This window comes from Tursiops truncatus, chromosome 7 (assembly GCF_011762595.2).
Source record: "Tursiops truncatus isolate mTurTru1 chromosome 7, mTurTru1.mat.Y, whole genome shotgun sequence".
NCBI classification, from domain to species: domain Eukaryota; kingdom Metazoa; phylum Chordata; class Mammalia; order Artiodactyla; family Delphinidae; genus Tursiops; species Tursiops truncatus.
This window is the reverse complement of record NC_047040.1, coordinates 2,796,783-3,056,849: the sequence shown is the minus strand read 5'-3', so window position 1 is coordinate 3,056,849 and position 260,067 is coordinate 2,796,783. Positions and strand designations below refer to the sequence as shown.

The 260,067-nt window shown below is 51.7% G+C and overlaps 6 protein-coding genes, 2 long non-coding RNA genes and 1 pseudogene across 22 annotated transcripts; 8 read left to right on the top strand and 1 right to left on the bottom strand.

Moving 5' to 3' along the window:
• Positions 1–1,066: 1,066 nt before the first annotated feature.
• Positions 1,067–26,371, top strand: RBM44 (RNA binding motif protein 44). Its single transcript, XM_004318402.3, has 15 exons — positions 1,067–1,139; positions 4,296–5,881; positions 6,164–6,222; positions 7,665–7,841; positions 8,480–8,663; positions 8,759–8,781; positions 8,913–8,997; positions 11,572–11,686; positions 12,264–12,392; positions 13,082–13,161; positions 13,265–13,338; positions 15,272–15,563; positions 20,218–20,363; positions 20,499–20,643; positions 26,265–26,371. Exons 1-14 carry the CDS (start codon positions 1,070–1,072, stop codon positions 20,620–20,622), a joined length of 3,144 nt encoding a protein of 1,047 aa, XP_004318450.2. The 5' UTR covers positions 1,067–1,069; the 3' UTR covers positions 20,623–20,643; positions 26,265–26,371.
• Positions 26,372–34,243: 7,872 nt separating this feature from the next.
• On the top strand, positions 34,244–82,028 carry RAMP1 (receptor activity modifying protein 1). Of its 2 annotated transcripts, XM_073807041.1 has the most exons (4): positions 34,244–34,402; positions 50,666–50,804; positions 50,878–50,967; positions 81,416–82,028. In XM_073807041.1, the coding sequence occupies exons 1-4, from the start codon at positions 34,351–34,353 to the stop codon at positions 81,669–81,671; spliced, it is 537 nt and encodes a 178-aa protein (XP_073663142.1). In that variant the 5' UTR covers positions 34,244–34,350; the 3' UTR covers positions 81,672–82,028. The 2 variants fall into 2 exon arrangements, with proteins under 2 accessions (XP_073663142.1, XP_019778988.1); XM_019923429.3 differs by lacking the exon at positions 50,878–50,967.
• A 1,184-nt stretch (positions 82,029–83,212) lies between these two features.
• LOC141279048 (uncharacterized) lies at positions 83,213–88,699 on the top strand. 2 transcript variants are annotated; one of them, XR_012332796.1, is made up of 4 exons: positions 83,213–83,798; positions 84,663–84,702; positions 88,176–88,293; positions 88,408–88,699. It is a non-coding gene; the product is annotated as an uncharacterized lncRNA (long non-coding RNA). The 2 variants fall into 2 exon arrangements; XR_012332795.1 differs by having other exon boundaries at positions 88,176–88,699.
• A 26,826-nt stretch (positions 88,700–115,525) lies between these two features.
• Positions 115,526–117,434, bottom strand: LOC117312918 (uncharacterized). The gene is made up of 2 exons (XR_004527328.2): positions 117,247–117,434; positions 115,526–117,121 (listed from the first exon to the last, which is right to left on the bottom strand). It is a non-coding gene; the product is annotated as an uncharacterized lncRNA (long non-coding RNA).
• UBE2F (ubiquitin conjugating enzyme E2 F (putative)) lies at positions 116,182–168,047 on the top strand. Of its 4 annotated transcripts, none has more exons than XM_004328349.4 (10): positions 116,183–116,339; positions 121,936–122,069; positions 131,678–131,707; positions 135,750–135,815; positions 149,310–149,377; positions 156,425–156,495; positions 160,194–160,251; positions 161,783–161,815; positions 164,052–164,114; positions 167,380–168,047. In XM_004328349.4, the coding sequence occupies exons 2-10, from the start codon at positions 121,952–121,954 to the stop codon at positions 167,428–167,430; spliced, it is 558 nt and encodes a 185-aa protein (XP_004328397.1). In that variant the 5' UTR covers positions 116,183–116,339; positions 121,936–121,951; the 3' UTR covers positions 167,431–168,047. The 4 variants fall into 4 exon arrangements, with proteins under 4 accessions (XP_019779049.1, XP_004328397.1, XP_019779047.1 ...); XM_019923488.3 differs by lacking the exon at positions 116,183–116,339 and adding an exon at positions 116,938–117,093; XM_019923489.3 differs by lacking the exons at positions 116,183–116,339; positions 121,936–122,069 and adding an exon at positions 130,480–131,211.
• On the top strand, positions 119,812–120,775 carry LOC109548019 (uncharacterized; annotated as a pseudogene).
• Positions 168,048–180,019: 11,972 nt separating the features above from the next.
• On the top strand, positions 180,020–209,374 carry SCLY (selenocysteine lyase). 10 transcript variants are annotated; one of them, XM_033859455.2, is made up of 13 exons: positions 180,089–180,169; positions 182,491–182,625; positions 182,946–183,061; positions 188,969–189,069; positions 193,481–193,661; positions 196,861–196,988; positions 197,169–197,333; positions 198,348–198,454; positions 202,299–202,335; positions 205,042–205,125; positions 205,758–205,857; positions 207,343–207,418; positions 208,294–209,374. In XM_033859455.2, exons 2-13 carry the CDS (start codon positions 182,564–182,566, stop codon positions 208,445–208,447), a joined length of 1,311 nt encoding a protein of 436 aa, XP_033715346.1. In that variant the 5' UTR covers positions 180,089–180,169; positions 182,491–182,563; the 3' UTR covers positions 208,448–209,374. The 10 variants fall into 10 exon arrangements, with proteins under 10 accessions (XP_033715343.1, XP_073663136.1, XP_073663138.1 ...); XM_073807034.1 differs by having other exon boundaries at positions 180,124–180,246; positions 182,949–183,061; XM_033859454.2 differs by having other exon boundaries at positions 180,124–180,246.
• A 139-nt stretch (positions 209,375–209,513) lies between these two features.
• On the top strand, positions 209,514–238,892 carry ESPNL (espin like). Its single transcript, XM_073807038.1, has 9 exons — positions 209,514–210,659; positions 211,890–212,080; positions 213,724–213,910; positions 216,761–216,943; positions 225,254–225,385; positions 231,538–231,655; positions 232,699–232,814; positions 233,688–233,882; positions 235,968–238,892. Exons 1-9 carry the CDS (start codon positions 210,366–210,368, stop codon positions 237,558–237,560), a joined length of 3,009 nt encoding a protein of 1,002 aa, XP_073663139.1. The 5' UTR covers positions 209,514–210,365; the 3' UTR covers positions 237,561–238,892.
• Positions 238,893–243,200: 4,308 nt separating this feature from the next.
• On the top strand, positions 243,201–255,265 carry KLHL30 (kelch like family member 30). The gene is made up of 8 exons (XM_033860363.2): positions 243,201–243,292; positions 245,106–245,919; positions 247,228–247,363; positions 249,230–249,316; positions 249,853–250,008; positions 251,167–251,355; positions 251,892–252,037; positions 253,409–255,265. Exons 2-8 carry the CDS (start codon positions 245,146–245,148, stop codon positions 253,658–253,660), a joined length of 1,740 nt encoding a protein of 579 aa, XP_033716254.1. The 5' UTR covers positions 243,201–243,292; positions 245,106–245,145; the 3' UTR covers positions 253,661–255,265.
• The last annotated feature ends 4,802 nt before the right edge of the window (positions 255,266–260,067 follow it).

The following is a 260,067-nucleotide window of genomic DNA, read 5'->3' as shown; positions in this document are numbered from 1 at the left end:
CCTCTGATAAAATCCCTTATGCCCATTTACAGTTAACCCTTCCTGTGCTCGCTTCAGCAGCACATATGCTAAAATTGAAATGATACCATTACCCCCTCTTCCCATCCCCTGTCCCACAAAGCCACTAATCTACTTTGTCTCTATAAATTTGCTTTTTCTGTACATTTCACTTAAATGGAATCATACAAGATGTGATCTCTTGTCTGCCGTCTTTCATTCAGCGTAATGTTTTTGAGATTAATCCACCAGTTTACATATATCAGTAGTTTGTTCCTTTCTGTTGCTGAAAGATATTTCATTGTAGGGACTTATCATGTCATTAGTTTTTAATAAGTCTACAATTTGTTTTGGAAACATTTTTGTACTGGGTTTGACATAACTAGGGTCACATTGTAGCCTTTATTTAGTACTCTGTTTTTTGGATTAAGACTTTTTGGGTAGCCTAACACGGTTTTTAAATGTTCCTTGGAAATTTTAGAAGAATATGTCTTGTCTGTTTAAATAATAGTCTTTTATGTAGCTGTCCACGCCTTTAAAAAAGTTACTCACGGCTTCCCTGGTGGCACAGTGGTTAAGAATCTGCGTGCCGCTGCAAGGGACACGGGTTTGAGCCCTGGTCCGGGAAGATCCCACATGCCGCGGAGCAACTAAGCCCGTGCGCCACAACTGCTGAGCCTGTGCTCTGGAGCCCGCAAGCCACAACTACTGAGTGCGTGTGCCACAACTACTGAAGCCCGCGCACCTGGAGCCCATGCTCTGCAACAAGAGAAGCCACCGCAATGAGAAGCCCGTGCACCACAACGGAGAGTAGCCCCCGCTCGCCCCAACTAGAGAAAGCCTGCGCACTGCAGTGAAGACCCAACACAGCCAAAGATAAATAAATAAAATTAATTTTAAAAAAAGTTATTCAAATGTCTTACAAGTTTTGTTTATTAGGCCTTTGATATTAGAATCTTTGACTATAATTACTACTTTGTCAGATTCTTGTTCTAATAGTTTTTAAAATATAATACTGAGTATAATAACAGTTCAATATTTATACTTCTTCTAGGATATACGTTCTTGAGTGATGCAGGCCACTGAAGTGGTTGAGACAGCTTCTGGTAAAGGCTACCACAGTAATGGAAACATCCAGAAAGGTGAGAAGCTAGTCCAGTTGGCTTTATTCTGGGTGGAAAGAGGTATTAAATGTAATTAGACTTGATAGTTCCCTCTCCAGTGTTGCTACATCTTAAGCCTTCCTACCAGTAAGGTAAGATTCAGCATGTTTTTATCTTGACAGATGACTCAGGTGATTTTTGGTAAATATGGGCAGCCTACATAGGATCTCTCAGGTAAATGGAAGATTTAGGAGAGAGAAGGTGAGCCAGAAGAGAGGGTTTCTGTCCAGGCAGGCTTTCAGGAACTACTGACAGGTACAGTTGCCTTCAGGGTAATAAGTAGAAAGTGGGCAGGTTGACCTCTGCTACTGAAGTTGTGTATGTTTTTTCTTCACATGGATCTAAAATTTCTCTTTCTGTCATAATGGTAGAAGAGAGAATAATCAACAAGGGCATAAAAAGCAAGCTGACTAACCTTTATATGCTTATGAATACATGTAGTTGTAACTATTAAGAGGACTTTAGAATGTGATAAAAATGCTATTTCAAGTCAGACGGGAAACTGGATTTTTCAGCAAATGGTATTAGGACAACTGACCATCCTTTTTGGAAAAAAATTAAGTTAAGAGTCCTACCTCATGCTAGAGAGAAGCATTAATTCTACATAGTGTGAAAGGGCTAAATGTTACACACATACACCCACACAAAGAATTGGAAAGTTATAGAAGAATACTTTTATAATCATGTGGTAGGGAAGGCCAGGGAGACAAACCCAGAAGTCAGAGAAGAAAAGACTGATTCATTTAACTAAATAATCTTAAAGCCCGTGGCATGACAAAATATTATAAAAAGTTAAAAGATAGCCAATAGGGCTTCCCTGGTGGCGCAGTGGTTGAGAGTCCGCCTGCCGATGCAGGGGACGCAGGTTCGTGCCCCGGTCCTGGAGGATCCCACATGCCGCGGAGCGGCTGGGCCCATGAGCCATGGCCACTGAGCCTGCACGTCCGGAGCCTGTGCTCCGCAACGGGAGAGGCCACAATAGTGAGAGGCCCACATACCGCAAAAAAAAAAAAAAAAAATGATAGCCAGTAAACTGGGGGAAAGTCACTTATATTATAAATGTGAAAAACAAACACCTAGTATCCAGAATATATCATGAACTCCTATACAAATCTCTAAGAAAAACACAGTCAGCACATGAATTTATAATTGTATCTGACCCTACTGTCCTTAGCTCCAACCCCATATTTATAACAGCTTATTAGACATTCACATCTGGGTGTTTTATCTCTAACCTTAAACTCCACTTGCCTGGAACTGAATTCATTATCTTCTCCCTCCACCTCCCTCCCCAGCCCCTTGCTTTTTCTCTTTATCTTCTAAATCTCCTCTTCCGTGAAGTCCCTATCTCTTTAGCGCCAGATATTCCCACTCATCTGTAATACCAAGCTGTAACCCTTAGCATTATCCTAGAAAGATATTTAAGCAGGTGGTAGCTAATTGATGAGTCATGAAGTCAGCTTAGCTGATTGTGATCAGCTTTTTTTTTAATAAAATGAAATAGACTAGAAAATAGCAGAATACTTTGGACATAATTGGAGTAATTACTGTTTTATAAAATTTTTGTTTCACTTATACAGACACATATATGCTAGATCTTGATATAAAACGTGTTTCTGATTGTGTTCTTAAAGAAAAAAAATATGTATTTGAAAGCCACTAATCTCTCTCTCCCTTATCTACCATTTCTAATTGATCACCAAGTCTTGTTAGTTGTGGAACTTTTATACTAGTCTCTTCTTTTCCAGTCCCATTTCTGTACTCTTGGTCTGTCTCCCTTCAGTCTCCCCCTTCAAGCCTTCATTCTTTTTTTTTTTTTTTTTAATTTTTTAAATTAATTTATTTATTTTTGGCTGTGTTAGGTCTTCGTTTCTGTGCGAGGGCTTTCTCTAGTTGCAGCGAGCGGGGGCCACTCTTCATCGCGGTGCGCGGGCCTCTCACTATCGCGGCCTCTCTCGTTACGGAGCACAGGCTCCAGACGCGCAGGCTCAGTAGTTGTGGCTCACAGGCCTAGTTGCTCCAAAGGCACGTGGGATCTTCCCAGACCAGGGCTCGAACCTGTGTCCCCTGCATTGGCAGGCAGATTCTCAACCACTGCGCCACCAGGGAAGCCCTCAAGCCTTCATTCTTACTGTTGCCAGAGGTGTCTAAACTCAGTTGCATTCACATGACTACCCTTTTAAGAAGCTTTCAGTGGTCCTCCGTGTTAGGATAAGAACCAGACTCCTTAACACCTCATAAAAGGCCTCTTTCTGTTCACAGCTCCTTTCACTCCCTTAGAGCTATTTCACTCCAGGCAAGCTGGCTTATAATTTCCTGAAAATGCCATGTTTTTTCACCCAGCTAACTTTGTAGTGCTGTTTAATTTGCCTAAAATAACTATTTTGTTTCAAAACACTTTTTAAATGTACAGTTTTCTCTGACATCTACTTCTCCTTTCTTAAGCATTTACCTGCTAATCAGCAGCCTGGTACAGCACCCATGTCTCCTTCGTTTTATTTCTGCAGTGCCTAAGGTTGATATTAGGACACTAGGAGGCACCCAAAGATTACAAAGGGAGTGACTGCCTTCTAAATAGTAAATGCTTTGCCACTGACAGAGTTCAAGAAGAATCTTAGCTCCTATCTTAGTCAGCTGGGGCTACTATAGCACAATACCATGGAGGTGGCTTAAAGAACAGATATTTGTTTTTTTCCACAGTTCTGGAAGCTGCAAGTCCAAACGGGGCTGCCAGCATGGTCAGGTCTTGTAAGGGCTCTCTTCCTGGCTTGTAGATGGCCGCCTTCTTGCAGTGTCCTCACATGGTAGAGAGAAACAGAGAGCAAGCTCTGTGGTATCTCTTCTCTCATAAGTGCACTGATCCCATTTTGAGGGTGCCACCCTCATGACCTCATCTAGCCTTAATTACCTCCCAGAGGCCCTGTCTCCACATGGGGAGTTAGGGCTTCAACACATATGAATTTTGAGGGGGACACAGTTCAGTCCATAGCAGCAACTATTTAGGGATATTTGTTATGGATAATGTAAAAAGTATATTCTTACATTGGAAAGAGCTTAGGCGAGATTACATCTGAGGTCTTGTGTTTAAATTCTGTAATGTTTCTGCTAACATTTTATCCTTTTTTTTTTAATCAGATGAGCCTTCTAATCGTCAAAAAGAAAATTTGTTATCTCCTGATGGTTGTAAAGAAGCCAAATTGACTTTTCTCGATTATGACTGGGATTCCTTGGCATTAGAAAAAAGAGCTAATGACAAAGAGATCAGCAATATTGACAAAATAGAGTTATTGGAGCCATCTTTTACTGTGAGTCCAAATACTAAGATGGAGAGTACTCACTCTCAGTCAAGTGAGTTTGAAGGTAGTATTGACAGTGCTTTCCTGAATGAAATCTACTCTATACATCATTCAGAGTCAAAACTGAAGAATGAAAGTCTTATTCATTTAAATTCAGAATTCGATTATGAAATGCAGAAAAGAAAGGAGGTGTCTTTTGATATTTTGAATCATCGAGGTAATAAGACTGTTGGCTTGGAAAGAATCTACAGGATTTCAGATGATGATTCTGAAGATGCGCAGAAGCGCGATCTAGATGATGACTCGCAGCAGGAGTATCACAGCGCAGAAGAACAGGAGTATATAGAGAACCATTTATCTTTTGACCAAGCGAAAACATTAAACATATCTAATCTGGAAGTTTGGGGACTAAGAAGTTCAGGTTATGGAGTTAATTGTGCTAGCAATCTAGAAGATAATCATGTTAAATTAGAAAGTAATTCTAGCACCTCTTTAGATTCAGCTGATGTTTATGGACAAGAAGGTTCACCTCATGTCTCCAAATTTCAGAATTCTGTTATGTTAAGAGAATATCATGAACCAAAACATGGAAAGTGTATGGAACAAGATACTAGTTTAATGTACCACACAGTATTTGATGCAATTGTACTAAAGGGTAGTCCTCTTGAACACCAGGAATCTCAATCTAAGAGTGGTTTCTTGAACCCTCAAAAAGCATTAAAAACTAAAATTTATACTGGCAAAGTGAAGGCTCAAGTAACTAAAAGTAAAGATTTTTGTGGAAATTCAGTTGTTGAGAAAAAAATGTTACAGCACCTTGAAAATCCAAGCACATTACCACAAGACAAAGTTTTAGAGACATTACTCCAGCCCTATAAAGATCGTCAAAGTTCCTGGACCTCTATTTTTGATGATTCAGTAATTTCTGCATGTTATAAAAGCCTAGAGAACACCCCTAACCCAGCCTTAGATTTTTCTGTTACTCTACCAAGGTCTGCAATCAGAGATAACCAGGCAATAGAAGAAGGTAGCGCCCTAAGAGCTGCTAATGGCAATACCACAAATAAAGCTTGCTTTCACCATATGGAAGGACCATGTCCCGAATCAGTTACAGATGTAGCAAGTTGTACAGTCACAGTTAATCAAACAGTGGATGTTAGCACTGATTTTAGGGCTTGTTTCACAACAAGCAGGGCGACGAGCACAAGATCTTCTGTAGTATCTACATCAAGCAACACAGAGATAACAATGATAAATAAAAAACGGCCTGATGAGTGGCAAAGTGAGAAACGAAGTGTGGCGTGTAACACAGATTGGGCATACAGTCAAGATAATGAAGATCCACAGATGGCTATGACCAAAGGATCTTTGGGGAAATCTGTCTCCGTTGACAGTTTAAAACCTAAGGGAAATTTCCTGAATAAGGTAAAACCAATATGATTAATAATAAAAATTTATTTGACTTTATAAAGAGGCACTGTAGGCTAATGTGAATATTTTGGTTCACTGAATTATATCAGGGGTTTCTGAGGCTTTTGTGAGAAAATGCTGGATGAAGGAAAAAGGTGAACAGATTGCTCCCAGCTCTTCTCTGTTGGCAGCTGTTGCCACGAAGTCAGTCAGAAGTTGGATTTTACAGCTTACCAGATAAAACATGTATTATTGTTTGTTGTATATGTCTAATTTGATCTTAAATCATGTTTTCAGGATTCCCTGGAATTAAGGAAAACATTTGATTTCACAGACTTAAAGAAACATTCTGAAAGGTAAGTCAGACATATGATCAAAATAGTAATTTGCTTTTTGTGTAGGTACTTAACCATATAGTATAATAGCCAGGAGTGACTTGAAGAGATCGTCTGCTTCGGCTGTTTGTCTTGAAAGAAATAAATACTAGAACAATGTAGAATGTTAAAGCTTTCCACTTACTGAGATTTCAGTCTGAATAATTCCTTCAGAAAAACTCATGGCATCTTTTCTTTATTTATCCAACCCAAACCCACACTGATTTATTACTTTCGTTTTCTTTCATTTGATCCCCTGTAGTCCAAAACAAAATAGCACATTTGGAAAACATCATATATTTGAAGAAGTAAACAGATACTTTTACTGGGATATTTTAATTCGTTGTATAATTTACTTTGCATCCATGGAGAACCAGGTGGTGGGGGAGAGGAAAGGGAGAAGTCTCTGAGAAGTCAAATTGGTTTTCATGCTCTGAGATCATTTGCTTTTTCCTTCATTCATCCTTTATTCTTCTAATGAGTTTGATCTGGTATCCAGTCCTATAAAATTAAATAGAGGAGCTGGTTTCCAGAGGCAGATGTATCGAGAATAGTTAGAAGTGGCCGGTATTAGCAAGGGAAGAACTATTAACATTCAAAGAGGTAGTGATTTTGGAGCTTTTTGTTATAACAGCAAAATGTTTGCTTATAATAACATAAGCATTATTATTATTAAGAAAGATGTAAATTATATTTTCTGTTTAAAAGATAACATTTAAAAACAGTTTCTCTCCAGAATGTTTATAACTTTTAAAAATGCTGGCCAGTGCTTGATTTAGGTTGAAAAATCTGTTGATTCTGGATAAATTAGTACTTTACTTTAGAATTCTTTTCTTGGTAAAATGAAGTATGAATTTGAGACTTATTTACTCTCTTGAATTCTAAAAAGAGTATATTTATTTTTTTAATAAATTTATTTATTTATTTATTTTTGGCTGCGTTGGGTCTTCGTTGCTGCCCACGGGCTTTCTCTAGTTGCGGTGAGCAGGGGCTACTCTTCATTGTGGTGCACGGGCTTCTCATTGTGGTCAGAACACGGGTTCTAGGCACGCGGGCTTCAGTAGTTGCAGCACGCGGGCTCAGTAGTTGTGGCTCGTGGGCTCTAGAGCACAGGCTCAGTAGCTGTGGTGCACGGGCTTAGTTGCTCCATGGCGTGCGGGATCTTCCCGGACCAGGGCTCGAACCCATGTGCCCTGCATTGGCAGGCGGATTTTTAACCACTGTTCCACCAGGGAAGTCCTAAAAAGAAGATATTTAGCATTGACTCTTGACATCCTTGTTTTCTGCAGCCTTTCCATCTTTAGTAGAAATTGATTTAAACTTGACAGAGAAATGTAAGAAATCTTAAATCTGTTTCTGGAGGTATGTCATCAACACAGAAAAATATTTGGAATCTTACCTAATCCAATTTTTTTATTTCAAAGGGAACCTCAACTTTCTAAAGAGATGGAGAAGAATTTGCCATCAAAGTGCTGTCAGCAAATAATGCAGAGAGCCATCAAAGCAGAGTTGCACCTTTTAAATGTTCACTATCAAATGTGTCATCACCATTGCAGTGATATTTACAAACTTGTAATGGAAAATAGAGAAGGACTAAATAGGTGATTGTTAGGGTTTGTTTGTTTATTAATCTGCTTTTTTATTGAGGTACAGTTGATTTACAGTATTATATGTTTCAGGTGTGCATCATAGTGATTCACAATTTTTAAAGGTTATTCTCTATTTATAGTTGTAGGTGATTGTTAATTTTAAATCTGTATCTTCCTAGAAATTTATCACTAACTTTAAGTTTATTCTAGAAAATTTCTTTAGTTTTCATTTTTAAAGGGCAGAAGAGGGGTGGATTATAACTGGGTTTGTTAACTGGCCTAGGGGTAATAGACTTTAAAAAGTAGTACATTGTAATTTCCTGGAGAGGCAACAGTGCACGTTGGAATGATGAATCCAGTAAAAAGACAGATTCAGGTTTTCTTTATAAAGTCCAAGTTCGGATGAAGTCAGTTGGAGGGTTTTTCGTGACATTCGACCACATTCTGTCTGGCTTATATGTATACCAAGGATTGCTTATCTTGCCCCTGGAAAAACACGTCTTCTGTGATTCATTTTCTTTTACTAAACATTTAAAAGAAAACATTTTAGGGATCTAGTAGAGTTAGAATTAAGTGTATAATTTGACATTAGTTTTAAATGGGTGGCTTGGCCTAAGTAATTTAGTTTTGTGAATGTAACTTTTGAACAGGAATTTATCAAGTAATTCTACTAAGAAAGAATTAGGATCAGCTCTACTGACAGTTTTAGAAGACTTGAAAGTTAGATATGTGAATTTGAAAGAAAAGATAAACAAGGGTATACCACTGGAAGAGCTGCCTCCACTGTCGGTAGAATCAAAATTATTATCTACCTTCTCTGCTTTTGCTTCCAGGGTATGTATTTATGTTTTAGGAATAAAACTTTTACTTCATTTAGACAGAAAACATTTTACGCTAAAAGCTTTTTCTTCCCTTCTCTTTCTTTCCAGCTAATGAAAGAAGAATCACATATGTAAGTTATGTTTTCATCTAATTTAGAATTCATTAGATCTTAAACATTGCTAATTCAGTTAACTTTGTTTTCTATTTTGGTCCTTATTCAGAACATTGATAAATGCTTTAATGAAATGTTTATCTGTTTAGCTTTTCAGGAGCAGATTCTGAACTAGATAATCAAAGTACACGTGATGTTGATGGTTCTTCAAGCCTGAAAAAGACACTCTCTCAAGTGAGATTTTTTTAGAGTAGTTCGTCAAGTGTAAATCTTTAATCTTATGGCTTGCACAAAGTAAACTATAATTTTTAGAAGCTCTCGCATCCTTCTTTTCACTCAGCTGGCTTATTTTGTGTACTACCATTTGAGGGATATAACTGATTAGAAGGAGCGTAATGTCCTGATCAAACGGATGTCAGTAGTATATGTTGGGTAAGATGACCCCATAATTTATCATCAAATCAGGAGACTTCTGAGGATGAAAAAAGGTAGTGATGTTAACAGTTCAATATGACGATTGGTATAAACCTTGAGTGTCTCTGGCAAATCATAATTTTTGGCCCCCATCGTGTTAATGCAATGTAGTAAAAACTAACATGGTTATGCCTTCATCGCATGAGATAGTATAAAATAATATCCTGGGGGCACAGTGGTTAAGAATCCGCCTGCCAATGCAGGGGACACGGGTTCTAGCCCTGGTCCAGGAAGATCCCACATGCCGGGGAGCAGCTAAGCCCATGCGCCACAAGTATCAAGCCCACGCTCTAGAGCCCACGAGCCACAACTACTGAAGCTCGCACGCCTAGAGCCTGTGCTCTGCAACAAGAGAAGCCACGGCAATGAGGAGCCTACACACTGCAACAAAGAGTAGCCCCCGCTCACCACAACTAGAGAAAGCCCACGCACAGCAACGAAGACCCAATGCAGCCAAAAATAAATAAATAATTAAAATAATAATATCCCATTTATTTTTTTCCCCCATTTATGTTAGACAGGGCAAAGTTTTCATTCCTCCTTTGCTGAAATGATGAAAATAATTTTTAAGTGCCTTTCGTAGATTTTCTTAATCTCTCTTGTTCCCCCAAGGAAGTGTTTGTCAGATAACAATCTGTGTAAGAGCACTCTGCAAACAGTGAAGTGATAGAGAAACATGAGTTATATTCCATTATCAATGGAGTAGGAAAAATGAAGGTTGTTTCTTTTTTTTTAATTTTTATCTATGGCTGCGTTGGGTTTTCATTGCTGTGCGCAGGGTTTCTCTGGTTGTGGCGAGCGGGGCTACTCCTCGTTGCGGTGCGTGGGCTTCTCATTGTGGTGGCTTCTCTTGTTGCGGAGCACGGGCTCTAGGCACGGGCTTCAGTAGTTGTGGCTCATGGGCTCTAGAACGCAGGCTCGGTAGTTGTGGTGCACAGGCTTAGTTGCTTCGCGGCATGTGGGATCTTCCCGGACCAGGCTTGAACCCATGTGCCCTGCATTGGTAGGCGGATTCTTTTTTTTTTTTTTTTTTTTTGCGGTACACGGGCCTCTCACTGTTGTGGCCTCTCCCACTGCGGAGCACAGGCTCCGGACGCGCAGGCTCAGCGGCCATGGATCACGAGCCCAGCCGCTCCGTGGCATGTGGGATCTTCCTGGACCGGGGCACGAACCCGTGTCCCCTGCATCGGCAGGCGGACTCTTAACCACTGGGCCACCACCAGGGAGGTCCCCTCAAGTTTGTTTCTACTTTCTGACTTTAGTCTTAACCCTGAGGTTATATTATTATTTGGGTAGTCTTAAAGAATAAGATGCATCCCAAAGCCAAAAGTGAGATAAATACTTGATTGATTTATATTCCTTTCTATTAAGATAAATGATTAAAAATAAATTATTTTAGCAAATTATTTATTCCATTGTTCTGCTCTTTAAAAAAACAAAATCTCAGTTATCCACAAAGAATTAACAGGTCTAAAACCAGATTTTTTTTATCTTCAAATTTCTTACATAGTTTGCTTAAACAACTTGTCCATTTAATGATATATAATGTTCTGGAGAGGTTTTGTTTTTTCACTATTTTATTTTTTTCATCATTGTAAAGGTAGCAATGATGTAACCTGCTTATTTGGGCAGAATAATAAATCTTTTTAAAAGTAAAAGATGCAGATATAACATTTTTATAATCTTAATTTTGGCTCTAAAACAATATCTACTTTGTTAGGATTACATTTTAATACCCACCTTACTAAATTAAGTTATGCATGAAAGCCAGCATTGTATAGTGTAGTGTTTCTAAATTTCAGCTACTTATGTACCATCTTCACAATTTTTCATAGCCAGGTGTTACCTGTAATGTTATTTGATTTGTACTTTTTAACTTATTCTCCTCTTTTAAAAAATTTATCTGTGAAGAGTAACTTATTATGTATGAGAAAGAAATATCACTCCCCATAAATGAAAGGTACATATAAGCACACATTAAATATATAACTGTTGATGTTAATGTGAAAAATACTTACATGTGCAGCTCCAAAAATCATCTCAGGTACTTCTAGTGTGTGGATGCCACACTTTGCTAAATAATGGTGGTGGTAGCGCATACAGTCACTATACATAGACTAGTTTCAAATCATAATTCTCATTGTGTGACAGACATAAAGCAACAGGTTACTTCGATTCAGTTTGCTCACCCATAAACTGGGTCGATAATGACTTTGTCTCATAGTCTTTGTTGTTGTGAGGGTAAATAATGCCAGTGAAGCATACTTGTCACATAGAGTGCAATAACTGTTACTCCTTATTTATTATTGTTGTTTTTATTATTTTAATTCTCAGATGTCTCTATTACCTGACAGTAGTCATCCTAAACAAGATACATCACCCAAAGAGGATGGTTTAAAAAATGGTGACGTAGATATAGACCTTAGTCAACTAAAACTTGATGATAAAGGTCAGTATAAAAATGTTTGTCTTGTGTCATTGCCAGAAAGCAGATAATAAGATTTAAAATACCCCTCGTGCCCATCTATTAAGTTAAAGTAAATATTTTTAATTGCATGGCATCATTCAGATTATGAATGTTAAGTATGTTCTTGTTACATCTACTTGATATCTTTAAGGTTACTTAATATATCTGATAATGCCAAATAATAACACAGACTTTTGTTCTTCTGGTTTTTGTTTTCCATTTTGAAAATTCTTTTTTCTGTCCAGTTTGTATCCCTGTAAATTGTATGGGTTTTTTGTTTTGTTTTTTAGTTTTGTCCTCAGTGAGAAGAGAAAGATCCTTATTTAGTGAAATAAAGACTTGCGGCACGGCTTAACCCGTTTTTAAAGATGTTCATTGTTATTCTGTCTGTAAAGATAAATCTCTTCAATAAAGGATAATTAAAAATCAGAAAAGTAAGGCTTTTAATAAGCTAGGAATCAGTGTTAATTAAAGTAAAACTGGGAAGCAGATCACTCAGATAACTTCTCACGGTTAAACATTGTACATAGTTCCTTGCTAAGTGTGTTCAATTTCTCAGACTCCACAAATTACCGAGAAATAAGTGAAGACTGGTTTGATGCTAAAGAGAACGTGACTGGAGCTGACTTCTCAGGAATACAAGAAAATCAAATAGTACAAGACAAAGAGGATCCGAAGTTTACACTAGGTTGGTTCTTAACAATTTACCAAGAAATCCTAACCTAGCTCATTTATAAAATAGTGCTTATCTTCTTCTGTATTATTTTGGGGGATTGCACTGTTTTAATATTTTATTCCTGTTTGTAAAATAATATTTTATTCCATATTTTTAAATATGAAAAATGAGAAAATCGGCCATTTGGATGTCATTTTTTTTTTAAGAGTAAATCAGTTTAAAATGTTCATTTCTCTTTCAGAAAACTGTCTGCTAAAAGCTTAAATCCAAGATTTAGTTCGTAGATAGAGGCCCACCATTCTCTCTCCCTACTCTAGTCCAACATCAGTATTCCTTCAGGCGTTCTTTTCCTCTAAACCCTCATCAGGCACTTCGCAGGTATGGGGTACATAGTGAACAGAAAAAGCTTCTCAGTTTCCATCAGACAGCCAGGACTACCTATTTATTGATCCATCTTTGAGTCACAAGAGACTAAGTATCAATCAGTCCAACCTCTTTGTTTTTAACATATGATTAAAGCCCAGAAATCTTGACACTGTACTCCAAGCTCTTAATCTTCAGCCTAGTGCTGATACTTGCTAATAACTTTATAATAACCTTTTTGATAATAAAAAATGAAATACTTAAGAATTTTCACATTTTCTCTTAAAAATATTGATAAAATAATGATTATCTTCTGTTGTATGTTTATCTTCAAGCAGAAATGAAGAATGTTGAACCCTTACGAAGAGATAAAGGTTACTTGATACATGTTGGTGGGCTCTGCCCTTCAGTGTCTGAGGTATGCCAGGATTTATTTTTTGAGCTTCACTTTCAAATCTATTAATTGTTCATATTTTGATTGTTTTTCTACCTTTCACAAACTTTTATTTATCTTCTTTTAGGCTGATTTAAGGTCTCATTTCCAGAAATATGAAATTTCTGACATTTCAATTTATGATTCTTCTCCTAATTACAGGTATGTTTCCCAGATTCAGTGAATGTGCATTTACTGGGTATGCCCTAGGTTCTAACAGAGGTCTGTTCTGTACTGAACATGAACCACAGTGGTGATTAAGCCAGGCGCCATTCCCGCGGGGGTTTCCCAGCCTAGTAGAGGGATACACGTTGACAAATAGCTACAGTCATCAATTGGTGCTGTTCTCAATCAGATCTTTCTTTCATTATACTTTTTAACTTGTTACTAATGAGATATAGGAGAGTTATTGATTTTTCTGCAGTTACCTTGTTTCATACCATTTCATGGGGGCAGTCGAGTGCATTAGTTAAGAGAATGGGCTCTACAGCAAGTGTCTTGGGTTCATGTCTCAGCTTCGTCAGTAACGTGATGAATACATTTGGGCAAGTTACTTAACCTTTCTGTATCTGAGGCTCTTCATCTATAAAGTGAGGATAATAATAGTACCTACATAGCATTACTGTGGAACTATTATGAGATACATAAGTAAACCAGTAGAAATAAAGGCTGCCATATAGTAGGTACTCAGAAAATTATATTTAATTTTATTATTTTTTATTTTAATTACTTTTTAGTTGATCCTTTTTTATTTTTTTGGTAGATGGTTATATCATCTACATATAGTCATTTCCAGTATGTGTGTTGTTAACCTCCTGTTTTGTGACATCAGAACATTCAAAAGTATCAAATAAGAATGGTGATAGCTTAATGGAAATACCTTTACTATTTTATCACAAAAAATGATAGCTCTTTATTTCAGATATGAAAATCTTTATAAATTAAAAAAGGATCCTATTTGTAGTTGGGTTGAAATTTATTAAAAATAAGTGTTTAATTTTGTCTTAAATGGATTCACTTAAGATCATATGCTTTTCTTGGACCTATTAATTAATATGTTGTTAATATATTTTGTTATATTAAAGTAGTGTTGTACTCCTAGGAGTATTACTTGATGTGAAAGATTCTTTTAGTGTCTTGTTGAATCCTTTGGAAAAAAAGAAACTTTATGGTTCTTTATTACTTTGAAGTATTATACATTCTGTGTGGAAATTTAGGAAGTACAGTTAAATACAAAAGTGTAAGGAGGTTATAAAAATTGATCCATAGTCCCATCTTCTGGAGGCAACTGCTCATCAGACTTGGCCTATATCCTTCCATTGACACTGTCTGGAGCTGGCACTTCCAGAAGGATGGCTCTTGCCCAGCTCTCTCAATTTTATGGCTAAAATTCTGGTTAGATTTTCCAACTCTGTTTGGACTGCATATTTTTTCACTACAAGGCCATAAGGACATTCTCTTCTGTGTTCTGCTAAATGTTTTTAAATTTTGCCTTTCACCTTTATGCCTTCTCTGTATCCGGAGGTTATGTTTGTGTATAGGGATTAATTTTAATTTTTTGGTATGGATAACCAGTTGTCCCGAGAACACTAATCTGTGCAACTGTGTCATATATCAGCTTTGCAAATGTTACACTTTTTTTTTTTTTTGGGTACGCGGGCCTCTCACTGTTGTGGCCTCTCCAGTTGCAGAGCACAGGCTCCGGACGCACAGGCCCAGCGGCCATGGCTCACGGGCCCAGCCACTCCGCGGCACGTGGGATCTTCCCAGACCGGGCCACGAACCCGCGTCCCCTGCATTGGCAGGCGGACTCCCAACCATTGCGCCACCAGGGAAGCCCTACATTACATTTTAATATAAAATTAACAGGTGATAATTCAGAAGAAATACTAACTACCTTTTATTTCCCATCTTTAATTTTTTGTATTTAGTTATCTTAATATTCTTCCTGATCCCAAGGTAAGTATAGTAACTTATTTTTAAGAGCAGTTATTCTTATAAAAGGTATATGCTAGCCAGTAGTTACACAATGAAGTTTGAGGCCATTTAAAGTCATTAACAAAGAACCTTTTGGTTTTCTGCTTTTATATTTTAGATATGCATCTCTTGCTTTAAAAAAAAACAATGATGCGAAGCTGGCTGTGAAGGAAATGAATGGTACAGAAATAAATGGGAAATCAGTAAATGTGCGGCTTGTCAAAACTCCTGGAGAATATACATCACCACTTTCGTCCAAAAATGGAAATAAAGTTAGTTTCAGTAATTTGGAGAAAAACATCAGCAAAGAAGTCAACTCAGCCTCCTCTGTTTCTAGATTGCCTAGAACTAGGCCGAGGCAGCAGCTGGGATCTGAGCAAGACAGTGAGTTTTTCGCTTTTGACCAAAAGGTTAGTTTTCTTGATCAAGCCCTTAAATGGTCTTCATATATACACTATACTGTGATAAGTAGCTTTGAAGGACAGGTAACTCCAGGACAGCAGCCTTGAAGTGGGAATAAGGACATTAGTCTGAATTGTGCCTAACATTGGATCCGCCCTAGCCTGCTCTTGTACAACCCCAGTTGTCCCTGGAGGAAGCACAGATCTTTACAGGCCTAGCCGCAGAGACAGCGTTTCTCTGTAACTAGGCTCTCTGCCAATGCTTTTCAGTCTTTGTATCTCTTTATTCTTGGATAGTGTTACTCTGTAAGTAGCTACTTAACACTTTCATCATTCTTTTTTTCACAGCTAACCTCATCTCATAATTATTTAAACCATAAAATATAGTCATTTTATTATGCATGCTCTCATCTTTACCACATTGAGGTTTTAAACGCCACATGGAAGGTGATAAAGTTGACTTATTCACTCTTGTCTCTCCACTGCGCAGCAAAATGCCTGGCATCCTATAGGCATTCCATAGATTTTTTAAAATTTACATATAGTAAAGTTCGCTCTTTTTGCTGTCTGTGAGTTTAGACATATGCCACAGGCATGTAACCATCATCACAATCAAGGTATAGAACAGTTCCATCTTCCCAAAACATTCTCTTGTGCTCTGCTCTGTTTTCTGTTCTTATAATTTTACCTTTTCCAGAATCTCCTGTGAGTAGAATATTATATAGCCTTATTAGTCTGGCTTCTTTCACTTAGCTTTATGCATTTTCTTACTGAGTTCTGTGAGTTTTTTAATATTCTGAATATAAGTCATTTATCAGATACGTATGTACTTTGCAAATACGTTTTCCCAGCCTGTACTTTGTCTTTTCATTCTTTTAATAGTGTCATTCTCAGAGCAGGAGTTTTAATTTTTAACCAATTGCAGTTTGTCGCTGTTTTTTTTTTTAACTTGTGGGGGGTTTTTTGTTTGTTTTTTTGTGGGTTTTTTGGCTGTGTTGGGTCTTCGTTGCTGCACACGGGCTTTCTCTAGTTGTGGCGAGTGGGGGCTACTTTTTGTTGCAGTGCGTGGGCTTCTCGTTGCGGTGGCTTCTCGTCGTGGAGCACGGGCTCTAGGTGCGCGGGCTGCAGTAGTTGCAGCATGCTGGCTCAGTAGTTGCGGCATGAGGACCCTAGAGCGCATGGGCTTCAGTAGCTGCAGCACATGGGCTTGGTAATTGCAGTGCACAGGCTTCAGTAGTTGTGGCTCACAGGCTCAGTAGTCGTGGCTCGCGGGCTCTAGAGCACATGTTCAGTAGTTGTGGCACACGGGCTTAGTTGTTCTGCAGCATGTGGGATCTTCCTGGACCAGGGATCAAACCCATGTCCCCGGCATTGTCAGGCGGATTCTTAACCACCACACCACCAGGGAAGTCCCTTAACTTGTGTTTTTAATGTTGTATCTAAGAAATCTTTGCATAACCCATTGTCACAAAGCTTTTGAGTTAATTTTATAATGTGTGGGATATGAATTGAGGTGGTTTTGGTTTTTTGGTTGTGTTTTTGTGTTGTGTATGGAATTGTTCCAGCATCATTGTTGAAAAGCCTATCCTGTCTCCACTGAATTATCTTTGTGCCTTTGTCAAAAAAATTGACCATATTTGTGTGGATCTATTTCTAGACTCTCTGTTCTCTTCTATCTCTTAAACTTTCCACCAGTACTACACTATCTTGATCATAATGGCTTTATAGTAAGTCTTGAAATAGTAAGTCCAACTTCATTCTTTTTCAAAATTTATTTTGGCTCTTCTAGTCTCTTTGCCTTTCTGTATAAATGTCATAATTCTGCTTGTCACTATCTATTAGAAAAGTCCTTGGATTTTTACTGGAATTAGTTTGACTCTACAGATCAGAGAAAATTCCTTTTTAATAAATGGATGAAAGAATAAATATTTGTTGAATAACTGAATTTTGGTTTTTTCCATAACAATAAGATAAAGGGATCTCTTTTCCCTATGTCCTTTACCCTATCCTTTCCTAATTCCTGGAGTTATCCCATTATTTTTCTGTACCATTAGTGCCATTTCTGTACTCACAGACCTTTCTCCACTCACAGTTATGCACAACTCTTCTTAATCCGAACCACATTTTCACTTGACTTTTCATTCTTTTGAAGTTACCGTCCTTATTTGTTCTGTGTTTTCCCTGCCAAACTTCCCAACCAGGTAGTTTATACCCAATGTCTGGGTTTCTTTGATTGTTTCTCTTCTTCATCCTAATAATCTGACCCCAGTCTCTAAAATTTTACTTACAGTGCTCTTTTTATAGTCACTAATGACATTTTTATTGGTCTTTCGCCCTATCTACCTTCTTTTTGACCACTTAGCCTATTTGGTGCCGGTCATTCCTTTCTTTCAACTCTTTTCCTTTCATCTCTTTTCCTTTCATCTCAGTGACACTTCGTGTTTAGGATGGGTTTTTTGGTGCATAACCTCAGTCCACAATAGGAAGGAAGGAAACAGGCAGTCAGGCTACGGGCGCTTGAGCTGGAAATTTGGGAGCTATGGCTCCTCCCTGCCTCTCTCAGGTAGTGCCCCTGGTTTCTTGCCTCTGCATGCCTGTAAGCTCCATCCTCCTGTTTCTCTCTGCACACTGGCTTTCTCTGTCAGCTCGTGACTTCTCTCTTCCTCCATTAGGCTTTATTTTGCTTAACTCTAACTCTACAGTACTTTTCAGTTCAAGCTCCTGTCATCATTTGACTAACTCGTTTGCTCTGTTCCAATTCCACATTCTTTAGACAGGGAGTCTGATCCAGCGCATGATTTTGGTGTTCATGAGTTCAGGTAACACCACTCTTGGTCTTGTTAGCTGAGGAAGCAGGTCATGGAGTTGGTAGAGGGAAGGTTATGTGTCATAAATAAATAGGGCACCGTGGGCTAGGGTAGGAGTATGTTGTCTTAGAGTGTGTGGACAGGGCAGCTCTTACTGCTGTCTTTGTTAAACTATACTCTTACTTTTCTAGCAGTTTATTGTCACCTTTCTTCTCAGATTCTCAACATTTTTTCATTATGTTCATTCATTTAGAAAATATTTATCGTCTATAATAAGAGGTAGTGATGATTAAGAACAACAGATTCATAACCTGGCTTTGCTACCTACTCATGGGCTGGGCGAGTTACTGCCCTCTGTGTCTGAGCTTCCTTATTTTAAAATGGGGATAGGCACTTCCCTGGTGGCACAGTGGTTAAGAACCTGCCTGCCAATGCAGGGGACACAGGTTCGAGCCTTGATCCAGGAGGATCCCTCATGCCATGGAGCAACGAAGCCCGTGCACCACAACTACTGAGCCCGAGTGCCACAACTACTGAAGCCTGCGCTCCTAGAGCCCGTGCTCTGCAACAAGGGAAGCCACCACAATGAGAAGCCTATGCTCCGCAACGAAGAGTAGCCCCCGCTCGCCGCAACTAGAGAAAGCCCACATGCAGCAACGAAGACCCAATGCAGCCATAAATAAATAAAATAAATAGTCATTTAAAAAGAATAAAACATAAAATGGGGGTAAGTGTTCCTGCCTCACAAATGTTGTGAGCTTTAAATGAGTTTAATTCAGAAAATGCTTTGGAACAGTGCCTGTCATGGAGAATGTACTCCGTAAATAGTAGCTACTGTTATTTACTAGCAGTTTGGCTCTTTCTTGGGAAACCCATCCTCTCTGTGGTTCCAACTACTATTTAAACTTATTGTATCCCAAAATTATTTATTCAATAAACAGTATACCAACTGTGTACACTATTGTAGGCACTGGGAAAGAGGCAGTGAACAAAACAGACAAAAATCTGTGCTGTTACAGAGCTTAAATCTAATGAAGGAGATAAGGCAATAAGCAAATAAGTAAAATATGTACTATTCTGATGTGACAGATCTAATATTTTGTATATCTTACCCTGACGTTTCATCTAGGTTTGAACGTATCCGCTCCTCCTTTGTTGAACTTGTATGGGATGTACAGTGGTTTCATATAATTTATATCCTACTTGCATGGCTAATAGTAATTAATTGATCATTTTAATTTTGTCTCTTCAGTTGAATTATAAGATACATAAGTGATGGAGGTTCTTTTTTATAGCACTAGTTTCCCCACCCCCCCCCCCACTCCAGCATGTTCTGGGCATATAGTTTGTGTACATTGAACATTTAGTAAATAAGATATAGAATATACGATATAAATATGTACATATAATTACTATGTAGACCAGCCTTTCTCTGTCAGGTTGGGTAAGAGAATTCAGCCTTCATGTCCTAAGCCTAAGATATCCATTGTATATAGCAAATGACTCTCTCTCCTACGCACCTAGAATGGAATAGTTATGTCCTATCTTAGGGAAAATTGAGAAAATAGTTAACATCATTTTTTGTGTTCTGTGGATCAGATGAGAATCCTGTTTGAGAAAAGCTAATTTCGACATAGCCCATATATTATACTTCATCATGTATTTGGCATTTTTTAAATAAATGGCCCTGAATACATCTCAAGTAAAATTACTTGGTAGAAAAACTAATCCCAAATCAACGTAAATATCTTAGGAATTTTGATTTTACTATTTGTAATTTTTAAATTTAGAATAAGCTGGATTATTTCTATGTAATCGTTACTGACTTAAATAAAACTTTAAAAATGTTTATTTAGGGTGTCAAGAAGAATTGTAAACAGACTGGATCCACTAAATTACTACCTGATGCACCTATTCAATTTGTACCTCCAAATACATCGAACCTGCGTAGCTTTACCAAGATCGTGGAGAGACTGGCTGAACTACATCCGAAAGTTGGCAGGTAGTGACTACAATTGCACTTTAAGTGGTTTTATAAGTTGTGAGTAAACTACCGCTCCTTTCAGTACCGTAGCCATATCTAGAATGTGCTGCTTTGGAGAGGGCAGATGCTCATGCGTGTCTTCCTTTGGCACAGAGATCACATTATAAACGCTCTTCAGGAGGTTAGAATGCATCATAAAGGCTCTCTCAGTGGCCTGTCTGTTAATGCTATTGTGAGAATGACTTCCTCTGTTTTGGAAAACTCTGCTTCCCGTTAGGTAGAAAAGAAGCAATAAGAGGTAAGTCAGTCATACCTTTCATATTTAAATAGTAAACATTTTAAGCTATGGATTCCATTTTCTTTTCAAATAAAAATATTATATTGAAAATAATAAAGTAACATAGAAGCTAAAAACAAGCATACTGTATTTGTAAACTATTAATGCAAAACTATTTGGGGTAATGTTAAATTACCCCAAAATTGTTTGGCTTAAGCAACATTTATCATCTCAGAGTTCACAGGTCAGGATTCAGGTATGGCATAGCTGGGTGGTTTTAGTTTAGCAATTCTCGTGATGTTGCAGTCAAGATGTTGGCCTGGGCTGTGGTCATCAGGAGGCTTGATTGGGACTGGAAGACCTGTTTGTAAGACGGCTCATTCCCATGGCTGTTGGCGGGAGGCCTCTGTTTCTCACCACATGGGCCTTGCCGTAGGGCTGCTTGAGTGTCTTTACAACATGACACCTGGCTTCTTCAGAGTAAGAGCCATCAGAGAGAGAGAGAGAGAGCAAGATGGAAGCTGCAGTATTTTCTGTGACCTAACTTCAGGAGTCACACTCTGTCGTTTCTACCACATTCCATCAGATGCAAGTCACTACGTGCAGCCCACGCTTTTGAAGAAAGGTGTATCAAAGAATTTGTGTATGTATTTTTAAATTACCACACACAAACATAGAATCCCTGTTTATAAAATAGTGGTTGGGGATTTGTTTCTAGTTATAGCTGTCCAGGTGAGTAAAGCCAACTTTCCATGGAGAACCGTTAGAAAAGCTGAATAAATATATAGACATCTGCTTGAAGGTACTGGAGAACTGTCAAGATACGATAAATTATCTGGCCAGTATAAGAGAAGATTAGTCTCAGGGAAATATGCCCATTGTTTGGGACCACTTTCCCCCAATACTGTTTGCATGTGGGGCAGCTAGGAGTTTAAAGGGACCCTTCTGATAGCACTGAAGCCAGGGGGGTGGGGCCTCAGCAGTAGAGTTGGGACACCAGTGGGTTACTCTACTCCAGGAGTAACTTTGAACCAGGAGTAGATAGTTCCTCTGAGGGACTGTAACTCAGCTTCAGAACCTAAGTCAGATTGAGATGATCTGGGGTTACTAGTTCTGCCATGCACCTAGAAGAAATGAAGGTAAGAATCCTCTGGAAGAAGGTAGTATCATTTTAGGCCTCAAATTGTTTCTACCAAAATTTTTGCATATACTAATAATTTTGTAAATAAGAGTATACAATCAAAAATAACTAATCATAAATGAAATGAGACCACATGAATGAAAACTAGCATGAACACCAGGTAATAGAAATTACCCACAGGGACTCCAGCTAATTGAGTTATCAAACTTTTATTTTTAATAAATTTAATTATTTTATTTACTTAGTTTTGGCCATGTTGGGTCTTCGTTGCTGCGCGTGGGCTTTCTTTTGTCGCGGTGCGCAGGCTTCTCATTGCGGTGGCTTCTCATTGTGGCGCACGGGCTCTAGGCGCACGGGCTTCAGTAGCTGTAGCACACGGGCTTAGTTGCTCCATAGCACGTGGGATCCCGGACCAGGGCTCGAACTCGTGTCCCCTGCATTGGCAGGCGGATTCTTAAACTGTGCCACCAGGGAATCCCCCAGACACACTTTTAAAAACCATACTTGTATGTGATAGATTGTTTGCAAAAACAGCCACAATTATTCCTTTCCCTATAACCATGCCCCTTTGCAGTGTGACTTGGAAGCTCCTCTGATCAAGAAGTGGAGTCTGTTTTCCCACCCCCTGAATCTGGGCTGACCTTTACACTTGCTTTGACAAGTTATGCCATTCCCAAGCCTGGTCCTCAAGAGCCCTTGATCATTCTGCTCTCTCGGAAATTTGCTGCAGCCACATAGAGACACCCAGGGTGCCTGCTAGAGGATAAGAGGCTACAGTCACCCCTCAGCATCCGTGGGGGATTGGTTTCAGGACCTCCCCCCACACCCACCCACCGCGGGTACCAAAATTCGAGGTTGCCCAAATATCTTATGTAGTATGGCTTAGTATTTGCATATAACCCACACACATCCTCCCGTATACTTCAGATCATCTCTAGGTTATTTGTAATACCTAATACAATTGTAAATACTATGTGAATAGTTGTAAATACAATATAAATGCTGTAAACAGTTGCCAGAACACAGCAAATTCAAGTTTTGCCTTTTGGAATTTTTTTTTTTCAAATATTTTCAATCCAAGGTTGGTTGAATCTGCAGATGCAGAACTCACAGATATGGAGGACCAACTGTACATGGAGGATAGCTAAGACATTCCAGCCTACAGCCAGCTGCCCTTAAATATGGGACAGAATCTAGCATAGATCAGCAGATAACATACCCAACCTGGCAGCTGCCCACAGATGCATGAGTGAGCCCAACCAAGATAAGACAAATCACCAAAATGAGTCCAGCCCATTGCTAACTGGCAGAACTAGAGGCTAAATAGTAGGTGGTCATTGTTTCAAGCTACTAAGTTTTGAAGGTGATTTGTTACACAGCAAAAGCTAATTAATTCAGATGTATTATGCTCAAGGAGGCAAAAGACAGGCTTGAGAATTCTAGTATAGAACTGGAAATATTTTTAAAATAGAAATTCCATTAATAAAAAATAGAATTACTTAAATGAATAACTCAGTTAATAGGTTCTACAGCATATTAGACACATTAGAGAATTAGAAAGGTCAGAAAAATTATGGAATGACACACAGAGGTAAAAGGATGGAAAACACAAAAGAGAATGCAAGAAACATAAAGACGTACCAAGAAAGCCTAATTATTTGTGCGACTGGAGTTTTAACCAAAAAAAGAAGAGGGAGAAAATTGGTCAGATACAATATTTGAAAAAAAATTTTTAATGATGAAAAAAATTAAGCCAGAAATGTAGTAAAGCCCTTTCAAATCCCAAGCAGGGAAAGTAAGACTTCAGTGCATCAGAAAAACTGCCTGAATATGGTCCTTGTGACCACCATGCAAAGCTGCTGAAAGTCAATCAAAACCATGTATTGAGCCCCAAAGCTTTATGAATAAGGGATACACAAGAGAAATAAAAGGCAATACATGCGCACACACACACACAAAAAAACTTCTTGAAAACTCAAAGCAAAAAGAAAATCTATAAAGCAGCTAGAGGGAAAAAAAATTACGTTAAGAGTGCAACAATTAAACTGACATCTGATTCTCAACAGAAGCCACCAAATAATTCTACCAACTAGGATTCTATACTCAGGAAAAGAGCCTTCAAGAATAAATGAAATAAATACATTTTTACCCAATTAAAAACTAAGATAATTTGTTACTTAGAAGACCCATTGTATTAAAGAAAATACTGAACAGTGTTTTCTAGGAAGAAGCAAAGTGATTTTAGATGAAAGGTCAGAGATGCAGATGTACTGAAGATCAAAATGTTTATATCAACTAATACTGTATAAAACAAGAATAATGGTATTTTATAGGGTCTAATATAATTAACATGTATGACAATAGTAGCATATAAATTGACCACCCCCTAGGCTTAGTGATTCATTAGGAGAACTCACATGACTCAGTATATAGTTGTACTCATGGCTATGACTTATGGCAATGAAAGGATACAGAGCAAAACCAGCAAAGGGAAGAGGCACATAGGGTGATGTCTGGAGGAAACCAGGCACCAGCTTCGAAGAGTCCTCCCCCGAGTAGAGTCACATAAGACCTGCTTGTTTCCTCAAGTAATGAGTTATGACAACTCATAAGAAATGTTGTCTACCCTCATTAGAGATTCAGTTTCTAATATTTTTGTTGGAGGCTGGGCACATAGGTACCCAACATCTAGCATGTACCAAAGGTTCCAGACTCTCAGAAGGAAAGCAGCTGTTCAGCACAAACTACATTGTTTCTACAGTTTTGGCACAGTGAGCCACTCTTGTCACTACTAGGATTGGTGGGAACTAAGTTCCTAGACACCAGGGCCAGCCTTGCAAGCAGGGCTTTCTACGGATGACTGTCATCTCAGGCCTGCTATGTTAATTCTTTTCTACACATACCAGTTGATATCAGACTATGATAAATATAGTTGTAATCTCTGGGGTAGAGTTGGACCCTTATCTTACACCAGGGTTCCCCAACCCCCGGGGACCAGTATCGGTCCATGGCCTGTTAGGAGCCAGGCCGCACAGCAGGAGGTGAGCCTCTTGCTAGCTTAGTAGAACTTCGTCTGCTGCTCCCCATTGCTTGCATTACTCCCTAAACCATCACTCACATTACCGCCTAAACCATCCCACTCCCTCCCCCACCCCACCCCCGTGGGAAAACTGTCTTCCATGAAACCAATCCCTGGTGCCAGAAAGATTGGGGACTCCTGCCTTACACTGTATACAAAAACTAACTCAAAATGGATCAAATTACCTAAACGTAAGACCTAAAACTGTAAAACTCTTAGAAGAAAACACAGGAAAAACTTCACAACATTGGATTTGGCATTGATTTCTTGGATATGACACCAAAAACAGACAACAAAAGAAAAGATAGATAAATTAAACTTCATCAAAATTTAAAACTTTTGTGCATTAAAGGACATTATCAGCAGTGAAAAGGCAACCCACAGAAAAAGAGGAAATATTTGTAAACCATATTATCTGATAAGGATATTAAGAATATAGCTATATATCTATCACGTATCTGTATCTACCTATCTATATATCTTATCTGTACAGATATATAAAGAATACCTACAACTCAACAACGAAAGCCCAATTTAAAAATGGACAAAGGATTTGAATAGACATTTCTCCAAAGAAGATATGCAAATGGCCAATAAGCACATGAAAATAGGCGCATTATCACTAGTCACTAAGGAAATGCAATCAGAACCACAATGGGGGGGACTTCCCTGGTGGCGCAGTGGTTGAAAATCCGCCTGCCAATGCAGGGGACATGGGTTCGAGCCCAGGTCCGGGAAGATCCCACATGCTGTGGAGGAACTAGGCCTGTACGCCACAACTACTCAGTCTGCGCTCTAGAGCCTGCGAGCCACAACTACTGAGCCCACATGCCACAACTACTGAAGCCTGCGTGCCTCGCAACAAGAGAAGCCACTGCAATGAGAAACCCGCGCACCGCAACGAAGAGTAGCCCCTGCTCGCCGCAACTAGAGAAAGCCCACACGTGACAACGAAGACCCAACACAGCCAAAAATAAATTTATTAAAAAAAAAAACAAAAAAACCCCAATGGGATACCCACTTCATACCCATTAGGATGGCTGGTATCCCCGCAAAAAAACAGAAAATAATAAATGTTGGTGAGGATGTGGAGAAATTGGGAACTTTGTGCATTGCTGATGGGAATGTAAAATAGTGCAGCCACTGTGGAAAATGGTATGACACTTCCTCAAAATATTAAACTACAATTATCACATGATCCAACAGTTCCACTTCTGAGTATTTACTGAGTTTAGTGTTACGCTTAGTCAAGGGGTAGAACTTAATGGTAAATAAGTATATATGATGTTTGTTTATATATAAATCGGTTTAATTACAATGGTTGGTTTAGTAGTAGAATGTACTGATAACTATATACTTTTCTGGAATTTTAGATTTAGCACATTTTATTGTTGATTTCTTCCTTCTTTTCTTCACCTATAGAATTTCTTTGGAAAGCATGAGTTCCCTCCTGCAGAGAATGTTCTACCGCACTTAGGGAAAAATTGTGGTAACAGCAAAATTATGCAATTAAATAGGCTTGGTAAATGGGTTTAGCTGTTTATAATATTCTACTTTATATAGCCCTCTCTTAAAATCTAGCAACTGTTGTTTCTACAATATAAAGATCTCTCTATATATAATTAAAAGATAATTTTTAATGTTTATAAACTTTGTATTTCAAACTTGTTACTTAGAGACTTAAAGCAGTATGTTTTGGATCAGAAACAGAAATGGTGTCATTTTTAAAACTCTGTGTTAAATCAGTTTTTTAAATATTGACCAAGAAAAGGTTTATTATTATTTCATACATGAAAAATATAATTTACCTGAAGTTCTTAGTTCCACTTTTCAGTTGTCTTAAGACTCTTATATGGGACCATAGGATAGCAAATACACTGAGTCTACAGGTGTACATTTTGGAATATGTATATTTTTAAGTTTCCAAAATGATTAAATTACTGTTGTGATACATTTAATGCATTTTTATGACTTTAGTATTAAACATTTAGATGTATTTTCCCTGCTTTCACTAGGAAGAGTGAACTTTGGTAAAGTACTTAAATTTAAATGGTCACCATGTTATGTTCATTTTGTAATAAGTTCTGTTATATTAGGTTAGAGTGTAAATTGGAACACTTTTCAAGACCTAATTTTATGCTTTATCTGTTAACAAATTTCTTTAATTGCTTACTTTTAAAAGTAACATACTGTTTAAAGTTGCAGTTTTACTAGTAGTAAGATGAACAAATGTGCATTTTCTTCTTCAGATGTTTACAATGTTTAGAGCATTCAATATTTAGTTGGTATTGCTTGATTAAAAGTTACCCATTTAACATTTATATTTGGTGTACTTATATTTAATAAAGGTAGAATCTATAGGAAAATTTAATACTTTCTGCAGGTTTGGTGGCATTTTCTAAGTGTAAATTACCTACCAGTGTTTATATGGAATACGAATGGACAGGAAGGCTATAGATCAAACTATTGCATTTCAAATTTTTCCTCTTTCATGGACTTTTTAGGCTTATTTCGTATATTAATTTGTCTCCGGTTATTACCAGACCCAGTCCAAACGTCTACCAGAAATTGGGTTCCAGGATGTTAAAAAAAAATTGAGGGGGGACTTCCCTGGTGGCACAGTGGTTAAGAATCCACCTGCCAATGCAGGGAACATGGGTTCAAGCCCTGGTCCTGGAAGATCCCACATGCCGTGGAGCAACTAAGTCCATGCACCACAACTACTGAGCACACGCGCCTAGAGCCTGTGCTCCGCAACAAGAGAAGCCACTGCAATGAGAAGCCCGGGCACCACAACGAAGAGTAGCCCCCGCTCACCACAACTAGGGAAAGCCCGTGTGCAGCAACAAAGACTCAGGGCAGCCAAAAATTAATTAATTAATTAAAAAAAGTTTTTTTAAAGGACTCGATTAAATGAAACTTGAAAATCATCAAGTTAGTAGATGATTCTCTAGTTTTGGCCATACATGAAGTTAGTAGAATCCTAGACTTATGGAGGTTGCTTCCTATCTGTTCAATCATACGCTTACTTATATTAAAAGGCTACATTCAGAGTAACCTTTTTTAATAAAGTTGAAACATGGATTAGACATTATTTTTAACATACTAGCAGCCATGAGAAGTATACCTCTAGTCGTTTGTTTCTAAAAGGATTTTAATTCAATGGAATTCTCTTTTAGAATACATGGAGACCAAATTACTGAATTCAATTTAGTAATTGAAAATATAGAAAGGATCATTTGAAATTATAACTTTGAGGTTTTTTGAAATAAAGGTGTCCTCTTCAAAACCTAAAGGTATGTAAAGATCAGGCAACTTTTAGATCAAAGGGCTTTTAGCCATGACCATGTAAATGGATCACTGTTATTAAGCTTCCCAAGTAAAATGTAGAAACTGGAGAAATTCATGAATCTTTGGAACTGCAAGTGAAAAAGCAATATTTATCTTATTCTCTAAGATCTCTAATTTGACATTGGTTAATTATATTAAATCGTTAGAGAATTTAAAAGACTGGTCAAATTATCCAGGTTTCCAAATATCTTCAACCAGCAAAGTTTCAGATAATTTTAGCAGACTTAATTATTGCTCAGAAGCATTTTTCTATCATACTGTATTACTAGGACACCAAAGAGCACTTTAGCTGTACCAAATAGGATATACAGGTAATTGTGTTTGCAGATAACCAGAGACCTGGAATGTTGTAGAATACCCTGAGACTATCACCAAAAAAGTGGGACTAAAAATTCCCAGTTGGCTCTGCCTAATGCCAATGTTAATTCTAGTCCAAAGAGATAAATATGTGTAACTGAGAAGCTCAATATTACAGGTAGTTTCTTTTTTAAAAAATAGTTCTTCAGCCAGAGTTCTGCATATATTGACTTAACTTTTTTTCATTATTGATCATTGTTACTTATTGCAAAGTATCTATCTGGCATATAGTAAAATGTTTAATAAGTGTTAGCTCCTGTGGTCAGCAAAGCAGTGGCCCTCCAAGCTGACCAGTCTTCATGCCCACACCTGTGAATGCGTCACATGGCAAAAGGGAGTTAAGGGTACAGAAGCAAGTAAGGTTGCTAATCAACTGACCTTGAGATGGGAAGATGATCCTGGATTATCTGGGTGGGCAGAAGAGAGAACCGGAGAAATGGCATTTCGAGAAGGGCTTCACCCACTGTTACTGGCTTTGAAGATGGAGGAAGGTGGCTAGGAGCCACGGATTGCAAGTGGACTCTAGCAGCTGGAAAAGGCAAGGGAACATTGTCCCCTAGAGCTACCAGCAGCAGTGCAGCCCTGCCGACATGTTGATTTTAGCCTGGTGAAACCTGTCTCTGACTTCTGACTTACAGAAGTATGAGATAATAAATCTGTATTGTTTAAGCCGCCAAGCTAGTGGTGATCTGTTACATCAGCAATAGAAAACTAATAAAGCTATAATTGTTACCTCTAGAGAACTGCTAGGAACAGTATAAGACTGCTTATAGGTTCAGTGTATCTTTGCCTGAATTCTGATTCTTGGGGATAAGGTAGGTGTGAGCTATGAGTATTAAATAAACCACCACCTCTTCGTATTTATATAGAACTTTTATCTTAATAACATCGTGATACTTAGGGTTGATAGCGATAGTCCCCTGACAGATCAGAGAATGTCATTGTTATGTATATTATGGACATCGTTATAAACAACTTCGGTGTTCCTGCGAGGAAGCTGAGAGTCAGACTTGCGCATCATTTCTAACAGTTTACTGTTTAAGAAGGCAGGTTCTGAAGCCAGATTTTCTTGATTCAGATTCCTGCCCCAAGTTTATCTGCTGTGTTTAGCCTTGGACAAGTTATATAATTTCCCTGTGCCTCAGTTGTCTGGTGTGTAAAATGGAGATACAAGAATTATCTGCCCTCCTAGGCATGGAGTAAAGTAAAGCGTTTGCCACAGAACTTGTTACAATATAAGAGCGTGTCAAGGGTTGCTGCTTCCGGTAGCGCGGTCATCAAGCAGTGTGCAGCGATGCATCTTTCTGTGTTGTAACTTTACCCTGACTTTGTTGTAGTATCTTGCTGTTTTGCTTTCATTCTCCTTTCTTGATTATCTTTTTTTTCTCTTCTATGAACGTCTATAACCTGCCTGAAAATTTCTTAGAATGAAGCAGGCCGTAAGTTGCTGTGTTAGGGGGTACTTGATTACAAATGATAGAAACACAAATCAAACTAGCCAAAGCACAAAAAAAGTAAACTTAACTCACATAAGTGACACTTCCAGAAATTAATTCAGATATAACTGGATCAAGAACCTTTTCTTCTTTTTCTCTTTCTTTTTTTTCCTCTCTTCCTACCTCTCCCTCCCTGATTCCCTCCTCCGCCAAACACACACACACACACACACACACACACACACACACACACACACACACACACTGCTAAGTAGGGATGGTTACAGTGTTCACTGAACTTCTGGGAAATAGGCACACAAGCAGTGTTCAAATTAAGTGTTTGTTATACGCTCTTAACTTTTTACTTAGCAACAATTTTAGATTTACAGAAAAGTTGCAAAAATAGTACAGAGAGTTCATGTATGCCCTTGGTTGGGCTTCCCGTAATGTTAACAGTTTACATAACCACAGTAAAATGATCAAAACTGGGAAATTAACATTGGTGCAGTACTACTCACCACAGATCTTATTAAGATTTCACCAGTTTTAACCCCTAATGTTCTTTTTCTGCTTCAGGACCCACTCCAGTGTCCCACATTGTATTTAGTTACTGTGTTTTCTCCATCCCCTCCAGTCTGGGACAGTTCCTAAGTTATTTTCCTGTCTTCCATGACCTTGACACTTCTGATGAGTATTTGATCAGCTATTTTTATAAAATGCCTGTCAGTTTTGATTTATCAGCTGTTTTCTCCTGATGAGATTGAGGTTATGCATTTTTTGATAAAGAAGACCACAGAAGAGGTCTTCAGTACTTCATATCTGGGGTACGTGATCCATCTCCTGCAGGTGATACTATCCTTCATCACTTGGTTATGGCGGCCTCTGTTGGGCTCCTCCACTGTATTTTATTTGTATTACTATTTCTCCTTCGTAATTGAGAGAGATCTTTGATGGTATGTAAGTATGTTTCTCCTAAAACTTTTGCTCACTGGTTTAGCATCCATCAGCCAATCTTGCCTGAAACAGTTATTCTTGTGGTGTTTGTCTAATGATGATTTTGTATGTCTTTCTTTCCTTCTACATTTATTACTTAGAATTGTTCCATAAGGAAAACCTGTCCTTTCTCCCCCATGTATTTATTCAGTTATTTATTTCAATATGGACTCAGTGATGTTCATTTTGTTCTGTGAGTTATAACACTATCATTGCTTATTTTGTCGCTCAGATGATTCCAGCTGTAGGCATTAGGAGCTTCTTTGGGTTGGGTTCTTTGTCTTTGAAAATCACCATCCTTTTCCAAGTACTTGCTTATTTTCTGGCACCACAGAATATTTTAGGCTCATCTTACATGTTCCCTGCCCCAGCCCTGGAATCAGCCACTTCTCCAACAAGCTGTGTTTCCTTTTCTTTGAGAATGATGTTTAGAAACCAAGATCTGGTCAGTAGATGTGCTCACTGCTGTTGGAGTTGGTCGTAGGCCCTCTCAGCAGAGAGAACTAGGAAATGTATGCATTTCTGTCAATCTGTGCACCCAGACACAGCTGTACTTGTTTATTCACACCTAGCATACACACCAAATCATGACAGCATTGCTAAACCAGACCCTGGGAGAAGCATTTACTACCTGGAGTACAGCATTTGTGTAAAGTTCTTTTTGTCTTTATCCTTAGAGTGTGCAGTCAGAATATCATTCTCTAAACTTACTTAGGTTCTGTCTTTTATTCCTGATCCCCTTCAGTGTGGTTGTGTTATGTATTTGTAATAGAGCTGTTTTCCATCTCTTAGGGATCCCTCTCCTGTGGTCCAGTGTGACGATCTGTTTGGTCCAGTTTTTTAGTTGAAGTGGGGAGGGTAAATCCAGCCCCTCTTATTTCATCATGGCTGGAAACAGAAGCCTTCTTTTAATTTTGAATTTTTAGTAAAGTTGACCAGGTCTTTTTGAACTATCTAGATTGTGTCCTTAACCCTACTGTGCATACAGTAAAGCACTTGGCCATTTTCTCAACTCTTCCATTGTTTAACCTAACATCCATATAGATGGAGGTGCCCAGGGAGAGGAATGATTTTCCATGCTACCAGCTAGAAATACAGATACATCAGACAAAATCTAGCCAGGGCAAAACTGTCAACCCTTAGATATGTGTCACAGCTACAGGAACAAGTGTTGAAGAGTTTGTCCCACTTTCCTACCTCTGCAGAAGGGAAAACCCATCGTAATTACTGGGGCATCTCTTACCCAGACCCAAGGTGCAGAAAAGAAAACCATTAGGGGAGAAAGTGCCATGGTGTGCATACCTCTTGGCTTTGGCATTCCCAACAGAACTGTGAACTGCCTAAGCACATGAACTTGAGAAATAACACTTTGTCTTGCTAGGCACATGTGTCTGTTAGGGTGGTGAGTGTGAGAAAATGGAGGAGAAAAGGCAGAGGGCTTCCTCTGCTCAGCCCATGCCTCCTGTTGCAGTTGAGCCTCAAAGAACATGTTGCAAAGAATGGTTCCTGCTGACCCCAGTGGGGTCCCAGGTTAATGAAGGTACCTGGGGTAATGAAGAAGGAGCTGACCAGAAGATGATGCAAGGAGGCCCGCAGGCCAAGGGTGGAAAGGGTGACTCAAAAGGGTGAGCGGAGGGCGAGTCTGAGAGCAGCAGAGACGCCCGCTCTCCTCCCTAACCAGCGACTGGCTGTCCCCAGTATAGGGTTCACAGGCTTGGGCCGGGCCCCACTCATCTCCCGTAACAGTGCCTTTCCCACTTGGCCTGGTCCCCAGTCACTGGCTCTTTACTCTGGCCTGCAGCCCCTCACACACTCCTCCACCCAGCCCTCAAGGCTTCTTACACTGCAGCTGAGCCAGGCGCACCAGGCCCCATACGTGTGGTTCCTGTGTCACAGCATTCATGTTACTTAGATCTGGACGTTCCTCACTAGATCCACCATCTGAAGTGCAGGACCTGCCTTGTTTATGCAGCACAGTCTTGCACACAGTTGGGGCTCAGAAGTTTCTTAAATGAATAGAGAGGCCAGGCCACCCGCTGGGGTGTATCTTCCTAAGGTCTGGGAAGAGGGGCTACTCAACTCAAGAGCGCACGTGGCCTCCGCCACCATCTGACACAGACCCCTATCAGGACACTTGGGACCCCCAGGTTGTAGGCATGCTGGCCCTGAGTGCCCTCCCAACCACCTGGCTGTCAGCTGCTGCCTGTTCTCTGAGCCGACAGCAGGTGGCCCTGTTCCCTTTCATTCAGCAGAGGGAAGCGTTGAGTCAGCCCACATGGACTGACCGCAGAATCCTGCGCGAGGCACTCTGCTACGTGTATGAGGCTTCAGCCACAAAGATGTGAGTTGCTCTCGGGCTAGTGATTCTTCCTCCTCCCTAGGGCAGTGGCTGATTCCTTAGCGTGAGCATAAGTTTACTCAATTGCTCAGAGTTCTTGGAAGAGTTTGTTACAAGAAGGAACCACTGCAAGGTGAATTCCAGCCACCAGAAGAGCTTAGAGAGCCCAGGTCAGCTCAGCTATGCTGGGCTGATGCCTCCCAGTTCAGGTGTGAGCAAGCAAGCTGGGGAAATCTGCGCTCCCTCAGGCTTCCCGGGGCTCTCATGTGCCCTTTCTCTTTCTACACAAGTTCAGAGTCAGAATGAGGCCTTCCCAGCCTCCTCTGCCTCTCACCACCCATTCTCGGCAGCAAGTCCACCAGGGCCACCTTTCTGTCCCCCCAAACAGCCCTCTTCCCTCCAGCCCCAGGACCTTCGTGCACCTCCTCCCCTGCGCCCGCACCCTGTTCCTCATCTTGTCTTTCCAGTTCCTCATTGGACCTATGGGTCCGATTTTGGTTACTCTGAGTCTCCTCAGGCCCCGGGACTGGTTTTGTCCTCTCAGGATCCCCAGTGCCTGCACCTTGGCCTTTTGCAGAGCACACCCCCGAGGTAGGAGTGGGCGGTTGTAACCCAGGGAGAGGAGGAGGGATGGTGCCCGGGTTGACATGGAGATGCCCTGTCTAGAAGAGCCGCCCTAGTTAAACAAGCGTCTGTTTGTCAAACACTTCAGGAGCGTTCCCCGGAGCCCGAGTGTGCGCTCGCCCGGGAAGGGTCCCGGCCCCGCGCTCGCTCCGCGCGCCCAGGGCTACTCGCCGAGGGCCGGGCCGCCTCGCAGGTTCAGCCTCTGCCCCGGCGCCCCGCTGGCAGGTGCTGGCCAGCCCGGCTCCCCCGCTGTCGGCCTTCCCTTTGGGTCCCGGCGCCCCCCCGCCATCCCCGGCGGGCCGCACTGCCGCCGCCTCCCGCCCGCTCCGCTCCCGCCCCCGCCCTCGGCGCGCCGCCCGGCGGGCTCACTCCTCGGCGGGGCGCGCGACGGGCGGACTCGGCTGCGGACATGGCCCGGGGCCTGCGCGGCCTCCCGCGGCGCGGCCTCTGGCTGCTCCTGGGTGAGTAGGGCGGGGGTCCCGGCCACCCCGGGTCCGGCTCGGGACGGGGCCGCGGGCGGCGCCTCCCTCGGGGGAAGGGGCGGCTTCGGAGGCGTCGCGGGCTCTGGAGGGGCGGGCGCTTCCCCCCACCCACCCCGGCCCCACGGGAGCTCTCGGCTCAGAAGGAAACAGCGGCCGCGCGGCCCCCCTTCCCGCACCTCTGCTCCCGGCTCTGCCCTGCGGGTGCGGCCGTTTCAGGGTTTCGGAATCAGACCACGGGCCATTTACCTAGAAACTTAGTTAAAACTGAGAATCTGACTGTCACAGGCAGCAGTTGCTGATTTGCCAGTAAAGCCTCCTTTGCAGATGTTCTCTGTCCTCTTCGGGGACATCGCCACAGCTTGTTGTTGTTTGTCGTTGACTTGTCACTTCTGGCTAATAGAAGTTCAAAGAGGGACCCTTGGTGAGGGGGCGGGACGCGCTCGGCTTTCTGTTTTGAGGGACTAGATGGAAACCCAGTGGTGACAGGAACCTGCACCAGCCTTAGCAAAATTTCACGAGAAATTGTCATCTTCACTTCCCTGTCCAAAATGTTCTCACAAAATGCTAAGAAACCTTCCTAAACTGCTTTAACTGCTGGACTCATTTCGTGTATTTAGTTAGTTACCTTTTAATAAAAACTAAATAGATCTTTTAAAGTGAAAGAATCCAGTGGCCCTGGGAAACCTGTGTCCTGGCTGCCGAACAGATGATGCTGGTCTGAAGCACCTGCTGCGAGGTGCCTCTCGGTGAAGGGGTGACACCACACTGCCTTGTAGCTGCTGGAGAAGCAGCTTGGGGCCGTGGGGCTTGTCTGGGACAAGAGGGGCTGCAATTCCAATCTCCCTATTCGCACACCTCGCCAAGGAGTGTTGGATCTGCCTAAAACCCTTAGTATCTGCTTCAGTAGAGTGTAATCTGAAAGCTGATCTTGCCACCTAAGTGTTTTGGCTGAAGCTATGTGAAAAGCCCAGTCTTATAATAATATTATTCTCTTCTTTTGCATTAGGATCTATGGGCTTGATGTGGAACTCACTGTTTTAGTTTCCTAAGAAATGAACATTTCTGTTTTAGCAAGTTAGAGAGCTGGGTTGGCTCATTTCTTAAACATAAATAAGTAAATGTTCTTTACAGCTGTCCAGAAACTGCACCCTCTAAAGCTTGTATAAATAAAACACTATTTCACGGTCACATATAAAGACCTTCCTTGCTTACCAAGAAAATAATACATGTTCTGGTGGAAGTTTAAAATCCTAGAATCTTAACATTATTCTGAGAGGTCTGGCTAATGTTACATCTTGGAAAAAGAAACACAGGCTTTATGAGGTTATCCGTTAATTAGTGTCATTGGAGCCCAGCGGTAATTAGAAGAATTACAGGAGCACACAGTTTTCTTCCCAAGTGGTGACGTGAGCTAGATCTCCATGGTGATGAAGATTTTGCTACCCAGAAAAGCAAGGTGGCATTTCTTGTTTTTCATCAATCTGAAAAGAAGGGCGTTTCCAGAGGACCCAGAGTTAGTCTATGATGACTTCATTGTAAGCTCCTGTTTTTATGAGTCCACCTTTACTCAGGAGGGCTGGCTGACACTGTCCTCTATGAACTCATCTGTCATCTGTCCTGGGAAACACGCACCTTCCCTGGCATGCTGGGGGCGGTTGGGGGTTTTCTTGCAAGGCTGCTATATTTATTGAAATATGTGACTCTGTATAAATGCAAGTATAACTGTTGGGAACCGACCGGGGTGTCACAGGAAATGCAGTCAATGTGACAACTGCAGATTACCGTGCTGTTTGACGTCTGGAGGCGGTTCTAATCCTGGAGTCCAAATCGGAAGGATTCTTTTTGCTAATCGACGTGGTGTGTTTGTTTATTACCCTCTCTATTCTATTTAGGTGCAGGGAGAAGTTTCTGGGTTTTGTCTTCCTTCCATAGGTGCATGCCAGTCGGTGTGCGTAGTGTCAGTCCCAGGCCAGGGCTGTTGAGAGATGTTTATGCCCTCATTGGAAGTGGTGATAGCAACACGTCAAGGAAATGTTGTAGGTGGAATCCTTACTTAAGGCAAAAAGCTAGTTCGGAAAGTCTGTTCCTCCTGATTTTTTTCTCCCGGGATGAAGCAGTTTCACAGCTTCTACTCAGACGTGCTGTCTGGCAGAGTGTGCGATGTGGGCGCCCCATGCGGTGTGAATTCCAGTGAAGATGCTGAGCTGCCGACCGTGCAGCCCCGCGGGTTTGCCCACCAGCATCCCACTCCTTCGGGCACAGAGCCCGTCTTTCCCAAGGTCCACCTGGCACGGAGGGCTCCCCACTCAGAGGGCCCCGGCCCCAGCCCGCCCCCCCAGGCTCATCTCAGGGAGGAGCACGGGACCCAGACTGAGCGATCCGTCTTCTCCTGGAGCCTTCTGACTCTCTCCTCTTGGCTGGATGTGAGTGCCGGGTGCCAGATCGCATCCCAGGAACCTCGGGGGACTGGGCGTAGGGCACCTGTCCAAGCTGACAGACGCAGGCAGGACCTCTCCTCATTGAGCCTAGATTGAGCCCCGAGAGGTGAACTTTTCAATCCTGTAACCCCATCACATCTGAGCCAGCCGTGTCCCTTGCAGAACAGTGCCTGATATGTGGCAGAGGCTCACGGGGTTCTGAGAAGGGCACACGCCTGAGGGCTGTGGGATCCCTGCCCAAGAGCCTCTTGCTCTGCTGGGGACTCCGGGAAGACCCGAGGAGGAGACGCTGCAGCCTTAGGAGGGGTGAAGGGGAGATGGGGCGGCTGCTCTGGCCTTAGCGCCTACCCTGGCCCTGTGCCCGCCCGCCCCTGGCTCTTCACTTTCTTCCTGGCAGATGGAGAAAAACACGATGCTGCTGGGGGTCTGTCCTGTCCCCAGGCCCAGCCACCAGCCCTCCACACACACACACACACACACACACACACACACACACAACACACACGGAGCCCCTACAGGGATGTCCTTGGCACCAGCCCTCCCTGCTCCAGGATGGATGACCTTGGGTCTGGGTAACATTTCTAGAGAATGCGTTTGTTCTTAGCGAGGAGGGTTATGTCAACACAGCGGCAGGAGGAGGCTCCCAACCTAAACAGGAACTTATTCTTTGTAACATAATGACGGTATTGTTGTCGGTGGAGAAAGAAGTTTTTTCCCTAAGATTGTTCTATTTTAGTGTTTTCTAAGACATCACTTGAGTCATCATTCAAAACACAGACGCTAAGCAGCTTCATTCAAGCAGGATCAACTGCCAAGTCCCGGCGGGGGGAGCAGGGGACCCCGTGGGCCCGAGCGGCGCATCACAGCCAAGCCGTTCTTATTTATTCCTCGTTAGGCCTCACAGTGTCTCCTTTATTTCCCTCCACGATGGCGCCCTCCCTCCCGCGTGCAGTTCCCACGGTCGATTCTGTGGGACCGGAGACCTGGCCCGCATCCCTCTGCCCTCCACGGCCCAGCCGGGCAGTGCCCACCCTGCTCCCTGGGGCTCTGCACCCCGACACCCGACAGGCTGACCAGGAAGGGTTCTCCTGAGCCAGACCTCACCTGAGAGGCCCAAGGGCAGCAGTTTACCCAGCAAATGACTGAATGATAACGCTTGCCTTACTGTCACAGACTCAGGCCAGTTGTCAGCTGGAATGAAAGCAGTTCATGTATCACATAGCAAATCCATGTTACGGGGGAAGAGGCCTGAAAGGCGTAGTCAGGTAACAGAAACTTGGTGACACTGACACCCCAGGTTGGTGCTCTCTGCATATGCCTGTATTGCCTCCAGAAGATTCCAGGGTCCATTTGCGAGAGGAAGGATGGCTGCGGGCTGGGTGGAGGGACAGATAAGGGAGCATCGGGGAAGCACTAATTTCTCCTGGTAACTTCTACCTGGTACAGAACACAAGTGGGCCCCAGGGTGTCAGGCCTGGAAGGGGCTTCTAGTAGGTAGAAGCCAGGGGTGCCGCTACACAGCCTACTGCTGGGGGCTGCCCGCTGCAGCCCCACACGAAGAAGCGTCCAGCACAAAACGCCCACGGTGCCAAGGCTGAGAAGCCGCGCGCCCGTTGAGCCACGTACGCGAAGGTGCCATCTGTGCAGAAAGAAGTAAAAGCCGCGAGCGGCGGGGCCCCAGATCTCAAGCCCCCGGGAGTCGGGAAGAGCGCTCCAGAGCACAAGAACAGTTATGCAAAGGCCTTGGAACTTTCCAGAAGCCTTTGTGATGGAAGCATGAGGGGAAGAGGGCTTTGAGCCAAGCTACAGGAGGACCCAATCCTCCAGGCCAAGGGGAGCAGTTCAGATTTCCTTGCGAGGGCAATGGGCAGACCTGGAGGATATTAAATGCGGTGACGAGATGGAACAAATGGTTTAAAGAGCCCTGGGCTGCTGTGCCGGAGCCCAGCGGGAGCTGGGCGGGGGCTGGAGGTGGGAGACAGGGCGCGGGAAGGTGGGGCTGAGCTGGAAGGAGTGGAGAGGCTCCAGAGGGTTCCACAGGTAGACAGAGGGCTCGGCTGTGGGAAGGGAGGGAGCAGCGAGGAATGCAGAAGAGCTGGGTACCTAGCAGGCAGCGGCCAGAGAGCTGGCGCATCACAGCTGAGGCTTCCAGGAAGTCATAAGGCCCCTGCTTAAATTCAGTGTCAGTGAAGCGACAAATTGTTTTGACACTGACAGTATAAGAGTGTCTCAAGCAATATTTGGGACATACTTATACTAAAAAGAACTCGTTTACCTGCCATTCCAGTTTAACTGGGCGTCCTGTAGTTTTATTTGCTAAAGCTGGCGGCCCTATCCACAGCAGCCACATTGGGTGACACGTCCCCTTGGACACTCAGGGATGGTGGCAAGTAGGCAGGTGTCTGCAGGGCACAGAAGAAGTGTGGCTGGGAGAGACGTCTGGGGCGGCATCCGTGTCAAGATGGTGTGAGAGCCTCGGATAGAAGGGATGGCCCCGGGGGTGTGGATGCAGGTGGGGCGCAGGCTCCCGATGGAGGCCGGGGAGGGGAGGCCGAGGCCGAGGAGAGGCTGAGACAGAGACTGGGGAAGGCAGTTGGCAGGGGCGAGTGTGGAAGAGGTGACAGCTAGTGCAGCCTGGAGAAGGTCAGGTCCTCTGAGAAGGTGCAGAGAGGGCTCACCCAGAGTGCTGCCTACTGAGGGTGTCCTCCCGTGCTGGGGTTTTAGACATGCAGAACTCTGATTCATCTGGAATGCCTGCTGATTTTCTAGCTAAGTGGCTGTTGGGATTTGAATGGTGATTGCCCTGATTTGTTGACTGATCTGGGAGGATTTTAACAAGACCACCTGTTCAGTCTGTCCTCCACCCCACCCACAGGATTCCTTTTCTCCTGCAGATTACTTCTTCAATTTCTAGAAATCTTGTGGTTTCTGGCTGCTCTATGACTGGGATATCTCCCCCAATTTATCTTCTATCTGGTCTTTGCTGGAACATAAGCTCCTTTTTTGTGCGTTTGTTTTACACTTGGCGGTCTTTGTGCACGTGGTTTCTAACGGTGCCAGCTTCTTGTTTTGTTTTCGTTCTTCTCCCCCTTGGCTTTTTCAGATAGATCATTAGATCATCTGTAAGGAAGGGTGTCACCTCCTCCCCACGTTGACACTCTTGGTTCCCCGCTCCAGCTGGGCTGGAGGGTGACTCTCTGCTGAGTAGGGGGTGTGGCCGCAGCTGCCTTCCTTCATTCCTGGCTGAGGGCAACAGTGCCTCAAACCTTCAGTCTTTCTCCTTTGGGCAAGATGCTTTTTTAATTTTATTTTATGTTTGCTAGAGACAGGGAGGGGAAGGGATAGAGAATGAGTCTTCTTTCCATGTGTGAAATACTCTTTTGTGACGTTAAGGAAGAATCATTTCTTCCTTGGCAGTGTGCAGAGCTCTGAGTTCCCTCCTTGAGGGGCGGGCTGCTGGCACTGGTGAAATGGGGCCCCAGGTGGAGAAGGGGTTCACCAGTGTGAACCTTCCTGCATTTCTGGGATGAATGGAGTGTTCCTTGGGTCCCTGTGCTGGCTTTCAGCAGACTTGGGAGTCTGCTGCCCACTGCTTATTCTGAGTTATGCTTTGCTATTCCTAAGTGAGAGTGCTCTGCACTTTCTTTGGTGGGTTTTATTAGCAGCACCGGGGTTTCTTCCCAAAAGAGGTTTGTGAACGTTCACTCTTTCTGTCTGCGTCAGGGCAGTTGAGATGATGTGAAAGATCAGCTCCTCCAGGACCTGAAGGACCTTCATTTTCACTTGCAAAACCATCGAGTGGGGCCCTGTTTGGCAGGAAAGATAACCGAGAACGTTTTCAGTGTCTTTCGTGGGTCTTGGTCCTCTTGGGTTTCCTATTTCTTATAGTGATGATGTTTCACATTTTCCTGTGAACTTGTCCATTTTATCCAATATATCATTAATATAGGCATCTTATTTTTCTATTTCCCACTGTATCTGTGGACATATGTTTGCCATGTCTGGTCTGAATTGGCATTTTCCTGTCATCTCTCGATCAGAAGAGACAGTGATTTATCTCTGTTATTAGACCCCTCCCCTCCCCCCAGAAGAACCAGTTCATTTCCCTTGAATGCCAAATCCATTTGTTTTTGTTCTGTCTTTCTCAGGAATGAAACTTGTTCTTTGGCATCATGGCTGCAGCCCCTGAATTTCTTTCTGTCTTGTGCCCGTTGCTAACATTTTCTTGATTTTCTTTCTTTGTGGGTTTTATATCTTCTTAAAATATGACTTATTTGGAAGCAAGTTTTGAACAATCCCAGTGACTCAGCCTTTTGGTTTCTCCCCCGACACTCCGTGGTCAGGAAGCAGTCGTAGACCACCGCCACGGCTTAGTGCGAGTGAAGGCATCGTTCTGGGCCTTGCAGAATTTCCCTTTTGTAAAAGGCCCCTAAACCCACAAAAAGAGTGTGGAGTTTTGTTTGTTTGTTTGTTTTTTGGCCGTGCTGAGCAGCTTGCCGGATCCTAGTTCCTCAACCAGGGATCAAACCCCGGGCCCTCAGCAGTGCAAGCACCGAGTCCTAACTACTGGACGGCCAGGGAATTTCCGAGTGTGGAGTTTTTATGTGTTGATTCTAGTCATCATCTTAAACCATATTACTTACGTATCCTTACTTATTGTAGTCCCCCAGCTGTGTCAGGGCTGTGAGAACTGTGTTTCAACCCCACGCTGCTTCTCTGATTCACTTTTCTGTCGCTGAGTTCCTGCACGTTCTGTGCCACTGGGACAGTGGGGAATTCACACACCTAATCTCTGCCAGTCACATCCACGTGAGGAGTTCTTATAGCATAACCTTCTGTGTCCTCTTTATTGTTGTTTTTTTTGTTTTGTTTTTTTTTTTGTGGTACGCGGGCCTCTCACTGTTGTGGCCTCTCCCGTTGCGGAGCACAGGCTCCGGACGCGCAGGCTCAGCGGCCATGGCTCATGGGCCCAGCTGCTCTGCGGCACGTGGGATCTTCCCGGACCGGGGCACGAACCCGCGTCCCCCGCATCGGCAGGCGTACTCTCAACCACTGCGTCACCAAGGAAGCCCCTCTTTATTGTTTTTTAATTTTATTTGTTTTTACTTTTAATTGTGGTAGAATACATATAAAATTTACCATCTTAACCATTTTAAGATGGTTACAGTTCTGTGGCATTGAGGCTATTCACATTGTCCTGCAATCATTGTCACCACCCACCTCCAGAACTTTTGCATCTTCCCAAAATGTTACTCTACCCACGAAGCACTAACTCCCCATCCCCTTCCCCCAGCCCCTGGCAACCACCTTTCTACTTTCTGTCTCTTTGATTCTGACTACTGTAGGTACCTCACATGAATTGGAATCATATAGTATTTGTCTTTTTGTGAGTGGCTTATTCACTTAGCATTATGTCTTCATTCATGCTATGGCATGTGTCACAATTTCCTTCTTTTTTGAGGCTGAATAACGTTCCCTCCTATGTATATACCACATTTTGTTTATCCATTCATCTATCGATGACACCTGGATTGCGTCCACCTTCTGGCGATTGTGAATAACGCTGCTATGAACACAGGTGTGCAAGTTATCTCTTAGAGACCCTGTTTTCAATATTCTTGAGTGAATACCCAGAAGTGGAATTGCTGGATCGTATGGTAGTTCTATGTTTACTATTTTGAGGAACTGCTCTACTGTTTTCCACAGTAGCTGCACCATTTTCCATTCCCACCAGCAGTGCCCAAGGGTTCCGATGTCACCACATCCTCAGCAGCACTTGTTCTTTCCTGGTTTTTTGACGGTAGCTGTCCTGATGGGTGTGGGATGCCCTTTCTTTCTTTCCAGGTGGAATTTGACTTTGTCAGGGATGGTACTGTGCTTTATTATTTTTTGGTCTTACATTTGTCTGACTCTATTGCCCACGTTTTGGGTGTTATTCTGCATCACTTAGGCGTTTGATCTCATTTAGCATCCTGTTTTCTCGTGGATTCAGGGCACACATCGACAGGTCCTCCCACATCCAGCACAGAGCAGGCACTTCAAGGAGGGGAGGGAGGAGAGGAAGCAGCATCGCTGGGCCAGAGCAAGGGGACGGTGGGTCTGCAGGCTGACGGCAAGGATGAAAATCAGGTGACAGGAGAATCTTCTAGGTGAGGGCTTCATTGGAGCAAGTTGCTGCTTGAGGGGGAAGTGGAAGGGCCCCTGGGCCGGGAGGAGGGGACTCTTCCTGCGCTCTCTCAGCCCTTGACTAGCTGCTCAGAGGGTGGCAAGGGCGGGAATTCCTCTTGCCAGGCATGGAGAGCATCCTGGGACAGGGGGCGAGCTGGACCAGCTGACCTCCTGCAGAGAGAGGGCCTTAGATGGAACAGAGACGGGAGAGGAAGAGCTCAGGGGAAGCCGAGGGGCTTTCGCTCTAGAGGAAGTTCAATGTGACGGAGCCTGGCAGTGGGGAGATGCCCAGGGGCCACGTGGGGAATGCTGGAGGGACCACGGCACCCACTCAGGGGCTGGCACAGGGACCCTCCGGCCCGCCAACGACGGAGCGTGGTAACCGATGGAGCCAGTTCAGGAGACCCCGACTCGCGGGCGGCAGGAATGGGCACTCAGATGGGCTGGGGAGCTCCTCCCTTGGGCCCCAGGCTCTCCATCCTCTGGAGAGGTCGTCTCCAGGCTCTCTTGGCCCAGCCACTGTCGGTAAGTTCGCTGGGATGTGCTTCTCCAGTCGCTGTGCAGTGATTCATCTGCGTGTCAGAAAAGCATGCAAAGATAGACTCCCTTAACAAGTGAGACGTTGAAATTAGTTTCTAAAACCATGAAAATCCTTTTGCTTTCCTCTGAGGGCACCACGTGTTCCTTAAGGACACCAGTGATTTTAGTGGGAGCAATGGGCTTGAGTCGGCTGTACCTGCTCAGGTAGAAAATGCTGGTCCCCTGGGATTAGGTGGACCCGGTGCCGGGAGGAGGCAGCTCGGCCGCTGGCTCTTGGCTTGACCTCATGTCCTTCGGGGCGCCTGCACGCGGCCAGGCATCCATCTCATGGGACTCCCACCTCTCCAGTGAGACCCCTCCAGGCCGCTCATGGGGAGGTGGCCCTGGGGAAGCCCACCTGCAGAAGTGACTTGGTTCGAGGCCCTCAAAGCCTCAGCAGACATGGATCATCTATAGCCTTTGGGGCTGCTTTCAGGGTCCCTGGCGTCGAGGTGGCCGCCCTCAGCATCTCTCCCACGTGGTCTGAGATGAGCATGCCAGGGGTTGCACCCCAGCTCCACCACTCCTGGGCTGTGTGGCTCTGAGCAGGTTACCTAGCCTCTCAGGGCCCCTCTGTCCCCATGTGTAAAATGAGAGACTAATACCTGCCCTGTTTGTTACTTGCAAGGATTTAATAAGCTGATGCCCGTAGAGGGCTTAGGACAGGAGCTGGCCACGTGAACTGCAGCTGTCACCACCTTCGATGGGGCCTTCCCAGCATGTGGCAGTGGGAGGGGAAGTAGCAGGCCTTTTGCAGTTGATGTGTAACCCATCTAGAGCCTGATCTGCATTCTCCATTTATACCAACTCGCTTCCAAAGAGAAGACAGACAGTGGCTCTTGACAGACACACAGGCACCTTGAGGCACCGAAATATGACCTGGTATCACATTACGCCGTCCCCAAAACCCTCCAGAAGGGGATGAAATCAACAGAGTATTTAAGCAGGGAGGAGAGAGAAGCATCTCACAAGTTGCTGGCTGAGGACAGGTTGAGGCCCAAACCACTCTGCACTTTCTAGAAGCCAGAACAGACCGTGAAAGTTAAGAGAGCTGTCCCTGGCCAGGAGTGCGGTGTGCCCCAGCACATCTGCTCCTTCAGTGAGTGTGCCGTCAGCCAGAAGCCTGCTGAGGGCCGGCGCTGGGTGTGCAGGAGACGCAGTCTCCGAGGCCCCTCGGTGGCTAACCAAGGGTTAGAAGACGGCGCGATGCACGGTCAGAGAGGGCTCTGTGCTGAGCAGGGCAGAGGAGGTGATGGTTCACTGGGCCTTGAGGGTTGAGTAGGAGTTTTTACTGGACACACAGAGTTCCTGTTTTTTCATTTTGTCGTTTGGGTTTTTGTTTTCTTTTTCCAGAGTAGACTGAGAAAGGCTGAAGGTAACATGTTCAAACCAAGTTCTGTTTACATCATCCTCTGGGGCATTCAGTGACAGGCCAGGCATGTAGCTGCCTGGGCATTTTGCTCCCAAGTGGCTGTACCCAGGAGAGTCCTGGAAGTGGGTTTTTTCACCCTGCTGGCCCTAGCTGGGTGAGCAAAAAGTGATTCAGCAAGAACATGCCTAGCAAGGATTTTTCCGATAGCTATTAGGAAAAGGTCTGGACAGAATACAGAGAGAATATTTTAGAAATTATACTTTTAACCTGTGGAAAACGTAGAAGAGCATAAAGCAGAAAATAAAGGTCATCTGTGATTACACCACTCAGAGACAACCCACTCGACATGCCCTTCAGATTTACTGTTTTTATTGAGGTGTAACTGACGGAGAATAAACTGGATGTTTAAAGTGTAGCATTTGGAAGGTTCTGGCATAGGTACACACCCACGTGGACCCAAGACCGTGAGCATGTATATCCGTCACCTCCAGAAGTGTCCCGTGCCTTTGGCCCCTCCCCCTCCTGCCCCCTCCCATCACCCCTCTGGGCCCTGGGGTCAGGCTCGCACTTCCTGTGAGTCGCTAAGGGCCACTCAGTTTGCAAATCCACAGGGAGGGCCACTCGTCTTGAGGTGGGGTTGGTTCTGTGAACACGTCTTCTGGAAGCCAGGCCTGTTTGCCCACCTGGTGTGGGACGTTCCCATTTCACAGAGAAAGAAACTGTGGCCGAGAGGTGGCGAGGCCTCCTCTGGGCCTGGCCTGGGGGTGGGGGTGGGCAGTGTGCTGGGGGCCCTGGAGGCTCACGGGCTCTGAATTCAGCCCCCAGCCGGTCACTCTGACGAGCAGGCCCCCCAGCAGGTGCCCTTCCCTCGGCTCACCTCCCACCAGTCACCCCAGCCCTGGGAGGACCGTGTGAGTCTGCGGCTCCATCTCTGCAAACTTGGGGTGGGATGAGTGGCAGCAGGATGGGCCCGTCCTGCAGACGTGCGGCCACAGGCCAAGGGCACAGGCATGGAACAACACCTATCAGGTCCTCACTTCTGAGCCCTCATCTCTCGTTAGAAAACCCAAATGCCCCAGAGCCCCGAGGTCCCCCGTGGGGAGGCTGCCGCCCCATCTTTCTGGCCCCAGGCACGTGGCCGTAGGGATCTCACTGCCATTTCTCCTCGCGTCAGGGACATTTTCCAGCTGTTTCTCGAGGCGCCGCCAGGCTCGCTGGACTGAACGATGCAGACACCAGGGAAAGTCCTGCCTCGACTCGCTGCTGTCCGCCCGGCAGCCTTGCACTCGGCCTTTTAAAGACATGAGTTATGAATGATTAAATTTGCAATGACACAGGATTGGAACCCATCTGGCCCCAAACCGCTGGTTTTAAAACTTTGGGCAATTTTATTCCATGTTAAAACCATAACGTTTCCTCTCTTCCCAATGAAAGAAACCACATCAGGCTCTTTTTGTTTGTAAATCTAAGTGTCATTCTCCTCTACTTAAAAATGAAACTGGTTTCCAGATTCACACAAACAGCTTGCCCAGCCTCATCCCAGTTGTAGGAACGACGGCAAAGAGAACAGCGGCTCTGGGCTCCCCCAGGGCAGGAGAGAAAGGGCAGCGGGGTAGGGGTGTCCAGGGAGCAGAGGTCCCGCCCTCGGGAGACAGACAGTGGCTCACAGAGAGGTGGGAGCTGCCGCCCAGGGACCAGCCCAGAGCCAGGCCGGGTCAAGGCCACAGGGCAGGCCCTGCAGCCAGCCCAGGGCAGGGCGGCGCACAGACAGTGCGGGCTAGAGTGTGACCACTGAGGCCGAAGGGCAGGGTGGCCACCCAGGCCCTGAGCCGGCCGGGCGGCGGCAGGTGGCTGCTGGATGTGTGCAGCCCAGAGGAGGGGGTAGCAGGAAGAGGCCGACCCGAGCGTCAGGGAGGGACCCCCTCACAGGGGGGACTGTGGCCTGAGGACACGTCCCTCGGAACCCATTCCAACCAGGCCCTCGGCCTCTGGCCCCCACCCACCCCCCGCACTAACTCTGGGGCTTGTGGGCCCCTGCTTCCCTGACATTCCAGGGACTCGGGAGCCACCCAGCACCCTTAGATCAGATCCCTCCAGCGCTCACATCAGCCCATGGCTTTCTGTCGCGAGCACCCAGTGCCCTGAGGTGCGCGTTCATCTTCATTCGCTGTAAACCAGCCCTTCCAGAGCAGAAGGGGAGCCCGCCGCACTTCCTGAACCTCCTTGGGACAGTCCGAGGCACCATGCTTCACTCCCACGTAGAATGTCCACTGGTAAACTGGGCGTCACCATCTGGTTCACCTGACAAATATTAACACGCAGAGCCGCTGGGTGCCAGGGAGGACATCCGCGTGAGTCAGAAAGAGTGGGCGAGGAGAGGACAGCAAAGCGGTTCTGAGAAAAGAAAGAACCGTCCGCCCGCCCTAAACAAGGCACTAGATGTAGAGGTGGGGCGGGGGGTGCTGGGACCTTAGGGAGGAGGACGGGCGACATTTGAGCCTGAGCTTTGCCAGGAAGGGCGGTCCAGGTGGGGAGTGCAGAGCGGATGCCACGAGCAGTGAGGAGCGGGGGACACACGGAGGGGCGACCGACCTTCAGAATGAGGCTGCAGCTCCTCCCTGAGTCTGTGTCTAAGACTTCCTGAGCTCCCTGCGACCCCCGGCGCAGGTGGGCTTTCTCGGGGTGTGCTGAGAGGGCAGGGGTGGGGAGCTGCCCCCGTCCCCACGGCTGGCCCTCGGGCGCACGTGCGCGCCGTGTGGACCCTGAGGGGGCCACACCCGGGCTGTTGGGAAGCAGCGTGAACTCGGGCTTTCAGAGGCTCCCGCGTCTCCCTCCCCGGCCCCCTGAGCGCCCCGGGGGCCTCACTCCTTCACACCCAGCCGGGCGCCCCTTCCCAGGGTGTCGAGAGCGGGTCAGCCCTGTGCCCGCCCCCCGTCCTCTCCTGGGGGCTCCTCCGAAGGGCTTTCCCTCTTGCCAGCCTTTCATCTTCTCCGTTCCCCCCCAATACTCCCGGATTCTCGAGCTAAAACCCCCGGGGGTCCTCCCCATCTGAGCGGCTTCCAGGCCCCCGGCCTGCCTGTCCAGGCCTGGGGGACAGTGGGACCCTCCAGGCGGCGGGTGCGGAAGCAGGCACCTCAGCGTGCAGGCAGGTGCAGCCCAAGGCTGCTTCCAGCTCCTGCCGCTGGTCTCATCTCCACTTCCATGTGCCGTGGGTTCCCTGCGTTTGCGGTTTTATTTGTAATTAATCACAGAGTTGTACTTTTACTGCTATGAAATGTCACTTTGTTAGCTTGGCCCCCCTGCCGAGATGTGTCCAGCATCTTGGCCCCCCTGCCGAGATGTGTCCAGTCTGTCACTTAAATTAGGTAAATGGGCTCGTTAGCCTCCCACCCCGTCACATGTCGGGGGACGTGGAATCCAGGGGCGCGGGGTCGTCACGGGGATCCTGGGGAAGCGTGTGGAGCCCCCGCCATCGCGTCCCCCGGGAGAGCAGAGAGGCCTCGTCGCGGCTCCCTCTGACCACAGCCCTCCCCGACCCCAAGTCTCCGACGCTGCCGGACACGGCGTGCTTGTCACTGGCCACCAGTCCCCGCCGTGCTGAGAACCAGCCGTGCCGGGAGGGGATGGCTCTCGTGCACTTCGGCCCGGCTTCCAGGCGCACAGGCTCTGGCAGGAGGTCAGTGCCCTGCACAGGCTCCGGGGCCCCCCACCAGCTCCCTCGCCTCAGACTCTCGGCGGGGCAGGGACGGAGCATGCTCTTCCTGCCTGTGAGGGGCCCCTGTGCCCGGCCTGCCCTTCACTTCTGTTTAAGGCAGCCCGTCGCTGTTACCTGTAACGAGCACCACTGTCCACCTGCCCCTCTCCCAAGTCCACAGGCTTCCTCTGAGAACCCGTCCTCCCCTCTGCCCCGGCCGGGCCTTCAGCTTCCCGTTCGTCTCTCCGTTCTGCCCACCGTGGGCCGGTCAGAGCCCCGTCTGTGGTGTGTGAACTCCTTCATCTACCCTCCTGTCCACCTGCCCAGCCGCTCAGCCATCCACCCACCCAGCCATTTACCCATCCCCCCACCCGCCTACCTACCCACCCCCCCCGCCTCCTCCCCCCACGCAGTAACTCTTGAGCCCCCAGAGTCGCACACTAGAATGGCTCTTCCCAGCCCCCTGCCGTCACCACCTCTCTGGCCACGCCCCACCTTCCTCACTTACCCCCTCCCCGAGATCTGCAGCAGAGGACAGGTCAGGCCTGCTGCCCCACTTCCTGCTTCCGGCCCGAGCCTCGCGGTCTGGGAGTCGGCTGGGTGCAGGCCCCGACGGGGGCAGGGCTAGTTCAGTCTAGTCTACACCGCTTCCAGTGCTCGGACCTTGGGCCTGCTTCTGAGCCCCGAATCCCCAGTTCCCATCTGTAAGGCGATGATCACCATAGGACCCCACCTCAGGGTAGTCGTAAAGAGCTTTGAGCAGCGCCCGAATATTGTAGGGACTGGAGAACCAGCTCCTCTGCATTTTACTCTGGGAAGACAGAGGTGGAGGGGGAGGAGTCCGAGGGGCCAGGGGCTCCCACCTGAGCGCACACCCCTACCAGGCCCGAGCGCCTCAAGTGACAGCTTGCCGTCCACCCATGTCCCTGAGTCCAAGAATTCCCAGCACAGCCCCTCCCCCCAGGGATTTGGAAGGGCCTGCCAGCAGGGCGGGTGGGTGCCTGCAGGCAGAGGACGCAGCATGGCCTGGGGGCGGGTGGGTGCCCTGCAGGCAGAGCCCAAGCAGGGAATGCAAGGACCCCGACCCCACCCCAAAGAGCAGCAAGAAGGTGGACAGTGGACGTTCAGCCTGAAGAGGGGAGGGGGAGGAGGCCTGGCGGGGGGAGGACCCAGTGGAGAAGCTTCCTCACCTGCCTGGCGTCCCCGGGAGCCAGGCTTGGGCTTGGGGGAAATGAGTGAAGTTTGCTTCGTGCAGGGCACTGCTTGGCCATTTGTAATTTCTGACTGTACCTTCATCAAGGCGGGAGGGTAGAAACATTTCACGTGACAGTGTGTCTGCTTGGTGGTTTCTAACTGGTGAACATCCAGACACAGAGGATATGAGCTCAGTGCTGGGTGCTGCAGTGCAGCCCGCAGGTGCCGCAGGAAGAGGGGCGGGCGGCGGGCTCCAGGACCCTGTGCCGCTGGCCCTCCCTGGGCCGGGCTGATTCCTCCTCACTCCCCAGCAGGGGCCTGGTGGCCTCGCGGGTGATGAACCAGGGTCCGGTCCCAGCAAGCTGTTCTCGCAGCCGCAGTTTCCATGTCAGTGAAGGGCAGGCCTTGGGAACCATGTCGGGAGTGGTGTGAGGATGAAACAGTATGTGAGAGTCAGACTCTGTGCCCCGGACAAGAGGAAGTGCGGTCCCCATTCTGTCGCTGTCGCCCAGGGAGACCTCATCATCAGACCCGCTATTAGCAGGCAGGGCCTTTCCTGGGTCCAGAAACAACTGACGAAGAAATGATCCAGTTGGAGCCTAGATGCCCCCTCCAGGGATCACGGGGACCCCAGGGCATCCTGGTGGCCTCAGAGTCGGACGGGGCTCCCCGGCGGGCCCTGGGCTGGGAGCCCCGATGGATGTGGGCTGTGGACATAAGAGTCCCTGACCCACAGTGGGGGCAGGCGGGCCCGGCGAGGCCGGAGGGTGACAGTCGTCTGGGGGCTGTCGTTGCAGTGAGCCACCTCTTCATGGCCACCGCCTGCCAGGACGCCACCTTCAGCACCCTCCTCCACGAGCTCTGCCTCGCCCAGTTCCAGGTGGACATGGAGGCCGTCGGGAGGCCGCTGTGGTGCGACTGGGGCAAGACCATCGGGTGAGTCCGCGTCTCCGGCGTGGGGGCGTGTCGGGGGCGGGGCCGCGGGGCCGGTGAGAGGGTTTCCTTCAAGGCCGCGGTTGCGGTTCTTCACCAAATTCCAGGGTGTGGATGCGCCACGGGCTGGGTCCAGCGTGAGGGCGAAGGAGGGCGCCCCTGCCAGGTGAGCGTGGACGGTGGGGTGGAAGAGGCCTGAGCGCGGCGACCTGGGGTCACGGTGGGTGGCGGGCGCCAGCGTGGCAGGCGGCGGGCGGAGGGTTCCGTTTGGTCCTTGTCCGGTCTGGGAGGCCGGGAGCCGGGAGCTAAGGTCTAGCGGCCGGGCCGAGTCCCTGTGACAGGAGCCCCCCGAGTGCAGGGCTGTACCCGCAGCTTCCCTCCATCCCCGTGGTCCGGCCAGGGCTGTCCTTCCTGCCTGCTCGGGGCTCGGAGCTTCCTGGAACCATGGGCGGCCCAGCTCGAGCTGAGCCCCTTCCCCTTCCTGACTCAGTCCTTCTGCCAAGACGTCCTTCTTCCTGCCCCACAGGGCTCATCCCTGGCCCCTCGGCCGCTCAGCGGGGTCGGCGTCTCTCCCTGCCCAGGCCCCGTCCCCTCCGTCTTCTGGAGCAAAGATCATAACTTGGTGTGTCTGCAGGCGCTATCCCAGGTTGTGTTTCTGCTTCAGCGTTCAGGGCCCGGGAGCATCAGAGGGCTCCAGTGGGCGAGGAAAGGCAAAGAGAAATACCCTCCAGATGCCAAGATCACAGGTGGGCGGCCGACCCTGCCAGGCGAGCAGGGTCTGCAGAGTGTCTGTGGGTTTCCAGCCTGGGCTCCGATGTCCTCTGTACAAAGACCTGCACCTCGGTTTACAGCACAGCGCAGGACACACAGGAGCTGGGCACGGGGGTGCTGGCTTCCTGCCCCTGCAATTAACATGGAACCCGCACGGCCCTCCAGGGTCTGAGCAGAGGCCGAGCGGGCGCCGGGCCAGGTGGGGTTTCCTCACCCTCCTCCTTCTCCGCTGCCTCTTCCCAGACTTCAGGGTCTCCTTTTCTGAGCTGAGAAATCAGTCATGAGTTAGAAATCAAAGGGGGGCGGGGTTAGAAATCAAAGCGGGGCCGGGGTGGTGGGGGGCAGGATGTTCAAAATCAGCAGAGCCTGTTCTTGAGGCTAATTGGCTTTCTGCCTCCGCTGAGTGATTCGTGTTTAAATTAAAGAGTGCACATTATTATGACGCAGAGAAAACACCACGAGGGTCCCTGGGGAACAACATGCCCCCGCCCCCGACCCCAGCTCTGGGCAAGTGATTCCTGTAGACAGATTCCAAACAGGTGGCCTCGCAGAAGAGGTAACGCAATTGGCAAGTGACGTTCTGAACGAAGCAGTGGTGACATGTTACTGGAAACGAAGCCACCGCAGACGGTTTCCGACTCCGCTTAGAGTGCAGACAGGAGTCATTATCACCCGGGCCCCAGAGTTTGCCATCATCCGAGCTGAGCTGTGTGGTGATACAGCTGAAAATAGAAGCCGGGGGTGGAGGTGAGGTTGCTAGGAAATGTCTTTATTTAAAAAGAAAATCAAGATAATTGTGGGAGGAAGAAGCAGAAGTCCTCATCCTGAGAGCATCTCGGCAAATCGGCTGGGGCCAGCCAGCCCCGGGGTCTGTGGTCAGCAGAATAACAGCCCCTAGAGGTGACCACATCCTAATCCTGGGACCTGGGAATATGGTACAGTACACGGTGACGGGGACGTAAGTTGCAGATGGAACTAAGGCTGCTGCCCAGGTGCCCCTGAGACGGGGGGTATGTGGATTATCTGGGTGGGGCCAACACCATCACAGGGGTCCTTACATTGTCCCAGCTTTGGCAGCTACAGCACCTTCAAATTGGCTTTTGTGTTCTCTTGACACCCCCCGCACCCCGCATCCTTTGGGGGCCGTTCCTTACTTTCTGGCACCATGAGATTCTCCAGGCTCGTTTTGTGCATTTTCTGCCCCAGCCCTGGAATCAGCCATTTTTCCAAGGAGCCCCGGTTCCTTTGATTAAAGAATGAGGCTCAAAAGCCAAGATAAACATACACATATATTCCTACCAGGGATTTAGATGTGACCAGTGAGACCACCCAAGCACAAGAAGAAAAATAACACAGGAGAGCCCCCCTTTAACCTTGGGGTAGGGAAAAGCTATATATAACGCTACTTATTCCAAGGAACTGGCTTACGATCATGGGTGTGTCAAGTTCAAATCTGCGGCGCAGGCTGAGGCTGGAGGCGCTTGGGCGGAGCCAAGGCTGCAGCCTTGAGGCAGAGTTTCTTAACTTGCTCTTAAGGCCTTTCAGCTGGAGGCTGAAGCCCACCCCCCACCCCCCCACCCCCAGGATCAGGGAGGATCTCTCTACTTAAAGCCAGCTAGTTGTAGAGGTGAACCACATCTCAGAACTGCCCCAGCAACACCTGGGTTGGTGTTTGGTTGAGTAACTGGGAACTAAAGCTTGGGCAGGTTGAGGCAGAGAACTGCCCATCACGCTGTCCTCAAGGTAGCTTCCGAGAAGTGTCATTTCCCCCCACCGCATTTCTCCATCCTTTTCACCCCCTTCCCACCCACTCCCTGTGAGTACCAGTCTCATTAGCTTCCGGTTTTTCCTCCCTGTATTCCTTTGTACAAATGGGCAGGTGGACATATTTTTTTCCTTATATCCTCTTCTTTCTTACATGAAGTATTGGGTTGGCCAAAAAGTGCCTTCAGTTTTTAAGTAAAAATAAAAGCCACATTTTTCATTTTCACCAAGAACTGTATTGAACAACGTATTCACCCTTTTGTTCCACTACCTTCTGCCATTTTTCAGGCAACTTCATAATTCCGTCTTCCCAAAACTTTTTATCTTTTTGGACAAAGAACTGTTCCAGGTGCCTTTTACAGTCTTCCAGGGAATTGACATTTTTTCCATTAAGAGAATTTTGTAAAGACTGAAATAAATGGAAATCTGAAGGTGCGACGTGTGGTGAATATGCTGGATGAAGTAGAACTTCCCAGCCAAGCTGTAACAGCTTTTGCCTGGTCATCAAAGAAACATGCGGTCTTGTGTTATCCTGCTGGAAGATTATGCGTTTTCTGTTGACTAATTCCAGATGCTTTTCGTGAGTACTGTGTCCAGTTGGTCTAATTGGGAGCAGTACTTGTTGGAATTAATCGTTTGGTTTTCCAGAAGGAGCTCATAATAGCGGACTCCCTTCCAATTCCACCATATATACAACATCACCTTCTTTGGATGAAGACCGGCCTTTGGTGTGGTTGGTGGTGGTTTATTTCGCTTGCCCCACGATCTCTTCCGTTCCACGTTATTGTATGGTGTCCACGTTTCATCGCCCATCACAATTTGTTTTAAAAACAACGTTTTCGTTACATTTAAGCAGAGAATCGCATGCGGAAATACGGTCAAGAAGGTCTTTTTCGCTTAACTTATGTGGAACCCAAACATCAAAGCGATGAACATAACCAAGCTGGTGCAGGTGATTTTCAGCGCTTGATTTGTATATTTCGAGTGTGTCGGCTGTCTCCAGCGTGGTATAACGCTGATTGTTCTCAACGAATGTTTCAATTTGCTCGCTATCAACTTCAGTTGGTCTACCCGACCGTGAAGCATTGTCCGGTGAGAAATCTCCGGAACGAAACTTCGCAGACCACTTTTGACACGTTCGATCAGTCACAGCACCTTCTCCATACACTGCACAAATCTTTTTGTGCATTTCAGTCGCATTTTTACCTTTTTTGCCGAAAATGTTGCTGTTTTCTTCCATCTTCAATATTAAAATGGCTACACAAAAATTCACCAATTTGACGTCTTTTTTTAAATGCACGCTGATATGACAGCTGTCACATACAATCTAACACAGTTGTTTCCAATGACGTTAAAGACAACTAAGTGCTACTAGAGTCATCTTACAGAAGAAAAACCGAAAGAACCTTTTGGCCAACCTGATATACTATACTGTGCTACAGCTATTCCTATCCTATACTATTCCATAGATTGTCTTCTGCTATGCTGTACTGTACTATACTCTAGATAGTCTTTTACTATAGATATTCTTATACTACACTATGCTATCAATACTCTTATGCTGTACTATACCATAATATAGATATTCTTATACTATACTATAGATATCTTTATACCATACTGTACGGTAAGATACTATAGATATTCTCATACTATACTATAAGTATACTACACTATACTATAGCTATTCTTATACTACACTATAGATATTCTTTTTGCACTTGGGGTTTTCTTTTTTCACTGAGAAGTATATCCTGGACATCAGTCCTTATCAGTGCACAGAGAATGTTCCCATTCATTTTTACAGCTGGATAATATACTCCACCATGCACAGTGTTTCCATCGCTTTCCTGTGAAGAGGCATTTAGGTTTTCCCAGTAGTCTCCAATTTCAGATAGCGTTGAAGTGAATGACCTTGTGCAGATGCATTTTCATGTTGTTGGAGCTGTATCTTCAGGTCAACGGTAAGGGCACACGTGGTTTTATTAAGTACTGCCCATGGCTCTCCTGAGGGTGCAGCGGTTTGCACCCCGCCAGCAGTGGAGGGCCCGTTTCCCCAAGCCTCGCCAGCAGACTGTCATCAGACGTTGAACGTTCCCCGTTGGATGAATGAGAACTGGTGTCTGAGTGGAGTGTTAATTTGCAGTCTCCAGTTACAAGTGAATCTGAACATCTTTCCTACGTTTAACGGCCATCCTCAAATCAAGTTGTTTGTTCATGTCTTTTCCCATTTTCTGTCAAGACCATTTCTGGTCCTTTTTCGAGAGTTCTTTGTAAGTCAGAACAGAGAGTAGCCCTTTGTGTGTGATACATGTTAGATATTTTCTCCTAGTTTGTTAGTTGTCTTTCGACTTGTTTTCAGCATTTTTGGGGCCACGTAATTTTTTTTTAAGTAGTCACATGAGAGTTGATCTTTTATCGCCTCTGGATCTGAGTCATAGTTGGAAAGCCTTTCCCTATACCAAGATTCAAGAGGAATCCAGCCATGTTTTCTTCTCGAGCTCGTGTCTGGCTTCAGCGGCGACATCTAAACCCCTGGTCTACCTGCCGTTAATTGTGGTTTGCGGTGTGAACTATGAAGCAGATTTTGTCTTCTTCCAGATGAGCTGCCCGTTGTCCTGTTTATTCATGAACCCATCTTTGCCCCCAGTGATTGGAGACGCCACTTCGCCCTTTACTAAGTTTCCCTGTGCATTTTGCTCATACTTTTATAAAAGGTCCCTTTTCAAGCCTTCCCCATGTTGCATCGACAGCATTAATTTCTCCTCCAGAACCATCAGTGGGTGCTCACTGCCTACTGAACGCTTACTTAGTTGTCAGTTCCCTCCGTCCAAGAAAAGAGTTTATTATTATAGCTCGCGTTTACTGAGCACCTACTGTGAGCTGGGCATCCTGCTAAGCCCTGAACATTCACTATCTCAGTTAAGTAGGCAGCGACTCAGGAAGAGGCAGAACTGTGGTAATTCCCACTGTATCTGCCCAGGGTCACAGCTAGTAAGGAAGGTCTCTTTGAGTCAAAGTCCCAGCTCTTGACACTCCCCAAGGGCACTAGGTGGCCGCTTCCTGAACCTCAGGGGGCAGTGTGGGGATGCTCTCTGTATAAGCGTGGCTCCCCGGGAGGTGGATGCTGGCCTCCAGTGGCCATCTCTGCCCCCGCCAACATCCAGTGGGCCTGGTGAAGTTCATTTGCATTGGATAATGATGCCGAAAGCTTGGCCTCTGTGCACAGGTGCCAAATAGAATCTCGGAGACAGAGTTTTGGGTGAAGTAGAATAGCTTTATTGCTTTGCCAGGCAGAGGGAGACACAGCGGGCTTGTGCCCTGAAAAACTGCATGTCGCAGCCGGGGAGGATCTGGTGAGGGGTTTTATAGCCAAGGATCAGGGGTGCAGTAGCTGATAAGGATCAGGGTGCTTGCGAGGCTGCCCTCCTTTCTGGCCTCAGGTGCTCTCCTCCTAATGAGCTGCTCTGGTTCCTTTAATCTGGCCTCAGGTGGTCCCTTGATGAGGTTATCAAACTGTGATGTTCTCTGGAATGAAGAATGCCAACATCTTCCATTTGTTGGGGGTTATAGTTCTGTAAAGATCTCAAATACATTGTTATATGTGTCCCTTGAGGAGGGACCAGGACCCTGGCCCAAGGCTGCTCTACTGCTTCCTGGCCGCTCCTCCCTTGTCTCTGCATCCCCTCCCTGCCCTGATTAGCAACTGTTTGAATCTGCGCCTTAGAACTCAGGGAAGGTTATGGAGGCTGGAGTCTTGTCCCTACAAACAAGAACAGGGGACATGGAAAGGCGTCCGTGCCCTGGAGCCCCACAGGGTCCTGCTCGGCTTCAATACCAAGCCTGGTGCTCGAGCCAAGGGCAGACTTTCCAGGGTCTCCTGGAACAGTGGAGGTCTGGGGGGTCTTGGGGGTGGACAAACTTGTCCAAAGGATTGGGTGGAAGGAGAACGGAAGAGGGACCCAGAGAGAAGGCTAGGCGTCGTGAGGATGTAAGCAGGAGGGCCATCACCACAACCAGAGCGCAGTGACCAGCGGGAGAGCAGGGACCCAAGGTGGGGACCAGCAGGCAGAGAGCCGGACAGCGGCGGTGGCTCAGGGGGTTCTCCTGGAGCCGGAGGGCCACAAGCCAGGTGGGCGTCTGGCAAAGGGCACGGGTGTTGGGAAGGACGCCTGTCCAAGCCAAGTGCAGCGAAGGCCTGTGGGTGAGGCAAAGGCCACAGCCCAGCAAGCAGTACTGGGCCGTTGTTGGGGTCTGGGGTTCAGGGCCAGGCTGCAGCTGAGGGTGGGAAGCCCCTAGAGCAAGCGCAGCTAGGGCCAGAGCCACCTGGTGCCTGCCCCCTGACGTCAGTGCGGCTCTGCTCTGTCAGAGGGAACCTTCTGGGCTCTCCCGAAATCAGAAAAGACTCCAGTTCAAAACAGCTGCAAGTCAGAGGAGATCACCTTCGCACTAAGTGACACAGACGAACGCGAGCCAGACAGTCTTGCATAGAACGCACACTCCAGAACACTTGGGGATAAAGCCCGCCATGGGTACGTCGGGGCCTCTGCCCCTGCTGGCCGGCTCTCACGGTGCTGTGCATCTGTGCATCGCTGCTCACGGATAGGAATTTCTCGAGGGAGAGCAGAGGGCTGATGACTTGTTCTAACAAGAGGACAGTGGACATTCTTGAGTGACCTGCCCTGGCATGTGGGCCTGCTTCGTTTTTGCGTTTCAAGGTTTGCAACAGTTAGAGCTCACCCTGCGACCAGAGCTGCGCAGCGAGATTCTGTGTTTGAGCCAATGCAGGCCCCTCTCTCCAGCAGCCCTGGACCGGGACCCCTGGCTCCTCCGTCGTGAGAATGGCTCGGGGGTTACTCCTGAGTCCTTCCGTGTGAGGATGCTTTGGGGGGCCTCAGATTCCGCAGGTGTCTGACCCATTCCCACTCTGGGTCCCTGTAGGGCCAGTGAGCCCAGCAGGGCAGGCTCCCCACTGTGCGCCAGGCCAAGTCCACCGTGTCCCAGAGGTCAGCTCGTTAAAGTACAGCCCTGGTTCACTAACGGAAATTTAACATAATTTAACATATTAACTGGGAACGTAATCTAATTGGGGAAGCTATAGAGGACTTGGGGAAATGTGTCATCAGAAACTCTCATTTCCAGAGACCTTCCTGTTGGTGTTGTTTGGGGAGGGAGAGGAATCTGGAACGTGCAGAACTCAACCAGGAAAGGGCTGGTTTTAAAGTGACTGCATATCGATTTTCTCCCCCAGACAAGAAATGCCGGGTGGATTTAGGAGACCAGGGGGCAGCCCTGCTCCCCCACTTCCTGCCCAGCTTCAGGCTCTAAGGTGTCACCTGGGCTGGGGAAGTATCCAAGGAGATCAGAGGTGGCCCAGGGGCACGGGGCACCGCCTTCCGAGGCTGGTCATCAGAGAGCCCAACTTCACCTTCATCCCAGTCTCTCTGCCCCAAAGCCTCCATGTCTGTAAACCCTGACCGTGTCCGCCTCGGCGCACGTCAGCTTCGGGGTCCAAGGGACCCGGGTCCCCGTGGCCTGCTCCCGGGAACCCCTCCCTGCCACGCTGGCCCCATGCTGGGCCATGAGAGTCCTCCAGCCTGGCGCGAGCCGCGGCCCAGCGATGAGTCTGGGTCTCTGGCCTGCGAGTGGAGGAACAGCCCAGTGAGTTAAGTGAAGGACCCAGAGCAGTGCAGAAGGCTTGCAGACCTGCTCCTGCAGCCATGGGTTGCAGGCCTAGCCCCCCAGTTCCAGGCGCCTGTTGGTTTAGGCCTGGTGCGCTGACCCACCGCGGGGTCTTTCCTGGGCCTGCCGTGATCCCCGGCCTGCTGTTGGAACAAAGGGCCTTCTTTGTGTGTCCCGTGAAAAGGGTCAAGTCAGGAAGTTCTTCCGGCTCAGCAGCAGCGTTGGAACAGCTGCTTTGGTTTTGGTCCCAATGGGAACTGAGAGCGGGCATCTTCCTTAACCACAGAGGTCTCTCTGGGGCAGCGGCCGTCACCCTCCTGGGGTTCCTGCTGTGCTCGGCCCATCCGCCCGGGGCTCAGGGAGGCCCACGCCCAGGGTGCTGGGCAAGCCTCTCACCGGAGCCCTGCAGGATGCCTGGCGTGGAGGTCAGCCCACCTGCGCGCCCCTCACAGCCGGGAGCTTTCGGATCTGGGCCCCGGGCCCTCGGGGGTTGTCTGTCAAGGATCTGCCCTGATACTCACCCGTGCTCGGGCCACACGCTTGTCGGGACGACCTGGCACAGACGCCCCTCCCACACCCTCTGCCCACCTGCATGCCGGGGACCCTCCAGGTGTCCCGCAGCACAGCCGCCCCCTCAAGCCCAGGAGTGCGGACAGCTGGCGGCCGATCTTGGACCTCTGGGGGCCTTCGGGGAGGGACCGTGCCAGGAACACCCCCCAGCTCACCCTGAGAAGCCAAGCCGGCTCTGCTCAGGCCTCGGTCCCGTCCCCTGGCCCGGCCTCAGCTGGGGCTCCTGCCCTCGGGGAAGAGGTGGAGACACGGCTTTCCAGAAGCGGGGGGCGAGGTCATGCAGGCGGCTGAGGACGGGGCCGCGGGCCTCCCCAGCTCTCCCCGGCCCTTTGCTGCTTCATTTCACCTCCCGCTGGCTCTTCGGGTGTGTGGAGACGCCGCTACCTGCTGCTGCCTGTGGGCCGTGGGGCGGGAGACCCCGGACTCCCCGCAGCCACCCCGGGTGCGTCAGGCCCCAGCTGTGACAAGGAGGCAGCACGTGCTCAGGCTTGCTGGGCGGGCAGAAGAAAGGGGCGCCCTTTGCCCCGCGCTCTCCAAGGCGGCTTCCTGAAGCCTGCACCCAGATGGCATCGCGACAGAGCCTTCGGGAATGCCAGCTCACGGGGGAGGAGTGCGCTGTGCGCCCTGAGACCCTGCGGCGCCAACACGGGCCTGTCTGTTGCTGGCGGGCCGGAGGCTCTCAGGAGGCCTGCCAGGCCCCTCCGCCCTGGCCAGGGAGCTCAGCCGCAGCTGGCCTGGGGGACGGATCCAGGGCTGGGACGATGGGACCGATGTCAGGGGCGAGGCATGCTGGAGAAGGCAGGCAGGCGCCGTCTGGGGCTTCGAGCACCCCGAGCTGGGCTCCTGGAGATGGGGGTGAGCGGCAGGAGGGTCTCAGGAAGCTCCCAGACGATGCGCCTGCGGGCCCACAACCGAGGAGCCCGAAGCTGGGGAGGAGGGCCCGGCCCTCACCGTCCACGCCTGGGGCTGCCCCGTCGACCTCAGCTTCCCTTCTTCTCCACTGCTCCCCTGGGGGGGACGAATGCATGTCCCCAGATGCGAGGCCAACTGACCGCTGGGCCCTGGCACCCGGCCTGCTGTGACGTCTTTTTCCATCAAACCATTAACCGCCCTGTTTCACAATCTCCACAGCTTGGGTATCAAATCAGGCCAGTGTCAGAACATATAAGGTCATAAGGAGATGACACTCAGCAGATCCCGGCCTGAGCGGAGGGACAGGCAGATGGAACCCATCCGGTGACGGGGCCTCCCTGCTCTGCGCGTTCATCCCCACCTCCCACAGGATACACTGCGGCACCCCCTTCCCCCCAGCCCGGGAAACCCAGGACCGTCCAGGCAGATGGGACTGCTCTGTCAGGGGAGCTGCGCACACACGGAAGGGGGCAGGGCGGGCTCGTGATGGGAGACGAGGATGGGGTGTGCTCTGGTGGGCAGGGGAGGCTGGGTGGGGGGATCCTAGCAGACGTCGCTTCGTAATGCTGTCTTTACCCCAGCGCTCCCCCTGCCTACCAGGGCCCCCGCCCCAAGCCCGGTGACAGGGTCTCCCGCTCGTCAGTCACCCAGGTGGCGGTCCCCTGTCCCGAGCACACTCAGAGTCTTCTGTGGGAGGGGTCCGGGAGCCGAGGTGCAGCACAGCAGCCACGCCCCAGGCATCTTTGGAGGTCACCTTCCTACCCAAGCGTCGTACAGGACTTAAGCCCTGGACACGTGTGCGCAGGGGGCCCTGCAGGACACGCTCGGGACAGGCCTTAGGTCTGAGATCCCTCTTCTTCAGCGCCTTGTCTTAGAAATGGAGACCACGCTTTGTTCAAAACACGCTCCTTTGGGGTAGCAGGGAGGTGAGTTGACCCTCACTGCCAGGGCAGGGGAGGCAGCCTAGGTCGATGGCAGGAAGGCCAAATTAACATGTCCTGATATTTCCAGTCCTACTTGTGTTGAGCCATTTCCAGGGTTTTGATATTATAAATGATGCTGCTATAAGAACTTTTGTACGCCGAGGCTTACTTCCTTTTTGACTAATTTCTTTAAGAATTCTTGCATGTGGGCTTGCTACAACACATGCCATGAACATTCTGTGGTTCTTGATAGGTTTGGCCCAGTCGCCCTTTTAAAGAATTTCACTAACTTACATTACCAGCAACATACGGGAAAATATGTATTTCCATATAGGTTCCTGAGTATTGAGCTTGTAGAGACTATTTTTGCAGGTTTAAATGAGATTTCCTTTTGGTTTCAATTTGCCCATCTTTGGCCCCTAGGAGGATTGAGCTGTTCTCCCTCAGTTGTTTGCAGTTTGCTTTTTCTCAAACACAGATTATCTGACCTTAACCTTTGCTATTTATACTTGAGTCATTGGGGGTATTTTTTTTTTCTTTTGTTTTTGGCAGTACGCGGGCCTCCCACTGCTGTGGCCTCTCCCGTTGCGGAGCCCAGGCTCCGGACGCGCAGGCTCAGCGGCCATGACTCACGGGCCCAGCCGCTCCGCGGCATGTGGGATCTTCCCGGACCAGGGCACGAACCCATGTCCCCTGCATCGGCAGGCGGACTCTCAACCACTGCGCCACCAGGGAAGCCCCCGCTGGGGGTATTTTTAATTTGCTTTTACAAACTCTTGACTATGGTAGAGATTAGCTCTCTGTCATTTTGTTCTAAATAGCTTCATGTTCCATTTGTGTTTATTCTGGTGACGTTTATTTTCTATGTTTCAGTTAGTTATTCAGTTAAGCGTGTGCCCCCGCTCTCTCCCCAGAGCTCTGTGATTTAGCGGGGTCCTATCTGTTCCACAAATTCAGCCGAGTCACGTGGCCACACATCTTATGTTCTGTATTGTGAAATAATGTTTATCTTCTTAACACAGTGGGTAGTTACATTAAGCCATGAATTAAAATTTATATCCTTCCTATCTCGATTATCCTAACATAATTTGTTAAACAGTGTTTCCTACCTCAGGCGTTCAGTTCTTCCTAGTTTAACACATTTAATACCTTCTTGTACACATTAGAGTCTATTTCAGTTGATTTTAACCTATGTTTTGGGGGCATATTCCACCACTTAAATTATCATGGCTTTATGACGTTTTCTACAATTTAGGAGAGGTCCTCCGAGACGAGTGCGTTCATTTTTGTTATACTTCGCATTGTGTTGTGCTCTCTTTGATATATTTTCCACCTATGTTGCTGAAACAACTGGAGAACCATTTTGCCAAATTCCATAAAAAGTCCTATTGAGCTCTTAATTGAGCCGGCCAGTATCAATCAGTCAACTCAGGAAGCGTCACCTGTTTGCAAGAGTCCTTCCCATGGGGATCCCCGCAGGCCCCCCCCCCCCAAGCGTCCTGAGGATTGGCAGCTGGCCTAGTTGGATTGACCACTTGTTACCTTTGGGTGCTGTCTTTTAGCAATCAGTAGAAAAAACAAGCGTGGGGAAAGAAGAAGTGTGGAGCTCCGATAGGACCACCTGGGCCCGAATCCTGCTGATTCTTTCACTGCTTACACTCTCTGTGGGCCTCTGTTTTCTCCCCAGTGAAAACAGTATAACAGCTTTTTCTTTTTCTTTATTTTTTTGGCTGCACAGTGCGGCACGCGGGATCTCAGTTCCCCGACCAGGGATGGAACCGGCGCGTCCCTGCAATGGAAGCGCCAAGTCCTAACCGCTGGACCTCCGGGGAAGTCCCATAACGGCATTTTCTTGATTGACAGTTCCTGATTTCCCTCTGTTCGAGTTTCCTTAATCGGGTTTTAGGATCAGACTCCTATTGGCCTAATGGAATATATGTGTTCAGCTGACGATTGGGGTCAAGGGTAGGAAATAACTGATGTTCCCTCGGAAGTTGGAATGAACTCATCATCGAAGCCATCAGCTCTGGGTGGTTTGGGGAATTCCTTTCTCCAGTTTCTTCCTCCACTATTGATGAATTTTGGCTGTTTCTTATTTCCTATTTGTGTTTCAGCTATATTTATTTGGGCCGTATCCTCCAGATTTCTCACTAAAACACAAGGATGCGTAGTATCCCTTTAAATGTTTACTATCCTCTATATCCAAGTTTTGTTTTATCTTCGTGTTTCTCTCCCCCTTTTTTCCTTTGGGTGGATGCCACCTCAATCATCAAAGGGAACTCAGGAGGCCCACTTCCTCATTCATTGTGCCCATTTATAGTCTTTACAGAATAGGCTAGGCTTTACGTAACAATGGCTCTTTTAAATTTTTGGCATTAACTCAGCATTCACTCTCACCTCTTTTAAAAAATATGTACTTCTTTCCTAAGATATCATTTAGATGCTTAGTTCATCATTTTTTCTCACTTTTTTAAACATAATAAAGGCATTTAAACCTGATGATTCTTCCTAAGGACCTCCTTCCTCACTTTCTGTAGATTTTATGTCCGTTTTTCCATCCTTTTTTCTTAATAGACAGGTATTTTCTTCTTCAGACAGCTTTTTCTTTTCTCTTTATAAAAATTTTTTATTGGATTATAGCTGATTTACAATGTTGTGTTAGTTTCAGGTGTACAGCAAAGTGAATCAGTTATACATATACATGTATCCTGTACTCTTTTTTAGATTCTTTTCCCATACAGGTCATTACAGAGTACCGAGTAGAGTTCCCTGTGCTGTACAGTAGGTCCTTATTAATTATCCATTTTATATATCGTAGTGTGTAAATGTCAATCCCAATCTCCCAATTTATCCCTCCCCCCTCTTTCCCTCCTGGTAACCATAAGTTTGTTTTCTACATCTGTGACTCTATTTCTGTTTTGTAAATAAGTTCATTTGTGTCATTTTTTAGATTCCACATATAAGCAGTATCATATGATATTTGTCTGTCTGACTTACTTCACTCAGTGTGACAATCTCTAGGTCCATCCATGTTGCTGCAAATGGCATCATTTCATTCTTTTTAATGTCTGAGTAATATTCCATTGTATATATATACCACATCTTCTTTATCCACTCTTCTGTCGATGGACGTTTAGGTTGCTTCCATGTCTTGGCTATTGTATAAAGTGCTGCAGTGAACACTGGGGCGCATGTATCTTTTCAAATTATAGTTTTTCCAGATATAAGCCCAGGAGTGGGATTGCTGGATTACATGGTAAGTCTATGTTTAGTTTTTTAAGGAACCTCCGTGCTGTTCTCCATAATGGCTGTATCAATTTACATTCCCTCCAACAGTGCAGGAGGGTTCCCTTTTCTCCACACCCTCTCCAGCATTTATTGTTTGTAGATTTTTTGATGATGGCCATTCTGACCTGTGTGATGTGATACCTCATTGCAGTTTTGATTTGCATTTCTCTAATAATTAGTGATGTTGAGCATCTTTTCATGTGCTTTCTGGCCATCTGTGTGTCTTCTTAGGAGAAATGTCTGTTTAGATCTTCTGCCCATTTTTTGATTGGGTTGTTTGGGTTTTTTTGATATTGAGCTGAATGAGCTCTTTGTATAGAGATTAAACCCTTGTTGGTTCCTTCGTTTGGAAATATTTTCTCCCATTGTGAGGGTTGTCTTTTCGTTTTGTTTACAGCTTTTTCTTTAGGCAAGTGTATTTTCTTTCTTTTATTTTTTGAATTTTATTTTATTTATTTTTTATACAGCACGTTCTTATTAGTCATCTATTTTATACATATTAGTGTATACATGTCAATCCCAATCTCCCAATTCATCCCACCACCACCCCACCACCACTTTCCCCCCTTGGTGTCCATACATTTGTTCTCTGCACCTGTGTCTCTATTTCTAGGCAAGTGTGTTTTAATTCTCATATGTTTTATTTCTATTTGGTTCTTAATCTCTTCTTGATGTAGTGAGAGAACATAGCTCAAATCATTTCTGCTCTTGTATTTTTATTGAGATTTTCTTTGAGATCTGGTATATGATGACCTTTCTCTGAACATACCATGAATACTCAAAAATGAAGCATGTTCTGTTCATTCTGTTTAACTCCCACCAAAACAATCATGAATTCTGCGTTGTTGTGTTATCCAGCCCTTTGTGTGTTTCTGAATTTTTTATGTGCTTGACGATGATTCGGTTCTTCCATTCTAATCATATTGTTATTGTTTCTATTTTTCTAGCGGGTCTTATGTCTATATTTTGCTCTGTTTTTATAACATTGAGATTCCATGTTATCATGGGGCCGTTACCAACCATGAAACATCATTATATGTCTCCTCATCATACTTAATACTTTTCGCTTTAATGATCTTTGGGTTCATATTGACATCAAAACCCTAGTGTTTCAGCTGCTTGGAGTTTACCGGTAGCTCTTCTCGGGCGTCCGTCTGATTCCGTCTTTATCGTCTCGCTTGCAGGCAGCTTATTGCTGGCTTTTATTTGTTCCATCTATAGACTGACAAGCCTTGAAGCAAAGAAGGTTACATCATATTTGTCCTTTCTGTTCTATTTTCAGGCACTCCACTTTTGGTTGCTGATTTCTTTCCTCTTCTCCCTATCGTTGAAACATGATGTGTTTTCTTTTACCTTTTAAAGGAGGTGGAAATATTGGCAAAGCTATTTTTTCACTCAACCGGCCATGAAATGTGAAACACAGATGTGCTTATTCCTGTACTGATTTGCTTACGTTATCAAACGACATACTTTGGCTTCTACTTGATGAAAGAGCAGGAGTCTCTGGGGTTTTGGCTTCCTCCATATCTGTCTGTCAATCTGTCCATCTATCTATCCAGCTATCTACTTATCTATCTACCCCTCTATCCATCTATCCCTCTATCTACTTATCTGTATCCATCTACCTACATACCTACCTATTCTGTCTATCTATCTATGTATCTATCCATTTATCTACTTATCTATCTACCCCTCTATCCCTCTATCTACTTATCTGTATCCATCTACCTACCTACCTATCCTATCTATCTACCTCTGTCTACCTACCTACCTGTCTATCTATCCATCCTGCAGTCCATCTATCTGTCTATCTACCTATCTCTTCCTCTCTGCCTCTCCTCATTGATGTCAGCTAATGTTCTAAACCCTACTTCTTTCTCTCTGCCTCTATTTCGTTTTTTTTTGTACTCTTTGTTGTTCTGAATTTTATCAGTAATAACTGTTGATCTGACAGGGCTCTTGGTTACTTTTCTGTGCAAATAGACTGTTGACTCAAACATGTCATTATTTTTAACATCATCATTCCCTTTCACATGCCTCTTTTCAATTCACGCAACTATTTGAAGTAGACCCTAGAAATAAGCCATGTAATTAGTACTTTCTCAGACCTCAGAAATTTCCAAGGAGCTTTTCGCTGGCTTTGTACTCGAGTGGCAGCTTGACAGGATAATAAACCTACGATGAACAGCCTTGCTTTCTGAAGTTCACGTAGCTGTTGTCCCATCGTCTCTGGGTTTTCATTACGTTATCAGAGGAGGCAGAAGAGATTTTGGTTTGTCTTTTAAATATGAACTCCTTTTTTCGGGCGTGGTTGCTCATGGGTTGCTAGAATTATGGGACCAGGAAGAGATGGCAGAGGCGTAGGGCAGGCACACAGGACGTGTGCCTGGAGCCCTCGTGACTGAGTCAGGGCTGCCTGGGGGCAGCTCTCAAGACACATGTCCTCATACCCTGGCAGCCAGGACCACTGGGGCCATGAGTCGATGGGCAGCACCAATGCCTGACACCCCCTCTCCACTTGGTCCCAGAGCAGGTGGGGGAGTTTTGAGACCTCCTCCCAGAAGCCAGCGTGGTCTGCAGGGTCCCTGTGACACTTACTTCCATGTGTCTTCATCCTCCCGGTGCGCTGGGGCTGCCTCTGGTCCAAGCTCGTGTCCCAGGGTGATTTGGGGTCACGAAGAAGCCCCTGAGGATGACTGGGAGCTTTGCCCTCGCTGGGGGTGACAGTGGCTTGCCCTCCTGCATGGGCACGTGTTCCTGGGGAGGTGGGACAGAGTGTCGCCAGGCCGGGGGGCCAGAGGTGGCCTGCTCCTACCCTACTTGGTTATGTTTCTTCTCCACTGGGCAGCAGCAGGGGCCGCAGGGAGCAGACTCCCTTTCCTGGAGCCACAGCCCTGTGGGTTTAGGCTTCGGGACCTGGACACACCTCCTCCCAGCACCCTGGCTGCTGGGGAGCCCCTCACGCTCCCTGGGGGTGAACCCCAGCAGTAGGAAGCGATGGCCCCCAGCTGCACCCCCCCACTGGGTGTCAAGGCCGCCCTGCAGGAACCTGGTGAGAGGTCACCCTGCCAGCCGGCATGGCCTTCTGCCCAGGGTGAGGATAGGGCAAGAAGCTGTCGGGGTACAGAGAAGCCACGGCCACTGTCCCCTGTCCTGGTGGCGCAGTGGCCTGGCCTGGGATAGTGCCACCCTGCCCGGAGGTCATCTTCATGGGACCCTGGGGGATGCAGGCTGCCGTGCCGTGCCAGCGTGACCGCTGATGCTACCCTGCATGCTTTCCTGGAAGCAGCCCAGGGTGGGGCATTTCTTTGTGTTCCCCTCCCGCCAGGCTGGCGTCTGCACGCCTGACCAGACAGGCGGGCCGTTTCACGTTTCCTGACAGCGTGTCCCATGCCAGGCCCACGCGGAGTTCCACGTGAATGTCCCACCTGCTGGCAGGTCTCAGTGGCCCCATCGAGTTAGGAGAGGCCACGCTCCCTTCCTTCCCCCACCTGCAGTGCCCACTCGGGGCTGGACTGGGAGACAAACGGTGCCTGCCCTCAGGGGGCTTTCCTTCAGAGACAGAGGCTCCTCCACAGCTGTGAGGTCAGGGATGGCCAGGTACCCGTGTGCGGGGTGTGGTGGGCACCTCAGTGGGGGCTTCTTAGCCTCATGACTGCCTCCTGCTGGGGCGGGGAGGGGGGACTCACACCCCCTTGCTGTGAGCCCGGGACCACTGTTTCCATTTTAAAGGGGGAAGCACCGAGGCTCAGTACTGAGTCCACCACTGGTCGATGTTCCGTGGTGTAGAATGTTCCACGGCCCTTCCCCGACACTCAGTGTTGCCCTGAGCTCTGAACAAGGGGGGGGTGGGGCAGGAGGGGCACAGAGGGAAGGGGGCCACCTTGACAGAGGCAGCAAGCTAGTGGGATATGTGGGTGGGTCCTTCAAGCCTTTGGGAAGCTCCCTCAGGAGAATCCAGTGCATCAGGGAGACAAAGGGCCTCTTGGGCAGGGCGGGCAGAGAGCAGTGCTCCACAGGGCCCTGGGGGCAGGGCTGAGGGGGGACTGGAGGAGGAAGCCCTACCCTCCAGCCGCCAGCGTTGTTTCACAAGGATAATGTCCCCGGGGTGTTAGTATCCAAATGTAGCGCCCGGCTGTCCTGCCTAATGCTGGCGCCCGGACACGTGTGTTCACCCCTGTCCCAGGGAGGGCGGGAGCCCTGAGGCCCTGGCAGGCCCGGGTGCGGCCGGCCGGTGGCTTCACCTTGCTAGACCCGGGTGTCCGCCCAGGGGTCCCAGGAGGTCCCAGGGTTGCAGCGGGTCAGAGCGGGTCACGTGTGGCCGGGCCCACGGTGGGCATAGCCCCCAGCGTTCTCAGAGCCCAGGGCGGGATCACTGCGGGCCCAGTCTCGCCCCACCTGCCAGGCCTCAGAGGACACCCACTGAATTTCAAAACTGTGGCTTTGTCTCCATGAGCCTGGAGCCTGGTTCCCGCGGCGGCCTGTTCTCCGAGGAGGCATCGTGCCCCGCCACCCGTGGAGAGCCTGGTGCCCAGGCGAGCTGCATGCGGAGCCGGGGATGGATTTAGAGACCTCTCGCTTCCTGCCGGCCTGAGCAGAGGTGCCCAGATTCCTTCCTGCCCGGAGCAGGGCCCACAGAACAGGCGCAGGGGAGGAGGCCGAGAGGCCAGGGTGCCCCTCCCCAGGAGGGGCTTCAGCGGGGAGCAGGGGACAGCGGCCTACGTGGCGGAGCCACGCAGAGCCGACGCGGGCCCCGGGGCCACCACCTCGCTGCCACCTGGGGCCCGTCGCTCGGGCCCCTCCCCAGCTCCCCGGTCTGTAAGTGGGGGAGCAGCTGTGAGGGGTCTCCATGTAAATAGCCGTAGTGTGTCCTGTCCTCTGGACGGCAGAGGGCCAGGCCTTCCGCTGTCACGGGGGTGCGGCGTGTTGCCATCGGGGGTCACGGCCGGCTGCGGGGGGTCTGTGGGCTGCATAGCCCAGTCTGAGCGGGTCCGCATTCTGCATGCCCACAGCCCCCTCTGCCCATCCATCACCCGGGGCATGAGAACTGGGCCTGGCCTGTCCCAGGGCCCAGCGTGCACGTGCTCCCAGCAGGAGCCCAGAACCCCCTGTGGATGTCCGACCAGCCCCACAACTGCAGTAGGGCGTCTGGAGACGCGGAAGGGTGAGCACCACCCGCCCCGTCCAGGTACCTGCCTCGCTCGGACTCTGCAGCCTTGGGTCCCTAGAACCTGATCTCCCAGCCCGGTGCCCAGCAGCCCCTTCGCCCCCTCTAGGCCTTCCTGCTCCTGCCCCGTGGGTGTGTCTCGCAGGCTGGGCCCGGCTGAGGAAGCCTGGGGGCCAGCAAGGAGCTGATGCTCTGTCTGCAGACCCTGGAGAGGGAACAGGTGCCGTGGCCTGACCAGGGCCAAGCTCAGGACACCAGGGCTGGGTCACGAGCTGCCCCGTGCGGTGGCAGAGCTCTGGGTTATCCACCAAACTCTGTTGAAATCTTCCAGAAACATCGGAAAGCACTGGCGTCCTCAGTTGATAGCAGTTGCCTTGGTTGGGCGCTTCTCCCTACGGGGGTCGGGGAGTGGGGACCACTCCCACGTGCATTGGTTCCCTGGCCTCCATCTCAGCCCTGGGCTGTCTGCCCGGATGGAGAGTCCACAGCTCAGAGACCCTGAGTCTCTTGCCCAGGGACATACAGCAGCTTCACGGGGCAGCTAGCCGAGGTAGAAGCTGAAATCTGGCTTGCGCTCCTCTACCCAAGCCACGTGCACTGCCTGGAGGAGGGGGCACCCTTCCCACTCCACACAGGGCCCCACACGGCCCCTCCCGCAGCCCAGCCCCCACGTGACTGCCCTCACTGCTTCCAGGTGGCCTGGCCTGCCGGTCTGGATGCCGAGCTGCAGAATCTGCTCAGGGCATTCGCCCGCTCCTTCCCCGGAGTCCGAGGGCCCGGTTGTGGGGCTGCCATGGGAACACTGACAGCTCTGAACGTAGGGGCTGCAGCCTGTGCTTCTGAGAGGTGTGTGTACTGGGGGCCTTGGACTCCCCACGGCAGACCCCATATCCAGGCAAGAACCCCAGATGCCCCCAGGGCTCCTCTGCCCACACTGGGGCCCCAGGGCAGCCCAGGCTGGAAGGGGCGGTGACCCCCAACACCCCCTCCCTCCCAGCCCAGGCTCGGGGAACGAGGGCTCCGAGCGGCTCCTGGAGTTGCAGACACAGCATCCGTTGACCATCGTGCACTGAGCCTTACGGTGCGCCTGTCCCGGGGCCCGGAGTACAGCAGGGAGCTGAGCTCTGCCCTCCCTGAGGTCTCAGTCCGGGGAGGACGGACAGTAAGTGGGCAGCTGCAGCACGAGCAGAGGGATGGGCGAGATACGGGGAGGGGAGCCGCGGGGCGCAGAGGTGGCGTTCAGGAGGTGTATCCCCAACGTACTGGGTTGGAGGTTGGAGAACGGGATGTCCGCAGGCGGGGTTGGGAGGACCGGGGCAGCAGCGAGAGGACTTTCCCGCCTCCCTGCTGTAGAAGCAGGGCTGGGAGAACCACACCCCTCCGGAAGAGGAGGCGTGAAATCCCTTCCGGCCTGAGGGTCAGGGAGCAGGTCATTCCTAAGTGAGCGCTGAGAAGCAGCCAGAAAGAAGACCGTGAGAGAGGAGACGGGCTCGCACTCCTCCGTGTCCGCAGGGTGGGGGTCCTGGGGGAGCAGGTGGAGAAGGACGCGGTTCTAGGGGAATCGAGGACTGGGTTCCCGAAGCCCCTCAGGGCCTGTCTGTACTGTGTGTGTGGGGGGAACCTCCCTGTGCAGCATCTCCCAAACTCCACTGACACATTTTCCTTGGTGGAACGTCTCAGGGGTGGGACAGCCAGGCTGGCTCCAGGCCAGGAGAAGAGAGACTGAGAGAGCGAAAGACAGAAGGGGTGAAGCCAAAGGCCCGGGGTGGGAGGGGACATGGCGAGGATGGGGCCAAAGAGAGCTTGTTCAACAGTGGGGTCCCACCGTCTTCCCCGACCACCTTGCTTCCACCATTGTTCCGCTGACGGTATCTCCAGATGGGCTGGGAGTGTTTCCGGAGGGATTGTTGTCTCCTACCCAGCGGAGAAAAAACCAGCCCATTTCCATTTGTCTTCCTCTTCTTGCCTTGGAAAACCCCTCCAAGGTTCTTTATTCTCCGGTTTATTCGTATCGTTCATTTTCCGAGAGGATGGCGTCCGTCCACCTCACTCAGCAAATGCCCGCAGTCGGGGTGGTACAGGTTAGCCAGGGAGCTGGTCACGAAGATGGGAGATGGGATTTACCTCCGCCGTCCAGCAGGCTTTGTATGAAGCCTGTAGCGTTGTTCTGTTCATTTACTGATCCGAGAGTCTTAGTGGACACCTCCTAGCGCGGGCTCACCAGTGCTGTCATTCCTGGCAATTCCCAGTGCTCCCAGGGAGAACGGGGTGGCCCAGATGCCAGGAGTCCCTGTGCTACAACATAGTCAGAACCTTGGAAACATTCCTCTGCAAGTGTGAGTTTGCACGCTGTGCTCACACTGATTTCAAAACGTTCCTGGCGAGGTGTCCTGTAGGTCAGCCCTGGGCCGGCGGAAATGCGTGACGACTCCTGTCACTTGGTCTCATTGGACTCTCCCAGCTTGATGGGACCTCTCTGATCTGCCTGGTTTAGGAAGGTCTTCGTTGTACAGACCGACCCCCACTGCAAGTCCCGGAGGTGCGGGTGGGCTCCAGGTGCACCGCCGGCTTGGGTCCTGCCGGCCCAGCACGCGTTCCCAGACGACACCAGGGTCGGAAGTGAAATGTTTTGAATCAAACCATTAACAGGACTTCCTTATATGCTCCCTGCAGCGTCAAGAAAAACAAAAGATGCCCTGTCCTGCACTGCCTCCGGGCAGCTCCCGTGCGCCCACCGTGGGTTGTGGGAAAAGTACCCCACGTGGGCTTGGTTACCCACCCTGAAGGCCGCTCGGCCCTCCTGTCTGTGGTCAGAGGCCCTTTGCAGAGATGAGCTGGCGGGCAGGCTCGCTCCAAGCCTAGCATAGGCCAGGCCCCTCTGTGGCTTTCTGTCACCAGAGGAAGTAGCCCGATGCGCGGGCAGCCCCTCCCCGCTTTGGAAGGGCTCTGCGGTGACTGACTTTTTATGAAGCCTTGGGTGGGAGCCCTGACGCCAAAGGTGGAAACCACAAGGGAGAAGACAGACCTGGCCACCTGAAAATTAAATAAATGGATTCCTGACAGTGATGAAAATGCCTCAGTAGCAAATGTGGTGTTTGCTACTGGCTTGAGAGAGATTTTTTTTATCACATTAAGAAGAACTTCTTGGTGCTTTATAAGGTTGGGGTTTTTTAAAATCAGAAAGGAATGTTCAGTTTTATCAAATGCCTTCTCAACGTGTATTGAAATGATTATATGTTATTTTCCTTTGACAGATCGAAGTGTGATTTTATCATAATAGCATTAAAGCATTCCTGAAGTAAACCTACTTTATTCTGTTGTATATGGCTAGCTTAAAATTGCCAGCCGCTTAAACAGGACTTCTATGTCTATTTATAAGTGAAAGTGAACATCTGTTGCTTGTTTGTGAGTGCTCTGAGGCACGTGGGCAGGTCATCTTAAGAGGTTTGGGATCAGGGTTTTGTTAACTTTTTCAAAGAACTGGGAAGCTTGACATCTTTTTCTGTGATCTTAAGAATTTTTTTTTAACATCTTTATTGGAGTATAATTGCTTTACAATGGTGTGTTAGTTTCTGCTTTATAACAAAGTGAATCAGCTATACATATACATACATTCCCATAGCTCCTCCCTGTTGCGTCTTCCACCCTCCCTATCCCACCCCTCTAGGTGGACACAAAGCACCGAGCTGATCTCCCAGCGCTATGCGGCTGCTTCCCACTAGCTGTCTATTTTACGTTTGGTAGTGTATATATGTCCATGCCACTCTCTCACTTTGTCCCAGCTTACCCTTCCCCCTCCCTGTGTCCTCAAGTCCGTTCTCTACATCTGGGTCTTTATTCCTGTCCTGCCCCTAGGTGTGATCTTAAGAATTTGAAAGAACTACCCGGGCCTAGCACCTTCTGTGAAAGTAATTCTTTAACAACTTTTTCTGTTTTTTCTTCTCAGATTTTCTACTTTTTAAATCAGGATTTCATAATTTATTGTTTCCCCAAAAAGCATCCCAATTCCTCAAGGATTTTCCGATTTTTAACACACATGTTTTGTACGTTAATCTCATACTTGTTCTAATCTTTCATCTGAGGTTTTGTACAGTGGTGTTTTCTCTGCTTTTTTTCTGGATTAGACTATCCAGAAATGTGATTTCATTGTAGCTATTTTTCTAAAGAATCAACTGTTGAATTTACTTTTTCAGTTTTATGTTTTTTAAAATATCAATAAATATTAGTTTTTAATAATTATTAATGCATTTAAATTATGTGCCCTTTGCAGAGATTTACTTTGTGCTTCTTTGTTTAAACGTCTCGATTTGGATTCTTCATTTATTTTCATTTATTTTTGGTTGGTAATAAGACAATTTACAGCTGCAGATTTTTCTCAGAATTCAGTTTTGCCTATATTTCACTGATTTTCACGTGCAGCATTGCCATTGGTTTTTCTTAACAGCCTATCATTGAATTTTTAAATCTTTGTTTGACCCTAAAATTATATGAGTGATCTTCTGTTTCTAGGGATTCCATTTTTTTTAAATTTATCCTTTTCTTACTAATTTCTAGTTTCTAATATTATAGTCAAAGAATACTGACTTAAAATCTCCACTTTGAGAATTTGTCAAGTTTTTCTTTGAGCCTAAGTAGGATCCAGGGACTTTTGAAAAGATTGTTGATTCTCTGTAGGATAGAAACTTCCTCATATAGTCACTGAGTCAGGCTTATTAACTTTATTTTTCACTTTTATGCTAGTTTCTATTCACCTAACCTGAAGATTTTGTTGAGTCCGTCGCGATTACTCGCAGCGGTAGGCTGTCTTTGTCCTATGAAGCTACGATAACACTCTTCTCAGTGTGAAACGCCCCCTCTTCCCGTTTACTGTCTTTTGCACTGGAATGTGCTGTGTTTGCTAAGACCACCACTCCTGCTGTCCTACTCACATCTCCAGGCCGATCTGTCTCATTCTGTCCCTTCTGCCTTTGTTTCTCTTGCCTTTGAGATGACTGCTGTGAACAGGATGAGTGGGACTTTTTTTCCCTACACTCTCTCTGCCCTCATGGTGTTTGCAGTCAAGTTGTTGAGACCAACAGTGAGTGAATAATCAAGAGTGAAAGCACAGGTACAAAGTAAGACACAACTATGATGGAAAACCCCACTTTGCCGGGGATCCAAGTGAGGTTGAAGCATAAGAAAGCACCTGTTTGAGGAGGTGACGTTTGAGGGATACACAGATGTCGACCTTTAAAGATGGGGTTAAGAGCCTTACAAGTAGAAAGTGCAGCTTGTGCAAAGGTCCTGAGGCAGAAGTATCAGCCAGGGTGGCCAGTGAAAGGGAGAGGGTACAGTTGAGAGTGGAGAGGTGGGGGCCACATGAGGGCTTTTGAATCCAGCACAGGTGCAGCAGGGAGCGTTGAAGGCCTGAAGCAAGGGTGAGTCTGTGTGGACAGTGGGCTGGGGGAGGCGGAAGGCAGAGGCCAGGGCTGTGGCCCCAAGAGCCAATGGTGAATGGAGCCCAGGGCTTCAGAGAGGAGGAAAGCAGGGGAGGGTGCTGATGGCTGCCCTGACTAAGCGGGTTGGGGGAGGAGAAGGGGAGCAGAGATGCCCAGGCCCCAGCCCATGCTCAGTGCAGAGAAGTGGAAGCTGGTATTAGAAATGTGGTTGTAATAACCCGCCAAGGCTAGTCACTCTGCCCTACTCCTGGGCACAGTGACAGGGCTGGAGGAGGGGAGGGGACGCCCGGAAATGGGGGGATCCATGGCAACTCAGAGGGGGCAAGGCTTCCCAGGCATGAGAGATGGGGCTGGGGTGGGGGGCATCCCGGGAGTCAGGTGTGGACGCCCGTTGTGCACTGGACCAAGGCTTCAGATGGGGGTGGGGATGTCACGGGTGTCGGATGTTGCAGTCTGGGCGCCGGCGGAGGAGGGAAGGAGCGAGGGCTGCAGAGCGCCAAGGCCCCTCACCTGGCGGGAAGAGCGGAGGCAGATGCGCCGGGCTGCTGATGTGGGAGAAGCCTCGAGAGCCAGGGGCGAGGGAGGGAGCGAGCGGGGTGCTGACGGCGAGAGGCGAGGTGAGGCGGAGGAGGGAGGGTCCCTAGGAGAGGGATCAGGGGAGGAGGGACCAAGGAGCGGAGGTCCCCGGGAAGGGGGCGCCATCTGGTAGCCTCGCCCTTCCTATAAGGAGGCCGGGAGGCCGGGCCGCTCCTGGGAGCCGAGTGTCCTTGGGCGCCTGGGGCGGGGAGCCGGCGGGGATGGGTGCGAAAGGGGGTCCTGCCCTCGAAGCCCACCCCTGCGTCCCCCCCCCACCTACCCTCAGGGCCCTCCCTGCCCCCAGGTCCGGACGCCCCTCGGGACCGGGCGTCTAATCCCCGCAGCATCCGTGCGGGGACGGCAGGGAGGTCCGTTCCACCCCGGAGGCAACCCAGACCCTGGAGGAGGCGAGTGATGGAGCGAAGCCGCCGGCCCGCCCAGGCCCTGGGGACCTTCGGGGAGTGAGCGGACATCGGGAGCTCTGCAGCCTTGAAGGTGTGCGAGGGCCCAATGGCGGCTGAGCCACCGAGCTAACGCATTATGTCGCTCGGAGGGGCCCAGCCCCCAGCACTGCCGCCTGGAGCAGGGCTGCCAGCCAGGTGTCCCCTAGGCGGGGGTTCCCAGAGCTCCTTCCACTGAAGTGGCGAGGGGAGAACCCCTTGTGCTGGAAGCAGAGGGTGGGAGAGAGGGTGTCACCGTGGTGGGGACGCTGCCCTGCCTGGGACGGGGTTTACCCCACGCAGCTCGGGAGTTAGAACAGCACACGAGTCCCCTGCGCCGAAGGCCCCCCGCTGCCCCAGACACGAGGAAATGTGCGCCCCACGGCTGCAGATTCAGGGACCTCGATGTCCAGTTTTCTGCAGGCCTTTTCCTCAGTGAGCTGTCTAAAAATATAATTATAAAAATAATGTATGCTCACTGCGGAAAACTTGGAAAATGCCCCCGAAAGCGGAGCTAGGAGAATAAAAGTCCTTCATATCACTACCCTCTAGTGGTGACAACTCCTCCTAACATTCTGAGGTCTTCCCCTCCTACATGGACCATTTTATGCTGAAAGCACATTGTTGGTATAATTTGGTCTCAACTGCTTTTTCTTTTGTTCAACATTGTAACATAAATATTTTCCTCCTCCTAAATATCATTTTAATAGCTACATAGCTGAGGCTCTTATAAGCAATTTTTTCCTCACTGTCCTGTTGTTTGCTCTTTTTCATAATTATAAATCTGTAATGTTCATTTTCTTACATTATTTTTGTCTACATTTCATGTGATTGACTTAGGATAATTCCCAGAAATAGAGTTACTGGCTCAAAGGCTGTCTGTGATTTTTGAAGTTCTCGATACATAATTGCCGAACTGCTTTTTGGAAAAATTTTACCCGTTTATCTTCTACCAGCGATGATGCGAGCACCTGCCTCATTTCACTATACCTTCACCAGCACTGAGTATTCTCATTTTTTAAATTACCTTGTTCTTTTATTATTATTATTATTGTTATTATATTTATTTATTTATTTTGGCTATGCCAGGTCTAGTGGCGACGTGCGCACTCTTAGTTGTGGCAGGCATGCGGGGTCCATTTTCCAGACCAGGGATGGAACCTGGGCCCCCTGCACTGGGAGTGCAGAGTCTTACCCGACAGACCACCAGGGAAGTCCTGAGTATATTCTTCATTTGAAAATGGATTCTATTTGGATGTTTGCTTCTTTTTTTCCTTAAAAGTGAGGTTAGACATTTTTTTCACCTGCTTATTAGTCAGGCTTCCCAGGCCGGCTTCCAATGGGCCCTGTTCACCTTCACCTGCCCCGGCTGCCAGGGTGCCGAGGGTGCCACCTCCCCTCCTCCCAGCAGGTATTTAAAGCTGCTGGGAGCCACCAGGTTGTGAATTGTCCTGAGTTGATGGAAGCAAATACTGGTCCAGAGAGAGTGAACCAAAATAGTGGTTCCTCCTCAGATATTCTGAGGGCTTGGACACACACATTGCCTGGTCAACGTTTACTCGAGTTTATGGAACAAGAAATGGACCCTTAAGGGGCCACACACCAGTTGTCAGGAAGCTGTCCACTTACGGGGCACCTGTTATACATCAGGCCCTTGACCTTGTTTAACTTGATCTGCCCAGTAACCCTGTCAGATGGGTACCTGTCTCTTCATTGAATAAAGAGAACAAGGTTTGGATGGGTGAGATGCGGCCCTTGGGATCACTCAGCATAAGAGGTGGAGCTGGATTTGAACCCAGTTCTGTGGGGCACCAGGGCCCAGAGTCACATACTCCACGTCGGGGCCAGACAGGGCTAGTTGGTGTCCCCAGAGCAGACGACTCCCCTGTGGGCATCAGTGGGCACCTTCCTGTCAAACAACCATGAAGCATGGTACCAGAAGCCTTGACTTGGGACCCAGATATATTGGAAACTACTCCCACCACAGTGTTCAGGAACATTCCAAGCAAAGTTCACTTAGGGGCCCACAATAGAAAGTCCTGGCCAAGAAAAAGGATAATCATTCCATTACATGAGAACTGAAAATAGAGGGTGAAAGCAAGCATACTTTTTCATGATTATTTTGGCCCCTTCAGTCAGTACAATGTTCTTTTGAACAGAAGAATGTCTGTCCTCTGGAGGAAATTCTTTTATCACATCCCTGCTGACAGGGCTCACAATATTTGTTGAAAGTTTCAGCTGTTACTTCGGTATAAATAAACAGGATGAAGTGGGCAGCCGACTGCCCATTAGGGATATTTTTAGACGGGGATGGCTTTGCAGACTGGAAGGGTATTTCAAGGAGAGAGTGCCTCGTCCCAGAATAGCCCACCACGGGCTCAGCCTCAGCGTGGCCTCAGCGTGGGGTCCCCGGTGTCACAGGTCCCTGGGTCGGGGTCCTTCCCATCCTGGCTGGCCAGCCTGGAGGTGGCAACACCTCCTTCTAGGGACATCCCAGCTTCACTCCTCAGGCAGAGCGTAGGGAACAACATTTAGGACTGACTGTGTGTCACTGCGTCTGCAGAACACCTAAAACTACACGTTGATTCAGTGGGTCTGAGGTGGGGAAAAAGACGACCATTCAAGCTAGTGTTTGTAACATGCAGCCCTGTGGTTGATGGACGACCAGCTCAAAAGTCTGGACTTTGGTTTTTAGTAATACCTGACACACTTGCACTTACCTTGTGCCAGGCCCTTGACGTGTGCCAATTCATTTTTTTCACAATGAGACCCAGTCTGTCCTGACTTCCCGTGGCTTTTTCCACTTCTGTTTTCTACTTGGAACACGAGTCCTCGTTCACTTAGAAAAACCACGCACCCCTGTGGGCACGGGGTCTGAGGAAGTAGGAAGGGCTTCAGGCCCGTTCAGCTGAAGCCACTGCTCATCAAGATCAGCTGCTCATCCCCCAGGGCCCAAGCCTGTTGCTGCTTCTGTGAGAAGGGTTTGGGAAATGCGTGGTGTTTGTACCTGGCCCCAAACAGCAGCCCATCCCCTGCCTGCCCCTAACCTTTCTCACGAGCACCCCCTGGAGCCTCATGGGAAAGAGCAGATGGTCCTGGAACCCCGCTCACCGCATCTGGGGCCCCAGAAATTCCAGAATGACTCTCCAGCCCACGCTAAACCCTGGGCAGCTCAGCTATTATGTAGCTGGTACAGCAGCTGCGTCTTTCTCCTCCTTGAAACTCAGGTTACTTTGCTGCCTTGCAGTCTCAGCTCTCTGATGGACTCAAGAAAATGTATGATTTTGTAGTTTCTTCAGCTTTTTTTGCTGTTCATATGGGATCAACACTCTGTGTTGCTTTCTCCATCCTGAGCAGAAGTGACACTTTCTGGAAACTACTGAATACATTTTAATTTCCCCCAACACTGAATCTTCATTTCTTAAAAAACAGGGGCTTCGTTGGTGGTGCGGTGGTTAAGAATCCGCCTGTCAATGCCGGGGACACGGATTCGAGCCCTGGTCCGGAAAGATCCCACATTGCTGTGGAGCACTAAGCCCGTGCACCACAAATACTGAGACCACGTGCCACAACTACTAAGCCTGTGTGCCACAACTACTGAGCCTGCACACCTAGAGCCCGCAAGCCACAACTGCTGAGCCCACATGCCACAACTACTGAAGCCCGTGCACTTAGAGCCCGTGCTCTGCAACAAGAGAAGCCACCGCAATGAGATGCCCGCGCACCACAACAAAGAGTAGCCCCCTCTCGCTGCAACTAGAGAAAGCCCGCACGCAGCAACAAAGACCCAATGCAGCCAAAAATAAATGTTTTTAAAAAATAAATAAATTAAATTAAATTAAAAAAACAATTTACTCAAAAAATTAAACACAGACTTAAGATATGATCCAGCAATTCCACTTCTGGATATACAGCCAAAAGAATTGAAAGCCGAGACTCGAGTAGATAATTGCACCCCCATGTTCATAGCAGCAGCATTTGTCACAATAGCTAAAACACGGAAGCAACCTGAATGTCCGTCAATGAATGGATAAACAAAATAAAGTATGTACGAGCAATGGAATATTATTCAGCCTTAAAGAGGAAGGAAATTCTGACCCAGGCTACAACATGGATGAACCTGGAGGACATTATGTTCAGTGAAATAAGCCAGTCACAAAAGGACAAATATTGTAGAGCCCACTTTTATGAGGTGCCTGGAGTAGTCAGGTTTCATAGAGACAGAAGACAGATGGGAATTGCCAGGGACTGGAGGGAGAAATGGGGGTGAGTGTTCAGTGGGGACAGAGTTTCTATTTGGCAATAAAATAGTTCTGGAGATGGATGGTGGTGACGGTTGCACGACGATGGAATAGTACTTAATGCCACTGGACTGTACAGGTAAAAATGGTTGAAATGGTAAATTGTATGTTCTTTATATTTTACCACAATTTTTTTATAAAAAATTGACTGGTTCTTGCCATGTGCCAGGTACTCTTCTAGGTACTGGGATTACAGAGGTGAACAAAATAGACAAAATCCCTGACCTCGTGGTGTTTACACTCAATAAGCAAAATAAACCTGTAACCCGCTACAGTGCAGGGTGACAGTGCTGTGGGAAACTCCTCAGCAAGTGTGGGAAGATGGGGGGGGTGCGAGGTCAGGGTAGGCCTGGGAGGCCTCACAGTGAGTCCTGTGGACACCTGGGGGGCTTTCAGGCTGGGGGGCGTCTGCTCGGGGTGATGCAGACAGCAAGGGGCTCAAGAGGCTGCACATCTGCCCACGCCTGAGGGCTCGCTGTCCCAGGCTGCCTTCTGAAGACGCCTGGCTGGTCCATCTTCTCGTTTGCCCTTGGTGTTGCATCCCAGCTCCTGGAATCCCTTAGCCCCAGCTTGCCTTCTGGGGTGTGAGCACGTGCAGGACATCTAGGGAGCCCGCACAGGACCCGCGCAGGACCTGTGTCTCTCAAGCCAGGGCCACCGCCTCAGGGCTTGGACTTTGGGGGAGCTCGCCCCAGTGGGGAGTGAGGTGGGGAGCCCCTGGCTGGAGTCCCACCTTGATCCCCTGCCCACCAGGGACTGACGACCTGCTTCTCCATCTGCAGGAGCTACGAAGAGCTCTCGGACTGCACCAGGCACGTGGCGCAGAAGCTGGACTGCTTCTGGCCCAACGCGGCGGTGGACAGGTTCTTCCTCTCCGTCCACCGGCACTACTTCAGAGACTGCCCCGTCTCAGGCAGGGCCTTGCAGGACCCGTCCAGCAGTGTCCTCTGCCCCTTCATCGTGGTGCCCATCCTGGTGACCCTGCTCGTGGCGGCACTGGTGGTCTGGAGGAGCAGGAGCCTGGAGGGCATCGTGTAGGCTGGGGGCTCCCGTGCCCAGCAGGGGAGGGGGAGGGCTGTCGCTCATGGAGGCTGCCGGGCAGGCCAGAGTGTGGGCGTGGGGGCCGAGCCTGGCCAAGGCTTCTGGGACTCCAGTGGCAGAGCAGACCCCCGGTCCCCTCTTCTTCTACCCGAGAAGAGCTCACAGCAGGATTCTGGCGTGGTCACGGCACAGGCATTGACCTAGAAGCCACCCTAGGAAGGGCAGCCCAGGTGCTGGGAGGGAGCAGAGCATAGCTGTCAGTGTTTCCGGGGAGGGTTCTGAGCTGTCTCCCAAGGTGTTTATGAACCACCCCTGGCTCGATCATGGATAAGTAGTTTGTGATTAAAGGATGTCCTTGAATTTGGGAAGCGTCATTCTTTCTGGATGTGGACCCTCAAGAGTAGAAGGATGGGAGAAACTCTAGCCCCTTTGGATTTTGTCTTTCTCTGACAAGAGGCGCCCTCACAGGTACCTACATGGGGGACGATGATGGTGAGGTCCCAGGGGGGCTGAGCGCTGTGTGTGTGCTGAAGCTGCTCCCCGGGATTCTGAGGCCCCGGCCCCCTCCCCGCCACTCTGTCTAGAACTACTGGCTTAATGGGCTGCGACTGGCAGGAGGAGGCCAGGTCTGCTCAGTTTTTACTGAGGCCCCTCCCCAAAGATGCCTCGCCAGCCCCCGGTCCAGGCAACCACCTCCATTCTGTCCCCCAGGGTTTCAGCGGCTATTTCCTCTGCACCCATCCAGGCTGCTGCTGCACCACATTCACCGCTTCCCAAGCTCCAGCTTCCAGAAGGTTCTGGATCTCCAAAGGGAGCTCCCTGCACCGTCCCTCCCAGATGGCTCCTGAGCTCAGAACCCCCCTCTGAGGTCCCTACAGCCCCCAATTGGCTGCAGCGCCACCGGCCCAGGACCTGCCCCTTCTCAGGCCCACTGCCCTCCGCGTCGGCCTCCCCTCCTCCCAGCTGGACAGCCACCCAGACACGGGGCCAAGGCCACGGCCCCCGAGCTCTTCAACATTAGCTGAACCCGCGCTGGGGCTGAAGGGGCCGGACCCCCGCAACGGCGCCCCAGTGGCGACGGGCCAGGGGCTGGGCCTCGCCGGCCCGAGAGCCCCGACCGTCCCCCTGGGCAGCCCCCTGCAGCGACGACGGGCCATCCCTCGGGGCGTCCCGCGTCCGTACTCCGGAGCCCAGGGCGGACTGGCCCGGCTCCTCGGCCTCCCCACGGCGCGGACCCGGCGCCAGAGCAGCTGCCCCCGAGGACGCAGACGCCTCAGGGGGCGTAGATCCTCCTCCCGGAAAGGGGCCGGCAGAGGGGCGGCCGGGAGCAGGCGGGGCCGGCAGCTGGGTGCCGCGGTCGGGGCGGGACCGGCGGCGGGACCGGGGGCGGGGCGGGTCCCGACGAGCCTTGTCCAGTGACAGCAGGGCGGCGGTGCGCACGCGGAAGGACAGCACCGCCGGGCTCGGGGGAATCACCCCGTGACTTGTGACACGTGCGTTTGCCGGAGGCGGCGCTTCAGAAGCGCGGCCCCTGCTTCCCTCCTGCAAGTCCGGCCGCTCGCGGTTATTCGCGGGGACTCCTCCCCTTCGGCACCGCGGGGCGCGCCCGACCCCTGACCACTGACCCCCGAACCCCGCAGGCCCTCGCCCGCAGGCCGCACGGCCCAAGGCCCAGCGCTGAGCAAGGGGTCCTTCCAGAGTCAGTTTTCCGACTGTGGCGTCTTCAGGGACCGGGCCGTCCCTCCCCACGTGCTTTGCTGGCCGGAGGTGCGTGGGGTGGGGTCGGGGTCGTCCTTGGTGGAAAGGCGTCTCCTGCCTCAGGTCTTCCTAAGTGGCCACTCTCTTCTGCACCACCGACGGCAGGTTAATGAGATTTTCCAGTTTTGACCAAGGAAAGTAACCTTCTGCGGGACAGCAGGCCACTTGTTTCTCACATTTCAATATGTAGCCCCGTATGACCGTTTTCACTTGAAAGAAAACGGACTGAGGGGAGCTGGTCCCTACGAGGCAGAGGACGGTTTTATCGGAAGAATGTGTTTTCCGAGCGCTCTCGTCTGAAAGGTCTGCTCTGAAAGCTGTCCCCTAATTTCATGAAGTCAGAATGTCGCGTGTTCCGGAAAAACAGTTGGGTACCTGTTTTCAAACCTTTGGAAGTGTATTTCCTGCCATCATAGCCTATGAAGACTAATGGTGTTAAACCCGACAGAAAAGGCCAAGCTCAGCCACGCGACAGCCTTCCTACTGTCCCCCCCCATGGCTCTGTGCCCGCACCTCCTCGTCCATAAAGTGGGGAGGGTAATGGGGTCTCCCTCGAAGGGGGATGCGTTAATTAAGTAAAATGTCGTAGCCCCCGGTTTCCGCCCGCATGGGATTCTGGTGAGGCGGTTGTTGGCACGGCACCTATGAGCTGGGGAAGGTTCTAGATGCCAGGAGGATCTCAGGAGGGTCGGGGAAGCCATGGGGGTCCCTGCGCCAAAGCCCGCGGCCCGGAGCCCCGGCTAGCAGGCCTGCCTTGACCCGCCCGCTCCCCGCTCTCGCGAAGGGCCTCGTGGAGTGTGGCCTGCAGATAAAGGCCCGATGGGTAGCTGGGCTGGCAGGGGGCCGTGGGGCAGCCCCACTCCCGGTGATGGAGGGCCTGTCACGCTCCTCCTCAGAAACCACCCGCGCAGAGCGCAGGCACACGCTGCGCGCTCAATGGTAGCTGTTAGTATTAAAACGTTTTACAGCCCGTGTCACTAACGCTGAACGATATCATTATTTTAAAATTATCCAAGCTAACGGAAGAGAACAGTGATTGATCATTTTTAAGTATTTTTCAGGTTTATTAAATATGTTTTAAAGTACACAAAAATTGGGTCTTGTCTTTAGAGACAAAATTTTTTTTTATTGAAGTATAGTTCATTTACAATGTTGTGTTTCTGGTGTATAGCAAAGTGATTCAGTTATAAATATGTATATATATTCTTTTCACATTGTTTTCCATTATAGGTTATTACAAGATATTGAATATAGTTCTCGGTGCTATACGGTAAGACCTTGTTTACCTATTTTATATATAGTAGTTTGTATCTGCTAATCCCAGACTCCTAATTTATACCCCCCCTTCCCCTTTGGTAACCATAAGTTTGTTTTCCATGTCAGTGAGTCTGTTTCCGTCTTGCAAATAAGTTCATTTGTATAATTTTTTTTAGATTCCACATGTAAGTGCTGTCGTATGATATTTGTCTTTGTCTATATGGCTTATTTCACTTAGTATGCTAATATCTAGGTCCCTCCATGTTGCTGCAAATGGCATTATTTCATTCTTTCTTGTGGCTGAGTAATATTCCCTTGTATATATGCACCACATCTTCTTTATCCATTCATCTGTCAGTGGACATTGAGGTTGCTTCCATGTCCTGGCTATTGTTAATAGAGCTGCAATGAACATTTTGGTACATGACTCTTTTTGAATTATGGTTTTCTCAGGGTATATGCCCAGTAGTGGGATTGCTGGGTCGTATGATAGTTCTATTTGTAGTTTTTAAGGAACCTCCATGCTGTTCTCCGTAGTGGCTGTATCAATTTACATTCCCACCAACAGTGCAGGAGGGTTCCCTTTTCTCCACACCCTCTCCAGCATTTGTTGTCTGTAGATTTTTTGATGATGGCCATTCTGACAGGTGTGAGGTGATACCTCAAGGTAGTTTTGATTTGCATTTCTCTAATGATTAGCGACGTTGAGCCTCTTTTCATGTGCCCGTTGGCCACCTGTGTGAGACAGAATCTTTTTTGCTAGATAGAGTTTCGCTAGATGTTGCGTTGTTGCATGCACACATGGCGTGCGGTCTCTACCCTCTCAGCACGGTTTCAGGCGTTCAGTGGCGTCTTGTTCACTGTCGGCACGATGCCGTGCACCAGGTCTCCAGAACTGATTGATGTTGCTTCCCTGAAATTCTGTGCCCCTTGATTAGCAGCTCCCATTTCCGTCTCCCCCCAGCCCGTGGCAACCACCCTCCCACTCTTTGATTCTATGAACTTGACTATTTTCGGTACCTCTTGTAAATAGAGTTCTGCAGTATTTGTCTTTCTTTGACCGGCTTATCTCATTTAGCATAATGTCTTCAAGGTTCATCCATGTTGTCACATATGACAAGATTTCCTCCTTTTTAAGGCTGAGTAATATTCCGCTGTATGGATAGACCACACTTTGTTTATCCCTTCATCTCTTGATGGACATATAGGTTGTTTGCACAGCTTGGCTATTGTGGGTAATTTTTAAACATTTAGGTTGGACTTTGGAATGTGTGTTTGTAAGTACATTTGAGTATATGTGCACCTGATCTGGAACTTTCCTTCAAGTGAAATAGTTCTGCTGTAGAGGTTTAGGAGGACCCAGAGAGCATTCAGGTTTCCCTCTTCCTCGTCAGGTCACCAGTCTTGGCTGGCATGGAGGCCAGGTTCTGCTCGCCAGGGGCTTTCCGTCCAGTCCGGGTTTGTGGTCAGGCATCTGCACATCACGGGGCTGAGGGCAAAGAACCCAACACCAGTGAATAAGGTGCTTAATGAGAATTAATAAGCCAAAGCAGAATTTTTGTATTATTAGTTTGAGATTTTATTATAAATAAACATATAAACAAACACAAATGACTTTCTTCTTACACTCAGCCCTTCTGCACCCTCAGATAGAGGGTCAGTTGCAAGGGGCTTGAGCCTCTGCAGATTTGGGTATGTATGGGGGTCCTGGACCCCATCCCCTGAGGATACCAAAGGACCATTGTAGTTTCCTAGGCCTGCCTTTAACAAATTATCGCAAGCCAGGTGGCTTAAAAACGACAGAATGTGTTTTCCCTCACAGTTTTCTGGAGGCTAGACGTCCCGAGATCGAGGTCCTGTCAGGGCCACGCTCTCCCTCAGGGCTCCAGGGCAGGGTCCCTCCCGCCTCTTCCAGCCTCTGCTCATGTCGGCATTCCTCGGTGTTCCCCGGCTCCGAGCTGCGTCCCACCAGTCCTTGCCACCTTCTGTCTGTGTGTCTTCGTGTCGTCCCTTCTTATAAGGTCACCAGTCACATTGGGTCGGGCCCACCCTAATCCAGCATGACCTCTTTTTAACTTAACTAATTACATCTGCAAAGACCCTGTTTCCAAGGAAGGTCACATGCTGAGGTTCCACGTGAGCATGAATTTGGGGGGGGACACTGTTCAATCCAGCACACTCAAGAGCTGGTGCCACCTCGGCCCCCCTTTGTCTGGGCCGTGAGAGGGGACAACATCTAATAACCTGCTGCAGAGGCTGTTTCCAAAGCCCAGCCAATCAGGTGATAGAACGAGACCGGGTGTCCCAGCAACTCCTGAGAAAATGCCTTGTCCCCAGGGCTAGGGTACAGGCCATTGTTCCCACAGACAGACCACTCTAACAGCTGCTTCAGGTTTGCCTTTGAGAGCCAGGGACCACTCCGTGCGTGTGTGTGTGTGTGCACGTGCATGCGTGTGTGTATGTCTGGGTGTGTGTCTTTGCATGTGTGTGTGTGTGTGCACGTGCGTATGTCTGGGTGTGTGTCTGCATGTGGGTGGGTGTGTCCATGCATGTGCGTATGTCTGAGTGTGTGTCTTTGCGTGTGTGTGTGTGTCCGTGCAGTGCATATGTCTGGGTGTGTGTCTTTGCGTGTGTGTGTGTCCGTGAATGTGCGTATGTCTGGGTGTGTGCACACATGGGTGAGGTAAGCAGAGGCCTCTGGCAGCTCTGTCCTGGCCCCCAGCCCTAGTCCTCTGGGCAGAAGCCACCCTCAACCACTTCCGTCCCACACCCCGGGCTGTGAGGGCCCCTCCCACGTTATCTCCTGGAGGGTCACTGAGTAGATGGTTGACTTTTCCAGGAAACGAGTTTCTAAGATGCCTTGAGAAGTGTTCCTGGAATTGCCGTGTGAGTCGCCCATCCTCTGAAGAGGTGTGGGCAGGGGGCAAGAGCCTCATGAGGCGTCCAACCTTGGCAGCAGAATGAGCACCTGCCAGGGCCACGTGGGATGATGCCAGACTCCCCAGGGCCACCTCAGGCAGGAGCTGTGGGGCTCCTCAGGGCCCCCCTGCTCAGGGGTCCGCCGTGGGGTGGGGTCAGGGAAGAAAGCGGGAGCTGTGGGCCCTCCCCACCGAGGGGCACTGCTCAGGCCCAGGGTGAGCTGGGGAGGCAAGGGGTGATGTGCACAAGTGACATCACCACGCCGGGCACTGCTCTCCCTCTGCCCACCTGTGTTCTGCACTCTTCTCATGAGTCTTTCCCTGGGGCTGCCTGTAAAGTCAAAGAGGGACAGTGGTGGATTACACACCATCACAAACGATCACCCTCCTGTTTTCCCACCAGGAGCGCCCAGCCGAGCAGGTGGGCCCCTGGAGGGCTGCATGGAAGCAGCTAACCTTCTTTGGCTTCCCTGACAGGCCAACAGAGATTTCCGCTAAGCTGGCCAGGGAAGCTGAGGACAGTTTTAATTTGAAAAATAAGATGAACTGGCTTTCTTTGTGTCCCAAGCTAGGTAAATGGCCCCTTCTCCAGAGCTTTGTCATGGAAATCCCCAGAAAATAATTGGTTGGAAGTCAAAGAACCCAAAAAAACAAAGGGAAAGGATTTGGGAAGTGGACTTGGCCAGGTATGTATTGTTCCCAAATTGCTCACATTAATGAGCTCCCAGGGATACAGTTGCTCTGGAGACAGGGCTTCCTGCAAGCCAAGAAGCAGCTCTGAACTGAGATCATCTTCACAGAAAGGACATCCCTGGTGGAGATGGCAGCTCGGGAGGGTGCAACAGCCTGGGGCCAAGAGAACTAAGATCCAGCAGAATGCAGAGTGAGCCTCAGGCTGGACAGGTGGATTCCCTCCGGAGAAAAACCCTGAGTCTCCTGGAGATGAAATTCCCTCTTGTGCATCAAATATGAAAATCAGCACAGTCTTCGTGGAGGACAGATTAGATATATGTACCCAAAGTCTTGAAATGTTTGTTCCCAGTAATTTCCTTCCTAGGAATGTATTCCAAGGTCATAATTAGAGACGTGCTAAAGGACTTGTGTGGAATGACCTGCCCCCAGGGTTATTTATATGAGAGTGAGTGGAACCGTCTTGAGTGCCCGCACTAGATGGCTGTTCAAGTAGATTAAATCCAGATGATGGTGAAAAACTTTAAAAATTAAGTACATGGGAAATTTTTCTCACAGTATAGAGTTAATTGGAAAGGGCAGATTACAGAACAAGGAAACGAGATGATCTCCATTTGGGGTACATGTATGATTGTGCGTGTGAGAGAGTGTGCGTCCCCAGGCCGTATCTAACCAGGAAAAGGCGGTATAACACGACTCACAGAAATGGTAACGACGCGCTACAGTTTGGATCTAGCTGCCGTGTTGTAGATGCTGGGATGGAAGGCCATTTAGAGCCGTGGTCAGGGGTCCCAGGGCTAGACTCGAGCTCGCTGGGATCTGGCTGGACCCCTGTCCACCTGTGTGGCTTTGAGCGGCTTCTTCATCCCTCTGGTGAGTTTATGTGCTTGGAAAAGGTGGCCTGTCATCCGTCATCAGCCCCATCCCACGGACTGTGTTTAAACACCGAAGAGCAGGCTCCTGGCCAGAGGATCGTATGTCTGTGGGGTAGGGGTGGAGGTGCGGTGTGGAGAACAAGCAGTAGGCTGGGGCCTTTGAGAGAGTGAGAGGAAAGAGGTTTTAAGACAACTTTTCTCTCTTTTATGAGCGTAACTGCCCTTTGGTTCCTTGTAAAACAAATTTAGGAGGGATCTGCAGTATTTCTCAAGGCTATTTTTGGAGTTGAACTTGGATCTGACTTTGGTTTCTTCTCCATGGGAACAGGGTGAGATGGGCCGTGAGGTTGCCCATCTTTACTCGGTTTCATAAATGTGCTACAGGGAGAGAGGACACCAGACTGATGGCAGCTTCAAGAATAGTTTGCGTATGGCCCTCAAAAGCATCCCTCCTGGCTAACGCCCCCCAGCCACAATCCCTGGGCTGTGGATGGCTACCGAGGAGCTCCTTCCTTCCAACGGGCTGTCTTCCCAACAGACACACTCGCAGGAGGCCGGGCAGGTCGCTCCCTGACTGTTTTCTGAGTGGGGGCGGAGACAGGCAGGGGTGCCTGCAGGTCAGTGCAGCCCATCATCGTGATGGCAGCTCCATCCCAGCGCCTGCCCAGGCTGCCCAAGGTCACACCAGGAGCCTACTCAGCCTCTCACCCTAGCACCTTCTCCTTACAAGAAACAGTCCACATTAAGAAGGAAAAAACGGGTAGCACAGAGGCGACGGCACCGAACTGCCTGCGATCGAATCGAATCCCAGCTCTGCACAGTGAAAACAGGCCTGTTTCCTCACCTGTGAAGGGGTGGCCATAGGTGCTTTGGGGCGTCACTGTAGAAGGCCCCTGGCGCTGTGCCCAGCACAGCATAAACCCTCTTTCGCTTGGCTGTGGTGATGCACTTTCACGAAGGATCTGGGGCCTGGTGGCTGCGGAATGCACTTGCCTGGGCATCCATTTCTGTCTCTCTGTGTGGTCCCAGCCCCACTGCGCAGAGGGCGGGAGGTGTGTAAAGGGACAAGAATCATGATAATTCAAGTGGCGACATTTGGGGATTCTCTCCCACTCCGGGGGTCCATCCCATTGGGTGCAGGCAGAGGTGTTAGTCAGCTCGGGCGGCTGCAGCGAAGTACCACAGGTGGGGCCGCTTAAACAACAGAAATTTATTTTCTCATGGTTCTGGAGGCTGGAAATCCAAGATCAAGGCGTCATCGGGGTGGGTTTCTTGTGAGGCCTCCCTCCTTGGCTCGTAGACGGCCATCTTGCCCCGTATCTTCACATGGTCATCCTCTGCATCTCTGTGTCCTAATCTCCTCTTCTTATGAGGACACCAGTCATATGGGATATGGGATTAGGGCCTACCCCAGTGACCTCTTTTCACCTTATTACCTCTTTAAAGACCTCATCTCCGGGGACTTCCCTGGTGGCACAGTGGTTAAGAATCCGCCTGCCAATGCAGGGGTCACAGGTTCGAGCCCTGGTCTGGGGAGATCCCACATGCCGTGGAGAAACTAAGCCCACGCGCCACAACTACTGAGCCTGCACTCTAGAGCCCACGAGCCACAACTCCTGAGACTGTGTGCCGCAACTGCTGAAGCCCACGCGCCTAGAGCCCGTGCTCCGCAACAAGAGAAGCCACCGCAATGAGAAGCCCATGCACCGCAATGAAGAGTAGCTCCCGCTCGCCACAACTAGAGAAAGCCCGCACGCAGCAACAAAGACCCAATGCAGCCAAAAATAAATAAATTCATCTAAAAAAAAAAGAAAAAGCTCCTATCTCCGGGACTTCCCTGGTGGCACAGTAGTTAAGACTCTGTGCTCCCAATGCAGGGGGCCCGGGTTCGATCCCTGGTCAGGGAACTAGATCCCACATGCCACAACTAAGGAGCCCACCTCCCGCAACTGAGACCCAGCACAACGAAATAAATAATAAATAAATAAAGACCCTATCTCCAAATATAGTCACATTCTGAAAAACTGGGAGTTAGGACTTCAACACATGAGCTGGGGGTGAGGGGGACACAACTCAGCCCTAACAAGGGCCCACCTTCCCCAGCCGTGGAACTGCCACTCAGGAGACGGTCAGCTTTTCCATTTGGCCTGCAGCAGCCAATTTAAGCTGCAACGGAACTAAAGGGCTGTAATTCACCCTGAAAATTAGCAGAAAACAGCATTGTAGCAAGGTGATTGCTATAGAAATATCACAAGATCAAATAAAAAACCTGCTTTAAGATGCATTACACATTCTTTCTGGGAGGGAGCAAGGCTGCAGGGGCAGGGGAAGATCTCGGTGGTGATTCCTAAGAGGTTCCCAGAGACGGTGCATTCGAGGGCATTGGCAGTCTGGCAACATAGACTTTTCATCTTGTCTCATTTTTTGAAAAATGGACAGTTCTCCTCTTGCCTGGTGCCGGTGTTTCTGCACAATAATTTTTCTTCCTTTTCTTTTTTGGGCCCAGAAATGGAACAAAGAAATGAAGGGCTAAGGAGAGAGGAAGAAAAGTACAGATGTTTTTCTTGAGTTAACCAGGTCAACCATCAGGAGAGCAGGGAAAAGAGGAAGACTGTTAGAGAATGTTAAAGAGATGCCTGCAGAATCAGCCTGCTGTGAGCTGTGGGGAAGGAGGGCGGGTGAGGGCAGCCTGGGCCTGCTTCCCGAGGGGGAGGGTGAGAGATGCCAGCCAGCCACCTACAGCAGGCCAGGCCGGGGAGAAGCACCGCGGTGAATGAAGGATGCTCTCGACTTATCTCTGCTCTCCTAGCCTCCATCAGACTGGGAAGTTAGGCCCATTTTGCAGATAAGGAGACTGAGGCACAGAAAGGTGACAACACACGCCCAGCTATCCCTGACCGTGGGTGCTGGAGCCAAGATTTGAAGCCGGAGCCCTCTGGCCCCCAGACCCCCGGTTCTCTCACCTGTGCCACCTCCCTTGGTTCAGGAGAACGGAGAACAGTCAGGAACTGAGGGTTCCAAGAGGGCGACAGGGAGAGGTGGGTCACAACTGGGTGTTTGCAACTCCAGGTGGCACGAGTACAAGTGGGCCCCCCTCTGCAGGACTCGTGCCCCTTCCTCCCCAAGCCCTCCTGGCCCTCCTCTGTCCCCACACAGCAGCCTCACGACTGATCCTTCGGGAAACCGTAGGACGGAGACCCACTTGGGGAGGCCCCATCCATCCCCTGCAGCCCCACGAGGTGCTCTGGTTCTCCGTGGCCCACCAGGTTGGAGGAAGCCTCCGCGTCTTGCCTGGGGGAAGAAACTGGGAGGCCTCTTGGTCCTTCCACCGCACCTCTCCCCAGAGCTTATGGAAAGGAGAGTGGTGTTAATAAGGCTTCCTGCCTCTCAGCCTCCTGTGCCCCGAGGAAGGATGACAGCTTGACCCCCAACCAGAACAAGCTGTACTTAAACTTTGGGGACATAAGGTGGCGTGTCTGAGGGAGGAATGTTTGTGTAGCCCAGGAGTAGGGCTCAGTCCCCTGTCCCAGGAGGAAGGGGCCAAGCAGGGCGCCACAGACACGCCCCCGGGCCTTCCGCTGCCTTGTTCAGCCTGCACCTCCTAATAGGCCCCAGCCCCCAGCCCAAACCCCAGGTTGCCGACGGGAACATTCCTTTCCATCACCGTTCTTTCTTTTCAATCCCCAATTTTCAATTAAAAAATTTTTTTTCCAAAACTGGTACCAATATAACAGTGATTTTCTGTTGATGGGTTTGGATGAGGGACTTTCTTAGTTCATAGTTTCCTTCCTTGTGATTTTAAAAAGATAACTGCTTTCTAGCTTTCAAGTCCTGGCGCTGTAGAAGGTCATGCACAGCTGGAAATGATTTTACGGATCAGGAAACAGGCTGGACAGGCACCCGCTCAGACGCGGCCTGTGCCCGCGGCCTTTTCTGCCCGTTTATCGGCCTGGGGGACACCTGGCTGCCACTTGCTGGGTCCTGACTTGGCCCCGTGGAGGGCGGGGGACTCTGGAAAGAAAACTGGGGTGCAGTTCAGACAGTGCCTGGCTGGCGTTGCCTGGCTTAGCGGACAAGGTAATAAACCCTGCACCAGGTGTTCGGCCCTCCGCTAGGGGCGCTCGCGAGTCGGAGGCCGCGGCTGGAGTGGGGCGGGGCGTGGGGGGGGCGGACCCAAGGCAGGAGGCGACCTGTCAGCTGAGCAGCAGCGCCTGCTACCTGCCCAGCCCAGGACCCGTCTTTGCTTCTCTCTCTTACTCCGGTCCCTTATCTTTTTCACTAAGGGCTTAGTCACATGTACAGCGCAGAACAGCTAAAGAACTTCCCAGTGTTTAAAGCAGTGCCCCGCACACGGTTGGCACTCAAAAAGTACTTATTGAATTAACTCACTGTAATTATCGATAATAACAGTGAATTGCAACCTCATCAGCCAATCCTATATTGTCAGGCGTTTAACGTATTAGCAGTTTCCCTCGATTTCTTATTGTCTTGCCAATGATAAGTAACTTTTATTATATCAATAGAAATAACCTGTACATTGTAGAAACAAAATAAAATAAGCAAATAAAAAGCCTTCATTCTTACCATTCAGGTAATTCTAACATACGTTTTGGCATACAGTCTTCCAAACTTTAATTTGTACTTAGGTAGTACATGGATGATAGATAAACCAAAAAAAAGAAAAAAGAAAAAACATGGGCCCATACAGTTTTGTAAATGACGTTTTAAAATTTTAAAACGTCATTTAACAAAATGACTACACAGTCTTTATAAATTTCTAAAGGCGGGGTTTGTCTGTTTTGCTTATTGCTGTGTAAAAATAATGCTCAGATGTGCATGTCCTTATTCTATTCCTTAAAACAAGTGTTTAGAATTTGGGAAGCAGGGGGATTCAAGCTCTCTGTGAATATTGCGAGATCCATTTTGAACGTTTGCATCACCCACTCACCAGCACCTGAGTCTCAACTCACATATACTGCTTTTTGTGTTGTGCGTATCTGGTTACCTCGAGGCCAGCCTCTTCTTGGATACTGCCCGCGGGAGTCTTCTGGAGCAAATTACCTCCCAGGTCCTTTACCCATTTCCAGATGATTTCACTCCACGATAGCACTCTGCTTGCACAATTTGACTATATACACATTTTCAGGAACGTATTTAATGCGCAAAATGCCTCTGTTTTCTTTAGCGTTCTTGCGTATATATTCATAGGTGGGGCTGTAGTTTTTCTCTGGGGAATCCTTTTGTCATGATTTTGTGTTTTGTGATCAGATTTGTGTTACCATGTTATTCTGTGCCCTGGAATGGTTTACAGAGCATGAGGAATGCAGAGAAAATAAATGGAAATATATGAGTAAATGTATGAAAAGGTATGTGACAAACGTATGATTAAATATATGAAAAGATGCCCTTCCTCAAGGGGATCAGGGAATGCATTATTCAAACAATAATGATACTATGGGCTTCCCTGGTGGCGCAGTGGTTGAGAGTCCGCCTGCCGATGCAGGGGACGCGGGTTCGTGCCCTGGTCCGGGAAGATGCCACATGCCACGGAGCGGCTGGGCCCGTGAGCCATGGCCGCTGAGCCTGCGCGTCCGGAGCCTGTGCTCCGCAACGGGAGAGGCCACAACAGTGAGAGGGCCGCGTACTGCAAAAAATAAAAATAAAAAAAAAATAAAAATGATGCAGAGGGACTCCCCTGGTAGTGCATTTGTTAAGAATCCACCTGCCAATGCAGGGGACACGGGTTCGAGCCCTGGTACAGGAAGATCCCACATGCTGTGGAGCAACTAAGCTCGTGAGCCACAACTACTGAGCCTACGCTCTAGAGCTCGCGAGCCACAGCTACTGAGCCCGCGTGCCACAACTACTGAAGCCTGCACGCCTAGAGCCTGTGCTGCACAGCAAGAGAAGCCACCACGATGAGAAGCCCGTGCACCTCAATGAAGAGCAGCCCCCGCTCATCGCAACTAGAGAAAGCCCGCATTCAAAAAGAAAGACCCAACACGGCCAAAAATTAAAAAATAAATTAATTAATTAATGTGATGCAAAAATGACAATGGAGGTGGGTCAAGAGAATGACTTAAATATTAAAGGCCTTAGAGAGGCGCGGAGAAAGCTGATGGAGCAGTTTTGCAAACCTGCCCCTTTCTTGGGCAAGTCAAGCATGCTGGGCAGGACGTCACATCACGCTGGCCAACCTCATGGCTGCTGAGACCCCAGTCAATACTCGATGGAGTCTTTGTTCTGAGAGTCTGCAGGTGGCACCAGCCCCAGGAAAACGATGGCTCCTGGTTCCTGGAGCTGCACTTGGAGCTCCGCCCATGATGGCCTGGCAGCCTGGATCACTTGAATCCACCCGGGCTCTGCTTAGGAGGGATGACGAGGGACACCAGGGCCCCAAACCCACACGGCTACAGGCTGTAAATATACAGCTGCAACTTGAAGAACACAGACCTCACGGCGGATGCTATCAAGGCCTTCTCTGGCTCTCCTGGGGTGGTTACAGGTGCACCCCACACCTGGAGCAGGGAAGGGGCTGGACGTACGTGTGTGTGTGTGTGTGTGTGTGTGTGTGTGTGTGTGTGTGTGTGTTTGGTGGTGGGATGGGGGGAGATGGGCGGGAAGGATAGGGCAGCCCATTGTTTGCAAGTAGCAAGCAGATCTCTCTAGGATGGAGAGAATTAGCTCTGGCGCCACCGCTTTCTATGCTTTGAGAAAACCACTACCATCAGCCTTTAGTTACAAACCCTCAACGCTGCTCCCAAAATTCTTCCCGGGGGGAGCCTGGCCGCAGGAGCCGCACAGGTTCTGGAGTGGGGTGGACTTGGGGTTGGCTGAGCCGGAGCTGTGGCTGAGGTCTTTGTCTCCCCTTCCTCAGGCGAGAGTAGATGACTTTGTGTGTGAATTGAGATCACCTTGACCTTGAACTGTGGCTTGTTCTGGAGGATCTTGAGTGTTTTGCCAGGGAGGGGCGACACAGTAAACACACATCCACCCATACAACGGACAACCATGTAGCCACTAAAAAGAACAGGGCAGATGCGTGAATACTGATAAGTGAAAAGAGTGTAACAATATGATCCCATTTGTGCACTGAAGATGTCTAGAAGGTCCGAACAGTGGTTGCCTTTGGGGGACAGTTACTGGGGACTGGGTTAGGAAGGGAACTCGTGTACCCTCTTAAACTGTTAGAATATTATATGTTCATGTATTACATAATATTTCATGTGTAACATTATAACTTTTAAAATCTAACCAAACCAAACGGGGTCCAAAAGTTACAAATGATACCAGCAACCCTTTTCACACCAGTTAATGGTACAAGAATGCTCCAAGCAAGCATCCTTTCAACAAGCCAGGTTCCAGCCCTGCCTCCCCCTCCTCCAGGTTCCTGGGCCCAGTTCTGAGTCCCAGGGTGGCCCATAGGGACTTTAGCTACCGTAATTCCATCGGCACTCCCATGTCACCCCAAATGAACACATAATTTAACACAAAATAGCATGTTCACCACCTAAAGACAAATTTCTTCCTATGTCTTTCACCTATTTTCCAATTCCAGTTGAACTGTATCCCCGAGACCCTCTGCGTCAGCTACCTATTGCTGTGTAGCAAAGCACCACAGACTCACAGTGCGAACAACAGATAGGCCAGGCATGGCCTCACTGGGTCCTCTGAGACTGCAGCATCTCACAAGCCTATAGTACAGGTGTTGGCCGGGCTGCATTCTCATCTGGAGGCCTAACTGGGGAAGGACCTGCTTCCAAGCGCGTTCAGGTTGTTGGCAGAATTCATCTTCTTTTGGCTGAGTGACTGAGGGTGCTGCATTTTGCTGGCTGTCGACTGGAGGTCCCCCGCCCCCGTCAGGTCCTTGCTAGGTTCCTTGCTAAGTGAACTTCCAGAACGTGTCTCCTTACTTTATCAAGCCAGCAAGGAGACTCTCTAGTGCATGCTAGTAAGACAGTCTTACACAGCTACATCGTAACATAGTCATGGGGGCGACACACCATCACCTTCCCCATATTCTACGGGTTATAAGCAAGCCACCGGTTCCACCCCCCTCAAGGGGCGGGGATTATGCATTACGAGGCATGAACTTGGGGCCACCCTAGGGTCTGTCTGCCACACTCCCCACGAGGAGATTTTGGAGCTGCCTCTGGGAGGGCCCTTGGGGAAGAGTTCTGGGGTGCCACACGGCAAGGGTCAGGGGAGCCTTGCAGTGTTTGTTCCCTGGCAGGCTCTCAGGTTCACAGCGGCTTGCCGAGAAAGGCATTTAGCATAGTAAGATCAAAAGGCTGCATCCTAGCCCAAACTTTTGCCAGGTAAGATCATGCATGATATTAATGGTGGCCCTGAGTTGTGCAGTGCACACCTGCACAGCTTTCCCTGGCAGCCCGGAATCACACCTGAGGACGAGAGGCTTTTTCAGAGCCTTACCTCCCTGAGGAGTAATATCTGGTCCGACTCCAGTTCCACCCATGGACCATATGTCTGTGCAGCTGAGTTTACTTTACACTACACCCTCTTTCCTAGCTAGTCCTTGACTTTTCTATTCCTCAAACACATCCAGAAAGCTTGAAATATTTTCTCGGGAATTTTTGACTGTTTTTACCCAAGGCATCCAAAACTCACAGCTTCTGAGTGTTTATTTTCTCCCACTGCTGGGTGGGTCTCTAGAAATGGAGCATCAAAGTGAGTTGGAGTCTCCAATGAAAATCCTGATCCTTCCAGAGCAATGACTGTTACAGCTGTCACACGGGTAGGGACAGCCCACTGCCACAATACGTTTCAGTTGCAATGTCACAATTACATGCTATGACATTGATATTATGATATAAAACCTCAGGTTGTTATATTATTCCCAGACGTTTGGCACAGCCCAAGACTGCTTTTCAATTAACAGTAAACATACAAGGTGCAGAGTTTCAGGACAGCAGTCCTTTTTCTTGTGTCGTCCTTAATTCTTATAATTCACGACAATGCCCCCCATTTATTGAGCACTTACCATGTTGTACATATTTTTCCCAATGGTCTTCTAAGACAGGCACAATTATAAATACCAATTTACAGATGGAAAGATGAAAATCTGTGGCTTGAAGAGGCTTAGACCCTTGTCAAGGGAAGGCTGAGCTGGGACGGCAAGGTCTGTCTGGCACAGAGCCTGGTTCCACCTGCGGGACACCGATACCTATGCGTTATGAGCGCAAACCCCTCACCTGGACCTGTGTGGGCAGCGCCCCTGGGTTGCCCCCATCCTGCGGTGACTGGTTAACGCTGACATGCATCTCTGCAACCTGCGTGAGCGTCGGCCGCCGGAACTACACACAGCCCGCCACCAATGGGTGGAAAACCAGGCGGGACACCTTTAGTTTTCATGGATTAATAGCGCCTGCTCCGCACTCCCTGGTGCAATGATTTCTGCCAGCTTTAATTTTTTTTTTTAACGTATGTGACGCCAAATGATAACAGGCTCAGTAAAAAAGCGACCCCCCCCCAAAAAAAAGCGACCCAAACCTGGCCCTCAGTTTCCCAAGCAAAATTTCCATTTTGACTTTGCCCACCTGGAGTCCTGTTCTTCCATAGCTTTTTTTTTTTTGGGCTAGCCATACGGCATCTTAGTTCTCCAACCAGGGATCAAACCTGTGCGCCTGCACTGGAAGCGCAGAGTCTTAACCACTGGACCGCCAAGGAAGTCCCCTTCCGTGGCTTTTGTGTGTTCACCTTTGACCCGGGACAGGGGAGCTGCTGGCCAAGGGCACTGCCCCCACTGTGTCCCTCCCCCGCAGGTTTCCTCCCCTCAGGCTTGGTCACTGTGCCCCCTCCCGGGTCTGCAGGCCCACCCAACCCTAGGCCTCCACCCACTCTTGCCTCTACTTCTGAGGAAGAACGTGGGGGACTCCCCTAGAGAACTTGGGAGTGGCAAAGATCAAGAACCTCCCTGTTTTCAGGGCACCTGGCAGAGGCCGGGCAGGGGGGCTATTGGGAAGCCCGGCCCCTGCCGCTGGGGTTCATTTCAGGAAGGTGAAGGGCCAGGAGACTCAATTCCTTGGGCCCCAGCCTTAGAGAAGAAATGAATTTTGTGCTCAAAAATGTCTGTCTCAGCACATGTCTAGTCCTACAAACCCGTGACCCCAAGAAGGGCCCTTTGTGCCTCCCAGGGCTACAGAGGAGGGACCAGCCCTCTCCTGGGTCTCTTGAATTCCGCAGCCCTGCTCCTCCCCACTTTCCCCCCTCACTCTCAGCAGATAGCCTGGCTTCCTACGTGACTGACGCACAGCAGGGGCCGTCCCCCGCACCCTGCCTTCCCTGTCACTGTGGCCTTCTGCTTAAAGCCCCACCCTCTCCTGTCAAGGACATCCCATAAGCCATGATCCTCTACCTCTCTCTGGCACCCTCAGTGTTTCCCTCTTTAATGGGATGATTCCTACTGATAGCCTACAAATAAACTACAAAACCTCCCCCCCTTAATGAACCCTCCTTGGACACGCCCACATCTCCCTCGGTTACCCCATTTCTCCACTATCCCTTATAGACAGAGGGGTCAGCTCAGTAGTGGGAATAATTAGCCTAATCTGAGCACTGCTCTGGTCCAGTCTAACAAGTCTTAAAAGCAAGACCCAGGAGAATCAAACGGTTTCCAAGCAACTTAACTGCATCCCAGAACAAAGCTCAAGGATATTTCTAGGAGTCGTCAAATCCACCACTTGACAACGTGAAATTCACAGTATCGGGCATCCAAGCAAATATTACCAGGTATGCAAAGAAACAGGAAAATATGACCCATGATGCGGACAAAACCAATCAATTGCAACTGATGGAGAGTTGACGCAGGTGTTAGAATTAGTAGATGGGAATCTGTAGACAGTTATCCTAATTGATGCCAGTAATCAATTTATCGCCTCTCAGCTCCAAATTCACCCTTCAGTGCCTGCCCTGCAGTGATGGAGTAATTCCTTTAAGCCTTTCCCCTCACAGTGAGCAGTGTTAAGCTCCCCAGCAGAGGGCGCTGTAGGGACACATCAAGAAGAAAGGTTCACCGGCCTGCAGCTGCTGTATGACGGGTCCGTGGGCTGGTGTTCTGTCCCCAGCATATACTGAGGACACATGGACCCTTAAGAGCCTTGCAGCCTGATCTGGAGACAACTTTCCTATGGTCCCCCGATACACCACGAGGTCCAGGTCTCCTGCCACACCAGTGCCCCGATCCCTTCTGCTCACCCACACACCTGGCCCATGACTATGTCTTACCTGCATCCCCTTGCACCCAGAGGATTAACACTAGCCCCCACTCCCTCTGTATGCCTTCCTGGGCATTGGTAGCTGATGGCCTGTTCTCAGCCGGAGCTCTGGAGGATAGCTTCCCGCTAGCCCCGTGACTGCAGACCAATTCTGACCAGGATAAACCAGCAAACCTCTCTGGTATCCAGTGGGCTGTGCCTACAGCTTCTCCAACCAGGTCCAAACCCCAGTAGCAATGCCCATGCCAAGCACCCAGACATTGGTTTCTTTTTTTTTTTTTTGGCTGCGTTGGGCCTTCTCTAGTTGCGGCGAGTGGGGGCTACTCTTCCTCGCAGTGCGCGGGCTTATTGTGATGGCTTCTCTCGTCACGGGGGACAGGCTCTAGGCGCACGGGCTTCAGTAGTTGTGGCGCATGGGCTCTAGAGCGCAGGCTCAGTAGTTGTGGCTCACGGGCTCTAGGGCACAGGCTCAGTAGTTGTGGCGCACGGGCTCAGTAGTTGTGGCTCGCGGGCTCTAGGGCGCGGGCTCAGTAGTTGTGGTGCATGGGCTTCGTTGCTCCGCGGCGTGTGGGATCTTCCCGGACCAGGTCTCGAACCCGTGTCCCCTGCATCGGCAGGCGGACTCTCAACCACTGCGCCACCAGGGAAGCCCCATCTCTTTTTTTAAAAAAAAAAAAAAGCTTATCTATTCATAGCCGGCTGTAGTAAGAGGGTCAGCCACCATCACTTGTGTTTGACAGAGACTCAGAGACAGGCAGAGGAGCGGGAGAGCTTTCCAGTGGGAGACAGGGAAGGCTCCAGGGTGCCTGATGGGGCCATGGGCCTGGGGTGGCCCGTGTGATTAGTATTTTTGGCTTTCTCTGGTTGGTCCTAAGCTGGACGTGAGGACAAAAACTAGGGAAGCTGTCAGTTATTAATCCAGTCCTGGCCATTTGGGGCTGATTGTTACAGAAGTACTTGTTTAGCTTCCTGGATTGTTACTAGAAACAACAATCCCATTCCCCGCAAGTCTGACTTACAGCGAGCCGGCTTCCTGCTCTGTGTACCGTCGAGAAGGGGTTAGTGACCTGGGCCGCTGCTGCAGGCTGTGAGCCAGAGTTCTATTTTTATACAGGGGCTGGCCATTGTCTGCTTATATTTCAGTCTCTCTTGTTTTCCGGCTACTGCTGGGCTGGGGAGCCGGGGATGGGACCAGCGTAAGTGGACACCCACACGTTCTAACTGTTCTTGCTGAGATTCACCTGCTCCTTTTTTTTTTTTTTTTTTTAGATGTTGGGGGTAGGAGTTTATTAATTTATTTATGTATTTTTGCTGTGTTGGGTCTTCGTTTCTGTGTGAGGCCTTTCTCTAGTTGTGGCAAGCGGGGGCCACTCTTCATCGCGGTGCGCGGGCCTCTCACTATCGCGGCTTCTCTTGTTGCGGAGCACAAGCTCCAGACGTACAGGCTCAGTAGTTGTGGCTCACGGGCTTAGTTGCTCCGCGGCATGTGGGATCCTCCCGGACCAGGGCTCGAACCCGAGTCCCCTGCATCGGCAGGCAGACTCTCAACCACTGCGCCACCAGGGAAGCCCTACCTGCTCCTTTTGATGAGTGCTTCCTGACTTGTTGCTGGTCTTTGGTTAATTTCCAGATTCCAAAAATTGGACTCTGACTCTTTGGGCCAATTTTTTATTGCTCTTTAGAAGCGGCAGAATTTCAGGGTTCCTTACTCCATTTTTACTCATGTCACTTGCCATATTCATTTTTAAAAGGCACAGAGAGGGCTTCCCCGGTGGCTCAGTGGTTAAGAATCCGCCTGCCACGCAGGGGACACGGGTTCGAGAAGATCCCACATGCCGTGGAGGAACTGAGCTCGCATGCCACAACTACTGAAGCCCGCACGCCTAGAACCCATGCTCTGCAACAAGAGAAGCCACAGCAACGAGAAGCCCACGCACCACAACATAGAGTAGCCCCTTCTCGCCGCAACTAGAGAAAGCCCGCATGCAGCAATGAAGACTCAACGCAGTCAAAAATAAAATAAATAAAATAAACTTAAAAGGCACAGAGAATGGTCATTTTATAAGTGGAGTGTTCTTTGGAGGTTGTGTTCACATTAGCTGACTTTTGCTTTCCAACCTGATCTTGTCACGGTGGGTAACGAGGCCCCCTCTCTGATTCCTATCTAGGCTGCCCAGGTCCTGTTAAGCATGCAAACTGCCCGCCCTCAACCTTTAGTCAAAAGTACGTGCCTACCTTGTCTTTTTATCAACCCAGCATCAAGGTTTTTATCAACTAGGATAAAAACCTAGCACAAGGTCTGGTGCATGCTATCTAATTAATAAGTTGGGTGGCTAGATAAGCCCCCTCTTGGCTGACATATTATTTCTTGGGACTCGGCACCCACCAGCCCTGTGGCTGGCCACGGGAGCAGATAGACATTGCTGGGCTTCCCACCGGGCAGAGGGAGCCTGATGAGGAGGGAGCGGGTGGTGGAGAGAGGCAGGACCGAGCCAGCCCCCTAGAAGCTTCCATTCCTGAAGGCCTCCTAGTATCCTGAGGCTTGCTGGCTGATCTGCCCCCAGTTTAGAGATGCCAAGTTTGGAAGCAAGTTAGAGTGGGTTTCTGGGTGTTGCTACCAAAGAATCTTGACTAAAGCAAGGTGGATTAACGGAAGGTAGAACCGAAGACCGGACAGTGCGGGCAGCACGCGGATCGTCTGCGTGGCCCAGAGGGGAGCCGTGTCGGTGTTTGCGTGCATTGTGGGCCTCCATGGACATATGCCCTGACCCCTGAGCCCCCAGAAACTCCCCCTCCCCTCTCCCCCTGCTAATGTTACAGAGTAACTGAGCAGCACAGACCATGTCTGCAAGGCAGCTGTGCATTAGGGTGGGGCGGGGCTGGGGGTAGCACTTGGGGGTGGGTGGCCCCACTTCCCCGGGGTCTGGGGTCTGGGGGAGCAGTGGGAATGCTCATGAGCATGTTTACCACGAGTGAGGTGCTCTGCGCGTGCGTATAGGAAAGACCTTCAGGACTGCTGTTAGCTGGGAAGAGGGGCAAAGCGAGCTGCCGCGCTCAGGTAGAGTGTGACCCGGCTGTGTAAGAGATGCTTCTAGAGGTAGCTATGGAGACGAGGCTGTGTGTGCTCTTCTTGCTGCAACAAACGACCCCGATGAAAGTAAATATTATTTAGAATGAGAAAGTAAATTGCAAATACCACAAACATGAAAAAACAGAAAAAGATATAACTCACATATTGTATTTACTTATAATTTTATTTTATATACTATAAAAAATTTTATATTATATATTAAGTAAAATAAATATATTAAATAAATAAATTTTATATTATATGTTACATATATATAAATATTATATGATCATATTTTTGGGGTTTCATAATATTTTTAGTATTTATTAGTTATTTTCTCACTGTAAATGAATATTCACTTTCATCTCTAACATTGAATTCTTTAAGTATACTTTGTATACCAACTTTATATAACTGAGTATAATCTTTCTTAAAGGGCTCCAAACTGTACATTGAGCCATAGACCCCCAAAACCTGATCTGCCCTGGAGTACTGTTTTTTGGGCCACGTGGCTTGCAGGATCTTAGTTCCCTGACCAGGGCACCAGGGGTGCCCTGGCAGTGAAAGCACCAAGTGCTAACCACTGGACTGCCAGGGAATTCCCTAGCCCTGGAGTATTTTTATAAAGAAAAATTTAATTGTTTTCTTAAGTCAAAATCAGGATGTGATTCAATTAAAATCCAATACAAATTCAGAAAGAATTAGAAAAACTGATTTTAAAATTCATATGGAAGAGTAAAGATTTTAGAACTGCTAAGGCATTTCTGGTGGGGTGCGGGGGAAGGATGATGAATTTGTGAAGGGAATTCGTGCTACCTGAGATTAAAATCTACCACTATAAAACTAATAATGAGAAGAGGGTAGTATTGGTAGGAAGATAAATAGCTCAGTGGAACAGAATAGTGAGTCCAGAAACAGGCCCAAACACATTTGGGAACTTGACATATGATTGACATGACATTACGCTTCAGTGGGGAAAGAGCTGACAGCTCAGTGGGGAAAGAGCTGACAGCTCGGTGACATACCGTTGGAACAACTGGTTTTCTGTACAGAAAAAAATGCAATTGGATTCCTATTTACCCATAGCCCAACATAAACGCCAGTTGAATTAAAAGGTTATACACTCAAATATTAACAACTGTAAAACTATTAGAAAAATATATAGGAGAATGTATTTTATAACCTCTGGGAAGAGGAGTTCTTAGTGAAAAAGCACAACTCATAAAAGAAAAGACTGGGGACTCCCTGGCAGTCCAGTGGTTAAGACTCTGAGCTTCCAATGCAGGGAGCCCGGGTTTGATCCCTGGTCTGGGAACCAAGATCCCACGTGCCCTGAGGTGCAGCCAAAATTTTTTTTTAAAAAATAAAAGATTGATGAATTTGACATCAACATTGAAAACTTCCATATGACAAAAGAAACCATAAACAAAGCACATACAGGCCACTGACCAGGAGAAGATTTTGTGTATTCAACGCAGGATTTGTTCCAGAATGTATAAAGAACTTCTACAAATCAGTAAGAAAAAGACAACTTAACAGAAAAAGTGGGCAAAGGATATGAAGAGGCCATTCCCTGAATGGCCAATAGACACGAGAAAAGATGCAGAAACTCACCATTCAGGGAAATGCAAATTAAAACCACGGTGAGAGACCATTTCATACCCATCACATGGCAAAAATCACCAAGTCTGTCACTGCCAGGAAGTTATGGGGAAATGCAAGCTCTTATATACTGCTTGTTGGCATGTTAAGTTATGACCACCTGGAAGACCAATTTGGCAATTTTAGCAAGGTTAAAAATGTGTGTCCTCCGCCAGTGGCAATTTCACTTCTGGAGGCAGGCCTTGGAGAAGCCCTTTCCCTGTGCCCCAGGTTGCTGTACCGGTGTTCACTGCAGCGCTGTTGTAATACCAGGTAAGTGGAAGCAACCTAAACGTCCAGGAAACGGGAGGAACAATTGTGAAATATTCTTACGAAGTAATAACACAAGCATAGATTAAAATGAATACAATGGATCTCTATATATGGATACGAATAGACTTCAAAAACATACTATTAAGCTTAAAAACCAAGTTGTGGAATAAGTACGTGTGTGTGAATAAACGTATAAACACCTCAGAGTAGAATTGCTTGGTTGTACGGTGAGCATTTGCTCACCACCTATTTTCCAAAGCCGATGTGCCAGTTCTCACTCCCATCTGTGGGGCATGAGAGTTGCAGCTGCCCCACGTCCTTGGTATTGCTTGGTATTCCCAGCCTTTTCGTTTTAGGCATTCTCATGGTGTGAAGGGATGTTACACTGAGGTTTCTATTTGCCTTTCCTGATGACTAGTGAGGAGGCATGTGTCACGTGCTCCTTGCCATTTGAGTAATCTTGTCTGCATGGCGCCTGTCCAAGTCTCTGGCTGGTTTTTCTTTGGGAATTTCTCCCTGTTCTTGTTTATCTGCAGAATCTTTATAGGTTCTGGACTTGAAGCCTTTGTGGAGTACACATATTGCAAATATATTCTTTCCCTCTATGGCTTGTTGTTTTGTTTTTTTTTTTACTATCCTAATGGTATCATTTGATGAAGAGAAAGTCTCAATTTTAATGTAGTCCGAGGTATTCTTTTTGTTCTTTACGGTTAGTGCTTTTTGGGTTCTGTTTAAGGAATCTTTGCCTTCTCCGAGTATTCTATGAGTTCTTCTAAAGCATTATTACCGGTCACATTTAGATCTACAATCCACCTGTAACGGAAACCCTTTGCGATCTCTCCTGTGAGGTGGTGAGCAATTGTGGCGGGAGGGCTGGGATCGGGGTCCTAAAGTCCATCCTGGGAGGGGTAGCCGCCCTCCCCCGTGCAGGGAAGCTCTTCCCAAAGGTGTATAAAGCGTCTCCCCTCACGGATTTTCCTCTGCTCTGCTTTTCCACGGCTCTTCTAGATGCCCCCTGGAGGCTGGTCCTGCCCCGCAGGCAGCTCCTGTAGCTTCCTCCGAGGCCAGGACAGCTGGCGCGGGAACGCAGTTCGCAGCCCTGGGCTGGGCTGTAGGGCCTGCAGGCCCCGCCCTGCCCGCGACCGTCTCAGGCCCACCCTTGGAGCCACGCTCGGCGGCCCACCGCCCGAGTGCGGTTCCCACCCAGCCCCAGGCGGCCCGGGCTAAGGGATCTGGCAAAGCTGCGGCGCTGGGCCACCTCCTGCGTGGACCCGGGGAGAGGCCACTGCGCTCACCATCCGGAGGGCGCCCGAGAAGGGGGCCCCCGGGGGGTGGTGTCAGCGGCCGGGCGGTGCCCCCAGCCGCGACCCGAGCGACCGCACCCTCCGGACCCCCGCGCCCCCTGTAACCCCGCGTCCCGTGTCCCCTAGTCCAGGATAACCGCATGCTCCAGGTCCGCGCGCCCATGGTCCGGGGGAGCATGGCATCTGCGGGGTGGTCACCCGGCCTTCCGGGTCGCACTGAGCCGGAGGCTCCCGAGGGGCTGGACCCCAGCAGCCCGGCCGAGTCTAAGGCCTGAGCTGAGAAGGCATCCAGAGCGGCCGCGACTGCCCCGCTGGTGTAGACGCGGTGGCCCAGGATGCCCGAGGTACCTCCGTGTTCCCCACGGGCTACCCTGGGAGGCAGGCAGGCACCTCGCCCACTATCGCCCTGGTGGAAGGACACCCCTCGTGGCCTGGCCCTGGCGGCGCCTCCACGTGGCCTCAGAGAGGCAACCGGGTTCGGGTGGAGCTGGGGGTGGGCAGCTTCCCCCCCCCCCACCCCCCCACCCCCCCCACCCCCCCACCCCCCCCCACCCCCCCACCCCCCCCACCTCCCCCCCCACCCCCCAGCAGAGGTGGAGAAGCTGTGGGCCTAGCCCTGCCCAGCGGCCTGCCTCCCCTCCCCTCCCCCCCCCCTCCCCTCCCCTCCCCCCTCCCCTCCCCTCCCCCCCTCCCCTCCCCTCCCCTCCCCCCTCCCCTCCCCTCCCCCCCTCCCCTCCCCTCCCCTCCCCCCTCCCCTCCCCTCCCCCCCTCCCCTCCCCCTCCCCCTCCCCTCCCCCTCCCGCTCCCCTCCCCTCCCCCTCCCCTCCATCTCCCCTCCCCCTCCCCTCCATCTCCCCTCCCCTCCCCCTCCCCGCCCCCTCCTCCAAGAGATGCCAAGTGACAGGAGATGGGGAGAGGCTATCTCGCTCGGGACTGCCTGGTCTCAGACCCTTACCTTCCCAGACCACTTACAGAGGTCTCTGAGATGCTCTCTGAGCCCCAGGGCTGTTCTGCCCCCAGCTCCCCACGTCATGCGGGCCCAGGGGCCTCCAATTGGGCAGTGCCCCCACCATCCACGGCCGGGCTGCCTATGTGGCTTTGGAACCTGGAAGGTGAGCAGCTCCCACCCCTCTCAGCACTTGATGGGCAATGTTTTGAACAAGGTCGTAGACTCTCCCTCCCTCCCCACCACATACAAATCCCAACAGCACAGGGTTCTAAGAAGTGAAAAGCCAGGTTTCCACCTCCACCCCATCCCATAGCCCAGAGCAACTGTCAGCAGCCGGTGTATAAGTGTTACAAGTGGAATTGTGTCCCCTCCAAATTTATGTTGGAGCCCTAACCCCTGGACCCTCACAATGTTACCTTATTTAGAGATTGGGCCTTTACAGATTTAATTAAAATAAAATGAGGTCATTGGGGCGGGGCCCAATCCAATATGACTGGTGTCCTTGTAAGAAGGGGACATTTGTGCACAGGCACGCACAGAGGGAAGAAGATGTGAGGACAAAGGGAGAAGACACAAGCCAAGGAGAGAGCCCTGAACAGATCCCCTCTCGCGACATCGCCGGCACCTGAGTCTCGGGCTTCCAGGCTCCAGAGCTGAGAGACAATGAATTTCTGTTGTTTAAGCCACTCCACTCATAGTACTTTGTTTCATCAGCTCTAGCAAACTAATACAATATGCTTCTAAATATTTTCTAATAGTTTGTAAACTTATCTCTAAACAGACTATTTTTACACAACGTCATTATACTATTCATGCAATTATGCCACTAATTTTTCCATTTTATGATAGACAGTGGACACATTTCCATGCCAGGAGGTGCCCGTCTGCTGCTTCTGTGAGTAGCTACCTAACCTCACCCCCTGAGGCGCCTGATTTCCTCAAGGACCTGTGGGTAGAGTCTTAGGTGGCTTCCAGGCTGACGCTGCTGAGAACAGTACAGCAGTGATGGGGTGATAGTAACCTGTTCTCTACCTGACATCCCATGCGGGCTCTGACCAGGCTCAGGTCCCACTCTTCCCTGCTAGCTGGTTCTCAGTGGTTCCTTCATGTGATGTGGGCTTCTCCATGCAGACGATGTCTTCAAACTCCTCCCTGATCCAGACACGTACATTCTGAGAGATGTAAAGTTTGTAATTTTCTTACCCAGGTCATGCCTCTTTGCCATCAAGCTTATTTAAATATGTTACGTCTTTCTTTCCCCTCCCCTGCATTGTGAAAAGGGTTTCTTGATAACTTCTAACCGGCTGATGTTGGTACATAAAATTTACCTATTGATTTTTTTTTAATTCGAGTCACTTTGTTCAGTTTTAGTTTTTTACTCTTCAGTTGCCTCTTGGATATTCTAGGGAGCCAATCACATTGTCTCATTATGTAACGGTCACCTTGCCTAGTCCTTTCTATTAACTATCTTCTGTTTCTGGCACGTGCCTTACAGCGGTAGCCAGATTAGGTAATAATGATGGTGAGGGTGGATATCTGAGTCTTTCTTCATCCTATTGACTGTGGCCTCTCCACCATCTCTCTTCATTGTAACCTGCCCCAGTGCTCCCTGGGTCTTTCTCCTGGCCTCTCAGATGGAGGTAGTGTCCCCTTTTTCCTGCAGCATGTGTTTGGGGACTGCCGTGAGGCAGACTGTATTTTCTTGTAGAAAACGTACGTTTAGAATTTCGTTGGACTTGAATGTACTGTACATATAGCATGTGGAGGGGCATTTCTACTGCCACGTGGAGAGTCACCATTTATTTCAAAACAATTTTATCTGTCTTCTTGAAATTTAGAAAGGCTTTGGAAGCCTGGTTTGGATTGCCTGTTTTTTAAACAGTGTGTTCAAGGAAGCCGTATGCTGCCCCATATTTATTTCTCTGGTGAGTCGCAGCATTAAAATCACTTATTTGACGCAAGACCTGTGCTCCAAGGTAAGGGTCAGTCATGTTAAAGGAGACCTTTGTATTGTTATGAAGACAAAATAAAAGTTTGAAGAAAAATGAGGAAAATTCACTCAAAATGCTACCATTCTGACACAAAAATTATATTCATTTTTGTTAATTTACTTCTAGTCTCTGCCCATATATTTGTTTTCCAGAATTGCGGTCATTGAATTTATACAATTTGAATGTTGATTGTTTCATTTAATTTAATAAGTATGTTCATGCTTCTACATAATCTGCATAACAATCAAGTTTACTCACTGTGTAATATTCTTGTAAGTAAATGAATGGTACTTTAGTTAACCTTCCCCTAATACTGAGCTTGAGGTTGCTTCCAAGTTCTGTAACAATGGACATTCTTGTGCCAGGGCTTTGTCTGCTTTTGGATTACTCCGTTAGGCCAATCCCTACAATAGAATTACTGGGTCAAAAGATCTGAAGGCTTTTAGGACTTTTATTGCCCTCTTAAAGGTTTGTGCTGGGTCACCTGATACCAGCAGAGCAAGCAGTAGCCCAGGTCCACTCTGAACGGCGGCTCCTCCTCTTCACAAACGGGAGCCACAGCATGGCCATCACCAGAGTTCCAGAGCCAGACGTCAGTCATGAGGGTTTAGAAAGGAGTTACTGGGATGTTGGTTCTTCACCCCAGTCTCCCGTGAGATGGAGCTGTGGCTGCAGGGGGAGGGACTCTCCCTGGAGGTGGGACTGCCTTGATGTGCCAGGTGACTGTCTTGGGTGACCCCAGTGTGGTCCCAGGGGTTGCAGCCCAAGATGCAGCCCAATGGATGTCATCTTGGGCTGTTACAGTTGCTCAGAACACAGGATGGTTGCTCCCGAGCCTGTTCCTACCTTCTTCCCTCGGATGTTTACATAAACTCTCATGGATATACATTTTCAACCACAGGGTTCTTTTTTTTTTTTTAAAGGGAAAACAGGTTTTGTGGCATTCTTCCCATATCACTCACCGAAACAGACAATGCCAGATACTTAGAACAACAAAAACTATAGGTATTATACAAAATATAAAACCCAGGCAGCAGCACCTCACTGCAGGAGTGGTCTGAGCATCCTGAATCCCTATGAATGTGTCATGATGAGCCCTGGGCTGATGGTACCTGCCCAGTCCTCCAGGGAGTCTCCTTAATACCCAGATCCCAGGCTGCCCTTGAAGCCACCAACCACCATTCTTGGCACGATTCCTGGAGATACTGTGCATGAGCTTCCCATGGGTACCATAACCAACAGTGGTTTAAAACACGTGTTTATTCTCTAGCGGTCCTGAAACTCAGAAATGCAAAATCAGGGTGTCTACAGGTCCCTGTTCCTTCCAGAGGATTCAGGGGAGACATGTTCTTGCCTTTTTCAGCTTCTAGAGGCCACTTGTACTCCTTGGCTCAGGCCTCTTCCTCCAATCACCCCCACCTCTGCTTCCACTGTCACATCCTCTACTAGTGACTGATGTCCTGACTCTCTCCTGTAAGGACCTTGTGATTATGATGGGCCCACCTGGATAATCCCCATTTTAGTCCATTTAGGCTACTATAACAAAATACCACAAACTGGGTGGTTATACACAACAGAAATTTACTTCTCATGGTTCTGGAGGCTGGAAGTCCAAGATCAAGGTGTCGGCAGATTTGGTAACAGGGGAGGTTCCACTTTCTGATTCATAGATGGCCACCTTCTCTCTGTGTCCCCACATGGCAGGAGGGACAAGGGAACTCTCTGACTTTTTTTTTTATAAAGTCACTAATCCCATTCATGAGGGCTCCACCCTCATGACCTAATCACCTCGCAAAGTCCTCACCTCCTAATATCATCACCTTGGGGGCTAGGATTTCAACATATGAATTTGGGGGGGACATAAACATTCCATGTGTAGCACTCCCCATCTCAAAATCCTTAACTTAATCATAACTGCAAAGTCCATTTTACCATGTAAAGTAACATCTTCACAGGTTCTAGTAATTAGTTCAAGGACACCTTCAGGGGGCTATTAATTCAGCTTAGCATGTATGGTCACACACACACACACACACACACACACACACACACACCCCTACTATTCATGTCCCCTACCAGAACTAAACTATAAAAACTTTTCATCAGCAGCATAAAAATACCTGAAAACATGAACAGACTTCAGTCAGTGACTAATACAAAAGAATATGCAACGCAAAACAGGAGAGAGTGTGACAAAGGCAGATGATTTTAATATATTTTCCTGAGAAAGTAAAAGCAAAATCCTCAGAGAAAGGCAGCTTCTCTCTTGTGTAATGTTCCCAGGGCTTTTCCACGTAGGGGCCTGATGTGACGGGGTGACCTGAAGGGGAAGAATCACAGAAGCGCAGTCTGCAGGAAGGGGCAGCAGGGACCACGGGGAGCTGATTGTACGATGTCTCCATTCCAGTTACAACGCACAGCCCTTGTTAAAATGTGCCCAGTGTGGCTTTAGGGTGAGTGAGAAAATCTCAGTCCTGTAATATTTAAAACACTACTTTGATTCAGTCCCTTTTCAGGAAAGCTGTCACAGCCCATTTATTATTTTTTAAAGGAATGAAAGGAAACATGATGCTTTCCCTGGAGGCCAGTTAAGGAGCAGTCAAAAGTTAATTATACTAGATGTGTGGTTAGAGTCATACTACTTCGAATCCAATTGTCTGCTGCCTGGATGATAGCTGCTTCCACCATCATCATCGTCATCACCATCATTCAAGCCCCGATCTGGCCCAACTATAAGGGGCTTGCCCCTCCCTCATGTTACAAACGATCCCAGAACTGGTTGAACAAGGATGCTCATGCGTCTTGGTTGACAAGCTCTCCCGGTACCCCACAACCACTGCCAGCCACTGTTTGTCTGGTGTCGTCTTTGCTTCATCCTCTCCTCTCCAAATTAGACCCAGGGCACTGCCTTTCACCATAAAAGGCCCAATAAAGCTTTTCCTAACAATAACGTACCATCTCTACTTTTAGCAACAGAAAGCACCAGGAGAACCTTGGGTTTTGTACATTCGTCTTCAGCCTCCCCAGCTGGACCCTAAGGCATAGCTATCCTCCCTCCCTCCTTCCCCCAACAGTCTCTAAACTCAAGTGGGACTGCGGAGTCGCTGATCTGCTGTGTGCAGAGCAAACCTTGAGTCCCAGTTGTATCCCTCATTCTATCATGATTTACCAGTACTAGTTCTCCAAGGAGCTCGTGGTTTTGGAGGGCAGGGTCTGTGCTGTATACATTCTGTCCCCTCCCAGCACTCAGCACTTGGTAGATGCTCATGGTACAGTTCTTGACTTACTGACATATATTTCAGAAGAACCTGTAGGGACACGGGCCTGTGTGTCTCCAGGCTGCTCTTCAGTGCCCTGGGCCTTACTCCTTAGGAGAATAGGGCCTGGTTGGAGGGTAGGATGCGCGCCGTGGAATAACCTGGAACAACACAGAACAGGTTGGAGCAGGTACCAGCTGAGGGTTGAGCTGGACCCTTCCATCCACGTCTACTCCACACCTAGTGTTGCCAGTGCAGTTTCCCAATCCACGCAAGGGGCTGCGTTTGGAACATCGCTGAGGTCTTGCCCTGGCAAAGGCTTCGAGTCCATAGGACGGTGTGGGGCAGAGCAGTCTTCCACTGAAACATGGAGCCAGGAACATCTACCCCGATCGGGTGCCACTGGTGTGGGAGAGCTCTGCTCTGTCCACAGCGTGTGCAGGAGGGAAGAGTGGAGGGAATGACTAAGGAAGGCTTGCCCCTTAGGGCTTCCCTAGGCTTTTCCTGCCTAGGAAGCCCTGCCCTAACCCAGCAGGCACCCAGGCCCTCGCACCAGACGATGTTAACCAGCTGGCAGGCTGCCCCAGGCTGAAGAGTGCCCAGAACCCTGGCTTGGTGGTAGCGTGTCACCCAGGTCAGTCCCAGACCAGGCTGGGACAGCTTCTGGGACAGCCTGTGAAGCTATGTCCAGAGACAGGAATGGCTGAAAAGCTAGGGGCCATCTCCCCTTCCCTGTTCCAGCCAGAAGCCCTGGGCTGCGCTTCTCAGGGTAGGGGTGAAGGAGGTGGGAAGGACACCTAATGAGTTGTGTCCACCGGCTCGTCCCCTGGCACCAGTACTATCCTGGGAGGCTTATTGCCGTGTCCAAGCTCATGCTCTCACTGCACGACAGGCCAATAAATCAAGAGACAAGTTGTTGGGGAAAGGAATAGTGACTTTATTCAGAAAGCCAGCAAACTGAGAAGGTGATGGACCAGTGTCCCAAAGAATCATCTCACCCAAGCTAGAATTCAGGCTTCTTTTATACTCAAAGGGGAGGGGGTAAGGTCCTGGTTCTGGTCAGCCTCCCAAAGGGATGTGCTAATTTCTTCCTTTCTGCAGCCATTCACAGGTGGGCCCGGTCAGGATGTTTCCTGTGAGCTAAACATAGGCATTGTAGCTTAATGCTCATTACCTGGGAGGCAGGGTTCCCAGCGATGGACCATTATGTATAATTTAAGCTTCTAGGCAACATCCCTTTCGTGATTAACTTGTAATAAAATACAAAGGTTCTTCCCTATTAGAGGCTCACAATTGGTCCTCTACCCCTTCCTCTTATATGTTCGGGTACGCACACACACACACACACACACACACACACACACACACACACAAACACACACAGGATGGGCACATGATCTGAGCCCAGCCATCCTCTCCCGGAAAATGTGAAATTGGGAGGGAAGGGACAGCCCCCTCTGTGGCCTGGATTGTAAAGATATATGAGGCCAGGCCCCAGCTCCACTGAGGCATCTGGGAGGACAAGGCCACCCCCAGAGGCCAGGACTCAGACGGAGCCACCGCGAGCTGGAGGCCGGGCTCCCAGTTGTCTCCTTATATCCTATGAGCATATCTTGTCTTCTAAATGTTTTGTGCTTAAGCTAGTGAAAGTTCAGTTCTGAAGGAGCCGCAGATGAACACAAATTGCTTCTCCAGGAAGCAGGAGGGCCAGCTTTGCCCCTCTCCTGCCACCTATTGGACATGGCGCATTGGTTGAGGGCAAATCCCAGCTCTGCCTTATCAGGCAGACTACTTAACGCCTGTGCCTCGGTGTCCTCATCTGTAAAATGGAGATAATAAAACACCTGTTTCATGAGGTTGTTGTGAGGATTACATGAGTCAATAACTTAGTAAACCCTAAATAAGGCTCAGGTGAAGGCATGAGGCAGCCTCATGAAATGAAGCTTCATTTATCCACAGTGGTGAGATTTGGGCCACCGCGGGCCCATGTGCGCTCAGGCTGTCCTACAGACAGTGTTCCTTAGCAAGACAAATACTCAAGCCAATGCCCTGTACCTTAATTTGCTGCCTTGCTTCAGGCCTTATCTTCTCTCGCCAGGACTGCTGCTACAAACTCATGCAATACTTATCCGGCAGATGTGTTTTGACCACCTGTCGCCAGGATCGGGGAGGAGTGTTATGGGAAACACAGAAGAGGACCTGAGGAGCTGAGCTCTGGGAAACAGGCATTGACGGCGTCTTGAGCACCAGGAATGCGGAAGCACTGGGCTTCAGCAAAGTCACAGAGGGGCACCTGCCTCTCCCAGACCTTGGGCGCTCTCTGAGCAAGTGGTGTCTAAGCTTAGGAAAATTTAGGAGTTAGCCAGGTGAAGAAGGAGGAAACTGTTCCCAGACAGAAGGAATACCGTGAATTTTGTCCGTGACTGGTCTTCCTCACTCGGGTCAAGGAAACTTGATATTGTCACTCCACCGTTTAAAACCTATCAGTGGGGCTTCTGGAAATAAAATTCTAACTCCTTGGCTCTTTTGTCCCTGTCCACGAGGTGAACCTCCTCTCTCAGATGGCTCACTCCTCCAGGAGCCCTACCTGACCCTGCCAGAGCGCCTATTACCAACCACACCAGGACGCGAATGGACGTGAGAATAATTTGTATTCAACGAGCTAGAAATTAGAACAATTTGAAACAGATTTTTTAAAGTAAGTACTTTGCAAAAGTGTTAGAGCTAAAACAAGGCATGAAAACCGTAAGACAACAGGAAAGCGCCCACCCATTCCACTGCAGTCTCCCGGAGCACCCGGGGGGGTTGGTGGCTGCACGGCTCACCGCCCGGCCCCGCTCACTCCCGACACTGCGGGCTGTGGGGCGGCCGCTCCTCTGCATCCTGAGCACTGTGATGGGCACACAGCGGGCGCCCCATCCACCGAGGCAGTCAGTACCGGCCTAGCAGCCCCTGCAGGCCACGCTGCGCGGGGATCCTCTCAGCCGCAGGCCCAGACTTAGCACACGGCCAAACGAATGGAGGCAGGAACACCGCGCAGAGAACCCGGCCCTTCGGCGCGCAGGCTCGGAAACTGACTGGGCGACCTCGCCCCCGGTCGCCGCTGACCAATCAGCGCGGGCCGCTAGATCCGTGCCCGCCCCAGGCCGTGCCGTCAGCCAATGAGAGAGGCCCGAGAGGCCGGCCGCCGAGCCCAGCCCCGGCCGGCGCACTCTGCTGTTCGCCTGTCAGGCTCCAAATAAAGTTCTTCGGGGCTTTGAATTTTTTTTTTAAAGCGCCCTCTGCAGTCTCGGCCGCCGCGGGCGAGAGCGGCCGAGTCCCCGCCCCGCCACTTCCGGTCTCGCCGCCCGGAGCCGGTGCGGCTGTGAGGGGCTGCGTTTCGCCGCCGCCGGCCGGCCGGGCATGGTGTTGGGCGCCGGGCCCGCCTCGCCTGTCTCGGGGTGCCCAGGTGAGGAGCGCGCGGCCGTGCGGTGGGCGAGGGGCTGTCACGGGCTGGAGGGTGGCTCGGCTCCCGCGGCGCCGCTGCACCCGGCGGGCGGGCCGGAGGGCGGGCGGCGCCGGGGCCGCCACAGGCCGTGCGGGTCCTCACGGCCGGGCGTCGGGGGCTGGAGGGCGGGCGGACGCTGCGGGGCGTGGGCCGGGGGGCGCGGGGCTGGGTCCGGGGCGCTGGCCGCGGCCGGGCTCCAGGGGCAGTGCGCCCCGAGCCCGGACCTGTGCCGGGCGCACACACGGCCTCGCTCGCGCCCGCCGTCGCGGGGGAGCTGCTAGCCGCATTGTCCAGGAGGAAACGCAGCGCCGAGTGGGCCCAAGGTCACCGGCCCGACGTGGCCGGAGGCAACGGGGCTCGGTCTTAGGCAGCCGGACTCCTGATCATCTGTGAATCGGGCTAGGCCAGGGGGACGCTGAGGGTGAGGGGGAGCCCGGCTGCCGCCTCGCCAACTTGCCTGCGGCTTCCCCACAACCGGGGGAGACCACGGCTGGTTTGGAGGGTCTTCCCGGGCCAGAGGAGCTGGGAGGACATCTTGGACCGATCCGTACGGCCAAGTTTGGTGTGTAATCTTGGGTGTGGCCCCACCCTCCCTGGGTCTCAGTTCCCTCATCCGTCCCACGAGGGGATCGGGTCCGCCCTTCTGCCTTCCCTCCAGCGCCGGAGTGGGGTCAGGATGGACTGGAGTGGCCGGAGAAGGCTTCTTGGAGGAGAGGTAGGAATCTGGGTGGTCATCTGTTATCCTAAAGAAGCAGCAGGTTTAGGTGGTGAAGGGAGGGAGGGCATTCCAGACCTGGATGTCAGGGTGAGCAGAAGCTTCCAGAAACGAGCGGGGTGTTGTTGAGGAACAGGGAGGAGGCCCACCTACCTTGTGTAGAGGATTCATGGCTGAGTAAGGGGATGAAGGTAGGGGAAGGGCACGGGTGGGGGAGATGTTCAGAGACAGAAATCATCACCAGGCTAGGTGGTGCAGGGCTGGACATACCTGCTGCTCAGGTAGTAGGCAGGGCAGTGCAGGAGGAGGCAGGTTTACTGCTCAGGTAAAAGGGTTGGGCTCCAAAGGTCATCAGTCAGCCAGCCATGGAGCCAGGTGGGAGGTTCCTTGGGGCCTGGCGTTCTAAAGGAGAAGGGTGGGGTGTGGGCTTTTTTGTGTCCTGATCTGGGCCTCTTTGGCTGGAGAAGTTGGTTGTCCCCTAGTGACCTGCAGTTCCACCTTTTACACTTAGATTGGGACTTGTCTAGGGCAGGAAGAATCGTAAATGAGGTCCTCACCCCGTGAGCTGACTGGCCCCTGCACGGGTGACAGGGCCTGATTTTGCCACTATAAGCAGGAACACTGAGTCAGTACTGCTCGATGATGAGCCTAGTAAATACGGTACATCAGAATCTTCTCTGAACAGTCTGCAAGCAAGTCCCACCCAGAGGAAGAACTTAAATGGGCCAATTACAACTTGTGGAATTTAGAGACTGAGGGTGCTGTTACCGAAAATGCTGCCCTAGTCAAAGTGTAATTTGCAGTAAAGGGGAAGTTTAGTTTTAAATCAGGTCTTCAAGGGGTGAAGCATACTGAAGAAAGACGAGAGAATTCTGCAGCAAACTGCAGGTGTTCAGCTAACCTGACAGCTTGAATGATTATTTTCGTTCAGATCTCTTTGTACAGAGTTAAATTAGCAGCTATGTAGCAACCCCCGATTAGGCCTTTGCTTTATCCCTAAAGTGGTGTGTGAAAATGATACAGATGATGGAGAAATAGATGGTCATTATATACTTAGATTTCATAGAATGTTAGGAAACTAAGTTTTGTCTTCTACAGGAAACAGACGCCAGTGTTTTCTTTGATATCTTGCATAGTCAGTCCTGTGTATTTTATTAAGGGCCACAAACGTGTTGACGATTGAAAACCAGGAATCTGACTAAATGGAATTGAGTATGGGGCATACTCTGCCCACAGAGAAGAATTCGGTGTGGGGTAGGAGTATAAGAGAATTAAGCAGAGTCCTCAGACTGCAGCCACACAGAAGAGTGTCTTGGTGTGAGCCTTCCTTTGTATGAGTGGGTCTTGCCAGGACCCTCTGAGCAGCTCCTTCAGTGCGGGTCTGCAGGGAGCTGGGTGCGGACCAATCATGTGCCCTAGGACTCCCCTTTCTGTTGGGCTCTTTATTATGGCTTTCCTAGGGTGCTGCCTACAGAACTCTCTTTACACACGCTGTGCTTTTATGCTTGACGTGTTTTTATTACCAAGGTCAGCTAGAGGATAGAAACCAAGGGGACTTCGTGATAGACGCATATCTTGGCCCACCATCAGGCGACCCTGTCGATGTGGTGAGAGTGATGTGTTCAGGTGTGGGTGCCTGGCAGTGGGCTTGCTGGGGAGGCAGACCCTGCTTTGGGATCCAGATCTGCTCGAGGGATTCCTGGCAGGATCGTTCGGGGGCCGCTGAGCAGGGGGGTGCTGGCTCTAGCTGGTGCTGCTGTGTCTGGTAGCTTGTGGGCTGGAGCCTCCACAGGAGTTCCCGACTCCTTGCCCCGCTCCCCCCGCCCCGCCCTCCCTTGTGAGGGGGCTTGGTAAACGGAACCGGTAGTCCCTGCCCTGGGTGAAGCTGGGAAGGTGTGTGTCCATCGGTGATGGTCCTCTCCGTGGGTCCAGCTGAGGTAGAGTGGGAGTAAAGAAACTAGCAATGGTTTGGTTTCACATTTTTTTTCAATTTTATTGAGGTATAACTGAAGTACACTAAGCTGTACATACTTAAACTATGCAATTTGATCAGTCTTGACGTACGGATATACCCCTGAAACCATCACCACATTCGAGATAAAAACATCCCATCATCTACACGAGGGAAACTAGTGTTTCGTGGTGACCTCTTCTAGCAGCTGAGTGGCCTCAGACAACCCAGTTCCTGGGCCCTGGTTGTCCCAGAGTCCACATCCATAAAATAGAGTGGGAGTCAGGGGAGAAGTCCTTCGCAGGTTTGAAATTCTAGGAGCTTGTGAGTGCTTGTGTGTAATAGAACTATCTCTTGAAGCATTTAGACCAGTGACTCCTCTTAAAAATTGTTTATTTATTTGTTTGTTTATTTATTTAGGCTGCATTGGGTCTTCATTGCCGCGCGTGGGATTTCTCTAGTTGCGGCAAGGGGGGGCTCCTCTTCGCTGTGGTGCGTGGGCTTTTCATTGCCGTGGCTTCTCATTGCAGAGCACGGGCTCTAGGCACGCGGGCTTCAGTAGTTGTGGCACGCGGGCTCAGTAGTTGTGGCACATGGGCTCAGTAGTTGTGGCTCATGGGCTCTAGAGTGCAGGTTTGGTATTTGTAGCGCGTGGGCTTAGTTGCTCTGTGGCATGTGGGATCTTCCCGGACCAGGGCTTGAGCCCGTGTCCCCTGCATTGGCAGGCGGATTCTTAACCACTGTGCCTCCAGGGAAGTCCCTAGACCAGTGACTCTTAAAGGGATTAGATGTGTGTGTGTTTGTGCATAGGTCCTGTACAGTTCAGAAGGTCATATTCAATATGTTGTTTTCATGGTACAAACAATAGAAAATTAAATCTTACAGTCTTTGTGGGGTGGGGGAATACACAGAAGATGGTGTGAAAAGCTATGTGAGGGACCTGGGTTAAAATGGTTAAAAATACTGATGGGGGGAGAGTTATTCTTATAGTTTGGCTTTCAGGATCTTGGCTTCAGCCCCTGGCTGGCAGTGCAGAGGCTGCACGATGCCTGGAGTTTCCTGTAAAAGACGTGAACCAGCGGGAGTTCGTCAGAGCTCTGGCAGCCTTCCTCAGAAAGTCCGGAAGCTGAAAGTCCCTGAATGGGTGGACACTGTCAAGCTGGCCAAGCATAAAGGGCTCACTCCCTACGATGAGAACTGGTTCTACACACGAGCTGCTTCCACAGCACGGCACCTGTACCTCCGGGCGGCGCTGGGGTTGGTGCCATGACCAAGATCTATGGGGGGGCGTCAGAGACATGGCGTCATGCCCAGCCACTTAAGCAGAGGCTCCAAGAGCGTGGCCCGTCGGGTCCTCCAAGCCCTGGAGGGGCTGAAAATGGTGGAAAAGGACCAAGATGGGGGCCACAAACTAACACCTCAGGGACAGAGAGATCTGGACAGAATCGCTGGACAGGTGACAGCTGCCAAGAAGCAGCATCAGAACAAATGATGCTCATTCGTAAAAACAAACAAACAAACAAACAAGATCTTGGCTTCAAACTAAAAGTTCTGTGCTTAGGTCATGTTTTTCATCTGGAAGTTTTTAGATCATTTTCTTTTGAAAATGATCAGAGTGGTACTGAAAGGAAATTACATTAAAGCAACAAAGGAAATTATGAAAATATTGAGCTGGTGACCAATTTTTGTCCTCAATCAAAAGAAGTTCCAGGGCTTCCCTGGTGGCGCAGTGGTTAAGAATCTGCCTGCCAATGCAGGGGACACGGGTTCGAGCCCTGGTCCGGGAAGATCCCACATGGCACGGAGCAGCTAAGCCCGTGCGCCACAACTACTGACCCTGCACTCTAGAGCCCGTGATCCACAACTCCTGAACTCCTGCGCCTAGAGCCCGTGCCCTGCAACAAGAGAAGCCACCACAGTGAGAAGCCTACGCACCACAATGAAGAGTAGCCCCCGCTCGCTGCAGCTAGAGAAAGCCCATGCGCAGGAACGAAGACCCAACACAGCCAAAAATAAAAAATAAAATTTAAAAATTAAAAAAAAAAAAAAGTTCCAGAATTCCTCTCCAACTGGTAAAGCAAGCAAGAAGAGTTAGGAGGCCTGTCAGATGAATGGCGGTTTATGTTAGAAACAGAAGGCAGATTCTAGAGGACAGTTCTATCTGTAAACATCGTTGACATCTTTAGTCCTTTCTCTGAAGCAGTCAGGTGCATCACCTATTTTTGGTCTTTATTATCCTTCCCAGTGAGCTGTCAGTGAGGGAACCTGAAACATAGGTGGGTTGGAAGTAGCCAAGTGAAAATAATCTAGTCTGGAACATTAATTATAACTTAATTATGTTGCTATTGCCTAACAATATAAATACAGTACAATGTAAATAAATGTGAAGATGCTTATTAAGGTTCTAGCCACACCTTTATTAAAGGAAGGAGGAAAGAAAGCATTGCGGTGCTCCCTCCTCACCAGAGGTGGACACTCCCTTCAGTCTGTGCTGGGCCAGGCCCTGGGGCCACACCCTCAGGTGCATGGTCCACACAGCGGGGATGGGCAGACTTACCAGTGGACAGCGGTGGGCCTACGTGAGGCCCGTCAGCGGAGGTTGCCCTAGACCATGAGCGCCCAGGAGCATTGCCACTGCTACATCCCGGGGCCTGGCGCCCAGTGAGTGTTAAATGCTTGGCTCACCCTTGTTGAATTTTCATTCATACTTTAAAACATCAGATTTAGAGAGGCATAGAGATTATCCACATTCATTATGAAGGAATGCAGTGTTATTGTATCTTACATGCTAAATTTTTCTGTAACTAAATTATGGGAAAAATATTAAAAAGCACCTTACATCATTGTCTTCACTGTCCAGTCACTGTCTTAACCTGCTTTTGGCCTTTCAGGATAAAGGTAGCAGTGATGCTGACACTGGCAAGCAAACTGAAGCGGGATGACGGTCTCAAAGGGTCCCGGGCGTCAGCCACAGCCTCCGACTCCACTCGGCGGGTTTCTGTGAGAGACAGGCTGCTTGTCAAAGGTAATGACCATCCGTGTGAGCTGTTTTTCTATCCCATAACAAAATGAAGTCTGCCTGGAGGCTCTTCTGGGATACGAAGCAGCCTGTTGTTGAATAGAAGTACCTGTTTGAAAATATTTTGAAATATAATTGCTGTCACATACAACAGAAGAACTTTGTACTCTGCACACACTATGGGAATGCTGATGGCAAGAAAACGGTATTAAAACTGGCGTGTCTTATGCCCTTGGGATATTCTCTGCAGGGGCTGCCAGAATGCTAGGAGAAGGAGTAAGGTACTCCTTCAGCAGACTGACGACTCTGGTCTCAGTGCTGTCATTATCCGGCTGGTGTGTGTGTGGGGGTGGGGAGTCGGGGAGGTTCTTCCTTTCTGGACTCCTCAGCAGCAGAGTGTCTGACCTGTAGAGGGAGGGACTGGAGATCGGTAATCTCTTAGGATCCTTCTCTCTTTTATTTATTCACAGCCTGAGGACAGCCTTGTGCAAAATTGGTTCTTGTCCCAGAATTAATAATAGAGTGTCCTAGCAGTAGTCTTTGGAGAAGGGTTACGTGATGTATGTGTGTGACTATGCGAGTGTTTGTGTGGAACTTTTGCATGTATCCGTTGAACAGATTTACAACTATTGAGTGCAAAGGCAGTTTCCTAGGGTCATGAGGACCACGAAAGATCAAACAGTTTCTGCCTTGAAGGAGCACTCTACTTTATGACACATGTTTACATTTTTAAGTGTAAGGAGCTAGGAAGCACAGAGGGTTAAATGATTTGTTAGAACTGTCTGTTTTCATGTTGTGTTAGGTGGACATGGTGGGGGTGGCTGCCATCTGCATGTCCGGGAACAGATCTGCTGGTGGGAGACCTGGCGTTTATGAATGCCCCGTGTTGGGCCTTCTCAGAAGCAAAGCACAGCTGCGTTTGGGAAGGGGTGGGCACAGGAGATGCCGGGTTCCGGGACGCGTCACTGGTGTACTCTCCCCTGTTCTCCCTCTGCCCCTGGATCGTGACTGAGCTCTGGCTTTCCCAGCCTGATGGGTGATAGGTTAAAGATGGAGTCAGAATCGTTTTTGACATTTTGGCAAAATACCTTCTGTGTCAGGGAGAGCGTTAGACGGTATTTAGTTTGTTACAACGCAGGAAGGTTTACCCTGCGGGGTTTGGGGCTGTGGCCTGGGCTGCAGCCCCTCACTTGGGTGGCCTGATAGGACTTGAGTCTCTTTCCTGGGTGCTGGCTCAAGGGTTCCATCTGCAGAGGAAGCCAGGAGCCAAGCAAGCCAGGGAAGGGGTTTGACGCGTGGGTCAAAGTCCTTCGAGGGGAGGGTGTTCTAATGCCAGGGAGTTGCGGTGAGAAGGGGGTTGCAGCTGAGGAGGAGCGGGGGGGAAGCTGGCAAATGGACGGCGCCATCTTCTTTCCCGCCTCCTGTCACGGCGGACAGCAGCACTTGTCTGCTGAGCGCCTGCGGCCAGGCCCTCTGTTGGGTGCTTTATAGGGGCAGCTCTTTGACTTTTGCTAAGCCTTGCCAGGTGGGTGGTTCATTTTACAGCTCAAGAACTGAGACTCAGAGGTTCAAAAGCTTGCCCAGGTCACAGCTTTATTGCAGCAAGACAGCCAGACCCACATTTTGGGGTAGGGCAGGCACTTGGGGAACAGACCCAGCAAGCAGAACCCGAAGGAGCAGAACAGAAGTGTGAGTCCCCAGAAGAGAGAACTCAGGGAGGCACAGAGGCTCCACCACACGCCCTCCCGCTCAGGGATTCCCTGAGAGCTCTCAAATGACTCGAGGCCCTGACGCAGCCCAGGGGAGCCCCCTGAGGCCCATGGAGCTGGACTCTGCCCCAGCTCCTAGGACAGGAGATGTCTTTGGCTGGGTTTACAGGACCCAGCTGAGGTCCTTTGATTTTGTGAGGCTTATCGAGGAGAGGTGCAAAACCTCCTCGAGAGGCCACCTGTTTCCATTCTCCCAGAGACACTGGGGGTTATTAGGTTTCCGGGCCCAGAGCACTTGCAGTTGGCGGTGGTTGTACCAAGCTTCAGTGTAACACGCCCCTCATGTGGCCTGCTCTCCATCTGCCTCGGGGTGGCCAGCCCAGTGTGGGCCGGCTGACTGAGTGGTGAGTAGTTTGGGCTCGTGGTGGAGGGTAGGTGGAGAGGAAGGGTGGGCCTGACCTGAGAGAGGAGGCTGTAATAAAGAACGCTCTCATGGCTGATGACTGTTCGGGCTGCACCTAGAGCACTCCTTCAGAATGCGGCAGCACCTCCATTCTGGGGGTTTCTGATGGTCAGGTGGAGCCCGGCGGAGTCCATGGCTGTCGTGGGCCTGGTGAGGCACTTGGAGGGGTGGTTACTGTGAGAGTCCCTCCTAGCTGAAACTCCCCTTGGGGACTTTGAGAAAAGTCAGTTGTCCGGGTTCAGTGAGATGGCTGCAGTCAGGACTGTCATCTGGGGCTGTGGCTGTGGCTCACGTGAGGATGTTGCTCCTGAGGATCCCTGAGTAGCAGAACAGTGTATTCATGCGCCTTTGGGACTCGGTGCCACGGGCTGGGTTCCCGGGAGTGGGGAATTTGGCGTGCGGTGTAGTTATTAAAGGGTATCCTTGGGACTGATGCCTGTGGAGGGTGGTGGAGGAAGCAGGAGCGGGCAGAGGGAGAGGGAGAGCTCTGACGGAGGCCCCATGACAGCCTCTGCTCCAGAGCAGGCGTGGCCCTTCACAGCTGTCCCCAGTCAGGGGAGATGGTCAGGCCTTCCTGCTCTGCTCGACCAGTCGTCAGATGGGTCTGGCCTGAGGTGGGACTCTGGGCAGCCCACACAGTCCCTGGAAGGGTTGAGAGCTGAAGGCCATCTGCTGAGAGCCCTCGCTGAGAGGGCATCTGGGCCATGCGTCCATCGCCCAGAGGAAAGACCACAGACACTTAGAGGCAAAAATATGTTTTTAGCTGGTCCGCTGCCATGCTTGACCATGCACGGTGGAGATCTGGCTTGGCGCGGATGGCTGTAAGGTTAACGTGGGAGATCGGAGGTTGACAGGGACACTTGTCCCTAGTGGTGAGGGCCAGTGGTAGCTACAAAACTGAAGCTTCTGTTCTTTTTCTTGGGCTAGTGGGCCCAGTTCTGAAGGTGACAGGTGGAGTCAGCTGTCCCTGGAATACTGTGGCCTGCCTCGGAGCCGCTGGCCAGTGTGAGGCTCTACCACACTGGCACCTTGGCCATACCAGCTTTTCATTTGCACCCCTGGGGTCATTCTCAAGGATATCCTCCAGGCTGCAACTGGAGAGATGCTTGCAGCAGCAGTCCCTGGAGGGTATAGAACAATCAGGTGTTTCTGGGCGAGGACTGAGGGCTGCTGTCTGCCCTGAATCCTGGGAGTTGGGGACACTGGGGAGAGAGCGTTTCAGATCTGCGCATTTCCTTTTGGCCCCAGCTCAGGTCTGGGCCTCTCTGGGAGCCATCACCGGTGCTTTCAGCCACAGGGCAGAGGGCACTGCGTTTCCGGTGGACCCTTGTGGTTCCTCCAAGTCCGTCAATTTCTGAGTCTGATGATGCTCCCCACCTTCCAAAAAAGCCTCTGGGCAGAATGACCTACTTTTTTTTCTGTCTGAAGCTTGGCACTTTTCATATAATGGGAACGTGATTGTGTGTCTCCCTGTCCTTTGACTTGTTCACGTGACAAAGATTTTAGTGCCTGGTGTGTGCCAGCCTCCTGTTAGTGGCCCCTGAAGACCTCAAGGGGCTCCAGGCAGGCTGGCAGGAAGCTTTTGCTAAATGTGGAGATTTGGAATTGAGCTGACTGAGTTCAGGGCCAGGGCTGGAGTTGGGAATGAATCTATAGCCATTGTCCCATCAGCCCCTGTGCTCCATGTGGCTCCTGGTGTTCTCTTGTTTTAGCAGCTGTGGCGGCTCTCCATACTCTGAGCCTACTCTGCAGAGCAGAGAGGCCTGGCTGCCCTCCTGCATGGGCTTCCCAGCATCCAAGGTGCAGGTGTCTCCACGAGGTGCCACACGGGGCCGCCTTTGGCTGAGCGCTTCTGTGTCCACATGAGCGGTCTGGTCACGTGGTATAGGAACGGCTCCGGTTCAGGGCGCTTCCTGGAAGAGTGGGCAAAAGAGAACCATTTATTGTTCTCCAGAGCTGCTCTCTCCATGCCAGGCCCTGCCCAGGACTCTGGAGGTGGGCTCAGGGTTGGCTTGTCATGTTGGCAGGGTATTCAGAGCATTTAGCAGCATTTGAAGCTGTGGCTGTGTGTTCCAATATGTGTTCTAAAGACGAGGGCAGTGGCCCAAAGAGGAGGAGTCCTGCTAACGTGGAGTAAGGCAGCTGGCCCAAGCCTAACCTTTAAATGCTTGGCTGCAGGGTTAAACACCACTGAAACTGCCCAGGGAATTTGGTGGCCCTCAGGTGTGCCGGATAGCCCAGGAATGGGGGTGGGCAGGGAGGATCTGTAGAAGACACGTGAGGGCTCAAGTCAGCTTTGTCTGCTCATGTTGAAAGTGGGTGATATGAGGCTTTGGGGATCCATTCCCAGAGACTGCTACGGGGGCTGTGCTGGTTTTTGGGGTTACATCCTAGCTTCCCCAGAGTGTGGAGGGAGGGGGCCGTGAGTACTCTGGGCCTGCACTCTGCAGTGTGCTGCTAGAAGGCCCTTGGACTGAGTGGAAGGGCTGATGTGGGGCTTGGTGGGGCTCTTGGGCAGTAGCCATGCCATCTCTGGGAATAGGATGGTGCTGCTGGGGCAAGTGTCTCCCCCATAAGGGCACTGTGCATGGATGCTGGTGATGCAGAAGAGGTGCTCAAGGCATAAAGACAGACGGGAGGCTAAGAGATAAAGTTGTAGTTCAAGAAATCGAAGAGGTAGTGGTTCAGGTGGAAAGAGGTAATCAAGTCTCATGGGACATAGCTGCCAGCTCTTCCTGGGTCAAAGGGCTCAGCTGCCCTGCCTCGTGTTACCTGATGGGGCTCGGAGCTGGCTCTTGCTAAGAACCATCTGCATCTATGATTGGCCTTTGTCTTAGTCAGCTCAGGCTACCATAATAAAAGAGCATAGACTGGGGGGCTTAACCAATACACATTTATTTCTCATGGGTCTGGAGGTTGGAAAGTCCAAGATCAAGGCATCGGCAGATTCAGTTCCTGATGAGGGCCCTCTTCCTGGCTTGTAAGCACCTGGTGTCTTTTCCCATAAGGGCATGAATCTCATCATGAGGGCCCCACCCTCCTGACCTCATTTGACCCTAATTACCTCCCAAAGGCCCCACCTCATACCATTACATGGTGGGTAGGGGTTTAGGGCTTCAGCATAAGAACTTGGGCGGGGGACACGGTTCAGTCCTCAGCACCTTTGGAATGCCTCAGTCCCCAGCTGTCTGAGGAGAAAGGCTCCTCGTGTCTCAGGATTTTCACACTGAGAGTACTGCCACCCTGCTGGCAAGTGTGCTTGTTTGTCGAGCATTTCCTGAGCACTCCAAGTGTGCCAAGCTCAGGCCCAGGCACTGGGGTCCCAGGGCTGGGTCAGGATCTACAGTCCCCACCACCAAAAAGGCACAGGTTCAAGTGGCAGGTGGTGCAGAAACAGCTAGAGCACTGTGTTGTGGGCAGCCTACCGCAGAAGGGGCTGAGTGCGTGCTGTGTGGGGGCCATTGTGGTAATGGGGCGGATTTTGTAGTCTGACATTTCAGGGCAGTCAGTCGTGCTTCAAGTGGGCTCTGTGGTTTGATGTGTAGTTAGACAGGAAAAGCGTCTAATTTCTCAGGAGGAAGTTGTGCAGCCACTTACTTGTGCCAGGTGCCAGGTGCCTCCCCAGAGGTGGGCCTGTAAGCCGGAGAGGTGTTAGCATCTTTGCAACAGGCGCGACTTCAGCAGTTTAAAAATATCTGAACTTCTTGTTACCTTCCAGGTGGGGTGGTGTCCTTTGGGCAGTGAGGTTATCCAGGGGAGGACTGCTGCTTTGCCAAGAGACCTCTTGAGCGTGTAAAGCAAATCCCTGGCTTCTTTGGCCATAGTCTGCTTGTAGGTGGGTTCTGAGGTTATTACTATCGATGTCAGTGAATTATTATTTGCCATCATCAAACTACTTGTCATCTGTGACAACTCCCTGAGAGGAACACTGCGTTGTAGTTCGTTTATCTTCCATACTGGGCTGGACTAAAATGCCAGGCATCTTTAATGAAATCCTTCTGCCTCCAAGGTCATATTCCTTGCCCACTCTGGTTCTTGGACCAGAAGTCTGCAGAGGCCCTGACTGTGGTGGGGGTCATCACTGGACTAGGTCTGAGGGCTCTCGTCTTTGGAGTTGAATTCTAGACCACAATGTGAAATTATTGAATCCGTCTGTGTAAATTAGCTGTGTGTAAATAGTTTAGCTTGGCAAAGTAGCCTACAGCAGTTCCTATACCTGGAGGAATAAAACATTCAGAGGCCTAGGCCCCAGCTAGGACTTTTGGTGTAATTGGTCTGGATAGGGTGGGGTGGCAGGGTTTGCTTAGCAGGTGCTAGGTTGTGGGGATGGGTACACAGCTCCAAATTTTACTAAAAATCATTGAATTATACACTTAAAGTTGGTCTATTTTATAGTATGTAAATTGTACCTCACCAAGGCTGTTTATTAAACAAACAAACAAAAAAAACAAAAAAATTCCCCAGATGATTGTGTGCAGCCAGGGCGGAGAACCCCTGTCCTACAGTGAGGCGTTCTCTGGCCCAGAGCCTCTCATCCCCACACTAGGTCCCTGTAATGCAGCATCCGGTTCTGTTGCTCAGTCATCACGACACCCTGGTCAGTGCATCCCTGCCCTCCTGTGTCCGGGCCTCACCTTTTCCCTGTTCCTTGGCAGTAGACTGTCTTCTCAAATTTTTCACTTCTGTCATGTTGCCCCATTTCACATCCTCTGGGCGTGTTTTCTATTTCTCTGGGTTTTTGTAAAACTGAATGACAAGAGTTCTCATGACAGGAGTCAGGATAGGCCCTCCAGAGAAAACCAGGTTCCAGTGGCCAGCATCAATCTCTCAAAAGAAGGGTCCTCAAGAAGAGTTTCTTGTGAATACTTATCAACAAAAAGTTAAGTAATAGTGTAATAAATATGTAAATAGTATTCACCTTAAAACCATCTAGATTTAATTATATGGATAGCATATATTTAAAAGTGATTAATATGCATGACTCATTTGATAAGAGGTGTGCTTTTTTGATAAAATGAGTGCCCTGTGTGGGCTGTTGGAGCAGAGCCTGGCTCGGACCCCATCCTGGTCGGAGGGCCGGGGTGGGTGGCCTCAGAGTGTTTCTTTACCCCATGCCCTGCTAGAGTGAAAGGCGAAACTAAAGATCACCATGGTCGTTATAAGTATGATGCTAGTGAACCTTCCATAGGATCTTCATCATTTTGTTTTAAGTGCATATATTCTAGTATACCATAGCACAAGACTGCCAGGACTGCAGTCCTTACTTCCTCCCTCCTCTGCCTCACCTCACTTGTCTGGATACCCATCCCGAGTGCCTGGAACCCAGACCTAATACATTTAGTGGGCCACCCGTCTCTACCGAGATTCTCAGCTAGCTGAGGTCAGAGCCTGTGCCTTTCCTAAACCTTTAGCCTCAAAATAGCCATCTGCCAGTCTCCCCACTAACGCACTCAGCTTTACAAACATTGTGGCCTCTCCCTTCCCACCCATTCTCCCCCTCTCCACCCCCTGCTCTGCACTTGAAGGAGTCATTTGCTTCTTAGTGTTTTGTAGACTGGTTTCATCTTTCCACTTACCTTCCTGTTGTTGTTGTTGTTGTTTTTTACATCTTTTTTGGAATATAGTTGCTTTACAATGGTGTGTTAGTTTCTGCCTTATAACAAAGTGAATCAGTTGTACATATACACATGTTCCCATATCTCTTCCCTCTTGCGTCTCCCTCCCTCCCACCCTCCCTATCCCACCCCTCCAGGCGGTCACAAAGCACTGAGCTGATCTCCCTGTGCTATGCGGTTGCTTCCCACCAGCTATCTACCTTACTGCCAACAAACACATGAAAGAATGCTCAACATCGTTAATCATTAGAGAAATGCAAATCAAAACTACAATGAGGTATCGTCTCACACCGGTCAGAGATCCACATCCCAGGCTTGCCTCAGGCCTCATTCCCCTCGGACCAGTCTGTCCTCTCTACTGAATCATTCCTACTGTTCCTCCTGTCTCTCATCGGTGACTTTCCCTGCTCCTGTCCTCTGCTTTCTGCCAAAGTTCTTTCTTCTCACCAGTCTCTCCCCTTCGTTGGTCTCATGACGTCAGGTGGCATCACTCTGCAGGGGCTCCCCAGCCCTGGCCCTGGTCGTGCACCCAGACTTCAACTCTCCCACCCGCCCCCCTCAGCTTCCTCAGCCCTCAAGCCTCGGTGCCATCTCTGATTGCCGCACACACTCAAACACACACACACACACACACACACACACACACACACACGACAGTTGGCAGAGCCTTCTGTCCCCTTTGCTGTTAGGCACGCTGGCTCTCCCCACCTCTGCTGAGTCCTTGCCGCCTCTCAGAGCACCCACCTCCCAGGTCACCTGGCCTCCGCTTAGGTGTCCTCTTGAGGCAAAGCTTAGGAACTTTTGTTCAGAAACCTTCCCTGGCTCCTGTTGCTGCAGAATAAAGTGGAGAATTCTGCGCCCTCCACCATCCTGGCCCTGGTTTCCCACCTTGTTTCCCATTGCTCTGGCTGCACTGCATACCGTCTGGTTTCTGTGCTTGTCTGAGTTCTGTGCTTTTGCACATTGCTAACTTATCTCCTTGAAATACCTTTTCCCCACCTCTGTGGGACTGAATTCTACTGGTTCTTTAACGCCCAGATTGAAAACCTCCTCCTTCCTTCAGTCTCCGCAGCTGGAGAGTCGCCAGAGCACGTTATGTTGTGTCAGAGGCGCAGACGACTTGCCTGCCCGGTTTCTTCTGGGTGCTCCCCCAGACCTCAGCTCGGGAATAGCAGGTTTGGTGGGAGCTCTGCAGCTTTGTCCTGGCAGAGGGGTGCTGGGCTTGAATGCTGAATGAGTGACGGACAGAAGAGGCCCCAGAGGAGAGCACTAGGGCGAAGGAATGCAGCTCCAAGGAGGAGGCTTCCTTGGGTATCAGCTTGCCCACAGGTGGCAGGGGCAGCACAGGAGCCCAGCCGGAGGTAGAGAGTTTTCTCTCCCTGGAAAAGTTCTAGCGCAAACTGGGCAAGCCCTCACGGGAAGACAAATCCGGAAAAACTGGAAGAGGCGGAGATATAAATATAAATCAGATTTTGAGGGCAGTAGTTCCACTACTTGGGGGAACAAGATTTTCAAAAACGCTTTAGTGACTGTTTACCTATAGATAATTTCTATGTTAATTTTGAGTAGTTCTCATTCTCGCGGAAGTAAAATTTCAAGGGCCCTCGACTGCACTTGCTGGCATCCTGCAAGTCACTTTGTATCTTTGAAAGCAACTTCCTGGCTTAAAGTCTAACCTTTAGACCAAGTGTAGATTTCTGTTAATTCAGTTTTGTTTGTTTGTTTGTTTGTTTTCTTCATTGTTCTGGAGGGAATTGCCAGTTTAGAGCTGGTGATTTTATGTGGAGCAATTGACTAATATTAACAATAATCTCTTTGTTTCTACAGAGGTTGCAGAACTTGAAGCTAATTTACCTTGTAAGTATAGCATCCCCACACATTAACTGCTGTGAAATAATTGCATGGAGAAGCTTGTTTTATGCTTTGATAACTTTGCGTAGCAAAAAGCCCGTTTTCTATGTATGTTAGGAATAGACAGGAGGATTTTCGAGGCTCTGATAAAGAGGAGAATGCAGCATGGCAGTACTTCCTCTCCTTACTGTTTGTTGCAGAGGTGCGTTTGGTTAGGGTTTGTTCCTCTTACACAGCATTCTGTCCCACGTCCTCTTTTAGTGAAAAGGCATATAAATCAATGGTGGACAGTCCTATTTTTGTTAGTGACAGTACCATGTTTTTGGCCCGAAAAGTGCTTATTTGTAATTTATCATTGTGCCCAAGGTAGGACAGCTGTGCTGCCTTGATGTCTCCAGGTCGCCTCACCTTGCTAGGTCCTTGTGCCCCAGCACACAGGGACTGACTGCGGGCCTCATTCGTCAGCGGGCTTGCTTACCAGCCAGTTAACTCCTGTGATAACGTGTCAGTGTTTCTCTTTTCCCCTATCATTGATGCCTTCCCAAGCCATTATATTTTGTAAGACCATCAAAGTGTGAAAGCTTCGACCATTTTAGTATTTTTTGAAATTAGAACTTTTTATCATTATACTTGGTTAAGGCTGAATATATTTATCAATATGAGTGAACTATTTTATACGTGGGTCTCCTAGTCTGGGCGAATGCTCGAGAGAGTTTGATACGGAGGCCATCTGATACAGGGTGAGAGAGGGCCCATCCCAACCTCCACCTAAAGTTGGAAAGATAATTGTGGGGTGCAACCCTTAAGTGGTTGTGTAATCAGTGTGTAAGGGTAAGTACATATTGTTCCTTGAAAAATTATTTTTAATATATAGTATTTATATATGAGTATAGTGGGTTGTGCTATAAAATATATTTTAGTGTAAGTCAAAAATGTCTGGATTTTTGACTTCAAAGTTGCTTGACTTCAAAGTTTTCTTCTAGTCAGAACTAGAAGGAAATATCTTGGATTTCTATTAAAAGGTTATCTTTCCACCTACTGAAGTATTTACAACTGATTTGCTTTAAAATGTTCCAGGAAAACAAATGACTGTATGTGTGGGTAGGACAGACGAAGCAAGATTAGTAAAATACCGAAGCTGGGTGATGGGTTCATTATACTGTTCTCTCTTTTTTTCTCTATTCTTTTCAGATTATATAATAATCTAATAAGGTCCAATTAAAAAAGAAAATGAAGTAATCCTTCTATTTTCCACGCCCATCATATCTTCCCACTGGCCCTCCATCTTGAACATATATACACATGCAGACATTTAATCAAAGACCATAAAAAACTTCCAACTTACACCCAGTTTATTTTGTCCTTGTATGTTAATCTTACAGAGATTGTTGGTTTGTAACTAATATAGTTTAGCTTTATCTAAATGTTTGGTTTAAAAACAATAAAACTATAATTGGCTTTCAAACCAGGACTTTAACTAAAAACCTTAGGTTTGGAAAAGGCATGCCCCATCTTCCTTGCCTTTATAGCTAAGATGTCAGATTTTAAAAACTACATGCTATATGCTTCCTTTCTCTTCTTCTCCCTGCCTATTCTCTCAAAGTGGGGGGACATATAAATCAGTTTATACAAGTAAGCCAGGCTTTCCAAAAGTATGCAACTCACTAAAGAGGAAACAAGAAACCACCAAAGAATAGATCTTTACTATCTGATTAATAATCTTTCTAAAATATTAAGGCAAACAAAATAACTTGCCATATAGCAGTGCTGCTTAGTAATGATTCAGAACTAGTTCAGGAGCTCTGTTCATGTAAGTTTGTAGAGGTTTCTGTTTGCAAAAAGTAGAAGACATCTCTTTCAGATGGACGGAGATACCGTGAGAGCCTTAGCCTGTGCTTGCAGAGAGGAAAAGCTTAGTTCTGGAGTTTTAGTAAAGCTGCTGCACTGAACTAAACAGGCTGACTTTTAACCTTTTGTTGTCATGTTAGAACCTAAGACTTCTTCTTAGCTTTAAAATGTTTGGTTCTTTTTAGAAGTTTTATTGTTATTTTTAATCCATCTCGATAATTTCTTTATTCTTGGTGGGCCAGTCTATATTAGAAGGATTGATTTCTACATCTGTACTTTTATTAAAACAAAGGAGAATACTAGACATTAAAAACAAATGGATGCTGCCAACTTTAATCAATGAAACATTTCCTAAGCCCTTGTCATATGTTTTTGTTACATATATTTCACTAGAAAAATGGTGTTTCTCTTTCCAAGTTAAGATTAGGAAAAACGAATGCCATTTAAATTATTCCACACAGTTCAAATGTGTGGTTTGGGTGAAAGCCTTGAACTCTTTGGCCCCTGGTTTCTTTATTTTGAAAACAAGGAAAATGACAATGTGATCTCTGAGACCCTTTCCTGTTCTTCTAGATGGAGTTACCTTTCACTCTGCAACTATTTTCTGAGGGATCAGTCAAAAAAAGAAACCCCACTAACAGTTTTGCATTGTTTTTATGTGTCATCTCTGGCATGTTCATGAAGTAATGAAATGAGGCATGAACTAGTTTTTCTATTTTATTTTTTTGCAATACGCGGGCCTCTCACTGTTGTGGCCTCTCCCATTGCGGAGCACAGGCTCAGCAGCCATGGCTCACGGTCCCAGCCGCTCCGTGGCATGTGGGATCTTCCCGGACCAGGGCACGAACCCGTGTCCCCTGCATCGGCAGGCAGACTCTCAGCTACTGCGCCACCAGGGAAGCCCATGAACTAGTTTTTAATTTGGTAACTAAACTTCCTTCTCTTGATAACCTGTGTGGTCTTGGGCTGGTCACTGAACTTCTCTGGACCTTCATGTCATCTCTCACAATTGATGATGTTAGATTAGATGGTCTCTAAGGCTGTTTCCAAGGCTAAATTTGAATTGTCCTATTTTTGATGAAAATTCATACCATGTAAAACTAGGCAAATATTTTCATCAGGACTTGTAAGAAATAGCAGACGACCCAAGGAATCTAGCATAATATTTTCCAGGTTTATAAAATACAGACAATTTCTACGTATATTCCCTCCACATTCCTTCAGTATTTATCCCTTGGGTGTTTACCCCTCTTCTGCATCGTTTGTCTGAAGGAGGCAGATGTAGGATGTCTTCCCTGTCTGCACCTTTGCAGTAGCTCTTCTCCAGTGGAACTACTTGGGTCTCCTGATCCAGACCGTTCTGGTTCAGTGCACATGCGATTAGAGTGTTGCCGTCCAAGTCAGCAGAGCATCCTGTCACCAGCAAACCAATCTGAATTATCGGTCGGGTTGTGAAGACATTAAAAAAAAAAAAAAAAAGAGGGCTTCCCTGGTGGCGCAGTGATGCAGGGGACACGGGTTTGTGCCCCGGTCCGGGAAGATCCCACATGCCGCAGAGCGGCTGGGCCCGTGAGCCATGGCCGCTGAGCCTGCATGTCTGGAGCCTGGTGGTCCACAACGGGAGAGGCCACAACAGTGAGAGGCCCGCGTACCGCAAAAAAAAAAAAAAAGAAAAGAAAAGAAAGAAAAAAGAAAAGCCGTGGTCTGGGTGTGAGCTACCTTAGCTGGTACAGTTACTTTTAACTTCTCTTTGCTGTGGTGGGTACAGATGACTGTGGTGCTGGGTGAACAGACCAGAAGTTCGGCCTGGGCTCTTTTTCTGGTTTTTCTATGTTTAGTTAGCCTTTACCCACATACATTAATCTCCTTGAGGTACGGTTTCTTCTTTTGAAAGTAAAGTAGCATCATTCTTGAAATTAATGGAAAAATCTCTATTTTAGGGATCATTTAAAGGGTTAAAGATAACATCCCAATTTGGAACTAACTAATAAAAAACTGTAAGGAGGAAAACACATAGCAAATATCACTGGTTTGCAACTTCAGCACATTGGCATAATTATTATTAAACAAATAGGGGAAATATACCGGTTTAGTCTATAGACTCAGCACCGTTAAACTTTCCCATGTGTTTCAAAGTTTGCCTCAACATAAAGACTGCTGCTAACTGTCAGACCTTCCTGACGGCCTGTTTCTTTTGCAGGTACGTGTAAAGTGTATTTTCCTGATCCAAACAAGCTTCATTGCTTTCAGCTAACTGTCACCCCAGGTAATATTCTTACATGTGTAAGTATTTTCAAACAGCAAATTCCAAAGACTTTTGAAATCTATAATATTTGGTTTGATTTGTCCTCCAACTTTTTGAAAGTTATGACGGTAATGACCATTCCATATGAAGACAGGATACATGCTGTAGTCCAATAAAGCATGGGGAAGTGCTCTGAGGCATGTGGCGTGTACCCAGGAACTAGGTGCAGACATTAACGCCCCCAGCGAATGACGCCGAAGGCTCCTGGTGTAGGGTGGAGAGTATGAGCTCTGAGGACATAACTGGATTCAGATCCTGCTCTGCCATTTAGCAACAGTGTGGCCATGGTTAAATTGCTTAATAACCTCTCAGCTGCAGCCTACCAGCTACAGAGTGGGGATCATATAGAACCTATCTCATGGGACCGTTTGGAGGATTAAATAGATAATGGGTGTGAAGCACTTCAGCCTGGCCTGTTACAGGCACCAGGAAGGAAGCAGATTACCAGCTGTCCTTGTTAGCACTGATCAAGTGTCCAAGCTCCAAGTGCTCCGAGCTGGTAGGTATTTCTCCTTGGTCACGCTGCGCAGCTAGAGGGAGGGCTTGGGTTTTTTCTGGTTACAGTGCAGCTCTGGGAGTTGCACGTTTCAACAGTGCAGCCCTCTGGCTTTATGTTGACAGTGGGTGTCATGGCCAGTGGAGCTGCTGTGGGCTGGCTGGTGAAGGAAGAAAGCAGGACAGAGGGAATTAACAAGAGGGGAAGCAGTGTTGTGGAGGAAGTGGAGGGTGTTATTTTATTTGGGGGAGGGAAAGGGAGTGAGAAACTGAGAATAATGAGTCACTAGCTAATTTAATTAAAAAGTGAAAGAATGCAGAATTTCAGTAGGTGGTAATGAACCCACAAATAACCCCTGGCATTGTCTCCCTGCAGGTAGGATGGTTTTTTCCTATGGAAGATGTTGTATTAGAACAGGAGAAATCCCATTTTCAAAATGTGCTTGAAAACTTAAAAAAATTCATTTAGTTTGTGTGGTGGTTCTACAGACGACTCTGGGGCGTATCCATAAATTCAGTCTGGTACCATTTCCATTTCTAAGATGAGTGAGCACTAGGGTAGAGATACTAACATCAGAACATCGTTGTCAGAAACAGGCGTTCCACAAGCCTGACCTGGAGAGAGGACTGAAGCTCAGGGCTTGTAACTGTGAAGTGATGGAGGTTCTAACCATTCTTTGACCACCTTCATAAACACATTGCAAGCTCTGCCCTTTTTAGTGAGGGATACTGAGCACACTGTTTCCAGGTGACCAGAGGTCACCATTATGAATGTCAGTTACTCTTACTGTTAAGCATTGCAGGGTGTTTTCAGAAATTGTGGCAATTAAGATCGGTTCTCTGTTTACTAAGTAGTCTCACACTTGAGGGTTTGTAGTAAAGATATTTTCTTCTCTCTGCCTTTTTGGGGCATTTGTGAGAGCTTTGTGATTCTCAGCTATTCAGAACGTGTTTGCTTTTGCCGGGCTTGTTACTGGCTTACATGAGTGAGTTTGTGTGGAGTCCAACCAGCCTCTGGATAGGTCTTTTGTTTGTTTTTTAACTGAATTTTTTTTACTAAATTACATGGATGTTTTTCTTATTGAGATTATGTCTATGACGCCATCTTTGATATTATTCTTGAAACTGCAGCACGATTGTTTGTTACAGTTTTTGTGTTCGCTCTTCCATCAAGTAAAGAAGGAATTTGTGTTTTGATGCCTGTAACTGCTTAGTACTTGAGCATTTATATTTGTGGAAGTGCGCACATGGAGTTTTGCGTGGCGTGCTCTTCAGGTGCTGTGTGTGTGCCCATGTTGTGTGGTGTCAGTGACTCAGAAAGCTGCTGTGGTTCTTGTCCTTTGTTATTAAGTGAAGCGTGGCAGAGATCCGCCAACGCTAAAAACTTGCCCAACATCCTGGTTTTTTAAAAAACTTTTTGGAGTCATGCTCTTCTTAGTTATTAAAGAAAAATAGGTCTGAGTAGTAAAGTTTTAACAGTATATGGAGCAGATGGTATTGAAACTGGCTCATTTGCAGCCAGTAATACTGGGGCTGAGTCTGAAAACTCAATAATATAGAAGATCTAGATATTTAGGTGGTCAGGGTGGAAGAATTGCATCTGCACTTGAAGCTCAAAGCTCTTCTTTATCTGGCTCCTGGCAAGATAGTTCCTGTTCGTACTTGGTAACATTTTTATAGTTTTGTTTGTTTTTGGAATGTCCCTCATGCTTGGGAATAAATGTATTCTTCAGAGAAAAGATGGAAATGTAATTTGGTGATAGAGGAAAAGAAAAGAAATGAACTTAGAAGAAAAAAATCCCCACATCAACTCACAAAACAAGAAACAATACTAGAAAGTAAAATGAAACAAAACAAAGCAAAAATCTAAAGACTGGCTGAAATACCACCAGAGTCTTCTGTGAAGTTAGAGGGATGATTTGAAAAACCAGGCCAGGTCAGAGTTGCCCAGTTGACTTGTGGAGGTCCCCTCAGCCTGCCCCCACTGTGACATGGTGGCTTGTAGGCAGAGGGGACCATGGACCCATTTTTTTTTTAATTTTAGTTTTTACTTTTTAAATAAATTTTGCTGAGGTATAAAATTACAAACAATAAAATGTACTAACTTGAACTGTAGAGTGTAATAAGTTTTGCAGAATGGATACACATCCCTGTGTAACCACAATCCCAGTAAACATCTTTCCAGCATTCCCAAAGTTCCCTTCTTCCCCTTTGCAGTCAATTCCTCACCCCCTGCTACCCACCCAAAATTGCTTTCTGATTTCTCTTATCATAAATTAGTTGTGTCAGTTCTTGAATTTCATATAAATGGAATCATATTATATATTCTTATTCTCTGGCTTCTTTCATGTAACATGTTTTTAAATTCATATGTATTGTTGTGGGCAACAGTATTGGTTGTATGAATATGACCTAATTATTTACCTATTGATGGGCACTTGAATTCTTTCCAGCTTTTGGCTGTGATGAGTAAGACTGCTCTTAGCATTCTCATACCATCCAAAGTTGTTTGGAATATTTTCTTATTAGTCTACTGATGTCTGTGGGATCTGCACTCATGTCCCTGTTTTCATTCCTGATGTTGATTTATTTGGATCTTCTATTTTTTTCCTTGATCATGTTAGCTTGAGGTTTATCCAGTTGATCTCTTACAAAGAGCAAGCTTTTGTTTTTCTCAGTTGTTTATCCATTTTATTGGTTTCTGCTGTTTTCTTTATTATTTCCTTCCTTATACCTTGGGTTTAATTTGCTTTTCTTTTTCTGCTTTCCTAAGGTGGAAACTTAGATTGATTTAAAAAAAAAATTTTTAAGCAATGTTGATTGAGCTATAAGTTACATTATTTTAGTCAGCGTAATGCTTCTGAGTTTCATCTATGTGGTATTTTGTATCTTTATTGGTGGGCTGTATTCTATTGTATGGGTTTTATTTGTAACAGGTTATAACAGGCTATTGATGAACCTTTGTGTTATTTCCACTTCTGGGCTGTTGTGAATAAAGCTCCTGTAAACCTTTGTGGGCAGGTCTTCGTTTGCCAACGTTTTTTATTTCTCCTGGCAGTGCAATTACTAGGTTATGTGATAAGAGTAAGTTTAACTGCATAAAACACTGCCATGCTCTTTTCCAAAATGAAAGTACTGTTTTGCATTCCTGCTAGCAATGAATGAGAATTCCAGTTACCCTACATTCTTGCCAATAACTAGTATTATCAGTCTTTTCAATTTTAGCTATTCTGTTAGGTATGTGTCTCATTGTGACTTTAATTTGCATTTCCCTAGTGACTAAAGATGTTGGGCATCATTTCCCAAGCTTGTTTACTCTCTATCTCCTTTGTTCAAGTGTCTATTCAAATAATTTTACCCATTTAAAAATTGTATTGCTTGTCTCATTACTGAGTTGTAAGTTTTATATACCTGGTGTAAGTTCTTTATTAGATATGTGGGAGGTTGTTTCTTTGTTTTTTTGTTTTTTAATTTTATTTATTTTTGTCTGCGTTGGATCTTCGTAGCTGTGCGTGGGCTTTCTCTAGTTGCGGTGAGCACGGGCTACTCTTCAGTGTGGTGCGCGGGCTTCTCATTGTGGTGACTTGTTGCGGAGCACAGGCTCTAGGCGTGCAGGCTCAGTAGTTGTGGCACACGGGCTTAGTTGCTCCGTGGCATGTGGGATCTTGCCCAACCAGGGATCGAACCTGTTTCCCCTGCATTGACAGGCGGATTCTTAACCACTGTGCCACCAGGGAAGTGGGTTTTTTAATGGTTAATAACATCCTTTTTATTATTGTTACATATATTAAAAATTCTGATTGGGGAATTCTATAGCTACATTGTAAATCTTGTATATTTATGTGTATATTCACGTAAGTATGTTTTTAAATGTGTTGGTTATTAGATTTGTCATGTTTTCTTAATTTTAACATTTAATTTATAAAAACTCCCTAACTGATGAGCATGATAATAAAAGTGCGCCTTACACTGAGTCATGAAATTTAAATTGTTTTATCTGTTATCCCCATTATGTTTGGTTCTTAGTTATTCTAAGCTTTGTTTCAGAGCTTTGGAGTTATAGAAGGAAAAATTTCTTAGTATGAAATAAAGTAAGATTCCCAGTTTCTGAGCAAAGAAATACGGTTAGTAAGCCTGAAACACAGGTTTGGTTCCACACATGAACATTTGGAACAACACTTAAATAATCATGGACGTGTTAAAAGATGCGGAAATGGGTCAGAGCACTGAAGCAGGCCTTTGGCTTGACCACCACCCCAGTCTCACAGTAGTGTGTGTGTAGCTTACTGTTAATGTGTCGCGGTTTCGACACAGAATGTGTGCTCTCAGCCCTGGTGCTTTCTAGGGTGATTTTAGCTTTATAGGGATACCCATCATGAGGGACAGACTTTTCCCTGATGGAGTCTTTTCTTTCAAATCATCCTGGAAATGCAGGTGGCAGTTCTCCCCCCTTCATATATAATAGATACGTGGTGATTGCTCTTGAGACAGTCGGTTATCTGCCTTCACATCAGCTAACTTTTGTTAAGGAAACATTCACTGCTCTTTTCCTTGCTGCTTGCAAGAACTGTGTTGATGCAATATGTCTCTGCTTACTGCTGAGTAGGTGACATGTTGTCCGATATATACTGTTTTCTGATTGTCCGATGTATACTGATTTCTGCCCTCTGCCTCGCACGTAAAACTGAGGCAAATTCTCTCTTGGGATGCTCAGGTTTCTAGGAGTGGGTGTGCAATTAAATGTCTGACGTACTGTTTTAGAAGCCATTCGTTACCATGGTTAAATATATATTCTTATGGTTACCAGTAAAAATGTGTATAATTATATAAAATATTTTAAAATGACGTGCTGTTTAAATGTTGAGCTTTTTGGCATTGTAAAATCGCCAGCGCCCCTTCATTTTCCTGGACCACCTGATGGTGCCTTTTATGTAGCAGGATTTACCTGTATCTTTTTTAAAAATCATGTTTAGTAAGGTATAATTTACAGACAGTAGAGCCACTGTTCTTAGGTGTACTGTTCTCTACATTTTGACAGACACATACAGTTGTGTAGACACCAACACAATCAAGATACACATAAAATGTTTCCATCAGCTCAAAAGTTGGGCCCCTTTGTAGTCAGTTTCCTCTCCCCACCCCCAGCCCCTGGCAATCATTGATCTGATTTCTGCCCTGTTGCTTTACCTTTTCCGGAATGTCATGTAAATGGCCCCAGCCAGTGTGTAGCATTTTGTCCATGGCTTCTTGCACTGAGCACAGTGCTTGTGAGAGTCATCCATGTTGGTGCATGTGTTACGATTTCCACTGGCCACCAGTGACTTTGAAGGTGGAGGAAGGAGTACAGGTGGCTGCTTAAAGCTGGAAAGTGAAGGAAGTGGATTTTTCCTAGAGCCACCAGAAAGAAATGCAGCCCTGCCAGCTCTTATGTTAGCCCAGTGAGATTCATTTTGGACAAATGACCTACAAAAGATAGTAATTTTTTATTGTTTAAGCTGCTACGTTTGTGGTAATTTATTACAGCAACCAATACAAAACTAATACAGTGCTTTTTGTGTCCTAAGAAATGCAAAGATTTCCTTTTTTTTTTTTTAAGGAGTTTTATAGCTTTAGGTTTTAAAGTTAGGTCTGTGAGCCATTTTGAGTTAATTTTTGCATATGGTGCAAGATAAGGCTCTAGTTTCTTTCCTTCCCCTCCCCTACTTACTCTTCCTGGGATGAATGGGGAAGTGTTCCCTTCTGTTTCCTGGAAGAGTTTTATGTAGAATTACTATTCTTTATTAAATGATAGAATTCGCCAGTAAAGCCACCTAGGTCTAGTATTTTATTGTTTTGTTTTTGTGGTAAGAGTTTAAGTACTGTATGAATAAAATTTCTTAGATAGGGGTTAACTTGGGCTTCTTATTTTTGAGTGAGCTTTGGTGATTTGTATGTTTCAAAGAATTTGTTCATACCATTGACATTTTCACATTTATTGGTATAAGGTTGCTCTTAACATCTTCTGACCCTTTTAAGTTCTGTAGAGTCTGTGTTGATAATCCCCTTTAATTCCTGCCATTGAAAATGTCCGTTTTCTGTATTCTTGATCAGGTTAGCTAGAGGTTATCAATTTTATTGGTCTCTGCAAGGAACCAGTTTTCGGTTTCATTGATTTTCCTCGAATATATTTTTTGGTTTCTCGTATTTGCTCGTCTTCAGTTTAATTTGCTCGTCTTTCTTTAGTTCTGAAGGAGGAAGCTTAGGCTTATGTTGCTCTGCTTCCACTTCCCATCCGAGCCTTTATCACGTAGTCTCATTTACTGTACATTTGTTATAACCCACAATACGTTACTACTTTTGTTTTAGATAATTATATTTTCTTCATATATTTATCAACATATTTACCACTTAACAGCGTTCATTCCTTTTTGTAGATCTGAGGTCCCATCTGTTATTTTTCTTCTGCCTGAAGAACGTCCTTGGATTTTTTTTTTGTAGTGCAGATTTGCTGAATGATGAATTCTGCCAGCTTTGCTGAATGTTGAATTCTTAAGTTGACAATTTCAGCATTTTAAGGATATCATTCTACTGCCTTCTGACATTTTTTTTTCTTATAAGAAGTTAGTGGTGGGCTTCCCTGGTGGCACAGTGGTTGAGAGTCCGCCTGCCGATGCAGGGGACACGGGTTCGTGCCCCGGTCCGGGAAGATCCCACATGCCGCGGAGCGGCTGGGCCCGTGAGCCATGGCCACTGAGCCTGCGCGTCTGGAGCCTGTGTTCCGCAACGGGAGAAGCCACAGCACTGAGAGGCCCATGTACCGCAAAAAAAAAAAAAAAAAAAAAAAGAAGTTAGTGGTGATTCTTTGTTTCATTTTATGTGATATGCATTTTATTCTCTGGGTGTTTTTAATGTTCTCTCTTTGTCACAGTTTTTAGCAGTTTTATTATGATGTGCTTTGATGTGGTTTTCTTTCTGTTTATCTCACTTGGGGTTTATTGACCTTTTTGGATCTGTGAGTTACAGTTTTCATCAAATTTAGAAATAACTGACCGGGGCTTCCCTGGTGGCGCAGTGGTTGAGAGTCCACCTGCTGATGCAGGGGACACGGGTTCGTGCCCCGGTTCGAGAAGATCCCACATGCTGTGGAGTGGCTGAGCCCGTGAGCCGTGGCCGCTGAGCCTGCGCGTCCGGAGCCTGTGCTCCACAACGGGAGAGGCCACAACAGTGAGAGGCCCGCGTACGGCAAAAAAAAAAAGAAAAGAAAAAAGCATATATAGAAATAACTGACCAACGTTTCTTTCAATATTTTATCTATAACCCCTTTATGGGACTCCAGTTAGATATACGAATGTTAATATCTCTTACCTAGGGACTTCTCTGGTGGTCCAGTGGTAAAGAATCCACCTTCCAATGCAGGGAAGCGGGTTCGATCCCTGGTCCGGGAACTAAGATCCCACATACTGCGGGGCATCTAAGCCCCCATGCCACAACTGCTGAGCTCAAGCACTTCAACTAGAGAGCCTGTGTGCCACAAACTACAGAGCCCACGTGCTCTGGAGCCCGTGTGCCACAGCTGGAGAAGAGAAAACCTGCACGCCGGAACTAGAGAGAAGCCCGAGCGCCACAACGAAGAGCCCACACGCAACTAACACCCGACACAGCCAAAAAAAAAATAAAATAAATAAATAAATAAAATAAATATTTAAAAAGTATGCATATCCCCAAGTAAAACTTTAAAAAAGATATCTCTTTTTTTTTTTTTTTTTTTTTTTTGCGGTACGCGTGCCTCTCACTGTTGTGGCCTCTCCCGTTGCAGAGCACAGGCTCCAGACGCGCACGCTCAGTGGCCATGGCTCACGTGCCCAGCTGCTCCACGGCATGTGGGATCTTCCCGGACCGGGGCACGAACCCGTGTCCCCTGCATCGGCAGGCGGACTCTCAACCACTGCGCCACCAGGGAAGCCCCCCCAAAATATATATCGCTTACCTGTATATTCCCTATACATATAAACTAGACTTCCATTGGGGTCAGAAGGTTTTGTTCACTTTTCTCTCTGTGCCTCACTGTGGATCGTTTCTATTTCTGCTGAGTTTTGTTTGTTTTGTTTTTGGCCACACTGCACGGCTTGTGGAATCTTAGTTTCCTGACCAGGGATTGAACCTGTGCCCTTGGCAGTGAGAGTGCCGAGTGCTAACCACGGGACGCCAGGCAAATCCCTGCAGCGCTTGATTGACTCTGAGGCTCATCCAGTGAAGTGTTCGTTTCAGATATTATGTTTTTTAGCTCTTGATATTCTGTTTACTACATCTAAAATGTCTTCTCCATTTCTTTCCTCATGTTCGCAGTTTCCTCTGAATCTCAGCACCCCTCTCTCACAGCTGACTCGGGGTCTGTCTGCAGCTCCGCCCGGCCTGGCTCCTCCTCTGCTCCCAGCGGCCTTCCTCTCTCTGCTCCCCTCGCGCCCCCCCACCCCCACTCTGTCTCCTTTCCCTTGACCCGCTCATCCCCAGGTCCCTGTGACACCGCCTGATGTGAAGCGGCCTGCCAGCTGTGGAGCAGCTGGTACTCAGTCCATGTGCCTCAGTGGCTCCTTTAAAGCAGCCGCAGTGTGGCGGACTGGGTACGTGAGCAGAGCTTCCGGCGGCTGCGCGTGGTCCACGCTCCACGTGTCAGCGTGCTTGTTGCTGTGCTGCTGGCGGTGCTTGTCTTCAGGTCTTCCGTAACGCCCGCCCCACAGGCTCTCCCTCTTCAGTGAGCCCGCTGCACGGGCGCTCAGTGTCGCTCAGCTTGGCGCCGCGGTTTTCTTTTGCTATATTTTCACCTGAGTGTGGGCAAGCCAGGCCTGTGAGCCAAAGCCCATCCCGGGCCAGTTGTGCAGCCCTCGAGCCGAGAATGGTTTCTACATTTTCAAAGGGCTATTTAAAAAGATAAAAAATAAAACAAAACAGTACATGACAGAGACCTGTAGCCCAAAGCCCCAGGTACGTAGCGCCTGGCCCTTTTCAGAGAGTTTGCCGACCCCTGATCTACAAGGTTATCTTGGCAGGAATTGTGTTTTTCCTGCCCTTAAGTTTAAAATTTGCATAGAGTGTAATTTCCAGTGTGCTGTAAATATTGACATTTAAAGGGGAAAGTATTATTTTACTCTTTAAAATGTTTCCAGTAGAATCTAAATACCATGGCTACACCCACCATCATGCATTAAAAAAAAACATAAGTATATGAACAGGCTCCACTTTAATGGTTGGAAAATGTTCGTGGCTGCCTTTTCTCCTTGCACTCATATATTTTTATTTCACTCGTCTCACAGAATTTTATCCTAATACAAACATTCCTCTGCCTATAAGAATTTTTTCACCCTGTCATACTGTTTTGTAACTATATATTTATATTTATTTAAGAAGTTCCTATCACTGTGAGACTCCTGGGTGTTGAGCATCTTCTTTTGAACGATTGTTACAGTTGTTGTTTGTACCAGCTCCTGGCTCCTGGTTTTCTTCTGTTGCTGCCACTGCCCCTCCTGTCCCGTCTCCTGACCCAAGTCGGGGATGCCTCAAGGCTTTGTACTGTCCTTGGACCTCCATAGTCAGGCCCTTGGGGACCTCGCCAGCTCATGAAATCTGGATGCTCTTATACACAGCTCCCAAACCTCGCATGCAGCCCTGACCTCTCCCCTACACTCCAGAAAGATCTGTCCAGAAAGATCTGCCAGCTGCGGTCAGTGTCTCCGCTTGGTTGTTGACATGAAATCTCAAATTAATCTCAAATCTGATGTTGGACTTGGCGCACCTGTGCCCTCTGCAGTCTTTTTATCTTCGAGGTGACGGCTCTGCCCTTCTCCATTGCAGGGTCAAACAGCGCAGCGCTTCGACTCCTTTCTTCCCCACCCCACCCCTAATCTGCCAGCAAATCCTGGTGTTGCTACCATCAGAGTATCTCTACTCCAGCTGCTCCTACCCTGCTCCTAACCAGCATGATGTTTCTGTGGTCCTGCCCCTCCTCTGCTCAGGCCCCTCTTGTGGCTCCCTGCCTTGCTGAATAAGAGCCAGTGCACTTAGCAGTGGCCTGCGAGGCCAGGCCTGCTACCTCCGCAGCCGCAGCTTCCCCTTCCCTTGCCTCACCTTCTGGCCTCTGCATGTGCCCTGAATGCATCAGGCGCTCTCATGGGTCTCTCACCACTCTTCCATACCTGGAGTGTTCTTCTCCCGGATACCCTCCGTTTTCCAGCCTTCACTCTCAGACCTCCCTATTTAAAATTGCAGCTCCTCCCACCTCCTGGCCCCTCAGCCCTTTTTCACTTTCTGTTATATGATTAACTTACTTACTTTGTTTCTTCCCACTAGAATGTAAGCTTCATGAGGGCAGGAAGGTCTCTTGCTGGTGGTGCCTAGAACAGTGCCTGACACATAGTAACACTCACCAAATGTTTGTTGGATAAATAGTGATGGTTACTAAACACAATAGCGTTTCATCGGAGATGTATCTGAGAGCGAGAGGCTGCTCTTAGCATTTTTCTGATTTAGTTGATGTGCTTGTGAACGATGTTACTTAATGCCAGAAAGAAGGGGTCAATATCAGTTTTATTCCTTCCTTTTGTCTTTGTAGGTATAGACACTGAGAACTGCTTGTTCATATAAATAAGTAGGCAGGCACGGAAGGTGTTTGTTGTCACTACGTCTTTGTGTCCCTGGACTTCAAAGTTAGGGGCCAAAAATCATACAAGGTATTTTACTGTGGTCTTTCAGCTGATTACTAGATTAGGTTCCTTCTTCTATTTTGTTGAAAGCAAAGAGTTGGGAACCACCTGGCTGGAAATGGCTTTACAAACCCAGTCATTAGGATCCCTTTGTGTTGCATTTTCCGAGGTGCGCACCAAAACCACTTTCCTAAGACCTGCCAACCGACCGCTAATCATACCCATCATTCTTCACTTGACGGCCTCTCATGTTACCTGAAATATTCAGAAAGCATTGAGAAAACTGTGATATTAATGTCATCTCACCCCTACCAATATATATTAAACACTTAGGGTTTACAAAGACTCGTGGCTGCAGATTTAGCTCATTCAGCGTATCAGAAATTTCTGCCGTGTGCATCAGTAGGCAGGACCAGTTCTAACTGCCAAGACTCTCTCTCTGGCGAAGCCTCTAAATTAAGATGTGTCTCCAACAGCTGCCTGACTTCCGAGTTTAACCCCTAGTGGAGAGGTGAGGTGCGGGGCTGGCACCGCGCGGGGGAAGGCACGGGCCTCTTGCTTCTTGGCACCCTCTTCGCTTGCTTCTCATGGGGGTGAGGCATTCTTTTCCAGTAGTCCCGTGATTGACATTACTAAATGAAATCTAATCATCCCTGCCATCAGGCTCCACGTGTGTCTAACTTCAAGACATTCCAACTTGAACTGGGACATCTTATCTTTAACGCCATGCTTTGCCCTTTACAGAAATGGGTGTAAGATAGGGAAAGGCACAACCCTGCATAGTGCCTCGATTCAAGGAGCTTTACTGTGACCAGTGCATCACACCTTGGTGCAGTGCATCACAGGGAGAGGCTAGATGAGCAGGAGGCCTTCTGTTACAAGTGGGAGAAAGACAGTGAAAGGGGAGGTGGGAAGGGGCAGCTGGCATGACTCCTTGGCCTCACAAGTACTGTTGGGCAGATTGATTTCATGATAGGGCACTCGTGGACACTGGCCATCTAGAAGTGGATTCTGTTAAAGCTGTCAGTGCCCACATACCCCGTGGACAGTGTGTCCTCCCCGCAGTACCCGTACCCTGGCTGGAAGACACTAGCGTATGGTTCCTGGCAGGAAGGAGGGAGTAGGCTCCAGGGCACAGAGGGCTCCCTGTGTAACACAGCGAGATAAGGCGAGTTCTAACTGCGGGACAGACATAAATGTTGACACAATCTCAACGCCCTTAAAGAAGAAAAATGGTTTTTTAGTGGCTGGTTTGAGACCAACAACTTCCTATTAAATGTTCATTTTATATAAAAAGCTGAGGGAAGTGATAAAATGTAATATTGCTGATTTGTTCACGATGATAATATTTTAGAGGAAGTTGAACATTCGTTTTAAAGACGGTGGTAATTTTATCAAATTGTGAAGTTCAGAGTAATTTAACTCCTGTGGGGGGCATTCGTGCTGGAGCGCCCTCTGTTGGCAGCCACACCAGCAGCGCTTGCAACTCAGCCGAGCCCACCGCCGGCGGACTCCAGGAGAGGCAGAGAGGTGGGCGGCGCAGCGAGGGAGTTGGGACTGAGCTGTGGGGTCTGCAGACCTGGGGCGGCGGGGGGGACACGGCGGTGCCGCTCTGACCCTGGACATTCTTCTGCGTACCCTCCAGCCCCTTTCCAGAGGGCCTGCTCTGTTCTGAAGGCTGTACCAAGCGCTCGGCCAGCCAGCCCACGAGTGGTGACCGGGCACAGTCGCTGAGACGGTGATTTTGTCTGGCTGGTTCACTGCCGTGTCCCCGGCCAGGGTCTGGAGCAGGGCCTGGCAGAGGGTCCATGCTCAGTCAGTGTTTGCCGAGTGACTGGAAGCCACATGCCGGGCACCGGGGAAAAGCAGTCAGCACAAGCCTGCCTCCCCCGTGGAGCTGATTCTCGTGGGGAGACCAGCGGCACACAGGTGACCGAGCGCTGAAGCAAGGTGGTCACGTGTCATTGAGGGGAGGCACTGGGTGCCGCGGGCCGGGACCGAGGGGCTGAGCGCAGGGAGGGGGCCAGTCTCCCAGGGGAGGCCTCCCTTTTCCCCGAGGGCGCGTGGCCAGTGAGGAGAGCGCTGCAGGCGCCAGTCAGTGTGGGCTGACTTGTAACCGTCAGGTCAGGGGTGAGGCTGGTGGAGTAACAAAGGAGCCCTGCAGTCCTCTTTTTCAACTCTTAATTCTCTGTATTTGCCATATGCTAACATAGTGTTTGCCTTTTGTTTCCTTTTTTTTTTTAATTTAAAGGATTTTTTTGTTTTGTTTTGTGTTTTTTGATAGATGAGGGTTACTACCAGGGTGGAAAATTTCAGTTTGAAACTGAAGTTCCTGATGCATACAACATGGTGGTGAGTAGCCCGCGCTTGAGCCGCTGTTCCCCCTTCTTGTGGCGGGTGGCCGTCACCGGGCCCGGCAGTCCCCCCGCGTTGTGTCCGAGTGCAGCCCACCCAGTCCTGGGACTGAGCACGAGATGGCTGACACTTGTGTGGTTAATGCCCCTCATCAGCATTCTTGAGAGTGTTAGCGGAGAGGCTCCCTTTCTCAGCAAGTGCTTGCGAGTCCCGTGTGCCGGTGTGTGCTGGGGCGCAGCTCTGCCAGGGCTGGAATTACCCCCCCGAGGCTGGCGCCTCCGCAGGGGCTGCCTGGGTAGTTCACGCAAGCCTTGTTAGATTCTGGCACTGGAGAAAAGAGCATTTTAGTTTAAACTGTAGTTCTGTTTATGGTATAACAGCACAATTCCAGAAGTGTATAAAATGTGCGTTTTAGAATTTTGGAAAAGAACAATGACCTGTAGTTTCAAATTATGAGTGATTTACACCCCTAGCTACGTGTTGATCCCTTCAGGACCCTCCCAGTAATAACCGTGCCAAGTGCTGTCACATCTGTCTTTGCTTTTAAGGAACATGCCGACCCATTAGGAAGGTGAGAGAAAGTGTAGGAAGTTATCATAAAATGATAAAAGTGGTAAGTAGCAGACAGTGATATTGGTTAATAATAGGAGAATGCTTTAGAGGAATTCAGAGAAGGAAGAGAGAGGGTCCCTTTTGGAAAGTGGTCGGGGCCAGTTAAGCTTCTGAGGAGAACTAGAATTGGAGTCGTCCTGTCTCGGGTTGGCTCATGCACAACTGGGGCGGGTGTTCTAGGTGACGAGGACGTCTCTGCAACTGTGTCAGTGGGTATGGAAATGAGAACTGGCAACCTGTGTACAGGTCAAGTTGACCAGGTCTACTTGAATGAAGAATCAGGCTTGGGGAATAGTGGAGAGGTGAGAAAACTCAGATTTGGGGTTTTGGGGGCATTTTCACTGTGGCTGTGAGAAATCATTGAAGGTTCGGAACAGCACCGCACACCCCTGAGTCGGGCGCCGGAGTGGGCGTGGTACGCGGGCCCTCTCCATCCCTGAGCTGCCGAGGTTGGCACGTGGCCAGCTCTGCCGATGTGATATACATCTTTCCCCCCGTGATGTTCCTCAGCCTTCTCTGGCCTGTCGACTAGGAAAGAAAAATCTGATGGTAAAGTTCAGTCTCCTGTTAACCTGAGGCTGTGGGAATTGGGCACAGCGTGTGTCCCGTTGCTTTCCCTGCAGTAACTGCTCCCTCCTTTTCTGACAGGGGGAATCACCTGCTCCCCGCGACCTCGGCCCATCTCCACCGCCCAAGTCTAGTTCAGTGGCTCTAACACTTGTTTGTTTAAAGCCAAACTTTTATCTATGGAAATTGATCTTTACTGGGCTACTGTATTAAAAGTTCTTTTGGAAATGTAATTTATGAGGATGGAAGAGTTAGCAGTCCAAGAAAAACAAAAAACAAATTTAATTTTTAAGTGAAGACAGGAAAATATGCATTTCAGGTCTTTGTCAATCCAGCCAACCAGCCACCCGCTGAGACTTCCCCTATTTCCCTGATCACCAACAGGGGAACCTGGCCTGACAGAGCACTGCACTCCCTCAGGTGAGAGCAGTTTGAGAACTTGGTTTAAGTGCGCACATATTAAGGATTTGGGGCTGTTTTAATGGTTTCTGGAAACAGCCCGACGTGCGGTACTTAAAACTCTAGACTCTCTAACCTTCTGGACATATGCCATATCCGTGGGTTACTCACCTAGAGAATGTTAAAATTAAAGGGCGGTGAGTTTGTGACAGTCTTCAGAAAAGCAGTGAATTTGGCGGGGCTGAGAACCGTGGTTCGGGTGCACTGGCATCATTTAGTGGCAGAGTGTCTTTTTCCAAGTGAGGAGAAAGCAAAACCTCAGAAACGTCAAGGAAGGAACAGAGTTTGTCGAGGGCTTCTGTGTGTCAGGTGCCTCCACTCAGTTTTACCTTATGTCACTCTCCAGTAGTTCTCTCGGTGACATTAATGTTCATATCTTTCCCATCAGGAAGTTAGGGCTCAGAAAGGTAAAGTTAAGAACTTGTTGGCTTTGCCGGTCTAGGTGGCTCAACTGCCAAAGCTGATTCTTGTCCAGAGCTGCCCGGCTTCCTAATGTGTGTCCTTCCCACCGCACCTGGTGGCCGCTTGGTAGTGAGAAAATGTTTGTCATACTCCCCATTTAAGAAGCAGAGGAGTAGGAAATGAAATAAACAGAGGATAGAAAGCCACTGAGCCTCCAAGACACTTTTCCTGTATTAACTGGTGGCATATAAAGACCTTACATTTCTAGGTTTTAGTTTCTGTCTCCTTTGGAAAATTTCTAAATGATGGGCTAGTCCTGTTTCATCGGGAAGGAGACCCATGTTCTCCAGCCAGGAAGCCCTGGGAGGCCAGGCCCTCGGGGCTGTGTCCAGACGCCACCCTGCTGCCGTGAGGGCCTCTCTGCCTCTCATCCAGGCAGAGGTGGTGCAGCTGCCTTACCAGCAGGCCAGTGAGGGTCACAAGCTCACGCAGGGTGCACAGGGCTGCCCTGCCTCCAGGGTGCGTGAGGTAAAGTTCTTCAGTGATACAGAGGTAGCTCTGTTCACCTTTTCTGCGGTTAAGCTTTATCTACAGAATTCTTCTTAGCGTCTTTCTTCACTAGACCATCTGCTCCCTGAAGGAGGAGTCTGGAGGTGTCTTAATCTCACTGTATTTCCAGTGCTGGGCGGGGGCTGCCACACCAGACATCCAGTGCTTGGCATGCTCTCTGCCCCCCAACAAGTTTATGGTGTTGCAGATTAAACCAGCATATGAAAGGTTACAGGCAAATGGGTAGAGATTATGAGGGCAGACTTGAAGGAATTCATGTTTCATCTGGATGAGGAGATACAGCCAGTTTTTAGCAAGTCAGCCTGAAAGGGCTTTGCGGAGCTTTCTCAGGATTCATTTGCTCTAATGCCGTAATTTACATGATTTCTGTACTTCATGAGGAATTTGTTTTTAACCCCTAACACTTATAGTTCCTATAATTAAGGTCAGTTATTAAGGTTGTGAATGAAAACCTTTTAAGCAGTAAAGTAGATCATTATTTTAGCATAAACTTTTTTAGAACAGAAAGAATACACCTGTTTGGTGCCCCCTCACCCCCACACCCCTCCGCCCCAGCAGCTGAAAGGCAGATTTCCTCGGGATCTTTGTCCTTTTTTCCCTGAACTTTATCTCGCAGTCTCCAGCTGCCTCGTAATCTCTCTCAGTCCTAGAAATAGGCTGCAATGATTGACTGGCGTTTAATGAGCTCCTAAAATGCGCTGGGTTCTGTGTCAGACACTGTAGGCTGGAGATGAGAGTCGAGCGGCCTTTGAAGAAGCTCAGTCTCTGGACACAGAAACAGTGACGAACCAATGTGATGGGGATGCCCGGAGGAGGCCTGAGTGCAGATGGCAGCTTGGCTGTGATGTCCCAGGCCTCACGACGCTCCCATGGCATTTTGCTGTGAGTGGTCAGAGGAAACCGTGTGCTGAAGCAGGAGAAAGGAATGCGGCTTTTCTCTCCCCCTGGAAGTGAGGTTATGTGATGCAACCAAATCGAGTAATGTGACCGTGACCAGCCCTGAGAGGGGTCAGGAAGGGCTGCCCTGCCACGTTTCCAGAAGGAGGAGAACCGGAGGTACCACAAGTAACACTTGAATACCCAGTCACCCCTCTTCTTTTTATGTAATTTATTATACTCTGTGGAAAATTGAGAAAATACCACTATGCAAAAGTAGAATGTTAGTCACCTGTTATCTCTCCATCCAGAGATGATCACCGTTAACTTTTTGATGTATGGTATGCACAATGTATAATCACACAGACGAGTGGGGTCACGCTGCACGTAGCTTGGTAACATCGTAGATAGGACAGTATGTCATCATAGCGTGAGAACGTATGTTGTCACGTCACTTAATATATGACGACATCATCATTAGTAAGAACACTTAATTGTATGATGTATCATGGTTTTAAACTAATCCTTTATAGTCGATCACTGGCTGACCAATATTTTGATTATGTGAACCAGACTTTATGTAAGGGGCAAAATAGTAAATATTTTAGGCCTTGTGGACCATATATGGTCTCTGTCGTATATTCTTTTTTTAAAACAACCTTTTAAAACTGTAAAGGCCATGCTTAGATTATAGACCACGTGAAAACAGGCCTGGCCTTATTTGGTCCATAGGCTGTAGTTTACTGACCCCTGGAATAAGCAGTGCTGTGATACATGTCCTAGACAGCAGCTTGTGCATGCCTGCCGCTGTCTTTGGATAAATTCTTAGAAGTGGAATTACAGGTACTGAGTAACTGATGCTAATTTTAAGGCTTTTTATCAGTACTATCCAGTTACCCTCCAGAGAGTTTTTCCAGTTGACATCCCCACCATCAGTGTTTGAAAATTCCCTTTTTCCTAAACCCTTACCAACGTGGGATATTTTCATTATTTTTTTTCTTTTTGCTATTTTGGGAGGAAATAAGTGGTATCTAAATGTCATTTGAATTTTCATTTCTTAAATAAGTAGGATGCTAAATTTTTTTCCTACTTATTAGCTCTTTATGTCTTTTATGAGCTGTTGTTATGTGCTTAGCCCTTTTTTTCCTTTGAGGTATTTTTTTTTTTATTATAAGAGTTCTTATATAGAAATTATATGAAACTTTTTCTTAGTTTACTTAGCTGTGCTGTAAACATTTTCCTGTTTTTCATTTTTTTTGTTGTTCTATAAAAGTTTGTGGTTTTTTTTTTCACCACTGCAGTCAAATCTACTTTTCCTTCTTGAATTTTTCATGTTGTGAAATGCTTAAAACAGGCCTTCAGACCCCAAGATAACTCATCCACGTTTTCTTCTAGTCCTCTTAGAGTTCTGTGTCGTTTATGTGGAATAAAGCTCTAAGTGAATATCTAACTGTGCTTTTCCGAATGGTTAGCCAGTTGTCCACTGAAGAATCCCTGCTTTCCCATTGATTTGCACTGCAGTCTTTGTCATATACTAAACCCTTAGCTGTGTGATGGGATGGCTGGTCATGCCACCACTGAGGTAGGAGGTGGAGCTGGTATTTCTTGGTCTTGCTTTGGGGGCGGTAAGGGTCTACAAGAATGGTTCAGTTTAGAAAGTGTGTGTCAGAATCCAGGACCACAGTTCTGGTGCAGAGGTTTGCTCTCTTTGTGGGGTACCGCTGTTACGAGGGCCATTGGCCGGGGGGGCGGCTGCACCAACATCTAACTGTGGACGGTGTGAAGGGACAAGGAGGAGAGGGGCAAGTGCAGTCGGACCCTTGGAGCCGCGTGGACACTCGGCGGGGTGACTGTGTGTTGGGGCCTCAGAGGAGGGAGGGGGTGAGCCTTCAGTCCCTTCAGATCCTGAGTTGGTGATGCGCTCTACCTAGTAGGTTACCTGCGTTCAGTGTTCATTAGAGAGATTTACCAATATGTACAGCGCCAGTGACGCTGACCTTCCCTCTTCAGCCTGAAGGCCCTGCTGAAAGTGCAGGCTGTGCTAGCATTCCTTCTGTCGAATGCATTCCTGTTTACTTGCAGGAAAGCAAATGAGCGTATTCAGTTGATCTCAGCTCACTGTGAACCTAAATTCTGTAATCCTCAGACGCCTACATCTGCATGGTTGGATTAATCATTTTGGGGAGTCTAGGTGACATGACATATTTGACATTCTGATGTCATGGTGTTTTGAAATCAGGAAGAAAACTTACGAGGGTACTGAAAAATATGTTTGTTTTATACAAATAAGGAGCTGAAACTATTAGAGTACTAGAAATAGTACAGGAGGAGATCTGGATGGTGAAAGATTTTCTAGATTGGTATCAAAGATAAAAATTTGATGACGAAGGCTTCGTATCTGTGAGATGAGCTGTCTGGTGAGATTCTGTGAGACGACTGTCAAGCTCCTCAAAGCAAGGCCACCTCGCGGTGGAACTGGGCCTGGGGAGGAGGCGCACCCGCTGCAGTGGGTGGGCTCGCGGCCTCTCTGGAGGCGAGGGCACTTGGCGCTGAGTGCGCAGCCTGCTCTCTGGCAGCCCCTCCCCTTCCTGGCCTTCATCCTGGGGACATATCTCATGGATGCGAATGAAGACAGCGTTGATCCAGCAGGTTTGTAGTGGAAGTGGGAAGCAACCTAAGCGTCCAGTGATAGGGAACTGGCTTGTTAAATACTAGTGTTTGTACCGTGGAATGCACAAAAGCCCAAAGTCATCTGAAATGGTGACAAAAGTAAACGTGGAAAAGAAACGTATAGCACATTTCCCTACTTCCGTAAAGAAAAATGAATGTGCATCACACGCACCTGTGTGTCGCCTAGAACAGAGGCTCCAACATGTGCATCAGGTGTTACTAGAGATTATTTCTGGGGAGAGTTTTATATTCTCTATATCTGTAGATGTGCAGATAGCTTTCCTTTTTGTTGTTTTCTTAGGTGAGTATGGATTGCTTTTAAAACAGAGTAATAGTAAAAGAACAGTTTTATGCAAACTTGCTTCACCCTGAGTACTGCTGATGTGCCTCATTCCCATGCTTGTGTTCGTTGTCTCCTCCTTTAAGTGTAAAGTGGGCTAGGACTTGCACCGAGAAGAAAGTAAATGACAACAGCGCCTTCAGAGACACGCACAGAGGGGGCCAGCGCCGCCGTGAGGGGCAGCATTTCAGCCGTAGCTCAGCTACGTAGCGTCAAGGAGGCCGCGGGCTCCCGTAGGCAGTGGGGCCTGGAGGCTGCAGAGCTCCTCCCGGAGGGCGCCGTGGCTCCTCCTGCACAGCCTAGGTCCAGGCAGGGTCAGAGGACGCAGAAGCCCAGCCGCCGGCAGCCCCGGGGCCTGCAGAGGGGTCCCGTTAGGGGCGCGGGCAGGCTTTACCCGTGCGAGCGGCGCGGTGCATGCAGTGTGCACACACTGCTGCGGGGGTGGCGGAGCCGGTGCCTGCTGAGCCACGTGAGTGGTGAGACAAGGCCCTGGGCGGGGTACGTGGAAGGCTCTGGAGAGCCTGTGATCTCTTCCTTCTGTGTTGCAGCCTCCTAAAGTGAGATGCCTGACCAGGATCTGGCACCCCAACATCACAGAGACAGGCGAGATATGTCTCAGGTGAGTTTATCTGCGTTCCCGTCTTCCGTGTTGTGAGCGCCGTGCGTGAGTGATGGGCTTTCTACACGGTATCTCCCCCGAGAGGAGATCTTGAGGCTGGGCCGATGTTAGGGAGGCTTCTGGCTGCACTCTGCGGTCCACCCAGGTGCCCCCGTCGAGGGCCCTTACCCTTTTCCCTCCGTCTGGCTGATTTTAGATAAGAGGGGAGAATATGAGTAATGGAATCCAGGGTGGGGGGATGTGGACGGGAGGCTTCAGAAGACCCAAGCACTTGTATTTAAATGTCCTCTTTCCCAAATCGTCTGGATGCGCATAGGAGCACTTTCGTAGCAGGATAAGCCTTCCCAGTCGTGCCTGGGTCCCCACCCTTCCAATGGCAGATGGTCAGGGGTCAGTGACTTCCTGCCGCCTAAGCTTGCTGGTCACTAACGTAGAGAACTGGAGGAGTTGCGTAGAGTGTTGGTTGTTGTCGTTTTTAAGTAAATTTAGCTTGTGGGCTTTATTTTTCTGCGTCTTGCGCTTTCTCTGGTAGGGCAGTGAGGTTAACTTGTAGAGGCTCTGGTGCTGGACCCCCGGGCCAAGCCCCAGCCCCACCACTGCCAGCTTCGGGACTGCGGGAACCTGGAAAGCAGGCAGACAGGGTTTCTCCGGTGTGTCCTTTGCTTTCTTACTGTGAGCTAGTCCCTCCTCAGGCCCTGCCTCTGTGTCCTGTCCTTTTACCCTCTTCTCCCCACACGTGCACTGTGACCGCTCCTCCCTGCGAGGACAACCACTAGGATTCATCTCCCCATTTTAGTTTGTATGTGGAGCCCCCTGTTCTTTCATATCAGCTTCATTTTTTAATAGCAAGTTAACGGGAATTCCCTGGTGGTCCAGTGGTTAGGTCTCCACGCTCTCACTGCCAAGGACCCAGGTTCAGTCCCTGGTTGGGGAACCACGATCCCGCCAAAAAAAAAAAAAAAAGTTAAAAATACACTTTATAAGTCAGTCATCCTCCCTTTTAAGTATCTGTCCTTTAAATATTGAAACTTTAAAAATCTATGATCTTCAGGTCCAGATTGTAAGTGGTTTCTGGTCCGGCCTTGTCTCCCCAGGCTTTTCACCTGTGCTCACTCTCCTGGGGGCTCCCCACACTCCACTTCCTGTCACGTCCCCTTCTCCGGTCAGAATTAGGTCCAGAGAGGGCATTTCTCTACTCACTTTTGCAGTCTTCTGAGAAATCAGATTATTAGCAAAGTATAATAGGAATTTAACAGATGGTTAAATGTAAATTTGGCTAAATTTGTAGTTAAATTTGGTTAAATTTGTAGCCTGCTACAAAAGACAGAAACTTTAAAGGAAAATCATTGATAGGTTTAGCCACATTAAAATTAAAAATACAAAAGCACAAAATTGAAAGAGAAAAGATCAGCAAGATTACATCCTTTGTATGTAAACAGTCCTTTCAATCAATATGAAAACGATGGGACATATCCACCGGAAAATGAGCATTGCCTACAAGTAGGTGATTCATAGGAGAAACACAGCGGGTGGTGAGCGTCTGCTTGATGCTCAGTCTCCTTGGTGATCAGAGGACACGTGGAAGCAAGGGGACGCCGCTCACCACTTCTCAGACTGGCAGATACAAAAGCAAAGGGTGTGTGAGAACAGGCTCCCTCGTTCCACTGGAGAGTGCGTGTACCTGTACACCTTTCATTGGTCCTTCAGCCATAAGGCCTACATTTAACTTGTATATACCCTCGGACCTGTCAGCTGCACCTCTGGGAATTTAACTGAGGGAAGTAGTGTGCCAGGTTTATGTACAAAGACTACCTCTTTGTGAAAAACTAGACAGTGTCCAGCGATGGTTTTGGACATGGCATCTCCTGAATAAAGGAAATGATGTGCCTGGCGCTCCATGGGGTCTGGTCTAGTCACAGGGGTGCTTTTTGCTTCTCTTAGTGAGACTTGCCCTGCTCCCACCAAGGGCCCACACCCTGCTCTTGGCTCAGGGCCAGCAGTGCTATGTCTGTGGGATTGGAGGGACCAGGGCCATGAACCCGGCGGTTGCACTTCAGATTTTTGTTCTCCTAGAACCTGAGTTTCCAGTGTAGTCCCTGGGGCATCCTCTGTCCCCTTGCCTGTACCCTCTCTGATGGCCACGTGGCTGTCACCTGAGCTCCCTCGGGACTGCCATCTGCTCAGGCTGGGCCTGAACCTCCGTGGTGTCACCCTGCTCAGATCTGCGGCCCCCAGACATGGGCACACCTGGCCTCCAGGGGCAGTCCTGCTCTGTCTGTGCTTGTTGACGGGGAAGCTCAGAGGGCGCTGACTGGTCGCCCAGTCTGCCCGCCTGCCTTCCATCAGCTAATGTTGGCTGAGCCCAGACACAGTGGGGAGCAGTTTGCGATCTCTGCTTTATGGGGTCTGCCAGCTGGTGGGGAGACAGGCACTAAACAAGTAAACAAGGGTATAGCTAAAATTGCAATAAGGTCTATAAATGAAAAGGATAAGCTAGATCAGAAATAATTCTTCGCCCGTCTTAGTAAAGAAGTCTCTCGTTGGATCATATAAAGCACCAGGATTGGGCGGTTGGTTCCAAAAAGTTATTCAAAAGTTGTAGAGATTTTATCTCAACAACTCACTGATGCCTCTGCAGGGTGGAAGGACGTGCCCCGGGCAGATGGGATTAGGGTGCATGATGGGAGTTTTCTTTTTGGTGCTCGAAGTAAGCTGTAGGTTAGTTTTATTTACTCTAACTGATCTTCATGGGCAATTAAGATTATGGCATTGATTCAAATTCTGCATATTTGTGTTTTCTCCTGATCGTCATTGATTTTTGTGAATTTGAACGTGTTCTGATTCAAAAATTTTCTTAACAGTAACAAGTATGACCTGGAAAGCCTGACACTGACGTGTTAGCTTAGGAGCTGTTAGGTTCAGGTGAAAGCAGCAGTGTGATGTAATTCAACAATGCCAGGCTCCTTTTTTCACCAGAAGGAAACTAGGCAGTAAGTGGTAACTTTTCAAAGTGTGGGATGCTTATTTATATGCGAGTACATGCTGTGCGTTTGCAGTTGGTAGGACAGTCATGAAAATGACTCTTAGGTCAGCTCACATCACGTACCCCTGGAGCCCACGTGACCTTCCCTGAGCGTGGTCCTCCCACCCGGGGTGAGCACCTTCCAGAATGTTGTGTTCCTCTGCTTTTATTTTTTACACAGCTATTAAAATCACGTGCTGGGTGCTCACGTGGGTGAGTCTGCAGCTCCAGCTGGGGGCGCGTGCCCTGGGGCGGGTGCTGCCCTGCGCCTTGGTTTCTCCTCTGTAGCACGGGACCCCTCCCTCTTTGGTCTTGGGGCACTGGGTGAGTGTTGGGTCCTGCTGACACACAAGCAGGAAGCTCCGCTGTCATTGTTGTCACCATCCTTTTCTGAATGTTAAATTGACAGATGCGCTCTGTATGTTCTGATTTAAGCATGCTTTTCCCCTGCTGAGTGTACAATACATAAAAATAACACTCGCGATTAGACTGGAGGACCCATACAGGCGTGAGGCAGAGAAGGCCTTCTGTGGCGACACAGGAAACTGTGGAGCCACAGAGGAGAGACGGACTGCATGAGACGTGCACCTCCGTTCCGACAGAAATCACGCTGAGCAGCTCGCGGGACTGGAGCCTGCTCCCTGCTGACCGCTGTGCCTTTCTGTGTCTGTTTCAGTTTACTGAGAGAACATTCGATTGACGGCACCGGCTGGGCCCCCACGAGGACACTGAAGGTAGCGTGTCCTTTGCCCACAACTCCCCGGATGCCCCTCCATCGGCAGCCAGCCTCCTGTAAGGACAGCAGTGTCCACGCTGTCCCATCTGCATGGGTGGACGGGCCCACACTGCCCACCCGCCACCGCCTGCCTGGGGCTGCTGGCCAGGCGCTGGCCCTGCTCAGCTCCTCTGCCCCCACTTCTCTTCGGTTGGGGGCGGGGATTAGGGTGTCGGGTCATCTCCTCTCCCCTCTGCCCTTTACCGTTTACGGTTTGTGCTTCGGTGGTTTACTGTTTCTACCCTCGTCTTGCTATTCGCCCCAGTCTTTGATAGTTGTCTCCCCCTTTAAGCAGTGGAGACTCGCCAGGCGTGGGTAGAGACGGAGGAAGGAAAGGCTGGATGTTCTGTGTCTGCTCTGAGTTACACTGGACAGAGGAGGGGTGGCAGGGTGCAGCCAGGTGTGCTGCACGGGGGCCCCTCTGCTGGGGCAGGGGGTGGAAAGGGGAGCCACAGGGACTAAATAAGTGGCCCCAGTTGCTTCTCCAACATGGCTTGAGTGGGTTTCGGGGGTGCGTGTCGTGGGTACCCACGTGAGGCCGCCGGCTGTGCTTCGCCTCAGGGCTTTTCCATGGTGCTGTCCGTAGGCACCTGCAGTTTCTCCCCATGCCTGACCTTTTATCAGAAGGAGTCAGGACTTTTGGGCAGTGTTCACCTAGTAGTAAGCAGCTACCTGACTTTTGCCATCTTCTTTGCCTGAGTAGTGAACTGGTCCCCCACGGTCGTAGCCTCTGCCTGTCTGCTGAGGGATCAATCCTGCCCAGAAGAGCGATCGCCTGGGACTGGGTTTAGGGGCAGCCGTGTTCCCAGCCTGCACTTCAGCACAAAGGCGTGGTCTTCTGAGCCAGTCACCGTCTTCCCTGGTGACCGTCCTGCTGCTCTGACACTGATGGTCCCACCTTTCAACTTGAAAGGGCCGTGGGCCTCCAGTCAGCCTGTTTGTGAAGCTCTGAGAGCCGTGTGGCATATCACACGTGCCGTCTCCCTGCCTCTCTCTCTCGTAACGTTTTTCCACACATGTCCACTTTGGCTCAGTCAGGCATGGATTACAAACGCTGTCCCACCTAAAACCACTCGTAGGTCTCAGTCTGTGCCAAGTGCACAAAAAGCGAGCAATGGCTGGTAACAGCTGCTGCGCTGGATGCTGTCCCCCAGGTTGCAAGGGGGAGCCTGAGATTAACTTTCTAGGCCCTACGTTTTTTTGTTTTTTTTTTTTTGCGGTACGCGGGCCTCTCACTGTTGTGGCCTCTCCCGTTGCGGAGCACAGGATCCGCAGCATGTGGGATCTTCCCAGACCGGGGCACAAACCCGCGTCCCCTGCATCAGCAGGCGACTCTCAACCACTGCGCCACCAGGGAAGCCCTAGGCCTTACCTTTTAAAATAACTCCTGCAGAAAACTAACCTCTTCCACTATATGCTGACTTAACTGGTTCATCTCTTAGAGACCATCCCCACCTGAAACTTGTTTTTGTCTTTCTTTCTCATTTCAGGATGTTGTTTGGGGATTAAACTCTTTGTTTACTGTAAGTATGCTGACCAGAATCCCAAGTTTTTCTTGATTCCTCTGCCTCCTGGTTTTAAAGATCGCATCAAGGATAACATGAGGGGATCAAAACCAGCGGTGTGGGCGCACTAAAACCCCCTTTTCTTTGGCACTTTTGTGAATCAGAGGAGCAGTGAGACAAGAACTGAGGGGGCTTTGGAGTGACACTCTGGGAGGTCCTGGGGCTGGGAGGGGCGGGAGCAGAGCGTCCCCACTTCCGCCCTGCTGTCGTGGCCGCCTCGCTCCCGGGGGCCGGCGTGGGCCAGTTCCGCTCGCTGTGGTCTCCTCCACGCAGGCCCCTCTGGGAGCGCCTGGCCCACCTCACACCGTCCGCTCTCACCGGCAGCCAGTCCACAGCTTCCTTCACTCCCAGGGGCCCGGTTTGGGAGAAGGAGTGTGTAGTCACCAACCTTTGGGCTTTTCACAAACCCAGAACCTTAGAATTATTCTCTTAATCAGTGAAGTTTGCTGTCCTCAGAGAACAGCACCTCTCAGGCAGGGGCTGGAGGGCGGGAAGAGGTGTAGGAGAAGGGGAAAGGGGGAAAGCTGGTATTTGGAGTTTTATATAGTATTATTCGTTACTTTGAGTTTTGGCTTTTTGATCATAAAGAAGCTTTGAAAGAAATAAGCTTCAGGGATCTGTCTCTGGGCAAAAAAAAAAAAAATCTCTGCTACTTTTGGTAAAACCTAAGTCCCCCCATGAAAACGAGCCATCCTGGACAGCCCCCAGGATGACGGGACTGCTCCCTCACCCTGCCGTCCTCAGCCAGTGAAAGACAGCAGAGCAGAGCCCAGAGGAGACCCCTAAGTGCCTGCCCCCCCTGCCTTCTCGGCTGATGTCACCGGGTGGTCCGGTAACACCTCCTGATTTCGGGACCTGCCGTAATCTCCAGGAGAAGGCAATACCCAAGGGGTACCGGGCCATCTGGGCAGGTTTCTGCTGGTCTCAGCTGTTCTGTTGTGATTGTTTTTGGCTTCTCCATTGACGTGAATGAAGTTTTACTTCTGGAGATGCAGAGGCTGGAGTGTGATTTAAAACCTGCCTGGCAGTTGTGCTGCTTCTCTTTTGAAGCACATCTGATGGGTCCCCATCTCTCCAAGCACTCCAAACCTTCCAAATTCTAAAGAGCCCATCAAACTTGCTAATGAAGTCTATAACGGTTATTCCAACTCACATATTCATTTTAGGTAAAATACATGGTAAAGAAGATGAAGAATTCTGTATGTCTGGTGTGAGTCTTTATATGCACCGGGATTCTCATATAATACGTGCTTTATATTTTTGCCTATTTCTGGGACTTGGAACTAATTTCCCAGCTGTTAATGATCATAGAGATTTAGAATTTTTCCTGGCTGTATTTGTGACATATTGGTCACACCCATATTTATTTCCAAATCAGGAATACAATCCCCAGATTAAACATTGCTCCTCAGGAGAAATAACAGTTGTCTTTACAATGATCCATCAGTGGCTTTGGAAAGCAGTGACTCAACATAACAAATGTTTCTACCCTGACCTTTAAGAAGAGGACTAGGTAGTATAAAGGAAAGACACGGTCTTCAATCTAAAATCCGTCATTATTCTTGGGGGTGGGGGGAGTAGCATTCCAGGGCTCTTCTAAGGTGGAAAGGGTCTGGTGCTGGTTCCCTGGGGCCAGGGAGCCCTAGCCACAGTGGCACCATCCTACGTTGTTAGGTCGGGTTGCAGACGTCCTTCCTACTGGATTGTGAGTGCCGTGCTTGTGGAGGTGAGTTAAAGGTGAAGGGAGAATCTAGGCAAAGTCAGAATAGAAACATAGACTTAGAAGACAGAGTTGTTAATCACAAAATAAAGGAGAAAATGAATTTTTAAGGAAAAATTAACAGGATTTTTTATTTAGAAATGCTCATAATAAGAGTGGTTTGTCATTCCCCAAGTATCAAAACTAGCATTAGAAATTAGTGTGGTCACTCTTTCCTCACCAAACGTTGGATAATCGTGGGTAAACACATCCCTGCCTTCTTTCAGTGGACCGTTAATCACCATCTGAAAAAAGTATCTCACGTTCAGTGCTCCTACATCAAAAGGAACTTTAGTTCTCGGGAGTTTTTTCAGCTCTGGGTCGTTCTGTCATTTGCTGATTAGGTTTCTGTTGCCTGCTTCATAAAATGAAGACGTGCAACAGCAGAAAAACAGATTCTTTCCATTGCTTACTTTGAGTTTCTCTCTTTTTAAGGATCTTTTGAATTTTGATGACCCACTGAATATTGAAGCTGCAGAACATCATTTGCGGGACAAGGTAAGCTAGTAACAGGAATATTCTAGGTTGATGTATTTGGTGAAAAGATAATTACTGCCCCTTGATTAAATAAGTATGAAACTGAGAATGGTGACTAGAATTTAACTAGAATTAAATCCCATTGAATTAAGTGGGACTAGAATTTAAAGCAATGTATGAATGATGTATTATAATAAATGTGAGTGGTCTCAGAAAAGTGTTTGACCCGAGGTCAGACAGAAGTGTTTTTAGGTGTGGTTTCCTGGTAGAGTTCAGTATGATGACCTACAGCAGGCGGCCGTCGCTTTACCGCGTGATGGCGTAGGAGCACAGAAGGGAGACCGAACCAAGGGTGTTACCGCCCCCCACCCCCCCACCCCCGCCACCTCTGCCGCCACCCAGCGGGCTGACCGCCCTCCACACCTTCCCAGAGTGCAGGCGCACGCGAGCCCACAGCGATGGGGTCGTGTTTGTTTTGTTGTCGTTGTTCGTGTATTTTCGCTTTTTCCCTCCAAGTCAGTGCATAAACTCTCACTCGTTCATTTTAGGAGCTGTCGAATAATATCCCGTGGTGTGGCTCTACCGTACTTTTCTCAACCATTCTCTTATGGCTGGGCACTCAGGTTTTTCCACGGGATTATTTTCCAGCTACAGACAGCGCTGCAGTAAATGCCCTTCGTACACACATCCTTACAGTGTGCGGGCACAAGGCACAGGGTCCGGGAGGCGGCCGAGTGTGGCCGAGGTGAGGCTGCTGGAGGTTGTTCGGAGCTGGTCGGGCCTAAGCAGACAGCTCTGCGGCGCTGACTCCGTTTAGTCACAGGACCTCACGTTTCGTTTTCTGAGCCACATTCCCTGTGAATCCTTGCCCTGCCCAGGAGTCAGCCACCTAACGCTGTTGGATCGGCTGACGTGGCTCTGAACGTAGGACGTTCTAAAGGCCATCAAGCTGGTTCTAAATACCGTGCTTAATGTTGAGGTCAGCTGCTTCTGTACATGTAAGACCTACCGTGTGCCAGAGCGCGCGGGCGTTTTAAATGTGCCACGTGTGGTGTTCACCACAGCCGGCCTTAGCAGGGCCCCGAAGGGCAGGCAGGAGGGCCCCCGGCACGTGTCCCGGCACGCGGGGAGCAGAGAGCCAGGCGGTGGCCCCGGAGGGTCGGCGGGTGCCTCTGGTCGGGCAGGCAGAGGAGGCCACGTCCTGCTGAGCAGGCCGGGAGGTGGCCGAGGTCTTCAGTCTCGCCTCGCTGGCCTTTGGCAGTCAGCCATCTACACCCTCGGGGCGGCCCTGGCGGGGAGGAGCCTTTGTTTGTCCGCTGTGCTGACAAGCCTTGCTGGCGGGCCCCCAGGAGGCTCTGTTCAAGTTCTAACTCCACCTGTCATTGTCATTGTGCCCAACAAGGATGTCCCCACTCAGCACTAACAGTTGTAGCCCCTGTAGACTAAACCTTGTCGGGAGGGAACACCCTTATAGAGCCAGGAGGAGAAAAAACATGTTACGATTGTTTATTTTTTATTGTTCTCGGAAGGGTGTTTCCTGCTCTTTGTATGAAATAGGAAGAGACTTGCAGCTTACAGGCAGACTTCATTTTATTGTGCTTCGCAGATATGGGTGTTGCTGCTTTATGTCGGGTTCTCAGGGAAAGCCCTTCTGGTAAGATGTGAGTAGAGGCCGGTTGTGAACCAAGTGGACCTCAGGCGGGAGCGTTCCAGAGGCCTCAGCGGCAGCGCAAAGGCCCTGAGGCAGGACTGCGCTCCTGGTGTTCAGCGATGCTTCAGAGGCCCCGTGTGACTGGGGCAGGGCAGCAGGAGGGCAGTGGTGACATGGTGTAGCAGCAGCCCTGCGTGGCCCTCCAGGTGCCAGGCAGCGTCATACCTGCTCCCAGACACACTTGTTTCCCTGACAACCCACGAGGGAGGGACTCTTGCCCCTGATTTGCTGCTGAGGGAGCAGGGCCACCAGGAAGTGAAAGACTTGCCAGGAAGGGGCGGACCCCAAGATTTGAACCCAGGCGGTTTGGCCCCAGGGTTCGTGGTCTTCTCACTGACGAGAGCAAAGGTGATTAAGGCTGAGCTGAGGCACCTGTGGTCCTGGGTGTCTGTGGGATCGTCACTCCACATCCCGGGAGCTTTGGCCGCGGCTGCCTGGGAGCCGATGGTATGTCGGCAGCTGGGTACCGTGGAGGTGACCTTGTGAGAGTTTTGCTGAAGACAGCCAGGGCTTCTGTGCAGCCCGTGTTGGCTGCGGGCAGACAGCTGTGAGGGAGCCTCTGAGCACAGTCCTGGGCCGCCTGGTGGCGACCACAGGGGTCCCCTTCTCCCCTTTCCTTGAACCCGCCCCACCCTGAAAGAGTGACTGCAGCGTGGCCGAGGAGAGCAGGCCCGTTCCGCCCGTGCCTCCCAGGTGGCCCCTGCAGCAGGCAGGGCCCGGGGCTGTGCCTCTTGCTGGATAGGACTGAAGCCTGGGACCCTGTGTGCAGCTGTGGGTGGGGGTGAGAGGGTTGAGAGCCCGCCTTCAGGTCAAGGCCGTCCCGCCACCAAATGCGGACGGGTGTTCTGAGGTGGACAGGCTCCAAGTCACTCGTGGCTCAGACAGTCCCAGAGGCCCTTCCCAGTCCTGTAAGGCCAGGGAATTTTGCTCCTGACCTTAGAGAGAAAAGACCTGGGGACACACTTGGGGCGTTGGCTCAGATCTGAGGTGGCTTTCCCTCTTGCGCTAGCCTGGGAGATACCTGCATCCATACAGCGTTTTTACCCCTGAGGGATCAGCCCAGGCCCCCAGGTGGCCTCTGCTTGATGCCCAAGGAGCGCCCTCTGTAGCAAGCCCACCTCTCGTCTCAGGCAGGGTGGTCACCCTGATGGCGGGCTGCACTTGGGCCATAGGTAGCAGGGTCCTGGGGAGACAGATCAGGACACAAGGGTCTTCCTGAGAGCTGCAGCCAAGGCTTATGCCCATTTGTGGTCCAGAGTCCCGGCCGGACCCGCATCGTGACCTTGACCACACTGGTGGATCTCACTCTCCCCGTCCGCACAACGCAGGGTCTTCGGTTCCCGTCCGCCCAAAGCTTGTTTGTGTCCCCTCCCGGCACCCAGAGTGACAGGGAGGTGGCACTCAGCCCCGTGGGTCTCTGAGTCTCCTGCCACCTTGGCGACTGGAGGATTGGAGGCCGGACCCTTAACGCCCTCCCGAGAGCTGGCGGGGGCCCTTGGCTCGGGGGCACGCAGCTTGTCCCTGAAGTGTCGCCCTGCGCTGACTCACCCCCCCTTCCTCCCCTCTGCCCCACAGGAGGACTTCCGGAATAAAGTTGAAGACTACATTAAGCGCTACGCCAGATGACAGGAGGAGAGGGCTGCGGGGCCGTGGACTGTGCGCTACCAGCTTGTCTCCAGCTGAAACGAGAAGGGAGTCTCCTCCCGTCCCTGGCTCCCCTCAGTCCTGCTGGGCCGCCCCAGTCCCGCGACCATGCCGTCCCGAGGAAGCACCTCTTCACGACCGCCCATTGTAGACAGAGAGTTCCGCATAAATACAGCCAGAAAATGTGCTTCGGGTCCTAAAGAGTTGTCTGCTTACCTTAACATGTTTACTTTTTTGAAACTGTACTGTATAGGCTGTTAATGAGATTCTCGAGAAGTTGTGATGAACTCAGCATTGAGGCTAGAGCTTGCTTCTCCCCTTTCCCCAGTCAGTCCCTGCCCAGGCGATGCTAATGATGTGCTCAGTGTAGCTCGCAGACAGCGGTCAGAACCCGCTGCAAACCGTGATTGGATGCGAATTCCCTTCGCTCCTTCCACGAATGTTGGCCCTGCCCAGGTGTCGTGAAGCTTCCCAGAATGCATATGGTCGTTCACTGTAGATCTCTTACTGAAATGCGTATTTTATTTAATGTAAGTATATTTTGGAACAGATTTGTAATTTGTACAATTTAATGCTTTAATTATTTTTTTCTATTCTCATTTAGTTTGTATTTTCATTGTATAGAGCAGACAGAAAGATGTTGGGTCAAGCAACTATTGAAGAGAAATACAAAGAAAATATAAAAGACACAGTATTCGTTCTGTCCAAATGCAACGAGAATTTGGCTTGTGAAAATCAGCTCCTGTTTTCAGGTCCAGATGGGGCAAAGAAGTTTAGGGACCCTTTGAAGCTAGATCTGGATGAACTAAAAAATAATAATAATAATAGCAGGGAGCCCTTTCTCACATGCTGCCCAGAGGAAACTGGCTGGAGCGCAGCCCCGCCAGGGGCTTGGTGTTTCTGCCATCATGTGTCTGTGAGCCACTGCGCAAGAGAGCCAGACCCTCGTGTTCTGGGGACAGGAGAGATACCTCAGGAATCGGCCCAAACAATGTCTGATGCCACTGAGACCACCCATGTGGCCTTCCGAGTTCTCTGATTCTGGGCCCCGTCTCGGGGTTGAGTCTCCCAGGCCTTGGAGGGCCAGGAATCAGTGGCGTCACTCAGCCATTCCTGGGTCAGGCAGTGCACTTCAGAGTCAGAACACCGAGAGAGGAGAGCGGCTTTATTACAGCGTTCGACATCTGAACCCTTGGAATCAAATGCAGAATAACTATCTGTATGGTTTTGTCTGCCGCTCACCTAACGCTCCAGTGTACCTGACAGCCAGCCTCCTTAGGCCTCTGGATTCCCCCGTCTACCAGCTAACCGGTCTGGCTCGTTTTTCTTAATTTATGACGTGATCCCAGATTATGAGATCAGTCTGTCCTGGAGATCAGCGGGGGAGGAATTCGGGCCATGCTTCCCATTTGTAACCAGCAATCATGCCCATTAGACCGGAGGGTGACCCTGGCTGACGGGCCACTCCGTCGGGTGTGCAGAGCAGGAAGGATGGGGCTGGTTAAGGGCATGGTGGCGTCTCTGTGGCCCAGAGCCTGTCAGGCACAGTCACCCTGGGAGGGGCGCTCCAGTTCACATACTTCAACTCACCAACTGGCTTCAGAGCCATCCTCTGCTAGGGGGTCAGGAGGGTAGCAGCTGGCCATCGACACGCCTGATTGGTGCCCCTGTGACCCAGGGCGTGCTGCTCTCTGCCAGCTCTAGCCCGAGTCATTTCACAACCCCCAGCTCTCCCGGCGGCACCCTCCCCTGGTGGTGCGGACAGAGGTGGAAGAAATGATGGCAGCGCCCGTAGTGAAATGGAAACGTGTGTGATGCAGGTGAAGACTTTGCCCTCTGGGCCAGACTGAAAGGGAGAGGATCCCTTGTTAATTCTGACCTCACACAATATAGAAAACAAGGGAGAGGATCCCTTGTTAATTCTGACCTCACACAGTATAGAAAAATACATGGTCAAGCAGTTCTTCAAAAATGACATTTCCACGTAACGATCATCCCTTTCTGTCCAGTGGCGATCTCAGAGGCGTTTTACCTCCCTGCCCCCTCCCATCTTGTTAAGGAGCCCACCCAGCTTGGCCCATCTCCGTGGGCCAGTGGTACTGTGCTGGGTGCTTGGCCAGCGGGGCCCGTGGCACCTTTTGGTGGCTGCGGGACATTGACCTCCAGGACTTTTGCTTTCCTGGGGTCTTTTTCCCACTCTTAGGCCAAAGTAACATTTCTGGCTGCCGTCCATGTGCCCCACCAGCCCAGAGACAGTTGATGATTTCTAACTTGCGGGGGTTGGGGTGGGATGCTAGCGTCTGGCCAGCCAGACTAGCCCTGGGGCTGGGTGGGGTGGGGCAGGCCTGGGGCATGACGCTGTGGCACAGCTCTGACTCTGAAGGTCAGGTGGATCCCCACGACTCTACTCTTTAAAATGGGGTATGTCAGCTGCGTGTTTTTCAGGAACACTTAGAAGGAAACAGCTCCCCAGAGTAGCCCTCTCAGAAGGAGAAGGCTCACATCTCGCCTCTCCCCTTCCCTCAAACACACCACCTGCAGGCTACCTCCTCTGCAGCCTTTCTAAGGAGCTGGGCCGAGTGTAACCTGGGTGTTGAGCACTGACCTCCCGGCTTTGTGTCTCCTCTTTCCCTGCAGTCCTGGTCTTCGCACCTCCTGTGTGTTCTTTTCAGCCACTGTGCGTTGTTGCAGAACGCTGGCCCCAGGGAGCGGTGTGTCGTGGGTTATGGGTAGCTTCACAAGACGCCCTGCTTTACCTGCCCTCACCTCCAAGCACTGAGGGCCTCAGAGGCCTGCTTGTCTGATCGACCGACCTCAGATAAGTCAGGCCTTGCACGTGGCTGGAGAAGCCTGCAGTACAAACTTCATGTTAAAACGTTCCCCTATTCAGACCATTTGCAGTAGCTAAACTATTTTGAATGTAGTCTTTGAGAGGAACGTGTCCCTTTGTGTTTGCCGGTTTCAGTGCTCCAAAGTGTCCGTGCACGTCTTCTTCTGCCCTTCGTTACCCGGGGCTTGCACACTCGTCTAGGAAGACTTCACAACTTCGGGAGGCGCCAGCGCCCTTCCCCGTGGCTTGGCCACAGCCAGGCCGCTCTCAGGACGTCTGGGGGCGGAGGCAGCGTGTCTCTGTCTTAGGGCAGCAGAAGCTGATTCAGCAGTCCTGCCAGATGCTGGAGCTTTAGCAAAGTAATCTCGGAGGGCAAGCTCCCAGGCAGTGGTGATCACCACAATGTGTTACATGTCTTCAGGGGACAAATCCCACTGTTCCCTGGGTTGCTCCGTGAGCCCCGCCCTTCTTTCTTTAAAGAACAGCTGTGAAAAAAACCAAATTCCTGTTACCATTGGACTTTCTGCTGATTTGATTATCAGATCAAGCAGAATTCTCTTCATATAAAAAGCCCAGGGGCTTCCCTGGTGGCGCAGTGGCTGGGAGTCCGCCTGCCGACGCGGGGGACACGGGTTCGTGCCCCGGTCCGGGAAGATCCCACATGCCGCAGAGCAGCTGGGCCTGTGAGCCATGGCCACTGAGCCTGCGCGTCCAGAGCCTGTGCTCCGCAACAGGAGAGGCCACAGCGGTGAGAGGCCTGTGTACCGCAAAAAAAAAAAAAAAGTCCAACAAGATGTTAGCCACCACAGGGGATGCAGGTTCGAGCCCTGGTCTGGGACGATCCCACATGCTGTGGAGCAACTAAGCCCGTGCGCCATAACTCCTGATCCTGCGCTCTAGAGCCCGCAAGCCTAGAGCCCGTGTCCGCAACAAGAGAAGCCACCGCAATGAGACGCCCGCGCACAGCAATGAAGAGCCAACACAGGCATAAATAAATAAATAAATAAATAAAAAAGACGTTAACCACCAATGGCAGCTTTAAGGAGACCCTTTCCCAGGCGCTGCCATCTGTTCCGGGGTTGTTTCACTTCCATCCACTTAAAAATGGAAAGTCAGGTTTGTTACAAGTTCATTATTCTTCATAAAGTGTCTAGTAAGATGCTAATACATAGTTTTAGTAAAATAATGTTTTCCTTTGCCAAAGAAGAACTCGGAAAATGAGAAAACCTGTCACACCCTTCTTCCCCGTGCTCCCATGGCCTGCCTCAAGCGAATCCAGCAGGTTGGAGGGGCCATTGCAGAGGGGTTCGTATCACCTGCTGAAGTTACCGCTCATGCCCTGGGGTTCCATGGGTTACCAAAATTGATTTATTGAAAGAATTGTAGTTTGAAAAAATTCTTCAAAAAACTCCGTGATAGAGGCCTTTGGGGACCTTGCATTGTTAAGAATGTCTGTTTATTCATGTCAAGCTGTATAAACTGAATTCTAATCTCTTTTTAAATATCCATCTTAGGTCTCATTCACTTTCATTACCAAATGCACTGGGCCAGGGCCCTCCCGGTAAATTCACTGTTCCTTTTGGTTTGGTTTGGTTTTTAACTTATGGCCAGTTGGAAGAAATAATCCACGTCCCAAGAGTTCCCGGCGCTGGAGGGGAGACTACGCACAGGCCCCGTGCACTGCAGTCCAGGACAAATGCTGGGCCGGGGCCAGGGGCCCGGAGAGAGGGTTAGCACTGGCTGCGCGTGGGCCGGCACCTCGCGTGGCCCCCCACAGGTCACATCCAGGGATGCTCCCCCTGCTCTGGTACCCGAGTGAGGCCTGTTGGGTCTCCTGTCCGCCTGGCAGGACTCACTCGTCTGTATTGTATTTTTTGGTGCTGGATCCTCACTGCCTCGGTGTCAGCCCTCACCTTCCGCACGACGCATCGTTCCCAGGAGATGCGTGGTGCTTGATGGCCAAAGACTGTTTTGTCTCTTAAGCCAGTCATTACCAAACAGCTCTTTTTAAAAATTTGTTCCACCCTCAGTACCCCTGTTCACCTGCGTCCTCCCTTCCCGCAGCCAGGATGGAGTTGGGAGCCACAGCCGGGGGCAGCGCTGGGGACAGAGAGCCTTGCTGCAACCTGTTCCGAAGCAGTTTCAGCCTCAGGTTAGAGTCGGAGCAGAGAAAGCCTGTGTCCCGGGCGAGTGCTGTGACTGTGGAGCCAGTGTGGTCGCTGGTGTCTCGCCAGGCCAGTGACCGGGTGTGACACGGACCACAGTCTCTGCAGGAGAGCAGCAGCGGAGGAAGGCACGGCCACAGCCGGCCGAGACCAAAGCACACGTGGGGCGGCCGCCTCACGTGCTGCCAGAGGGCTTCCTACAGCAGCCCGTCCCGTGCCATGTCTTCCCACGTATCCAGAAGAAGCACCTGGCCTGGCACACGGAGCCCACTGTGACTGGGCCTGTCCACCCTGCCAGCCACTGTGCCGGGGACCCTGGCCTCAGAGCAGTGCTTTCCCACCTTGTGGTGAGGCCCACTCTCCCCAGACTCTGAGCTTCCCTCCTGGGGCTCCTTTCAGGATTCAGTTCAGGTGGTGCCCCCCGTGGAGCCTGTCTCACAGGCAGATGGGCAGTTCCTGGAGTGTCCTCATCTCGCCCAGGCTTCCAGAAGCACCAAGGAAGTGGTCCACGCGGGCTCACATGTATTTCTGCCTGTCCCGGGCGTCGGTCAGCATCTGGAGCCCACGGCCTCACCTCAGTCATCCGGCAGTAACTGAGTAGGTTCTTACGATGTGATGACCTAACGCTGAGTAGATGTAGCAGGAGCTTAAGACCATGAGTCCACCAGAGGCAGGCCTGCTCAGGACAGGCCCCTGCCCGGAGACGGGGCACGCCGGCAGGCCCGGGCCACACGGGCCGGGAGACCACCTGCCCTTCAGCTGACAGACGCCACGTCTGAACTGCTTGCTTAGCTTGCATAAACGGCTCCGCGGAAAATCCTGCAGAGAAAGAAGGAACGGTATCCAGCAGACTCAGGATAAACATGACGCTGGGAATGAAGTGTAGGATTTAAAGAAACTTTTGCAGGGGAAAAGAAGTCCACATGTTTAGGAAAATGCAGTAAATGGCACCTTTGACCCGGAATCAAAAATTCATAAGGAGACTACAGGCTAAGATGAAATGGCAAGAGAATGAAACTATAACCATAATAATAAATGCACAACAGCACAGGCAGGACCGATCCTGGGAAAACAGAGCAATGACGTGGAGACAAACTTGATTAATTCTCCCAGAACGCAGACGAGGACAACAGAGACAAAAGCCGTCTGCAGACAGAGGAGTACAGGACAGAGGGGGCTCGTGCTTGTGGCTAAGATGTAGCAACAGGACTGGATTAATCTCCTCTGTGTACTAGGAACAGGGACAAAGGTGAACTATATGTACTGTAAATTGCAATATCACGATTAGTCATTAGCGAAATGCAAATCAAGATCACTTCACACCCACAAAGATGGCTACAATTTTTAAAAAAAGTTTTTTAAATTAAAATCAAAACAACCAGGCATCAAATGTTGCTGAGGATGCTGAGAAATTGGAATCCTCAGGTTAAATATAAAGTTACCATATCACCCAGCAATTCCACTCCTAATTATATAAGCAAGAGACCTGAAAATACATCTCCACGTGAAAACCTGTCCATGAATGCTCAGAGTGGCGTCCTTTATAATAGTCAAAAACTGGAGACAATCCAAATGCCCATCAAGTGATGAATGGAAAAGCGGAATGTGGTGTAGCCAGGCAAAGGAGTAGTAATCGTCAGCAAAAAGGAATTACTGATACATGCTACAACCTGGACTGAAACCTTGAGAACATTTTCCTGACTGAAAGAAGCTAGACACAAAAGGCCACGTGCTGTATGATTCCATTTGTATGAAGCACCCAGAAAAGGCAAGTCTATAGAGATAGAAAGTGGCTTGTTGATAGCGGTTGTGGTGAGGAAGAGGGGACTGAATGCTAACGAGTACAGTGTTTCTTTTTGGGGTGATGAAAATGTTGTGGGATTAGATGGTGGTAGTTGCATAACCTTGTGAATGCTAAGTTTTACACTTTAAGAGTGAAATTTATGGTATGTGAATTATATCTGTTTTTAAACATTATTGAGAAATTAAGATGGAAAACTAAAAAATGTTCAATTACCCACAGGAAGGCAAGCAAAAGGAAACAGAGTTGAGAACCAGATGAAACAGATAGAAAGCAAATCATAAAATGGTAGATTTAAGATGTATTACCATTTAATGATTATATGTAAATGGTCTAATACACCCAAAGACGAAGACTTACAGAGTGGGTTACTATAGTGTGGGGAGGTGTTACCATTGTGGAAAATTGGGTGAGGGACTCTGTACCATTCTTACAACTGCATTAAACCTACAAGGATCTCATTTAAATTTTAAATTAAACTATATACCCAGCACCCTAGAAGGTATTGATAAAACTGACAATACCTAGTAATCAATACAAATTTTCAATGTATGCAAAGAGGCAAGAAAACAAGAGCCACGTCTAGAGGGGAAGAAAATCAGTCAGAACAGACCCAGAAATGACAAATATGTTAGAGACCAGAGCATTAAAACAGTGCCGTAAGGTAGAGAAAAGATAATTCATGTTAAGTAAAGAGATGGAAAATATAAGACACAAAATAAGCCTCCTGAAGAAAAACACAAATGTGTGGTGGAAAGCACACTGGGTGGATGGGTTTAACAACAGATCACATGCTGATGAAGAAAAGATTCGTGAACTTGAAGACATAGCAACTATAAAAACAAAAGGAAAAACGGGGTGGGATCTGGGAAGAAAACCCTCAGAACTTCAGTGAGCTGTGGGAAAACTTCATACAGCCCAATCAACTTGTAATTAGAGTTTCCCAAAGGAGCAGGGGAGAGAGAAAATTATTTGAAGATATAATTACTGACAAATTTCCAACTTGATAAGCACTACAAACTCACGGATACCAGCTTCAAAGCACAATGACATGAAGAGAATTACATCAAATCACATTCTAAGTTGCTTAAAATCAGTGACAGAGCAAAAATATTAAAAGCAGTCGAGAAATAAAGACACATAATTTATAAAGGGTGATCGCACATTTCTTGTTGGAAACAATGTGAGCGAGAAAACAGTGGAGAAAAATCTTTATTGAAAGAAAAAACTCAAGCTAGAATTCTATATCTAGGGACGATATCAAAGATGAAGGCTAAATAAAGATTTTTCTCATATGTACAAAAGCTGAAAGTCATACCAGCAGACTAGCCCTGCTAGAAACCTTGAACAAAGTCCTCAGGCAGAAGGAAATGATACCAAGTGGAAATATGGAACCACAACAGGGTTTGTCAACCACAGCACTCTTGACGTTGGGGGCCAGATTTGGCCCCAAATTGGGCTACCCAGTGCATCGTAGGGTGGTTGGCAGCATACATGGCCTCTACTCACTAGATCCCGGAAGCGCCAACCCTCAGTTACAACGGCTAACATTGTCACATTGTCAAATGTCCCCTGGTGGGAAAGCCACTCCCACTTGAGAATCACTATTAGATGGATGTTTCTTTTCTTTCATATTTTTCATCTCTTTATGCTTTTGAGCAATAATCTGAGGGAATTCCTATGCTCAGGCATTTAGGGCATTAATTCACTTTTTATGCCTATTTTATTCAGCCCATCTATTGATTTTTAAAAAATATTTATTTATGTATTTGGCTGCGTTGGGTCTTCGTTGCGGCATGTGGGATCCTCCATTGCGACGTGTGGGCTTCTGTAGTTGTGGCGTGCGGGTTTTCTCTTCTTTAGTTGTTGTGTGCAGGCTCCAGAGCGTGTGGACTCTGTGGTGTGTGGCATGTGGGCTCTCTTGTTGAGGCGTGCGGGCTCAGTAGTTGTGGCACGTAGGCTAGGTTGCCCCACGGCACGGATCTTAGTTCCCTGACCAGGGGTTGAACCCGCGTCCCCTGAATTGGAAGGTGGATTCTTTACCACTGGACCACCAGGGAAGTCCCTCTATTGATTTTTTAAAAAACAGACTTTATTTTTCAGAGCGGTTTTAGGTTCTCAGGAAAACTGAGCAGAACAGAGTTCCCATATAACCCTGTCCCTATATGTCTAACCTTGTCTACTACCGAGATCACACAAAGGTAACATTTGTTACAACGAATGAACCTACGTGGACACATCATTGTCACCCACATGTTACATTGGGGTTCACTCTTGGTGTTGTACATGAGTTTTCACAACTGTATAATTACATCTGTCTATTATAGTATCATTCAAAATGGTTTCACTGCCCTAAAAATCCCCTGTGCTCTACCTATCCATCCTTCCCTTCCCCCCAATCCCTGGCAACTCTATTGTTTTTAAACCTCAATTATTTTATTTATTTATTTAAGTTATTTTTGGCTGCGTTGGGTCTTCGTTGCTGCGCACGGGCTTTCTCTGGTTGCGGCGAGCGGGGGCTGCTCTTCATTGCGGTGTGTGGGCTTCTCATGGCGGTGGCTTCTCTTGTTGTGGAGCATGGGCTCTAGGTGCATGGGCTTCAGTAGTTGTGGCATGTGGGCTCAGTAGTTGTGTCTCACGGGCTCTAGAGCGCAGGCTCAGTAGTTGTGGCACACGAGCTTAGTTGCTCCACGGCATGTGGCATCTTCCCAGACCAGGGCTCGAAACCGTGTCCCCTGCATTGGCAGGAGAATTCTTAACCACTGCGCTATCAGGGAAGCCCTAAACCTCAATTATTATAGTTTCTGTCTGATATGTTTTTTTTTCTTTTTTTTTTTGCCTCACCACTCAGCGTGCGGGATCTTATTTCCCCAACCAGGGGTTGAACCTGCACCCCCTGCCGTGGAAGCGCAGAGTCTTAACCACTGAGCTGCCAGGGAGGTCCCAATATGTTTTTTTTTATTGTTGTTTGTTCTTGTTTTGTGACTGCCTTTTTTAAAAAATAAGATATACCCCCTTATCTCCTTGTAGACCTTTCCTGTACTGAAGACACTGAGTGCTGTATGACTTTTTTCCCTTAGGTGTGAGCTGTTTGGTGCATTTACTTCCTCATTTCCATGGAGATGGCGTTCCTCAAACGTTTGGTCTTTATTGGACACTGATTTCGTAATTAAGACACCCTGTTAGGGCACCTGTTGCATCTGTTTGACCAGCCCACTTGGAATCGTGGTGGCTGCTACCGTTTCTAGGAAGAGTGGAGAAGAGGCCACTGGTCCTCTGTGTGTGGACATCACCAGCCACATGGGGCGCTGTCTTGTCTCTGACTTCACCACTACGCTCACTATATCCACCTGGAAACACAAACCCTCTAACCGCTGCCTAACTGGTCCAAGGGGGGCTGGAGATGAATCAACCCCCTTGTCAGTGGTCCCTGGGCCCCTCCAGCTCCCACCCTTATGGCCTTCCATATAGACTTAGAGAATGAAACGTGCCCCCCACCTTTGCTCTTGCCCTCATGCCCGCTCACTGCATCCAGGACTTCACCTCTTCTTTCTATCTTCAGCTTCCTTGTTAGCTACTTCCCGTCAGCTATAAACATGCTCAGTCTCTAAAACATTTCCCCTTCATCCTGTACCCCTTTGACCTCCTTCCTCCACCTTTTGAAGAGCTGCCTGCCTTCTCCACCCTTTCTTGTCCTGTTCTTTCCTCAGCTCTGCATCACCCCTCCCCCACCACTGCTCTACTGAAATTCCTCTCGCTGAAACCATCAGTGTCTCCCGACTGACTACTGAGTATCAGCAGATACTTCAGATTTCCTCTCAGCTGCACTTACACTACCTTCTGTATTTTGACACTCTTCCTTCATTCCCTTTCCTTTCCTCCTCTTTTCACTGGCCTTGAGCTTCTGTGTATCTATTTGCTTCTTTATTATTATTATTTTAATTCGAAAGGGTATTTTTAAAATTTATTTATTTATTTTGGCTGCGCTGGGTCTTCGTTGCTGCACGTGGGCTTTCTCTAGTTCGGCGAGCAGGAGCTACTCTTCCTTGCGGTGCGAGGGCTTCTCATTGTGGTGGCTTCTCTTGTTGCAGAGCACAGTTCTAAGCGCCCGGGCTTCAGGAGTTGTGGCTCGCGGGCTCTAGAGTGCAGGCTCAGTAGTTGTGGCACATGGGCTTAGTTGCTCCGCGGCATGTGGGATCTTCCTGGACCAGGGCTCGAACCCATGACCCGTGGCAAGTGGATTCTTAACCATTGGGCCACCAGGGAAGCCCTCTATTTGCTTCTTAAATGTTGGTGTGTCCTTTGCTCCTGGCCGCATTTGGCAAGAAATGAGCTCGGTTTGCAAGCAAGAATGAAAGGAAATAAGGAGTCCAGGAATGTGGAGACTTGAAGAGCTGGAAAAAAACAACTTCTTCTGGACCCCAACAGGAGATAAAATTGAGCAAGTCTACAAACATCCAATTAAAATTCAATTTCTTTTTTTTTTTTTTTTTTTTTTTTTTTTTCGGTACATGGGCCTCTCACTGCTGTGGCCTCTCCCGCTGCGGAGCACAGGCTCCGGACGCGCAGGCTCAGCGGCCATGGCTCACGGGCCCAGCCGCTCCGCGGCATGTGGGATCTTCCCCGACCGGGGCACGAACCCTACGAACCCGTGTCCCCTGCATCGGCAGGCAGACTCCCAACCACTGCGCCACCAAGGAAGCCCTAAAATTCAATTTCTTGACAAAGCATTCCTGCATTCAAATTCTGGCTCCATTACTCCCCGTGTAAACCTGGGCAAGATGCTGACCTTTTCTGTACCTGAGTTTGCTCATATATAAAGTGGGGATAAAGGCACCCACTTGATAAGGGTGTTATCAAGAGGAAACTAGTGAATACAGGAAAGGCGCTTGGAACAGTGCCTGACACATGCTCAGGGCTCAATTAAACTTAGAAATTGTTATTTTGTCAAAAGGGCAAGAGACGGTGGGTGGCTTCATTAGAATTCAAACATCTGGATCTTTGCCCTCTCTCACCGCTTTCGCAACTGACTTGTGTTATGGTTGGCAGGATACACTAGACATGTCCATTTGGCTGCCTCTCAGACAAACCAACAGGTCGGAAACTCAGCCCATCACCTTCCCCATCCCGGGGCTCCTTCCTGTCAGGGTAAAGGGACTAACATCCTCCTCCCTCACCCTCCCGCGTACCCCACATTCAGCAGACCCCGTTCCCTAAATCTGTCCCGGATCCATCTTTCCTGCGCTTTGCGCCCGGGCCTGGTGTTCCTCATGTCTTGCCTTGGCTCCTGTAACAGTCTCCACTCCAGACCCCTCAGATCCACCCGCAGGCAATGAGCCCTAATTTCACTCAAAGTCACCCAAGCAGAGGGTCGGATCATGGTGGAGCCCCCCGGGAGCGGTGACGCAGGGCGTGGCCCGCCGGCCTCGGAGGACCGGGGCTCCCGCTCCAGCCGGGCGGAAGCACGCGGACCCCTAGCTCCCCGGTCGCCCCCGGGCCCCCGCCGCCCTCGCTCTCGGTGCCGCCTACCCGCTCACCGCCAACGGCCAGCTCACAGCCTTTCCGCCCGCGCTCCGCCGCCGGGACCACGCCCCCTGTGACGCGCATGAAGCCCCGCCTCCAGCCCATCACCAGACGGCGCGCAGCCGGGGCCCCGCCTCCCGGCGGAGCGCCACTGAAGCGCGAGGATTGGCTGGGAGTGCGCACCTCAGCCAATCCGGACTCGCCCCGGCCCTCGCGCCCCCCCCCCCCCCCCCCCCCCCGGTGGCGCTCCTGACAGTGACATGCTCTGGCGGTTGGGGCTGCGCCCGGGGCGGCCGGGCTGGGAGGGCTTGGGATGGAGGCGGCCGGGCCGCGGAGCAGGGACGCGCAGGGGCGAGCGGCGAGTCAGCCTGGCAGCCGAGCAGAGAAGAGCCCGCCGGAGAGGTGCGCTCCTTGAGCGGAAGGCAGGGGAAGCCGTCGGCGCCCTCCTCCAGGAAGCCCTCCAGGCGCCGCGTGGCGAGGTCTGAGGGTGGCGGCCGGCCGGTGGTCACTCCCCGAGGGAGGGGGCGGCCAGCTGGTGGTCACTTTCCAGGGGAGGGGTCCTTCCAGGAGAGGGGCCGCCAGCAGGCCGGTCTCTCGCGAGCATGAGGGTCCGCGCGGGGATGCAGCGCCGCCCGGCTGTCCGCGCGGGAGGCCTAAAGCAGGGATGAGCGCTGGGAGGACGAGCGGATGCGAGGCGTGGCCTGCGAAGGGCTCCGGGGAGGTGACGCTTGGGCTAAAACCTGAGTGACATCCAGGTGTGAGCCGCACAAGTTCTGGGAGCGAGCGCGCGGGGAAGAGGAAACCGCAGCAAAGGCCCCGAGGGCAGGAACGAGCTCTTGGGGTCCAGGGTAGTGAGGACTGCGGAGCGGAGGGGCTTGGGGCAGCTGTCCGCGAGCAGAGACGCAGAGCCCAGGAAGGACTTGGGGTGTCCTGGAGGTTTGAGAGTGGAGTGACGTCATTTAATTATATTACAAATTACTACTTTACATTTTAAAGGAATCCTTCTGGCTGCTTTGTAGGGAGTAGGGGTTGCAGGAAGCAGGGAAGCCAGTTGGGAATGTTTTGTCACAATCGAGGAGGGAGAGGCGGTGTGGACCGCAGTGGTGGCAGGGGTGGCGGGAGAAGGGTTTGTACTGAGAATAAACCCGGTAGTTGCTGATGCGTCCTCCGAGTATGGGAGAGGTAGGGTTAAGACGGATGCCCCGAGGCTGCTGGCCTGAGCACCTGGCAGAGTGGGGGTGAAGACGGGGGCGGGGGGGCACTCCAGCCCACAGAGCTGTTCCAGCCTGCTGGGACCTTCCCTTGGGCGGGGGAAATGCATCTTTGTTTGTTTGTTTGTGAGTCTTCACCCTCAATCCAGGAATTTGTTAAATACTTTCTGGGTAGGAGGGGTAATCCTCTCTACCTGAGTGTGAGGAACGGGTGTGTGTCTTTAAAATGTGGGTCCAGGCCTAAATCTGCCATGTCTTTCATTAGGTCTCATTTGCTTGGAACTGAGAAAAGGGAGCTGGGAAAATGTACCGAGTGGAGAAGAGATTCGTGATGCCTTTTTCTTTTTGGTTATGAACCTAATAAAGTTTAGCTTTCCCGTGCAATATTGATAGCACTTTAAAGAAATAACAAATAATGGGGCAGAGAAATGTCTGAAGTGTTCTGAAATTCAAGCTTTGAATTAACTCAGCCAAGCAGGAGATTGAAGAGCTGTGGTCACTAGTAGTTTGAGTCATTTTGGAATACTTACCATTGGAAGTGAGAGCAGCGTTAGGGGCACATGCAGATTTAAGACTCAACAGGACCCAGGGATTCCTAATACCCCGGTGGCCAAGGATGGCTGCTCAGACTTCCCAAGCCCCAAAGCCTTGTGCTTGGGCATCTTAGAGACAAGATGCTGCATTAAAACACTCCATGGGGGGGACTTCCCTGGTGGTCCAGTGGTTAAGAGTCCTCACTTCCATTTCAGGGGCCATGGGTTTGATCCCTGGTTGGGGCACTAAGATCCCACATGCTGCAAGGCGCGGCCAAAAAAAACCACTCCGTGGGTTAAAGAACCTGTGTTTCAACAGCCACCATTGGTAATTGTGTTTGAATTTTCATGTGGATTGGTTTAAATGCTATTGCTGATTTTAAAGTCAGGTAAAATAATTAATGGTATCTGGCAGGATTGCCTACTATTACATATTCCTGAAAGTTTTTGGTACTGGTAAAAAGATATACAGATAAGTTTCACTTAGGGATCTTTCAGGGGCTGTGCGCTTTCTGTGACATTTGTCACCTTATAAATCAAGCCCCTATTCTGCGCCGGCCGTTGTGCTCAGTGTTGGCGACAGAGCTGGGAGGAAAACGGGAGCTTGTGGAGCTGCTGTTCTGTTACTTTCTGTTGAGACAGAGAATAAACAAGGAGCAAGTCTAGTGTGTTAGATGATGGGGTGCCTTGGAGAAACGGGGTGCCAGGGGGCACAGCCCTGGGGAGGAGGGCATGGGTGGCTGCAATTTTATTTAGAGCCCAGTTTGCCTCACAAGAAGGTCAAGTTGGAGCAAAGACCTAAAAAGTAAGGTGGGGGTGTCAGTGTGGTCATTCTAGGCAAAGAAAACGGAAAGTGCAAAGGGAGGAGAAGCCTGCACATGCCCCCCACCCCGCAGAGGAGACTGCATCTCAGGGGAGGCAGAGGGGAGAGAGGGGGAGCAGTGGGCGCCTAGATCACCCGAGCCTCACGCCATCGCAGGCACTGCAGGGAAATAAAGGAAAACTACTGGTGAAGTGGTGAAGTTGAAAAACCAGGGAAAAAGCCCTGAGGAATGTGCGGCTCCCTGGGACTGCAAGGTTCCCCTGCTTCCCCCAGGAGGAAGGTCAGAGTCAGGTAGGTAGCCCAGGCCCAGCGCACCACCCCTCCTACCAAGCGGTGGAAAAAAGTTTTGAAAGTCCAAAGGGACAATTTCCTAACAGTGATAAAGGAAACTAGCAAATACTATTGATAGATGGTTGGAAAACATGTATACATTTTCCATAAGTAATGAAGATGTGGAAATTTCTGAGCTTGTAGCATCCGGCACATGTAAATGCAGAGAAGCACCCCGACCTTGAATTATTTGCTCCTGTTGCTACGATAGACAGGGTGCAGCTGTGTTTCCAGATCTCACCTTCTTTTCCCTAATAGGCACGTCTTTATTTTCTCTCCAGCAGGAAAGTGTATATGGACTATAATGCAACCACCCCCCTGGAGCCGGAGGTCATCCAGGCCATGACTGAAGCCATGCAGGAAGCCTGGGGAAATCCCAGCAGCCCTTACGCGGCAGGTAATTCTAGAAGACACACGCAGATCAGAGACGTGGGGGGCAGAGGTGCTCTTAGAGAAATTAGAGAATCCCACATGGGATGACTCGGTTTTGAATAGATTTTCTGTTAACTGCAAATCTTTAGCTGTAATTTTGGGTAGTTTTTTCCTGAGAAGTCCAAATTTGAGCCTTGTTGATACCATAATCTTTCATCTTTAACATACTCTCCTGTCGTCCTTTCCCAGATGCAAAAGCTGTCTTATTAAGAATTGTTTGTAGTGACAGTACCTATTAAAACCCTGTCACGTATCTGTCTCAGTCGACTGTTACAAAATTTGCAGAATAGATCTTTTACAACATCAGGATCACATAGAATCCTGGTCTTTTTTTAAAAATAAAAATTACTTTCAAATTCTTCAATTATAAATATTCTTATATGTTTCTCGTTTATTCTTGTTTTAATGTAGAGCATTAAATTGGAGGTCTTGGAAAAGAATTTGCTTCAAATCAGGAGTCACATGGCAGAGTCACGTTGTGTCTTTCAGACAGTGAGCTGAAGCTGTGTCTTCTTATTTAATGCTTTCTCAGGGATAATGAAGATAAACTATCTTAACTGTGGATCACTGATGAACTAAAGTAACTTTGAGACTACTGCCACGCCCTAGGATTTAGCAACACCTGTGTACAAATTTATAGACTTTTGTGGGTTTTCATGTCGGTTTGCTTATTCAGAGCTTCACAGCTTGATAACTAAAAGCTTTTGCAAAATCAGATACTAGTCATTCATTAACTTTGTTGTTGGTTTATCTCATACATGTATTCTGGCTAATCTTCTGGACGTTGCCTTGTAGCTAATCTTTCCTCTAGTGAAACTGAAGTTTCTGACGCATAAAACTGGAGAATCCAGAGAACAGTCAAGTGCTAATAAAAAGCATTTATCATGAAGAAATTTAGGAATAACCCTCAGGGAGAAATAACCCTTCTCGACCTGATGACGCCTGTCTGTCTGTGGATTGCATGTTGCCTTGACAGCCTTTGTTTCCACAAATTAAGAACCATAACTAAAAATGCATTGCAGTAATTCTCTGTTGACACTCAGGTAGAAATGGAAAAGAAAAAAAAAAAGGAAAGAAAGAAAAAACCACCTGTATGGTAGAATGGTTTAATTATTTTCACAATATTATGATTTAATAATGATAATAATCCCTTGGAGGGTAATCTGTTTTAAGGCCAATATTAAGGCGGTGTGGGCAGAGTTCAGAAACCCGAGATGTTTTTTACTACCTCGCTTATAGCCTCAGTGTCCATCAGTCACGGATGGATCACATAAGTGGGCAGAGGCCCTGGCGTGAGTTCTGGTCGCCCTTAAAGCAATGGTGTGGACTGTACTGACGACCTAGGAGGAGAGTTGCAGCATTTAGCCCAAGTGGAAAATGCACGTTATAAACGTGCTGTGTGATTGATTCCCCTGCCCACCACCCAAGAAAAAATTACGTAGAGCAAGTATGACAGGTGTATAGTTTTGCTGTGAGAAACTCCCAAATACCTGGAGATTAAACAGCTTGAAATTTATTTCTCTCACGGTCCAGGGCCCACGTGGCTGCTCAGCCACTACCAGAGATGCAGCTCCTTCTATCTTAGAGCTTCTTCCATCTTTAACGTGCACCTGCCCCTTGGGGTCAAGATGGCTGCTGCAGCTCAAGCCATCATGTAAGCAGTCCGGCCTGTGGGACGGAGAGAAAGAGGAGGAGAAAGGGCTGCCTGAGTCCTTCAGAGACACTTCTGGAAGTTGCAAGTACCACTCTGGCCTGTAGCCCATTGCCAGAGGTTGGTCCCATGGCCACGCGTTGGCATTTCGGTTGCAGTGGAAGTTGGGAAATGGGCTCTAAATTCTTAACTCATCTAAGGCTTTCTTCATTTAAATGTGGCCTTAATTAAGATGTGTTCCAGCTGAAAATGCCTCCGTGGTAGGGAGGCAGAGTGGCAGCAAGGGCAGCCCCGACGCAGATGGGACGCGCACCAGATGCTCCCACCGCAGTTATCTTGGAGTAGCGGGATGGCAGGAGGTTTTGAGTACTTTCTTTTTGTATCATGGTATTTAGTTCTTCTACAATCAGCATGCCTAGTGTAATGAGAAGAAAACTTTACTAAAGCCAAGCTTTTGTCTCTTCAGAACTCTTTCTTAGCTGACACGGCAGTACACACGCCGTGCTATGACGTTCCCCAGCTCACCCCCCAGCACTGGTGGGTGCCTCAATGCGGCGAGGGTGTCACTGTGTGTACAGTGAGTTAGGTTGACGGTGCTCTCGCACGCACCCACTTTTCTTATTAGTGAGAACCTGCATGGTGGGTGGGGATCGGGGCTCAGGTTCACAGCTGAGGGCGTCCGCTCTCAGAGTGGGCCAGCGGCCTGCAGCATCTCGGGCTGGTCCCCAGATGGAACCCAGCTCTCCTAGCCCTGGGTTCTGGGGTTTTCCCACCATCACCCCTCCTGCTGCTGTCAGGGATTCCCTAGGGCCTTTTCCCCAGGTGTCTGGGGCTCACCTTCAAGGGCTTCAGTCCTCCCCCGTGAGTCATCCACTCAGCTTGCCTGGAGGGCGCTTACTCTGTGCCTGGTGGGTGGGGCAGCCAACAGACAAAGGTCCTGCTCTTGTGAGGGGCAGCAGGCAGGGCAGTTACAGTTGCAGGTGTGTGAGGTGGACAGAGCCCTGTGGGGAGCAGTGAAGCCGATAAAGGGCACACAGTCTGGGGGAGGGGCCCCGCTTCACGGAGGATGACCCTACTCTCGGATGACATACGTTTGCAGACATGAGGAGGGGACACCTGGGGAGGCACTGCAGGCAGAGGGCTGTGGGTGACAGCAGGGGGTTCGGGGGTCCCAGGGGTTTGGGGGCAGTGCCACGCTGGGCTGTGGAGGCCACTGGGAGGTGAGGGCTGGCTCTCGTGGGCCTGGGGTGGAGTGCGTCTGGAGGGCCTGAGCAGAGGGGTGACATAACTGAGGTCACTCGTGAGACCCCACACTCTGGAAACGTATTAAGGACCCCAAAGAGCCTCTGCTTATGCATGCTTTGTCTGTAGATATTTGCCATATCAGAGCTTAACACTAAAACGCTTTAAATAGATACGTATCTATTCATTAAAGGTAACAATAATGAATCCATTACATGTTAACTTTTTTTTTATGAAAAAGAAACTATCTTTTCCAAAGCAGAACAGATTTAGTGAGAAGAATGGCACTGTTGTACATGTTTGAAAATCTTCAGGGTCTGGATAAATAGAAGACGTTTGGGTCCCATACCTGGCTCTGTATCCAGTCCATTGCAATATTCACATCACGTAGCCTCTGGAGGGCTTCCTTATATACCTGTGAGAAAATGGGTGTAAAAAAGGCAAATGATGTCTCAGTATTATTATGAAGATAGTTTTGACTTTGTGGACCCCCAGAGCTCCCCAGACCACACTTTGAACACAGGTGATTTAACCAATATTGGGTGAGTACCTACTGTGTGCCGAGCATTGTTCCCGGTGAGGGGAAAGCACAGAGCACAAAGAATTGTTAGGTTTTCAAGGCATTACTTTGGCCACTTTGTGGAGAATGGACCACAGTGGGGTCCGTGGAGTTGGGGTCATGCCAGGGGAATATCCCAGCCGTGGCCTTGACTCAGCTGGTGGCTGGGGCGGGGGGGGGGGGTTGGATTCTGGATATTTTTGACGGCACATCCTACAGGACTTGATAATGGGTTGGGTGATGGGGTAGGAGAAAGACAGGGGCTTTCACCCTGGTCCCCTGGAAGGACTGAGATGCCGTTTACTTACTGAGAAAGGAAAGGCTGGGAGCCTTTGAGAAAGGAGCCAGTTTGAGGGGAGGGAGGCAGGCATTCAGCTTTGTTCGTTTTTGTTTTCAAATTTATTATTTATTTATTTTTGGCTGCGTTGGGTCTTCATTGCTGCACACGGACTTTCTCTAGTTGCGGCGCGTGGGCTTTCTCTAGTTGCGGCGAGCGGGGGCTACTCTTCGTTGCAGTGCGCGGGCTTCTCATTGCGGTGGTTTCTCTTGTTGCAGAGCACGGGCTCTAGGCGTGCACGCTTCAGTAGTTGTGGCTCGCGGGCTCTAGAGCGCAGGCTCAGTAGTTGTGGCGCACGGGCTTAGTTGCTCAGCGGCGTGTGGGATCTTCCCAGACCAGGGCTTGAACCCGTGTCCCCTGCCTTGGCAGGCAGATTCTTAACCACTGCACCACCAGGGAAGCCCCCGGACATCCAGCTTTGAATGTGTGTAGTTTCAGATGCCTGTTGGACATCCAGGTAGGGTGAGTGGCGTCCAGAACAAGGTCTGGGTTGGCATTTTGGGCGTATGTTGATGTACAAGTTGTGGACATCACCTTCTTTTTTCTTGGGTAAACACTGTTTACCCTAAACACCTAGGAGCAGAACGGCAGGGTCAGATGGGAGGTGTAAGTTTGACTTCCTGAGGAACTGCTGTGCTGTCTCCAAAGTGCTTGTACCAGTTTCTGTTTCCACTGATGTGAATGAGAGTTTCGCTTTCTCCACATCCTCCTGACCACTTGGACTGGCCAGTCTCTTCATTTTAGCCGTTCCAATAGGTACATCACGGTGGTGAGGTAGCCTCCCGAATCCTTGTGTAGAAGGGTCTCCAAGACTGATCGATAAGTGGAAAGGGAAGTTTTTGCAAACCAGTTTGTAAATTATGAAACCCATTTTTGAAAAGGAAAAAGAAAACCCTGTGAAATGCTTATATGAAGGTCTACAGGCACATCGAAACAGGCTCTGGGGGCTACACGCCACATGGGCCACCCGATTGTCCTGGGAAAGGCAGTGGGGCATGGGCAGGGGACCTGCTGCTGTGGGATCAGCCCAGCATCCCCTCAGAGGGGGCTTCTCAGCAGAATCCTGGAAGAAGAGTGGGCCGTGAGCTGGTGGACGGGCTTTGAGCGGCACTCAGGAGGAGCTAACAGCGGACCAGGCCGGGGTCCTGCCAAACTGACTGACATTTACTGCAGTCTTTTAAAGTATCACTGGTTGAAAGGACTGGGTTTCCTAGACACCCCAGACCTTCATTGTTTGTAATTAGAACCTACGCAATAGTCTTAAGGAGCGTGTGGATTACTTTGTATATTTATTTTTACCACATCTTTTTACATTTCTGTTTTTACGTATGTTTTATTATTTATTTGTTTATTTTAGTGGTACCTGCTCAAAAAAGTTTTTTTATAAATAGGACTGAATAGTCAAAAAAGTTTGGAGTCTACTGGTCTGCAGACTCAAAATGGCTATCAAACTTTTCAGAATTCCCACCCCAGAGCCTTTCTTTCTCTGCCGCATGAAGTTTGGTTCCTGTTTTCCTGCTCTCCAGTGAAACTGGGAGTAGCTGGGCTCCTAGCAGCTGTTTGAAAGCAAACGTGTCCCTGAGGCGGTGGCCTTTCTCATTCCCTAGGGGACTGGCAGTATGACATATGGCATTGGGCTTCGTGTCGAGGAGTCACAAGTTCTATTTTTGCTGATTTGTGTTGTTTTGCAGTGTGATCTTAAGCAAATTATTCCATCCTTTCATTCTCCTGTCTTGACGGATGGGAAGCAAGGCAGATGGCCACAGCTTCCCCTCTCCCGTAGCATCCGGTAAGAAGAAAACCATGTCTCAGGGAATTTTAGGGTTCCCAGGCATTCTCCCATATTTGTTTCTGGCTCTTACTAAGTTACTGAAATCTCAGTAGTTTTCACTGATTTGCTGACATCTTACAGCTGCCCCTTCGCCGAGTGATTTCTGGTTGTAGCTCACGTTAGTGGAGCACGTTTTGTCTTAGAACTGCCCACTCAGATCTCTCACTCCTTCATGTCTGGTTGTTCTTTTAAACATGTGTTGATTGGACTTGGTGAAGCAAAGTTAATGAATTTCCACTTTGGTCCCTCAAGGTAGGAAGGCCAAGGAGATTATCAACGCAGCTCGGGAAAACCTTGCCAAGATGATGGGTGGGAGGCCTCAAGATATGATCTTCACTTCCGGGGGCACAGAGGTAAACAGTCTCAACAGTCTCGTGTTCTTTTAGCTGTAAATTATTTTTTTTAAAAAGTAGAAGGTGGCTGCCTCTTGGTATTATTGTTTTTTAAAGAAAGAGTAATGCTTTGTCCTTGATATAATTAGCCAACATTTATCCTATAAGTGAATTCCAGGGGGCTGGTAGGATATTTGTTACATAACGTATAAATTAATTTGCTTTGCATTGCTATTTCAATAAAGAGAGTTTCCCCTTCATTTTGGCCTGTAATCATTCCTTCGAATCCCACTAAGTTGCTTACCTTGTTAAGAGTGTGAGGTTTCCAGTCAGAATGGCCATCATCAAAACATCTACAAATAATAAATGCAGAGAGGGTGTGGAGAAGAGAGGACCCTTCTACATTGTTGGTAGGAATGTAAATTGGTGCAGCCACTATGGAGAACAGTATGGAGGTTCCTTAAAAAACTAAAAATAGAACTGCCGTATGACCCAGCAATCCCACTCCTGGGCATACATCTGGAAAAGACAAAAACTCTAATTCGAAAAGATACATGCACCCCAATGTTGATAGCAGCACTATTTACAATAACCAAGACATGGGAACAACCTGAATGTCCATGGACAGATGAATGGATCAAGATGTGGTACATATATATATATATATATATATATACACAATGGAATATTACTCAGCCATAAACAAAGAATGAAATAATGCCATTTGCAGCAACATGGATGGACCTAGAGATTGTCATACTGAGTGAAGTAAGTCAGACAGAAAGACAAATATAATGTGATATTACTTATATGTGGAACCTTAAAAAAATGATATAAATGAACTTATTTACAAAACAAATAGACTCACAGACACAGCAAACAAACTAAGGGTTATCAAAGGGGAAACAGGGGAGAGATAAATTAGGAATTTGGGATTAACAGATACACACTGCTTTATATAAAATAGACAACCAACAAGGACCTACTGTATAGCACAGGGAACTATGTTCAGTGTCTGGTAATAATCTGTAATGGAAGAGAATCTGAAAAAGAACATATATATCATGGAATCACTTTGCTGTGCACCTGAAACTAACACAACATTGTAAATCAACTCTACTTCAGTTTAAAAAAAAAAAAAAGAGTTTGAGGTTTGACCCGATTTCAAAGGTACTTATTTTTAAATGGATAGAAGATACTCCGTGACCATGTGATGAAGTCAAGGTCTCTACTCAGTAATTCTCACCATCTCATTTTCTTATTGGAGAAGAAGGTCATCCACAGGTGATGTGACTGTCCACATAAAAAACCAGGAGAATCTGCAGCTAGATTATTAGAGTCAGTAAGTAAATGCAGCAAAGTTATTAATAAAAAAATCAATTGTATTTTTATGTACCAGCAACAAACAGGTATTTACCAGAGCACCAAAAAATATCAAATTCTTAGGAAATAAATCTAGTAAAAAAGCTTTTGTAAGACACCCGCACACACACGTTGGGAAAGGAATAGAAACATTACCGAGAGCCTTCGAAGAAGTTCTAAATAAATGCAGCGTATACCGTGTTCACAGATGGGAAGACTCAGTGTGATAAATACGTCAGCTCTTTCCAGATTGATCTGTAGATTCAAAGCAACTTCAGTCAAGATTCTGACTCTTTTCTGATGGAATTCGCAAACTAATTTATATGGAAATACACAATGCCAAGAATAGCCAAATCTTCAAGATTAAGAACACCGTGAATTGTTCTACTAATTAAGGCGGACGGTCTTAGGGCAGGAGAGACACGAGGCCCGAAACAGGGCCATACCTGGATGGGTCCTTGTCACGTGACAAGGCCTGGCCTTTGTGATGTTGGAGAGATGGATTTCTTAGATAAAATACAGAAAACTTTAATCATAAAAGAAAAGGTCGATAAATTCTACCACCACCACCACCACTAAACAATTTGTAGTTCATCAGAAAACCCTGAAGGAAATCAGAAGACCAGCCTGACAGTGGGTGAAGATGGTAGAAAAATGGGCGAGAAAAGTGAATATGCACTTCACAGAGAAACCCATGTGGTTTCTACGTGGGAGAAGGTACTCAGCCTCATGAAGTGATCAGAATACAAGGGTAAACAACAACATGGGTTGCCTCTGCCCACCCATCAGGATGGTAACAATTAAGAAGTCCAACGACAAGAAGTGTTGACAAAGGATGCACAGCAGCGAGCACGCACGGTGCTGGCAGGAGTGTAGGCTGGAAACCGTTCTGGAAGGTGGGTGGGCATCACCTCGTGAAGTCGAGGCCACGCCACCCCATCAGCCAGCAGCTCCTCTCAGGTACGTACCATAGAAGAAGGGGGCACGTGGGCAGCAGGGGCAGGCAGGAGAGACTGGCGACAACGCAGATGTCCCTGCAAATAGCATGGACCGATATTCACACCTCTGATGCAGTCCCGGGTGGAAGGGTACCACACAGTCCCCTGCAGCAGCAGCGCGGAGGGATCGTGAGTGTGGAGCGGCGGGCGTCAGCCAGCGGCTATGCTGAGCCGGGCCCGGGCCGAGCCAAGCTGGCCAGAGGGGATGGGAGCTGCCGCCAGGCCCCTGGGCACCGACCACCCCCCAGGACCAGACTCCTGGTGCCCCGCAAGGGGCCGCCCCTGCTGCCCTGTGGGCCGTCCTGGTCTTGCCTGGGGCCAGGTGCTGAGGGGCCTGGGGGCACGTGGTACGTTTTTAGTTGCGACTGACCGGTTCCGACAGAGGCTGCTGTGCTCCCAGTGCCACCTGGGCGCTCAGCGTGGAGTCCTGTGCCCTTTGGTACCTGCAGGTGGAGGCGGCCCATGGGAGGGGCCCAGGCACCTTCGTCGCGTTCACGGTGGGTTGGCTCAGCTTTGACCTGAGGTGTGCGGCCCCCGAAGGCCCTCCTTTCCGGACCAGGAGTCGCTGTGTTTTCTGCGAGGGGGTGACCTGGGGCTTTAAAGGGCCATCCACCTTCAGAGGGACACATCCAGCCTTCCATCCTGGCCGTCTCCTCCCCTTCATCTGGTTTGCTGCGTCTCAGACCTGGGTGAGCCCTGCCGTCGGCCGCCTGGTCCTCCATCAGGGCCACCTGTTGGGCTCTCAGTGCCTTTCAAGTCCTCTGAGCACCGGCTGACCGCGTGTGGGTTCCTCAGCACCCGACAAGCAGCAGCTACCGCCTTCCCGCTGGGCGGCGCCTTCAGACACACGAATAGGTGGGATCTTCAGTTGAGAAAAAATTAATTCAGTCCAATTCCATTCATTTGCAGGTCAAAAAGAGGCAAAATTAGCAAAATCACTTAGGGATCCTTACCTAGGGAGGAAAAGCATAAAGAAAAGCAAGGAAATGATTACCATGCGAATCAGCGTGGAGGTAGCTGGCATGGGGGTGGGGCAGTGATTGAGGGCGTGTGTGAGGTGTTCCCTGGTGTGGGTCCTGTTTTCGTCTTGACCCAGGTCACGGTTACTCAGGCCTTCACTGACATACTTTCTCATGAAACTTACATTTCTGTTTCATACACTTTCCTGTGTGTATGTTGTATTTAGCAGTAAGAGAAAAGGTCCTTAAAAACAAAAATCTCCCACCTATCCCCTCAGTTACCCACTTCCTCTCCCTACAGGAGACCAGTAGTAGTTTCTGTCGAGTCCTGCAGAGATAGCCTTTGCCTTAAAAACAGATTAAGTGTGTAGATTTATATATTCTTTTCTCCTTCCCTTTCTACCTCTTCAAGGGTTTGGGGGATGTATAAGCAAATGTGTATGTTTCTCGCCCTTTTTATACAAGTGGTGTGATACTGCATATAATGTTTTCATTCAACAAGTGCCTTGAGATCTCTGGCATCAGCCCTTAGGGCGTTCCCCCTATGCTTCTACCTCTGCTCAGTGTCCACCGAACAAGTCCCTATGGATAGACGTTGAAGGGTTTCCTAAGGTTTTGCTGTTACGTCATTGTACACTTAACCGGTAGCCGTTTACATGCGTCATTTTGCTTCTGTGCAGGTGTAGCTGTAGGGTCAAGTCCAAGAACTAGACTTCCTGGGTCAGAGGGCCTGTTTGATAGATATGCCAGATGGCCCTTAACAGAGGTCGTGCCAGCTCACGTTCCCACCAGCGATGGGTGCCTGGGCAAAATATTCTTTCTTGACAGATTTAGGAAATTTTTTAAATGCATAATGTTGCTTAACAAAAAGCCTGCATAATCCACCGGAAACGAATTCTGACATTTTTGAAAGTTGAAAACCCCCAAATCTTTGTAGTTCGGCCTTTGAGAAGGTACAGCTCAGGAGCTGGTTTTCTTTGAGACCGTTTTTCTATTTGGTTGTTTTCTTTTTAAATGTTAGCTACAAAGGAAACTACAAATGAGAGAGATTGTTACTCTGAGTCTCCCCTTAGCATAGTTTTCGTAAATGATTTTTCTGCTCTGTCTCTGCAGTCAAATAATTTAGTAATCCATTCTGTGGTGAAACATTTCCACAAAATCCATGCCGCAGTGGGGGACACGGCCGAGCGTCCCAGCCCAGTGGAGGGGGCCCTGCCTCACATCATCACCTGCACCGTGGAACACGACTCCATCCGCCTGCCCCTGGAGCACCTGGTGGAAGAACAAGTGGCGGGTGAGTGGGCAGCTGGCTGAGGTGCGGCGACCCGGGGGCCCTCTGGCGCTTGGGCTGCCTGGCTGTGCCCAGGGGCGAAGGTTACGAGGCCTGTCCTTCCAGATTTTCTCTGAGGGAGAAATCAATCACCAGTGCGTGGAACTGGTCGTTCATCACCGCATGAGACGTCAGACTCTTGTACATGATACATCCGTGCACATCTAATAGCATGCCTATAGATGCTAGCCCGTGCTTCCCGTTGTTCGATTTTAATGATTGAATCTTGGCTTGCACTCCCTCTGGTAGAAAGAAAGTGGACCCAGTAGACATCGAGTTCTGGTGGTAAAAACAAGAATAAGTGCACCCCTGCTGGGAGCCTGTTATCTCAGCAGAGAGAAGGTGAGGGCCTCCCGGGGTGGGGGGAGCAGAGGTGGGGGGGTGCTGGGGCCCCATCGGGAGATGCACCTGGCCAGGCAGGTTGAGGGGCAGGTGGAGCCTCTGCCCAGCAGTGGCAGTGGCCCTGGCTACTTCTGGTCCTTTCACATGTCCTGTGATGTGACATCTCAAGACACAGGGTATAGATACTAGCTTTTGGAAACGTAAGAGACATTTTTCCCAAGACAGCCAGGGTTGACCTCTCCTTGGAATAAGACTGGTTTTCTACGAAGCATTTGCCTTCTTACCTTATCTGCCTGGAAACCTGAAGGGGAGGCAGACGAGAGTGTACTTATCTTAAAGGTAAAGGATGGCTTCCCTGGTGGCGCAGTGGTTGGGAGTCCGCCTGCCGATGCAGGGGACACGGGTTCGTGCCCCGGGTCCGGGAAGATCCCACATGCCACAGAGTGGCTGGGCCCGTGAGCCATGGCCGCTGAGCCTGCGCGTCCGGAGCCTGTGCTCTGCAACGGGAGAGGCCGCAACAGTGAGAGGCCCACGTACCGCAAAAAAAAAAAAAAAAAAAGATAAAGGGGTGTGCCAGAACTGCTCGGTTTGACTGTGAGCCTTGTTACCACTTTTCCCCTTTGACCACTGGAAAGGTTTTTCTCTTTATGCACCACTCTAACTAAAAAACAGTCAGGTCCAACTTTCTTGTTTAAACTGTCCTTCCTTTTAATCCCTGGTGCCTTTTTTTCTGTGTCTCAGGTACAGGGAAGGGCAACTTAATACATTGTTATTGGTTGCTGTTACATTTTGCCTCTTGTTTAAAATTGTACACGTTTTTACAAAGAATAGACGCGCACCTAAAGATCACAGAAGGGCTTCGAGCATTGCTGTAAAGTGGAGGCTCTTCCCCGCCGCCCCCAGTCCGGCTCCTCAGAGGCAGCCGCCCCTCAAGTCTGCCTTCAGGTTTTCTCGTGGTTGTGGCATTATCACTTTAATTACTTCCACGTTAATACTTAATAACTTACACACATAATCTCCATTTCTTAGTTTATTAACTCAAGCATCTATTTGTTGACTCCCTGGTATAAAACGGGGACTTGACCTCAACTGTCTCACACCCCTCCACCTCCACACTGTCCAATTGTTGCTGTTGTTGTTTTTTACTATATATGTCAGCTTTATGGAGACGGAACTCACGTATGATACTCTTCACCCGTTTGAAGTGTACGATTCAGTAGTTTTTAGTGAATTCACGGAGTTGTGCAACCATCCCCACAGTCGATTATAGAGCATGTCCTGACCCTCAGAAGAACCTCTCATCTGTTAACTGTAACTGTTTCCCTCAACCCTGGGCAACCACTAATACATTCTGTCCCTGGAGATTCCCCCATTCTGGACTTGCATATGAATGGAGTCACATGACATGTGGTCTTTCGTAGTTGGCTTCTCTCACTTGGCGCCATGTCTCGGGGCTCATCCGCGTTGTGGCCTGTGTCAGTATTCCATTCCTTTTTATGGGTGAACAATATTCACATTTTATCCATTCGTCAGTTGATGAACATTTGATGGACATTTGATGCTGTGAATAATGCCATTGTGAGCATTTGTGTAGAAGTCTTTGTGTGGACGAATGTTTTTGTTTCTCTTGAGTATATACCCAGGAGTGGAGTTGCTGTGTCATGTGGTAACTCTGTTTCACCTTTCGCAGTATCTTGGTGTTTAACCCTAACCTCTGTATCCCGCAGTAGCTGCACCGTTTTCCATTCCCACCAGCAGTGCCTAGGGCTCCAGTTTCTCCATGTGTCCTCGCCAACGTGTGTTAGTGTCTGTGTTTTCCGTAACAGCCGTCCTAGCGGGTGTGAAGTGAGAGCTCATGGGGGTTTTGATCTGCGTCTCCCTGAGGGCTGATGATGTTGAGCAGGTGCTCATAGACTTAATAAAAAGACAGAAGTCCTGGCCGGAGCTGCCTTTCCTTTGCTCCCGTTTGAGTCCCGTAGTGGATGCACCAGCTCCGCCCTTCTCTTGCTGCCCCGCACCGCCCGCCCACCCCGGAGCCCGCCTGCTGTCGAGGCCAGCGCTGCTGCCACCCACTTGCTGGGTATGAGGCGGGGGTCCTCGTCCGTCGGAACCTGGTCCCCTGCCTGCCTCGGCAGTCGGCCCCCACCCTGCTCTCCACAAGTGCACCCTGAACGTGGGTGGCCTCTGGATCCTTTCCTACTTTCTGTGGAGTCAGTTCTCGCCTATCAGTGTCCTGGGTGGGTTCTCCCTGATGCTGTTAGTCTAATGACATCATCTTTCTGTATTCTGGGCATTGCTCAAAATTCCTTGTCCACAGGTGGTCGCCCTTATTGAGAAATATATCCGTTCTCTCGTTTCCATGGGACCTTGAGGGGAAAGTGGGTGTGTTTGTCTTCACCATTTTGAACCCAAAACCTCGATTTGGTCACGTCTCGTTGTTTTCCATCTGCAGTAGTAGGATTCTGGGTGCCTAGAGCAGTGCCTGGCACACGGTAGGTGCTTAACAAAGGCTGGGTCAGTGCCGAGTGAGGGAAGGTTAAGTACTTAGCGCCTCAAGATGCTCCCATGGACTGAGGGTGTCTCAGCTGCTTGCGGGTCCCTTAGAGGCGGAACAGGGTGTCCCCAGACAGCCCCCCAACTGAAGCTCATTGACGAAGCCTTCAAGCCAGTGGTCTGTGGGCGGGGCGATAAAGGGGCTCATATTCCTTCTTCATAGTTTTCTGAACCTTTATGATAAATTGCTTTTTTCACTGTGTCTAAGTAAACGTTCCAGAAAGGATACTTTGTGGGTTTGACCTCATGCTTGTGTCTTATTCCTCAGAGGTCACCTTTGTCCCCGTGTCCAAGGTGAATGGGCAGGTGGAGGCTGAGGACATCCTGGCGGCCGTCCGCCCGGCCACGTGCCTCGTGACCATCATGCTGGCCAATAACGAGACAGGCGTCATCATGGTGAGTCGCGGCCCCTCTTAGGAAGATGGAGCGCGGACCCCGGCTTCCCAGCCCCGCCTCTTCTTTCCCCTGCTCTTCAATCCGGGAACCTTTCGGTGCATCCTCATTAACAACTCCTCATTTCCCTCATTCCGTCTTCATCAAATCAACACACTCAGCCGTGCGTTTCTCCCTCTCCAGCCGGTGCCTGAGATCAGCCGGCGAGTCCGAGCCCTGAACCAGCAGCGGGCGGCGGGCGGGCTGCCGGGGGTGCTCGTGCACACGGACGCCGCCCAGGCCTTGGGGAAGCGGCGCGTGGACGTGCGGGACCTGGGCGTGGACTTCCTGACCGTCGTGGGCCACAAGGTGCGTCCGTCTGCCTTCCTGCCCTCCTGCCAGGGAGACACCTCGATGCCCGGGAGGCTCACCTGCGAGCAGAGCCCGCGGCCCCGCTCATCCTCCGTCACCGGTGCACCCGGCGCACATGCCGAGCGAGGCCCTGGGTCATGGTGATGGGCAGACCGCGGCCCCGCCCTCGGCAGCTCGGAGGAGAGCCCGGCAGAGCTAGGATGCCGAGGGCTGAGTGCCCACCGGGAATGCTGGGCAGGGCAGCTCATAGGGGGTAGGAGGGGAGGCCAGGCAAGGCCTTCGGGGGAGGGGGGAATGGGAGGGGGAGAGGCGGGGTCGGGGGAAGGATGGGGGGAGTGGAGGTCACAGGTGGGTTTAGCCTGGGAGTGAGTGAGCTCTGCAGCACGGAGAGTGTGTGCAGACCCCTCCTCAGCCCACTCACCGCCGCACCCAGGGACGGAAGATGCAGGGTTCAAGAACGATGGCTTCTCTAACTTGACTTAAACTGTGTTTCTGAGTGTGAGGTTGTGGTTTTCACAGCCCTCATCTCTAGGGTGTGCTGGGGAAATAGTTAACAGTGAAGACCCTTCTGAAGCTTTTGCTCATCTTTCCAGCAGCTGACTAGAAGCTGGATTATTTTTAGTAATTTCCCCTCAGCTGGTTCCCAAGGGAGTGAGGTGCTGGCCTGACATGGGGGCCCTTGAGATTTCTAGCTAATGTGGATTTGAGAGCATGGAGTCATCCGCAGGACAGCCCTTGGCCATCTCTCTCTCCAGCCCCTCTCCTTCACAGAGTCTCCCACGCACCGTGCAGGTGCTCTGCTGCCCCCGAGCTGGGGGCCAGAGTCCAGCACCTGCCCCCACCCAAAGGCTTCTGTGACCCCCGCGTGTCTGCAGTGGGGATGGGTGGCCACCTGCGGGACCAGAGGAGGCGGGCCTGACGTCATAGAGTATCTCTGTGGGCCTCTCAATACATATATGGAAAAGGTCCCCAGAAGGTTCTTGTTGAATAAATGACTGACTTTTCTTTCAGTTCTATGGCCCCAGGATTGGAGCACTTTATGTCCGAGGGCTTGGTGAACTCACCCCTCTGTACCCTATGCTGTTTGGAGGTGGACAAGAACGGAATTTCAGGCCAGGGTAAGGTAGAAGTTTAACGAGGTGTCTGGGCCGCTGGCAGTGTTGTCTGTATGTAGGGCAGTGGCTCTCCCGTCTCTTGGAAGCACGGTGATAGCACAGCGCTCTCATCTCCACTGAGTCAGACGTGGCTCCACTGGCTGGTTCTACACGTGGGGCTCACAGATCTGCAGTCTCGTTGGGGATGATTCAAAGCAGATGAAGGAAGTCTCTTTCAGCTGCTTCAAAGCATCCAGTTCCTTTTGTTATTTTGGCCCAGCCACCAAAGAGGTGCCGCCGGAGCCCCCCGGCTGAGATGTGCTGCCCTTCTCTTGACTGTGGGGTGAGCACCTGGTTTCCTCTCTGAAAGCGCCTGTGTCCCCATGACCTGCAGGGGTGTTTTAACCAGGGAATGAGGTGGCACCAGCACCACACGTGTTGTCAGAAACTTGATAACAAGAGGAAGAAACAGACAACATGTGGTGAGTTCCCTAGGGTTTCTCTTGCTTCCTTTATTCCAGAATTAGAGCAGAAGAAGCCCGCAACTCAGAAACACCAATAAGGGCTGATGAAAAATGCCCAAGAAAGCCCTCTCTCTCCAGCCAGTGGACCAGGGAAAGGAGAGCCTAGCAACACAGAGAACTTTTAGACAATACCTGCTTTTCTCCAGCCCGTCACCATGGTAAACTGCTGCTACCCCCACCTGTGCCACAAAGGAGTGTAGGGAGCCCAGACTTCACCCACACAGGCTGTGACAAGAGCCCCACGCCCCGCCTGTGTCAGACAGGGCCTAGTGAAGAGCCAGGACTTTTGCCCCACCACAGTCATGCACCCCACCAAGGTGTCAGTGGAGACCACGTGGGCACCCTGGGCTTCCACCCATACCCATCACTAACAAGGTGCGTTCTCCTCTTGGATGTTGACACGGACCGAGGAGGGAACCTGGACGTCTGCCCCTGCTTGGCAGTAGTCAGTTGGCACACTCCTCCTGCCAGAGGAAGGTCAAAAAAAAGACAGCTAATACGGAAGGGTTAAGAAGCATCCAGATTCATAACGACATAGGGCTGTCCAGGTTTCAACTGAAAATCGCTCATCATCCTGAGAACCAGAAAGATCTTAAATCAAAGAAAAAAGACGATCAAGAGATGCCAACACTGAGATGACAAAGATGTTAGAATTATCTGATAAGAGATTTTAAGGCAAACACAATAAAAATGCTTTAATGAGCAATTATGAACACCCTCGAAACAGAAGAAATAGAAAGTGTCAGCAAAGAAGAAGATGTAGAGAAGAACTAAACAGAAATTTTAGAACTAAAAACTACAACAGCCAAAGTAAAAAGCTCAGTGGACAGGCTCACCAGCAGAATGGGGCAACAGAGGAAAGAGTGAACTGAAAGAGCAATAGAAGTAACCAATATAAAAAACAGACAGGAAGTAGACTGGAAGAAGATTGAACAGAGCCTCCGGGGACCTGTGGGACTATAGCAAAAGATCTAACATTCATTTCGTTGAGGTCCTGGAGGGACAGGAGAAAGAGGGTGGGATGAAAAAGAACTTGAAGAAATAATGGCTGAAAACTTCCCAAATTTGGCAAGAGACATAAACCCACAGATTCAAGAAGCTGAACAAAACCCAAACAGGATAAACCAAAAGAAATCTACCCTAAGACATAAATAGTAAACTTCCATAAAAGAAGGACAAAGAAAACTCTTGAAAGCAGCCAGAGGAAAGAATAAATAACACCTTATCTATAGGAAAAAAATAATTTGAATGACAGTAGATTACTCTTCTGAAGCCATGGAGGCCAGAGAAAGTATGCAAAAATTTTCAAGTGCTCAAAGAAAAGAACTGTCAAACCAAATTAAAAACACAGCAGAAATATCCTTCAGGAACGAAGAGGAAATCAAGACATTCTCAGATGAAAGAGAAAACTAACAGAATTTGTCACCAGAAAACCTACGCTAAAAATGACTAAAGAAGTTCTTTACACAGAAAGGAAACAGTAAAAGAAGGAACCTTGGAACATCAGAGAGAAAGAGCATGGTAAACAAAAATATGGGTAAATAGGGGGCTTCCCTGGTGGCGCAGTGGTTGAGAGTCCACCTGCCGATGCAGGGGACGCGGGTTCGTGCCCTGGTCCGGGAAGATCCCATATGCCGCGGAGCGGCTGGGCCCGTGAGCCATGGCCGTTGAGCCTGCGCGTCCGGAGCCTGTACTCCACAACGGGAGAGACCACAACAGTGAGAGGCCTGCGTACCAAAAAAAAAAAAAAAAAAAAAAAAGAACGGTAAATAAAATAGACTTTCCTTCTCTTCAGTTTTCTAAATTATGTTTGATGGCCTAAGCAAAAATCATAGCACTGTCTGATGTGTTTCAAAATGTATGTGGAAGAAATATTTAAGATAATTATATTATGAATGGGGGAGGGTAAAGGGATGTAAAAGGAGGTAAGGTTCCTGTTCTTCACTTGAACTTCTGAAAACTGTTTAAGTAACCCACAGAAAGGTAGGAAAAAGAAAACAGAGAAAAAATAAAATGGAAGACTTAAGCCCGAACATCAACAATTACATTAAATGTAAATGGTATAAATATACCAATTAAAAGGCAGAAATTGGCAGAATAAAAATTTAAAAAACTGATCCAACTATATGCAGTCTATAAGAAACTTGCTTCAAATATAGCAAGAGGCAAGTTAAAAGTAAAGGTTGGAAAAAAGTGTATCACACTAACATTAATCTAAGGAAAGTAGGAATGGCTATATAACATGAGATAAAGGAGACTCCAGAGCAAAGAAAATAGAAAATTACCGGGGATGGGGGAGGCAGGGGGAATTATATAATGATAAAAGAATCAGTCCACCAAGAAGACATAGCAATCCTAATGTGGATGCACTAAACAGTAGAGCTGAAAAGTATGTGAGGAATAAAAAATCCAAACTAAACTGAAAGGAAAAATAGACAGATCCACAATTATAGATGGAGGTTTCAACACCCTTCCCTCAACAATGGATAGAACAACTAGACAAAAATTGGCTAAGGTTAGAAGAACGCAATAACACCCATCAACCAACAGGATCTAATCAACCTGTTTGGAACACTCCACCCAACAACAGCAAAATACACATTCTTTTTTTTTTTTTTTTTTTTTTTTTTTTGGCGGTACGTGGGCCTCTCACTGTTGTGGCCTCTCCCGTTGCGGAGCACAGGCTCCAGACGCGCAGGCTCAGCGGCCATGGCTCACGGGCCCAGCTGCTCAGCGGCATGTGGGATCCTCCCAGACCAGGGCATGAACCCGTGTCCCCTGCATCGGCAGGCAGACTCTCAACCACTGCGCCACCAGGGAAACCCGAAGAGTAGTTTTTCAGTTTGTTACATCAGTGTATGGGAACCGCTGGTCTTCGGGGGTGTTCCTGTCCCCTCCTGCACAGCCCCCCTGAACACACACACTACGCCCCAAGTATGTAGTAACAAAAGATTCATCCCATATTACAGTTGAGAGGCTTCAGCTGAAACGTCAGCTGAAGGGAACGGAGTGGGGAGTGAGTTCCTCAGACCCTCACCTTGTTTGGCAGGGAGACCAAAGAGGGGGGCTCTGGGGCCTGCAGTCGGAGGAGGGCTTTCTCCTGGGTAGGAGGCGGGTCCAGGTAGAATTGTCACTTGGACGCCCACTGTTGTTGCCCACAGTGGGCCACGCCTACTGTCCCTGGGCGATGACGAGGGTTTGGGGGCTGGCAGCTGCCCTTGTTTAGGAAAGATGTTGGTGTGACTTTATTTGAACACCTGACTTTCAGATAGACAGGATTCCTTCCAGGGATGTCTGTTAATTGCTTTGCATGGAAATAGGATTGAATCCTTTGTCTCTTACAGGACAGAGAACACCCCGATGATTGCCGGCCTTGGGAAGGTAAGCCTTGGTGACCTCGGACAGCCGAAGCCGTGTGTTGTCCATCGATGTCTTCCTCCTGTGTTTCCACCTCACTCTCACACCACTGCCACACTCACCACACTTCTGACACCAGATGTGCGGGGTTGGGGGTCCCCACCCAGCAATTCTGTGGCACCAGCTGAGTTTCCTACAATTCAATTCTGACACTGTCTACCCAGAGTTACTGTCAGAGCCCACAGGCTAAGGGCTCAGTTGTGGGCACCCACAACTTCAGATGCCAACTGCCACCCGCACTTCTGACCAACCAGCTGTGAATCAGAGGTTCCCATGGCCCCTCCTTGAGTTCAGTGTATTTTCTAGAACAGCTCACAGAACGCAGAGAAACTAGAGTACTGGTTTATTATGAAAGGATATGATAAAGGGTACAGGTGAACCTCCAGAAGGAAGAGAAGTGTAGGGCAGGGGATGTGGGAAGGGGCTTCCACGCCCTCTCCAGGCACCAGCCTCCTAGCACCTCTGTGATCAGCAACCTGGAAGCTCTCTGAACCCACACTGTTGAGGTTTCTATGGAGGCTTTGATCAGTCATCAACTCCGTTTCCAGCCCCTTTCCCATCTCTACAAAAATTCTAGGCTTCTAATCAGGACTCGGTGACCAGCCCCTATCCAGGAGCCCACCCGGGGTCACCTCATTAGGGCAAAAGACACTGTCACCCAGGAAGTTCCAAGGGATTTAGGAGCTTGGCAGCAGGAAGCAGAGCCCAAGCCAGAATATTAGAATAAAGGCTGCTCCTCCTGCTTAGGAAATCCCAAGGGTCTCAGGAGCTCCGTGCCCGGTCCAGGGCGGAGGCCAGAGCACATATTTTCTACGATCTCACATCAGTTTCCCAGCAGCTTTAATAGGTCTCCTGGCTTTAGGAGAGATCACGTTCACGATCCCAAGAAGCAGACCAACATAAGAGGAACCTTGAATGGTATTTATCAACCTGGAGATGTGCTGTTTAAGAAATGTGGAGTGGGTTTCATACGCTTAGCATTTAAAAGGGAAGCATCTTTTCTCAAGTCTCTTCTAATATTAAAAGCAATGACGTCATCACCACAGGTTTGCTCCTCCCCTGGGTCCAGTTACCCCCCGCCCCCCGAGACGGTGACAGAGGGGCAGCTTCTTCAAGATCTTCCTGATGAGGATTAGATGGCGGCGCAGCAGCGGCAGGCCCCTCCGCTCCCTTCTGCAGCCGTGACCCTTTCCTCGCTCCTGGCTTGCACCTGTGCCCGGGCCCTCTGACCCTGCTGTCACTGGAGGGGTGGCACACCATTGTCGCCCCCTCCCCTTGCTCAGCCTGGCCCTCCTCGGTGTGGTCTGGCTCGGGACACGCCCCCCCTCTCCCCGGGAGGTGTGTCCTGGCCCCCCTGGGGCGAGTCAAGGTCTCTATGCTGCCTTCCACCCCTTCCCCGTGTGCCGACTGAAGAAAGGCGCCCCCCTGCGGCCACCCCCTGCCCTGCACCCTCACAGTCTTCTGCCAGGGTGTTCCTCCCCCAGCCTTTAAAACCGGCCTCCCATGGTCCTCACTGCTCCAGCTTCTTCCCGGGTCCTCCGCCCCACAGAGCAGCCCGCACGCATTCTCACCCCCTACCCTTCTCCTGACACCTGCTCTGCTCCCCAGAAGCTGGTCGAGGAGGTCCCCATTTCGCCCCGTGACCTCCTGCAGCTGTGGGACCGCTTCTCCCCCCAGAGGTTCCTTCTCTGCCTCTTCACCCATCAGCATCCTGGGTGCCTCCTCTCTCTCTCGCTGTGCTCACCCTGTCCCGTGGCTCTGATGCCAGCCTGTGCTCCGGTCTTGGACTTGACGTCTCAGGGCAGGTCCTGACCTGCTGGGAGGTCCACGTCCCACCTGCTTCCTCAACGTGTCCTCTGAGCCCACGATGTGTCCTGCTCTCTCTCCTGCATCGTTGGCGTCTCTCCCCGTGGTGCCTCCTGCCACCCAGGCTCTCAGCTGAGAAATCTAGGAGGTGCCCTTGATCTGCCCTGTCCCGTCCCCCGCACCTGATGCAGCAGCTGGGCTTGTCTGTTCAGTCTCCACGAGAGGTCCAGGACCTGCCTCTTGTACCGACTCTAGGCCGGATCATCCCCGTCTTGTGTGTGGACGCCACATCCACTCTCCACGTAGCATCCAGTTCTAACACACAAATCAGAGCAGCCCACCCCTTCCTCAAAATCCACGTGCATCTGCCTTGTGTTTAGGCTCAGATCCCGCCTGTCCTGGGGCCTCTGGGGCGCTGTCCCCCTCGCTCACTCTGTTCCAGGAGCGCTCGCCTTTCCCCCTGCAGGGCCTTTGCCTGGAATGCCCTTCCCCGCTGCCCCGAGTTCCCGTCACGGCGCCCACCCGTCGGTCTACCGTGGTCACCTCTTCCCTGGTGTGTCTGTCCCTGGGATGGATGTGCCTTCAGGACTGGGATTGCCTTTGGTCACCGGCTAGGGACCCTGCAGCGCCTGGGGTATCCGGAAGCCTGAAAAAGTAAATTCCTGTTAACCAGTGAAGGGTACTCGGCACTTATCCCGGCCCCGGTCACACGGTGGGCGCGTACTGTGTATCTGTGAGGTTCCAGAGAGTGAGCAGTTTGAGGCCGTGTCGCCGGTCTGCCTTCGGGGAGAATCACCTCTGCTGCTTAAAGCTGTCTTGCTCCCCTTGTTTCACCGTAACTGAGGGGCCCTCCTGTGTCCCTAGGCGGCTGAGCTGGTGGCAGAGAAGTGCGAGGCCTATGAAGCCCACATGCAGGCTGTGCGCGACTACCTGGAGGAGAGGCTGGCGGTGAGCGCCCGCGGCCCGGGGCTCTGGGGACGGTGAGCGCCCGCGGCCCGGAGCTCTGGGGACAGTGAGCGCCCGTGGCCTGGAGCTCTGGGGACAGTGAGCGCCCGCGGCCCGAGGCTCTGGGGACGGTGAGCGCCCGCGGCCCGGGGCTCTGGGGACAGTGAGCGCCCGCGGCCCGGGGCTCTGGGGACGGCGGGGCCGAGACCCCCAAGGCGGGCTCCAGACCAGGCGACTTTCTCAGACACGTGACAGAAATACCAGAGACGGAGTATCTCAGGGTTGTGTGAAGACGATCCAAATGTATTCAGCAGTTTCTTCTCCCAGTTAACTTTGCTCTCCATAGTCAGTCTCCCTGACTATTATCAGTAGATGCTTATCAGTAAGATAATCATTCTGTGTGTTGAGGGTAAGGTTTTTTTTTTTCCTGCCACACCCGTGTGGCTTCCGAGATCTTAGTTCCACAACGAGGGATTGGACCCAGACCCTCAGCAGTGAGAGTGCAGAGCCCTAACCACCGGACCGCCAGGGAATTCCCAAGAGTGAGGTTTTGTTTTCCAGAAAGTCTGAAGTTCAAGCAGTTGGGGGGAGGGGGCTTCGAAGATGTTACTGCACATATTCTGTTCATTTTCCAGGCTGAGTTTGGTGAGCGAGTCCATCTGAACAGCCAGTTTCCAGGCACTGAGCGACTCCCCAACACCTGTAACTTCTCCATCCAGGGACCCCGGCTGCAAGGTGACGACTGCCCCCAGCTCTCCCTGGCTGGGGGCTGGGCTGGGCTGGGCACAGCTTGAGCTGTGGGGAGGCGTGGGCACTGGCCGAGGGCAGGGTCACCCCACCAGGCACTGTCCTGTGGTGGTGGGGCTCTGGGCACAGCTGCTGACCTGCTCCAGGTGCTAAGGCTCTCTCTGGACACAGCACAGCGGCGCTCAGCTCTCACAGGGTCCTAGCCCCGCCCCAAAGATGTGAGGGATGGAGATAAAGTGAACTGAATTTTAGGCTAGTTGGTCCATCTTTGTCTGCAATTTTTACAAAACATTTTATGAGGGTCAGGAAAGTAGAGGCAACCAAGTGAAAACTGGCCCAGAGTCAGGCTGAATTGCAGATCTGTGGGCTTCATTAGTTCCCGCGATCTCTGCCTCCCCGCTGGAAAAGTTAGGGTTCGGGTTAGGACTAGGCTTGGGGTTAGCGTTAGGATTAGCCTTAGGGCGACTCGTATCCCAGACGCTTAGGACTTGGCTGCCCGGAGTCCCTGAGGCTTGAGTCCTGGGTGTAGAGCATCCTGTTTGTCTGGGAGGAGATTACGGTGGCCCCGAGAGCACGGGAGAGCCAACCTGAAGGGCAGTTTTCACCTCTTAGAAGAAGAGGTCGTTGCCTCGTGGTCACTCTGAGAAACGGGGCAGCGTGTTTGGACCACGAAGAAACCCTGGGGCGGCCGTCACCGGGTCTGGAGTGCATCCTCGTTGGGAAGGAAGCACACGGCTAACTCTCCAGGCCTCCCCGCTGTGGGAAGGGCAGTTCCTCCCTCTAGTGTCTTCCCCGCCTTCTTCTGGGGGCAGACTGTATATTCTGTGAGGACCTGTGTGAATTTAAATGAGACAGGCTGTTCGTTTTAATTAAATCGCAGTCATCGGTGTTGGGGTTTTTTTGTTTGTTTGTTTATGTTTTGGGTTTCTTTTGGCTGCGCCACGTGGCTTGTGGGATTTTTAGTTCCCCGACCAGGGATCGAACCCGGGTCCTTGGCAGTAAGAGGGCAGAGTCGTACCCACTGGAGCGCCAGGGAATTCCCATCATTGTATTTTTTTAAATCTCTGTGCCTGTGAAGGAAGAGGGAAGTGCCTTCTAGCTTAACACAGACAAGCTCCCAGTGTCTCTCCCTTTAGAAAACGGAGACGTCAAGTTAGACATTATTACCAGGACAGCACGTTACTCGGTAAGGCAGCTCGTCAGGATTCTGCGAGTCCTGCCAGGCAGCTGGTGGTACCACATTCTCAAGGCCAGTCTTATGAGGCCGAAGAGTGTCTGCTTTTCTGCAGCCAAGGGGCAGAGGAAGCGCTTCCTCTGGGACCTGCTGTGGTTTCTCTCACCTGCCGTCAGAGGGACCTGTGCCCTGGGATTCCATCAGGTGGTACGAGGGAGGGAGCGTCCAAACTTGCAGCAGGGAAGAGAGGCAGCCCCCGCCTGGACTCCACCTCAGGGGCCCTGTGCTCTGTCTCCTAGGCCACTTGGTGCTGGCCCAGTGCAGGACGCTGCTGGCCAGCCTGGGGGCTGCGTGCCACTCGGACCATGGAGACCGGTGAGTGCTCTCCACGTACTTGGCCGCGGCATCCAGGGCGCATCGGGGCTCTAGGTTTGGGCAGCTCTGCAACCTAGCAGGGGCGTGGACAGTGACCAGACGGCGCAGGCCCTCGGGAGGAGCGAGTGGGAGCTGCAGCCGTCAGGGGCCTCGGGCTGGACCCGGAGACGGGCAGCAGGGCTCCGCGTGAGGTGGGGAGCGGGGAGGAGGGGCGGGCTGGTGCAGCAGGGCCGGGCTGCGGGCGCCCACTTCAGCCTCGAGAAAACCGGGAGCTGTGACCAGATTTGGGTTCAGATCACGCCCCCTGCCAGGAGCGGGCGGAAGCGGGAGGGGAGGGTGGAGCCTCGGGCCTGGGCATCGGGAGCAGCCCTGCTGGAGGAAGAGAAGGGGGTTCGGTTTCTTGGGGGGCCCTGCAGGCGGGAGTAGAGCTGGATGCGGCCACCTGGGCTCTGGAGAGAGCGGAGCTGTGGTCGTGATGAGCAACAGGCCTCTGTTCGAGGCCAGGGCACCGGGACCAAACTCAGCACTGACTTGGGCGGGCCGCAGCCTCCAGGGTCTGCAGGAGACCGTCCCTCTGCCTCGCGTGTGGCTCAGCGTCCCTTCCAGGAACCGAGCCCGCTAGCTCCTTGGAGATGGGAGTTGCCACAGTACCCTGGGCTCCGGCTCTCGGGTGCAGGGGCCAACAGCCGCCTCTGTGCTCCCGGGGTCGGGGTCTGTGCCAGGGCAGGCCCGGCTGGAGAGCAGGGAGGCTTTGAGCCGGCCCTTGGTGACGGTGGGCCAAAGAGTGTGCGTGGCCAGTGGGGAGCTGGCCAAGGACACGCGGCAGCCCGGGAGAGCCCGTGTCCTGACGGCTGGCCCATCTCCCCGCCCCACAGGCCATCCCCGGTGCTGCTGAGCTGCGGCGTCCCCTTGGACCTGGCCAGGAACGCCATCCGGCTCAGCGTGGGCCGCGGCACCACCCGGGCCGAAGTGGACCTCGTCGTGCAGGACCTGAAGCAGGCGGTGGCCCGGCTGGAGGGCCAGGCCTAGTGCCCAGGGCGGTGCCAGAAGGAGTCTTCCTCTTGTCCCAGAGCGTGTGGGCTCCGGGCTCCCTCCCGTCCCTTGGTCAGTGAGGGAGCGGGTCTGCTGGGCCCACAGACGCCACCGGTGCTGAGGGGCCCAGGACAAGATGCCCTCGTGGGACTGTCCCTGTCACTGCTGCCCAGTGGCACCAGTTGGATTAGAAACTCTTCAGCCGCGTCCACCCTCCCCTCTGGGAAGTGGGGCGGGCTTGTTGTAAGCACGCCCTTCCTGGAAGGTGGCATTTTTATCCGAAAGGTAAAATCCTAGTATTTATAATTGATTGTCAGCTGCTCTCATGGAAATAGGAGACCTGGTTTTTGGCTGCTGTCCTGGCCTCTGTGCACCTGTTGGCTGAGAGGTCAGTCCCTCCTCACCCTCATGGCCCTTCTCAAGCCCTTTCAGAGGGTGGGGGCCCCTGTGGTCAGGCCCCTCCCCGCTGGGCGTCCCCCCGCTTCCGGGCCCGCCCATCCTCCTGATCACTTGCTGGTCACTCGGGCCACCGACCACTGGGCGCCCTCTCTCCCAGTCCGCAGGCCCCTCCCGTCCCTTCCATTCGATCATTTGCTCAGGGTTTCAGCTCAGCCGTCAGAGTCACGGGCGGCAGCGCCTGCGTGATGCTGGCTCATTCCCAAGGCGGAAAATCATTCATCCCTCGCTCAGCTCCCATCTCAGTTGTATTTGCGGGAGGATTCTTTGATCTTCACAGTGGCATTGTGGTGTCTGATTCACATCAAATGTCGTGTCTATGGAGACATTTACATAGGAGTGGGTTTTTTTAATTGAATAACACTTGTAATGTGCGGTTGAAAGGTGCAAGGAACTTCGTGATGGCTCTGAGGAAACAACCGTCAGAAATTAGATGAACTAATAAAAGCTTCCAGTGCTTATTTTGGACATTTTGTGGTTCTTCTAGTGGGTGCTTCTCTTGGGGGCACAGTGTGTCTGTGCCGGCAGTGGGGTGGGGTCAGACCCACTGCTCATGCATAATCACGCCTTAGCTTCAGGAACTCGGCTTGCGACTGTGTCTCTGGGAGCTCTAGAAAGTAGGTCCCTAACATGCAGCATCCTGCTTCCGCCAGGCAGAGGCTGTGGTGTCCCGACTCCCCCCAGCAAAGAACTATGGGTGTCCAGCCCCACGGAAGAGGACAGTCTGGAAAAAGATGCTTGGCAGCTCTGGAAAATGCACTCGGGACCTTTAGCTGCAGCACCAGAGACTCTCGGTCAGGGCCCTGTGCCCGTCACCGGCCCTGGGGAGCAGCTGCTGTCCAGAGGTTCACGGAGCCTCCAAGGCCAGCTGAGGCCAGGATCCAGCATAGATTTCCCAGGGGCCAGGAAGGCCCCCAGCTCCCGGTGGGTGACAACATGTCCCAAACACTTAAGGTCCCCAGAAAGGGCTCCACTTGGATGGGTCCGCCCTCCTGTGAGAAGGGTCTCTCAGGTGGCCTCCCATGGCCCAGCACAGCCCTCAGGGCGGCTGCCCCCAGCCTGGGGGAAGCGGACACTCGGGAGCCTACAGCTTTCTGGAAAGGACACTGCCACTGTGAACACCTGCTCGACGCGGGAAGTCCATCCCAGCCCTCGCTCCACGGGAGGAGGAGGCGTGGGCCAGCACAGGGCAGTGCCCCCCGGGCCAGCGCCCACACCCAACCCAAACCCAGTGTGGGCCCTTCCCCCGCGCCCTCTGTCCACCGCAGCTCCGGGCGCCGCGGGACCGGCTGGGGCTGGGCTGCGGAGGCCCGGTCCCCAAGGCCTGTCCCCCCACCCCCCTGCCGCCTCCCATCTGCCCTCTGCGCCGCTTATCAGGTAACCGGAGCCGGGAGCTGCGTCCACGCCTGAAACAGGAAGCCCGGGCCTGTGCGCTAGTCGAGGAGAGCCGGCCGGGTGGATGGAGGAGCAGCGGGCGCTCGCGGCCGCCAAGGATGGGGACCTGGCCACCCTGGAGCGGCTGCTGGAGGCGGGTGCCCTGGGCCCGGGGGTCACCGACGCCCTGGGGGCTGGCCTGGTGCACCACGCCACCCGGGCCGGCCACCTGGCCTGCGTCAAGTTCCTGGTTCAGCGGGCCCAGCTACCCGGCAACCAGCGGGCCCATAACGGGGCCACACCGGTGCATGACGCCGCCGCCACCGGTAGCCTGGCCGAAATGTGCTGGCTGGTGCGCGAAGGGGGCTGCGGTCTGCAGGTGAGCCGAGCGGGCACGGTGGCCGCGGGGGGACCCGTGTCCATGGGGATGGAGGGAGGCGTGAGCCAAGAGCCGGATCCGGAGCCCTCGGCCTCCCCTGGGCACCTCGGCCCTGGGCTGTTCCTCTCGGGGAGTCACCACGCGGGCCCCACGGCACAGTCAATGGCGTCTGTCTCTGCCCAACATCCCTCCGCCCCCAAAGTGGGCACCTCCTAAACCCCCTCGCGTCCCCCAGCGCCCAGCACTGGGTGGCCATCCTTGTTCTTCCTCCCCACGTCTCACCCAGGGGCGCCTGGCCTTGCCAGTGGCGATCTCACGGAGCCCTTATCAGGCCTGATCCGTGGGCCTGTTTCCGAAGGGTCTAGAAAAGGGTCCTTACGAAGAGAAGCAAGGTGGGCACTCGGGCTCGGGAGCTGTGGACGCCCGGGGGCCCCGGTGGGTGACAGCACAGGCGCAGCTGTGGGGGGCAGTGGGACGAGAACCTTGATGTGAAGAGAAGAGTCTCAGGGCCCGCCTCTCCCTTCTCCTGCCGGCCCGGTGGTTGCTCCGTGTCGCGGTGAAGGACCACGGGAGGTCGGTGAGCCAGCTCTGACGGTGTAAGGACGTCCTCCCAGAGGCCGGAGTCGGGGGGTGGGCATCATCGTGACCCGCTCGGTCCGCGACGGGGAGGACTCGGCGGTCACAGCCTGAGCGTCCCAACAGCCTCCAGGCCGCCGTCCTCATCCTCAGCGGCTCTTCGCACAACCCCGGGGGCGGGAGCGGGGCCACCTCTGTGCCTGGGAGAACGCCCAGGTCTGCCAGAGGCCCACGGTGGATAGGGTCCCCGGCAAGAGGACTCGGGGGCCGGCGGGTGGGCGCTCAGTGGGGGTGGGGCAGAGGCCCAGAGACGCCGCAGCCCTGGACACGGGGCAGGCCACCGGCCGGCGCGGGCGCAGCTGGGCGAGCGGAAGCCGCTCTGACTGCGAGCAGAGAAGGGGAGGGAGCTCGGATGCACTTGGACCCAGAAGGCCTGGACTTGATCCTGGCCCTGCCGCCGACCTCTCAGTCCCAGAGACCTCCCTCCGCACGCCCCGCGATGGAGCACGCCGGACGGAGGGGCGGGGCGGAAGCTCTCCGCCGGGGTCCCGGGCGCTGTGGTGCCGGGCGGCTGGCCCTGGCCGCACTGGTGCTGCCGGGCAGGGCTGGGTCCGGGCCCGCCGCCCGCTCACCACCCCGCCCGTGCCTCCGTAGGACCGAGACTCCTCGGGCGTCTCCCCGCTGCACCTGGCCGCCCGCTTCGGACACCCGGTGCTGGTGGAGTGGCTGCTGCGAGAGGGCCACGCAGCCACGCTGGAGACGCTGGAGGGGGCCTTGCCGCTGCACCACGCCGCCGTCAGCGGGGACCTGACCTGCCTGAAGCTCCTGACGGCCGCCCACGGCAGGTGAGGAGCCGCAGCGCCGCCTGTTGGGCAGTCCGGGGGGTGCAGGTGCTGGGGAGGCCGCACCGAGGCGGCGGCGGAGGAGGGGCTGCCGCCTTGGAGGCGGGCCTTGGGGGAGGGGAGTGTGGAGGGACAAGTCTGTGGCCAAGGCGCGGGCGGAGAGCGCTCGGGGTGAGGCTCGGAGCGTGGAGGGGGCAGTGAGAACGGCGAGGAAGCTGCTACAGCAGTCAGAGCAGGAGGCGCTCTATATGCTCAGGCAGCTCCCGGCCCTGCCTGGGGGCGTCTCAGGGCCCGGCTTCCCCTGGCTGGGAAGGTGGCCCCCTCAAGCCACCCGAAGGGAGCAGAGGCTGTGCAGTGGACTTGGGGGCCCCTTCAGGTCGGCCTGAATTCTCCCTCCACACTGTCCGGTTCCTGACACTGTGAACCCCTGTCCCACCGCCTGGAGTTGGTGGATGGCGAGGCGGGGGCAGCGGGCAGCGGGACTCCCCTTCCCCATCGTGGGCACCGCTGTGGCCCTTGCGCCCCACAAAAGATACCCTGGGCACACAACGGGCCATCTAGGGTGCCGTGCACGTGGCCTGCCCCCCACCGTCTGTTCTCAGGGCTACTGCCCTGGCTGGGGGTGGGACTCCATGTCCGCCCCACACCTGACCTGGCCTTTGTCCCCCAAACCCGCCTGCCTCTGTAACCACACGCCTTCTCCTCTGCGGGACCTCTTGTTGGCCGGCTGGCTGTCCTGGCCACCCCACTTTTGCTCCTGGACGAGGCCTGACAGCTCAGCTGTGGAACAGTGGTCCTGTCCCTGGGCCTTCCCATCCCGACCCCTCGGCAAAGGCCTTCGGGACTCGCCTCTGCGGATCTTCCCCAGAGCGTCCACACCAGCTGCCCCGGGCCCGGCCGGCCACAGAGTGTCTCTCAGACCGGCAGTTTTAGAAGCAGCTTCTGTCATTTGAAAAGTGGAAGATTTCACATTAAAGCACACACAAGCACACGGGAAGGTCCCCCGCCCCAGGGCCCACATTCCCACCGGCACCGAACACAGGACCTAGAGGTGAAGTCTTTGTCAACAGGGCGTGGGTCCGGTTTGGGGAGGGGCTGCCCTGGGTACCAAGAACTCTCCTGGGCCTGCAGCACCATAGAGGCAAAGCCGGATGCAGGAAATCTGACGACCCTGCCCCAGTCCATCCACATGGGGGCCTGGAATTCGGATGCCAGGGCTGGGCACCACAGAAGGGCTACTGCCCTGCTCACTGGCCCCTTGTACAGAGCAGGCCCCCAGCTCTGGAGGTTCCCTGACCCGTCCACTGCGGGCCCTGCTGGGCTAGTCACCCCCTAAGAAGCGCCCTCTGCCGGCCAACCCCTGGCGGCGCGCACATCTTGATGGGGAGGGGGGTGGGGGAAGGGAAGCTGGATTCCGGCGGCCCGTGCCCACCTCACCCCCGCCCCGACCCCATGCCCTTGCGCCGTGCGCAACCTGTGCAACGCTACAGGTGGCCGGCTGGGCCCCTCACCTCAGCCGGGAAGCGGGGTGGCCGCAACAGCTCAGCCAGGTGCCGGGACGCCCCTCCCCGTTCTGGGCCCTTGGCTGGAGCGGCTCCCCGCGACCCCCGGGCCGAGCGCCCTCTGAACCCCTCCCTCCCCCATAGCGGCGTGAACCGGCGGACGCGCAGCGGCGCCTCCCCGCTCTACCTGGCCTGCCAGGAGGGCCACCTGCACCTGGCCCAGTTCCTGGTGAAGGACTGCGGCGCCGACGTACACCTGCGCGCCCTCGACGGCATGAGCGCCCTGCACGCCGCCGCTGCCCGCGGCCACTACTCGCTCGTCGTCTGGCTGGTAAGGGGCCGCCGGGGGCGCGGGCAGGGGAGGGCCGGGAAAGCTGGCAACTCGCTTGCAGAACCGCCTTCGAGCGAGTGGCTCCCGGCTGGGGTGGGCGCGGCACACCCAAACTGGGTCTCAGTTTGCCCGCAGGAAGTCCGAGGACCCACACGGTGGTTGGGGGAGCAGATGGGCCGGCCCATGGCTCAGAGCACCCACATGCCAGGCCCAGTCTCGGCCCCGCGGTGCAGCCCGGAGCCCCCAGCTTTGACTGGAGGTGGCTGCGGACTGAAAGTCAGCCCCTGCAGGACGGTGGGCGTGTGCAGGGCCCCCTGGGGGCTCTCCTGTCCCTCCCCCAAGAGTCCTCAGCGTCGGTGGCACCCAGCTGCTCTGTCTCTGGCACAGGCAGTGCCTGGCCCTGGCCATTTGGAGCCCAGGGCCAGACCCCTCCCCTCTTGCCCGCTGGACCTGTGGAAGGGTCACCCAGACCTCTTTCCAGAAGGAACACAGAGTGACCCAGCTTGGGGAGGATGCCTTCCGCCAACACTTCTTCCAGGGCTGAGGACTTCCTGGCTCCGCCACCAAAACCCTGGCCTGGGAGCTCTGAGGGTCCATCACAGAGACCCGGCCAAGTCTCAGAGTGGAGAGGTCTCTCTGGGGAGGGGCAGAACTGAGGCTGGGCAGGAGGTGGCTGGGCAGGGGGTGGTTCCTGGAGGAGCGGGGGCCCAGCTCAGTCACAGTTGGGAGAGCCCGTGGGGTGGCGTGAGGCGGAAAGGCAGACCAAGGCCCCGGGAGGACCTGGGCTCTTTCCTGGGGCACTGGGGAGCCGCTGAAGGGCTGCGAGCTGGGAGCGCCAGGGTCTGCTGGCATCTCTGAAGGTCACGCAGGTCACTGGTGGAGAAGGGAGAGCCCTTCCTCACTCAAAACCTTCCTCCCTTCGCATGGGGCCTGCTTTTCCAGCCCTCCCTCCAGCAGGCCGGCCTCCCTGCCCCAGGGCCTTTGCACGTGCTGCACCTTCTGCCTGGTGACAGCTCCCCAGGTGTGCCTCCCCCCGCACTGCATCCCCTGTCCGCCTGTGTAGGATGGCAGCCACCTGGCCCAGCTCCCCGTCCTGCTCTGCTGCTGTCTGTCCTGCACCAACACTGATAAACGTTGTGTTTGCCTTCATCTTGGTGGTTGTCTGTTCCCACCCCAGGCTGTAAGTTCCAGCCGCTCCAGGAAGCAGTGGCGCAGCCCTGCTGCTGCATTCCCTGTGCCTGGCACATAGTAAGGGCTCCAGAGATGTTTGATGAGTGAGTGAAGGAGGGAAGGAATCTGGCCTCCAGCCACTCACCTTGGCCTCAGAGGCCGCCAGCAGTTGCCTCCAGCCTCCCTTCACTGCTGGATCTCCCAGGCTGGCCTCAGCCCCTCAGGCAGCCGCACGTTCGTACAGGCCGCGTCCCCTCCCAGGCCCCCTTGCTGCAGCCCCTCCTACACGGCCAGCTACTCTCACAGGAGAAAGCTCTGCGGCTCCTGCTGCACTAACTTTCCCGTCTTCGGCCCCGCCCGGGCCGCTGGGTGGAGTTGTCCTTATGTCCCCTCACTGTAGTTCAGATCTTGGCCTCCCAGAAATGTGCCTGTCCCCAGACCTGGACTCCTCGCCCTGCGGGAGCCTGAGTCCTGGTCATCTCTGGCCGCAGGGCCACCATCGCAGCAGGTGCTCAGCACACGGTGTGGGAGTGAGCCAGTGGGCTGTGCAGGGCGAGGAGAAGCAGCTCGGAGCAGCGGGGGTGCCCAGGAGCAGGGGGAGGGTGGGCAGGAGGGAAGAATGTCCACCGAGCCCCATGGAGCCCCACAGGGGCTCATCCCGCGAGAAACAGCTGGGGCCACGGGGTCCCAGGGCCAGAAAGGCTTTTCCAGATGTGACTCCCCAGCCCCGCCTCCTGCAGGGTGGACCGAGAGGGGAGGGGGCGGCGTCCAGCCTGGCTCACCCACCCAGCGCTGGGCGCCCCCTCCCTTCGGGGAGCTGGCCGAGGGGAGGGTCTCTGTTCCCGGCTCACTGGCCTTTTTCTAACAGACACATTTGGCTGCAGTGACCAGTGCACTGAGCCACTGAAAGGTTGTCCCTCCCACGTAGAGGCCGCTGACACTGGGTCACATCTCTGCTGTTCTCCCAGCCTCTCCCTCATGGTGAGAGTTGGCCGCATTCAAGGCAGGAAGAGGGAGAAAAGGGGGTGACGCCACATCCACCAGCCCCTTCTATCAGGAAGGCAGAAGAAGAGCCCCTGACGTCTCACTGTCACGTGGCTGCCCCGGTGCACGCAGTCCATTGCGTGCCCACGGGCCTGGCCGGGTGCCGTGGACCAGAGCCCACTGGTGCCCTCACAGAGGGGCAGCTGAGGGCCCGTGAGGAGGGCTGGCCGGAAGTCACTCATGTGGCTGCCAGCAGGACGGGGCCCAAGCCGCAGGGTGACCAGGCTTGGGTCCACCATGAGGAAGGCTGCTCAGGGCCCGCCTCCCAGCACCCCTGCATCTTTGTGCTGGAGACGTGATAGGGTACAAACAGGCCTGGTGCCAGGATGTCCTTTCTCTCCCTCCCTCCCTCCCTTCATCAGCAAACATCTGCTTACTGTCCCTTAGGTGCCGCCCAAAGGCATTTCTTTATTTGATGTGTGAAACCAGCCCCTGGGGGTGTTCAGCTTACGGTCAGGGCTGGGGCAGATTTGGGGACCGTGGAGTCTCCCAGCAAAATCACCGAGCTCACTTCCTCCCATGCTGCCCGGGACGCGCCAAGAGGAGGCAGCTCTGTCCCAGGGCTTCCTGCCCCGAGGTAGGAGTGGTCACCCCCGTCCAGCCTCAGCTGGCCCATCCCCCCTCCTCGTCCCTCAGGTCACCTTCACGGACATCGGCCTGACGGCGCGGGATAACGAGGGGGCCACCGTCCTCCACTTTGCCGCTCGAGGCGGCCACACGCCCATTCTAGACCGGCTCCTGCTGATGGGCGCCCCCGTCATGAGAGACTCCTGGGGTGGGACCCCTCTCCATGACGCAGCGGAGAGCGGGCAAATGGAGGTGAGGCAGGGGCCGGGGGAGGGTGCGTGGTGGGGCTGGGGGGCCTCCGAGAGCCAGCAGTCCTGGAAGGCTTCCTATGAATAAGTCATTTTACCCTCACCACAGCCCTGTAGAATAGATGTGATTAGTCCCCTTTTACAGACAGGTAAACTGAGGCTCAGAGGGCCAGTCACTTGCCCAGGATCCAGGCTCTGACCCAGCGGGGAACAAAATCCGTGCGCTCGGCCCCTCCCTTAGCACAGAGTCTCTCCAGGTTCCCGCTCAGGGAGTGGTCTTCCTGCCGGTCCTCCCCGGAGGGCCTTTTAGCTGCTGGCCCCCGATGTGAGCAGCCTGGGAGCAGAGCCCTGGCGGGTTCGCTATGATCCAGATAGACCTTGGGGGCTCCTGTGGCCCAGTTCCCAGGAAACAGCATCCAGAAATCCAGAGTAGGCAGGGATGGTGTTCAAATATTTACGGTCCAACGCTGGGAATAGACCTGGCCATCAGCCACTAGCCCCGCACCGGCATCACCTGCCCACTGACCTCCTGTAAAGGCAGGGCTGCATCTGAGGGGAGCGCACAGGCTGACTCTTCCACTGCCCCACCCAGCAGGGCTCCGAAGTGAGTCAGCTCATCCCATGCCGGCTCCCAGGCTTTCCCGTGTCATTCCCACAGTGCCCGGGGATGCCTGCTGCATCTGCCGTCGGGAGCAACGTGCTCCTGGCCCAGGAAAGGCCAGTCTTTACTGAGGTGCAACCGGGTATCCCCTTTGGGCCTACATTCTGGACAGCTGTTTCCAGCTGGAACCCAAAGTGTCCCTGGGGCCCAGCCTGAGCAGCGTTGTGTAATGCAGCACAGGGCGGCCACCAAGAGTCATGGGAAGGCGCAGGGTCCTTCTGAAGAGTCAGAAAGAGGCCCAGTCCAGCTCCTGGCAGCGCTGCTGAAATTGTCTGCCTCTGACTCTCAGGAGTCCTCGGGTCCCTCCTGCTCTCCACCCTCCACCCCTCCACCCCTCCACCCCTCCACCCCTCCACCCCTCCACCCCTCCATCCCTCCACCCCTCCACCCCTCCACCCCTCCACCCCTCCACCCCACCACCCCTCCACCCCTCCACCCCTCCACCCCTCCACCCCTCCACCCCTCCACCCCACCACCCCTCCACCCCACCACCCTTCCACCGCTCCACCCCACCACCCCTCCACCCCTCCACCCCTCCACCCCTCCACCCCTCCACCCCTCCACCCCACCACCCCTCCATCCCTCCACCCCTCCACCCCTCCATCCCTCCACCCCTCCACCCCTCCACCCCTCCACCCCACCACCCCTCCACCCCACCACCCCTCCACCCCTCCACCCCTCCACCCCAGCCCCCCTCCACCCCACCACCCCTCCACCCCACCACCCCTCCACCCCACCACCCCACCACCCCTCCACCCCACCACCCCTCCACCCCTCCACCCCACCACCCCTCCACCCCACCACCCCTCCACCCCACCACCCCTCCACCCCACCACCCCTCCACCCCAGCCCCCCTCCTCTCACCCCTGCAAGCCACCACTCAGCCCTCCCTGGCTCAATGCCCCCAATCCGCCCCTATCTAGAGGGAGGGGAAGGGCAGGCGTGAACCTCAGTCCGGGCCAGGCCAATCCTCAGAGAAGAGGAAGAGCCTGCAGTTACCCCTACAGTCATCCCTTTTGTCCTGGACACAAGAGAAGAAGCTGAGCAGGTGACAGGGTGGGAGGCGGGGAGGGCGGTCCCCACAGGCGGTTGGTGGCCTGAAGAGCCCTGAGCCGTTGCAGCGAGGCTCAGGCAGCCGCCCGTCTCCCAGCCTCCGGCTCCGTAATCGGGAGGGTGGCTGGAGCAGTGCTCTAAAAACTCTATTTTTAAGCAGCAGCATCTTTTTCAAGTGAAATAGTCTATAGGAGCCCGAGAAGCCCACCCGATAAGCCAAGAGACCACCACCTCCCACCCTCCCTTAATGCGAAAATAAAATAGCTCAGGCCTCAAGGCTGACAGCTGCTTTCCTCTTCAATCTGCTCCGAAAACTCTAAACACACAAGAGCAGAGCCTCCTGCCTCAGCTCATTGGCCTCTCTTGGCCACTCCCTCCACCGCACTATTATTTAACAGCAAGTCAGAGAAGGCACATCTTTTTCTCCATAAATACTTCAGTGGACTTCTCCAGGAGGCGAAGACTCCCTTTGTTTCTTATCACAGCCTCAAACCATTATCACGCCTAAAAATAATTCCTGATCATTTCTTTTATTTATTTTTTTTTTAGACTACTTTTAAAAATTAATTAATTAATTAAATTTTTTGGCCTGCGTTGGGTCTTCGTTGCTGTGCACGGGCTTTCTCTAGTTGCGGCGAGAGGGGGATATTCTTCGTTGCGGTGCGCGGGCTTCTCACTGCGGTGGCTTCTCTTGTTGTGGAGCATGGGCTCTAGGCACATGGGCTTCAGTAGTTGCAGCATGTGGGCTCAGTAGTTGTGGCTCGCGGGCTCTAGAGTGCAGGGCCAGTAGTTGTGGCACATGGGCTTAGTTGCTTCGCGGCATGTGGGATCTTCCCGGACCATGGCTCGAACCCGTGTCCCCTGCATTGACAGGCGGATTCCTAACCACTGTGCCACCAGGGAAGCCCCCAATAATTTCTTAATATCCTCTAATATCCAGTCTGTCTAGTAGCCATCTAATATCCATTTCCCTGCTTGTGCTGTAATCAGGAGCGAAGCAAAGTCCACACATTATTGATTTGTCTGTTGGGTCTTAATCTGTTAGCAATTCCAGAAATATATTCATCCAGGAAATATAGGATAATGCTTCATTCCCACCCCACGCCACACCCCGTTTTAAAATAAATTCTATTTTATTTTATTTTTTATTTTTTTTGTGGTACGCGGACCTCTCACTGTTGTGGCCTCTCCCGTTGTGGAGCACAGGCTCCGGATGCGCAGGCTCAGCGGCCATGGCTCACGGGGCCAGCCGCTCTGCAGCACATGGGATCTTCCCGGACCGGGGCACGAACCCATGTCCCCTGCATCGGCAGGCGGACTCTCAACCACTGTGCCACCAGGGAAGCCCCAATAAATTCTATTTTAGAATAATTTGGAAGAGTTTTAGATTTGTAGAAATATTGAGACACTAGTACAGACAGTTCTCACAGAGTTCACATCCATTTCCCCCTATTATTAACAATTTACATTAGCATGGTACCTTTGTCACAATTAATGTACCAAAATTGATACAATATTACTAACCGAAGTCCATACTTCATTCAGGTTTCCTTACTTTTCACCTGATGTTCTTTTCCTGTTCCAGGATCCCTTCCATGACACCACGTGACATTTCATCATCTTGTCCCCTTAGGCTCCCCCGAGCTGTGACAGTTCCCCCCCTACCCTTTCAAAACAAAACTTCAGAATCATGAGCTGGTGCCCTCGCACCCCCAGTGGGGGATGATGAGAGTTTAGTATGTGTTTTGTTTTGCTGTATCTCAGTCTTTCTTATGTCACAAATTACACTGATTACTTGGTTTTTTAATTGAGTAAAAAATACATCACATAAAATTGACCGTCTTAAACATTTCTAAGTGTACAGTGCAGAAGTGTAAATATATGCACATTGTTGTACAACACATCTCCAGAACTTTTATCTTGCAAAACGGAAAGTCTGTACCCATTAAGCAACAGCTCCCCATCCCCACTTCCCCAGCCCCTGACAACCACCATTCTCCTTTCTGTCTCTATGAGCTTGATTACCCTAGGGACCTCATACAAGTGGAATCATACAGTATTTATCTTTTTGTGACTGCCTTATTTCACTTAGCATAATGTCCTCAAGGCTCATTCATGTTGTGGCATGTATCCGGCTTGCTTTCTTTTATAAGGCTGAATAATATTCCGCGGTATGTTATGCCACGTTATCGTTCTCCATTCATCCATCAGTGGACATTTGGGTTCCACCTTTGGGCTATTGTGAATAATGCTGCAATGAACATGGGTGTGCAACTGTCTCTTCAAGACCTTGCTTTCTACTCTGATTACTCTCTAAAATGTTAAACCAACCTTGCATTCTTGGAGTAAACTCAATTTGGTCATGAAAAACGATCTCTTTTATACACAGGTGAATTTAATTTGCTAACATTTTGCTTAGGATTTTAAGTGGGGTAGATAGCACTGGTGTAATGGTTCTCAAAGGTGGCTGCACACTACGACTCTCCAGAACAGGTTTAAAATATTCTAATACCTGAGCTCCACCTACCCCAGCGATTCTGATTTAATTGGTCCTAGGGAGCCCACGTATCAGGACTTCTTGAAGCTCCCCAGGTAAGGGCTTCCCTGGTGGCGCAGTGGTTGAGAGTCCTCTGCCGATGCAGGGGACACGGGTTCATGCCCTGGTCCGGGAAGATCCCACGTGCCGCGGAGCGGCTGGGCTCGTGAGCCATGGCCGCTGAGCCTGCGCGTCCGGAGCCTGTGCTCCGCAACGGGAGAGGCCGTGACAGTGAGAGGACCGCGTACCGCAAAAAAAAAAAAAAAAAAAAAGCTCCCCGGGTGACTCTAACATATGTCAAATTTGAGAGCCACCTATGTGAGTAGCGTTAGCTGAGCGAATCTAGAAAGAATTCATAGAGATGGTCGTTCTTTTCTTTTTGCGTTACTGACACAGAGTTTATTGGAAGACGGTCATTCTTAAAGCAGTGAATGTCGGAAGGAGTAGGGTTTCTAGCAAGGGAGAGAGGGTTATAAGCGCTCAGGGTGCTAGGACAGAGTGGAGAGTAGAAGCTGGGGCTTGTAGTGAGAGGTCAGTGGTGGAAGACCTTGACTAGTTTTAATATTGTGTAAGGAGCCATTTGGGAGCTGCTGTGGGATCCCGAGAAGAGGGCATATGATTTCCTGGCTGTTTGGAGGAGGGCTCGCTGTGGACCGGGAAGTTGCCGTAAGATGGGGTGTGGTCTGGGGCTTTGCTGATGAGGTTGAAGAGGAAACAGCAGAAGACAGGTGTAAACGAGGTCCCTTCAAGGTTTAGATATGCAGTTAAAACTCGTTGTAGTTCTCCACCTAGCTTAACATTGCCGCTAATTCAAGAGAGAACTTTTATTGAGTATTGTGAGTCCCCAAAAAGGCGTTCCGAGCAGACGATTGCCTCTGTCGACTTTCTGTGCTGGGTAATTTTTTAGAGTCTTTAATGGTCAACGATTCATGTCCACGCTTTCCTTCATGCAGACACTCATTCAACAAAGAGTTATTGAGCACTTGCTTAGTATGTGAGCAAGGATTCGAGAGCCAGAGAATATCTACAGTAGATGAGGGGTCGGTTTGGGAAATTTCAGGGCTGTTTCTGTTGTTACAACGATTGGGGTGCTCTTGTGGGGGAGGCCGGCTAGCCCGCTGTTCCAGAACAGTCCTGCACAGTGAGGAAGGGTCTTGTGCCCCAAGCAAGTTCCCAGTGAATCGGACAGGTATGTAGGTAGAAAACCTGTTCATAGTTATCTGAGCTTCGAACCTAACTCAAGTACATGTAATTATCTAAGCTTAGAACCTAAATTCAAATATATGTACACATACACCAATGTTTCTTCATAGTTTTAATATACATAAGAGTTTTCCAAGAATGGTCCGACTGTATATATTGAGGGAAGATAGACTTTTGTTTTATTTAGCACTTTACCAAAACTTATTCACTATTTGAGCAAATGACATCACCAATGGCAATGCTGAACCTGACGTTTGCATCTCCAGCTGTCTGATTTTTAACTGAATTTGCAATGATTCCACATGTTAAAGGATAATTTTTAAAAGTGCTGGTAATCGTGACTTTCATTCAACTATAAAATGAGCCTGTGTCAAACATTTTTATTTAATTCATTAATTAATGAGGAAACCAGTAATTCAAAGTGATAGTATCTTTTCAAATTAGAGTTTTCATTTTTCCGGATATATGCCCAGGAGTGGGATTGCTGGGTCGTATGGTAGTTCTATTTTTAGTTTTTTAAGGAACCTCCATACTGTTCTCCATAGTGGCTGTATCAGTTTACTTCCCCACCAACAGTGCAGGAGGGTTCCCTTTTCTCCACACCCTCTCCAGCATTTGTTTGTAGACTTTTTGATGATGGCCATTCTGACAGGTGTGAGGTGATTGTGGGTTTCATCTGCATCCCTCTAATAATTAGTGGTGTTGAGCATCTTTGCATGTGCCTGTTGCCCATCTGTGTGTCTTCTTTGGAGAAATGGCTATTTAGGTCTTCTGCCCTTTTTTTTTTTTGGTTGCGCCAGGTCTTAGTTGCAGCAGGTGGTCTCCTTAGTTGCGGCTGGAGGGCTCCTTAGTTGTGGCATGTGAACTCTTAGTTGCAGTATGTGGGATCTAGTTCCCTGACCAGATATCGAACCCGGGCCCCCTGCATTGGGAGTGCAGAGTCTTAACCACTGCGCCACCAAGGAAGTCCCTTCTGCCCATTTTTTGATTGGGTTGTTTTTGATATTGAGTTGTATGAGCTGTTTTGTATATTTTGGATATTAACCCCTTGTCAGTCACATTGTTTGCAAGTATTTTCTCCCATTCCGTAGGTTGTCTTTTCATTTTGTTGATGGTTTAAAATCTGTGCCGCTTTTTAGAATTTACAATTCCACGCCTAAATTTTCAAGCTTGGTTTTTACTTCCTTGAAAGCAGTGAGCACAGCTGTGTTACGGTCTGCTATTTCTCAGGACTTTGTGGGTTGTTTCTTTGTGTGTTGGGTCCTCTGGTTCTCGTTTCTGGTATCTTATTTCCTTGTGCTGCTGGTTTTGTTTGACTCGATGCTGCACATCATTATTTAGGGCCTTAGGTGACATCTTACTTGCTTCTGGCTGACAGGCACACGTGGATCATATTAGTCCACAATCCGGCTTGAGATTCCTGGAGCACCTGCGTGATGGGAAGCAGAGGGCGGGCTGGCTCCTGCTTCACCTTTCCTCTGAGGGCGGAGGCCCAGCCTGCGGTGGACCCTGAGCTGTTGCTGGTCTCCCTAGTCTCGTGAGCCTGTGACACAGCTGCTCTGGTTACAGCCATTTCTTCTGCGTCAGCCTGCTCTTAGGGCGAAAGCTGTTCTGAGTGGTGGGCTTATCCCTCGGGATTTTCCTTGTGTCCTGAGCTTGGTCTGCCAAGTCCTCACTTCCTTGTTGCCTGTCTGATGCTCTAGGAAGGTGCCTTTCACATTTAGTCCATTTTTTACATTGACTCTGGAGAGTGGATTGGTGGTACCTGCCTGGTTCTCTACTCCTTGACGCGGGTCCGTCTGCCCACCTGTTTTTGCCGCTGGCACGGCTACCTCACGGATTTCCAGACCTAACTCTTGGTCATCTGTAACCACCCAGCCTCTGCTCACAAATAGGTCACCATCGTTTGCCAGCAGTAATCGCCATCATTCGGGGGGAAAGTTCTCTCCTCCCCCCTCCCTCCCCCGGGCTGCCGTCCCCGCCCATCTGGGGCCAGGCCTGACACTCCGGTGGCCCCTGCTCCACTGCGTTTCTGCTCTGACCCCCCCCCCACACACGCTCTGGACGCACAGCCGGCCTCTGCAGCGCCCTGTATCCTCCCCCCGTACCCCATCGCAGTCTCCTTCACAAAGGGCCCTTCACAGACCCGGATCTCCTCTCACTTTGTTCTCCTTCATCCTCCCCTCTCCTCCCAGCTTCTGGGCCTCCAGGCCTTCCTCTCCTCCCAGCTCCCATCACACGAGCCCACAGGACCAGTCAGGAGGGAGAAAAGGGGGCCTAGGCCCGGCTTGAGCGAGGAGGGAGCATGCGTGTGGCTGGTGGAGCCGTGAGCTCAGACATAGAGACGCAGAGGGTGAGGGTGGGAGCCCCCAGAGCTCGCCTAGGCTTGGGGCCAAGAAGAGGGGCTCATCGAGTGCCAGGCCTGACCGGAGGCCAAGGAGTGGGCAGGGTGAGGTGGGCAGGGCACAGGCCCGGAGTCCTGGGGTGGAGCCACGGTGTTTAGTCTCCTGCACCCCGGTTTCTTCGTGTGAAAATGACACACGCCTCCAAAGGTCGCTGTAAAAATGGAACCCGGCTCCGTATCTGAACCCGAGGCAAGGGCTACAAGGGCAGAGTCGGGGTCAGGCTGCCTGGCTAGGATCCGGCTGGGTCGCTGACTGACCAGCTGGGCCCTTGGTGAGCTCCTGAGCGCGAGCGCCTGGGGTTCCCACCCAGCACAGGGGCGTGCCGGTGCCCGCGGGCAGGGCGGCCTGGGTCCGGGCACGGGTTCAGGCCGTGCCGCGGACTGAACGGCCTCGGTGCCCCGGCTCGGGGCTGGGTGGGGGGGCCGGCGGCGCGGCCACGGTGTGCCCTCCCCACAGTGCTGCCAGACCCTGCTCTCCCATCGCGTGGACCCCGCCCTGCGGGACGAGGACGGCTACACGGCCGCAGACCTGGCGGAGTACCACGGCCACCGCGACTGCGCCCAGTACCTCCGCGACAGCACCCGGCCGGTAAGCTTCGCGGTCCCGCCCCCCCCCCCCCCACCCCGGGCCGGGTGACAGACCCCTGCCGCGCTGACGGCCGGGTAGCTGGGGAGCCGTCTGCGTACGCGGTGTCATTGTCACGTGAAAGGGCCTGGCCGCGCCTGAGCCGGTGCCGGGACCAGGGCTGCGACCGGGGCCGTGACAGCTGGGACCAGGGCTGGGCTGTGGCTGGACCTCGGCCGAGGTCTGCCCTCCACCTGGGCCGCAGTAACCACACTTAGGACCTGGGATCCATGCTTCCGGCCAGGGCTGCTGTTGGGTGACGCTGTGTCAGGCTGAAGACACCCCGGGGGTGGGAGCAGGGCCCTGGGCCCTGGGTGAGGTGACCCAGTGAGGCGGGCCAGCCCCGTGCAGCCCGGAAGGGGAGAGTCTCGTCCCGCCCTCCCACCTGGGCACATGACCTCGCCGGGCCTCGGTCCGCAAGGGCAAGGGCCTCGTGGGTCCCAGCCCCCAGCACGTGACGGGCCACGCGTGTGTGCCGAATGAGTGGAGCAGTGGGCAGGCGGGTGAGCGAGTGGACAGGTGAGGGTGGCCGGGCGGGTGTGCGGTGGGGAAGCGTAGGGCCAGCGCCCTCCCGCCCGGCCTCCACCCCTGACTCCAGGCCCCGGGCGGCGAATACAGATTGTGCCGCAGTTTTCTGTAGCGGCCGCCCCTTCGGAAGGCGTCCCTGGGATCGCCTGGCCCTGCCTTCAGGTGAGAGCACCGAGGCCCAGAGGGGAGAGGCGCCCCCCACGCCGGGTCTCACCCGTGGCTGCCGTGCCTCCTTTTCCCTCGGGACGCCCCCCGGAGCATCTGTGACCAGCTGAGGCTGAGCTGCCGTCCCCGGCCCCGGGCCAGTGGCCTGGTCCTCACCCGACCACCACTGAGAGCCTCTTGTCTCCACTGCCTGAAAGCCACACCCAGGCGGCCTTGGGTCAAAGGCCAGGGGTGCTTCGGGGCACCCGAGTTGGGAGTCCTGGTTTGTCTTGGTGTCGTAGTTTCAGAAACAGGACTATACTCACTGCTTGAAGTAATCAATGTACTGATTATTCACTAACCCTTCGGTTGGCTATTGTGTGATAAGGGTTGTCTTTCTGGCTTGGGTTCCAGAAGTTGCGGGAACTCAGTGGGTTCCTGGTGTAGCGGACAGAGCTCTGCAGCCCACCGGCCAGGGATGCCCTGGCCGCCTGGGCCCCCAGCCTCTGTGTGGGCCCTGGGGCCGGCCTGGAGGTGGAGTGGGCAGCTGCTCGCCTGCCAGGGAGCAGGTGCCGCCGGGCCTCTGGCTGGGGTCCCCCGCTTGTCCCCAGCCCACACGGCCGTGCCCACGGCTGAGCCTTCTCTCCAAGCAGGGTCTCTGCCCCCTGCTCTCCATCCCCAGGTCCTGGCACATCTGCCAGCCCCTCCTGGCCACTGTGCCCAGCTCTCCTAGGGGGGTGGAGGCTCTGGGCGCTCTCCTGAGCCCCAGGGTTTTGGGGACCAGCCCATGTCAGGCTTCCTGTGGTTTCACCTGGTCCTGGTGGCCTCCTTGGTGTCGCCACAGGATACAAGGCAGCATCCCCTCCGCTCAGGACTCCCCAAGCCGGGCTGGCCTGTCTGTGTAGCCTCCCCTCCCGGCCTTCTGGCCCGCGGCGTCCAGCCCGTCCACGTGCCCCGCCTGCGGTGGTGGAGAGCGGGCAGGCTGGGCCACCTCCCTGAGATCCACTGCTCCCCGCCAGCCCCCGCCTCACCGGCAGTCCCGGCCCCGCAGACGGCAGGCTGTCAGCTGCGCGCCTGATGCAGTATTGATGGAAACACGATATCCAGAGGTCGCCCGCGTGGCCTCTCCCTGTGTCGGGCTCAGAGGAGGTGCTGAAAGTCATCTTTTTCCTCTCCACACGGCCGCCTGCCTCTGCCCCCAGGGAGCCGTGGGTCCCAGGAGAGGCAGCCTTGCGGGGCACGGCTGGACGGGGAACGGAGACCTGCCCTGTGGGAGGCGCCCCCTTCCTGGGAGGCTTCACAGGGCCTGGGTTCACCCGCTGCCCATGGCGGGGCCTCCGCGAGGCTCGGGAAGGCCAGGCCCTGCCTCGACCACACCACCTCGACCTTGACCAAGCCTTGCCAGCCCCTGGGCCTGGGGTACCCCTCTGCACAGTGAGGGCCTGGGCCTCTCTGACCCCCAAGGAGTGGGCCGGGCAGCTGGGCTCCTGGCTGCAGGGCCAGGTTAGAGTGAGACGCTGGACGGCAGCAACAGTGAGGAGTAGCGGCCCAGGAGGGGGAGCCTAGCCCTTCAGCTTGCCCCCAGCCCGGCACTCAGCGCTCACCAGAGCTGGAGCGAGTCTTCCCGGCCGGGTGGCACCCCCAGTTCTGAGCGTCTGTGAGCCTCGATGTTCTCATCTGTATAATGTAACTCAGGAGGCTTGCTGGCCGGTAGACGTGTGCCTTGAGCACACGGCGGGTGCTAATTTCCCTCCCCTGGTCCAGAAGGGCCCTAGGACCCCTTCCTTCTACAGATGGGGAAACTGAGGCCCAGAGAGGGCAAGGGACTCCCCTGAGCAGTCTCCTCCCCCAGGGAGGGGCGGGGCCTGGCCGTGCAGCCAGTAACCGAATCTCAGCTGTCGCCCATCTGTGGGTCATGATTTTCTCGGCCCGGGTGGCATTACAGGCCTGTAACCCGGCTCGCCACAGCTGTCCTCGATGTATAATGCATGGCAGGCATGGCTGCTCAAATCTCATCAAAAACACAGAAAAGGAGACACCAGGCCGTGGGAAGGGCACCAGCCCAGGGCCAGCTGACTGCCAACCTTAGGGCAACAGCCCCCTTTGGGGGCAGCACACGCCCAGCTGTCAGAATCCCAAACGTCGGGACCCAGCATCTGCCACTCCCTCGGGTCCTCGTAGATTCGGTTAGTGTCCAGGGCCTGAATGAGGGACACGGGGATGTGGATACTCCTGTCACCTGGGAAACACCACAGCCGACCCCCGTCCCCGCTGAAATTCAGAGATCATCAAGACACCGTGCTAACAACAGCAAAGAGGTCTGAGTGTCACGTGTGCCAGGCCCTGCCGGGGGCTCTCAGTAACCCCTCCCCTTCCCAGCAAAGGCAGAGAAACTCAGGCCTGGGGGACGCTGAGTGACTCCGCAAGGCTTCTCCTTGGTGAGGGTTGGAGCAGACTCCAGCCTCAGGGACCAGGTGGCCTGAGGTCTCCCAGGCTGTGGGTACTGTACTGGCACCAAGTCCATCCCCCTGGGCCCTGGACCAACTTCCTGCCTCTTCCATCTTCCCCGGAATGACAGGGCCCCAGCCACCCCAGCTGAGCCCTTCACTCCGCAGGGACTGGGAAGCCCTTGCCCCTCAACCCCAGAGCAGATTCAATTGCGGGGAGGGGCTGCGGGCTCCCAGGCAGGGGCAGGGAGCAGGGGAGACTGCGGCAGCCTCACAGCCCTGTCCTGGTTGTGCAGGGGCCCGGGGCCCACCTGGGACTCAGCCCTGCTCTGCCCATCAGACTGTCAGTGCCAGCCGTGGGGTCTGGGGTCTGACTCGACCCTGCATAAAGTTCCTAGGCCAACTGGCTCCTGCCTTGCGGACGCTGGAAGAAGACAGGGGATTCCTAGGTCGGAGACACGGCAGGGAGAAAGCGTCGTGTTTGGTCGGATCCCCTCCCGCCTCCAAGTCCCAGTGTGACCGATAGGGGCCCAGATGGCTGCTGCGCGCACACACTTGTGTCACAGGCGGGGACCCCTGAGCCTGGGAAGGCCCGTGTCCTGTAGCAGTCGGCGAGCAGCCTGCTCCTCCTTTGGGTCCCTCCCGTGCAAAGGCAGCCCAGAGGAAGAGCGGGTGAAGCGCGGTCAGGGCTTTGCATCCTCGGTAGGGGCGCAAGAGACCCCACCCGCCCGCCTGCCTCTTCCTCCACTGCTGATGCCCCTGGACGAAAGGAGCAGCGATTCGAGGGGCTCTCAGTCCTGGAAGGAGCAAAGAGGGGGGTCTCAAGTAAGATTCTGGTCTAGCTCTGCCCCGTCCCAGCTGTGGGCCCTTGAGAAAGCCCCTTGCCTCTCTGAGTCTTGGGTTCCCCATCTGTGCCTGGAGGGCTGTACTGTGGAGGGTTAAGGCACAGTGGTAAGGGATCCCACACCCAGCCCATCTGGGTGGTCCCTTCTTGCGTGACCAGGGATCTCAGGTCTCCACCACCTCTCCCGAGGGTCCGCTCCCCTGGCCCCTGCGCTGCGGAGGGTTAAGGCACAGTGGTAAGGGATCCCACACCCAGCCCAAGCCCGCCGGGCCACCTGACACCTCAGCCTTCAAATATTAATGCGACACCTCCAGCTCCTGGGGGCGGCAGCTGCGACAGCCCCCGACGGTCCAGGACAGCCAACAGCTTCCTGTGCTCACAGCCCAGCACCTGCTTCTGAAGGTCCTCCCGGCTGGGGCCTGGCGGACACTCCCTGCCCTGTCGGACCAGGGCTCCTGGGCTCTCGGCACAGATTCCTGCAGAGAGTGAGGTATGAGGTGCAGGGCGGTGGCAGATAAGGGGTCGGGCTGTGTTCCCCTCCCCGTGGCTCCGCCTGGCCAAGGGTCCTGGATGGGAATGCGACCGAGGGGCCCGAGGCAGTGGCTGCAGAGCCGGGGATTCTTCTGACGGGAATCCCCCAGGCTGGGGAGGCCACCTAACGCCTGCGGGAGGGACAGGGCCCACCTACAGGTGAGCCAGGGGACACTCAGCGTGGCCGGGAGACTTGGCCCTGCAGCTCCAGCTACATCACGTGCAGGGCTCAGTGCAAAATGAAAACGTGGGCTTCTTGTTAACAACTGATTAAGAATTTCAAGACAGAGACTGGAGAACCTTCAACAGAGCTGCAGCACGAGCCACCCATGCGTGACACCTGCGCCAAACCACATGTCCCGCCTGGGGGCTGTGGGCTGGAACCAGCCCCTCTGCCCCGCCTGGCAGCCCTGAGGCCACCTTCCACCGCAGCTACCCACTGGAGGGAGCGGGGCGACGCGCTTTGGTCTGACAGCCAGTGGTGGGTGCCCAGAGAGACCGCCGTGAGCGGCCCTCCCTGCTGGGGACCCGAGCTGGGGTGGCCATGTGCTCTCAGGCCATCCTGGCTCAGCCGGGAGCCACGTCATCTGAAAGACGGCCGGCCTTTTGACGTTCAGCTTTAAACCAAAAGGCAGCAAGCCCGGCTCTGGAGTCCTTGGAGGACAGCTCAGCGTCCTCCCGGAGAACTTCTCTGCCGCCTGGGGAGGGACGCACCGCCTGCGGCCTCACAGCAGCCTGCGTGCTCCAGTCTCGACTCTTGGCTCCCATTGGCCAGATGCAAAAGCTGAGACCTTGCAGGCCTCAGCTGGGGGGATGCAGGGGGCAGTGGCACCTCCAGGTCGAGGATTCTTTCCGGCTGCCCACCAGTCAGCGCTTGGGGGCAGGGGAGATGGTCAAGGCCAGGTCTGTGCCTCGCCCCAGACCGGGGGCAGACATGGGGTTGAAATGCGGGTGCCCCTGCAGCCCCAGACTGGGGCTGATGGATCTCCCTGACCCCAGGCTGCCGGGGACCAATGTTGGTGGTCTCTGTCTCCGGGTGGCCCTTGGGAGAGTGGCCTAGACACTGCATGGTGGGTCCTGGGCACAGCGCCTCTGCTCTGAGGCGCGGTCACACGGCCGCACTGTTTACGGGGCTGAGAAGAGTTGCAAGTTTGTTGTGGTTTCCCCTATGCCCAGGGCTGAGAGAGGGGGCAGGTTCAGGCAGTGTGTCTCAGCACAGTCAGGGGACAGTCAGGGAGGGTGTGTGTGTGCAAGTGTGCATGTGTCTCTTGTAAGGCCAAGGAGTGGTGAGTGAGCACGAGGGGGACACCAGACCCTGACCCAGAGCCCAGAGCCGCTGAGTTAAGCTGCCTCCACAGGGAGCCGGGCCTTGAGATGAGGGGTTCACCTAGGGGTGGCAGCTCTCAGACAAGTGCGTGGGTATGTTTGGGGGGCGCTGCTCACCAGTGTGGAGGGGTGGACAGAACCGCTAGGGGCGCTGCCCCTCACTCCCGCAAACTTACCTCTCCGAGCTCCGTTCAGATGCACAGCCCCAGCCCCAGGGAGACCGAGCCAGGGCTAGCCTGCTGGATGCCTCCCACCCCGACCTGGGCCTCCCAGTGACCAGGCCTGTCTGCCCCCAGGTGCCACTCCTGATGGCGCCCCCGCCGCCGCCGCCGTTCCCCCCTCCTCCGCTGTCTGCTGCAAGGCACTCCCTGGAGGATGGAAGAAGAGGGGGCCCAGGTGTCGGGGATCCCGCTGGTGCGTACACGTCTCCAGGGAGGGCTGGCCTGGGCTGTGCGTGCTGGGAGCGGGCCTCTCTGGCCTCACTTCCGAGGTCCTTCGAAGGGGCCGGGGGGAGGTGGGGAGCAGAAGCTTCGGCAGCAGGGCACGCAGAACACTGAGGACAGGGCCGGGGCCACCCCTTCTCGTGAGCCAGCACCCCCGCTCTTCCAGGATTCCTTTATTGTCCTGTTGCCTTTTTCAAGTGAGGACAAACTCCATAACCACAATTAAACAGCCTCCTGCCCAGCCCTCGGGCGTCTCTCTGTGAGCCCTGAAGCCCCCGCGGCCTGACTCTCCTGCCGCTGAGATCTCGGGCAGCCTCCTCCCTTCTCTGGGCCTCAGCCTGTGCAGAGGGAAATCAGAGGCTGTGTCTGAAGGGGTCTCCGAGTCCGCTGCTGTTCCCTGAGATTCCAGCAGGGGGCGGGGGAGCGGTCACCACCCATTAGGGAACCGTGACAGCACTTATGAAAATGAAACGGCAATGGAATAGCATGAAAAATGTCTGCAGGCCCCATGTGCAGGGAAGGTCAGCGTGCTTCATGGAATGGGCTGTAGTTATACAGTCACACGTAGGGGTGCGTGCGTGCGTGCGCGTGCGTGTGCGTGTGTGCGTGCGTGCGTGTGCGTGCGTGTGTGTTTAGTGGAGGGAAGAGCGGTGAAAGGACAGGTTTGTGGTCTGATGGGGCTGCATTAGATCCCCAGACCACGGAACCCTATGCCCTTTCTAGCTCCTTCTAGGCTACAGGAGAGGCTGGGGAGGGGGGCGGGCCATGGGATGGGATGAGGTGGGTGGAATGCAGGCTCCCCAACCGGCAGGGCTTGGAGGGGGCTCCAAGGACACCTCTGGAATGCCAGGGATGAATGAGTTTGCCCAGGTCCCAGGGCACTTGGCAGGGAGCTGCTTGGGCCTTTGGCTCCAAGTCCAGTGGTCCTTCAGGAAGGCCGGTCCTGCCCCAGGTCCGGGGTCCTCTGCTCCCCATCCCCCGACCTCTCTGACTCCAGCTGCCCCTTCCTTCCAGTGGCAGCATCTCTCAGCCCAGCCTGGCCCGGCCAGCCTGACCAGCCTCTTCCGAGGGAGCACGTGACCCGCACAGCACCCCCGAGGGTCACCACCGGTGCCACAGCCGTCCCTATGGTGAGAACCCCCGCCGTATCCCTGTCTCCCAAGGCACCCCAGCCAAAGCCTGGCTGGCTTCTCACCGTGTTCTCCTATGTGGGCCCCAGCCAGGTCACTCCTGGGGCAGCCAGGCCCTTTCCTCCAGGAGGCCCCTGGGGTGACTGGCTGGCATCTGAGGAGATGGAGATTCCAAGGCCAGAAGCAACCTGTCTCCCCATCATAGTAGACGAGGGACACTTCTCTGATTCCAGGGGGTTCCAGTGGCCCAAGCCCCTCATCCTGACAGATGCTGCTGTCACGGTACAGGGAAGCATCAGTCCATGGGAAGGGTGGGCCTGGCGCCCACTGCTCTCCTCCTCGGGGGGCTCCCAGCGGCCCACTCCTTCTCTTTCTGGGCACCAGCCCCTTTTAAATCCAGCCATCCTTTCCCTGAATGGGTCTTGGGAACGCTCAGCCCCTGAGATGCTCTTTTTGAGTTTGGGAAGTGCTGCATCGTGCTGCCCCCTTGTAGAGTTACAGTGCACACAGCACATTAAAGGCTCTGACAAGTCCTGCAGTCCAGAATTGGCCACCAAACTTGTCTATGCAACTGTTCCCCAAACGAGTTTGCCCATCCACATGGCGTGCCCTGGGCAGTATCTCTGATTGCCTCTTTCAGGCAGCAAGCCTCCCAACACGTGCCTGGGTCCCACAGGGCACAGCGGGGTCCCTGCCCTCAGAAGACTCACACTTAGGCGGGGGGTGCTGTCAGTGGTCAGCTCCCCTGCCCTACCTGGTCAGCCTCCACCGCCCCTCCTCCCTCAGCTGCGCTTGCCCAGGGCGGTCCTCCCCTCCGCTCCCTCCCGGACCAGAGGCCCATAGGGGCCTTGAACGACCTGCCTGTCCACACAGGTGACGGAGACGGCAGCGGGGGGCGCCCCGGACAGCCTGGTCGCGCTGCAGCTGGATGGGCTGCCCGCGGGCGACCTCGACGGGCTGGTGCCCACGCGGGATGAGCGCGGCCGGCCCATCCCCGAGTGGAAGCGGCAGGTGATGGTGCGGAAGCTGCAGGCTCGCCTGGGCGCAGCTCCAGCGCCAGAGGTCCAGGTGGGGCCTGGCGGGGACGAGGGTGGGGGCGGGGCCTGAAAGGGGGCGGGGCCCGGCTTGGAGGGCAGGGCCGGATGGGGTGAGGGGCGTGGCGTTGTGGGAGGTGGGCGGGGCCCGGGTGGGACCAGAGCGTAGAGGGCGGAGGCGGGAGCAGGAGGCTTTGTACTGGCTGGTGGACGTGGAAGGTGGGGTCCCTGAGCACACAGCTCGAGTCCTGAGACCCGGAACGCCACTGCGTGTCCCTCTGTGGCCTCAGCTTCCTCTTCTGCCAGACCATGAAGCTGAACCAGATCAGAGGGCTGTGTCCCTTCACCTGTAACCCTTCATCTCTAATGATGTGGTCCCCACATGTTCTTGGATCTAACGATTGTATCCCGTGCCCACCGTGTGCCAAAGCTCTGTTCTCAGCAGTGAAAGAGACCAGCCCCGCCCCCTGGCGCTTTTATTCCAGCAGGGAAGGCAGGGTGACTGGGCAACTGCGCTGAGGGTGGTTCCAAGTGCTAAGGAGAGAAGCAAAGCAGTGAAAAGGGGAGGGGGCTCTTCTGCCCGGGTGGTCAGGGGCAGCCTCTCTGGGGAGTGGCCTTGAGCAGGGGCCAGAAGCAAGTGAGAGGGGAGCCCTATGGGAATGTGGGACAAGTGATTGGGAGCAGAGGGAACAGCAAGTGCAAAGGTCCTGAGGCACGGATGGGCTGGCCCAAGGGTGGGCAGAGGTGAGGTCGGAGAGGGGTCAGGCAGATATCACCTTGGCGGGAACCGTTGAGAATATGAGCAAGGAAGGGCTGTGATCTGACTTGGATTTCAACAGGCTCCCTCTGGCTACCATGTGGACCGTTGTTGTAGAGTCTTATCCTGGAGGGATACAATTTTGTCTGAATGATGTATTCTGCACCCTTGGTCTAGAGCTGCCTGTCAATACAATAATGCCAGCCATATGTGGCTATTTAAATGAATTAAAATGAAATAAAAATAACCCCCTGTCCCTCAGTTAGCTGCATTAGCCACATTTCACTTCCGTAGCCCTAGGTGGCTAATGGCCACGGCAGGTTTCGGCATGCCATCCCCTCATCTCAGAAGTGTTGGGTGGCGCTGGTCTAATGGCCCAGCCTGTCCTCGAAGTCCGCGATGGACACCCATGGGGTTGAGGGTGGAGCCAGGCAGGGGTGGGTGGGGCCTCCTGCCACAGCTGGGAAGCCCTTTGGAATCTGACCCTGGGGCAGGGCCAAGGGTATGCAGAAGAACTCCGGGAAACAGGAAGGACAGACTGAAGGGGAAAGGGATTGGCCCAGTCACAGCCTGGCCGTAGGCTGCGAGTTCCCGTGCCCGACCCTTGTGGGCCGGACACTGCCCAGGACAGCAGCTCCCCCCCACCCCTGCAGCACCTGCTCCCCTCCCCGGGCCTCCTGGGACAAGGAATCAGAACTTACTTGTGCAGAGTGCCACCTGGCACCAGACAATCCCGGGCCTCTTGGCAACCAGGTGGCAACTCAGTCCCCTCACCTGTGAAATGGGGCAGATGCAGGGCCTCCATCAGGGGTCTCGGAGAAGTAATCAGGTGGGCACAGAGCTGCACCCAGAGGGAGCCCAGCTCGGAGGCTCTCTGTGTCGGTCTCCCCCGCAAACTGTGAGCGCTGGGGGCACAGCTGTATCCTGGTGCCAGGGGAAGCCCCGAGGGGTGGTGTTTTGGGTGAAGTTGGCCACGTGCTGCAAGAACTGAGAGCAGAGCTGTTGAGGCCGCCCATCCTTAGGGCTGCCGTCCAACCGCAGAAGACTCTGCGGAGGGATTGGGGGGCTCTGAGGAGAGAGAGTCTTTGAAATCAACATTGAGGAGTTGAGGAGGACATGCGGGTGGCAGAGCAGAGGCACCCTTACCCCTTCTGAGGGGAAGACTGGGCCCTCCAGGGTGGGTGACTGCCCTGAGCCTCAGACTCGGGAACGGGGCTGGCCGCTCACCTCGTTCGCCCTCAGAGTCCAGGCAGTGGCCAGCGGGTGTCCAGGGGCTGGGCTGGGGTTCCCAGGGGAGCTTGTGTCCAGCAGGAACTCGCCATGTGGGCTGTGGCCCCACTGAGCTGCCCTCCCTGTGCCCAGGACGACGGCGGGAGTACGGGCGCCACAGAGCAGGCGGCCTGGCGGTACTCGCAGACTCACCAGGCCATCCTGGGCCCCTTCGGGGAGCTGCTGACCGAGGACGACCTGGTGTACCTGGAGAAGCAGATCGCAGACCTGCAGCTGCGGCGCCGCTGCCAGGAGTATGAGAGCGAGCTGGGCCGGCTGGCGGCCGAGCTGCAGGCCCTGCTGCCTGCGCCCCTGGTCAGCATCACTGTCAACAGCCACTTCCTGCCCCGCGCGCCCGGGCTGGAGGGCGAGGAGGGCCCCAGCCCCGAGGTCGAGCCCGAGGGCTCCGTGGGGGCTCCGCAGGCCACACCCGGCGCGCAGCCCCTGCCCTTCTGGTGCAGCCACGTCTCCCGGCTGGTGCGCAGCTTGTCGCTGCTGCTGAAGGGCGTGAACGGGCTGGTGCCAGGCGAGGAGCGGCCCCCACTGGAGGCCCCCAGGGAGGCCCCAGCCAGCCCTCCGAGGAGCGAGGCCCAGCGCGAGATCCAGGAGTGTGGGGTGTCGGTGCGGACACTTCGTGGCAACTTCGAGTCAGCCCCCGGCCGGCCCTGCACCCCGAGCCCCGGCCCCTGTGAGCTGGGGCCCCAGCCGGGGCCGTGCCTGAGAGGCTGCTGGCCCTCCCCCTTGCAGCCCCGCGGCGGCCCGATCGCAGGGGAGCCGGGGCCGGGGGACGCGGAGGAGGCCAGCGACTCGGGCATCAGCTGCGAGGAGGCCCCGTCGGAGGCGGGAGCCGTGCCTGGCCCCGACCTGGCCAGCCTCCGCAAGGAGCGCATCGTCATGCTCTTCCTCAGCCACTGGAAGAAGTCGGCCTACACGCCGGCCCTGAAGACGGTGGCCTGCAGGACCCTGGAGGCCCGGCGCGTGGAGCCGCGGCGGCGGGAGGCGGCCGGGGGCCCTCAGCTCCCCTCCCCGCCGTCCAGCGAGAGCCCGCGGCTGGGCCACCTGTGGCAGCAGCGCAGCATCATCGCCCACCTGCTGGGCAACTGGAAGTCCATCCTGGCCCACGTGCCCGCCCGGCAGCTGCGGCGGCTGAGCCGGCGGCCCCACGGCCCCCTGTCCCCCGAGCAGTTCCTGCCCCACGTGGACGGGGCGCCGGTGCCCTACGGCAGCCTCACGCTGGACCTCTTCATGCTGGGCTACTTCCAGCTCCTGGAGTGCGACCTGTCGGCTGAGGAGCGCAAGATGCGCCACCTGCTCTGCTTCGAGGTCTTCGAGCACCTGGGCGCCCACGGCTGGGAGGCCGCGCGTGCCTTCCACAAGGCCGTGACGGACGAGGTGGCTGCCGGCCGCCGTGCCTGGACCGACGGCTTCGAGGACATCAAAGCCCGCTTTTTCGGCTCCAGCCGCAGTCACCCCTGGGGCGCAGAGCCTGGCCGCAAGTCGGGCCTGACCCCGCTCCGGCCCCTGCCCCATGCCGGCCCCAGCGGCGGCCCCGGGCCCGCGGCACAGAGGCTGGTGTCCGGCCCCCAGCGGGGCAGCTTCAACAGCGAGGACATCTGTGGCTACATCGACCGGAGCTTCGCCTTCTGGAAGGAGAAAGAAGCTGAGATGTTCAGCTTCGGGGAGTGAGATGGGCTGGCAGCCTGCCTTCCTACCAACGGGGCTTCCGGTGTGGTTTTGGTCCTCTCCTCTTTTCCTTTCGCCCACCTGGTGGCCAGGTGAGCCTTGAGGGCAGGCCGGCAGATCCTCAGCGTGCTAGTTGCCACCCTCCAGGTCTGCCCCCTGGCGGGAATCAGCTTCAGAGCCCTTCTCACCGCTGGCCCGAAAGTCAGTCCCCCAGTCGGCCCCGAAGTTGGATGACTTGCCATCTCGGCCCACGCCCTTCTGCCCAGTCTTCCTTCAGGCACCTGTGATTCCAGCCCGGGTTTCCCCTTGGTCCTCCTTCCAGAGTCGCCTGGGTGTCCCTTCTCTCAGTGCTTCTGGTGCCGGTGGCTCTGGTCGCGTCCTGAGCCTCTGTCTGCCCTCCTTGGGTCCTGCCTTGGTTCCTTCTGGTGACCTTGGGCCATGCCCCTTCCCCTCTTCTGTCCCCTTTCCCCACCTGTGAAGTGGCAGAGGAGCTGGGGGTCGGAGAGAACGGGATTCGACGGGCAAGAGACCAGACTCCCGAATTCTCCGGGTCAGGGAGGGAAACCAAGGGGCTTTAGGGGAGAGGTGTCTTGCAGCCGTGCCGTGGCCCCAGCAGGCAGTGTGCTGGGGAGAGGTTTCAGGAATCTCCTACGGGCCGCCGCCTCCCTGCAGACAGACCCGTTGGGATAGGGGTCTCTTGTGGTGTTCCTACGTGCCTGCAGAGCTTGGACGGCTCAGACAAGATGTGGGATGGAACAGAGGGTCCTCCCAGCCAGCTGACTTGAGGCTGTCACAGGGAGGGATGATCAGGAAAATATAAAGTCGGAGCTGCCAGGGCCGGGCTCGGGGGCAGCGCTGGCAATGGCTCCATCTCCAGACCCTCCTGCAGGGTGGACACCTGACGTGAGTTTGCTAAATAAAGATCCATTCCTGGCCGGCCTTCCCACCTGTGCCCGTAGAGAGCGAGGGCCCCACCTGGTGGGCAAGACCCAGTCCTCAGCTCAGCTCGGCCGAAACAGCAGAGGCGGCATCCTTAGCCCCTCAGAGCCTCCACCTCCTCATCTGTAAAATGGGGGTATGGCACTGACCGCCCATTCCCAGCGTCCTGGCGAGGGTGGGCTGAGGTCCCGTATGAGGGGTCTCTGTCCTGGGGTGACAGGGACACCAGCCTGTGTCAGTATTTTAAGGAGCAGGTTCTAATGAGCAGGGCACCAACCCCAGGCAGCTGGGAGCATCCCGTACGCTGTTGCCGTCATGATGCCCTGGCGCTTAGACCCAAAACTCAATCTTTGGAGCTGGACAAGGGCTGGTCCACAGGGCGCTTCCGCTGCCCAGGCTGGCGGGGTGCAGGTCCAAGGGGGGTGGGGGGAGCCCGGGGGCCGGGGGTCAGAAGGTGCTGGGCGCTCCGATGTCTCTCTCCCTGTGGGCCTCCTGCAGGACACTTGTTCAGAGGAGGCCCGGAGCGGGGTGGGCGGCAGACACAGAGCGCAGTCCCAGAGGTCGCCTGCTGGCCAGAATGCTCAGGGGAACCCTGAGTGGGGGGCCAGCACGCCCAACTTAAGGCGTCCCTGCCTACTCACTATGGCCTTGGGCAAGTCCCTCCATGCCCTCACTTTCCCAGCTAAGAGGCTGGACCGAGGCCAGCTGGGAGCAGCCCACAGTATCCTGGGGTCCATGAGGACCTGGGCTCAAGGTGAGTGGCAGGCAGAGGTTGAGGCGGGGGGCTCAGACCCACGCTTGAGGCCTGGAAGGGAGGAGAGGACTTCTTTGCTTGGCAGTCACGGGGGACTCCCCAAATGCCTTTCTGCGGACACTCTGCTTCCTGGGGGGTCCTTCTTATAAAAACACGGTGTCCCAGGAGCAGCCCCGGGGATTCTGAGTCCCTTTGCCTGGGCTGGGCCTGATAAAGCTGGGTTTCTTTTTAAAGATATTCCAGGTGGTCCTGATGCTTAGCGACCTGGGAACCCCTGGCCCACTAGCAAGTCTCCTGTGGGAAGCAGGTGTCCCCTGGCCCTGGCAAGGCCACACATGCTGCTGTGAGGCCTGTTTGGTCCCTATAATCCTGCCGTCCAGTTGTCAAAAGCTCACTGAGGACCCCGGAGCCACTACCTAGGGATCCGGAGGCTGTGAGGTGACCAGACACAAAACAAGGTGCAAAAACAGGGGCTTCCAGAAGAGTCGGGAAAATACTGCAGAAAGGGAACCCCGTCTCTCTCCCCAGCTCATAAACATGTGCAGGACAAATATGAAGAAAAAGCTGTGTGGGAAAAATATGGGAATAGTGTAAGCTGTTCACATATCAATGCATAGATTTAGGCAAAGTCAAACTCTTTTTGAATGACTCTAAAGTTCTTTTGAAGCAAACCATGAACAAAGCCAGCTGTGGAGGCCAGCCTCCAAGAAGGCCTCCAGTAAGCCCACCTCCTGGAAGCACGTCTGCTGGAGTCCCTCCCACATTGTACCTCAGAATATGGCAGAAGCCACAGACAGCACCTCCAAGTAGGTTATGAAAGACTCCCATCTTGGTTGCTGTCCTATCTCTGGGGGAAGCTGGCCGCCATGTTCGGAGCAGCCCTGTGGGGAGGTCCGTGTGGGCCCCCACCCAAGGCCAGCCTTCAGACAACTGCAGTCCGGCCAGCCCCTTGGAGCCATCTAAGGACAGATCCTGAGGCAGAACGACCCACTAAAGTGGTCCCAGAACCATGAAACTGTGTGAGATAATAAATGTTCATTGTTTTAAGACACTAGACTTTGGGGTCATTTGTTATGCAGCAATAGCTAACTAATACAACAGACTAGAAGATTTTAAATAGAAGAGTAACGAAGGGGCTTACATTTCAAATATGATGACATCATAATTATAAAGCAATAGTCCATCAAACAAGGTGGTTCTGACCCCAGAATATGGTCACTCAGATCAACAGACCAGAAGAGAGAAAGCTGAGATATTTCGCACAGAAAACTTTGCCCTTGAGATAAAGGCACTGCAGCAAATCCGTGGGGGAAAGAAGGAATTATTAATAACAGTACAGAGAATGTTGGTAACTATTTGGGGGAAAAAATGTATGACCGAGGGGGTGGACGGGTCTGGTTGAGCAGGACCTCATGGCGTGAAGGCACCGGGCCAAGTGTAGGGGACAGTTTTACCTCCTGATGGAGAAAGGGCCTCCGTCACCCAAGGTGACGACCCTCTTGTCCACACGTCGATGTAAACCTTGGGGATCTCACTCTCCAAATCTGTTCTGGGGGAGTAATCACAGAGGCGACACCGCACTAGTTATCACAGTCCAAAACAGCACGCAACTCACACGTCCCTTAATAGGAGTGACTGGGTGTCACTTCCACCTTCTTAAAGTGTGATATGTTCCCTTTATGATGAAATTAAAAATCGTATTTTCTTTTTATTTTTTTTGATGCGGACCATTTTTTAAAGTCTTTATTGAATTTGTTACAATATCGCTTCTCTTCTATGTTTTGGTTTTTGTTTTGTTTTTTTGGCCACGAGGCATATGGGATCTTAGCTCCCCGACCAGGGATCGAACCCACACCCCCTGCCTTGGAAGGCGAAATCTTAACCACTGGACCTCCAGGGAAGTCCCCAAAATCATATTTTCAAAGACTAATCACATCAGAAATGCTCACGATAGAATATTGTGATAAAACAGGGCACACACTGCAGTCATTCTAACGCCAGTGTGTTCATGGGGATTTCCTTCTACCAGTTTTCTTCTTTATACTTTCCTGTGTTTTCTAAATTTCCCACAATGAACATGTGTTATTTTTATAATCATAAAAACAAACAAGCAGCGTATTTTTAAAAACTGCGCCACTCGGTAGCAATCTGATGATGAGGATATGTTGAGTCCCTGGTTTCGAGTTTCCCAAACTGACCTGTCATCCGAGGCGTTGGGTCCCCGAAGGGCCTCCTTTCTTGGCACACGAGGGGAGGCGTCTGCCTGTGAAGTGGCCTGTCATCAGAATCCCCTGTCCTCATTTCCTCCAGCCTGAGCCAGGAATGCCTTAACCCTCCGCGTTCTGCCTGCAAACACAGTGGGGCTGGGAGGCGAGACCAATAACTCTGTTCCCCCTCCAGCGCCTTCCCCAGGATGGCCCTGGACACAAAGAGAGGTGGAGACATCCATGAGGCCCCTGGGCATGAGGCTGATGCCTGAGGCTACGGGGAAAGTCCTGGGACTCTCTGGGGGCAGGGGGCAGGGCCTTGGGCTGGGCTGGGCTATGACTGGACTGGCCTGAACTGGGATATGACTGGGCTGGGCTGGGCTGGGCTGGGGAGGGAAGCACGGATTCAGGAAACCTGTGAGTGAGCAAAGTATGGAAGAATCTTGTGAATGTATAATTAACTAGGCAATCACTGCAGTATGTGTGTAACGACGGGGTCCTCATGTCATGAGAGCAGAGACCGTGGTGCCCAGCTCACAACCAGCGCCCCAGCAGGAAGCAGAGCCCTCTGTCTCGGACGCGAGGTGTCATGACACCCAGATACCCTTGGGAAATTACCAAATCTTGCCAGGAGTGAGACTGTCACCCTGGGACCCCCGGGCCTCTCTGCACCATAAGAGCATCAGGCCAGTCCCTAGTGGGTGTCAGGAGGCCTGTCAGCCTCGGCCCTACCTGACTCTTCCACGTTGCAACATGCCTAGAAAGTGGTTGCATCGGTAAGGCCCACGCGGGGACAGGATGGAGGGGCTGACAGGTAGAGGCCCCACCTGGCCTCACCAGGCTGCAGGCTTCTCTCCTGTGTACCTGCAGGCCCTGGGCCGGGAAGCTTTCCTCTGACCGCTGGCATGAGAGACACCCTCGCAGCTCCTTGGGCTCAAGCCCAGACTCAGTCAGGGCCTGCGGCTCCAGAGCCCCAGCGAGACCCAGACGGCAGGGACTCCCCACTCCGAGGAGGCTGTGAGCCGCCGCTGCTGTATTTGTAGATGATCCCATTTCTTGGCCATCTTTGATGCTCACGACTGATGAAGACAGCAGGGCAGGGAGGCCAAGGCCACAATACGAGGGGACAGATCTTTGGGATCCCACGACCCTGTTACCAGCCTGGCGGGCACCTCTCTGGGCCCCTCCTTTACCACCGAGACTCCTCGCCACCAGGGACCCCAGGTTTTGAAAGTCTTTGCTGAGCAACCCAGATTTCTTCATGATGATAACTTTTCCCCGCTTGACGGAGAATAAGAGGCCATGTGGGCACCTGTCGATAACCACAGGGAAGCTGGTACCTGCTGGGCGCTCAGGACACCCAGGCCCTGCACTGGGGGCTCCGTGTGGCTCCTGAGTCCCCAGCTCAGGCTTCACCTGAGGGGGACCCTCTTGCAGATGAAGAAACAGAAGTGGGGGGAGCCGTGCCCACCCCCCGCCGTCAGCCGAACACCACTGGGAGGGGGTAAGCCCAGACTCGCCCCTGCCCCGCGGTGCCTCCTGCCACCTGTCCTGTCTCAGGGGGTCACAGGAGGCTCCAGGCCAGTGTGGGCTTTCAGGGAGGACAGCCAGGGAAGAGCTGTCACCTCTCTCCTTCCCCCACTGGCCACCCTCCCTCCCTCCCTCCCTCCCCACACTGACAGAGGCTAAAAATACCCTTCTGTCCCCACGTGGCCGCCCCGCCCAGCCCAGCCCAGCCCAGTCATATCCCAGCAGGCCCTCCATATCCCTTGGCCGCTGGGCAGTCCTGCTCTCCAGCCTGAGTTCTGAGACAAGGTCCAGGTGCTGACTGAGAGGTAGGGTCTGGGGGGCAGATGGGAAGGCAAGGTGAGGACCAGGGCTGGGACCAGAGGGGAGGGTGGGTTCTAGTGGGACAGCTCAGTGGGCTTGGAGATCACAGCGCTGGGTGCTTTGGAGAGACCCTGCATGCTGGCTAGGCCAGGCCCCTCAGCGTGGGGTAGGGGCTCAGGTCCTGGCTGGGGAAGAGGGCGAGGGTGGGCCGGGGGAGGCTGGACCACACCTCTGACTGCAGCCGGGGCCACAGCAGCCAGCCCCTGGCCAGAGCTGGGTTAAGGCCCTTTGGTGGCCCACCCACTCTGCCCTCCTCTCTCCTGGCCTGGCAGGCACTGGGTGGAGGCTCTGAGACCCCCTGGAAGCGCCCGCCCCCCTGCTGGAACTGCGGGGCAGCAGGTGTCAGCAGACGACCTGAGGCCCCACGAGAAGGTGCTGGGCACCCTGGCCCGCTGGTCCCCAGGGCTGCAATGCCCGGAGAACGGGGCCACAGCAATGAGGGGAATGCGAGGCCTGGGGGTGGCAGCTGCCTGACTGATCTTCTGCGCTCCCCTGGGAGGGAAGGGCCGCCTTCATCCTGGCCAGAGAGACCACTGGGTCAGGCAGGATGGACACGGACCGGGGCTCCCTACCAGTCCTGTCTGGGCAGAGCCCAGGCAGGTCCTTGGGCCCCTAGGTGGGTTCCTTGGGTGCTTCCCTGCTCAACTCCCACCAACGGCACCCCCGCCCGGGGCACCCGTGGTGCACGGTTCTCCCCGGGGCTTTGTCACTTTCATGGCTCTTGGTTGACCCAGCATTTTGCACTGGCCTTCGCTCTGATGGGTCCGAAGCTGCCCCCTGGCAGACAGACAGCTTTTTTGCTGTGTGGTACCTCAGGGTGAGATCACCTGTGCAAAACCTTTGTTTCTCTGGGGCAGTTTTCTTAGGGCAAAAATACCCGAAGATCATAAAGAAATATGCACATCATTAAATAAGCCCAGAAAAGGATCTGCTGAATCAGGCAATGTGAACGGCGGCCGCCCCCCAGAAAGTTTCCTTTGCCTGCTTCTCTTTACCAACTTACGCCCAGCGACGTGTAACCTGGGGGTTCAGGGCCCAGGCCCCCGAGCCCGGTTCGCCATGTCTGAGCTGTGTGGTCTTGGACAAGCGACCTAAGCCTTTTTTGCCTCTGTCTCCCCACTTGTCAAAGGGACTCAAACAGCACCCAGCTCTCGGGGTGGCCGCGAGGGCTGAGTGATGAGTATTTGTGCAAAGCTCAGGATGGGCCTGGCACGTGGGGGGCACCGTGACAGCACAAGCTGCCGTGGGGACGTGACCCCTCGGCCCCTTTCACCGCCAGCCTCTTAATCAGCACATGAGGAAGCTGGGATCAGAGAGGGACGTGGCTCACCCAAGGTCACCCAGCAAGGTCATGCCCAGTGAGGACCTATGGGGCAGAAACTATTCAAATGCTGATGCTCTCCCCAGCAAGGTGGGATCTGGGAGCTGAGGAGGCCACTTGGGGGGTTGGGGGTCCACAGGGATCCCCACGCTCCAGGAGGAGGTATGGAGGGGGGCTGAGGCTTGGTTCCCTTGCTGGCCTGTCCTGCCCTGATCACTTGACCACGACTAGGTCTCCCGCCCGCTCTGAGCCTCAGCCTCCACACTGTAACCTGGGAAAGACACTGCCTGCCTTGCAGAGCTATGGGGACGGCTTAGGTGAGAGGCTGGGCGAAGCGCTTCACACACAGTTGATGCTCAGACCGATGGTCGGATGGATGGGTGACTCGGGCTGAGGAGACCGTCCCCGTGGCCGACCATGCTGGCTCCTCTCCCTAGGAGCCCGTGGGGACGCCCGTGAGTAGGTGGCCGCGCAGTCATGGTGTGGAACGTGGACGACCTGGACTTCCACCTGCCCTCGCACGCCCAGGACATGCTGGATGGCCTGCGGCAGCTGCGCTTCCAGCCCAAGCTGGCGGACGTCACGCTGCTGGTGGGTGGCCGGGAGCTGCCCTGCCACCGGGGGCTCCTGGCGCTGAGCAGCCCCTACTTCCACGCCATGTTCGCGGGCGACTTCGCCGAGAGCTTCTCGGCGCGCGTGGAGCTGAGGGACATGGAGCCGGCCGTGGTGGCACAGCTGGTGGACTTTGTGTACACGGGCCGGCTGACCATCACCCAGGGCAACGTGGAGGCACTGACCCGCACGGCCGCGCGCCTCCACTTCCCCGCCGTGCAGAAGGTCTGCGGCCGCTACCTGCAGCAGCAGCTGGATGCCACCAACTGCCTCGGCATCTGTGAGTTTGGGGAGCAGCAGGGGTTGCTGGGCGTGGCTGCCAAGGCCTGGGCCTTCCTGAGGGAGAACTTTGAGGCCGTGGCACAGGAGGATGAGTTTCTGCAGCTGTCCCAAGAGCGGCTGGCCACTTGTCTGGCCGGCGACCTGCTGCAGGTGCAGCCGGAGCAGAGCCGGCTGGAGGCCCTGCTGCGCTGGGTGCGCCACGACCCCCAGGCCCGGGCCACCCACCTGCCCGAGCTGCTCGGCCTGGTGCACCTGGACGCCGTGCCCCGGCCCCGCGTGCAGCAGCTGCTGGCCACGGAGCCGCTGATCCGGGAGTCGGAGGCCTGTCGGGAGGCCCTGTCCCAGGGCCACGAGGGGGTGAGTGACGGGTGGGGAGCGGGGAGAGGCGCTCCAGAGACCCCACCGGCATGGGGACTGACAGTATGATGGGGGTGTCCCCAACCTTGCAACTCTGCCTCCCTTGGGCCGGTTACCTGTGAGGGGGTCGCAGTTCATCCCCAAGTACAGGTTGTGCCCCTGGGTGTGCCATACCCTGGACGTGAGGGGAGGGGGACCCCAGAAGTGCTCATTCCCAACCCCTGTCTTGAAGGAGCCCACAGCTTGGTGGGGACAAACCTGGAAACACACCTAAGGCAGCATGAGAAAGGCCAGCGCTGGACTGTGGGCATCCTCAGAGGGTCAGGCAGTCACGGAGAGCTCTCCGGAGGAGGCAGCATCTGAGCTGGGCTTTAGAGGAAGGATAGGAGCTTGGCAAGGGGGACAATAGTACAGGAAGACGGCACAGCTTGTGCCCAGGCAAGGAGCACGGACAGGCGTGGCAGCCGGCCACCACCTGCCCCTTAGGAAGCTGCTCCAGCGTTTATCGGGTGCCATTTCCTATCTGTGCTGGAGGTGGGCCCGGTGGGTGGACAGGTCCTAATGAAGCGACGGGCCAGGGGAGCCGAAGTCTGTCCGCTGCCAGGCAGCCTTGCTCGGAAGGGCTTCTTAGGAGCCATGTCAGGGGACAAAGACGTGGCTCAGGCCGGTGGCGGGGTGTGTGGTGGCAAATACTAACCGCTCCCCCGCCAGGCCCTGCCAGGCCCCGCCAGGCACAGAGGGTGGCCTCGCGCTGGAGCCAGCTAGGAGCCCCGCTCACTAGGTGGTCACCCGGTGACGGTGGGTGGTGGGAGGGCGGGTCTGAGAGGCAGTGGGACCCCGCAATCCTGGGAGCTCTGGGCGGTGGCTCCTTACCCACCCAGGTAGGAACATCCCAGCATTTCCTGCTGGGCCATCCCAGCGCGACCTGCCACAGGCTGGCTCGGGGAGCTGGGCTCCTGGTGGGGCGGGGAGCTTAGGTGGGGAGCTGGGGAAACGTACGGGCCTTGGCCGCTCGAAGCGAGCAGGTCTCACGCGCAAGCACACCAGGACCTGATGCCCCCGCCTTTCCCGGCCCTGAGCGCTTCTTACCGTCGCCAGCATGGCGTGTGGACGTGTGTGTGTGAGTGTGCACCCACGCACAAGCACACCCGGGCACGCACGCGCTGCAGCTCGCCCCGTCCTGTCACAGGGCCACGCGGAGGGCCCACGGCTGCCCCCAAACGCCCCAGCCACCCCCTGCCGCAGAAGCCACCTTAGCGGCCCGCCGGCACCCGGGCGCCTCTGACCCCAGCCCTCCCGGCCCCACAGGCGCTGCTGAGCCTCCCGCGGGAGCTGGAGGAGGTTCTGGTGGTGGTTGGCGGGCGGGCGCTGGAGGAAGAGGAGGAGGACACCGAGCAGCTGGCTCCTCGCCCCGGGAACTTCGCCTTCTACGACCCCAAGGCCAGTGAGTGACCGTCCGGCGCCCAGGGCACGGGCACTGCTGTCCCCGCACCGCGACACAGGCTGCACAGAGAGCGGGGCACCCACCGGCCGCGCAGGGGCGGGATGGGGGGCTGCAGAGGAAACCGGGGCCCCCACAAGGGAGGGGGGCTGACCGTGGGGGGCGCTGCGGCCCCCTCTCCCTCCAGCCACAGCCCTAACTTTGGGCCCCGGGGCCTTGGGTAAAGGGTCCTACCGCCCAGACGGCACAGCGTGGGAAGGTGGCCGCTGGCCGGAGTGGGAGGGCGGCCTGACCGCTGCTTCCTCTTGGCACCCCTGCCCTGTGCGCCCAGTGGAACCAGGTCCCAGGGGGAGGACAGAGGGCCGGGGGTGCAGGCAGCCTGGGGAGTGAGAGCTCTGGGTCGGCCCAGTGGGGCTCTGATTCTGGCCTTTGAGTGGGTCTCTCCACCTCCTTGAGCCTCGGTTTCCTCATCTGTGAGATGGCCTTTGTAACAGGGAGCCAATGGGAAGAGGGGCCAGGCCTGCCGTCTGGATGGGGCCTCTCCTGACCGCAAGAAAGCAGGGTTGAGAGGGCAGCAGGACAGTGGAGGGGCCACACTGGCCCCAGGAAGCTCTTTGGAAAGCACTGCGGAGCTGGCCGCTGTCCTGGGCCGCACGGCAGGTGGCCACCACCCCCATGGCGTCAGCGGCTGGCGGGCTCCAGGAAGTCCGAGGCCGGCTGTCCCAAGTCAGGGCCTGACGAGAAGGGATTTGGGGGCTGACGTCAGGAGCTGAGCCCAGGAGCAGCTGTCCCTCAGACCCCGAGGGGAGGGGGCCGGGGGGCACTGGCAGGCAAAGGTCTGGTGACCGCTGGGCAGTCCCCACCCTGGGGTGACACAGACATGAGTCAGAGGGACACGCAGTCCCTGCCCAGCAGCCTGGCACCCGGCGAAGCCTGGGGTTTCACATGTCCTGAAAACTGTCGTAAACAGTAAACGAAGTCCTCCCAGGGACGTCCCCGAGGCCCAGGTCTCTCCCACAGCCTCCCACAAGCACCCAAAATGTGTCCATTATAGGACTTAACCACTCCCACACTTGTTGCCTCATTTTGGTTTTTTCAAAGCACCTTCTCATCTCTTGCTTCAGTTTACCTCATGTAGCTTCGTGAAGGCAGGTCCAGCGCCGGGGCATTACCCCATCCCTCACATTGGGGACGCTGTACCTTTAACAGCAGATGCTGTCTGACAGACGAGTCTCCTGTAGTCCCCACGCCCCCAGAGATGGGAATTAGCCCCATTGTACAGATGAGGAAACCGAGGCTGGGGCTTATTCAAGGCCGCACTGCCGGTGCAGAAGAGCTGGGGTCTGGACCCACTCTGCCCGCTACATGGCCGAGTCTGATCCCCTCCACGCTGCCCGTGGGCGCGGAAGGTGCTCAGGATGAATGAACGGATGAGAAACGAGTGAACGAATGAGGCTGGTGTCATAACCCCCCTGTGGCTAGTGAGCAGGCCCCTTAACCCATTCCCCCATCGGACTGAGGTGGGACCTGACTCAGGCCCAAGAGGGCCATCGGGGGTCAGTGGGATCTGCTGCAGTGCCGGGGTGAGACCTGGCCTCTGGAGCCTGGACCGCTTCTCGGCACACCCTGGGTGCAGTCAGGTGTCCAGTCTGGGTGCCAGGCTCTGAGGGCGGCGTGGGGCACCGGGGGTCGCCCCCGGGGCCACCTCGAGCCTCACCCCACCGGGTGTCCTCCCCCACCTCTGCCCTCAGCTGAGTCCCGCCCCTTGGCCCTCCCCACCGGTGAGGGGACATTTCTGCACCTCTAGAGCGGGGAGGAGAGGCCCCCGCAGTGAGCCCAGCCACCCTGACCCCTCAATCTTCTTGCCAGAGAGGTGGATGGCGCTCCCAGACTTCCCTGACTACCACAAGTGGGGCTTCTCTCTGGCGGCGCTGAACAACGATGTCTACGTGACAGGTGGGCAGGCGGGCGCTCCCCGCCTTGAGCCAGGCTCCCAGCAGCTTAATCCACAGAGCAGATCTGACCCCTGAACGTAATGGTCGTGAGAACAAACCCTCGCCCTGCACTCAGTGGGATACCTGCCCGTTTAGTCAAGGCTCTTCCAGACCTTTCCATCTTGTGAAAGCAAGGACATTTACAGTCCACACGAGGGTGCAGGGAACCATTCTGTGTTCTGTCCTACAGCCGGGGCCTCCCCAGAAGGAGCTGTGTGATGGAGGGTGCCGGGGTCAGTCTTCTGTTTTATGTCTTAGAAGTTGGGGGTCCTTGTAAGGTCTGATTGAGAAGAAAGCTCCCACTGGTGGAGGTTTGAAACCACTGATCATGTTCCGCTTGTTTCTGGGGTGTCCAAGTCACACGGCGAGACTGCGCCACCACGGCCACCCCCCCGCCCAGTGTCCAGCAGGACGGAGGCCTGGAGTGGGGGGAAGGGGGCGGGGCCCTGGAGAGCCCAGGCTGGCGGGCGCCCGAGTGGACAGAGCCTCTCCCGGCAGGGGGCTCTCGGGGAACCAAGACGGACACCTGGTCCACGACGCAGGCCTGGTGCTTCCCGCTGAGGGAGGCAGCCTGGAGGCCCGTGGCGCCCATGCTGAAGGCCCGCACCAACCACGCCAGCGCGGCGCTCAACGGGGAGATCTACGCCATTGGCGGTGAGGCCCCTCCCCTCGCCTCCTGCCTCCTTCCGGCCCCTCCTCGCCCTCTAACGCCTGGCAGCCTCTCGCCCCCACACCTGGGCCACCTGCTCCCTGGGCATCCGGGGTGAGGCTCAGACGCGAGCCTCGGTAGCCGGCCCCAGGGTGATTCAATGCTCTCCAGGGACGCAAGAACAGGACAACGAGTCAGTCCCCGAAAGGGACCCATGAGGAGCTGGGGCCTCGAGCTGCCAGCAGGGACGACCACTCCCATCCCAGAAACTTGGGCTCAGGCCTCAGCTTGGGGCCACCTCCTTGGTGACGTCCCTGGGGTGAGGGGACCCACCGTGCCTCCTTTTGCTGTCACCTTTGCCCACACCACGCCCTCAGCCTGAGCCCACGGCCCACCTTATCCCCCTTACACCCCAGAGCTGCTGCAAGGAGACGCTAACGGTTAGATAAGTATTGAGACATGAGATGCGTGTGGGAGTTTCCCAAGGCCTCTGGAGGTGACAAGCTGGCCCTGAGGCCGTCCTAGGTGCCCCACCTGTCCTGGCCGGCCCCCTTGCCCTCAGTGGCTGCCGTATCCCTGACCCAAGGGTAGAGGGCACGCGTAGGGCCCAGGGCAGCTCAGGGTCCCCAGGCTCTCAGAGCCCAAGGTGGGCTCCAGGGAGAGCAGGAAGCCCTCCCACCCACGGCTGGTCTATGTCACTGTCACATCCAGAGCGGAGGTGCTGCCCAGAGCTCCATCCACTGACCTCCTCTCTCCCACGGAAGGACCCCACCACGTGAGGGGTCAGGGGGCGGTGGCCTCCTGGGGGCCCCGCGGGCACCTCTCCAAGCGCCCTGGGCTCTGAAATGTTCAGAGAGGCTGGGCTTCACCGTGAGGCCCCATTGCCCACTCTGGAGTCGGGCGGTCCTGGGTCCAGGTGCCCACCCTCATGCCACTGCTTGGAGGTGAGGCCTTGGGCAGACACCCTCACCTCTCCGAGCCCCAGCTTCTCTCTCTGTAAAATGAGGATAAGTCCCCTGCCTCTCAAGGCCGTGCCCTTCCCCTCCTGGGGCGCCCGGAGTGGTCCCTGCGGCCTCTACAGGGCCCCAGACCCTGCATCTCTGGGAGCCTTCGCTCATCCTAGCCCCCTGCAGCCCTGACGCCTCCACGCCTTGCCCCTGCAGGCACCGCTCTGGATGCTGTAGAGGTGGAGAGCTACGACCCCTACACGGACACCTGGACGCCCGTCAGCCCCGCCCTCAAGTACGTCAGCAACTTCTCGGCGGCCGGCTGCCAGGGCAGGCTCTACCTGGTGGGCTCCAGCGCCTGCAAGTACAACGCCCTGGCTCTGCAGTGCTACAATCCCGTCACAGGTCGGGGAGAGGGGGCATGGGGCACGGGGAGGGGCCGGGGCCGGGGCCGGGCCACCAGTCCCTCCCAGTGTGGCCGAGGGGTAGGTGGGACCCGGGGGCAGGGCACAGGTGGGATCCCACCTCAGTGAGCGGGAGGGTGGAGGCCCCAGGTGTAGGTGAGGTCGAGGGGGGCAGGGCGCCGGCCGCCACAGCCCCATCAGCAGCGGATGGGACAGTCGAGGAAGGCAGGGGACCAAGGGGGCAGGGGACAAAGGGGGTCACCAGCTCAGAGCCACAGCTCCATCCCAGCCTGGAGGTATAGGGGGCTGGGGGCAGAGTGCCCAGGGCGGGGGACAGGGAAGCCCAGCCCTGGGACTGAAAGCTGTCTGGCTGCTGCCTCTGCCTGGAACTGGTCTCCTGGGGACGAGCAGTGGCCCGGACCCCAAGGCACAGTGGGCGCCAGTGTGGGCTCTAGACTCTGTGCCAGGCTTTGGGCCCCCTCGGGAGCCCTGGCCGCACGGCCGCCTGGTGACGCGGGCTGGGGCGTGTCCCCGCAGACGCGTGGAGCGTGGTCGCCTCGCCCTTCCTCCCCAAGTACTTGTCCTCGCCGCGCTGCACCGCGCTGCACGGGGCGCTCTACCTGGTGGGGGACAATACCAAGAAGGTCTACGTGTACGACCCCGGGGCCAACCTGTGGCAGAAGGTGAGCCAGCCTCACTTCCCAGGGCGACCCCCACCTGGACCCCTGACCCTGCAGAGAGCAGGCCTGGGGACGGTGGGGTCTGGGGGTGTCGCCACCGAGGGAGGTGGGGACAGTGAATGGAGACACGAGAGCCCAGAGCCCGCCTGAGGATGAGCGCGCCGAGAACCTCAGGCTGCTGGTCGTGGAGGGTGCTCCGTCCCCAGCACACAGCGCCTGTCCTCCTCAGGGGGCAAAACCGGGCTCAGTACTCAGGGACCTGTGGACTCAGAGACAGCGCTTCCTTCTTGGTGTAGGCCGGGCCCGAGGGGGAGTGAGTCTCCCGGCCCTGGGGGTGGTCAAGCCAGGGAGGGGATTCCTGAGCTGTGGGGGCGGGGAGCAGCCATTCCTAGGCACCCCGTTCACCCCACCCCCATTGCCGCTACTCCCTCCCTCCTCCATCAGGCCCAGGGGAGGGCGTGGTGGGTGGACCCCTGGGGGCAACGGAGCCCTGGCCTTTCCCCCTGTTTCTTCCCGAGAAGGGGGAGGGACAGTGCCCGGAGCCCGTGGTGGCCTCGGCACTAGCTGGGCCAGCAGGGCAGCAGTAAGGCCTCTGTGATCCTGCTGACCGCAGCTGGCCCCTGGCGTCAGCGCTCAGCTGACCGGAGGCCCCCATTACAGCGGCAGAACAGGTGCAGGGAGGACCTGCCAGGCTGCCGCTTTCTTCCTGGGTCCCGTCGGCCGGGCCCGTCCCAGCCCACAGCGTGGTTCTGGGCTGGGTCCCAGCTGTGCGGGGCTCCACTTGGTCCTCCCCAGGCCTGGGGGGTGCCGCCCAAGACCTCTCTCTTCCTGCCCTCCCAGGCTCTTCCAGAAGGGCCCACATCTTTAGCCCTCACCCCGCAGCCCCCATCCAGGGCACCCCTAGGCTACGGGCCAAGGCAAGGGGTGCAGGGGCAGAGCGATGGGTCTCATGGGGCACCAGTCAGGGCTGAGGCCACATCTGTTCCCTCCGAGAGAGAACCGCCGAGAACCAGAAGCGCAGCCCAGCCCTCACCCTGGGAGGGAGCCCTGGGGTCAGCCCTCCACATCTCCCACCCGCTTTGACTCCCCAGCTTCAGATGTGAGCAAATTCAGGCCTAAGAGAGAAAGAGGGGGCCGGAAACATCATCCTGGGAGACGTAGGGTGGAGAGGGGACCAGTGGGGTCTCTCCACTGAAGGGAGAGTCTGAGGGGTCCTGGAGGGGCAGCCGGGGTGAGGTCCCAGGCAGCAGGTGTGCTGGTACCCTGGATGGGGTGCGGGCCGTCCTCTCTGCATGTCCCCCCGTCCCACCCCGAGGGCACCGTCACCACCACCCTCCAGTCGCCCACTGGACGCTGACCGAGGACTGTCCACAGGTGCAGTCCCTGCACAGCCTGCATGAGAACGGGGCGCTGGTGTCGCTGGGGGATGAGCTGTACGTGACGGGCGGCCGCTGGCAGGGCATGGACGGCGACTACCACGTGGAGATGGAGGCCTACGACCCCCGGCGCGACGCCTGGACCCGCCACGGCGCCCTGCCCCGCCTCTGGCTCTACCATGGGGCCTCCGCCGTCTTCCTGGATGTCTCCAAGTGGACCCAGCCCTTCGGGCCCACCCAGGAGCCCTAAGCCGCCCCTCGGCGGGCCTGGAGCAGGCCTGCTGAGCTCCCGCCCCGGGGGACGGCCCCCTTTCACTGTGGCTTGTGAACCAAAGTGTCGCCGTCCCCTCCAGGGCTTGGGCTGGGTTCGGGCCACCAGGGGACGTCAGAGGACACAGCCTTGGTCTCCGCAGCCACCACGCCAAACTCTGAGCTGACCCGCGGGAAGGGCTGGGCCTCTGGAAGCCTGTATGGATGGGAGAAGCAGCTCTACTGCCTGTGGGGTGTCTGAGACCTCAGAGGAAGGAGCCCAGGGCCGGGGGAGCCTTGAGAGAACTCCCGTGCTCTCTGAATACTGGCCGCTCCTGGCTGTGTGTCCCACTGGTGGCTTTTGGAGGACCTGCACAGGTGAGGGTGACACGGAGGCCCAGGAAGCTGAGGCTGTTGCAGAGGGCGGGCAGCACAGAGCAAAGGGCCTGAGGTGGGGTCAGCGCCCAGCCCTGGGGGGCCTGCTTCTGCCTGTCCCACAGCTGTGTGACCACGGCCGGCAACCGACCCTCTCTGGGCCTCGGGCACATGGGGCTGCCTCGGGTGGGCTGCCTGCTCTCCCTGCCCCCAGCCTTACGTTGGCACCTTGTTTCCAAAGACTGTTTCTGGGGACAAAGGAGACCCAGCCTTTTCTGTGTCAGCCCCAGGAGGGCAGCACTCAGAGGCTCTGAGGGAAGGTGGTGGGGCGTGGCAGGAGGAGAAGGGTCCTCCCACCCGCTTGGGCGCTGGGGGCAGAGGGGGCAGTAGGGCTTCCCAGGGAGGCGAGCAGCGAGAGCCAGGACCCCCCCTGTTTCTTGGGGAGATTTGCTTCTAAACAAAGGCTCTTCATCAAAATGAAGGTCCCCAGACGGGGGCCCACAGGGGCGGGGGTCCTGCAGGGACTTCGGGGGATGGCCCTTGGGCGCTTTGGTGGTTTGCGCCCAGGCGGCCTCCTGAGTGAGGAAGACCAGCATTTGGGGTGACTCGGGTGGCTCGCGCCTGCCCAGAGCCCCCCGACTTGGACTGGGTCCCCTCGCGGGGCTGGCTCGGCCGCCCTGCTCCTTCCACCTCATCCTGAACAAGGCCAAGTTTGTAGCCAAGGGGATGATGAAGGACTCCCACTGGGTGCTCCGTGGGCCAGCCCCTTTGACACAGGCTCTGTCAGGGGACACAGGGCTCCAGATGGGGAGCTCTGGGTCCAGCCTGGCACCGAGCAGCTGAGGCCTCGGGTACCTCCCACCCCCTCAGGACCCGGGTTTCCTCTCCAGGACCAGCCCACAAGCTCCTCTGTGAAGGCATCAGGGACCCAAGGGACCCTTGACATCCCTGGTCCTGAGGAAGGAGCCCCTGGTCCCTCCAGCTTCTATGGATCCAGATCCACTTTGCTCCCAGACCTGAGCCCTCACAGCCATGTCTTACGGGAGAATTCAGTTGGCCCCAGGGCCCAGACAGAGCGGGGCCTGCTGAGTGTCTGCTCTCTGCACCTGAGGACACGTGGTGGGCTGGTGGCCTGGGCGAAAATGAGGATGAAGGTTTCTGGGATCCTTGAATCTTTCCTTAAGAAAATCTTCTGAATTTTCAATCCAGACAGTGATTGAAAGTGCTGTTTCAAAACAAAAACTGAACGTGTCAAAGTGGACTTATTTTGATGACAAATGGGTAGTTGAAAAGGTGGTGTTCTAGGAGAAGACCTGCTTTCTGCCCCACTTGCCCCCACGGCACTGGGGGGCAGTACTTGGGGTGGGGGAGCATAGCCCACCCCAGGGCCTTGTCCTCAACTTTGGGGCGCCAAACCGCCCTTCGTCTGATCAGCAGAGCTGGAATCGAGCCCCTCCAGTTGAGTGATGGAGAATACTTTAATGAGGAGCTATTTCCGAGGTGCGGGCAGGCTGAGGGGGACCCAGCAAGGGCTCGAGGAGCTCCCAGGGCTACCGATGGTGGGGAGCTGCCACCACCCCTCGGCCTCCAGGGCCGAGCAGAGGAGGTGCAGACCCCAGAAAGGGAGCTAGAGGGAAAGGGCTGCTGAGGGGCTGGGGCCTTTGCTAGAGGAATGCAGCCACTGCCACTGCCCCAGCGCCTCCCACTGGCCAAACCCAACCAGAATCAGAGGAAAGACAGGCCACGGACACAGTCTGTAGTGGCCAGCCTGCAGGGGCAGAGAGCAGGTGGAGAGGGGTGGACAGGGCACCAGGATGGGCAAGCAAGGTCTCCAGCACACAAAGCAAACACAGGAGATTCTCATGTGAGATGGACACCCATGTACTCATTCAAGCAAGGATGGTCGTGGAGAATCCAGGCCTCCACACCCCTTTCCAAAGCCCCCAGAAATCAAGGCTCATCAGAAGGCTTGGGGCTAGTGCGGAATCTAGAAAAGGGAACAGGTAACCCTGGAACACGTGCAGATGCCCACCACTCTGAGACCCACGGCAGGCGACCACCTGCCCTACTCCAGAATACTCGTGTGTGCGGGTGGGGGCATGCTGCCTTTCCCTCAGACCATGCTGGGTAGACGGAGACACTTCCAGTGTCCTGCAGTGACAGACCCTGTCTGCAGCGACCACAGTGCTCTCAGCCGCCAGGCCCAGCACAGCTGAGCCGGGGGAAGCTCCCTTTGGTCCCCAGATGAGCCGGGGTTAGGGATGCTTCTAGCCATTTCCACTGGACTTGGATTTTCCAGTACCTCCTAGACAAGACCATTTCATTACTGAGCATCTTCCCTGTACCAGGCAGGGACAGGGATTGCTGGAATCAGCCAGCTGACATTTGTAATTAAATGGACTGGTCAAATGACAGTTCACTGTAGTCCATTTAGACCACTGCACCAGTTGGCTGGTTGACCAGGTGGCCCAGTGGAAAGTATGCGTATTGACCTGGACTCTGGTAGTGGCTGAAGAACGGGGTAGTTTCAGCCACATACAGCATAAGGATGTCCACTCCTCCAGGGCTATGTCATTCGTCTTTGATTCCCAGCGCCCAGCACAGCGCTGGACGCTCAGGCTGAGCGTAGCTGCCGTTGCTATGTGTGCAGGACCAGGTACACAGGAGAACAGCCGGGCATGAAGCGGATTAATTGAAGAATGGAATAGACTGTGATGAGACTCTTCACGGAGAAAGTAATTGCCTGTTTGGCATGAACACCCTAGGAGGCAACGTGATGTCCTCAAAGCTAATAGACTGTCCTAGGAATTACCTTGGTCACAATCACATTTAAGAATGTGCTTCTTCCCACAATGGCAAACGGAGCCATTGAGAGCCTACCATCTTGTAATAAGCTGAGAGGTGGGCTAAGGCCTAATTTTAAAATGAATCTCTTGAAAACATGGAAACAATTAGCAGAAAATAACCCAAGAGACCCTCTTGGTGAGAGGTGAGAAGGAATGCTTCCCCTGAGCATTAGACCTGAGGTTGCCCACGGTCCCATCCAGGAGGTACATGCAGGTTCCCAGCACTTGTCCCTGTGCTTGGCACGCAGCAGGAACTGAGTCAACATTCATTGAATTGAATTGAATCTGTGGGCTTCAGAGTTACTGACCTCAAGTTGCGGGGCCTGGATCTGGACGAGTTTTCATTTGGTGGCTACGTGATCTCAGGCCGATCCCAAGACCTAGCCTCAGTTTCCTTGTCTGTGCAATGGGGACAATCACGTGACTTGAGAATTAGATGATGTCATGCTGGGAAGGCTCCGACGGACAGCAAAGGTTGCCCGCCTGTATACCGGGAGACCACACAACAAGGTTCCCATTGTTTTGGGGGCAGAGGGAGCTTTGATTCCCATGACTTCATCTGCAAAGGTCCTTCCTTTGGAGGAAGAGAGGAGAGTGGGAACAGCCTGACTGCAGCAGGCCGCTGGGAAGCCAGGGCTGAGCCTGTGACATGAGGGCCCAAGAATGAGGATTAGATTTCAGCCAGGCGTGAAGGCGCGTGGGGGAGGCCACCTCGAGCCCCGCCCGCCCCCTCCTGCGCCACTCCATCCAGTCCCTCCTCCCTGGGATCCATGAACTCACCCTCAGATGCCACCCTCACTTCTGAGCCCACGGGATGCTGCTGCAGTGGAAGGGGCCCCCAGGGTCATCGGAACCTTGTTTGTGGTGGTCGTTGAGCTGCATGCTTTGCTAAGCTCCCCCCTCCTCTGAGTAGAGGCCGTTTCTGGAATGCGACCCCAGAAACCTGCAGGGAGCCCCACCTGAAGGCCCCAGCCCTCTGTGCTCTCCTGCCCCACGGCCAGGCTGTGTCATCACCTCCGGAGAGGGTTACTGGAGGCTGCACAGTGCCAGAACGGATTTGATTTGGGCCCTCTGGCAGGCCTATGACATCATGAGGATTGTTCACTGTTTGGGAAAATAACTGTTTTTCACATAGCAACAGCTCCTGTCCTCAATGCTGGCCTTGTGAGGACTGGGGCTCCCTACTGTGAGTTGGAAATGGTGTCACAAGACTATCTGAAGGATCACGTGACCCAAATCTGGTCCCTCCCTCCCCACACGTCCTCACGTGACCCAAATCTGGTCCCTCCCTCCCCACACGTCCCCCTGTTGTTGTGCCCATTGTACAGAGCAGCAAACTGAGGCTCCGGGGGATGAGGGCCTGAAGGCCCTGAGGTGTGCCTCCTCCAAAGCCTCAGAGGGCCGTGTGAGGACCAGGTTTGCTGAGCAGACCCGCGGCTGGGTGTGACCTGGGCTCTCTCCATGCTCTGCTATGGCCCAGGGCCTCTGTCTTCAGGTAGGTCTGAGGGCACCTACCCTCCGCGCCCCCATGCTGTGATGTGATGACCCTCACTGCTCAGGCAGCCTGGAAGGCAAGCAGGCCTCGCTCGTGGCTCCACACAGGACCTGCCATGGACTCAGCTCCTCCTAGAGCAGGCCCTGAGGACACGTGCATTAATCCCAGCTCTCAGCCAGGGAAGCTGAGCCTCCAAGGAGCTCGAGGACAGGCTGGCCACCCTCAGGTGAGGGGCAGAGCCCAGGGGGAGCCCCTTTCCCACCACATCGGGCTGCCCCCCTGGACTTCCATCCCCCCAGGAAGGGAAAGCTCGTGATGAGGCCCCTGGTTCAAGAGTGGCAGCCGCACGCGTTTGTCTGGGCTTCCCTCACAGCCAGACCCCCATAGGAAACCCCACACCTAAGGGGTTCCCGTCCCGGAAAAGACAGAGCTGTATTTTCAATAACCTTCAAGTTCATCAGCAAGAATAGGCAGGACCCTGATGGGCAAAACATGTGGCTGTGAAGATGTGACCATGCCCAGGGGGCCAGAGGGCCCAGCCCGGCCCCAGCCCCGAGCCCAGGCTGTGAGTCCCTAGCGAACCCTCATCTCGCTGGGCTGACCAGTGAGAAGTGAATGAGGTGCTGGATGTGGACAAGCTTTTTCAGAAACATGAAGGTACTGTTCACAGAGCTGCATCTCCCGAGGACAGAAGCCCCTCTCTGCCAGCGGACTGTGGGTTTCAACGACGAAAACACCCCACACTTGGCATCCCATGGTCCCAGATGAAGTCTCCCCCGCGAAATGAAAGTGAACAAAATTTTAATACCTAACGCTGAAGCACACGCCCAGCACACACACACACATGTCATTACAAAGTTCCAATGCCCGGCTTCCTAACAGATGTTCCTTGTGGGACCAGAAATGAGAAGCCACCCAAGAAGTCCTGAATTCTTTGAGAACCTTCTGGCAACACCATCTACAAATTTTGGAGCAAATGGCCTTATTTGTAGCAAATGGTTGCCGATGGAATAAGTTCATATAGTTTATTGAGTATGTATTATAAAACCCAGTATTTCTCAAATATCTTCTTGGAGAGCAACAATTTCTATAGGAATTTCAGTTTTTTCATTCCACTGATAATTTCCCCCCCAAATTGAATAAAGATAAAGACAGAACTCCTTTGCAGTTCTAATTTGCCTTTCAGTAAGTCTCATAGAGTAAGTCTGTAGGACACACCCTGGCGGGGACACATTCTCAGGGTGGGAAGGGTGTTTTTCTCTTTAAACCCCCCCAAAACTACCACCATCCCCCCATCCTACAGGAAAAGAGGCAGAATCACAGGGAAAAATTAACATCTAATACCAGGCTTTTTCTAAAGTATTAAGTGTTTCCTGTCCCCTGGAAACAGTGCAGGGGTGGGGAAGACTGCAGGCGAGGCGAGGCGGTGAGGCCCTGACTGAGGATGACCCCCAGCCCCTCCCCCAGGCCCTGGCTGCACTTGCTGAAATTGGCGGAGCCACGCTCTGAAACAGGACAGGGGGAGGTCCCCCGTCTTCTCAGAAGAGGTGGAAATCATCCCTTGTGAGGGTGGCAGGCCCTTGTAAGGTGCAATCCTCAGCTGTGCCCTTCCCTTGAACCCCCTGAATAAAATGCACTATTTACCCACCAGGTTCAGGACCCTCGGGGAGGGACACAGGAGAGCCTGGAGTG

Excerpts from the sequence above, each read along its gene's own strand:
- RBM44 (XM_004318402.3), top strand. The coding sequence starts at position 1,070 with ATGCAGGCCACTGAAGTGGTTGAGACAGCTTCTGGTAAAGGCTACCAC. Across the intron at positions 11,687-12,263 it reads ACTAAAACTTGATGATAAAG|ACTCCACAAATTACCGAGAA; the intron begins GTCAGTATAAAA and ends TCAATTTCTCAG. Across the intron at positions 13,162-13,264 it reads TCTGCCCTTCAGTGTCTGAG|GCTGATTTAAGGTCTCATTT; the intron begins GTATGCCAGGAT and ends ATCTTCTTTTAG.
- RAMP1 (XM_073807041.1), top strand. The coding sequence starts at position 34,351 with ATGGCCCGGGGCCTGCGCGGCCTCCCGCGGCGCGGCCTCTGGCTGCTC. Across the intron at positions 34,403-50,665 it reads CGGCCTCTGGCTGCTCCTGG|TGAGCCACCTCTTCATGGCC; the intron begins GTGAGTAGGGCG and ends CTGTCGTTGCAG. Across the intron at positions 50,805-50,877 it reads GACTGGGGCAAGACCATCGG|GCCGCGGTTGCGGTTCTTCA; the intron begins GTGAGTCCGCGT and ends GTTTCCTTCAAG.
- UBE2F (XM_004328349.4), top strand. The coding sequence starts at position 121,952 with ATGCTGACACTGGCAAGCAAACTGAAGCGGGATGACGGTCTCAAAGGG. Across the intron at positions 149,378-156,424 it reads CTGATGCATACAACATGGTG|CCTCCTAAAGTGAGATGCCT; the intron begins GTGAGTAGCCCG and ends TCTGTGTTGCAG. Across the intron at positions 161,816-164,051 it reads GATTAAACTCTTTGTTTACT|GATCTTTTGAATTTTGATGA; the intron begins GTAAGTATGCTG and ends TCTCTTTTTAAG.
- SCLY (XM_033859452.2), top strand. The coding sequence starts at position 180,081 with ATGGAGGCGGCCGGGCCGCGGAGCAGGGACGCGCAGGGGCGAGCGGCG. Across the intron at positions 180,170-182,945 it reads GAGAAGAGCCCGCCGGAGAG|CAGGAAAGTGTATATGGACT; the intron begins GTGCGCTCCTTG and ends TTTTCTCTCCAG. Across the intron at positions 189,070-193,480 it reads TCACTTCCGGGGGCACAGAG|TCAAATAATTTAGTAATCCA; the intron begins GTAAACAGTCTC and ends CTGTCTCTGCAG.
- ESPNL (XM_073807038.1), top strand. The coding sequence starts at position 210,366 with ATGGAGGAGCAGCGGGCGCTCGCGGCCGCCAAGGATGGGGACCTGGCC. Across the intron at positions 210,660-211,889 it reads AAGGGGGCTGCGGTCTGCAG|GACCGAGACTCCTCGGGCGT; the intron begins GTGAGCCGAGCG and ends GTGCCTCCGTAG. Across the intron at positions 225,386-231,537 it reads TCCGCGACAGCACCCGGCCG|GTGCCACTCCTGATGGCGCC; the intron begins GTAAGCTTCGCG and ends GTCTGCCCCCAG.
- KLHL30 (XM_033860363.2), top strand. The coding sequence starts at position 245,146 with ATGGTGTGGAACGTGGACGACCTGGACTTCCACCTGCCCTCGCACGCC. Across the intron at positions 250,009-251,166 it reads GGAGATCTACGCCATTGGCG|GCACCGCTCTGGATGCTGTA; the intron begins GTGAGGCCCCTC and ends TTGCCCCTGCAG. Across the intron at positions 251,356-251,891 it reads GTGCTACAATCCCGTCACAG|ACGCGTGGAGCGTGGTCGCC; the intron begins GTCGGGGAGAGG and ends GTGTCCCCGCAG.